At 38.2% G+C, this 288,358-nt stretch overlaps 18 protein-coding genes and 1 pseudogene across 26 annotated transcripts in view; 15 read left to right on the top strand and 4 right to left on the bottom strand.

Annotated features, from left to right (window-relative positions):
• The first annotated feature begins 50,187 nt into the window (after positions 1-50,187).
• LOC129721999 (uncharacterized) lies at positions 50,188-52,540 on the top strand. 2 transcript variants are annotated; one of them, XM_055675161.1, is made up of 3 exons: positions 50,188-50,587; positions 50,671-51,231; positions 51,313-52,540. In XM_055675161.1, the coding sequence occupies exons 1-3, from the start codon at positions 50,362-50,364 to the stop codon at positions 51,942-51,944; spliced, it is 1,419 nt and encodes a 472-aa protein (XP_055531136.1). In that variant the 5' UTR covers positions 50,188-50,361; the 3' UTR covers positions 51,945-52,540. The 2 variants fall into 2 exon arrangements, with proteins under 2 accessions (XP_055531136.1, XP_055531135.1); XM_055675160.1 differs by having other exon boundaries at positions 50,188-50,617.
• A 350-nt stretch (positions 52,541-52,890) lies between these two features.
• On the top strand, positions 52,891-54,787 carry LOC129725837 (cell division control protein 6 homolog). 2 transcript variants are annotated; one of them, XR_008728183.1, is made up of 3 exons: positions 52,891-53,358; positions 53,416-54,554; positions 54,717-54,787. XR_008728183.1 is itself a non-coding variant. In XM_055682144.1 (2 exons), exons 1-2 carry the CDS (start codon positions 53,036-53,038, stop codon positions 54,491-54,493), a joined length of 1,401 nt encoding a protein of 466 aa, XP_055538119.1. In that variant the 5' UTR covers positions 52,891-53,035; the 3' UTR covers positions 54,494-54,586. The 2 variants fall into 2 exon arrangements, 1 of the variants encoding a protein (XP_055538119.1); XM_055682144.1 differs by lacking the exon at positions 54,717-54,787 and having other exon boundaries at positions 53,416-54,586.
• On the top strand, positions 54,627-64,031 carry LOC129725839 (dynein light chain Tctex-type protein 2B). 2 transcript variants are annotated; one of them, XM_055682147.1, is made up of 5 exons: positions 54,627-54,746; positions 54,811-54,903; positions 54,960-55,031; positions 55,099-55,194; positions 55,260-55,677. In XM_055682147.1, the coding sequence occupies exons 1-5, from the start codon at positions 54,732-54,734 to the stop codon at positions 55,623-55,625; spliced, it is 642 nt and encodes a 213-aa protein (XP_055538122.1). In that variant the 5' UTR covers positions 54,627-54,731; the 3' UTR covers positions 55,626-55,677. The 2 variants fall into 2 exon arrangements, with proteins under 2 accessions (XP_055538122.1, XP_055538123.1); XM_055682148.1 differs by lacking the exon at positions 55,260-55,677 and adding an exon at positions 63,884-64,031 and having other exon boundaries at positions 54,645-54,746.
• On the bottom strand, positions 55,735-106,110 carry LOC129725836 (acetyl-CoA carboxylase). The gene is made up of 12 exons (XM_055682143.1): positions 105,833-106,110; positions 94,805-95,001; positions 94,227-94,650; positions 64,846-64,963; positions 60,464-63,666; positions 60,129-60,397; positions 59,906-60,068; positions 57,727-59,846; positions 57,383-57,657; positions 56,980-57,321; positions 56,781-56,915; positions 55,735-56,724 (listed from the first exon to the last, which is right to left on the bottom strand). Exons 2-12 carry the CDS (start codon positions 94,947-94,949, stop codon positions 56,593-56,595), a joined length of 7,326 nt encoding a protein of 2,441 aa, XP_055538118.1. The 5' UTR covers positions 94,950-95,001; positions 105,833-106,110; the 3' UTR covers positions 55,735-56,592.
• Positions 95,929-107,706, top strand: LOC129725838 (nucleoporin seh1). Of its 2 annotated transcripts, none has more exons than XM_055682146.1 (5): positions 95,929-95,947; positions 106,352-106,470; positions 106,534-107,186; positions 107,242-107,387; positions 107,447-107,706. In XM_055682146.1, exons 2-5 carry the CDS (start codon positions 106,360-106,362, stop codon positions 107,617-107,619), a joined length of 1,083 nt encoding a protein of 360 aa, XP_055538121.1. In that variant the 5' UTR covers positions 95,929-95,947; positions 106,352-106,359; the 3' UTR covers positions 107,620-107,706. The 2 variants fall into 2 exon arrangements, with proteins under 2 accessions (XP_055538121.1, XP_055538120.1); XM_055682145.1 differs by lacking the exon at positions 95,929-95,947 and adding an exon at positions 106,053-106,267.
• A 6,171-nt stretch (positions 107,707-113,877) lies between these two features.
• Positions 113,878-119,705, top strand: LOC129723785 (PX domain-containing protein kinase-like protein). The gene is made up of 6 exons (XM_055678204.1): positions 113,878-114,591; positions 114,756-114,897; positions 115,227-115,370; positions 115,433-116,287; positions 116,347-116,660; positions 116,744-119,705. The coding sequence occupies exons 1-6, from the start codon at positions 114,490-114,492 to the stop codon at positions 117,191-117,193; spliced, it is 2,007 nt and encodes a 668-aa protein (XP_055534179.1). The 5' UTR covers positions 113,878-114,489; the 3' UTR covers positions 117,194-119,705.
• A 7,994-nt stretch (positions 119,706-127,699) lies between these two features.
• On the top strand, positions 127,700-133,160 carry LOC129723242 (chitooligosaccharidolytic beta-N-acetylglucosaminidase). Of its 4 annotated transcripts, XM_055677332.1 has the most exons (4): positions 127,700-128,317; positions 129,797-129,950; positions 130,576-130,675; positions 131,176-133,160. In XM_055677332.1, exons 2-4 carry the CDS (start codon positions 129,938-129,940, stop codon positions 132,914-132,916), a joined length of 1,854 nt encoding a protein of 617 aa, XP_055533307.1. In that variant the 5' UTR covers positions 127,700-128,317; positions 129,797-129,937; the 3' UTR covers positions 132,917-133,160. The 4 variants fall into 4 exon arrangements, with proteins under 4 accessions (XP_055533307.1, XP_055533308.1, XP_055533310.1 ...); XM_055677333.1 differs by lacking the exon at positions 129,797-129,950 and having other exon boundaries at positions 127,701-128,317; XM_055677335.1 differs by lacking the exon at positions 127,700-128,317 and having other exon boundaries at positions 128,729-129,979.
• On the bottom strand, positions 132,636-135,853 carry LOC129723243 (retinaldehyde-binding protein 1-like). Its single transcript, XM_055677336.1, has 2 exons — positions 133,569-135,853; positions 132,636-133,515 (listed from the first exon to the last, which is right to left on the bottom strand). Exons 1-2 carry the CDS (start codon positions 134,256-134,258, stop codon positions 133,252-133,254), a joined length of 954 nt encoding a protein of 317 aa, XP_055533311.1. The 5' UTR covers positions 134,259-135,853; the 3' UTR covers positions 132,636-133,251.
• Positions 135,854-143,236: 7,383 nt separating this feature from the next.
• Positions 143,237-144,461, top strand: LOC129724820 (clavesin-2-like). The gene is made up of 2 exons (XM_055680022.1): positions 143,237-144,076; positions 144,137-144,461. Exons 1-2 carry the CDS (start codon positions 143,351-143,353, stop codon positions 144,368-144,370), a joined length of 960 nt encoding a protein of 319 aa, XP_055535997.1. The 5' UTR covers positions 143,237-143,350; the 3' UTR covers positions 144,371-144,461.
• On the bottom strand, positions 143,977-149,181 carry LOC129724819 (clavesin-2-like). The gene is made up of 2 exons (XM_055680021.1): positions 144,780-149,181; positions 143,977-144,721 (listed from the first exon to the last, which is right to left on the bottom strand). The coding sequence occupies exons 1-2, from the start codon at positions 145,491-145,493 to the stop codon at positions 144,458-144,460; spliced, it is 978 nt and encodes a 325-aa protein (XP_055535996.1). The 5' UTR covers positions 145,494-149,181; the 3' UTR covers positions 143,977-144,457.
• A 3,202-nt stretch (positions 149,182-152,383) lies between these two features.
• Positions 152,384-156,387, top strand: LOC129724818 (alpha-tocopherol transfer protein-like; annotated as a pseudogene).
• Positions 156,388-161,555: 5,168 nt separating this feature from the next.
• On the top strand, positions 161,556-173,254 carry LOC129724926 (clavesin-1-like). Its single transcript, XM_055680210.1, has 2 exons — positions 161,556-162,403; positions 172,761-173,254. The coding sequence occupies exons 1-2, from the start codon at positions 161,693-161,695 to the stop codon at positions 173,028-173,030; spliced, it is 981 nt and encodes a 326-aa protein (XP_055536185.1). The 5' UTR covers positions 161,556-161,692; the 3' UTR covers positions 173,031-173,254.
• A 77-nt stretch (positions 173,255-173,331) lies between these two features.
• Positions 173,332-193,514, bottom strand: LOC129724925 (alpha-tocopherol transfer protein-like). Its single transcript, XM_055680209.1, has 3 exons — positions 193,309-193,514; positions 185,251-186,623; positions 173,332-174,086 (listed from the first exon to the last, which is right to left on the bottom strand). Exons 2-3 carry the CDS (start codon positions 185,965-185,967, stop codon positions 173,808-173,810), a joined length of 996 nt encoding a protein of 331 aa, XP_055536184.1. The 5' UTR covers positions 185,968-186,623; positions 193,309-193,514; the 3' UTR covers positions 173,332-173,807.
• A 525-nt stretch (positions 193,515-194,039) lies between these two features.
• On the top strand, positions 194,040-195,383 carry LOC129721327 (retinaldehyde-binding protein 1-like). Its single transcript, XM_055673769.1, has 2 exons — positions 194,040-194,886; positions 194,960-195,383. The coding sequence occupies exons 1-2, from the start codon at positions 194,197-194,199 to the stop codon at positions 195,209-195,211; spliced, it is 942 nt and encodes a 313-aa protein (XP_055529744.1). The 5' UTR covers positions 194,040-194,196; the 3' UTR covers positions 195,212-195,383.
• A 16,193-nt stretch (positions 195,384-211,576) lies between these two features.
• On the top strand, positions 211,577-213,479 carry LOC129723633 (clavesin-1-like). Its single transcript, XM_055677974.1, has 3 exons — positions 211,577-212,387; positions 212,906-213,144; positions 213,204-213,479. The coding sequence occupies exons 1-3, from the start codon at positions 211,650-211,652 to the stop codon at positions 213,241-213,243; spliced, it is 1,017 nt and encodes a 338-aa protein (XP_055533949.1). The 5' UTR covers positions 211,577-211,649; the 3' UTR covers positions 213,244-213,479.
• An 8,382-nt stretch (positions 213,480-221,861) lies between these two features.
• Positions 221,862-223,892, top strand: LOC129723364 (clavesin-1-like). Its single transcript, XM_055677546.1, has 2 exons — positions 221,862-223,210; positions 223,302-223,892. The coding sequence occupies exons 1-2, from the start codon at positions 222,482-222,484 to the stop codon at positions 223,557-223,559; spliced, it is 987 nt and encodes a 328-aa protein (XP_055533521.1). The 5' UTR covers positions 221,862-222,481; the 3' UTR covers positions 223,560-223,892.
• A 14,123-nt stretch (positions 223,893-238,015) lies between these two features.
• LOC129724181 (clavesin-2-like) lies at positions 238,016-239,395 on the top strand. The gene is made up of 2 exons (XM_055678865.1): positions 238,016-238,816; positions 238,879-239,395. Exons 1-2 carry the CDS (start codon positions 238,076-238,078, stop codon positions 239,131-239,133), a joined length of 996 nt encoding a protein of 331 aa, XP_055534840.1. The 5' UTR covers positions 238,016-238,075; the 3' UTR covers positions 239,134-239,395.
• Positions 239,396-251,876: 12,481 nt separating this feature from the next.
• On the top strand, positions 251,877-269,244 carry LOC129722012 (clavesin-1-like). The gene is made up of 3 exons (XM_055675183.1): positions 251,877-252,232; positions 267,781-268,518; positions 268,588-269,244. The coding sequence occupies exons 2-3, from the start codon at positions 267,796-267,798 to the stop codon at positions 268,843-268,845; spliced, it is 981 nt and encodes a 326-aa protein (XP_055531158.1). The 5' UTR covers positions 251,877-252,232; positions 267,781-267,795; the 3' UTR covers positions 268,846-269,244.
• A 13,024-nt stretch (positions 269,245-282,268) lies between these two features.
• Positions 282,269-288,358, top strand: part of LOC129724182 (clavesin-1-like) — a 7,458-nt gene continuing 1,368 nt past the window's right edge. Inside the window, exons 1-2 of one of the 2 annotated variants that reach the window (XM_055678866.1) lie at positions 282,269-282,467; positions 288,159-288,358. The exon at positions 288,159-288,358 is cut by the window's right edge and continues 1,368 nt beyond it. In XM_055678866.1, coding sequence (XP_055534841.1) covers position 282,467; positions 288,159-288,358 — 201 coding nt within the window. In that variant the 5' untranslated portion in view covers positions 282,269-282,466. Of the gene's footprint in view, positions 282,468-285,218; positions 285,311-288,158 lie in introns of those variants that run through there. The other variant, XM_055678867.1, reaches the window with a different exon arrangement.

Below are 288,358 nucleotides of genomic sequence, written 5' to 3'. Positions count from 1 at the left end.
CGACCGACAGACTCGAATCGGTTATGACACCGTCGATCTCCACGTCTCGTGCGGGTATATAAACGCGATACTCGCGTGTGAAAAGCTCGGAGCGAGCAATAGCGTTGGCCTGTTCCAGGTCGCTGACCACGACACGGAGCTTGTTGGGTCTGACCTTGGAAATTTCGTTCACGGCCATGTACCCCTCCGTCAGGTCTTTCGAAATCTGCAGGATGTTTAACGGTTTCGATTTCAGTCCTGCTTTTGGCCGAAAGAAAACAGTAAAGCTGCCCTGAGATCCGTCCGGGTAAAGCTTGGGGCGAGGGGGGACTGGAGAATTAACAGAGGAAGGGTTGGCAGGAGGGACAGGGTCGGAGGGGCTCGGGGATGGTGGCACGGGAGGCGAGGGATCTACATCCATCGCGCTAAATCTAGCGCACTAGCGCCGACAGAACACGTACCTCTTTACTTCTCCTTTCAGCAGGGTTGGTTGATTGGTTGCAGGGTGGTGTGTGATCACTCAGCACAGCGACACAACTCGCTGTCAACTGTTGGCTTCTTCTTTTTCCTCCTTTGTGTTGAGATTCTCGTCCACTGCTGTAGCACAAATCACTTAGCAGCCAAATCGGCTTACGCACCAGCAAACAGCCACGATGCGAAGCAGTTGCACAAAGGCGGGCGACCTTGAACCTTCACTCGACCAGGCAAACAATGCCAACACTTGCTCGCGCGTCTTTTGTTTTATATTCTATCGGAGCGATCACCAAACACGTCCGATACTGATGCGTGTTCGGCACAGAATGACGAAACTAATTAGTGAAGTGAAACGACGAGTTGCAGCTGCGAACAGGGCCTTCTACGGACTACGTAACCAGCTATGGTCTCGTAGATTGCAAACTCGTACAAAACTAGCGCTGTATAGGACGCTGATACTCCCGGTGGCCCTTCACGGACATGAAGGATGGGAGCTGAAGGAAGCTGATCGACGAGTGCTCAAAGTTTTTGAGCGTAAAGTTCTGCGATCGATACTTGTCGGTAAACTGGAAGATGGAGTGTGGCGCAGACGCATGAATCCTGAGCTGTACCAGGTATACAAACATGCTGGGGGGTACAATTGATTTGGAAAATATCGCCGAGGGGTACGCGGACAAAAAAGGCAGAGAACCACTGTTCCAGCAGCTAAGACATTGATTGCTGTAGAGAATTTTAATCATTTCAGTTTCTCGTATGTTTGCCTATATTTATCGGCTTACACTATTCTCTCAACGATTAACAATAAAATTACTGTATTTTTTTTATTTTTATTTTTAAAATTTCCATTGACCGATTTCGCGCATCGATCAATGTTGAAGAACCCTTTCAATATTGAATGAAACTTTGTGAGTATGTAAGCCTTACTAAACTGGGTCGTTTTCTGGACCAACATTTAAAAAAGTTAAATCAAGGGATAGCTTTCGAATAATTATCTAAATTTTCATCTGAAAGTATTAAAAGAATTGGATCTCAACAACAGAGAAAAATAATTTCAAAAACATGGACAAACATGAATCTACGGTACCATAGACGGGTTGGTACAAAATCCGTCATTACTTTTGCAGATCAAATTGATTGTATATTCTTTAAACCAATATTACAGTATGCGACAGAAAAATATACGAAAATGTTAGTTTGTGTATCTAGTGACCTGTTTTGTTGGTTGTAATAACATTTCTCAAGATAAACAGAACGAAGTAGGTAGAAATAGGCCAAAACAACATCGCCAAACGAATGACAGTGCATATCTATTCGATGCGCGAGTATCAAATAACCATCTGTTCTTTGTGTGAGAGGCGACGGTTGCTCTGCATTTACGAGCGATAGCCTACTGCGACGCTCACTGTGACCAAACTCTATGACGGTCACAATAAAATCCTTTGGTCACTGAGCCAGCTTGATCTTTACTCCTATTTGTATTGTATTTTTTTTAGTGTTAGCAAACTGCAGTGCAAGGTCCACAATTTGTGTTTGACGATGCCTGTTGTTTGTTTACACGTATAATTAATTGTCAGTAAATGTCTAAGCAAGAATTACGCATATACATACTCCATTGTTATGTTTGAGTTTTGTTTAATTTTTGTTTAATAGCCTCGTTTGGTGCCATTTTGCTAGTTTTTGTATATAAATTATTTCTATTGTTTGTTTATATGAATTATTTTCAATTAACAACAATTTTGCATATATACAACATTTAAATTTAAGTAAAAACAAGTCGTAGATTAGGTCAAACTATGAAATTGTTCTAAAAAATTGAATATTGATAAATAAAACCCTGGCACCAAACTAAACGATATGTTTGTAGACGTTTCGAGTCGTCGGGTACAAACAACGGGGTGGTGTGCTACGCGGCAGGGAGGGTCTACGATGGAAAGCGGACAGATTGTAAATAAAAGGGACGGATGGCAAATATGCGGGAGAATTTTTGATTATAACCCGGAGGAGTGTAGTCGCGCGTTGAAGATACAGTTTCGAAGTTTTGGCGGTATAACGCCTTAAGTGAGGCCCTTTGTGGCCAAATTAGAAGGCCATTTTGTACGCTAGTTTCGGCGCGCCGTTGAAAACCGCGGCCGTGGTGGAAGGCGAGTTGAAGCCAGTTGAAGCCATCCATCGTGAAACAGTGACACCCTCCGGGCTACCCACCAACCGATTATCCATCGATCAACAAGCCGATGCTACCCTTGTGACGCCCCACCAGTAACCACCGTGGCCGTCTTGTCGGATACTAGAACGCCCAGCTGGCCAGAAGACCGGATCCGACCAGCGAAACCACCGCATCTCTAAGGCAGCGAAGCGGCCACCCAACCAGCATCTACACCCCCCCCCCCCCCCCCCCCCCCCCGAGCGGAGTACCCGACGGACGTTTTGCCGTGAAAAAAGAAAAAGAGCGCAAGTAAAATTATCCCTACTAACCTTTCCTTCCCGCGAAAAGTAATCATAATAAAATTATTGTATGGTCTCGTAACTTTCAAGCTGTTCTTTGTTGAATTAATTGTGAGTCCTTTTGACTTGTTTCCGCTCAGTATTAGTGTATAATATGTGAATTTCGCTCAGTGACCAACGGTATAGGTGGGTTGAAAGTCCGCCAAAAAAAGTTTTCTTCAGGAGACCCAAGTAACGACCCAAAGCTGGGAAGTAAAAAGCTGCAAGAAGAAAGTTAATTGTAACAACACTATGGAAGCGAAATCAATGCCGCTTGTTTTTATTAATAGTGGCGGTAAAATCCATACCGAACGAGTGCTTCCCTGGATGAAGGAAAACTTCTCTGAGGATCAACAGAGCCTCAGAGGAACAGGATGGAGCGACATGGTATACATCCAATCGAACCCAACACTGGCTGATTAAAAATTTGAAGTATTAGCCGAAAGATTTCTGGCCCTCTAGCAGCCCAGATTTTAACCCGTTGGATTATTCGATTTGGGTTTATGTTGAAGCAAAAGCCTGCAAAATATCTCACCCTAGTGTGAACACCCTAACCCTAGTCTAACATAGCGCGCTTTCGGCGTCTTCTCGAAGATGTCATTCCTAAAAATAGTGGACACATCAAGTAAAATTGTTGGATAAGACCTTATACAGATAACTAAATTCGAAAATTTTAATATTATTGCCCAAAAATACTTCGAATAGCACTTGAAACAAACACCATAAACTTTCGCTTTTTACCGCCGCACCCTGGAATTTGACAAAGTTTATTACAATTGATAAATTCATGAAATTTATGTTATACTGAGATAAACTCTCAACATTAAAGATGATTTATTTAGCAATGGAAGTAAAATAATGTTCAATATTCGTTCTTTCTAGATTTATTAGAGCTATGTGTCAGCAGAAGCGTAATAAACAAACAGGGACAAATCCGATCAAACATTTTTGATGAAATAAGGATGAGTTTATTCAATATATTTAATAATTTACAAACGTCACCCAAAACTTTTTTTTCTAATGAAAACTAGAAAAGGTTTGCTAAACAATGATGCCTGTTCGATCAAGGAGAAATGAGAAAAAAGCTGCATTTTTTTGAAAGGAAAATAATCAAATCAGAAGGGTTTGTTCGATTGATATTGATTTGTCTTCAGCAATGTAATGTTGCCCTTTCATAGCATTCCTGATGACAAGTTGATTTTATAATTTATTAAACTTTGATTTAATCTTTTTAATGCGGTACAACCATCCGCGTAAAAAGCGATCCCAGTGTAGTAAATCAAAAAGATCAGAATTAAAAATATTATATAAGATAAGGCCCAAGATACTTCCTCGAGGTACAACAGTTCTAACAGGCAGTCTATCAGATTTATCACTTAAATAGTTAACCTGAAGAGTGCGGTCAATCAAGTAACTTTGTAACATTTATGTGATGCAAATAAAAAAACGAAAATTGGACATTTTAGCTGTTAAACCTGTATTCCAAACACTGTCGAGTTCCTTTTCCATGTCTGGAAGAGCATCTCCAGTGGAATAGCCTTCAGCCAGCCTTAGTTCGAATCATATTAGTTACTCTAATTAACTGATGAGTAGTATAATGCCCATGGCGAAAGCCACACTGCTCCTTTGCAAAAATTAAACTCTCATTAATTTGTGTCTCACCGAGAAATTCAAAGAGCTTTCGGGAAAACTTTTGATGAGGTTATAGAAAATCCCATCATCTTCTGGTGCTTTCATGTTTTTAAAGTTATTGTACCTCTTCAGAAAGACATTTTTGAGTGGAGATCTGATCATAATTTTGTTATAATTTATTTTCAATAAGACTCACTACGTTCGAATTGCAATTTTGAACATTCTCGCACTACTGAATATGTTCTTCGAAGGTATAACTGGCATTGGTAATAATTGGTGTGTTACATTTAACTAGAGACTAATGAAATAGATAAATTCCGAGCATCGAAAATTGAACGTACATACCGTTTGATGCTCTGTCAATGTCAGCTCTATTTTGTGAAACGATATCACAATTCAAGCTTTCGTCGTGGTGCAATATCTATCCCAATTAGTCTTGAGATAATTAAACACAGACCTAGTGGAATTTAAAACAGTTCCACGGGATATTGAAAAAATTATAGGGAGACGCTCAGAATCAAAATCAGCATCAGTGATGGAAACGAAACGAATATGATGCAATCGTCGTTTATTCATCATACGTGCACTTCACGAAGTGTACAGGCCGGGACTAAATTCAAATCCTCTCAACCCATAATGAAATGATGATAGGGTGCATAGGTTACTGGGAGAAAACAAACACATGACAAGACTACATCAGCTCTGAGAAGCGATTCGATCGTTGCGTTTGTCTCTCCATAGGCCGGTAGTTACGGGAAGAAAGGATAGCAACCGGAGAAAATTATGTCGCCTGAACAGCAGCAGAGGTGTGGTGCGGTGAGAGGGAATGTGTGGGGGAAGGAACTACTTTGGCAGTGGTTGAGTTTAAGCGAGAGTAGGAGAGCATACACTGTCGTTTTCTTTAAAAGAATAAGGATATAACAAGTTCTGATCGCTCTCTGTAACAGAGACGAATAACTTCATATACCGAGTTGTGCACATTGAGAACCACGTGTTGTGGTGTACACTAATGAATAGAGATATATCGTAAAGAGGAAAGCAAAAAGAGTGCACCAGCACCGATACTTTGTTTTTCGCATACTGACGACGATGTCAACGCATCCTAGGCTTGTTTTATATGTATTCATTAATCGCTAGAGGTGATTTTTTTCCTTCGCTGATCAGCATGAGTTATTCACTCCATGGGTAATCCTACATGAATGACTTTCATTTGAAAAATAAAAACTGAATAAAATCCAGCCGAGCAACCGTTAACAAATGTTTTTTTTTTTTTTTTTTTTTTTTTTTTTTCATTGGAATTACAGCGAGTAATTCTATTTAAGTCATGTGAACTATGAATATTTTGAATATTAACCGTGAAGCTCGGGGTTATTGAATTATCCGGAAATCAAAATTCAAAATAAACTCAATGCTGCAGAAACGTATGAAGTATAATAATAAAATCAAATAAAATGTACCGATCCAATAAGTAGTGCAGTTCACGTAGGACCTAACCGCAGCATAACGTAAATATATCATGTCAGACCTAACTGACCGTGCAATATTAAGATCAAGATGGGTCTGCATTTCACTTTTCACTTATCATCATCCGTTCTGTCGACCACAAAAGTACCTTTCTCGAGTGTGCCAGTTGCCGAGCAGTGCACAAATATATGAACTCATGTTGAGGTATACATCTTTTATATCTCTTCAAATCTGCAACTTTTTTTCCGCTCCAGCAAAGCGGGGTCATGCACGGTTGTGTGTCTGTTTATCGCACATATAAACCCGAATTGGACTAACTCTTTTCGCTTCAAAATGATTCCCTAATGAAGCAATTTGTATTCACATAACTTTATCTTCTGATCATAAAATAGAATAGAAATATAATGTTGCAAATACACACATCTTTTCGGTACCGCGCAAACCGACTGAAGCCGGAGAGCACAGCGAAACCAAACATTAAGATATGTTTGCCTCTAGTGTCTTTGGTTTGGCATCCTTCGTATATACATACAAATATATATCGCTATATGTTGCTTCAAAAGTCATTGGATAAGCGGTTTCCCTCGGAACTCGATTGCTTGAAGGAATAGAACCGATTGTTGCAGAAACGTCATTCAACTTTGTTTTCATGAAAATTCGGCAAAAATAAAAGGTTTCCTGATCATGTAGCGCTCTGTGTTTATTTAAGTGAAGTTTCATTTTAGAAAAGGGCAATAATGTTAACAATCACATAAATCTAGCCGGTTTGAAATTGTACTATTGGAATGGTTAGCTTCAAGTCTCCTTATGAGATTGAATGAGCAAATTTAATCAACAATGGCTACTGGGCCGTACTTAACTGTCCCTAAGCACACGTCTAATCTATCACTGGCCTTCATCACGTGCTTTAGATAAAACTCGATTCCAATTTGCCTCACTAATTAGATCTGCCTCCCTGGTTTATCTACGCGCCATTTGGGATCGTTTGGTAACTTGAAAAGCAATGCTCTGCAGATCATTTCAGCAGCACCACGCGTCTCGGTCGTAAATGCCAAAGTAAAGTATAATTTTCCACCGTCCCGAATGCGTATTCGATTCCCGCTATCACCGAACAGCGTAGCGAAGCCTATTTCTGCGATAACGGTAATACAAGAAAAACAATAAAGTCCCATCCATATCAGACGCAGGATCTTAACCAAACAGTAATCTAGAATGGCCTCTTGATTATATACTCAACGTACCGCACCGCCACCAGTTAGATACCTTCGTGCCTGCCGCGATTCGTGCCCTCGGCTGTTGCTTTAGCATTCCGGTTCCACTTGCCAGGCCAATCAGAAATTATAGCTCGAACGAATGTATGAACCGAACAGCAACCACTTTTGTCAGCTAGTTAGTAGAGGGTTGCGTTTATGGTTTCATTTTTATTAGTTCTATCAGAAGCCTATCACTGTTATTAGATAAACATTTAATGTCCACAGCAAAGATCGGAACGTTAATCGTAACCTTCCAGCAGCGGGCGCACGCTGGGAAATTTCGAGCTCGGCAGAAAACGGATGAGTTTTTTCTATTCAACTTGTTTTTCTTTTGAGATTATTTCGTCATTACTAACCGACAAAAATAATATACTTTCTCAACCACTTGAGAATATTTGCTGTTCGAAGTTATATTGTTGAGATTCCACTCAGTAATTTTCCTCCGTGTATTTTGCCTAGAAAACAAATAATCCGCCTTGTGAGTAATCACCGAAATGATTATCTGCGTCTAACTTTTTATCCCAACATAATCCATAGCCGTGAGCACGGGGGAATGCAAAACCCGCTTGGGAAAAAAACTAAGCATGTAAGCAATACTGCAGTACAGCATCGCGTAACTTATAACAGTACTACCAGATAAAAATGAGACAAAACATTTTTAGATATGACAAATATTCACCAAATTTGCTCGAAGAAAATGCATGAGACAAAAAACACTGGCTCCATCTTTTTTACACAATTTTTTTTAATCTTTCTTCAAATCTTGGTTATTTTTGAAGAATTTTTCCACTCAGAATTTTTCTACTGAGCTAAGCTCTAGCGAGTTTGGCCACAAAGATGAACACCCAGCCTAAAGTTTTTCATCGGCAAATCCCGCCTGGACCCCCTGCTTGACGTCCACCGTCCATTACGATGCATTTCGGCTGCGTCAACCACTCGCGGCACAACTTCCTGGAGCGTGATTTTGCTTCCGTATTCAGTCTATCGGTTCGGTTAGGCGTCTTCCTCACCTTGAAGACATACATTTCATTCCAATTCATTGTCTGCTGGACGAACCAGACGGAAGAATTAACCCTACTTAGCTCCGTCCGGAATCGAAAGGTCCGGATTGCGCTTGAAGTTATTCCTCACGTTTCTTGCCTACACGGGGTCGGTCGTCTTCGCTTTTTTCCGCTTCCAGCTCTCCGCTGGATCATATGGGCCTCCTGGAACGATTTTACCACACGAGACACGGTCTCAACTGTTTTGCGATCCACCTCTAGAACTGGCCTGGATTTTCCACGCCTGTGGCCATAGTTTTCTGTTGAAGCACTTCTTGCTTGAAAACCATCTCAATAACCACTCTCCAGATTGTGACGAAATTTTGCACATGTAAGCATTACACTGTAAACTAGTTTTCCCTCAAATTTCATCAAATTTATACTCATGCAATAAAAAGTTTCACACAAAAAATGTTGATTTTTTTCTGAGCTCAATCTTTCTTTTTTTTTAGCTTTCAATGGTCTTGCTATCAAATATTGGTCGATAATTAACGATAGCACGTTTGGCATTTAAAATATTTAAATTTGAGGAAATTTTTATTTAATGTATGCATTTAACAATCTTATTTTATCTCTAGTAAGTCTGCCACATCGGTCGATAATGTTCAAAATTGAGAAGGTTTTATCTATTTTATGTATTCGTGATTACTTTTCGAAGATCCAATAAATCATTTGTTTTAACATACCTCACTCATGATACGAAAATCCTACCCACGGCTATGATCCCAGCATGTATGTCGTGGTCGGTGTAGGCGGATGCGTTTCCCTTAACGGCAAATTAAAAGATCATTGCGCATTTGTAGCGTACAAATTATTATGAGCGTGATTATAAGAAGTGACCAACCATCGCTGCTGACATCCCGTCTGTGTCCCCTCTTTGTAGCGGTTTGCGCTTTTAATTGCTTCTTATTTATTGCTGTAGTACGGGTAAAATTAATTCGACAACCCAAGATGTCCCGTTCCTGCTGGGGGCACTCGTTATGCAGTAGGTAGGTCTTTTACGATTCCATTTGCGGTGTCCCATTTGTTCCTTTGACTTGTTTTATTTGTGTTGCAGAAGTTTCTGTCCTTTTTCGATTCGTTTGCGGATCATTTAGGTGATGTATGGAAACGGTAATTTATTATGCGAAGATGTTTCTCGAGAATACAGCGCCAGGACTAACTGCGGTTCAAGTTCAATGCTTTTTATGTAGTTCATTTATATTTGAAGCAATCTATCTCGATGTCAATTGTTGATTACCTTAGATGGAAACTTTTATAATTAAATTAATGCGCCCTGTAAATTTATGAACCCGAATGCGATAGGCGGCGGAAATTAATGGATACGATCCGTCTTACAGAAGGCATTTGGCCTTAGGAACGACTTTATGTTATATAAAGAACGTAATGAAATATTCACCATCCGTTATAATACTCAAAGAGAAAAAGACTTAGTTATAGTTTACATATTTGATGTCCTATTTTTTTCCATCTCTGACTGCTTCACTCACAGCTTACAAACTTCAAGCCTATTTGAAACGCTTCTCTTTACGAACGACCCCCGCTTTGTTTGCAGCCATCTTTTATCCGGAGACTAAGATGACGGGATTTGGTTCCCAAAAAAGGTGCAAAGCCTCGAGTCCATAGGGGTTTCTTTGCATCATCATTGTCCTTTTGAACAGCAACAACAATGCCATTATTAAGCATTTCAGAGTTCGTTAACCCATTTTTCCCGACGATCACTGTCCGGAAATTCCACAACACTAATCAAGATTCAGCTGTAACTTTACGGTCGATGAAAGAAAGAAGGCCTATATCTGTAGTTGGAAGAGGAATTGTTTGTAAAGGAATGTACCTACTTTTGCTGGCTTTATAGACAGTCACGACAACATTTGAATATCGTTGGTTTAATAGTATAGTTGGTTTAGTACACACAGAGAGCAACCGTTTTTGTACAGAGCCATTTTTGTAGGATAATTGGTACAAAAATCTTTGTTTCGTCTCCGTGCTATCGACAATTTCTAGTGAATGCAGAGAACGAAATGTGAATCTACTTTCTTTGCCGGGAGGCGACATTTTTCAAGATCTATACATGTTGCACTGACTGTTCGAATAAGAAGAAACTTTGACTGGCAGAGCATAGTTGAATGATAGTTCATCCCGATTATGTAAAATCAGTGAAGCGTTCAAACGATTTCAATTGTATCCTATGTAACCTTCCCAGAAAATAGACACGAGTGTATAGCGGAATACAGGAGAGCAAAAATTGACACCGGAAATGAAGGATCCAAATTACTCGAAAATATCTAAGTCTGATTGAATATAAAACTGTCAAGAAGCTCATTTCAAACTAAATGACACTTCACTTGACTGTACATATAAAATTCGTGTTCGAATAAATAACTGAAAAAACGTTTGTTTTAAGCCGTTCCTCGTACACAAAAGGCCCAAACACAATAGAAACGTTTGCGTTACGATGACGTTAGTTTGACTGAAAATGTATGGGCTAACAATAGAATTGTCGCAAACGCAGCCGCAACGTATCAATTGTGCTAGGGCCTAGATTTAATTGCGATTGTAAATGAAAATGAAGCTCTCGATCGCTATGTCTCTAGGAGAATCGCTAATGGTACAATAAATGCATCCAATATCCAGTAAAAATGTATTGTAATTCATTTGATAATATTCTGTACCGGTATATTTTGTTGGGAACTTTCTGTCCAGTCATTTTGAAAATAATTTAAACTTTTTCTCCTCAGAAAATCGGTTTTTTAATTATCTTTGATGACCTTAAAGGCTCTAGAATAATTTTCCATGTTTCCTGTAGCAGAGGGCCACTATTCATGTATTTCTCGCCGGTTCCACTCTACTATGTACTTCAAAATCTTTTAATGTACCTACAACATTTTTTCAATCAGCATGCACTTCAATAGTTTCTTTTTGTATTTTACCACTGTTGTGCCAATCATCAACGCCTGAGGAAGTGACATTTGAAAACCCGGAATCTGACCATCTCCACGGACCTGCACCAGCTTTAATTCTTCATGCGAAGAAAGGCATGATCCGAGAGATTTTGCGTCTCATAAAATCTCCCTGAGTCGGGTTGGATCGAATCTAAACCAGTTTGATTGATTGTGAGCAGGCTTTGTTTTGCTCATCTTCATCTTAAAGAGAAAAAGTTTTCTTCCCTCTTAACAACTGTGAGCTTACATTCAAATCACACCTTCTGCCGTAGAGAGAGCGCAGAGTAATAGTTTCTCTGACGAAAAAAACGCTTCTAATTTGACAGAGCAAAAACCCAGTGAAACACTTGTAAATTGCTCATTCGCGCACGCAAGAAAAGTGAAATAAATATCTCGGCGATCAACTGAGCATTGCATTACCGTTCTCATCGCTCTGGGGTGCGGCAAAAACGGTATAAAATCGAACTTTCTGCAGAATACGCACCCATGGTGAGTTGTGAATCTTCCTTTAATATAAAATTTGAAAACGGTTAGGATGTGGCTTCAATGTGAACCTAAATGTTTTCATATTTGGCCAACTTCTTTTCTAGTAAAGGAGAAGCTAACGAAAACTACTCCCTCTTAAACTGAGAGAGCAAACAAATTTTTACCCCTAACACGCGATGATTAAGAGTGAAAAGGAACTCTGAGACTGAAATACTCTACGCCTGAATGTGGATAATTACTCACTCTGTGTAAGAGAAAGCCTAGTTATACAAGGGGTTTGGCAGGTAGAGAATGAAATTCGTGCAAAAATCAAGAGAACGGAAGAAGCCTGATTGTGAGTAGATCACGCCACCACACAACCATCGACACCTATGTCGGCGTTGGGCTTTAGTAGTTTTGACGTAGAACTATTATATCTCTCAGAAAGTACCGATACAGAAGTGTAGATTAAAAATCTTAAATTCGAAATGGGGACTTACTTATAAACTAGTTTGAAAGCAGATTTCGACCAATCAGAGCTGAGCTTAATAATTGCTTTCCTTAACACGATCGGCAGAATATTATATTTAGTTAACAGGGACTCCTCAATTACGCGTATAGAATTCTTCTATACTGTAGACTGAGGGCGTTTCAGGAAGCCTTCCTGGGTGAATACCAGAGTTATTTTCGAGCGGGACAATCTACAGAGGACACCTTGTGACTTTCGAGAACACAACTTGCAGACGCATCAACTGTTTGTAGACTTCAAGGCGGCGTTCGACTTAGTGAACCCCAATAAGTTATGGCAGATTATGCTTGAACATGAAGAGCGAATTAAGCTGAGTCGTGCGATTTTTGGCAGTTTTGATGTGAAGTGTCAGCCCAGCAGATAAAATTTCCGACGCGTTCATTAAGTTGAATGATCTGAAGGGCAGCCACTGGCGTAGCGTGGTGGAGGGATGACACCCATAAGCGTATTTCCATGCGTGTCACTTTCAGAAGGGTGACATCCGCGAAAATGATTATCGATTATCATACGGGTCATCCTGATTTTCTCTTATTGGTTGCAAGATAATTTTACTAAGACCTAGGGGGGCGACGCCCAAAATTTTCCAGGCAGGTGAGCAGAAGAGCGGCACCATTATCACGAAAACTTACCTGCTTCTTGGTTTCGCGGACGACATCGATATTACCAGTATTAATTATAGATCTGTGAAGGAGGCCTGCGAGAATTCTACTTACCATAAACACTGCCAAAATGAAGTACTTGGTGGCTTTTTGTCACATGTTAGTCCTTCGAGCGCTGGTGCTGCGGTGGTGAGGGATAGGAATACTTCGACGTGGTTGATGAATTTGTCTATTTTGATACACTTGTAACATGTAATAACGAGGTGAACCTTATTACGGGAAGCCAAGCCAGTTTAAGTCCTGTAGCATACTAGAAATTTGCACTCCACAGAACGCTGATCCTCCCGGCGGCGCTCTACAGACGCGAATCGCGGGCGTGGAAGAAGACCGATCGGCCAGCGCTTGGTGTCCTCGAGCGTAGAAACCTGCGATCAACATTTGGTAATAAACAAGAAAATGGAGTGTGGCACAGGCGTGTGTGCACTAACTGTTCAAAGTATATAAACACACTGATGTTGTCAAGCAGATAAAATACGACAGGTTACAGTGGACTGGCCACGTAGCACGTATGGTGGATGAGCGCCCGGCAAAGACTTCGAGACAGACTTCGCACGCGTTGGGTGTGTGCTGTTGACGAGGACGCCCGAGCAGCGAGTGTAAGTGGTGACTGGAGAGGAGTAGTCCGGGACCAAGTTTTATGGAGGCGTATTCTATTTCCGGTATGGGTTCTCTATGAACCGTCACCATAAAGTAAAGTATGTAATCGGGAATGTACTCTTTGAGCTCGTCTCTAATTATTTTCAACAACGGCATTAAAATGAATTTAAAGGGTCTCTACGTTAATGAAAAGTTGATTAGTAAATCAATCGATTTTAGCTTGGTTTTTCAGCACTCACGAGCATTTTTCACGAGCTCACTTTTACTGTTGGAAATTGGGTTTTTCGTGTGAAATTGCGCATATGCCGTTTTAAAAGCGTACATTATCACTTTTACTAAACTTATCTTGAACACTAACGTCAAAATCGAAATGTGAAGTTTTCCTCGAACTTGAGTATAAAAGAGGGTGTTACGGTCAAAAATTGGTCAAACAAAAATGTGTGTTAATCGGTCATTATTCTTACAAAAAAATCATATCCAGTTTCACTGCCTGTAATCGCATAATTGTAACATTCGACATTTAATGGATTTCGTGCTTTTTATTGGAAAATGCTTAGAATAGTATGTACTTTTTACATCTGGAAAAATATGCTTATGTTTGTTTGAAAAAAGTCGTAAAAAATACCAAGTTGTTTTGTCACATAGCGTAAATAACCGCATAATTGTCACACTACTTAACTTTTTCAACTTTTTTGTCAAAAATGTTTCCATCCAAATCCACATCTGCATCCTTTGGAACTCGGAAGTTATTCTGGTCCGGTAACCAACCACCGGTGATCCGTTTCTGATATTCAGCTCATGCTTGTTAATTACATGAAAAACTTCATTTTCCTTGTGTTATATTCCAAAAGTAGCTTGAAAGTGACGGCATAAATGTATCATTGCAAAAATTTCAAGCAATTTGACTTCAAAAGTAGTATTCAATGTATACATAGTGTAAAGTAGTGCTTTCTTCAAGATAAGTTTAGTTAAAGTGTCTATTTGCAAGAATATATTAGGAACAATGCATTTAAGGTCAAAACATAAAAGTGTGATTTGCTCGAAAAATCAATTTTGCAATTGTTACAAATATGCGATTATGGGCAGTTCAAGTCAAGCTCAATTTGCTTCCATCATGTTTTGCATAGCCTTCTTGGTCACTTTGTTTGCCGCAGAACGCCAGTCAACCTTGAACTGCATCTCGTTGACAACTGTCTTTCGTGCTTTCTTGAGATTCCGCTTGACAATAGCCCAGAATTTTTCTATAGGACGGAGCTCCGGTGTGTTGGAAGGTTTTGTGTCCTTTGGCCTTGTGTCCGTAATGGCAAGATGCCAAATCCGGCCAAAACAGGACAGAACAACTAAGTGATGCTTGGGGAAAGGCAGCAGATTTCCTGGTTAATGGAACCTTTCGCGATGAAAATGTTGCTCTTCAAACCACTGGAACCGATGGCCTGCCACACGAGATATTTCTCTGCATACTTCGACAGTATGTTTAAACGTTAACGAAACGAGTGAGAGATGATTTGAGCTTGTGAAGTATAAGGAAAATAACTCTCACTCGTTTTGTTTACGTTTAGACATTCGGCCTTATCACAAAGTAGTCGAGAAATCTCTGCCACCTTTCCTCTTCCAGATACCGTATAATAATTCTGTCCAGGATGCTTTTTAGGATCTGCCTTGACGTAAGTTTCATAATCCAGTACCATGCGCTACCAAACTTCGTCAGCATCTTCGCTTACAGCTTTTCCCAGTCCGCACAAATGACATGTTGGTGACCTTTAAAAGAAAATTCATATTCGTACGAAGAATATTTCCGGTAAATGGTCAGGAATGCTAAAAAAGCATCGAAAAGGCGGGGCTTAGAGCCTTATACAAACTTTTGGTAATTATCACATAGTGGTTTGTTAGAATGTTCTGCTTTTTCGTATTAACAACTTGGTGATGTTTATAGGCAGAGCCGGATTTACGATTGTGGGGGCCCGGGGCCCAGTTTTCAGTGGGGGCCCCAAAATAAAACAAACCCGTTTTTTTATCGTACGAGTTAAAAACATTTATTTGTTATTGAAAAGTTACGACAAATTTGCTAGATTTTTTTACGAGTTTTTTTGCAGAGAACTTATTGATTGAATAATCAACATTCAGCTCCTTCAGAATATTGTACTCTCAACTTAACAATGCTAAGTTTGACAGCCTTCCACTCTTCATAGTCGCACGCAACCTATTTTCAATCGATTTCATCTTCGAAAAAGACCTTTCTCCAGTTGCGTTCGAGATCATTAGGCTCAAATAAATCCTTAAATAAAATAATTTTTGCAAGGCACTAACGAGTTTTTGATTTTTTTCTTCATGTAATCATCATTTTTGAGCTCCACTTTGATATACGCGAGGTTTTGTGGTGACAGCTCATTTTGAATAAATATAATAATAAATTCGGTTCTTGCTCACTGTTTATAGCTAGATCTAACTGATTTGGACCAGAGATGCCAGATGTTTTCGAAAGATGTCTGCAACTGCTCGAAATCCGGAAATTTTTTCTTGATATCTGAAAAAAACCTGCCGCAATTTGAAAAAATGCGATCCGCAGGCAAAAATTTGCACACAATTCGAGTAAGACTGCGCAAATATAAGGCTACGCTGGCAATAATCTACAGAAACTAGGAAAAAACTACACACATCTGCAGGTCAATAAAATCTGCACACGGACTCTGAACATTTGCATTTTACAACGCAAATCTGGTATCCCTGATTCGGACAAGTAAACTTATTTTCGGAATCAACAGCAATGCATTAAAAAAACTTGTGGATTATGTATTTTCTTTCCTGCTTGATCTCCCATGCGCGCTGGTTCGATTCAAATGGTGTGTTAATGTGTGTAATTCCAAGAAAATCGAAGGATCTTGGATGTAGTTGTGATATTGGCGCTCGCGAAAAAATAACACTGAAGAAAAGTTTCAAATTGAAATGGTCTGTTCAAATTTTCTTGCTGTAAATTGAACTTTTGATTGAATCTCATTTTTGATAGAGAAAAGAACTTTTTCTCGTTTTGTGGGGGCCCCAAAAATGTGGGGGCCCGGGGCCTGGGCCCCTGCCCCCTCCCCTTAAATCCGGCTCTGTTTATAGGAGAAACCAGAAACGTTTCCTTTGTTCGAAATTGTCACCGCGAGTCATATTTTCATCAATACATTCATGAATATTTTTCGTGACAAAGTTCTAGAATAAAATATTTCATTCGTGGCCAACTCCCATTACTATTTAAGATTCTTCTTATTTCGCTGATGGGAATTAGAAATGACTGAATGTGTACATATAAAGTGATAACACACAAGAAGTTGGAATTGCGATGAATGCCAAAAGTGGTTTTCAAATACAATTCCATTTTTATGGTAAAAGTATATCGCTACCCCTTAAAATTATCATGCGCCGTCAGAAAAATTAGGTTTTGAATAATATTCGGAAAATTTTAATTATTTCAGAAATACAAAAATGTTACATTCATTCCTCTTTTAATCATATGTCTTTTCTAGTGCACCCCTGTTATAATATTGTTGCAAAATATATGAAGTTTACGAGGAAAATGTATTAATTATATTATGCTATATTTCTAATATATATATATTTTTACCGCTTTTAGTAATTGTCACCTCCATCTTGATGAACCAAAAAACTATAGGAATTCGTCACCAATTATTTTTGGTGACCTTTGTAAAAAATAATTCTTTCTTTTCGATAATGATAATAGATTATTTAATAACGAATCAATTGACACAGGGACTCTTGTGGGACAATACTAATCGAACGTTGGATGAAGGGAATATGTGATAATGGAGTAAGGTTTTTTTTTATCGAAAATATATAATTACATAAGTTCATGTGACAATGTTGATAAGATATATTTTTTTAAAAAGGATCACATATTCTAAAACCACATTTGTCATACATTTCTTGACAAAAGTCACGGTAATCAAACAGTGATATTTGTCGGTCATAGATTGATGTTTATTTTTCCTGATATCAGCTCAAACCAAAAGAGATGATTACCAAAATCACTGTGACAATGCTAGTGACTTTTGATTTTTTTTTAAAGGTCAGACCTTCTTTCTAACAAAACTGTTGTTGTATATTTCCTCTCGAAAGTCACAGTGACTTACTGGGAAAACTATTTCTCTGGACAAAATATCTTTTGTACTTCAAATTATCACCGTGACTACTTAATGAAAAAAATATCATTGCTTCCAAAGTAAAGTAATTTGATCTGTGATCCTTTGAAGAAAAACTTGTAAATTGTAATTCTAAGACAAAAATTAGAAAAAATTGTTTTTTAATGAAACTTTAGTGACTTTTGTGAGAAAATTCACACAAGTTTTTCTATAAAAAGTATCAGTTACTCAATTACAAAAACTAATGCCCTACTTTTTTCTAAAACGTTTGGGGGCCAATGTTAATACCAAAGCCTCATTTCATTTGTGATTCTCGTGCGGATTGGGTTGTGATCGTTATCTGGCCGATTTGTTTCGCTCATCGTTACGATTTAGAGTTAGGCGACATCTATTGAGTACGTTACGCAAATTGTGATCAAATTTTACTCCCCTTCCCCCTCTTGTCACGTTTTGTCACACATTGACAACATTTTTTCCAGTCAACTTTTAATTTTTGAATATTTTTGGTGTGACGTCACACAACGTCACCTCCTCCTAACGTCACAAATCGTCACGATTTTCCCTACCCCCTCTCCCCCTTATACGCGTGATGTACTTTATAAACTTTATGGTATTCTCCTCGATATGTGAGGATTACAGAGTGAATATTCACCGTTTACTTCTTGTCCAGCATGAAAGCTGCGTGTGGTAATTTTTCGCACTGCACTTTTTTCTCAGTTTTGTGCTGTGTCTTTGTTGTTCGCAGAGCAACTAACACACTAGCTGCTTACACCACAGCTGAGCGAAAAGAGAGTGGTGAATTACTCTAGAGAGAATACACAAAAGCATGCCGCGGAGTACACTGCTGAGATTAATTAGAATTTGAAGATCAAACATGCGTGACAAATGACTGGATTTATTTTTTTTTTACAGTTTTGAGTTGCCAAGCAAACAACGCAATACAGTTTTCTATCTGAATTTATCTCTCATTTGATATTTACTTAAGAGGCATACAGTAAAAGCACTGCAGTGATCTCTGTTGTGTAGTTATTGAGCGTGTTGTCCTTTCGTGAGAGAGATCACACCGGTTTATTATCTCTCGATTCACTGCTCTCTTCAAGCAAGTGAGTCGCAAGTGAGAGTAGTTGTTTGCGCAGTGAAAGATACTCTCCTACATGGTAGTTTCTCCGAAGAGAAAAGACGAAATACTGTACACACACGTTTTTAAAATGAGGGGTATAATGTGGATTTTATTTTGATACTCTATACAATTAATACGGTAAATTGAAGTTGACCAAGTTTTAACCGTAACACTCTTTGATTAGTACTTACCCATATATTTGTAATTTAGTGAAAAATGAACTGAGAAGCAATTGGATAAGCAGCGAGCTCGCTCTATGTTCGTAATATTTGTTTTTAATCTCTGTTATAAGTGGCTCACCTTTTTTCAAGTTACGTCATTTTCCCAGTTTCACGAGACTCTGTATGTAATACAAATGCACAAAAAATTAATCTCATTTCGTTTTGTCAAACTTTGGAACCGAACCGATGCACAGTGGCACGTCTCTGAACAAAAGTCGGAAAAAACCTACAAATCTTTTTTAAATGATTGTTAATTACATATTATTACAATTTTGGGGTGGTGAACCGATTTCTGATGTTAGAAAAAATTGAGAATAGCAGTTCACGCACCTGAAGTGCCGGTAAGCCTTTCTCAAGATCAGATTTTTTTATTTAATCTTGCTCAAAATTTTAATAGGGGAACCGCTATTATATTAATCTCTACAGCTATATTCATCTCATTGCTCTTATTTGTCCAATTTAATGTAAAATTTTACTTTTTTTTTTCAAAGTAAAAGCAGTTTTATTTTATCTCTCGATTCCTTCTAGTAGTCGGAAGTTGAGAACGATGAGGAGAGCGAAATAAAAGCGAGGAGAAGAATATAGATGCTAAGATGAATATTAGGGTGGTTCCATTACTAGTTCGTCATCGAAAAACTTTGGAAACTTATTTTTTGTTTAGTTCTTAGGGTACTCCTCTATGAAAAAAAGTGGTGCAAAAATCGTAATAATTCAATTTATTTTATTTTGAAAAATTTTTAGCTTTCAAGCCTTTTGATCAATTCAAAATTTCTCTACGACAAGTTAGAGGTCTTCTAAGGAAAATTATGAAATCGTACGGTAGTTTATTTAAGCATCATTGGAAATATAAATGACGATATATTCTTTTCTCGTCAATTCAATTTATACTCTCTTTATACATCTTGAGATACTGAAAGCGGTTCATAAATTTATATAAAAATGCTTGAGACTACTGGAAAAAACTTCATGTACTCAGTCAATCATTTTGTTTAAATATACGAAACTGAATATTTTACAACTGACCACCATACGTCTCCATAGTTTTATTTTCAAAATATCTCCCTATGAGCAACGATGTCGTCGATGTGTACGGGACCCAAAAATCTAAAAAGTACAATAAATTTCCATAGCAGCAATGCAGCAGTCTGTTTATTACGCTGTTGCGTATCGCATCCTGAAGCTGCAACTGTGAGTTAACATAATTCTGATCTGAGTTCGAAATGCTGCCATGAAATCGAACTAAAACCGTCTGTCCTAAGATGTTTTAATATTTTGCATGAAGTGAAATAAATTTTCCAAAGCGAAGGCAGCATTTTTCACAAGAAGTGACCATGACAACGTCCTGGTGCCAGCGTGGGACTCTAAATATAGTTGCCGCGATGGTCCTCCGGCGAGACAGGTTGTTGGGGAAGGGATTGGATAACCTCTCGTTCCATGAACCCTTTTTTGATAAAAAGTGACATTTTTCGTCAAAACCCTCATTTTTTATAGTTTTTTGATATCTTCGAACATTTTATACCAAAATTGTATTTGGAAGAAAATTAGCCATGCAAACTAACAAAATTATTCTGAGCGGCAGTGTTGCCAGATATGTTATTTACATTTAAAAATTTCATTGCGTTTTTCGACAAAATATTTCGATTTCAAATTTGACAATTTCATCATCTCCCTGATAATATGAATATCCATGAAAAACATTTATCACCCAGAGGTATTTTGAAAAAAAAAACCCGAGTTACAGAAATTTTGAGAAATAAAGTCAAGTTTACCCTGATTAGATTTATTTTTTATTTTTATTTTGCTAATATCTCTGTTTTCTATTAACAATTCAAACATATTTTGGTATTTAAAGTAAATGGGTGAAGAAATTCAGAAAAAAAATTTCTATAGGAGTAGATTTTCCTAAGATGTGATCATCGGTTCTTACGTTGCACAAAACATCGAAAATACAGTAGATTTTCATACTCCTATTTATTTAAATTTTAAGTGTTTTTGGAATTATTTCTAAAAAAACTAATAAATATTACCGAAACTGAAGATTTTGAAGTTATTTGCTGATAATGCTGTATTTGGTGTCAAAATAATTAAGCGGTAAATGCCTACAATGAGAAATTATAACACTGGTCGACAAAATGAAAAAAAAAAACAAAATGCACTTCGAAAGCTCAAACCGGAAAAACTGAAAGATTATTAAAAGTAAAAAAATAATAATCCTGCTGCTATGTGGTAGTGCCATATAGTATTGAAATTCCAAAAAAAAGACTAAACAGAAATGCAAATATCCGGCTATCAAGTACCCAGAGCTTTTGGAAAAATCTAGGAACTCTTTGGACAAAGTTACCGTGCAGTAGCATTAAATATAGACCGTTCCGATAATTATAAATACACTTACGATCAACCGTCATTTCAAATAACGTGCAGTATTCAACCAAACGTTGGCTGCGTCCTGTTGTTTACATCCAAAAAAAAAGCAGATGTTGTCATTTTTTCTAGCGTTTAGTGCGAAATTTTGAAAATGCGTGGTCTTTCTCCCGAGCGGAGAAAGCGAATTGTGCACAAATGGGGCACCGTGAGTGGTCTTTCTATAAGAAAATTAGCCATAGAAGAAGGTATAAGTGTCGAAGCAGTTCAACCCGCATTGCGGAAGTATTGTGAAGAGTGCACGTTTACTGATGCCCCAAGACGTGGTAGAAAACCCAGGCCTGTTGATCCCACAATGGACAAAAAGGTTAAGGAATACTACAAGCGGCATCCTTCAGTATCAGTACGAGATGTGGCGAGAAAGCTTGGAACCTCGGCGAGTAACGTTATGCGAGCCAAGGGAAGAATGGGTCTGCAGACCCGTCGGAAGCAGAAGCAGCCAAAACGAAATCCAAAACAAGCTGAATCTGTGAAACCGAGAGCTCGGAAGCTTTATGGCAAACTTCTGACCAAAAAAATGGGGTGTGTTATCATGTATGACGAAACCTACATAAAACTGGACTATAAGACTCTGCCAGGACCGCAATTTTATACATCACCGAAGGGAAAGGATGTCCCTGGACCAGTGAAAGCCATTTACACCGAAAAATTCGGCAAGAAGGTAATGGTTTGGCAGGCCATTTGTGAATGTGGGAAAATATCTCGTCCATTCATTACGAATGACACAATGAATGGTAAAATTCACGTGAAAAAATGTTAGCAGAAAAGGTTGTTACCCATGGTTAAGCAGCATAACAATCCTCCAATCTTTTGGCCCGATCTTGCTTCCTGTCATTACTCTAAGGATGCACTAGGGTGGTATAAAACAAATAATGTCACATGTGTCCCAAAGGAGATGAATCCTTCAAACTGCCCTGAAATTCGCCCTATTGAAACTTTTTGGGCTTTGATCAAGGCAAAGCTGAGGAAATATGTCAAACCAGCGGACAATGTTGATAAATTTAAAAAAGATTGGCTTAAAGTGGTAAAAATGGTCGGAGAACACACTGTGCAAAAGCTTATGAGTAGTGTTAAGAGAAAAGTTTGAGAACTCGCGTATCCTACGAAAAATAATCCCAATATGAATTGAAAGTGGAAAGAAAACACCTATTATCTATATTTCAGAATAAAATGACCCGAAAAATCCTGTATTTTTTGTTTTATTCAAGAAAGAAGATGTATTTATAATTTTCGGAACAGTCTATATGTTCGATCGAAGATATCCGATTATTTGTTGGCAAAGATTCCAGCTTTTACTACCTAACTGTTCAACCTCTATACAATACCCGCACTGCCGGTACCCGCATAACTGTCCCATACTGATTTTGGTCACTTTTGAGTTATCATCGGGAATCGACTTAATTGTTATCATATTTTCTGGGAAAAAAATAAAATTGATACTTTTGTATGGAAAAACATGGAAAAAATACCAAGTTGTTTTTGTCCCATGTTGAAAGTACCCGCATTACAGTCCCACTGCATAGTGGTACAAACTGCTAACATATAATTTTGCTCCAGATTAGTGTATATCGGATTACTTTAGGCATATAGAAGTATGTCATTTAATTAACTAGACTAATGCTGTTTTTCTGTAGTACAATTTACGTTGCCAATGATACTGCCGGTTGCTGGTTGAATTTATATGTGATGGGACAAAATATGCGAGTACTTTTGAAATGTACCCGCATATGTTGTCCCATTTTGTCTTTTTTTTTCAAGTTATATAACGTAAAACCAATTCCATCCATGTTTTTTTCTTCTCAACGATAAACTTGTGGTGCCATGGAACTGTTATGGTCATTGGTTCCGGATGTAATTGCTGGAAATCCGAAAATTCACAGATAATATTAAATCGCCGTTTTCTCAACATGTTTTTCATTATGGGACAGTTATCCGGTACCGGCAGCGCAGTGCCTATATATTACCGTTCTTTGCATGCTTTAATAACAGCTGTTTATAGAACATTTGCCGTAACATCAATTCAACTTGTATATGCATCACGTGAATTCCAAATTTCTTCGTCATGAGTTCTTAACCCTGAAGATATAACACAGAACGTCTCGAGAGACTCAATAAAAAAAGTATCAACCCATACTCCAACCCGAAACAACCCATAATAAGCGCACGCATTTCAAATCGATTCCGAATGGTATTTAATTCGTACCGCTGACCTTTTTCTTTTTGACAAAAAGAAACTGGTCAGTGATGTGTGCTGCGGTAATCCCTTTTTTCCACTTAAGCGAAAGGTTCAAGTAGAGCCAAAAGTTTTTCTGCCCCCTCCAAGACGTAAATCGTTCGACCGTTTGGATGCTTGATTGAGATTTTGGGGCTCGCTCGGGGAATAGTTTCACCACAAAAAAGGGTTACCAATTTGCGAACGGATTTCGGACCATATTAGACAGCGTAAAACTTTCGACGTGTGTAAATCCCTACGGGAAGCTAACTTTTATGATGGTCAATCCCGCTGCTTGCTATGAATTTACATTTTGTGCCATCTATTGTGTGTGCAGGACTGATAGCATAATACTAGGTTATTAACGATTTATTGGATGTTAACGATTTTCCTAGCAGGATAAGAGAATATACGATCCACTGACAAGGAACAGTTTCTTTAATGGGAAAAATTGTCTACCCTACAAATAGTTGTTGGTGGATTATTTTTTAAATTGACTAGCGGTGACGTGGTAAAACTTATCAGCTGGTAAAATACACATTATTTTAAGAATTTCCAGAATACTTGAGAACTTTGTCAATGATAAAAAAGCATGTGCAATTTACGTGAACAACAATGCAAACTATTTCCCATCAACCATAATATTCACTCACTTTTTACAACTTAAAAAAATTTGAGCCTCACAGTAACCAAACGACGAAGTACAGGCATACTTACGGTTCACCCTAAATGGATGGATTTTCGGAAATTCCAATCCCTTGTTTAATTTCATTTTACAAATCGAGAGCAACGAATGCTTGGATACACGGTATCATAGTAATAACATTTTTTTTTTTTGTAACGACAAGGAATTGATGAAATGCAATATTGAAACGAAATGCTACCGTTGCCAACTAGAGCCTCGCACACCGGAGTGCTCCACATTTTATTTCCCTAGGCGCAAATTTTTCGCTATGGCAACATTATTTCACCACGACTGATGAAAGAAGTTGATGGACGCTGCACATGTTTACCACCAGTCGTTATTTGCTTTTGCCCGATATATGGGCGAGAATATGTCCTGCCTGTATCCTCACTTGGTGCTATATTACCGTCATCAGCAGAACAGCGACAACCGGTTTTACCCGACCAAGCGGCGGCCCATGTTTCGTAGTAATTTAGCACTGTACGGTTCACAGCCCATCAATATTCATCATGGATCGATCGATGAGTGGGTGTAGTCACCAGGCCAGGATACACACACACGGTGAGTGACAAACCCTTAACCGAAACGACTTTTGAACCATTTTATTGGTAGGGGTACTGGGGGTAAGCCCGGCACTGAGGGTAAGACCGTCACCCCTAGGATTTTACTAGAAAACGCTAATTAACTGTGTTTTGGAATATGTGAAGTGTTGGTATTTAATATTTTAGACATTTTAAAAACGTCAAACGTCAAAATAATAGACAAAACATAAGCTACTGCAGCTGATGCGTAAACGGATGTAGTTTTTCGTGAGTGGAACTTAAGCTTTCATTCATTTGAAAGGACTAAAATAATTTTTCGTTACTCTACAATTTATTGCCTGTATTGTTAGCAATCACAGGAATTCGATCTGAGGTAAATTGAAGCGATAAATTTGTAGAAATACTCTTTTAAATAAAATGTTTGCTGTCGGGGTAACACCGTCACCCAGTGCCCGACATAGTCTGAGGCTAGTTGGATGTTACTGACACATATTTCTCATCTATTACCGATGTCTCGCTAATAAATAAATTAATTAATCGACTTAGAACCATGCACTCAAGCTTTTCTGTGATTTATGAATGATTCCAAGGGTCATTAGAGGTGCCAAATGTACTGAATCAAAGCACAAAACTGACGGCTTCCCCGGTGGTATTTAAAATATGCTCCGGTGTGGTCAATGTGATACTGACTTCAATGAAACTAGTTAATAATATGATTTAAAGTGCCACATGATAGGCTTGCCGAGTATCAAATTGTTTCATTGTTTATAAATAATGTTCACCGGAACTTGTTCCGGCAATCTGCCTAGAACCAGCTAACCGACAAGAACCAAATTCAACAGTAACATACAGAAATGTAAGATTTCCCATTCGGCGGTTTCCGAATTCAAATTGGTTCAGTTAATTCGAGTTAATTCATGAACAAACATAGGTGCCGGTGTTACCCCCAAGGGGTGCCGGTTTCACCCGCACTAATTGCTAAACGTCATTTTTATCTAAGTTTCAAAACATCACTATTCCTTGTAAAATAACAGTTTGAAAGCACTGAAAACCTTCATATCTTGTAGACAACAATCTGGGCAATGATTTTGTGAAAGGAAAATAACAATATTCGCCATCAAGTGCTGCTAAAGAATCATTTTCCTTAGGGGGCCGGGCTTACCCCCAGTACCCCTACCGTTTTTACGACGTTTGTGGTCGAAGCTCCGATGGGTGGACCCATTCAATCATGTCGAGCAACCAGAAACCGACATATTTATCGTGGATGGGATAAAACTTCGCTGGGGCGTTGCAGAAAATTACCACGGGAGGAACGGAAATTCGAGCGTTTTAAAAGTTGTTGGCAGCAACGTTCCTGGAATAACCAAATCGATTTATGCCCGTGGCTATGCTCCATTTAATTTCCTGTCGTTTTTCTCGACATATAGCGATGATGAATTTCGTTAATACCATTCTATACGATATGAATCACACCCACTCTGGTCACTCTACTTTATTACAATTACTTTAAAGTTGCTTGACTCCAATTTATGTTGCAAAACTTAAGTCGAGTTTTTTCAACGCGGAAAATTGGTTATATTTCAATGGACGTATAAATGCTTTTTATTTTCATAATTAAAATTTTATATTTTTCGTAATTGAGTTTGAACATTAATGAGAGTTTTATTTGAAAAAATAATTAGAATAAACCCAAAATCCAAATGGAAATTTTTAAGCAAAAGCACAATCATAAAAGAATAAAGAATGTAAACAAATCCATGGTAACGTATAAACATTGATGCAAAACATGAAAAGTACGAAGTTTTTCGGGCTGTCATAAGATATCGCATGAGATTCGTGAAAACACAAAACTTGTTTTGGATAAGAAAGCTTGTATAACTACAGCACCGCTATTTGATATAATATATCTGTTCCGTATAATATATCAGGTCTCTTTTTTGACGTGGGACTACGTCTTCGTTTACTATACTGGGATGCATTCTGTAAAATTGGAAATGAAACTGGCAAATGTTGCGTCAGATTTCAAACGTTAATAACAGCATAACCACATGATCGATATCAATAACCAATATGTTGTTGGAAAGATAAAATGTATAACAATTTTGTAATATGCTAGTTATCACTCTAATTTCATTGCTAAGCGGTAAATTTGATAAAAAGTTTCAATAACAAATTTACGCGAACAATGAACCAATTACATGCGAGCATTCCTAGCACAGACGACGTGAATGGACACCATCCGTTCCCTGTGATATTCTCTGTATCAATAACGAAAAAAAAATTGACAGTGTCTCCCCGTCTCAATAGGTCAATTTGTTTTAGCTTCAAGGAGCTTAGACTAATAAGATGTCTCGAAGGTAAAAGTTAGTGTTATTAAATATCCTACTCAATTTAAATAAAATTCCAGCTCGAAGTATTTTGCACTGCTAGCTATGTGTGAATATAATATTATTATTTAGTTTGATTAATAAATATACTGGCTTTTTAGTTAGGTCAATAACAAGGATTTGCTGATAAAACATATCTTCATGGTAAAGTCAACTGATAAAATAAATTCGTGTGAAGTCAACTTTTTCGCGAATTGGTCAAAATAGGAGCCCCGATTGGCCAATTAAGAAATGCTATGGCCAAAATAAGACCCTAGCGAGTTTTTTTGTTGGAAAATATATAAACAAAATTACATAATTTTACTATTTAAACTCAATGTTAGTGAAAAATATAGGCGAGTTAATCCGATTTCCACATTGAACTGATTCAATTACATATTTTTCGAAGGAAGCAGGCCAAATATCTCTCATTAATAACATACTATGGTCAAAACCGGTGCTTTTACCCTAGCTAGCAAATATATTTGATAAAGAATAAGCGAAGAGGCTCTGATGTAAACTAGAATAAGTTTTGTTTTGTAATTCGTTTTTCTTGCGAATTGATAATGAAATTGTAGACGACTTTTTTTTTTTTAAACTTTATTTGAAATCTAGTTTTTGCCAAGCAATTTTTTCGATTCCCGGTTCCCGGGAATTCCCGGGAAATCAGATTTTTCATTCCCGTTTCCCGGGAAAATTGCAAATCCTAGTTTTATTGCATTAACTTCAAATACAACATCTTCAGAACATTTTTGCAAATTTTCATAAAAATCTGAGCAAGAGGGAGAAAGTTACAGCAATTTGCAGCGCGCCTCGCCACGGCCGCATAAGCTAAACTTGAAACTTTAAACGCATTTATCTCGGAATGATGTTTCTCAAAAAATTAATTACTGAACCGATTTTCTTCATATTTTTTTTTAAATGTTCGTTACAAAATTCCACGGTCGTTAAAAAATCGTTTTTTGATACACGAAGTTTACCTTTGCCGGAAAACAGTTTAATGTAATTTTAAGTGCTCAAAACATGTTTATTTCGGGACAAACGTTCCCGTTTGCACTAAAAAAAATACTTGTAAAAGCAATCGTACCCGGCACACTTCTAAACTAATGAAATAGTATGAGTTTTTCGATTTCAGTTGATCTACTGCGTCGCTAATGTAAACACCGCAAACCTCTGCCAAAAAAAAAACGTTCAGGGGAAACGGCCATTATTCCCAAAGTAATTGGTATTTCTTATGAACAAACGTGTTTTGTTGTTGTTGAATAACTGAACTTTCAGAAAATTACTACTTTTAAGCAAAAAAAGGTTCTACACACTTAAAAAAAGTTCCAAGCTTTGCTCTTTTTCCTCGAGCAAAAAGGAATATAACTCCTTAATCCACCAAACTGCTCATAATTTCGTCCAATCGAAAGATATTGGGCAATAGTCAAGCGTTAATAGAGAAAGTGTGGAAAATCAATCAAAACATCATCTGATATAACGAAGTGGCGGAATAAAATGACCGATGCGGTTGATGTTGCCACTGTGCAGAAATTGATGGAAGGTATTCGACAAAAATTTCGAGAATTCATCAGAACAGCAGACATATAATTTTTCTTGTATTTTTTCCTTAAAAAAACATATTTTTACCAATTTTGTACGTTATTTCCACAAGAAGAAATCGGAAATTGTATGCGGCCAAATTCTAAATGAAACAAACCTTTGCTTATAAGATACTCAAGATATAATAGGTTAATAGGCTTATAAGACACTCAAGATATAGGCTCCGTTGAACAGATCAAACAAAGACTTGGTGGATAAAACAAATAAAAAGTATTAACGGAATTTTTCCTTTCGTGTCGAAATCAACAGTATTTTGAATTAAAAAGGCCTAGGAAATGGTAGGAGGGTGGTATTCAAGACACGACCGCATGACGTTGACTACCGTATTCTTATATTCCATTAAAACAAATAGTAGAGGGAATTGCAACGCTTCTATTACAAAACTTCGAGTCACCAAAAGGTACCAGTTGCCGATTATTTTTGTTTACTGGTTAGTCCGTCCAGAATTCCAGCCATTTTAGTATTTTGCAGTAGCCATTTATTACTAACAGCCACCAGCATAACAGGTGAAACCGGCAAGAGATGACCGGTACTATTTTGTTTTTCCTCCTTTTAGCTGCTAACACCAAGCGTCCGTATGTAACCGGTACGGTTTAATAATGAAACTGATGGAGTGAAATGTTCGAAAGGTACATTTTATACCAAGGCTTCATCAGTTAGTTAGAAAGAAGGAGGGGCTACATAGATTTGTACGCATCCCGAAGTTCTAGCATCGATAATCAAGTATAACTGTGAGTATGAAAAGGTTTAAATAATTTAGGCATAAAATTTAAGCTACATTGAGCAATTCAAAGTGAACCCTATAAACTACACAGTCACATAATTATCATACAAGCGTCAAACATAAAAAAAAATAATATATTACTCAGTTTCGTGTAAATTTGAGTTATGAATATAAAATTTTATAGCTACTATAAAAAATGAACTCCATATCCATACCGAATACCTCTAGGAAACAAAGCTTCATTTCTCAAAGACTCGAAGGTAATTCGACATAAACTCAATATGGCCCAAAGCATATCATTACAGTTAAAACCGTCCGAAACAAATTCGTGGTGGTATACCGTTCGGCAATATATCACCATTTACGAATGCATTCCAATGAATGTTGCATGCTACCGAGTAGTTACAAAAATGCATTCAGTGTCGGTGGGCATGCATTTATGTATAGCCAGGCACTATTGTAATTCCAACTCATTGGCGACTATGAATTGAAACAAATGGACTGCGCTGCTTTCGGTCTGCGTTTTGTATCATTAGCGAAAATTATTCTGAAATAACGGAGCCGTTATTAAATAAAGAGCTTAATTACACTTAATTTATTCACATTTTCGATTCAATTAGCTGCCGAAGCTAGTGCTGCAAAGGGAAAATGACTGCCCTTATGTAAGCTTGCTAACCTAAGTGGCAAAAACTACTCGGAGACCGTCGGAAATGGGGGAATATGTGACATAATTTTCTGCTTGGCTGGCTGGAGTATTCAAATATTTCAAATTTGAATTTAAAATGTAGTCATTTGTTGTACGTATCGAAACAGGATAGATGCAGTTTTCACTTGGTAACGTTAACAAGCTGTGGGTAAAGTCACCCCGACACCGAGGCTTTACAGAAGACGTGCCTTTTGACTATTTATTTGCTACGTATGTGGGAAGGAAACACTTTTCACCGACAAGGCAAACAACTTACAGAAATGCCAAAGTAGTTGCAATTCCTGTATGTCATGCTACCCATCTCTCCGGGACGGGTGTGCATTACAATGACTTGAGGTATAACGGAAGTAATCTATCCGGTTTTTTTTCTTTTCGTACTTAAAGATTTTTACCTTTGATCTAAATCATTCTTCTCGAAAAATCAATCACCCAGTCAAGTTTGTGATCCTGCCGAAAAACTTTCGATGGCCACCCTAGACAAGAATCAGCCAGCATACAATACACCAGGAAAAGAATAAATTGTTCACCAGGTGATGACTAAAGTGCATATATCTACACATTGTGACAGAGGGAAAACATACTTTTGCTCATATGCATCGAACAGGTACTTACTCAGTTCCACACTGGCTGCTGTAAGTACGTTTATTCGAAAATCTAGGGAAAAACTTTGTCTCGCCGCCTGCTGTCACAGGCTCACACCGAAAACAATTAAACAAATTTGCATAAAACATGAAGCAGTCTTTCGTAGGATTATTTATTTTCGTTTAATTTGCATTTCATTATATTCACTCGAGGTAATTGTAGTTAATTGACATTTTAGCTCAGATTGCGTTGGCTTTTTTTTTCTTCCCTCATGCATACATACACACTCGGTTTTACTGCCGAAAGCATACCAGCGTGTGTAAGGCCAGGTGTGTGGAGAGCCGCTGTTCGCTATTATTATGCAATTTTTATTATTATTTATGATTTCTTTACCCCTTTTTTCAACAATGTATCGAATACGAATACGAATACTAATAAAATCATGTTAAAAACTGTTGTCATGTATATGATAGCAGAGGCTACTCTAAAAAGGCATTCTGAGGTTTTCAATTTTAACATTTAGTTACATTGGTGTTCCAATGTCACTAAAATAGAGGGAAATTACTATTTCAAAATAATTGGAAACAATCACACGAACAAGTGTAGGTCATTGGCATAGAAAGGCTTAAATTTAAATTTCGTCTTGCGTAGCATCTCAACATAACAGAAAATCCAGAAAACTACTCAACTTACAACAGCCGTAATCTACTTTACTTTATTTCTGTTGGAGCGCATTGTATGTAAATGAGGATTTGAAAATTGATCATGCGCCTCCATTGAACAAAGAGTTTGTGGATAAAACACGATTATTCTAAATGCATTCTTCTCATGAGCTTTAACAATTTTCTAAAACCTAAAAACATTGGTATGTTTTGTATAGCGATGATTTTGTATAGCAGGTCACTAAATAAAATTAGCTGCATTTGCCAAAAATGAAAATTTAGTTTGTAAATACGAAAACAATCTATCTGGCAACACTTATGGTAAAAATAATTTTTTTTCTGGATTTCTTGATTTATTTTCTTCAAAAATCTTTTATCAATATTTTTTGGGCGTCTTACGCCTATAAATTGTAGGAATTAGAAAAAAGTGGTTTTAACAAAAAAATGCGTCATCTTGCAACAAAGAACGGGGGTACTCCAAACGACACCAAAATTGGTATTTTTCCAAGGTGATACTAGCTGAATAATTCCCCCATTTTTGAGCAAAATTTGTGATGGTCGTGTCCAAGTGGCATGTATACTTTGAATGGAATGGCCCAATAGCTTTTGCATTTCTTGCAAATAAATAACAAACATTTGTGCGTGGTCCCAACAGCCATCCAGCAGGTTCAAATCTGGTCCACATCATGTAGTAGAATATCTTGCATTTCACTGAGATATAACACACACATCCAGTAGCATTCTTGTTGTTTCCTAAATTGGTCTCAAATCGGGAAGGTATACAACTTTGTGCTCTGTCGCAATAAACCACACACACTTGTGCATGGCATAAACAGTATTATTTCTGCGTCTGTTGGTCTAAGCCAGTACCTAATATGAATAAGCTAATTGTGCATCTCTAATCAGCCATTTGAACAGAGAATAATTTATCATGGACCAGGAGGCCCAACTTCCCTTTTCCTAATAACAAATTTTTTTCCTGTGACCTTTGTGGAGTTACAAAGGTTAACACGATCTCCAAATAGCAAAAGCCACGTTACCATCCCTCCCTCTTTCTCCCGGTGCCGTTATTGATCTCTCTAAAAGTATTGAGTCACTAAAACTTGTACAATGAGAACGGCCGATCATTCCATGCCTCACTCAGTTGATTCATTGCAGTTTTACTAATTCGAATCAATCAAAATAAAACCTATTTCAATATTCTGGAGAAACCGAAAGTGCATTGATTTAAAAGCACACCAACTCAAATTATAAGTAGTTATTTACTATCATTTAACGCATTTGCCCCCCTTTACAGGATTTTGATGAAGTTACGTTTATGACGAAGTTACGTTAATGATGAAGATTAAACTTTCAGATCGATTTATATTTTAAAAAAAAATTAATATTATATTTCCTGCAAAAACTGCAATAAAAGACGTGTAGCCTAAATAAACATCGGACCTCCAGAACTCTCATTGAAAAGGCCTTCTCTCGATGTCAACAGATAAAATTCAACCCAGCGTCATTAGGAGATATAAGATGAAAGTTTTTTTTTCTTCAATAATCCCCATGTATGTTACTTTAAAATGATTTTTTTTTTTATTTTTTAAAGATGGCAAACTCCAATATCTTTGTCAATGTACTTCATAGAATACTTAACAACTACCTAAATAGGTATGCTTTATGAATGTGATTGAAAAAAAAATATGTGATATTATTTAAACTCTGCATATAAGACAACATTTTTTCCACTTTTCACAAGCACGCAGGGATACCCCATAACTAGAGGCAGCACAATGCTCGGTGTGTATTTTCTTGATCACAGGCCTCAGACTTCCTGTACTATTTGTGCTACCATTTGTGGCACACAGAAGCACCATGATAATTGTACGACACACAAAAGGCGTTTTATGGGACCGTATCAAAGTATGGACAATAAATATCATCCATCCTGCCTTCCTACAACCTGAGCTCTGAATGTCCGGAACCCATCTAGTGATATTCCGTGTCTTACTCCGCTCGTTCCGTTTCGTCAACCATTCCGCATTCATTCATGATTTCATTATCCAGATAGCATTCATCTATTACCGCTCCGTGCAAAACTGGACACAATGGAGGTACGAATGGACAATCCCTTTAGCACTCACCCAGATCGTTTCGCCGACAGAGCAAGCCTTAAATTCTGGTGACTTCTGGTATATTTAGCTTCGGCACGTTGGCACATGAGCCATCCGAGCACATTTTCAATATATATTACGCTAAGATCATGCATTTCTTTGTGCTGAATCCAAAAATAGCTAGCTCTGGTCCGATGTCCTATCGGCCTTATTTATTCAACGCCAAACGAAATGTTCATTCTGACTGAACGAGAAAAGTAATACAAAGGCGAATTGTTATTGAATCGCGCACTGAATATAACGAACAACTAGTTACATAAATTTCGGAAAAAGGTATATTCTTTCACCATGTAATCCATACAGAGAGGAGTAAAAACATCAATTCATGCAAACCTCCATGTTCGTTTAATGAAAATTCGGCACAAACCTCTGGTAAAACTGGGCGCGAAATTGAAGTGCAACTCATGTGGATTTCGCTTTCAACGCTGTCGAATTCTATTAAAGCCCTGTTTCATCAACAACGTATTCTGTATATTGTTCTTCAGGACCAATTTCGCTTGAAAAATTAAGACTTTTTCACCAACTTAATTTTTTCGCTTTACTTGCAGCTTTTATATATATGTTTTACAATTCATTTGGAATAAGTAAAAGTCAAAAATTTGTTATTCTATGTTTAATCGATTTTTACCCGACAAATATCCAACCATGAACGAAATCGCAGATTTGCGATCTGAGTTACCAATAGGTTTCGAAGAAAACCTAACAAAGTGTGAAGAATGCCTGTCAAAAATATGATGGTCATGGTCGGCAAAAGACCATTACTCGATTTAAAACCCTGTGCTGTGTAATAAAAAACCGTAAAAAATTCTGCACAAGATTTGACGTAATGACCTTTCGGCGAAAGCTTTAAAAATTATGTGCAAGGTTCGACTGGGATAACACAGTGCAACAATTTTTTGCCTTGGCTTCTATGTATATTTTTTTGATGTAGTTTGATGCAAAAATAAATTTCCCCGAGTGTGAATCAATTCCACCCTAAGAGGCAATCCATTTTGAATTTTCGAGAAATCGGAAAGTTTCGATGTTTTTGACGCCAATTTGTTTTAAAGCCAAATATCAAAATTTTAAGAGTTTTTCCACATATTAGCATCTTCTAACCCATCTTTTCAAGAAACAGATTTGAAATAGGACAAAAACTGCGCTCAGAGCGGTGATTCTACGAAAACGGTTTTGGCATTGTTTTAGGGGAACTGCTCCATTATTCATCTCATTAAGCCGAAATTCACGAAGAATGTACGGATTAAACACCAAACTTTCACTAAATCATTGAACAAATAAGCTAAATATGCTTACGTACTATTATAGAATCGTTTAGCATCCCGAAAAAAATAACATTAAAAAAACCTTAAAAATTGATGTAATTGTACATAGCTATACTGCCGGTAACCGCAAGTCTGTCCCATCTGTAATTTTGTCGATTTTGAGTAAGCATCGGATTTTGGCCTATCATTGAGTGTATTTTCAGATGTACCGATAAAAAATAGTGGTTTTTTCAACAAAAGTGGAAATCAATACCAAGTCGAATTGTCCCATTATGAAAAGTAACCGCAAGTCAGTCCCAGAGGAAAAATAACCGAAAATCAGTACCAATTAAAAAAAATAAAATGGATGGGAAGTGGAGAAGAGAGATTCGATATGATCGTTTATATGAAAATAAGTTATCTAGTAACAATTATCAATTATTGGGATTATGTGCAGCAATTTCCTGCTAATATGAGTTCAAGTCCATTTTTTTCTTGGTTCGCTTCATCATGGATCTATCCGGAAAATCTTCAGTATCGAAAAAGCTTCCATCAGAATCCAGGAAATCGTTCCAAGATATCGCCAAAGGTGATGCTCGAACCTAAAACGGATTTTGATCATCTTGACATTTGTTGTCGGATGAACCAACTGTAGTCCCTGCTGCAGTTCCTTCATTCGAATCCTCACCGGATGAGCTTTCATCGGTTCCGTACATCATGAGATTTTCCAACGACATTTTTGGAACTGTTCACATGAACATAGACTTGCGAACAGCAAAGGATTGACGGATTTCCACGGCAACGAAAAACAACACGTCGACAAGCACTATAGCATCAACATGGCAATGTGACTGACTTGCGGTTACTTTTCTCTTCGATGTAGAATGTAACGGCAAGTCAGTCATACTCAAGGTTTTTATCATTAAATCAATGATTTCAGTGGTTTTTACAACGTAATAAGTGCAGGCTAGTATGCAAACTATATTTTAGCATGAATATTGTCAAAATATTTCATGTTAAATAAGAGATAACTGAGCGTGAATAAAATATCCTTCGAAGCTGTTTTCTCGATTTCATATTTTTACAGATGGGACTGACTTGCGGTTACCGGCAGTATACCATAATTTAACTATGTTTTTCATTGTAGATACATCAATTTTACATAAAATATCATTGTCCAGAGCAATAAAAAACATCGTTTTTGCCAATTTTACCATGAAAACCTGAATTAATCCACCTAGTGGTGCAGAAACCTCTGTTATACTAACTATTACTTAATACATATTAGGCCAGTCAATTACAAATCGTATACCAACGTAAGTCCAATTTCAATAATGAATGAAAAAAAATTAAAAGATAGTTTTCAGAGAGCTAACCAAAGACGATCATTGAATTAAAGCTTGACGTGGTTTTCGCAAATAATATGAATGTTACAACTGGAGTACATGAGTCTTATTTTTTCGATCACTGGCTAGAAGCAATAATTTTTTTTTTAAATAATCGAACGTGTGGGGAAACAGTAATAGAAAACATCTGATTTCACACTAGAACAGCAATATGTATGTTAGTTTAATGCGGTTCTACTTATTCGCTTTATTTTCAGAAATCGCAGGGCCTAGATTTATGAATCAGCATCAAGTTTTTTTTACGAATTGAAGCAAACTTCTACAAACCTGCTCTCGAAATATAGTTTAGAATTATACAGGAAAAAAATTTAGTTATTGATGAAAGTTGTCAATTTATTTCTATCTCAAATGCATTATCTGAAAATGAAAGTTCTCCACGATCTTTAGGAATTTTGGATTTTCAGAGTGTAGGCGAGAACATTATTCTTTTCGAAGGCCTAGGCTGTATGAAAAAATCCGAAATAAAGACTTTTTAAATCTTGCTGCGATAACGAGAAGTGGAATAATATGGATGCTCTGTTTGCACTTATTCTTAAATTAGAAAGCAATATTTATATCTTACATAAGCATATTGTATCATTCATAGAGATAAGTGACCTTTCACCTGCGCACACTAGTAAACGTGTATAGCCATATAGAGTTGCTTCAACACTTTTTTTTATTTTGCCAATTACGTTCACCAGCTACTTTAGATTCCGGGTCACAAATTTAAAACATAAAATAAGTGTTCAACTGAAAATTTTCCAGCTGTTAAAAACGTAGCATTGCAAACAAAACAGCGATTTATTTGTATTTTTCTCAACGGGTGGCACTGACACATACGTACGTAAATAGGTCTATACATCTTTGGTAAAGCTTTTCAAAATATCTGCATCGTTAATTGTTTTACATTTGCATACTGTGGTATCAGATTTTCTTTAATGCTTGGCTCCCGAATGCTGAAAATGTTTCTTACTCTTCGCAAATCTAGGTTCAACGTACAATTTAGTATATACTTTTTAAGAAGTGAGGACGAAAGCTTTGGAAGCGAGAAAAGGAGTTAAGTAAGCATTGCAGTTCCTTCTAAAATCTGGTTCAAATTTTCAAGAAAAAGCTAAAGGGTAGTTTATTTACACAAGTTAAAACGCACTACGAAGAGTGTAAAGATTATGAAAAGTTGTCGATGATTGTTGATTTCCTTTGAGAAATAAATACAATACGAAAAAAGAGGGATAGAGAAGAAAAAAGAGCAGTGAGAAGGAAAAATTATCCAGAAAGTAAAATATCTTATGTCTAAAATATACTTTGGTCAAAACTCTACAGTTCAAGCAACCAATAAAAGATCGCATTCAGTATGATTTTCAAAGAGCTCTGGGGCTTTCATTTGAGCATGCGAACATCAAAATCGGAATGAGCATTCTGTGAAAAGAGTGTTTTTTTTGTTATTTTTTGTTTGTGTCGATTCTGATATACTACACATATAAACAACACATTTACACATACATTCGTACAGGCACACATACACAAACATACATAAATTGTTCAATTCGTCGATCTGAGTAAATTGGTAAACAACACATGGCTCTCCGTGCCATTAATTTTACCTAAAAAGTTAAATGTCTCATATAAAAAATACTCTTTGATCAATATTTCAAAATCTAAGCCACTAATCAAAAATTCACTCGGTAGCATTCTGGGGGAGCACAGTAGCTTTCTGTATATTGCATTCTGTAAGAAAGGTGCGTTAGTATTTTGCGGCACATACATACATACAACATACTTACACACACACACACACACACACACACACACACACACACACACACACACATACACACACACACACATACACACGAACAGACATTGCTCAGTTCGTCGAACTGAGTCGAATGGTATATACCATTCGGCCCTCCGGATCTTGGATCTATTTTGCGTTTTTCGACCGATTTTATAACCTTTGTTTAGTATAACAATGTATCTTAACAGCATTTTTTCAGGCATTTTTTCCATACATTTAGAAGTCACTGACAATGCTTTTCATGGTAAAATTATTGTCGGTGGTAGATTCAACAACAAAAAACGTTGTTGAAACATGGTAATAACAACAATCGTTTACAAGCTTACAGTAAAAATACCGTGTTTTTTATGGTTACAATAATTTATTGTTCTGGACAATGATATTTAATGTAAAATTGATGTATCTACAATGAAAAACATAGTGAAATTATGGTATAGCTATGTACAATTACAGCAATTTTTAAGGTTTTTTAATGTTATTTTTTTCGGGATTGTATATTTAATAAAATTAGTTAGATTTATTCTGAATTTTGTAAAACAAACCATTTTTCACAACGCTTCCATATCCATCTCAAAACTTGAATCACTGCTCAATTATTCATCTCACGATGCCCTTATATTCATCACACTGGTAATCATGAATGAATCACATAATGAATGAACGTAGCCGCAGCCCATCGTAGTAGTTACCTAGATATCCGCTGCAGTTGTTTACGTGCAAAATAGGTAACCTAGGTAACCACTACAGTGCTGTAGATTTATGTCAATTATGTCGGAATAATTCAACATTTTCAATATGATTTTTACTGATTTGGCAACTCTGAATTTTTACTGATTTGGCAACTCTTGATTTTCTGTAAGGCAGTGAAAACAAATGAGAAAACATACAGTTGAAATTTAGGAATTTCAAACATTTCAAAGATTAAAGTATTCTTAGTGTAGTGAGTGATTTTGTTTAGTGATTAAAATAAAAAGTGGTCCGCTAGTGATGAAAACTTTGGTTGGCTGCCGAACGAGTTCCGTTGTAGCCGTATAGAACGATGCGCGGATTTTGTTTTCTGAGGTAGGTGATTGAATTAAATGAGTTTTCGAGTGCAGATGCGCGACTATAATATCAAATTTAGTGCTTTCAAGTGAGTTTTTGAGGATTATACTTTATGAGAAATCTAAAGTGAACTAAGAGGAATCCATTCCATGGATTAGCAGATTGGTTTAAGAAGAAAATATGTGTTTTTTCCTGTTTTCAATTGTGTTTACATGTTGAATGAGATGAATATACGGGCTGAGATGAATAATGGAACAGTTTCCCTAGTTTATTTCACAAAGCAAAATAATATCGAGTATGTAGAGCATTCACGTAAAATGTTAGCAACATGTCAATTTTGCCCCATTTTCCTTACACTACTGAAATAGGTTTATCTCGACGTTACATTAACTTATTTGGGATCCGTTTAATGTTATATCAAGAGTATAAGCGATAATCTTAGATACAATAACAATTTGCCTTCAAAAACAAACAATCGGCGTTTCCCTTTGAAAAAATTTGCCTAGTTGACAGTTTACCCACCTAGCTGAACACGTTTCGCTAAGAGAGTGACAGTCGTTACCCATCCAACGAAACTCGGCTGTGGTAACAATCTCAACCTATTGACACTTGTAACCTGTGCGATTGCAATTTCAGCATCGAGTGGAAAAATTTATCTAATTCTGGGTAACGCTGCAAGAGCGTGTTCACGTAAAAATAACCCTTATTTGGGTACTTTGGCGAGGGAGTGTATTAGTGAAAATTACCCGCATTTGAACACCCCCACAGCAGCGTGTACCCAGAATGATAGTTCTCACCACTTGCGCTGAATATCGTTCACGTATATTTGTTTAAATTCGTTCGTGTTTTCGTTTGTGAACGATATTGTCACGTTTAGTAGGGCCTATAATTTTTTATTTATATTCGTGAATTAATGTTTAGGGTTAGATAGGTCGGAATTTCCCTCTAGCTGTGGAAAAGTGGTGTGCTGAATGCTGACTCCGACGTCACGGCGGGTTTGTTGTGGTCGGCAACAGAGGCATCCATCGCGGAAAGAGTTTAGTCTAGCCTCGATCACGGTACGAGTGACACGCGTCGTTTGTTTTCGTCATAGAGGTGCGCGTTTTAACTGTTTTATTTTTACAGTTTGTGGCCCGTAGGAGCGAAGGTTGTTCCGCTTTGGTAAGACCAACGAAGGTTGTTCCGTTGGCCCGTGAGTTGAGTGCTGTGTTCTGTGTTTGCTCGCCGAAGAGGGCAAGCGAAGTCATTAGCTATCCCCGGCTAAGTGCCAAGGAGCAGTTTTGACCCTCTTCCGCTCATGGTGACTCTAGAGCACCAAGAATTGTAATGACTATACCTCGACAAAAAATAAATTATTTTGAATTCTTTTGAAGTAGAATACTTCTCTCAGGAAGTTCGGCTACATAGGGATGTGAAATGAAAATCTAAAACCAAAAAAAGTGAAAAATATGTCCAATTTCAAATGCTAATAAATCGGTTAGTATTCGATGGATTACCTTCGTTCTTGCAGCAATAGATTGGAAAATCTTCTAAGATTCTTCCCAAATGAAGATAATTGTAATTTTATACTTCAAACTATTGTACTATTGAAAATAGTCAAGCCTTGTCAAAACGAAAAATTCGACCTCTGATTGGTCGTTATATGATTGCTTCCCAAGCACGGTCGAGAATCATATACCTTGCAATTGAAAATATGCTATTTGGCCTATATAAGAGCCTGTTTCAGCCGAATCCGCTCATAATAGTTCTAGACAGCGACAACAGCAGTCATCTCTTAGCAGCAGCAGTAGCATTGCAGTGGATACCAGCGGTAGCGGATAGCGGCCACAACTGTGGCGTAGCAATGAATAGCGCACTAGTTGCAGCGAATCTCAGCATCGATAGCAGCTGGGCCAGCTGATGCAGGGACAGCGGATACCAATGGCAGCGTATAGCGGCCACAACTGTGGCTTGGCTACGAATAGCGTAGCAGTTGCAGCGGGTGTATCTGACCATGAAGCATTTATGCAAAAATTGAATGAAAATTGTAATTGCAGCATTCGGCCTTTTTCAAGGCTACTAAATGTATTTGGAAGAGCATAATGAATGGTTATTAATAAACTGCAACTGAGGTTTGATGCTGTTGCAATTGCACAGCAGTGTGATGTTTATTACGATTGGTTGATACTGTGCATAACAAGCGGCACGAAACAAATCCGATTGCGAAATGACTGACATGCAAGCAGCCGGGTTGTCTTGTAAAAGTATTCTACTTCAACTTTGCGGTCGTGGCTTTGCACACAACCCTCCTGTGATTTTTTTCTACAAAATCTTGCATTTCTAATGTACTTTCAACTTGGCATATCAAATGTCAGCTTGATTCAATGTTTAAACTGTTATCAAGAAAACTACAGAAGAAAGTCCGAATTTTACGATAAAAAAATAATGTGTGTTTACAGCAACTGTTTTTCTATAACATTCATTATTCGTTTTTATAATAAAAATAACTTTTACGTAGATCTATTGTTCATTGAGTGTAACGATCCATAAAATTAACAATTTTCGTTCTTGTTCACTTGTTCCATAAGTTTTTAAATGGTGCCTCAAAGCACCTTTGGACATACAGCAGACAAAAAAAAACCGATGACCCTAAATAAACTATATATCTGATTTCATATTTTTGCTGGCCGTTCTTCTCACTACGTGGTGATTCCAGAAGGGGATGAATCAGAAGCTGATGAGATGGGAAGCGACATCGAAGATGAAGTCGCTATGTTTGCGATAGATCCATTACCAGATGAAGTTCATGGGTAGTTTTCCGAGACAAAAACGGGCCAAGAAAGAAATGAAAGTGGGTCTAAACGCATTGAAAACGTACCAAAAACGAAAACTTACCATTTCTGGGAAAAGCTGCAAGCCAAAATCTAGGTACATGACAACTCAGAGATGAAGAAAAGAGGAGAACTCGGAAATGACAAGCTCTTCAAAATTCGTCCTTTCATCGATGCAGTGAGAGCCAATTTTGTAGCCTAGAAAATCCCTTTCTCAATAAAAAATAAATCATCAAATAGATATAAATTAACCCTCTAGTGCCCAAATTAATTTCTAAACGGACTTCGATAAAATCACTATAAACCATTATAAACACTTTTGGAGTATTTATTGAAGCTTTTCGGAACTTCGACTGGAGCCCGCCAAATGGCGGCATTGGGCACTAGAGGGTTAATTTTTTTTTTCGAAAACTACGTTGTTTTCATTATTTTCTATAGTATTTGAATAAATAGTTCAAAAAGTATCAAAAAAATTTTTTTCGTGTTTTTAAAAATGTCCCTGCTGTGCTCATAGGTGCTCTGGAGCACCATTTCAAAATTCGCTTTTTTCTTCAAAATACAATGTTCAACAGTGATTTCAACTACGCTGCAAAGTATTTTGCCTAAATTGACCCGGAAAGTATTTTTAAATCATGAAAAACCTCGTGAGCGGGAGAGGGTTAAACACTACCCCGCCGGAGTTCGTTGCAGCAAAAGCTGTTGGAAACGGCCATCCCGACAACGAGAAGCAACGTCCCCGCCACACCCCCACCACCGACAGCAAGAGGAAATTAGGAATAAATCGCGATAAGTGTTTATTTTGTTTGTTTTTTTTTCTGTGTTCTAGCAAAAGTCCGAAATCCGATAGAGGTATCTGGCCGCCCTGTAATGGTTTCGCCGGGCAAATAACAGTGTGTACAGGGTGACCCCCTGTTACACACTGTATTTTTTTTAAAGAGGGGGATTTATTAGTAGCTTAAGTATTTATGATAATTATTAGTAAATAATGAGTATGTGTGTCCAATCACAAATGGATTGGTGATCCTCAACACTATTAGAAATTTGTAATCTCAATTGTTAGGATTTGCTTGCTTTCGCAATTAGGTCTTATCATTCATAGGGATTTAAACCTACTTGTCAAAAAAGGGGAAGTAAACTTACAACTAACTTAATTGCTAACTTATTGGCCATAAAGAGAGCTTATGGTAGCCATTGAGGATTGCAACGATTTTTGTCGAAAATTGTTAAAAATTTTATTTGACATAACTTCTAATGGTTCAACACCAGTAAGTCTATGTTATTCGAGTGTACCAAACCAAGGAAGACGCTTCCTTGTTGAACAGCAACTTGACCAGATCGGTACAGCATAAAGCATTGCTGGTCTAAAAATTTGTTTGTAAATCCAAAGTTTGTTCTTTAAACAAAGTTTAGAATTCCTGTTAATGAGAGGATATAAACATCTCGTATATTTGATGCACTTGGCTTGTATACTCTCAATGCGCTCTTTGAAAATAAGTTTTTGTCGTAAATTAGTCCCAAGTACTTAACCTTGTCAGACCAACTTAAAATAACCCCATTCATCTTGACAACGTAATTATTGTTTGGCTTTAAGAAAGAAGCCCTAGTCTTATGGGGAAAAATTATCATTTGAGTTTTAGAAGAATTGGGATAGATTTTCCACTTTTGCAAGTAGGAAAGAAAATAACTGAGCTTTTCTGCAATCGACTGCATATGACACGAAGACTTTTTCCTTTTACGGAAATGCTTGTGTCATCGCAGAGCAATGATTTTGTGCATCCGGGAGGCAAATCAGGAAGATCTGAAGTGGATATGTTGTACAGGACTGGATCCAAGACTGAACCTTGAGGCACACCTGCTCTGACAGGAAATCTATCAGATTTTGCATTCTGATAGACAACTTGCAGAGTTCGATGAGTAAGATAATTTTTTAGAATTTTGATTAGGAAAATTGTAAAATTAAAAGTTTGCAATTTCGCAATCAAACCTTCATGCCAAACACTGTCGAATGCTTATTCTCTGTTTAAAAGATCAGCTCCAGTGGAATAACCTTCAGATTTGTTAGCTCGTATCATATTAGTAACTCTGAGCAATTGAGCAGTGGAATGTCCATGGCGAAATCGAAACTGTTCATCTGCAAAAATTGAATTTTCGTTGATGTGTGACATCATTCTGTTAAGAATGATTCTCTCAAACAGTTTACTTATTGATTACCGACACTGTATTATTTCAAGCACTAGAAGTACATGGGCGAACTGTCATTCAATGGATTTCGAGCAGGTTTAGGTCGTATTTGAAAAATAAAAAATTTAAAAGTTTCCTAAACTGTACAATTCCACCAAAAACGGGTAACCAATTTAATCGACCATTTTTGATTTGTCTGAAACTTTGCATATACGTTTCTATGGACAAAAGATGCCATATTTAAAAATGTTATTTTGGGAAGGTATTGATGATTACAAGTATTGTCAGAGCCTGCTGCTTTACGGTGTATCGTTGTAATTGCTGAATGTTCGTCAAAATATATTGCTGACATTCGCAAAAAAAAATCGCCGAGCTCGATCAGCTGCTGGGAATTTACCGATATAAAAAAGGTGTGTACGAATAAATTAATCAAATATATAGTCAACTAATCACTTCATTGGAAAAATCGGGAGAGTTTTGTTGCTTTCAGGAAATAAAGCAACGTCCATCCCCTTGTATCCATGCGAAGCGAGTCGATCACCTACAAAATTAAGTAAAGTAAAAAATCATCGTTTTCTTTTAATATTATTAGCAATAAACGAAAACAAGTTCTGAGAAAAGATTGCATCAATCGCAAAACAAAACTTATAATAAAACACTCGTTATTTTGACAATTCTGTTTTTCGGAATCTCGGTAACAGCCTTTTTTGTTCGCAAACATCTTGTTTTAATGATATCAGGGTACCGAGACTCGGTATTCAAAATTTTGTTCAAAACAAGATATTCGAAAGTTCAGAAAAATATTAGGTTATATTAGGTAATCATGATATACTAGCTCTGTGTGGTCTTCAATTATGATTACCGGAAACAAATTATTCTACTATTGTTTCCTAGATAATCTGTATCGGAGTCTTCATGAGTTTTGATTGCCTCTTGATGCTCGATATTTAAAACCTCCTGTTCACATTTGAAGGCGATCACCTCCTGTTAATTTCCTTGATGCATTTTCACAGTCGTTCCCTTGATAACATTGTTTTTATAATTTAGCAGTTTTTCTTTTTCAAATAGCATATCGAATCGTAATAAAATTCAATAAAGATTACACTGGTCGACAAATGCGTAAAAATGCTGCTCTCAAGCTCGAAATAGCTGTATAGCTTTTTAACCTTTCCTTTCAAATTTGGCATCTCTAGTCAGTGGATAAATGGAGAGTGTCGCATAATAATTGATCGCCGGGTTCGTCGCTTCAACGTTATGTTTACGAGAAAACTCATTTTAATACCCCGTTCACACTACACTGCATATCACCTGATATCAGGCGATTCGTGCTATCGAGGCCATATCACCATCCATATCACCTGATATCCCATACAATCGAGCTGTCAACGGATATCACCTCGGCTACATGCTATCGCGGATATCATGTACGAAAACCAATAATAACCACATTTCTAGCAGTTGGCAACACGGCCCACAGACATTTGACGGAACCCTACAAATTTCGCAACTCGCGTTGCATGCGAGAAAAAAGGAAGGAAATATTTTTACTATTTTCATCCCGCACATTTTGACAATTGCATATGACAGTTCGCGTTGGTGCGAACCAACTAACTGATATCTCTATCCTAATCCCATTGCTCTTGTTGTCTTGTTTTAGCTTTGACCTGTTTTTGTTTTCTTCTCTTTTCAATTGGGTTGTTTAGCTATATCAGCTTTTTATTCCATCTGAAAGAGCTGCATTTTCTAAGTAAAACGTGATTTAAAAAAAAATTCTATCGTCGAAGCGAAGGCTTTTAAAATCACGATTTAAAAGTGCTCGAAATCTGCTCGAATCGCTACAATGACAGTTCGCCCATAAACCAACTGTCATTGTAGCGATTTAGAGTGAAATTTTATTCTTCATTTAAAAATCGCAGGGTAATGATATAAAGTTTTAATAAATCACGTTTTGCTCAGAAAATTACACTCTTTCAGATGATATATAAAAATCGGAAATCCGTGAATAGCTAAACAACCCAGTTGGGTTGGTTGTGAGTGGATCACGCCACACCACAACCATCGACATCTATGTCGGCGCTGGGATTCGAACCCAGGTGTCGAACAAAATACAGAAAAATACAAATTTTTTTACGGGTGCATACAGATTTTTCAAAATAAAATCTGGCAGCTCTGGTTATATTCCCCGAAAGCCAGCAACAGCAATGTCACTCTGTGCACTACAGGGGGAATCTATCTGTCAAATATCGTGTAACCGTGACCAGCATATTTGGCAACAAGGCGTCCGGTTGTTTTGGTTTTTGTCGTTTTGATTGAAGTAAAATTTAGTATAATTGTAACGTTCATTTCAACAAAACTCTAGAAATCGCGGAAAACTTTTATTCATACTGCGTTGCCTAGTGAAATTTGGTGGGAGCAGCCTGCAATTAGCCAAAAATCATGAAGTTTCCTCGCCACACAGGATATCTTTTAAACGTCATGGACCAACAAACTTCATGGACCAGAGTTGATCTGCGATAACGCACACATATATGAATTTTGACAGCAGTAAATCCCCCCTGGTGCACTACTTGCCAGTTGAGCAAGATCGCGCCAAATCACCGATGGTCGAATATCGACCATTTTTGATTAGAATGAAACTTTGCACACGTATTTGGCTCAGCAAACTGAGCATTTTCCACAGATGGAGCGATTTTTTACACCCATGAGTTACATTCTAAAAGGGCGTATGCCTTTTGGTATAGGTTTTATTCGAAGCATTGTAGCCCAGAAACCGTTGGTTGTATAGAAAAACTGTCTGAGAATGAGTTGTAGGGAATCAAAAATGCACCATAAAAAAATATACACTGTACAAAAAAAATTTTTTTTGACCAAAAAAAATTAAAAATAAACAATAAATTTCAATTAAAAAAATAGAGTTGAATTTTTTTCTTATTATTTTTAAAGAAACTTGACGTTAATACGCAACTTTTAAAGAAAAATCCAGGACGAAGAAATGAAAAACAATTTTTTTATGGTAGATTAATTTTTTTATAAAAATTCTAATTCAAACATTTTTCAAAATATTTGTATTCTGATGATTTTAAAAGATGCAGAGAGTCATTTTGAATCAAAAAGCTCTTGGTAGTAAACATTCTAAATGCATTGGTTTTCGAGTTATTTCTAATTTAAGCTCGAAAAATTATAATTATTCGGGAAAATACACGTTTTTCTTTATTTGTCCATAGTTCTCCAGCAAAAACCATACGTTCATTGGAATGCTTGATCGAAAATATACAATTCATTCTTTGACAACAAAACGATTGGGCGAACGGTTCTCAAGAAAAGAGTTAAATGTTTAAAGTGATATAAATGTATATAAGAATCAAATATTTATTTTCGAGTTTTATTATCTTAAGAACATATTTTTTCATGACATAGATACTTTACAGAACTAGTTTCACCTTATATTTCATATACATCATAGGTAGATGATTCGTCATCTCTCGAAAACAGCTTCGTTTGTATCTTATTTTCTGAAATCGAAACAAATAATAATAATAGAGCATTTTACGAATTGACAGGTGTCACGGATCCTGCTGATATTAATGCTGCTTTTACGTGCGTTATGTCAGCGGTTCCGAGCTTTCTGTCAAAATTTCATTCATGAATTGAGTTCAGAAACGTCTCGTAAAATGGTCTGTATCACTTTGTGCTCTGTCAGGGTTATATCACAGATAACAGATATCCAAGCTAACTTTGCTTCATGTGTAAAAAGACGCAACGGTTTTTTAGCATGTCGCAATACGCAGTATGGTGGCGCTAAGAATATTTAGTGGTCAATGATTCGATAAAATCGATAGTTTTCCAGCTTTTATCGATATTATCGCAATGAGAATGGTTGCCGTTTTTAAATGTAGAAATTTTGAACAGTCGTAATGCGTGCATTATCGACTTCTTTATTCAATCCCTCTGTATATTTGCGATAAATTTGTTTGTTTTAGTGTTGGCTTGAAAAAATAAATACATAAACCTCACAAAATCTATGTTATATCGTTGCATAAACAGCGACTGTATAATCTATGAATTTTCATGCGTCTGGCAGCTTTGACCGTAAACCAGCGCTGCCATCACTAAAGTGGTTAAAGTCGCAAGTTGCAGGAAGATGTCGTTAGCATTCCAAACGAGTAAAAATTTGAAAACTTACCTACGATTTCTGGGGTTTTTTGTTCTAGCTTGGATGTCTGTTATCTGTGGTTATATTTTCCATAAGCCAGCAGCAGAAATATCATTTTGTTCTCTACTAGGGTTATATTATCTAGCAGCAGAAGTGTGACTTTGTTCACTACTTGCCAGTTAATGTAAATTAAAAAAATCTAATTTTTTAATATAAAAATCAAAGAAAAACGAAAGAAAAAATTCATAGTGCCTACTGAAAGTTCGGCCATCGATTAGTATAAGAAAAAGCAGGTATTTTTTTTAAATTAATACCCCCTGTTGTTAAGTTTATTTCAAACAGTTTACTAGTGTTGCAATTTTTAGGTATCTTAGGTATATTGACACCTCAAAAAATAAAAATACCTTAGATCAAATTTTCGCTGGAAAAAAATTGTCCTGATTTTTAACTCCGACCAGGTGGTAACCCTAGTACCACGTGTAGATAAGGATAGAAGTTGCTTATTCTTTGGACCACACTGGGGTCTGTTTTATGTCAACTAGTACGGATTGTACTGCTTCAACAACCGACTCAGTCATATTTTACCACCACGTACCCGTGAAATGATTCTTAAACTCGGTTACTTGTAGGTACTAATCGCTGGAATAGTCAGAAGAAATTTCCCTGCCAAATTGTGACGAGAGCTTTGGTAAATTTCGCTGAATTTGGTATTTAGCGATTTATTTTGGTCAGAGAAACTGCAAATTGGGTTGTTTAGCTATTAACGGGTTTCCGATTTTTATATATCATCTGAAAGAGTGTAATTTTCTGAGAAAAACGTGATTCTTTAAAACTTTATATCATTATTCTTAGATTTTTAAATGAAGAATAATAATTCGCTCTAAATCGCTACAATGACAGTTGGTAAATGGGCGAACTGTCATTGTAGCGATTTCGAGCAGATTTCTAGGAGTTTAAAATCGTGATTCAAAAAGCGAAGGATAACGATAGAATTTATTTTAAATCACGTTTCACTTAGAAAATGCAGATCTTTCAGATGATGTAAAAAACTGATATAGCTAAACAACCCAATTATCATAATAAATAAATGAACGAACCAACTTTCCGATTGGTTCCATATATCAAACGGATGAATTTTTCGAAAATCATACCACAGAAAACAGATATCCAAGCTAGAACAAAAACTCCAGAAATCGTGTGTAAGATTTGAAATTCTTACTCGTTTGGAATGCTACCGACATCTTTCTGCAACTTGCGACTTTAACCACTTCAGTGATGGCAGCGCTGGATTATAGTCAAAGCTTACACAAATTATAGAGTCGCTGTTTTTGCAACGATATAACACTGTTTTTGTGAGGTTTGTGTATTTATTTTTTTCGTATCAACACTAAAACAAACAAATTTATCGCAAATATAAACTGGGATTGATTAAAATTGTCGATTATGTACAAATTACGACTGCTCAAAAATTTTACATTAAAAACGGCAACGCTTCTTATTCCAATAGTATCGATAAGAGCTGGAAGAATATCGATTTTATCGAATCATTAACCACTAAGTGTTCTTAGCGCCACCATACTGTGTATTGCGACATGCTAAAAAACCGTTGCGTTTTTTTACACATGAAGCAAAAATAGCTTGGATGTCTGTTATCTGTGATCATACTTAACGCATCAGCACCAAAAACTAATGCCCAACTTTTCTATATTCTTATGATTATTGATGCAGAAAATAAACCAATATCTAGTGAAGAAAGAATTTTTCGATATATAAAACTTCGACTGTATTTTTGATTGGTTTTCAGCGCCTGAGTCGACGTTATCACAAAGATTTCGCTATTTGCCGCATGGCAGCGAACAACGCTATGCTGGCTGGTTTATTTTGGTGGCGCGAATGACCAGTACATTTTTTAACAAAACCTGGCAACTCAGCTGGTGCTTCTGCAAAAGGCAAAACATACAAAACAAAAAACAAACGCATAACAATTCGCTTCAATTTTGTGCTCCGAAAGTGCAATAAATTTTCTATCGTCACTGCTATGAAAACATTGTTTAGTTATTAGCTAGCCAACGATGAAGTGAAATGCAAAAAACATGAATTCTCCAGTATCGTCAGTTTTGGACTTCTCCTCCTTCGCTAGGGAATTGAACCAAAGTCCGCTCGCCGATTACGCGATCAGTGCCAACTCCAACACAAACTGCTGTGCAGCGGATTCGCCACTCTCGAAAAAATTTGAAAATGCAATGCAGAAGCTGATTTGCAATTGCGACTTAGACGGCGAAAATAATATTTCCACCCCGGTGATTACTGAAATAGTCGGTGAGAGACATGAAGAAAATTGCAACACGGGTGTGCTATACGCAGCGAGTAATGTATTTTGATTAATATATGTTTCGTTTTAGGTAATACACCAACAAATAGTGCCTTTTGCAGCGGTAGAGAAAACCACAACGAATCTTTAGCGACCACCGTGGACTTCGACGAGGAACCCCTGGAACTGACGGGTGAATGGTTTGATGAAAGTGGTGAAGCTGCAGACGAAGGCAGTTCTGATGAACAACAACATTCGAGATCCCAATCCTTATCGTATTCGCTGTCAGTTTCTCATGCACAAGAAAACTTTTCCCAGTATTCACAGAGTACGGATAAGGGACTCTCGAAAAGATACGATTCGCCGTGTTCGTACGAAGATGATAGGGAATCGGAATGCAGTAACTTCGATAAACTTGACGACTGGAACGAATACTATAGTGATATGCAGAACAACAACGGCATAGAGGCTACTAATCGCGATTTTAGAGAATATTATGATGAGTATGTATCTAGTAAAGGGCAGATGAGTACATCTACCGTTCGAACCGGAGTTAGTGAGGAGGGCACCGCCAGTGAAACCGACACCAAAAATATTTCTAGTATTTGTGGCAACGCTGGACTGATGGTGGACAATGTTGACAGCTCTATCGGTATGTACCTCTTGGTAACAATTATATGTACTGCATGGTTTTGTTTTCACTGAAGATGCTGAACTTTTATTCATTTTTCAGAAGTTCCAGATAACAAAAAGGTATGTATTGAGAAATGCCAAGCTTTTTTGCGATACCGCAATCCAACCAACGAAATGGATGATGAGCTTATGGCATTAGAGGATGAGGTAGGAGAAATGTCTATCGAGCGTTCTTCATCATTCAAGCGCAAGTTCTGCTATGAGGATTCTGATGACTACCAGTACGAACTGAACGCCATGATCACAGAAAAATGTCACAAAACAGACTTTGTGCCGGATCGGGGTAATCATGAACCAATTTCCCGCATAGATGAAGAACAATTTGCTCGGATGACGCGAGTGGAATCTCTGACACCTCTACCGAATCAGCCTGTAACGAATGAAGCAACCTGTATGGAACCCATCACCAAAAAAGAAACGGATTGTGATGCAGTGATTGCCAAAGACGACGAGGGGGCAACCACTTCCAGCCATCCACGAGCATTCAATAATGCTGGAAATGACAACAAAAATCAGTCTAATCAACTTCACCGAAGCAAAAATTCGGTAGCACAAAGTGCAATACGATTAAATAACGGCTTACGAGTTGTTGATAATAGTTCCATGCAGGAGCGTGGGAATGTTGACATGAATATCACACAGAAAGCAGATGAGCAGAAAAATGCTCAGTAAATTAACAGTTACACAGAGCCGTTGAACGTTGCTCCACTGAAATTTATGTGATTTTCTATTTTGATAGTATAAGTTGGTTTTAAATTAACTCCAGTCAATTTTCGTGTGAATACTAACTTTTCACCGGATGAAATCAAATGTTAAAATCCTTTTAATCTTAACTCAAACTCTAGTCTCGAAATGTTATTGTAGATGTAAAAAAGTCTTCAGTAAATTCAATGCTTAGTTTGTAAGTTGGTAATGCAGGATTTAAAATTCAAAAATTCGATACCAAATTTCTAAATTATAAGGTGTTTACTGTGCTCAAAAGAGGATATACCTGCCCATAGGTAGAAAATCGATTTTATAGCTCAATAATTATCTTTATGATTAACAAATCTAATACCAAAAATCACTAGCAAAAAAACAGCGTGTAATGCAACAATCGACTTTCAACTTTGACAATTAGAAACCATTACCTGTAATTTACCTGAGAAAGAGAAAACTAGTGACAAAGAGAAACATTGATCCAAAGTATCAGAAATATTACTCATAAGACTTGCATTGGAGGAGAAACCGCAAACATTTAGCTAAATATATCTACTGTATGACTATAACTGGGTCTTGTTCTTATATCTGAAATTCACGATTCATGAAGCCTTTTGTTGATAACAAAAATTTACAAATTAACGCTTCTAATCTGTTTTCAGGGCTAGTCAGCCTGTACACCAGAGAGTCGCCAAAACATTCACCGTTAAGGCAACTATCAACATCAAACGGGCGAGCACAGAAAAAAAGTTTTTATTAATCTAAGTTTTTTCAACTAGTTTTATCATCGACATAACGTTTAGCTTGCGACAGTCGTCGCTTGCTCTCGATGGCGCCCCCATCGCTTGAATGTACAGCTGACAGAAACCTGTCTATAATCTTTTGCTGTCTCTGACGCTGGTCGTTCGCTGCTCTAACGATCAGCTGTAAACACGGAACAGACGTTGAGTTTACGCGCGCATTTTTTTTTTACAAATATTAACGGTGGGTTGTTTCCAACTTCATCGTTTCCGTGAACAAGAAACTATCAACTTTTTAGTGCACCTATTAAACTCTCAATCACAATGTCCAGAAACACTCGCCGTAGTACCCGTGGAGACCGAACCAGTGAGTTGATAGAAAATGTTGAACTGGAAGTCAAGGAGAGTGCGACACCGCGACGCCGAGGGCGCCCCAGACTTCATGATCCTATCACGGAGGAGGAAGACGATTGTTCACCCAGAAAACGGAACAAAGCTGCCCATGTAGCTAAGCGTGAGTCAGATAATGAAGCGATCAGTGTAAAAGCTGTGGGATGCTTACCGGAGCGCGAACGAGAAACTGAAGAACTGGCCACATACATTGAGGATGTACTAGCAGAAAACGGGTCGGGTAGTTTATACATAAGGTAAACGTTTTTATGGTTTGGAATTTTTGCGGTAATCAATTAGACAATGTTTTTCAGTGGTCCTCCCGGCACAGGTAAGACGGCTACACTCACGAAAATAATTACCGATCGCGATTTGGCCAACAAAATCAAGATGGTTTATGTTAATTGTACTTCGATGAGCAGTGCTGGTAGCATCTACAAAAAAATATGCGAGGAACTGCAATTACAAGCTGCAGGTGGAACAGAGAAATATTTTCTCAGTGCTATCGAAGAATATTTGAAAAGAAAACATAAAACCATAATGCTTGTGCTAGATGAAATCGATCAGTTAGCCACTAGCAAACAAACCATATTATACAACATCTTTGAATGGCCCGCAAAACGAAATTCAAAGCTAATACTGGTAGGTGTAGCCAACGCTCTCGATCTAACTGACCGGCTGTTGTCCCGCCTTCAAGCCCGATGCGAGCTGAGACCTCATCTAATTCAGTTTCTACCATACACGAAACCTCAGCTAGTAAACATTCTTAAAACCAGCCTTCGCAACAGCAAAGCCAGCGAACTATTCAATGATGCGGCACTGCAGCTGCTTGCGGCCAAAGTTGCTTCAACGTCCGGAGATGCTCGTCGTGCTTTACTACTGGCAAAAAGCTTGGTAGATTCAACCGATAAAGAGCACCGTCAGATGAAAAGAACATCTGCCAAAACTGATCCCGCAAATATCACAACTAAACCCGCATCACCCCCAAAAGTGGTTCAAATTAGACAAGTGGTCAATACCCTCAATCAAGTATACGGTTCTACGCAGAACATGGATGAAGATTCTGCTTTCCCTTTGCAGCAAAAGATACTCATTTGCTCACTGCTTCTAATTCTTAAAAATGGTAAAAGCAAAGATGTGACTGTCGGTAGGCTGCACCAGGTGTACAAGACTGTTTGTGCCAAGCAGAACCTGCTTTCCGTCGATCAAACTGAGTTCTTGAATCTTTGCTCGCTCGTGGAAACGCGTGGGGTTCTGCGAATGCAGGGCAAAAAAGAAGCTCGCTTGAACCGGGTCCTGCTGCAGTGGGACGAGGACGAAGTCCGCAATGTACTGAATGACAAGCAACTGATCGCGAGCATCCTAAGTGACACAAGCTGCGTAGGAAAATGATGTTAGAAATGAAAACTGCTTTTTTAACTCTATTTGTAATTAGAATAGTTCGATTTTATAGGTAAGATTTGAATAAACTGGACTGTTGTTGGATATTGTGCTTTTTTAGGCATGACCGAAATTTCCAGTGAGATCAATCTAGTATTCTTTAAGCAACAGTTGACAGTCGCTTTAATTTTTCTTCGCTGTCTCAACAATTGTAAATTTGTTAATTTTTTTGCAGCCTTCAAGAAACAAGATGACTGATAATCAGGTTGATTGAGAGCAGAATAAATTATACATTTTAAGAATAACCATTCAATATATGATATATTTAGCCACCCCCGAAAGCGGAGAGAAAGAAAATAGTTATCATGGAGCCCCACGAAGAAGCGGGTACTGAAAAACGGAAAGAAGGCGGAAAACGATACGTACGTTAGATGTTACGTTTTATTATTTGAACGTTAATTTATGAATTATTTCACAGCGAAAATCCATTTTTCCTGGTTTTCGCGAAAGCATCATGATGGACAGTCGCATGTCAACTTTTGCCAGTGATGTAAGCTATACTGTTTGATTGCTCTCAACTGGGAATTTCTTGTAATCTTATAAAATTAATCTTACAGTTACACCGGCAATCATCAGTTGCCGCGTTTAGTAGAATGTTGGATACCGCATTACCATCGTTGCCATCGCATCGGTTTAGTCGCAGAAGCACAATGGTTAGTAATTTATTGATCTTTTTTAGTCCGCCATGCGATGACGAACGAAAGACGTTTCATTGTAGTACTCAACACCACGCTTTCAAAACACTTACCGCCTAGAATCGCGCCATCCATTCAAGCGAGAAAAAGTTGAACATATTGTAGATCGCTATCTGAAGGTCTTCCTGGACAGTCACAAATACAACCCCAAACAGGCTAAACTTTTGGCGGAGAACATGAGCATAGAACTTAAGAATCTGATTAAGTTTTGCAACTACGATCGGTATCGTGTTGTTTCAGTTGTTACGATTGGGGATAAATCATCGCAAGATTTCAAGTGCGTTATGCGATTCGTTTGGGATGCCGAGAAGGACGGCTACATAAATTTCGCCTATGAGACTCCGACCTATTTTGTAATTGCTACTATTTTTGCGATTTATTATGAATAGTTTATAGTTTTAGTCACTGCAGATTTATTGGAAATTTATTTTATTAGATACGTGAGCTTTGCTAATTTTTTGATGCATTTTATAGTGTCATCGAAACAAAACTGCGTGGTTTAGATTTTGTTGATTTTTTATTCTTTACTTCCCCATCGCCATCAAGTTTGTACAACAGAAAATTGAGTGATGCTGCTTTGCATTTTTTTCTTGCTATTTCTGTTTGCTCTGCTCTGCGGGATGTGCGTCAGCTAAAAGCAGCTATGCTATTAATCGTGTTTACAAAGTGCATTGAGATTTATCTCAACTTTTGTTATTCTGCAGTAGCAACTATAAGGTACATACTCTTCTGAAGAGTTGAAGCCGACCTCTACACATAAATATTACCCGGTACCCTTGGTATTTGATATTTATTTATTCTAGCTAACCAGCCAAACAAAGGTTCAATTTTTTTTTTCTAGTATTTGAAGATTGCCGAAAAATAGATTCCAATTATGAATAAATTATGATTATGCTACATGAATCACTTTGTTTCAAAGTTTGACAATATAACCAGCAACTGGATGCGTCAGTGTTTTTGTTGAACGATTCGTGTGAGTTTAATATGAGTATCTACAACTATATATATAACTGTTTCGATTACACTCTAATACAATTAGAAATAGGCATTTTTTGTTTGTTTTATTTCACATTCTCTTTTTGAGTTACGTTTTTAATGTGAATGAGTTTTTGTTTGCATCTATAATAACAATTGAATCGAAGGAATATTTCCGATCGAGGTCACTAATGATTCAAAAGTTTTTTGGAACGGATAACAGCTGTCTTCGTTCTCGTAATCATGCACGATGTATAAAACTATGGAAAGAAAAACCTGCCAATAAAAAAATTTATATTGCTCAGGAATGCATCAATGAAACGATGACTGTGTCCTCCCCGGTTGGATTGTACGACATGTTCACTCGTAACCTCGCCCCGGTCATCCCATACTAGCGTGTTCCTTCTCGGTAAACTCTAGCTGTGACAGTGTTTTAACCACTTCGCCGCGATGGGCTGGAGACAAAGCCTGGCAGAGTCCAACAACCGCGTCCAAGGCAGCCTCAGGGCATTCCTACAAGTAATTATGTTTACCATACAGAGTAATCAAACGCCACATCAAATACACACCTCAAGAGCTTTTTGAATTTGGGAGATAATTGCGTCCTTCTTCACAGCGTAAATATTTTTGCAAACTGTGGAATCGCTTTGTTTTTGATTTTCCAACCACTCAACCACTGGTTCATTGTTTTCCCATAGGTAGGCCTAGCAAAAGCACACATTATTACATTCATAACGCCTCAATCACGTTTGTTTCACCCTAACTTACCTCCGTGGCTCCTTTGTCTTCGACAAACCACCGACGCAACATCGACTTAGCCTGCCCAACCGAGAGACTATCTTGAGCACTGAGAATTTGCTTGATGAAGTACTCCTCCAGGAGTAACCGCCTGAGTCGCCAGTACAAGAAACTACGCGAACTTCGCCATGGAACGATTTCGCTGATACAACCTTTCTCGAGCATTCGCTCGGGAGTGTCGTGCAAGTCGGCGAAATGTACCGCTACTGTGTGGTACACGTGCAACAACGAGCTGACCCGAGCTTTGATTTGATTTTCCAACTCGGTCTGTGCTTCCTTGTTACCAGCGGCTTCGTTGAATTTTTGCTTCAACTGAAAGTACCAAAAAAGCATATCAAGTGAACTTATTTCAACTAAACAAGAAGAAGCTCACTTCCAGTACCACCGGATCCAGCCGCTGAATACTTTTGATGAGATCTTTCTCCTTGAACTTGACTTCGACGATGCCCTCTGGTTCCAACACTCCGGCACGAGATTCTGGATCGGCGTATGTTTCCATGTAGCGCGGATTAATGGTCGGATCCAATACAGCCCAAGCTCCTCCGCGAAGCTCACCGTTCGGTGGGAGATAAATTATGACCGGCTGAGTATATTCCCGCAACCCATCCACAATGTATGCGCCGAATTTTACAACCTGCTCATACATATCTGAAAGTAAAACCAACAAAATTACTATAAGGAAACCAACACAGGCGCAAGCATTTGGATGAAATTTACCTTTTTGTCCGCCAGAGAACCCTCGCCAATTGGCTAGAACAATCAAAGGAAGCTCCTCGCGGCCGAAATCTTTGATTGCTTGTGCCGTTTTGTAGGATGAATCAGGGAACCACACCTGACCGGCTTGCTGGAATGTTTTGGCTTCCGAATCCAAATTGGCGGGATCCGCTGGGATGGTCAGCTCGACTGTTCTAGTTTCAACGGCTATCACTCCGACCGGAATACCTCCGAGCTTGGCTCGGCCAACAACGACCGTTTTGGCCCAAGGTTCCATAATTTCCGACCAAGTCCCCCGATCAAAGAATCCAGTTTCCCACTCAGATGGATTAGACGGATTTAATCTGCCGGAAAGCATCCATCGAGGATCATACGGGGCTTTGGTAGGCATAAAATCGATCGGTCGATCGATAGGATCACTAGTCGATACGATCGGCAGAGTTCCACCACGTACATCCGGAATAAACGACAACCAGTGTAGAATTGTATAAACACCGTCCAAATCGAGTGCCTCTGTTTTGTGCGTCACACCATTGTTGTGCATAATCTGAATGCCACCCAGCTGATTGTTAGAGGCATACACTTTCCTTCCCAGTAATTTGTTCAAAGCAGCAAACCCGGTCAAAATGATGTGAGAGTTTTCGATCTGGATGACACGCTGTCCAAGACGCACGAGATACGATCCAATACCGATCGTTCGACAGGTTACCATCGAAATAGTAACCACGTCCTCATATGCCCGGGAAGTTTCACCGGCAATCATACCAGCATGACGCAAATTCTCCACTCCAAGTCCGTCCGTTTTTCCAATAATATCGGTGATTTTATACCGCGGCTCTCCTTCGTCCTCGATCAAAATGGCACGCACCGAATTTGTGTTTAAGACCTTGCTGTAATCTTCCGTTGTTAGATACAAATACTTGAAACCCTTCTCCGGCTCATCAGGGTCTTCCCATGCCACTTTGAAAAGGGATTTCACCTCTTCGGCTAACCCGATACGGGCGCCACTGTTGACAGAGATGTAAATTCTTGGACATTTCCGTTTTCTCGACAATTCGGAAGCTTTACAAAACAGCAAATCCTCCTGAGGACCGAACGAACCGATGAAGTAAGTTAAGTCATTTGCAATAACGATAATCTCCCGACCATTAGGAAATTCTGGAGTAGCGAGTACAATTCTCCAGGCCACCATTCCGACATTGTTCTCTCCTGGCAGGCGCTGAATTTCCTCCATAGTGTCTCCGTTGATCACCAACTCGTTACAAACCAGCAATATCTTCTCCGGTATACGTATGTCTTCATTTGGTCGTGCCTTCGAAAACTCCTTCCACAGCCGTTCGGTCATTTGACGGAACATATCCGGAATGTCGTATACATATGTCGTCCCGTTCGACTGTGCTTGGAAACGCTTCTGCTGTAGATAATTTTTGGTCATGTATGGCGACGAAATTGGTAGTCCATTGAGTGGACCTTGTCGATTTCCGTACGCCATGAATTTGATGACGTGTGTCTCCGGATCGGTTACTTCAGTGTACATTGCTATATCTAAAAAGTATCCTGAGTCATTGGCGATACAAAGGCGAACAGAGGTAGTTGGAGATTGTGTAGTCTGGCGGATAACCATTTTCAGCTCGGCTTGCAAGACACGCAGCTTCCACAAACGAGGACCGTAGCGCATAACCATTTTGGTTACCGATTCTTCGATTTTCGCCGGGTCCATGATAACAGTCGGCACAAAGTTGAGGAAGATGTGATTACAATCCGTGCGTTTAGCTTGAGGATGAGAGAACGCAACTTCCAGTTCGTCCATAGCTTCCAGCAGAACTCGTTCGCCTTCATTCTGCAGATACTCGAACGAAGCTTCTTTGGTGATTAGATCAGAGTGGCGAATGATAGACCGGATGAAGAAGCGGAAATCAGTCACCTCTTGACCCTTTGGAACTTTCGCACGACCCAAGTAAAGGTGCATTTTTTGGTTGGCTGTAGGCAAAGCCTCCAGGTCGTACGTTCGCATACGATTTAGCTCCAGCTGGAAAGCACAAGCCGGTTCCAAATGTCGGTAGATGCGATCTTCCTCGAAGTTATCTCGAGCACGGTATGTGAAAAATTTAGGGAACTGACGCCTGCAGTAGAAAAATTGTAATTAATTTAGTTTTTTTGCTGGTGCTTGTGAAATACTGACTTCTTCAAAGCTGCAAAAGTAATCCGTCTTACTCGGCGGGTTATCAGCTCTTCGCGATGCTGTGCACAGAACGATCCAAAAACTTGCTCCATCTGCAAGTCGTCCATATCGCCCATATCTCGAACAGCGATGCTTAGTATATGAATGGCTTCTGTCGGGTTAACTACAAATCGAAACAATAACATCGTGTTATTTTACAATGATAAATTAATCCATCACTTACCGGCAGTCCCGTCTATTTCTACAGCTCGTGCGATTGGATCAGATATCGAAACATTAATTGAGGTACTCATTCTTCGATCCGAATCGCCACCATCCACCGCTTCCAGCACCTTTGGGCTAACAAATGCAGGCGATGCAAAATCTTCCAGCAAATCCAAAATCTCGTCCGAGTACTGTGTAAAGTGTTCGAACGAGTCGAACGCTGCCATGCAGCCGGTTCGCATAAATGAATCCTCAATTGTATCACATTCTGTTCCATCTGGCAATTGTCTGTAATGGAAATCATCGGAATATGTAGTAAATGCATTTCAATTGGTTAGAAAAACCCAAACTTACCTGTACCGATTAGGATGGGCAGTCGGCAGCAAAAACTGGAAGTGTACCAACGGGACCTCCCCGGAAAGCTCCAGATGTTGCAGACAAGTCAAATCGTAAGACGTATACGCACGACGCACGTACACTTCCAGAGCAGCATTGCAGACGGCTCGATTTGAGTGATAAAAGAAATCGTGAAGAATATCGAAAATTGATGTTTCCGAAAGGATCAAACGTTGCAAATTTTCCGGATGGAAATCGTGACCGTACATGTCAACTGCCGAGAGGAAAATTGACTCCATTTGGTTGTGTCGCAGCTCATAAGCCGGTTGGTGGGCAGCGATTAGAACCTGACGAGCTCGCAGAGCGACTCGAGAGTGATCGGCTCTATTCAACGAAGTTAGTTCGCTTAACGTGGCGGCCAGTTCGTCAGTCAAACCTGGTTCGTTGGCCCACAAATGATCGATCAAAAGCGTTACCAGAAGATTCTTTTTAGCTACCTGGCTATGCGAGAAAATTGTTTCAACCACCGTGTCCATGTTGTCTTTATGCTTCTCGCGAATGGCTCCGACACATTTGTCGTAATGTCCATGCTGGAACTGACATTCTACGGCGTAGTACTGGCGCAGCAGCTCGTGAACGGCTGCCTTCATGCGGCCACGGATTCCGTTGCGATAACGTTGAACAAGCTGAACGATTCCTTGGGTATTGAGGAAGAAGACATCCCGATCCGTACGCTTTTGCAAAGTTGCTGCATGCATATCAATTACTGAAGCAATTTGCTGAGAAGGAAATTGCGCTAGCACACTGGTGATGTTTCGCTCATACAACTGCATCAGCTTGCGAATTTTCTTGTCAACCGAGATCGGAATACGGCCGGATATTGAAGCAATCACTTCCTGAAGTTCCAGTAATGGCAGAGAGGGATCACGCAAACTTTGCATGAACTTTTCAATGATTTCTCGCAATCTAGGTGCATTGTATGGATCTGGGAGGCAGTAACCGGCTAATGTGTTCTCCAAGATTGTCTTATAACTGGAATGAACCCGATTAAGCTTTTCGGGAATTTGAGCAGCGTCCCCGGTCAGTGGCCAAGGATTGTTGTACGGTTGAGCTTTCGTCACAAGGGATGGATCATCCAGTTCAAGGTGTCCCAACAGTGATCCGGCATCCAATACAGCTCCAGGACGTCGAACGAATGTCACCGTTCCTGTTTCTCCAGCCGTCAAAGTCATAACCATTTTCATGACTTCAATTTCAGCATACGGTTGACCTTTGTTCACGTGAGCTCCATCTTCTATCAGCAAATTGATAAGCTTGCCAGCGGAAGGACTGCGGAGTAGCGATGGGTCGTTTTCTTTTTCGAACACGCACGTTTGATTGCCGATCACGATTCTGTATCTGTCCACTTCTTCCTTCATGTATGTAGTGCAACTTGAGCCATCCAGCGAGAGCAATATTCCACCGTCGGATAGCCGATGAACTTCAACCTCTTTGAACGAACCGTTCATTACCAGGAAGTAGGTGTTTGGTCCACTTTTAGCCGCTTGGACTTTGTAGCGGATGCCTTCGGAAATTAACTCCACATCAATAACGTTCGTCAATGTGTTCGCGGCCTGTATTTGTCCTTTCTCCATGGAAGTTTTGAAGCTAGTAAACGTCTCCGTTATTTTGCGGTCAGCGATATGGAGTGCTCCACAAATGACACCAAGAATAATATCGGGTTTATCCGACTTCATACGCTCCGCAATCAATGCATCTAACCAAGCAGTGTCGATTGTATTCTCCAGAAAACTGTTCGTTTCCAACAGGGTGATCAAATATTCCACCGTCGTTCTGAAATCTCCCCGAATAGACAACTCCTTCAGTGCGATCACAAGATTTTCTCGAGCTTGTTGTCGATTTTCGCCCCACGAAAAACAGTGCCCAAACTGAGAATCGGCAAACTCATGAAGTCCTCCAGATGCTGCCACGCTGAAGTATCCCCACACGTTCTGGCTGGAGCGGAAGTTCAACTCTTGTACCGTACCTGAACTGGGCTTGAAACCTTCATCCGGGTTCTCCGATGTAATACGAGCTGCAATAACATGTCCACGTGGTCGCGGTTTCGTGGCTGGGTTATCAAAATCAATCACAGTAGAATCCCACGGATGTTCTCCATACAGCAGTCGTATATCCTTGATCCGGTACAGTGGAATGCCCATTCCGATTTGTAGCTGAGCAGCAGGAAGATTCACTTCAGCAACCATCTCGGTACAGGGGTGCTCTACCTGTAAACGTGGATTCAATTCGAGGAAAAAGTATTTCCCCTCCGCATCGTACAAATATTCCACCGTACCGGCGCTCACGTATCCGACCATTTTCGCCAACCGCACAGCTGCCTTTTCCATGTCTTCAAACACTTCTGGTTCAGCGACAATAGCCGGTGCTTCTTCAATAATTTTCTGATGTCGACGTTGGATAGAGCAATCACGGCCAAACAAGCTGATGGCATTGCCGTACTGATCCGCCAGTAACTGCACTTCTAAATGCCTTGCTCCACGGGCCAGCTTCATCACGAATATTGGCGATCCAGGTACTTCCGCTTGAACCTGGCGGAACAATGCAGGAAACTCATCGGCAATGTCAACTCGACGAATACCCTTTCCGCCGCCACCTTCGGAAGCCTTGATCATCACTGGGAAGCCAATCTTGTCCGCCGCTACCAAGCCTTGCTCGGAAGTGGTTACACAACCTCGAGCGAACAGATCGCTTGAGATTTTGATCTTCTTGCCACTGTATTGCGCCTTCAGTTCAGAACCGGACCAGGGCAATGTTGGAATGTCTGCAGTTTGAGCTACGATTGAAGATGCAACCTTATCACCTAGAGCCCACATAGCACGATCGGGCGGCCCCAAGAAAACCAGTCCCTTCTTGTGCAGTAGTTCCGGCAGTTTGGGATTTTCCGACGCATGACCCCAGCCGGCCCAAACAGCTTGAACCATTGTTCTCAGGGCGATATCTACGATCAGCTCCACGTTAGCGTAATTGTTATTGTTCGATCCACCCGGCACCGGGACGTAATGGTCAGCCATCTTGATGTACTCTGCATTAGCCTTGAGATCCTCCGGGGTAACCATAACGACGAAGCGTACCGCTCGTTCATTCTTGAACATCTCGTACGACCAGCGACGAATCGAGCGCATACACTTGACCGCCGCGATGCCGTTGTTTGCAATCAAAACCTGTAGAAGAACGAAAGTCGTTAGTGGTTATGTCACTTGTAAAGTTATATTTGCGCGGCTTTCCTAAGTAGAGAAGTGTTTACTAAGTCATTAGTAGGCAGTTAAGTGTGATTTCGTCGTGAGATGACAAAAACGAACCGCTCACGTATTGACCACACAGCACCGATGATGTACCATGAGCAAAGATAGACTATTTTTTCTGTTCGTTACATTATAGATAACATCCGGGCTGTAAATGGCATCACCACGGAACGTGGGGTCAGCATGAGTCGACGTTACAAACGAGGTTGAGGTGGTATGCGCGAAGGCTTTGGGTGATAACTCAAAATATCCTGTGCGCAACACTTTTTCAAAGTCCTATCTAATTTCGGGTCTAAGATAAAATTTAAACAAAATAAAATTGTACAGCAACAGATTTATAGAAACACATGAACCAAGATAAAACTGCACCAAAAATAAATCAAATTGAGGACGGACGAAATCGAAACAGTTTCTTCTAAGAAATAAATGTTCCATACTAAAAAATAAGTTGAGCTAAGAAATAACACAAACGCAAACAAAATTAGAACACATTTCGTGGTTAATCGAACTGTGCTTTTAGAAATGCCCCCTTTACTTGATTTAGTGAAAAACTTAAAAGAGATTTTTTTTGTTTCATTTTTTACAATAGGAAATGCTTTTCAAAATACAACTATCGAGGCAGCAGTGGAAAACAACCAAAACACTAAGTGCTAAAGTTTGAAAGTTTAATTTGGTTTTCAAAGCAAACAAAATAACATTAGGCTAGTTATCATTCGCAACAGTTCCCAACAACAACTTTTGGTTTTAGAAGCAACGTGCTTGCCGCCGTAAATTGCTGTACATTTCGAAACGGTAGCGCACCGTACGCAGGATACCGACGCAGCATTACTATCGACAGAAATGGCAGTCATTATCGACGGTGGTACGATCATTACACAACGATTTGCGAAACATGCGATAGCAATATTGATCAATTCAGTGTGCACAAAACACGTCGATCACAGAGTAGCCGGTCCAATGATCATGAGCAGACCTTGAGAGAGGATGGAGCACCAAAGTTTCACAACATACCCTGGTTTAGAAATAGAGGACATCCTTATAGGATTCCTCAAATCCTACTTTTTTATAGTTAATTCACAGGGTTTACAAATCAATTACCTTGGTGATTGCACGCGTTCCGCCAAATTTTTTAACGAACTCTTCAGTAGTGGAAAGTACGAAATCTCGCTCATGACCTCTATCTAGTCCGAGGCCGGTGCCATGGGACATACTAGGCCTGAAAGTAAGAAAAAAAAAAAACAAAGCACGGGGTGAATGAATTATTACAAAACACAAAACACTTTGAAAAAAAAAATTGTTTTAAATAGTATGCATATACAATGTTTGTTTAATCAACTTCGTTTGCGTCTCAGCATCGGCAGTGTGAACACTTCCGACCGTTGATATATCAAAGAATATCTCCTCAAACACTGTACTCTGTCTTTGACCACTTCGGCAGAGTAACGCGTCCAGGACTTTGGATCCCGTTCTACACCCTTTTTCAAAGTTATTCTTCATTTCAACGAATTTTGCTATTGCTCCGCTCGCTCAGTGAATCTTAAACCAAAACCACTAGCCAAGGTGCATCGTATCGACCTTGAACAATCAATCATTCACTGCAGCCACCGATGCATCACCGATCACGACGCTTCTCAGTCCGATTTAGACAACCCGCGTATTGATGCTGCTGGTCCGAATGTTTTCATTGCACTGTCCAGCCGAATAGCTCGGTTACGTGAAGTATCGGTTGCGGTGGGCACACACAGGTCTTCGTTTTTTTTTCGAACGAAGGTAAACGCTTACTTCACATGAAATCATTTTCCGATTAATGGAAGCGCGCAATTAAAACCGACTGCACAGAAATGTGTTTTGCAGGACACTGCTTGGGTGCGACGTTGTAGCAGTCAGTTTTTTTTTGACGAGAAATAAAGAAACATCAGAGTCGGTTCGGTTGTACGGTCTGTTGATCTTGGAACAATTTTTTTAAGTATTGTGCTGTCATCCGTAGGTTGAAACGATCATCACCTAATAGACAACAGTTTGTGGCTCTTTAACAAAAAGTCAACCGAAGGTTTTGAACAAATATCAAAGGCTTCACCTCACAGTCATCTTGCTGATGAGATACATATCCGTAATTCTCAGTCCCTTATGACACTAGTCACTAAGCGATTATGAAGAATAATCGCTTACCCAAATGGTTATCTGATTCACTTTGGTGAGTGAAATAACGAATGGGTGATGTGACTGTGACAATAGAGATCAAAGTGGCACGTTTGTACAGTTACGTTACTTGAAACTCAGCTCAACGTGTTTAACCCTAGAAAGATAGTCTGCGTAAATTTGACTCCTAGCTTTTAAGGCCGGATTACACTCTTTGATCAAGCGTCAAATATTTGTCACTTTTTGAAAGATAAAAACCAATCAGGAACAACCATCATGATGTCAAATAAATTTGACCATTATGTCAGATGATCAAATATTTGACCATTGGTCAAGGAGTGTAATACAGGCTTTAGTGACATTGCCCTCTTCTTTTTCATATAGTGCGAATCTCTTTTCGTTTTTTAAAAAACTGAATTATGATATTTGTTATGTATCGATGTGTTAACACTGTAATGATGACTTGTTATTAATCAATTTTGAACAAAAACTTGCATTTTAAATTATTTGAAATTCATGCATCGATTTAACGCCAGAATAAAATTATCTTTTTATTAACCATAAACAACTGCCCGATTTGTTTAACATAAAATTAAAGAGTTAATATTTTCGAATACCTGAGTTACGCTTAGCATTCACATTGAGGGTCCGCAACTATAAAGCTAGCAAGCCAGAACTATCGCTATAAAGTCAGAGATGCCACAATTACCAAACGTTTTACGATTCACAGAATTTGAATCAAGAAAAAACATTGCCTAAGTGAAATTGTGCCTACTATTTTTTCTAGGTTCTTCCAAAGGGTTTTCCCAACACATTCTTTTTTCGCCCACAATCATTACTTATGTACTAATGATTACTATCAACATCATTCATCAACAATTGTTATCAAAACTGAAAATTCATTAATGTTATTTTACCTTTTACAGATTATTTTACTAATTCTCGGCAGTCTATGTCAATTGTTATGTTTTAGTATGTGGTCGAATATAATCTTATCATGTTAATCATATTTTCACACTTTTTATTTTATCAATTTCATTAGGAAAAGTTGCGAAAAGGTTAACTGAGCTTCTAAACTTAATTGTAAAAATTTAGTTTCACAGTTCATTTTGGTCGACCCATTTGCGTTTTGGATATCATTTGACTCTTTTCGTTAATAGCAAAAAGAAAAAAAAAGCTTGTGAAACTAGACTCGTTCCCTCTAGTTCCTCTGCTATGAATTGCAAATAAACGTGCTCTATTACACGGTTGTTCAAAGTATAAGCGGAATTCAAACGTCATTAGTTCCGCGTGCTTCAAAGCAAATTGAAACCAGTGATGTAATTTCCGTAGGTGTGTAAGATGCTCGATTGTCGAGGTTGTACACGCGGTTGTCAAGTGACAACTAAAATTGAGAATTTTTTTTGGAGGTCTCGTACGGAACAATAAATACGCTTAGAGAGAAATAAGAGTATATAAATGTAAAAATTCAAATACACATACGGCGTAATGACACCTTCTCCATATAAAATAGAAGACGTGATGGCGATCACGCCTTCTAATTTGTATGGAGAAGGCATCATTACGCCGTGTGTGTATTTGGGCCTATAAACTCTCTTCTCTTTATGCCAGTATTTTTTAATTTGTTTATGCATACTCAGTTCTGTTCAAAATAATGTCGAAACATGGAGCCTAGTAGAAGACCGGCTAATGTAATGCACAAAAAAGGACTTTGCTCTCCTTGTTTAAATCATGGTTTAAGTCCGGTGGTTAGGCTGCTAATCGAGAAATGTACCAGAACGAATGTTTGAAGAAAACTTTGATTCCATTTGTTCGCAAACTCCATGCCGATGAAAGGTACAGGAGCAGACAAAATGGTTGAGACAGGCAAAATTTTATCAATTTTTAAATGGCCACGGTTTCACGAAAATGAAAAATGAAATCTATACTAGTTTGAAATCTATACTAGTTTTCTAGTAATATTCGATAAGTTGAGCTTTTTTTTTTTTTTGAAAAAAAAGTTAAAATAAAAATTATTAATCTTAACATTAATAATAAAAACAATATCGCACGCTAGCCTGGAGGGATCTAGATTAGTTGAGAGAATTCGTTATCAATATTGTTTTTAGCGCATTTTACATGTTGTAGGAAGGAATCTCCCAGACGGTCTCGAGGTACGACACTGGCCTAACAAGCCAGTCATCGTGAGTTCGAGTCTCTGCTCGGGAAAGACTGTTAGTAGGACTGTAGCGCTAGCCCCGCAATTGTCCTGTACACTACACAGTTGGCTGCGAAGTCTGTGTATAAATAAACAGCAGGTCGAGTTCCAATCGGAATGTAGCACACCAAGGATAAAGTACAACGACACACCGTACCCCAGTGCTGAGTCGAGAAAATTTCCAGCTCGAAAAGATCCTCGACCTAATCGGGAATCGGAGCCGACATCACAACCGTGTGTGGGAGAGCAAGCCGACCGACATCGCTAAACACGGGGACCATTAATCTTAACATTAATAGTTTATAATTATTTAATTCTAGTGTTCATTTTTTTCTAAGAGTATTTCGTGACATCGTTAAATCAATAACTTCACAATATTTATTGAAAATACTCATCATACTACTGATTGGCCCGACCATAGTTTATTTTGTTCGATAAAAATTAAGTACAAAAATTTTTTCGAGTTCTTAATGAGCGTGTAGAAGCATCTTATATGCTCCTACACGCTCATCGAGAAAATTTGCAAGAATTTTCCGAACATATGCATTGTGAAAGTAAATCGTTAACAAGTGTGACCAAAGCAATTTTTTTTTCTTTTTTTAAGCGTTTCTATATTAATAAGCATTTTTTTTGAAAGAAAAAAATATTATCTACAACTTTGCCGAAGAAAAAAATATTATCTACAACTTTGTTACACGACACGAAAACTAAACAAGTAAAAGTCAAAGTTTTAGCCAAAACAAAAAGGACAATAAAAAAAAATTAAAACTGGGACATATTTTTTTATGGAACTGCTCATCTAGAATCATTTAAGTTTATTTGTTGCCTATAAACTAGAATTCATTCCAAAATTTTCTTTTTTGCACTAACAACAACAACACCATAAAAATTCTGTTTCGAAAACAAACATTTTGCATTCAACTATGACTTTGCCTTTAACTATGACTCTATGGCTCTACCAGCCTATGAAAATGAACCACGGTTAATGACCGCTCCAAAAATCATCGGTTGCTCTAAACCAGAATTTATCGAAATATCACGATTTTTGTGTGTATGATACATTTTCTGATTTCGATCTCTGTCAATGTATTCATTGTACAACTGTTGCTTTATGCGTTTCACACGTTTGTTGTGCGAAGTCAGAACGATTATTGTGCGTTTTGAGAGGACACACTGGTTAATTGAGGCTTAAACTTTTGCGAGTAGTGTTTACCGTAAGTGTTCAAAGCGCATGCGCTGTTTACTACCTCTAGTGCGACGGAACTGGACAAAATGGTAGGTAGTCAAATATCGCTAGCGTCGATCCTAAAAAAAATTGTTCTACCTAATTCTGCTTGTAATTTTGAAATGCTGCTTTGAAAATCGCTGTTTCATGCCAAATGCTTGAAATGCGTTAAAAATACTTAGAAACTTAAAAAAATCTTGGAAACGTGAAAAATTAACATCTCCCTATAGCACAATTGGCAGATAATTCTCGACAAAATATATCGTTATCTAATCATCAATTTACATTTTTTGATTGCATACCATCTTTTTCAAAAATTAATCTATACTATCATTTGTAAAGGTCTGAAGTTTTTCAACCCTTTTTTCATAATTCAATATAAATACAGGTAAAAAAAGGTCATCAAGGGACTACTCATAGAAAATTGTCTGAATTTTTATTCTAAAAATGTTAAAAAAATTAAAAACTGCATTGAAAAACAATGATCTAAAACTTAATTTGCTAAAAAACTTTTTACTTCCAATTTTGAAATGTTCAGGAAAGTTTCAGGCAACTAAATTATCTATCTAAAAACCCATTGAAAAAAACAAAATATTTGGTCAATTCAATGTTTTTTTTATTTTCAAATAACATTTCAGACAATTTTCTAAAAGTCATTCCTTGACAACTTTTCTCTAACTCCTGTCATTACCGTACGTCCATGAGAGACATGTGAGTTCAGAAGCAAAACCTAAATGAATCCACCTAGCGGTCAGACCCAGCCTTTCTCATTCAAACTTTTATTTGTAAAAATAGATTTACATGAACGCTTCAATCCAATAAATGTATGTTCACTCTTTAGGTTCTAAAATATTGATGTTGTAATCTATACATATAAAGGGTGCCCCTCCTTCTTTTGAAAGGAAGGGGTGCCATTCTGCACATCTCGAGAGCTAACCAACTAAATGGCACCAAATTTGGCAGGTGAATGTTTTTAGAGGTAACAAATATGTGCATAATGGTTTGACACCCCTCCCTCTTCTATAAGGGAGGGGTCTCATACAAATGAAACCCGAATTTCAAACAGCTCAAGAACCAATCAAGAAAATACAACCAAATTTGGTACGTGAATGTTTCTAGAGGTAACAAATATGTCCATAATGGTTCAGCGCCCCTCCTTGTTCTGGAAGGGAGGGGTTCCATACAAATGAAGCACAACTTTCTGCACATCTCGCGGCGAACTAATCACCTAAATGGAACCATATTTGGCTGGTGAATGTTTGTAGTGGTAACAAATATGTTCTATAATCGACCTCAGGCAACATTTTGGATTGTAAGATGGCAATTTCCGGTTTATGGAAAACAGCCGGTTACGGTTTCGAAAAAACAGCGGCAAACGACCAAATACCACCCATTATGGGTATTTCCGGAATCGTAATGATGCACTTCAAACATCTAAAAGTGGTCGTCTTTAAATACAAAATGGTGTCCAGGTTCAATGGTTGGTTTCTATGCATCATCTCTTATTATTCGGTCATTTTCGACTGTTTCCTAGAGGTTGCCATTTAGCAATTTAAAATGGCGCCTGAGGTCAATTGTTAGCTCATTGCATCATTCTGGTTCCAGAGATACTCATATTGGATGGTATTTGTTTATTTTGAGCTGTTTTTCACAAACCGGTAGTAGCCATCTTGGATTTCAAAATGGTATTTATGATAATTTCTGGCCTCTGAGCGTCCTTCTGGTAGAAGAAACACCCATATTGGGTGTTACTCGATCATTTTGGGCTATTTTCCAGAACCGGAAGTCGCCAACCTAGAATCCAAAATGGGGTCTGTGGTCGATTTCAGCTGTTGTGTATCATTCTAGAACCGAAGATACTCATGTTAGACGGAAATCGGCCATTTTCGGTTGTTTTCCAAAAACCAGAAGTTGCCATCCTGCAATTCATAATGGTGTCTGAGGTCAATTTTTAGCTTCTTGCAACATTCTGGCTCCGGAGATACTCATATTGGGTGGTATTTGGTCACTTTGGGCTGTTTCTCAGAAACCGAAAGTCATGACGACTTTGGACTTTAAAATTGCCTGTGAAATCAATTTCTGTCATTTGGGCGTAATTCTGGTTCCGAAAACATTCATATTGAATGGTATTTGGTCATTTCCGGCTGTTTGCCAGACACCGGAAGTCACCATCTTGAAATTCAAGATTGAGTCTGTTATCAATTTTTAGCTTCTGTCCATCTTTAATGGGAATCGTCCATTTCAGGCCGTTTTCCAGTAACCGGAAGTTGCCACCTTACAATTCAAAATGTTGTCTGAAGTCGATTTGTGGCTCCAGTGCATCATTGCGGTTCCAGAAATACCCATATTGGGTGGTATTTGGTCGTTTGCCGCTGTTTTTTCGAAACTGGAAGTCGCCATTTTGGATTTCAGAATGGCATTTGAAGACAATTTCGATCGATTTTAGCTCCTGTCTATAATTTTAGATCCGGATATTATTTTGGGTGGAAATCGGCCATTTTTGGCTGTTTTCCAAAAACCGGAAGTTGCCATCTTACAATCCAAAATGTTGCCTGAGGTCGATTATGGAACAAATTCATTACCACTAAAAACATTCACCTGCCAAATATGGTTCTATTTAGTTGGTTAGCTCTCGAGATGTGCAGAAATTTGTGTTTCATTTTGGACCATTATGGACATATTTGTTATCCCTTAAAACATCCACATGCCTAATTCGGTTTCATTAGCTTGGTTTGCTCTTGAGTTGTGCAGAAATTTATGTTTCGTTTGTATGCGACCCCTCCCTTCCGGAAGAGGGAGAGGTCTCAAACTATCATAGGAAACTTTATCGACACCAAAAACCCCTACATACAAATTTTCACGTCGATCGGTTCGGTATTTTTCGAGCCTATACAGATCAGACAAACAGACAGACCGGACTGCATTTTTATATGTATAGATTACAACATCAATGTTTAAGAACCTAAAGAGTGAATATACATTTATTGGCTTGAAGCGTTCATGTAAATCTATTTTCACAAATAATAAGTTTGAATGAGAAAGGTTGGGTCTGACCGTTAGGTGGATTAATTTAGGTTTTTACTTTTTGTTTCACTTTCTGTTTTAAAATTCAATTGTTTCAGTGTAGAATCTCAAATTAATTGCTTTATTATTTTTTTATGAAAACTCTGACAATTTCCGGAAAATCATCTTTTGACCATTTTTATCTATCTCTTGTCATATTTAAAAATGGGTATCGAACGTCTTCGGCAGGTTTTTGTATAAGGCTACTGCAGAAAATCTGCCGAAGATGTTTGATACCCTTTAGCTTTAGCTCATATAAAACGTTAGTCTCGATTTTTTTTAATTAAGTATGCAAAGTTGGTTAGTTTAGTAAGGCCTACAACCAACAAAGTTTCATTGAATTCTAAGAAATCACTGCCAGTTGGGGCGACATCCTTCAATAAACACTTTCGAACAAGTTTTATGCTCAGTTTTCTTTTCGACGTTAGAGATATTCGTTTAAATTCTTCATCACTCAGTATCAAGTTTTTCAATTCAGAATCGGTTGAAAAGGTGTTATTGATTCCCGGATAAAACCGTTTTTGCTTCTTCTCTATACCATGAATGAATTATTATGCTCATACGCGGAGCGAAACTAGATCCTTCCATCTTTATTTTTTCAAAATTGAAGGAATTTCCCAGATTGTTCTTGTAATTCCGTAAGATCATCACAACAATGCTAACATGACAGAGGATTCCGATGGACTGTTGTTTTGTTTGTGATTCATCATCAAAAACTATTTAAGCTTGTGTAATACACAAGAAAGGTCCATTGGAAACATAAAACCTAAATTAATCCACCTATCGGTCAGACTCAGCCTTTCTCATTCAAACTTATCATTTGTAAAAATAGATTTACATGAACGCTTCAATCCAATAAATGTGTATTCACTTTTTGGGTTCTAAAATAATGATGTTGTAATATAAGGATTAAATATGAAATTTGACGTAATGTAAATGCTCAATAAATAGCGAAATAAAAGTAATGAGCGATACCGGGAACATTCAAATGGTACGATAGCACATTTAAATTATATTGTGGCCACATATATTGATCAAAGCAGATATAGTTTTAAATAGCCTTTGAATTTCTTTTCTTTCCATAACTTTTGAACCACATATCAAATTGTTATGAAGTTTGTTATTTGTAAGTTTGAGAGATGACTCGTTCGTATGACACTAGTAATGTTCAAATAAGTCTTGTAATCTTTGAGATAATAGAATTTCGTTGTTTTATTAACAATTTAATACATAACGGTTGCTTAGTTCGATTATAATCAAATAAAATGGGAACGTATAGGGCAGCCAAACTTTAAAACCACGTGTTAAATCATAATTCATCAGTTAACCCTTTAACTAGCCTGTTCATCTGATAATGGTGCTTATTATGGGAGTCACTTCACGGTGAAATCAGAGTGAAGTGAATGAAGTCCTATTACGGGACTCACGTAAGTGAGAAAAACGTCGCAAGGTGACATCTGCCGTGAAATCTGGGTTATTATGAGTGAAGTGGAAACGGAAAAAGCGACGTCTCGCGTGGAATTATTTCACGACCAGTTTGAACGGTGAAATGATTTCACGAAGATAGGAAAGTTTAAAAATCGATTGATTTGTGATCTAGCGGTAATATATATGGGATTTAGTTTCCAGTAACAAGGCGAATCTTTTTTTTTCTTGAAAAAAATCGGCTCTCTGGAACTTACAAATTTTCGAGCTGCGGCCAATGGAACGTAAGGGAAAAATTGACCTTCGAATTTCGTTTAGCGGTGGGGCTCAAAAGTTTCCTCTTGTAGAAATATGTCCTCATACAAAATTTCAGCTCAATCGACTTCCCAGGACTTAGAAATTTTTAAGCTGGAAAACTCCCAGAATTCACTTGTCCTACACGCAAAAGTTGAAGTCTTGTACAATCATTGTGTCTTCCCGATTCGCACAAATGTTGCACAGAAATCGCACAATAAAAGTGTGAAACGCATAACGCAACAGTTGTACTGCGAATACATTGACATAGAATGAAATCAAAATATGTATCATACACCGACACTTTATTTCTCACGTCGAGTGTATTAGTGACTGCACGCGCTTTTTTCTCAAGCGACGAGAGAAATTTCTCTCTCGCTCGTAGAATTTCAGACACGTGACATACAATTTGCAGGTTGCTCTTTCGCTTCTCTTTCGGTTCGGATTGCGACGCGCAAGGCGATATCTCGTTGCTTCACGAAATAAGCGAGACACCCGTGCTGCACATACTTGATACCAGTGTTGTTAGTCTCTCACTCATACTGTCGGTGCGTGCTTGCTGCTATTCAGAGGAATGCATAAAGAAGAAAAAGTATCTCGAAAGCGTGTATGCAAAAGACTTGAAAAGCGTAGCATATGTCTTGTCCTCAAGCAGAAAGGAGGAGAATGGTTTTGCTTCTCGCTCGCTTTGCAATGCTGCTTGATACCAGTTGAAACTGTTTAGGTGTAGTAGTTTGGAGCTGCCAAATACATTTAAGAAACCATAGAGCATTAATTGCGTTATGCCCAACACGCAATGATTGTACTGGTTCCGAATTACATCAACAACTGCGCTTAAAACGCACAATTTTGTACTGGTTTCGCACCATCCAACTTTTGCGTGTATTCTCAATTTCACTTCACTGGCAATCTCACTTCACGGAGGTGATTTTTGTCACTCGGGAATAGGTCTAAAAAAGTGAAGTGAGCGTGAGAATGAAATATGTTTCACCGTGAAGTGACTCCCGTAATAAGCACCAATACAATTGATCAAATCGGTTGTGTACCTTCTGAGATAATGAAGTTTCGTGATTTTCACAATTCGGTACATTACAGACGAAGTTACAGTTCGATTACAGTAAAATTCAATAGGGTGTTATGAGGCAGCTAGACCTTTCATTTGACACTTATTTCGTGAAAATCGGTTCAGCCATCTCTGAGAAAAGTGAGTGAGTTTATGTATTCTTCGGAATATGTTTCTTTTCATAGCTAGATTTCACATTTTTAAACATAACAGGCAAAGTAATAGTCCGATTGCAAAAAAATCAATAGGGTCTTATGGGGTAACTAGACCTTTCATATGACACTGATTTTGTGGAAATCGGTCCAGCCATCTCTGAGAAACATTAGTGAAATTAAACAGTCTTTAAAAGACGTTTCTTTTCATATCTTTTGAACCACATGTTCAATCTATATAAAACTCAAAAGTTAAGGGTTTTTAAAATAGCCCGTTCATTTGATACCAATTTTATTGAAATCGGTTTTGTGGTTTCTGAGATATTGATGTTTCGTGATTTTTACATTTTTAAACAAAACCTCTAAAATAAAAATCCAATTACAATGGCAACTAGAACTTTCATTTGCATATAATTTCATTAAAATCGGTCCAGCCATCTCTGAGAAAAGTGAGTGAAAATAAAAATCTGCACATACACACACACACACACACATACATACATACAGAAAATGCTCAGCTCGTTGAACTGAGTCGAGTGATATATGCCATTCGGCCCTTTGGGGTACTTTCATATCTTCGCTTTTGCAAGTGATTGCTATACCTTTCTAGGAGAAAAGCAAAAAGTTAAAAAAATTATTAATTAGGAGTAAAATATTCGTGCTGAAGAAATAGCGAAATAAAAGAAATGACTTTGAATTTCGTACACTTCAATCACGAGCAGTACCGGGTACGTACGAGTAGCACAATACCAAATTTAAATTTTGTTGAGGCCATATGTTTTGATCAAAGCAGTTTCAGTTTTAAATAGTCTTTGAATTTCGGTTCTTTTCATAACTTTTGAACCACATATCAAATTGCTATGAAATTTCTTACTTGTGAGTTTGAGAGACAACCTGTTCAAATGACACCAGATATGTTCAAATAAGTCGTGTGATCTTTGAGATAATAGACTTCCGTTGTATTTGTAATTTAATACATAACGGTTGGAATAAAAATACGATTACAGTCAAATAAAATGGGAACCTATAGGAAAGCCAAACTTTTCATTTGACACTCAGATTGTTGAATTTAGTCCAGCCATTTTCGGGAAAACGAGTGAATTTGAAAAGTCACCGGAACATGTTTCTTTTCACAATTTTTGAACCACTTGTTTAATCAATATAAAATTCATCAATTAACCTTTAACTAGCCCGTTCATTTGATATCAATATTGATCAAATCGGTTGTGTACTTTCTGAGATAATGAAGTTTCGTGATTTTCACATTCTGGTACTTTACAGACGAAGTTACAGTCCGATTACATTGAAATTCAATAGGGTGTTATGAGGCAGCTAGACCTTTCACTTGACACTAATTTCATGGAAGTCGGTTCAGCCATCTCTGAGAAAAGTGAGTGTGTTTGAGTAGTCTTCGGAATATGTTTCTTTTCATAGCTGGATTTCACATTTTTAAACAAAACAGGCAAAGTAATAGTCCGATTGCAAAACAAATCAATAGGGTCTTATGGGGCAACTAGACCTTTCATTTGACACTGATTTTATGAAAATCGGTTCAGCCATCTCTGAGAAACATGAGTGAGATTAAACACTCTCCAGAACACGTTTCTTTAAATAACTTCTGAACCGCACTTCAATCTTCATGAAACTCAAAAGTTATGGGTTTTTTAAGTAGCTCGTTCATTTAAAACTAATTTTGTTAAAATCGGTTGAGTAGTTTCTGAGATAATGATGTTTCATGATTTTCACATTTTTGAACATAACCTCTAAACTAAAAATCCGATTGCAATGAAATTCAATAGGGTCTTATGGGGCAACTAGACCTCTCATTTGCAATTATTTTCATGAAGATCGGTCCAGCCATCTCTGAGAAAATCGAGTGAGATCAAGAGAACGTTACACACACACACACGTACACACACACATACGCACACACACACATACAGAAAAGCTCGTAGAACTAAGTCGATTGATATACGAGATTCGACACTTTGGAGCACTTTTATATTTTTGGTTTTTTCCAGTGATTGCTCTACCTTTCTAGGAGAAAGGCAAAAACATGTTGATATCCATGATACATAAAAACAGTAACAATACGTTTGGGTTTTTAAACAGCTTCGTAATTTACATAATAACGCACAGCGGCGAATGATTCGACAAATACAGGTTTTTCTACCAATTTACCATTGTTGAATGTTGTTGCTGAACTTTAATAATTTTCAATAGGAACGACGAATATTGATCTTTTTATTGAATTTGTGAGATAGATGTATTCGAATGATTGACTTGTACAACCAGTCCCTTTGAATTTAACTGAAGAATTCCACAAAACAAGAAATAGAATCAGTATTTATGTTTGTTAAACCGTTGCTTCCAATATTAAACAGGTATCGATTACTACAGGTATCGGTATCGATTATTACAGGTATTTAATTTATATTGTAGAAACGAGCTTTCAACGTTTTTAGATATTGAAAGTGCACTTTATTTACTAAAACCTGAATAATAAAACTAGTCAGAATCGAAAAAAAATGTTGCACCTAAAGCTCAAAATAGTTACCCTAGGAAGATTATAACTTTTTAACCATCATAAGTGCATCAAAGTGCCGCAGAGTAAGCGTTCGCCGGGTTCATCGCTTCAACGTTGGCTTACGGGAAAACTCATTTAAGTCTCTGAAAGAAATACCTTTGCTAAGGGCATCGAAATTCACAGAAATGGTTGAAAAGCTAACTTTCATTTTTATTTAGTTTGAGCTCTAGGACGAAACATGTGTTCACTAGTGTAATTTAACTTCCTATGTCGGTTGCGCTTAAATGATATTTTTTGTACTTGAAGGTATAACACTATAAAGTTTTAACTCCCACATACTGAAAATCATTTTTCTTTATGAAAGTTTTAAGTTGATAACCCAAACTTTATAGTTTAGGATTAGGAGAAAAACCTTGTGCAATTTATTTTGTTTTGATGAAGGCTGCATTAAAAGATCTTAAGACCCAGATTGTGTCGGACCGGAATGCAAAACAAAAGAATCTGGATGCTAAGCAGGAGAAGCTCAACGAAACGTCGTGCTGTCTGACAGTGTTCGATCGAGTTTTCAAACAGGAATTTTAAACCTCGATTGACCGACAGAGGTCCCCAAAAGAATTTAGAATTAAGAAGTTGAAATCTGCGAAGCTCCTGGGCTCCTGGGACTTTGAACCAGTAAGTTTACGGGAGAGGTGACTACGGAAGAGACTACTGTACAATCTGTCCGAACTTGGCAAGCGGAATTGTTTTTATAGTTGCTCCCGAAACGGTTGTTGAACTCCAATGCGATGTACGTGTCCCGATTTTTTCGTTTTTAACCAATAATCGATGCGAGTTATTATACAAAATTTGACGCTATGTTTTTAACATTTGACTATTTAATAATTTAAAGGTACGACATCTATCAAACAGTACTAATTGAGCAACAAACCCCATTAACCACCCCGGAGCTTACTTCAGTCGTCCGCTTTCCGACAGCTTCACATTTGTCAGTGCGGGCACCTTGAGTGCACCACTGCCGCCGCCGTAACTTTCGTTCACGCTTCCATTGGTGATGTCGGGCAACGGGGAATCCTCACTGACACTGCTGCTTGCACTGGTACTTCCGCTCGGCACCGCCGTTTCCAAATTGATAACGGGCGGTGGAGGTGGCATGCTAGTCACTTTCACGTTCCCATCACTGTCCATAGTAGTATCCCAGCAACTTTCTTCTCCAGTTTCGGCTAAAACAAATCGCTTGCTAGGCCGTCTCTTTAGCATGCTTCTAGACACTATTAGCGCAAGGACACAAGCACACAGCAGCAGTGTCAAAAGGAACACTAGCACTATTCTTTCCGTTGACCACTAATACACTACACTGCTAAACAGCCGTATGGTTGCGAATATCTTGCACTCGCAGAGGAGATACGCGTGTGAATACCCTACTAGCCGTTTTTCACCACTTTTATTTTATCTTTCGTTTACTTAGCACTCAAATATTTCGTTTGCCTATTTTAGTCACTACGGTGCCGATTGAACCAGTTGTTGTTTGAATATTTCTCTTGAAAATAAAACACAATACTGAATGTTTGATTAGAAATTACGATACCAAAAGCTCGGCCGCTCCGGCCTGTACGACTACTAAACTTCCATTGAACGGCGATATCCGAATCGCATTGAGAAAACTTGTATGTGCAGCTCCGGCCATCAGCCGTCTGACTGAGCGAGAGTCACTGTGAGCTGAGAGAACCCACAGCTGGTTTTATTGGCCATCGAGCGGCGCAACTTGGGGCAGGTTTTTTTTCTCTTAATCATCCGAACAAATACAATAAACGAGTTAAAGCACATGGTTTGCCACCATGTGGACACGCGTATAGCCATCCTGCCGCCAAATCTGGCAGTGTGCGTGTATATTGGCTGTATAGATCTTTCTCCGTTAACCTCATCGGATGATTTGAAGGTCTTTCCCCTAGGGGCACCCCCGCACCTTGCAGCACCGATCATTACACGGCACTCCACTTAAACCCCGGGCGCCAATAGCAGTCGCAGTTAATGAATGACTTTTGTTGCATACCGTAGTATTTGGCGATAAAACACAAACACGGAGACGGAGAAGAAGAAGAAAAATGGTTGTGACGTAAGCAAAGCAGCTCCGTCATCATAATTAGTTGTCTGTTGTGTTGGGCCAGTGGTGGTTGGTAAACATTGGCAGAGTCATGCAGCAAATATACCGGTTGGTCAATATCAGGTATATGGTATGAACACGATACGCAAAAATGGAAGTGCATGATTTGCGATTCGTAATTGAAGGAGCTTCACGCGGAAGAGCTGGCAGACAGATAAGTCTAACTGCGCACTGACGAAAGCATAATTCGATTGTAGAGCCATTCCGCGCTACTAAGAGAATCGATCCGATCATTTTTAAGTTGAAATTTGCACAGTAGATTGGTCATTTGTTGATATCAATTCGTCATTCAAGATTACGATCAGTGTTGCGATTGGAGTACAAAAATAAAACACAATGACGAACTAAAAACTGGAAAACATTTTCGTTATGTCGCATGGAATTACTCTGTTGTAGTGCCTCGATCGTTTAGAAGACTGACGATGATTGCCAGAAGTTGCTTTGTGCTAAGGTGGTCGGTATTACCGACTTTTCGAAAAACCGGTATTTCGGTATTCATAAAAATAAAAACCGGTAAAACCGGTAAAAAACCGGTATTTTTATTTTTCTCGGATTAATACAAACCAAGAGTGACTCGTGGTCTTTAAACCTACTTTTTCAACTACACAATTCTTAAAATCATAGTTTGGGGAAGTAATGATGATTGTCCGCGAAAAAAAAACGCAAGTCACTCTCTCTGTACTATTTAAAAATAAAACTAAAAAATAATTAAAGAGTGTTGAACGTCTCCAGTAGTGGTTTCCTTCGGCCGGTATTCTGCCGCAGTCTTATGCAAAAACCTGCCGAAGTAAGCCACCGCCGAAGACGTTACCTACATAAATTTGGATTTGAAATTTATTTTTTGCTTAGCGTCTCAGGTTGCATCTATGTATGGACGTGTCGCTGCATGATTATGTTTTTGCATTCATGAGTAACTATGCTTCATTACGATCCAGATTTTTTTTGTAAGATTAGGACCTCTGCGACCATTGTTTTGATCTCTTGTGGTATACGATCCAGATGGATAACAGTGTTTGAAAAACTCCAATGAATGAATCTAGTGATATGATTACGAAGAACATAATTTCAAAACTCATGTAATAACAAAAAAACATGTAGATTTTTATTCAAATTTTCTTTCACATCGCAAAGCTTAGTTTCAAATTAGTGAATAACTTTATGATTCGTAGAAATACAATACTCAAAACTGTTGAAAAGAGTATATGAATGAAGTAAAAAAAAAGAAGTCACGATCAGACCAGAATTTACTTCTAATGAATCCGAATGAATCGAAAGTAAATACTTCTTTATTCTGTTCGATGCTCCTTAAACAGTTCGTCCAAATTTTTTATTATTATAATTATTTTATTAACTTTAGCTCCTGATGGAGAAACGAAAAATGTGGCATATAAACAAGTTTGTAACTTAAATAGAAATAAATATTTGAAATGAGAGGTTGGTAAAAAATATATTAAAAATATAGAAAATGATAGAAAAAGCAGAAACTTTTACACGAGTGAGGCCGAGTACATTCAGCTAGTTGCTAATAAAAGCCCACTGCGGTACGGGCGACGAAGCTTTGACCATGCTATAGCTATTTAAATTTCACTTTTTTCAAGAAGCAGTAATTTTTAGGATGAAATTCATCATTGGTTGATTATTCCATCCTGTGAACACTTTGTATCTACAAAAAAAAATTCCTAATTCAAATTTTTATTTATTTATTATTTTTCTAGTTTTACTTTTAAATAGCACAAAATGAATAATGACTTGCGTATTTTCGCTGACATGATTGTGATTACTGCTTCAAACTATGATTTTCATAATTTGTAGTTAAACTGGTAGGTTCAACACCCACGCGTTGCCTCTGTGAATATGAGTGTGTAAAGAGATTAGCTGTTCTACTTAAACAATAAATGTTTTGCTTTATTGATATGAAGTTTTATAACCGATTATCGATACACACCAACACATCGTCTGAATCCGAGCAGATTGTTAGAAAACTACAAAAATTGATACATAAGGGTAAATTAATATTTGATGTTGCTTCTGTCTAAATGTATTTATTATACAGAGTATTAGGAAGCTCACATAAAATTCTTCAAGGGGCGATAGAAGACCATATTTAATGAAAAAAAAATACTTCTACGCATATGGCCAAACGTCAACTACTGCAAAGTTATCCACTATTTTCAGTTTTCGGTTATGTTTGGCTGATCAACTTGCACAACAGGTTGTTCGTGATTCCATAAACTATGGATACTTTCATTCAACGACGAGAATGCATCGACAAAATATAAGGTATCGCAAAATTTCCAAGAAAAAATCGAAAAGCTACTGCGTATAAGCGTATAAGATCTCGCAAAGTCGCGATCCGAAGTAAAAGCAACTTATATAATAGGGTACACAGCGAGTGAGTTTCTCCTCATAACGAATCATCAAGGCAAACAGCACAGAAAAGCATAGACGAATAGCAGGTCAGATTTGCATCGATTTATCCGTCAAATTTCCCAATTTAAACATATCAACACTGATTCAAGGCAATATTACTCAATTGAGCATTCAATGACCGGAATAGAATCACTCTCTGGCACGTTTCATATAAGACTTTCACAGACCCTAGCTTAATCTTTTCACTTTAACTTCCAACTGATGAAACTACCGATCGCGACAACCATAACATCGAAAGGTCGCGATTTTGTTGCGATGATCGTGCCACTGGTAAAACTCACACCCGTAATTCGCCACGTCCCAAATACTACTGTTGTGACAAGCGTTGCTTCGAAACAGCCTGTACAACTCATACAGGTGCCTTCTCTTCGCTCGGTAAGCCCAGTGCCCAATTGGGAGGTGGCATGGGAGAAATCTGTTCGCTTGTTTTCGCATAGTTTACACCGTCTATGCACCGAGTTTAGGCCAGCTAGTTTTATCCAATGGCAATTACAACCGTAGCACATAAGAGTACGTAGAACAAAAACTTGGCCAAAATTGAAAAAATGAATTTTCAGACAGCAAATGTGTCTTAAAGTGGTTTTATGTCTATAAAGCTTTATATTTAGACATAAAAACTTATTATTAACAAGTTTCGTTAAGTTAAATCACCTAGCAGTGATATATCAACTGTCCTCTGCTATTACTCTGAAATTTGAAAAAAGTATAAATATGGTAAGAGCTTGTTCTGGTGAATACCTTTTTGCCAATCTATTATTATTATTATCTATTATTCTGATACTTTTGAAGCGTCATTTAAATCGCTAGCTTTAAAAGGATCGTCTGATATGGATATGTTGGATACCGCAGTGCTCCCAGTAGATCATAGAGTTATGGGAACTGCTTATCTCAATTTACGGAGTGATTCGCGATTAAGGCGCAAATAACAAAATGTAAACAGATCGTTTTATCACACCATTGGTTTCGAAAAGACTTACAGAATTCATGGCAAGAATCCTTCCTTTTGTATAAATTTATAAAATTATTTTAATCAATTTTTTAGTGAAGGGCGACAAAACAGTTCATCCAAAACAAAAGATACTTTGGAACTAAGCCCTTTACATTGTTTTGAATCAACGGGCTTATTTGCGAAATATTTCCTAAACAGGCGACGGTAAAAAATTGTAGTATTGTTAGGAAACTATAAGACAAGTTTATTTTACGTCGATTTTTGGTATTGATGTTAATGTTAGTCACTTCCTTTGAAGTTACGATTTTTAAATGTAATTCCAAATTTTCAAACTGATATTTCCAAATGTTTATCTTTTGCCAGTTGCGCCCTTATCGCAAATCACTCCAGATTTTCTCTTAGCAATTGCGTTTTGCGTCACTTGCTTCGATCACTGCAATCAATCCTTTGTTTGGACGAAATGAACGTGAATCTTCCGACCAACTTTACAATTTTATGGTTAATCTATACCAATTTTGCCATATTTTGAAACTGTCAATTCAATTTAAACTAACTTTTGAGACGAATTCGTTGATATCTAAAGATCGATTGCTTCTTGAAGGACATTTGTTTTTTTTTTTTTTTTTTTTGTAAGATTTGGACCACTCGATCACTGTTTTGGTCTTTTGTGGTAACATTTGATGGTTTTTTCAAGTTTTTATTCCAGAAACAGAAACTTTTTACAACTTGAATGTTCGTAGTATTGCGCAATCAACTCGAATAGGGTATTTCTCGGCAAGTTATCACACAATCTTAAGAAACTAATCAAATTTTTACAATCGAAAGCATCATATATGCGCTCATTCAATAAAAAAAATATTATCAGTAAATCTGGACGTTCCAACTTCGCATTGATCGCAATCACGAATGGGTGAGCATGGGGCAGATTTTCTCTCGGTACTTACTCAGAAACACATAAGCTTTCCAATGGTGAGTGAATTTTTGCTGGGACTTGCTGGGAACCCAAACAAAAATCCTTTTTTGTAAAAAAATTGTAAATCAAAAGAAACTGAAAGACACGTGTATGGCAAGACCTTGTTTTGAAGAAGTTTTTTTTCAACCTATACAACACATTTCTGACCTAAATTTACTTAACATGCCTTTCTTTTTACTGCCCATATTAAATTTACGCCCAAGAATCACTTTAAAGTTATAAAAACATGAGTGAAAATTTATATTTTTCGTAGAACAATTTGTGACTTATTCATGGGCTCTAATTAATACGAAGGTAATGATAGTTACTTTCGTTAGTAAACAACTCAGATAATTTCGAGCTGGCCTGCATACAATGTAGTAAGTATCAGAGAATGCAAAAAGGATCAATAGAACGAGGAACACTTAAATTTTTTTCTCGTATTTTGGCCAGGTTTTTGACTGAAATACTCCTAAGTGCGTAGTCAACCACGATACTGTATGATACTGTAAAATAATGTGACGCTGACGTTCAAAAGCTAAACTCTCACTGATATCGCGAATGCCTAAGCAAACCTACTACTCAATCACAACACACAAGAAACAAAACAATCTTCTAATCATTCTTGACCCATAGGCGAGTAGAAAGAATTTCAATCTGTAAGATAGGGTTTGGATTAATTAGGGGTTCACTATCTCCATTAGTCAAAGCAAACGGACCTAAAACTCCTAAATTTTGATCAATATCAACAATTTTAATAACGGAGACTAAAACTCTGGTTAACTAGCTTACGAAAATGTGAAATACCGTTCATCACAAAATAATCTTTAAATAAACATCAATCGAAAAAAAACGACTAAAATTGTAGCCATTTTCTGGGTGGTGAAGAAAACCGTACACATTTCTAATATTTCAGGCTGTATAAGTTGCTTAAAATTGGTTCCTTAGGCGGCATTCATAAATTACGTAACGCACATAGGGGGGAGGGGGTATCCTTGAGCGTTACGATTTGTTACACAGGGGAGGGGGGAGGGGGGAGGAGAGTTCAGCGTTACGTAACAAAAAATCTCTGGAGAGACTCTCCAAAAACGAGCATTTTTATCAAGCAAATCCTTCTACAGCGTTACGTAATTTTTATGGGGGGGGGGGGGTAGGTGTTGGCGTTACGTTTCGTTGCGTATGAGAGGTGGGGGTCCAAAAATTGGCTTTTTTGCGTTACGTGATTTATGGATGTCGCCTTACAATACATCTCCTCAAATAAAAAAAAAAGGGCATGCATATCGAATGACTGATGGATGCACCTATCAACAACTAAATATACCTAAGAAGTGTTCTCACTAATTTTGAAAGTATTGCGAGTTATCTGTTTCATAAATTCACAAATTATCGTTCATTAATCAGGTAGTCAGGTACCATTTTTGTATAGAAAACCCCAGAAACATACATACCTAAAACATCACTCTACTCATTCATTTATGAATTGTCAAGTATCAAAGTTTAACTAGCTTATAGTACAAGGTCTAAGCTTTAAAAAAAGTATTTGATGATGTGCAGCGGTTTGCCTCTTTCTCCCCTATATGCATTTGAAACTGGTAAATTATTTAATGGAAAAACGATCTAACTTAGCATAGAGCGATTGTAGCAACATGCTGTCTTCGAAGGAAACCTATGTTTTTATGTTGGTCATATTTGTCTAGAACATTGTTCTTGAAAAAACAATATTTAAAAAGTTATGAGCATGAGCATGAGCATGAGCATGATTGACCGCCCGCGGTTGCTACTCCGTTATTGCCAAATCAACTGTAATTACACAGAGAACCAACAGATGATGCTTGGGACTAACATTCATCTTCAATGTGCAAAAACTGGTGACCTTAATCTTTATATTAGGCAATACCAGCGCCGGCCGCATCCGAATGCAGGTCAAAGAAGGAGTGTGTATAGGAATATGTTGACGTAATACTCGCTTTATTGGAAGCCGAGAACACCTCTGCACTTCCACGAGAAATCACTGGGATGCTGGAGAAAAGGGTAAGGTTTGCAGCAGGTTCGTTTTGGTAAACGATGCGCTGAGTTCGAGTACCGGGTTCATAATAACAAATATCGCGCGTACGAGTTCATTATACCTTCTACGGAAATCATAACGCGATCAATATGTTAGATGAAGTAACACCGCAAAAATAAAGTGCACGCGAGAATACCGGACCTATGACTCAATCAAGACCGACTCAAATATTTGAACATCTGTTTATGTAGTCATTATGCAACTACCGTAACGTGTCTCCCATTGATTGATCTCAGCTGACTACACAATGTTACGAAAGCTACGAAAGGTGAGTCCACGTTAACGCCTCGCGACTCCTATCACTTCTTCGTGGAGTGACCCTATTTATATAAAAATTATAACACGTTTATAACCAATCTGTAGAAAATACGACCTCATGAAAGGTATCGACGCGAAGTCTCTAGATATTCGGTCACCCGGACATCTGTCTTTGAGCTTAGCAGGTCGACTAACGGCGTTTCTTGTATACTGTTCGTCTGTTCTTGAAAAGCGATTTTTTTATTTGAGACCGATTTAAAGCAGTAATAAACTAAAGAGTGTTGTTAGGGTCACGCACAGGTAAGTGTGGTACATCCTAGTGAAACGCAAAATGGTATACCACACTAAGTGGACGATTCGAACTTACATATCATAAAGTTGGGTTACTACATTTCGAAAACATTTATATGAGCAAAACTCTCCCGGACCGGAGACGCGTTTTACCAAAGCATTGTGCACGACCGCTCAATCCACGACTACCGACGGAGACGCTCGGGAGCACGATATTTCACGCCGATTCTCTATTAGCTGTCGATACGAGTGTTGCCTATCAAATAGAAAAATTGGCAAAGTTTCATGCATCCAAAGCTCCAATAATTTGAAAAATGCAGATACGCAGATTGATCAAAATATATATCTTAAGTTTGTTGACAAAATGCCGAACTAGTCATTATTGGGACATAGTATACAAAAACCTCTGCTCAGAAACTAGAAAAATCGAAAAAATTGAATTATAAGATTTAGACTACGACTAGCAACAATGCACCATATTCCGAATTCCACAAACCACAACCACAATGTTACGCGTTATGTTGGCTCATTATTAAGCTGAGCGATGGGGACCTTTTTGTCAAACGACATGCGTAAAAGCTTATGTAATGTCGAACTCGTCTCCGCGGCGCATTCACACCCGGACTACAGTTTTGTCCTGTACTTTTTTTCACTTTCCGGATTATACTTTTTCTGTATCCGACTACACACTTTATCCTGGACTACACCCGAAAGAGACAGGGTGCAGTCTGAAAACACTAATAACAAAACAAATGCTCTCAAATGGCGTACTAAAAATATGACAGCTGAGTGTAGCGTCGCTTGCGTGTTCGTTTTCGAGCTGTAAAGTGTAGTCCAGGACGGTGTAGCACAGCCGCAGAAACGAGCTTGACACAACATTACAGTATTTCTAAGCCCTTTACAAAATGCCAGAACAATTATTATTCATTTTACCGTATCGGATCTGCGTCTATAAAAATTTAGCATGTTTAACAAAACTTTGCTATGGCGTAAAAATAATTATTCAAAAGCTAGTGAAGTCATAAAAAGAAAAGGAATGACAATGGACATTAAAACATGGTCATCAGATATATTTCAGTTCAGAAATTCAAGACATTTTTAACATTGGGAAATATCGCAAAATAGATAAACAGCAATCGTGTGGTACACCTTTTCAAGCGGTGCATGAATGAATGACAGAACAGTACGAAAATGCTACGCTGTGGTAGCACACATGAAAGATGAATTTGCCATTAAATGACGCACAAATTCATCGCTAAAAAACTCATACTATACTGCACACGCTACAACACGAAATATAGAAAAAAACAATTTGATTCTTGTCGGTGAAAACTACTACCTTCGAGTCATTTATAAATAAACAAACATGTCTGTAAATATATGCACTTATCTTAGTCATTGAATCAGCTTTCAGCAAACCAAACATGCCTCCGCTCGCACACAAACAAGTATAGGCAACTTGTTTCTATGGTTACAACTGCCGCTCTCTCAGTTTCTGCCTCTCAGCAGATCGTGCCGTCGGCGGAGAATATGCTTGCACACTACCGTATCAAAGAAAAGTCACCAACACAACACTGCGCTTTGAAAGCAGCCATTTGCTAGGCGACAAATTGGTAAAAAACGGCAATAAAACTTTGAATTTCCAGATCGTTTCACTTCCAAATCACTTTTAATACACTGTTATAACACTCGAAACATTTTCACCTACAATTACCACACGAAATTCACAATTTAACGTGCTATATATCACTATAAAACGCGATTACCACGGACGCAATAAATAAAGCGTCTACACACGTCGCCAGCGATGCCAGCTCCAAAACAATATTTAAAAAGTTATGCTAGAAAAATTAAATTCGAGGGGGTTGACAGCGACAATGCTTTGTATTTCAATAAATAGACGTCATAGAAATTTAATATCTTCGGCAAAGTCTCATATTTTGAAAAGTTCTACAACTTTGCTGAAGAAACTATTCATGTATCTTCGCTATATCAAAAGTTGAATTTTTTATTTTTATGATAGTAGGCCATGATCAAAAAATTTCCTTATCAACATTTCCGTTATATTTTTGTGATCAATTTTTTTTAACATTGTCTTTAGCTAACATCAACCGTTTAAGCACAACTGAACGTATTGTGCCGTGTCAAATAAATGTTGTGTGAACAAAAAAAAATGAGCACAAATGAATTAAGTTCGTCAAATTGCCTTTTCCGACCACTGTGCGACCGGGATACGAGTAACCTTAGCGGAGATCGGGTAACCAACCCCGGTGGAAACTTTGGTCGTATGCTGACTGGGAAGGGGGAACGTACCCGTCTGTTTCCCCATGTTAGGGGCGGCGTACAACAGCGTCTGATCCGGAGCGGGCGGCTGAATCATGAAACGCGGTATCTCGCCAGCTATATCAAAGACGGCAGCCCCGTCGCGAGACTAGGTATTGCAGCCCTAGTAAGGCAACATACCGAATATTAAACACTGCGAACAATCCAGATATAAGTACGGAACGGAATAATCGGCATGGACCTAGGTGAACGAAAAAGGACAACGATTTTTGGAAACTCGGTACTTGGAATATAAGGACTCTACTCGAACGTGTTGAAATCCAAGGCAACGAGAAGAATGCAGTTGAACATCCAGCGGCTATCAACTGAAGGAGTAGCTGCCGAGTACTCGCAGAAGGTTGATGAACGGATTGAGGAAAGAGTTGAAGGGAACCTGAATGAACAGTGGAGGCACATCCACAGTTCGATCAGCACTACAGCGCGAGAAGTGTTGGGTACAACTGCGGCAGCTGCGTCCAATGAGTGGTTTGGCGCTGAGTGCCAGCGAGTGACGGAGGAGAAGAACCGCGCCAGGGGTCACATGTTGGCCACGACTGTGACTCGTCAGAGCGTGGGTAAATATCGAGACGCTAGAGCCGCTGAAAAGAGACTCCATTGCCGGAAGAAACGACAGCATTGGGAGCGTATTCTTGCGGAGGCGGAAGGTTGCTTCTCCAGGCACGATGCGAGGAGCTTCTACAAAAAGGTCAACGGAATCAGGAATCGAAACGTGTCAGCCCCTGTCATGTGCAACGATAGTGATAACCGATAAAACAGAGGTGGCCAGGCGTTGGAAGGAACACTTCAGTATGCTGTTGAACGGTGAGGAAAACAGTGGAGTCGAAAGGAGCAGGCTGACTATTGAGCATGATGGTCAAGCTGTGGATCCACCTTCCATGGACGAGGTGAAGAAAGCAGTGAAAGAGCTGAGAAACTGCAAGGCAGCCGGTAAGGACGGCATTCCCGCCGAATTCTTCAAAGTCGGGAGCGAACAGCTGTATCGTGCCATCCATCGGATCATGCTGAGAGTGTGGTCTGATGAAAAATTGCCCTTGGACTGGTAGGAGGGTCTCATATGCCCGATCTACAAAAAAGGACATCGCCTGGACTGTAGCAATTATCGGGGCATAACTCTTCTCAATACTGTGTACAAAATTCTCTCCCGCATCCTGTTCCACAGACTGGGGCCGTTGCAGGAGACCTTTGTTGGCGAGTACTGGTGCGGTTTTCGAGGGGGACGCTCCACGACGCACCAAATGTTTACCTTGCGACAAATAATGTTGCGATAAATTCCGAGAATTCGACTTGCGGACGCACCATCTGTTCATAGACTTCAGGGCAGCGTACGATTCAGTAAAGAGAAATGAGTTATGGCAGATTATGATCGAACATGGCTTTCCTACAAAGCTGATTAGGCTGATACGTGCCACCCTTGAAGGTTCTACATCAAGCGTCAGGATAGCCGATGAGATATCGTTCGTGACGTTAGATGGTTTGAAGTAGGGTGACGGGCTGTCGAACTTATTGTTCAACATCGCATTGGAAGGTGCTATACGGAGGGCTGGTGTGCAGAGAAGCGGCACCATCATTACGAAGTCCCACATGATTCTCGGTTTTGTGGACGATATCGACATCATTGGTATCAACCGTAGAGCTGTGGAAGAGGCCTTCGGACCTCTCAGGAGGGGAGCTGCGAGATTAGGGCTTGTCATAAACTCTGCCAAAACGAAATACATGGTGGCTGGCAGAGTGCGTGGTAGTCCGTCGGAGGTTGGTGCTGCGGTGGTGCTAGATGGGGAAACATTTGAAGTACCGTGGAATGGGGTGAAATTGATCAGTGGGGTGAAATTGATCACCTGAAAATTCGTGATAAAAAATACTAATCAAAAGACATTGCTTTTACAACACTAGGCATTGTTAACGTGTCCTTAAACGCAACTTTTGCATGGTTCACATACCTGTCAAAGTTAACCCTTGCATGGCCGGTGCAATTTTTCATATTTTCGAAAAATTCTTCTAACTCAGTCAAAACTCAATCAAATTTGATCAAACATGTTTCCAAATAACAAAAAAAAGTATTGAATTTACTTAAAGTAATCTTAGTTGAGGGTTAATTACGTTAAATTTGGAGAAGTGAGTAAAGTTTGATAAAAGCTCAAAAAATATAATTTTCAATAATGATCATTCCATACCATTAAAGAAATACTGCTTCGCAGGAAACCACTAAGATTTTATTTTCAGAGCTAGTTTTTGAGCTTTTGCAACAAACCGAATTGAAATCGGTCTAACGACCATCAAATAAGAGCAAATTTAGCAACAAGCTGCTCATGAACCAAAATAAACAAATTTTTACCTGAAATATCGTTATTTTCGTTTTCAAACTAGCTGTAAATGATATTTTGCAGCACAAAAATCATCATTTATCTTAAGCATATCGAAAAAAAGCACATTGCCAAAAGAATGTATGGATTTCAATGGTGATCAATTTCACCCCAATTTACCTCATAGTACCTTATAGAATTATCGAATTTATTTCATGAAGTAGACGATAAAAATTTCACCAATAGCCATAGAGGTTCACTTGAGCACATACCAGTACTTGTTCTAAAATTATACTATTTCGGGAAAAATGTACATGGAGCTAGTTAATTGGAATTGTTATAAAAATTGATCAATTTCACCCCGTTCCATGGTAGTCGACGAATTTATTTACCTGGGGACATTGGTGACATGTGACAACGGGGTTAGCTGTGAGATAAAGAGGCGGATAGCAGCCGCAAACAGGGCCTTTTACAGATTACATAACCAGCTAAGGTCCCACAGTCTGCAAATCCGTACTAAACTTGCACTCTATAAAACACTGATTCTTCCGGTGGCTCTCTACGGCCATAAATCATGGACGCTGAAAGAGGCTGATCGACGAGCTCTTGGTGTTTTTGAACGCAGGATTTTGCGTTCAATCCTTGGCGGCAAACTAGAAAATGGTGTTTGGCGCAGACGCATGGACCATGAAGTGTACCAGGCATACAAATCGGCGGATATAGTCAAGCGGATAAAACACGGCAGGCTTCAGTGGGCTGAGCATGTAGCGAGAATGCCGGATGAGCGTCAAGCGAAGGCTATATTTAGCAGGAATCCCGATAGAGGTCGTCGACTTCGGGGTAGACCCCGCACTTGTTGGATGTGTGCTGTCGACGAGGATGCACGCGAAATAGGTGTTAGGGGCGATTGCACACTGGGCCAGAAATGGAATCTAGCGGAACGAAATTAATAGCGCTCTTAGGGTTTGACCAATCGGTTTCCGATCTTCTACAAAGTTTCTTGGTATAGTTAGGGCGTCATTTTGGATGTTTGAATTGGTTCGGAATTTAGCCGCAAAGGTGGCGTTGCGATGCCAACTTCTTTCCTTTACACGCTAGAGCTTTGCGGTATTCGACAAAGTTGTAGATCTCTAAATTTCATGAAACTTTACAGAATATACAAAATTTCTAACTCTTCAAGTTTCAGAGATCTACGAGTTTTTATATGTTTTGTCTGAATTTCACGTTTTATTGTGATAATTTTATGAATTCACTCGAAATAATTTCTTACAATTTTATTCTCAATAGAAATTTAATAATTACGTCGTTTTCTTCTGAGTACAGAAGTTTCTGAAATACTTAAGTGAAAAAAAATACACAAAATTTGAAAAAAAAATTGTGAAGTAGATATCTCAGCGGGTAGCAAGTATTAGCAAACCATGATTTTTTCTAAAAAATGTCCATCAAAAAATCTTTATTTTCTGAAAATTTGAAAGAAGTGTTTTTAAGAAGTACTGATGATGGTTGTAGGTAGCAACCGAAATACGTTTCTGCGGATGGTATTCGATTTTTTGTAGTAGAATTAAATGGAAATATAACCTATTCTCAATATTGAATAGATTTTTATTCGATACTAAGTGTCTCCATTATTGTGCATTTGGATGGGCAAACACACAGTAGATGCTAAGTACTGGTAGTCGTTGACATTCAGGATAGAGCTGGAAATTAAAAATACTTTTACTGATTCATATCTTCATGCAATCATATTTTGTGGCCACAGAATGATTATTTATGCAATAATAAATTGAACTGGCAACTCAAAATGACTATGGATTGCAGACGATCACGAAGTGTAGACAATAAATAATTTTACAAATAGTAATATAATTTAATTTTCAGTGCTACAAGACTCGGGAATAGTTAATGCGTTATCTATGAAAACACTATTTGATGTTTTCACCATTTCAACAAACATGATGATATGTTTTCACAAGTGACGTATGAACTATTACCGAGTGGTAAGCATTTGAAAATTCGAAGTCGATCACGTGGTGGTTCTGAGTCGGCCAATTATGGCTTCAACATACTTCCACCTTGAACAAAGTTGGTATTTTTGGAAAGTTTGAAAGATAGCTTACGTTATTGAGCTATTAGAATTAAAATGTGCGATCTTTTGATAAATTCGACAGGATATATACACGCCTACTAGTTTTGTAATAAGTACATTTGAAAGAACAGTCATTAAAATAACGAAGCCTTGAATATCTACCTATAAGCTTCAATAAGCACACCGAAGAACTACAAGTACTCCGTCGTGTACTCTTTCAGCTTCAGTGAGAATCGTCGTGTTCGATCGTAAAGTATAAATTTCATTATAATTCGTTACAGGTTTAATGAACGTAAATCGAATTTTTTCCTATCAAAGACAGACCTGCCAGACAATTACTGATTTTTTGCTCGCTGTTCTGTTTGTCGTTATTTACGTCACGCCGATGATCACTTGGCTCACAAAAGATGTTCGCACTCAGAAAAAAACTTAAGCAAACGAATATGTACAATACCTAGACCGTGTATCGAGGAGTTTTTGCTGTACTGTGTATAAAACTAAACAGTTCTTGACCACATTTACGTGGGCAAAATCATGCAAGTTTTTACAGGAGACTCACCTCAACCGGCGTCGCTTCTCGTTCAAATTCACCTCGTATCCGACGTGATGCGGCATACCGTTTTCCAACGTTTGGGGAAACTCATCCTTAGCTTCCTGTTCATCCTGGCCGTCCTCACCGACAATAAAGCTCGGCCGATCGCCACCGGGGGCTCCTCCCGCGCCGGAATCCATCCCGTTCTCACTGATAATTGTATTTTCGTTCACAGTGTTCAAGCTTGATTCGCTTTGATTAACACCGTTATTCTGTTCACTGGGGTAAGATTCCTTTTCTTCGAAAATATGATTAGCATTGGAAAAAGAAACACGTTTTATCTGCTGTGCGACGACATCGATCGCTATCTCGGCTATCACGTTTCCGTTGGTGATAACGTGTGTACTGACTACGGGTGGTTCCGTGTCGCAGCTTTCGGCGGGCGAATCACCTGCAAAAAGGAAACACCGAAAAAAATGGGTAAGTATAAAGATTTTTATCAATTAAGCTTAATAATCACGATGAATAAACTCAAGCAAACAACGGCAAATAGTGCAAATTGAAGGGAGAAAAAAAACTGAACAAGTGAGGTAGTAACTACGTACTATTGTTCACGTTACTGTAACTAACATGTTCGATTCTGCTAATGGTGTCACTGTCGTCCGAAGTATTACTGCGTTGACTGGACCACCACTTTTGTAGAAAAATGTAGGCAAACAACACAACACCGGTAAGCATCAAACTAATCATTGGAATTGATTTTTAACTACACATTTATGTCTTTGCAAGTGTGAAGGTTTTCCTATTAAGAATTAAAAAGAAAGAAAGTAATAGAATTAGCCACCGATGTTTGCAGACATATGTAAAGTTTACTTTGATGTTATAAATGCGCCTTTCACAGTTCATCGCAACAAATTGTATCCAAACAGAACCAATATCAAGTATCAAGCAACGCAATGTAGCAATGCGATAAATCAAAACAAGGTTCACAAAATTTTTAAATCACGCTTACATATTGAAACTTACTTCACACTTCACTTAAGTAGGTTCTATTTAATCGACAGCTCGGATCCACACCAGCGACGCGACTCAACCAACGGTTCAATTAGAAATGAGTCCAGTTCACTGAATATATTAAATTCAACCTTATTTACAGTGCTGACCGGTTGTCCCATCAGACAACTCAAAAAAAAAATTGCCGTAAATACATGGCATAGTAGGTAGTCGTTATCAGCATTAACATATAAAAGGTATTATCGGTAGATGATGTCGCCGACAATCTTGCAATTCTCTCAATGTCAGCTGGTACTGAGAAAGCTTTGGAAAGAGCTAATCCTGGCTTGACGAACGAAACAAAAACTCTCACCGTTATAGTCCGCGTTCACCGTCACATTCACGAGTAAAAAAAAATCTAATCGTGTCGTGACGGCAGAAGAGTGCACAAAACATTATCAATATGTAGGAAGATGAGACGAGCGGTTAAATAATCACGGTTTGTTTGCGTACCTATAAGCGGAACAGAAAAGTCGAGCCATCCCGGGCGAATCAAGGTTGCCGAGGGGTCAGTCAGGAACGAGTCGGTCAAAGTGTGGGTTTTGATTACAAAGTTATCAGCTCGAACTCGTCTAGGCAGGTTAGCCATGCGTCCAGGAATAAAAGCCGTTCAGAGTGGCGCGCTTATACTAACTAAAGTGTGTAGAATGTGGTGCTGAAGTAATCTTTCTAATTGATTTTTTTAACATAAATAGGTAACTGGTTTAGGTGAATTGAAAATCAAAGTTTTCGTTTTTTTTGGGGAAAAAATCTATGATTGTTTCAACCCATGTTTTTACATTACACTACGCTGTGCGCAACAGTGTTGATCACATAATTGAATGAGAAAGGCTAGGTCTCACCGCTAGGTGGATTAATTTGGGTTTTATCATGGTTATGACGAAGAATCCTGGCGATGGAGGATTAAAACGCTATATCAATTTTGTAAAAATGATTGGAACGCTATCACAGCTTTGTAAAACTGGTCTGCATACTAAGAAAATTGAAACAGCTCTTATGTTATTACAAAAAATATGTCAAGCTTCACAAGCAGGGCCGAATTCAAAGAGAAAGAGAGAGAGAGAGAGAGAGAGAGAGAGAGAGAGAGAGAGAGAGACCGAATTTAGGAAGAGAGAGACTTTCCTTCAATGTCAAAGCATAATCATAACTACTGACCTTGAATTCTTTAGGAATGACACACATAAACACACCATTTGAATCAAAGCAGTGCCCGTGAGAGGAAAAACGAATTTGTAGTGAAAGAAAATAAGACTCATGTTTTTTGGCTATTGAAGGCTGTTACGGTAAAAAATTGGTCAACTTCAATTTGCCGTATTATTTTTATCGTATATCGAAAAAAAACCTGAACACCCCTCATTTAGAATATGTGTGTGTGTATAGTATCATGCCTTATGTGTGACATCTGCTCTGAAAATAGTGGAAATGGCACCAAAATTTTGTTCGCGCATCGCGAAAATCCGAACTACTCGCACACCAAGTTGGCAAAATTGTTGAATGTGGCCAAATCAACCGTCACCAGCGTAATAGAAGTGTTTGGTTTGTTTACTGCCAGGAAAACAAGATCGGGAGGAAATCGAAATCCGAAGGCCGCAAAACGACGAAAAGAGTGGCCAGCAGTTTCACGTGGAATCCCAATTTTTCCGTGACGTGAGCAAGCTGGGAGTGACATCTACAACTGTGAATCGAGCAGGGCTGTCGACTTACAATAAGGTGATGACTACGAATCGTGACGGTGAGCAAAACAAGTCGGTCAGATAACGATCGCAAAAACTGCCCGCGAAGATGCTGACGAAGGTTGATTACGTGGTACAGGATGATGAATCTTACGTCAGGATAAACTTTAAACAGCTTCCTGGACAGGAATATTGTGCAGTAACTAGAAGAGGAAAGGTAGCAGAGGTTTTCCGATACATTAAGCTGTCGAAGTTCGCAATGAAATAGCTGTTCCTGTGCATTTTCCGTCACCCAAAAATTTATGTGCTGGAGTGCCTAAAAAACGTCTGTTGCACTTCCTTAAGTAACGAGTTGTCCCATTCTGTTTTGGCCGAACTTGGCATCTTTTCCTTACGGAAAAACGGCCATGGGTGGTATGCCGCGAAAAACGTACAGGTGGTTCCAAACGACATAAACCCTCCCTGGCTGTACAAAACTTGATGGAAGGATTCAAGAGCTAAAAAGATTGCTTCAGTCAACATTTTTCCGTCATTCTGTGCGAATTGAACTTGACAAAAAAACATGATTTGATTTTCTAATAAAAAATGACTGGTTTACACGTTTTTATTAGACCAATTTTTTACCGTAACACCCGATTTAAATGTCCACGAGATAAATAGAGGTGTTTAGTTCCTTTGCATCAAAAAAATTCGCGAAGGTCAGAAGAAACTCTATAATGTTTCCAGCTCTCAGTGGTGATCGCGGCAACGTAAGAAATACCACGGCATCACTAGACACTCTACTTCCTCTGACCAACATGATTTAATGACTGGCCGCTTTATCACTACGAATCTCCTGGAGTTCAACTGTAACTACATTACCCGTTATGTACTCAGCAGTTTTAACACCCGTTACTGTTCAGCAGGGTACCCATGTTTATTGGCGTAGGACTACGTCTTTGTTTTCTATACTAGATTACATTTTGTAAACTTGAAAATGAAACTGGCAGATGTTGCGTAAGATTTCAACCAATTATTGCAAGCGAACGCCTGAAGGCATTTTAGTCATTTATATGTGGGTGGATAGATAATTAATTTTAATTTTTTTAAATATTTCCGAATATTTTTTACGCAGAATTACGTCTTACGGCAACATATACAGGGGAGCAATTTCAATACAGGGATCCAATTTCAAAAACCAAAAACATCGAGAGCGTCACGAAAATTGTCCAATTTCAAACGTTTTAAACTCAGTCAGTTTCCAACCGTTTTTCTACATTTTTGCAGTAATCGATTGGAAAACCAACCAAGCACCCGTCCAAATGCAGAAAGTTGTAATCTGATTGTTCGAACGATTGTACTAGTGAAAATTGTCACGCCTTGTCGAAACGCAAATGTCGACATCTGCTGATTGGTCGCACAATGCTTCTTTCCCTAACAAGGTCGACAGAATATACCTAGTTGACTAGGAATGCGCGCTTTGTGTTTTATGTATAATTCATTCCATGACTGTACCGATACCACAAGGACGTTGGCTGCTGATCGTGACGAAGAAAGAAAATGAATGGCTGTTATGAAGTTTTCGGTAGCAGCAAAATTATCGGAAATGGCAGGCAATTCTGCAGGCCAACTTTCTACTGCTTCAGAAAAAACTTTGTCTTTGCCAGCCAACGCACGAATGAAAAATTCAATTCGATGGCGTGCGTATGATACCGGCACAGTTTTGGAATGACAATGATGGGGTGAAATGTTCGAATGGTACCTTTTATATCCAGGTTTCGCCAGTTATTTGGAAAGAGGGAGGAGTTTAGAAGAATATGAAATGGCAAGGCAAGTAAAAAAGCATCAGGAAAGAAAGCGACCTCGAGTAAAACAACAACAACAACAAATCGTTTACAAAGTCAGATCGGTTGTATCCGTTAGTGTCGCCTGTGCTTGGAAAGAGATATAGTGATTGGTTGCTCGGTATGATTTAGACAATCGATGTTATTTACCAATTTTTCAATAGTGTATCTCAAAAACTAGGTTGTTTTTGTTACATACATTTAACCGTAAAAGAATTTCTGATCGGTTGATACCAAAACCTCGATATTCTGAAAATAAATTACTGGTATATAAGCGCTCAAAACCTGACCACATTTCCCTGGTTTTCCCTGGTTTAATTACTAGATTTTCAAATTCAGGCGCCTAACTTCGAGGTAGACGTTAGTCCAACGTCAAAAAAAAACTAGAAAAACTGCTGGTTAACCACTGACTTATTATGAACTGAAGAAATATAGAATCAGAACTTAACAGTAGCTAATCGCAGTTAAAACACATTTTGCTCTGCTACATATTCTAATAAGCAAAGGTGAAGTTTCTGAAGTATTATTAAAACCAAATTCTTTTTTTAGTATCACCTGAATTCAAATGAAAACAAACATCACAAGTAATAGCTTGCTAAAAAGACGATAATCTTAAATTTCTCGTTAATAAAAATGACTTTCTAAGAAAACAATAACATCAACAATGACTTGGCAGTTTTAGCAGAGTTCTGAAATTGCTTTGGTGAAAGCAGGAATAGTTGTTTGAAACGAACCTTCTCATAAATGAGCATTGGTTCACTCAATGAAAAAGAAAAAAATATATCCGTGCCGTCTTTGGACCAAAACAATAGCCGAGTACAGATTGCAGGTCTTGCGATATACCAGGAAGTTTCATCCACTATCAATACCAAAGAAGAATTCATGCATTGAAAAAAAGCTGGAAGTCAACACTGCATAATATAAGGAGGTAATTTCAAAAAAAAAACATCAATGATGCTAGATGACTTTCAACATTACCTCTCTATAGTACAACAAAACTATAATGCAATAAGAAAAGTTAGTCGCAGCGCGGGATCAGTACACAGGACAAGACGCGGAACAATCGTCATGCGTTCTGCATGCGCTCTGACTGAACGTCTGCTACTGATCAGCTGAAAAGTGACTGATAGGTGTAGCGCGGTCAGCAATAGCAGCAATGTTTCGCTGCTTTGATAACATTTTACACACTTATTCGCGTGGTCACCTGCAACAGTGAAGAAGAGTCGGATGATGCTCCAACAGAATCGATGGTGATAATACAGTAATCGGAACGGCCTGCCCATACCATGTCAGTTATAATCGTAAAAGCGAAGTTTGTGTGATTAGCAACTGTTATAGGTAGGATGGAAATTAAATCCTCTTAGATAAGAGAAAATAAAATGAAACAACATACAATTTTCAACCGTTCATACCTGTACAAAACTTGATCAACCGTCTAAGTAGTGACGATAGAAAACTCATGAATTAGTCATTGTGCTCGAACTACACTTGCATAAGCCCAACCGTCCTATATGTCCCAGCACTGGTACTTTTCAGTTAATTTCACTTGAAAAAGTTTTTTGATCCTTGACCTCAGACACCAGCGAAATGCGAACAATAATGAATCGGTTAGCCGTACCTTCTGGGTTACCGCCAGTCTAGTCAATACACTGCAGTCACCCAATAATAATACACAATCGTTCTGCTTTAATTCACTTAACGGCTGGTTATTGAGCTTTTAATAGAACTGAAACAGTTTAGATAAAAAAAAGGCAACCGTCACCGCGCACGCCCAAGGAACGACTAACTGAAGTCGGATAGATCACCCGTTTCACGTGAAAAGCACACCACAGAAACTTTCCTGTATATAGAACAGTAGAATGGACTTTCGTCCCATGCTAGCTAGTGTAGAGCATGTAGCAAGTAAATGGCTAAACGTTCTGATTGACAACAAAGCTGTTGTTAGTTCAGGACGCGAGTAAGCAAATTAGTTTCAATAAACACATATCGATGGATTGTTGTTGAAATCGATGAACATGTATCGGTATTTAGTAAATTCTTGTTTACCCGTTAGTTCCCTTAGTACTACAATTCGGTACCCGGAATAAAATAAAATAACAGGAGGGCTGTGTGCAAAGCCACGACCGCAAGGTTGAAGTAGAATACTTTTACAAGAAAGATAACCCGGCTACTTGTGTGTCAGTCATTTTTTCTAGTAAATAAACGTTGACTAATCAGATCAATCGAATTTTGCGCTTCAACAATGATGTCAATCATTTTTTGCAATAATATAGTAATAGCAATAATATAGTAAGTTGCTTGTCATGGTTGGGGTTTGACAATTTTTGAATTTCGAGATGAAATTTTTTCGGATGTCGTGCTCATGACTGAAGGAAAAGATAATTCAGTACGTTTTGAGACACGGAGATGAAGTAAAATTTATAACTTTTACAAATTTAGAAATGTGAATCAACTCATTAGAAAATATTAACCCTACAATCAAGTTTTCATTTCATCCTGAAAAGGACAATTTGTTGTTCATTTTAGTATCGAATAAGATGCCGATCACATCTTTGCGTTATCACTGACAGGGCGAATAAAGTATTCCTGATGATAAAGTAGACAATGAAATGCTGATTTAACACTCAAAACTAGACGGCTCACGTGTTGTCAAAATGAGTCAATTTCTCATTGAATGCTATTACTAGTGCCCACTATTGCACAGAGACTAAATTTCACTAAAGTGCCTTACTGCATCAGCCGCTATCGATGCTGGAATCCGCTGCAACTAGTGCGCTATCCATTGCTACGTCACAGCTGTGGCCGCTTTCCGCCATCGCTGGTATCCACTGCACTGCTAGTGCTGCTGCTAAGGGAGGACGACTGCTGTTGTCGCTGTCTAGAACTATTATGAGCGGCTTCGGCGGAAACAGGCTCTTACATAGGCCAAATAGCATGTTGTAAATTGCAAGATATATGATTCTGTCGACCGTGCTTGGGAAGCAATCATATAACGACCAATCAGAGGTCGAATTTTTCGTTTTGACAAGGCTTGACTGTTTTCAATAGTACAATAGTGTGAATGATGAAATTACAATTATCTTCTTCTGGGAAGAATCTTATAAGATTTTCCAATCTATTGCTGCAAGAACTAAGGAAATTCATCGAATACTAACCGATTTATTAGCATTTGAAATTAGACATATTTTTCATTTTTTTCGGTTTTTGATTTTTCTTTTCACATCCCTATGTAGCCGAACTTCCCGAGAGAAGTATTCTACTTCAAAAGAAAAATGAAGTATTTTTGAATAAAAATACAACAAGGTATACAACTCCAGGGGTTGTACCCTGGGCTTGGTGGTTGAGCTCCTATCTCGGGTTCTTATAGCTTTACGGAATCCTAAGATGGAGCCACAAAACTATTGTATGAGAGTTTTGACAGCCCAAGGGCGCGTGCTCCCGGGTGGCGGATGGGAGCTAAGGGAGATGATGAGAGTCAGATACCTATGTTGTAGTCTTTCCTACTCTGATCTCGGCAATCTCCTATGTGAGAAAGTTTCTTAACAATATCAAATAACACTAAAGAATTTTTCTCACACGTGGACCAGACCACTTAGTGCAAGCTCTTTTCTTGTCTATATCCATGAATGCATTACAGTCCCACATGATACTTCGTTAATTATTAGATAAAATGAATTAATGCTTTTACTTTTTTCTGGCAGTGTGACTCTTATGCATGTATGGATGGACTGTAGTTAAACGTGAACTTAAATTCTTCACTTTTGACTGTTAGTTCCATGTGCAAAGTTGTATTGTTGTATGTAGTATTATTTAGTAATACGTACGTGGTTTCTTTATCGACTGCATCGTTCATATATACATTCTGTTTCATTTTCCCTTTTCGTTTTTTTTTTAATATTTTCATCCTATTTTTTATTCCGAATTTGATAATAAAATTTCGAGTTTAGATGTCTAGATATGTATTGAATTCACCAACACAGCGAAATTTGATCAAGGAACCACAGTTCTTCGTTTTCAAAGCTAAGTATTATTTTATCATGTCAATTTTTGTTTATTGATTAGCATATGTTATTATTATGTTCTGTTTTTATTTTTATTATTGTTATTATTGTTACGATTATTATTGGTATTATCATTATTTTTATCATTATCGTCTTATCATCATTATTTTTCAGCGTAGTAAACCAACAAACAAACAGATGCACATACATTTACACACACACGGACTCACACTTACACACACTTATTAACATTCAGAGATCCTTGCCTTTCCTTATCCTTCGGCAGTTAATTGACTAGTTATAACTCAGGGGTCTTGCCAAGATGCTACCATAACAAGACAGTATTTTTGCAACTTGCCCAGGGTTATTCTAGTTAATTACACAGATTTTAATTGACCAGCTGGTTACTGAGGCTGGGATGCCAATCCTCTTATCACTGGTATAGCATGAATGGTGCCTCATCACACCAGTGACCCGGCCCTTGGCCCCCTTCTATACCTCACAAATACAAATACAAATACAAAATACAAGGTATACAACTCCAGGGGTTGTATGAAATGGTGAAGTGAGACTAAACACTGTAATTAAATGGATTTTTAGCTACAAAGGTTACAGAGTCCGCAGACGGCCTGTTTCAAACATTTACATCAAATTCATCAAATTAGTTCATGAAAGCAAACATTATTCCCCCTGGTGCAACGTGGTGACTCTATTTTTAATACTGATATAGAGAAGTTCGCAGTACAGGTCGGACTCGATTATATATTGACTCGATTATATATGATTCGATTATATACAAAATTGTATACAATCGAATCATAAAAAAAAAAATTTGTTTTCAATTTTAAATATAACTTATCTAAAGCAGCAATGTCGTTTAGGGATCGCCCAAAAATACGTAACGCTTAGGGGGAGGTAGAGATCTGACAAAACGTCGCAATCTAAAAATTTTGAAGATCTATACAAAGAGCGTTACCTAGAGGAAAGAGGGGGTCGAAAATAGTTTTTATTTACGGTACGTAATTAATGGATGTTCCCTTCAGTCAAATATGACGTACCGCAACATTTTTTTACCCAAAACGTTGATTTTTGAGCCATAATGTTTCAAGTAAAGTAAAGTTGATCTAAAACAGAAATATCGCGAGGGAACGTTTACAAATTATGTAACGCTCAGGAAACGGGAAAGAGTGTTGGGTTGGCAAAGTGTTGCAACCCATCCGGAAATTCAAACAAAAAGCATGGCAAAGGGGGAAAGGAGATCAACAATAATTATTCTTGCGTTACGTTATAAATAAGCGCTTCCTTATTGATTCATAAAAGTCCGTTCAAATGTTACATAACGCAAGCAGGGCTGAGGAAATTTTTTATGCCTGGTGTGCTGAGTATTGGAAACATGCTAGACAAAGTGGTGAGGTTTTTCCGGAAGTCCAATGTTTATGTCACGTTAAATTTGAATGGACCCTAATATTACTATTTCAATGTTAAGGTTGAGGTGATAGAGATTGACTCTTTTCAAATACTTATTTTTATGAAGTTGAAATCAATACTGGTGAGCAAAAATTTGAATAAATTAAAGACAATGTTTCTAGCTAATCTACTATCTACCCAATACGCAAGTCGCTAATCTAGTTAATCTACTATCTACCCTATACACATCACGCAGTGCAAGTTGCAATACACGCCGTGTAGTGTTTCTATGCAAAAGTGGCACCCGTGCAGCACGATGTAGTGTTCTTGCCATGGCTGACTGCAATAACATAAAGAATAACTACGAAATCTATACATACATATATTTTTGTAAGAAAGGTTTTTGGCGACTTTAAGGGTGTAAGTCAAAAAAATTCTACTTATTATTTAAAAACAACAAAACATGTATGCAATATAAACAACAATTTTTTTTCTGATTCGATTATATATACATATATTTTTGTAAGAAAGGTTTTTTGCGACTTCAAGGGAGTTAGTCCAAAAAATTCTTCTTATTTATTCAAAAACAACAAAATATTTATGCAAAATAAACAAAAAAAAAATTTTTTTTTTTCTGATTCGATTATATACAGGATTCGATTATATATAGTGAAAATTTTTCGGAGACTGCATATAATCGAGTCCGACCTGTAATTGGTTGGTGTCTATTCAAATTTGTCTTTGAAACTTTATCCTTATCATTTTTTACCGCTGAGCAAGAAAATAATAATGATAACAAACGTATTACAAAATTGTTCAACATTTTATCTATGCAACAGAATATTGGTTAATGTCATCCATCATGTGGTTATGCTGTTATTATCGTTTAAAATCTGACGAAACATTCTCCTGTTTCAATTCCAATTTTACAGAATGTACCCCAGCATAAAAAAACTAAGACGTAGTCCCACATTAAAATATATTAATTAGTTATTTCGAGGATTGTATGTAATTGAGCATAGAAAAAATTCCGATTTCATACCTAATTTGCCTTCATAAATACCTTTTTTTTATTCAAAAATTGAAAACATTGTTTCAAATAAGTCATGAACAACGTGCGAAAAAAGTTGCACACTGACGTATTAAACCTAGTTCAGACCATGATGTATAGATGTATGTATCTATACATCATGGTTCAGAATAAACCTAAAAGCTTAACAGTCCAATGCTTTCTGATCATATCGATCATATACACAGAGCGCTTAAATCTAGTCGCCGGATTTTACGCCGGCTTTTTTGTGTACACGTTCGCAAAAGATTGTACGTCTCGCCAGATAACGGGGCTGAAGATACCGACGAACGCACGGGAGAAACAACGGGATAAAAACATCAAAACCATACACAAAACACGAACACACGCGTCTCATCTGCTGATGATGACGATGACGGGAATCACACCATCGCTTCTGATTGGTGGAAAAAGCTAAGCCCATGTTAATTGGAAAACAATGCCGTCACAGAACTGAATATACAATATTATCAACCACTTCACGTTTATCATTCAAGTAAAGTAGCTTTATCAATCGATAATCCGATTACGTGCCGATCTAGATACAGTTAGGGGCTCGACTTAGCGGAAAAAGCACAATATGTATAGCAGAAGTTATCAAACATACACTTATCCATATTTTCCTCTGGCGCCTACGAGCAAATAGTTCCACTTTTCACTGATCGATTTCTTTTTTCACTAGCAAGTACACTTTTGTTTCTGCCGTAACAAGTGAAATACCAGCGCGTTAATGGATTCGTCTTCCAAACTTGCCTGCTCCTACTGGCTGCATCTGCAAAATTATGAACGAATTTCGCACGATGCGGTTAGCCAGCAGTCGAAAAACACAACCGCACCACACAATAATAGTACGCTGTCCATAAGTTGCATTCAAATTTTCCTTTTGCTCCTTTAAAGAAAACTCGAAATGTCAATCTTTTTTTCTGTGTGTTGTTGATGGAAGCTGCGAAAGAAGTTTGAAAAGAAACGCTAATGACATTTGTTTCATGCCCAGCAGTTTTGACCAGGCACTGGCTAAACGTCTTAATAAAAGCCGATCGCGGTATAATCAGTTATTTTTTAGCAATCTTCGCGTGTTTTTGTAAATTTAAATTCTTCTAATCGTGGTTAATTCAAATCTTTTCAGATTGAAAAATGTTTGAAAATCAAGCTATCCACACGGAGCACAAAGATGTGATACATGATGTAGCATATGATTACTACGGTCAGCGAATGGCAACCTGCTCGAGTGACCAATTTGTAAAGGTTAGTAAATCACACAAAATGTAAACAAAATAAGTTTCTTTAAATTCATCACAATCTGCTCAGGTTTGGGATCAAAACGAGAACGACGTATGGAGTGTAACGTCCAGCTGGAAAGCACACTCAGGTTCCGTATGGCGTCTCTCCTGGGCTCATCCGGAATTTGGACAGGTGCTTGCAACTTGTTCCTTCGACCGAACTGTGTCCGTTTGGGAGGAAACAGTCGGAGAGAAAACTTCTCCCGCCATGTCACCGGTTAAACGGTGGGTACGACGCACAAATCTGGTGGATTCGAGAACCAGCGTGACGGATGTTAAATTTGCTCCGAAATCACAAGGCCTTGTCTTGGCAACTTCGTCTGCCGACGGTATAATTCGCATTTACGAGGCACCAGACATAATGAATCTATCCCAGTGGACGCTATCACATGAAATAGCAGTGAAAATCCCCCTGAGCTGCCTGTCGTGGAATCAATCTATGTTCAGACTACACGCGCCAATGATTGCAGCCGGCAGTGATGATTCTTCTCAAAGTTCAGGCGGTAAAGTGTTCATTTTTGAATACAGCGAAAATTCCCGACGGTGGACTAAAACTGAAACAATAAGCTCCATCACGGACCCAGTGCATGATATCGCCTTTGCTCCGAATGTAGGAAGAAGCTATCATATACTAGCCGTGGCTAGCAAGGATGTTCAAATTTTTAATCTGAAGCCAATTCTGTAAGTTAATTCGTTTACCTCTATATAAGGTTTTTCTCTATATGACAACTTACAGCGAACCTACATCAAGCACACGCCTGGATGTTCAACCTGTAGCACAATTCGGTGACCATTACTGTACCGTTTGGAGAGTCACATGGAACATAACGGGTACTATGTTGGCGTCAACTGGAGACGATGGCTGCGTCCGCATGTGGAAAAGTATAACACGTATGCCAACAAATTGCGTATCATTACTAATAATTTCTTGCTACCTCCAGTGAACTACCTGAAAAACTGGCGCTGCGCAGCGGTACTCAAGGCAGAAAATACGCAATCTGTTCAGGAAAATTCTGCAGCACCTTCATTGAACTTGTCCAGCTTAGTAAATGCCACCGCAAAATACTACAAACGGGGCACGATCAGCCATCCGAGTCAAGTACCGCGTCATTAGTCGTTAAATGTTTAAGCTAGAAAAGTAATTTCAATTCATAATAACTGCGTAATAAATTTGATCTATCAGTTTACCATTTCACTTGAAGTTTGGTCCTTCCTAGGTCCAATATTTTTCCTGCTCTTAACAAAGTAAGGTGTCGAACACAAATTAAGTAACGCATGATGGAAGGGAAGGGGTTCAGGGTCGCTAGCCATGTCGTCTGTGGCGGCCCCGCTGGTCAACTTTCACATGATCGAGTCATCTCGCTCGGTGCGCTCCTCGTCCCTTATTCCAGTCAGATCTCATCTGACATACCTAACACATGCCCAGTAAAGATGGTCGGGTTTGATGTTTTTCAAACCCGTACCCGACTCGAACCCGAATTTTTTTTCGGTCGAAGCCCGACCCGAACCCGAAACTTTTTTTTTGTTCAAACCCGAACCCGAAAATTTTACTTTTTTGAAACCCGAACCCGAGATCTCATAGATTTTATAGTCGGGTTTCGGGTTTGAAAACCCGAAACCCGACCATCTCTAATGCCCAGCCCACCGTAGCCTCCCTATTTTCACCACTAGGACAATGAGCGGTTGTCTTAGCAGGTTCATTCGTCTACGCTACGATCCACCTTCTTACACTCCACTGGAGATGGAACGCAGCACCTTTTGAGCATGAGCATGAGCATGATTGACCGCCCGCGGTTGCTACTCCGTTATTGCCAGATCAGCAGTAATTACACAGAGAACCAATAGATGATGCTTGGGACTAACATGCATCCTCAATGTGTAAAAACTGGTGACCTTAATCTGTTTATTAGGCAATATCGGCGCCGGCCGCATCCGAATGCAGGTCAAAGAAGGAGTTTGTATAGGAAAATGTTGACGTGATACTCGCTTTATGGAAGCCGAGAACACCTCTGCACTTCCACGAGAAACCACTGGGATGTTGGAGAAAGGGCAAGGTATACAGCAGGGTTCGTTTTGGTAAACGATGCGCTGATTTCGAGCGTCGGGTTCTTTAGATCAAGTGTCGCGCCACGATTTTCATAATGCAATTCGAACTTATTCAGTTTGACAATGTAACACCGCAACAATAAATCGTACGCAAGGATCTTGGACCGAATTGAGACAACTTCAAATGATTGGATATCTCCTCGTAGGGTGATCCTCTTTATACCGAAAGCTATTGCGCGTTGATGATCTATTTGAAGATAATACGGCCTCATTAAAGGTATAAACGCGGAGTCTCTAGGGGTTCGGTCAACCGGATATTTTCTATCTAACAGATCGACTAACGACGTCTCTCGTAGTCACTTCGTCTGCTTTAAAAAGAAAACGATCCCGCGAAAATCACACCTGAAAAACGGAATATAAAAATGTTGCGCGCTTATTACGGAAACGAACTATGAGTATCTTTCTTGCCGAACACCACGATCCTCTGCGTACGACGCGCGCGAAGTAGCCTTTGCCACTCGTAGCAACCAGCTATTTGTCAATCCCGAGTATACGTCGGCTGACGTGATTCTTTGGACGGTATACATCGCGTTTTCGTTAGTCACGATATTTATCTACCGAATGAAATTTTCGGCTAAATGGTCACCGTGAGACATAAACAAGTATCTGGGTAGGCCGCGAAATCACTTCATTTCGAAAACGTTCATATGAGCAAAACTCTCCCGAGCCGGAAACGTGGAGATGGAACGCAGCACCTTTTGTTGGAAAAACCCAATGCCGTAGAAGACTACCGGTCTTTTATTCGAGCGGAGCGTATTCCGGATTCCAATGCTAGCACATTTCTCGGCCATAAAGCGTAGTCGAACTTCTCTGCTTTTGTCATTGCCAGCAGTCACCAGTGAGCCCAGGAACACGAACTAATCTACCACCTCGATTTCAATACCGCTAATCTGAATTCGAGATTAATCCTGAAACCTTTTCCTCTTATGTGCTTAATCTTCTACGCGTTTTTGGCCAGTTCAATTCACCCAGCGTGTGCGTCTCCGTCATTTACTCAAGGGTTCGTGCACCGATATCATCGGCGAAGCCACAGACTTCCTAAATATCGTGACACTCGTGTCGATACCCGCCCTACGTATCACCAAATGAGTATAAAAGAGAAGTGAGAAGGAAACTTTAGCGAATTTCTTTATTCCACCAGATCACCTCGTTTTGACCTGGAAGCGCACTAGCTGCTGTCAAAACCCTTCTTTATTTTCGGTCACCACGTGTTCGACTACGAATTTTCAGTGCCACGAGACTCGGGAATAGTTAATGCGTTATCTATGAAAACACTATCTTATGTTTTCAGCACAATAACTAACATAATGATATGTTTTCACAAGTGACGCATTACCTATTACCGAGTGGTAAGCATTTGAAAATTCCAAGTCGACCACGTGGTGGCTCGAAGTCGCCCATTTATGACTTCAACATACTTTCACCTTTCGCTCCTGTCACTAAACCGATCCATTGACATCCCTATACCCAGTGGTGGGCACCATTCCGCTGATTCGCTAATTCGCTAATTAGCGACGCTAAAATTCAGTTAGCGATTTAGCGGTTTCGCTAATTTTTGAGCTGGTTAGCGAAACTGTTAGCGTCGCTAAAATTTTGGCCTTCGAAACGCTAATCGCTAATTCGCTAAATTTTGTAGAGAGGCGACAATAGAAATTTTTAGAAAAACTGTGGATTGCTGATGACGTACGTAAATTGATTCAAAAGATGAACATACTTTACTGCGAAAGTTACTTTTGTCAGTTTTTTTTACCCTAGAATGGAGTTTCAGTTTTCGTACAAGCCACAGGAGCATTTTGAAGAACAAGCACAAGGTCTAGATTAAATTTTTGACACACCAAGAACTTTGGTGAATTGTAATGCGCTTGAAATTATAACAACTTTGGTTCTACTTTTTCGATTCAGATAATAATTGAATTTTTATGAAAACATTCCTAAGAGTATCTATTTTCAATGCAAGCTAAATAATTTTTGTTATTCTTGTTTTTACAAAATCAAATATGAATACCGTTTCGTGAACCTCTTATTGTAAATACTTAGCTTTAAAAAGTAACTGTTTTCGTTTGTTTAACCAAAAAAGATCAAAGTGGTCCAATTCTTACAAAACACGAGCAATAAATATAGCGATATAACTATTTACATATTAAAAAGTTATCGATTAGCGATTAGCGAAAGTTCCGCTTATGTGCTAAAGTTCCGGTTAGCGGCTTAGCGATTAGCGTCGCTAAATTTTCGTTTAGCGGTGCCCCACTGCCTATACCACTGCCTATACCGAACAATAAATGACAATGAACTCATTCTGCCCATAATTCAAAAATTGGCTAATATGCCATAGGCATCAAATCGAGAAAAATGCATTTGAAAGTTTTTTGTCGGTACAACATATTTTGACTGTTCATGACAACTTTTTTATTGAGTATATCACCCTTCAGATATGCTGGAACCTTGCCGTTGAGTTGAAACAGAGAAATCTGTAGAAAAATTCCATCTGCCACGTATTTTTAGCACAGTAGCCGTTTTTTCAATTATAAACGAAAGGTCAGTTGACAAAACGGTGTGCAATTTGGCTAATATCCATACGATGTGAATTATATCGTACTCGTTGGTGATGAGAATGGTTTTACGTTTAATAAAACAACACGGAAGCACAAGTGAGGATGAAAAGGACGACGAGACAATTGTTACGTGCAGCAATATAATAATATAACGAAAATATTATTATTCATGGTAATCTCACAATCCACTTTCCTATTTTTTCTCATCAAATCCAAAATGAAATCTGAATCTTCTCTTTATTAACCCTCTAGTGCCCAAGTTTATTTCTAGACGGGCTTCGGTAAAATCACTATGAATCATTATAAACGCTTTTTAGGTATCTATTGAAGCTTTTTAGAGGTTTGACTGAAGCCCGCCAAATGGCGGCATTGGGAACTAGAGGGTTAATATTACTCCTAATCAACGAGCTAAATATCATTTTTTTAAATGTAAAGATTTATGATAGAAGGAAACAGTCACACGTTTTGATCATTGGGTTTTGCAGTACAACAAATAAATTCTTGTAGCATCAAATATGCTTCGTGAAAAAGTCAAATTTGATGCAAGGGCCTTACGATCGCTCACCTGTCGCCAGTAACCACTAAGCTACAACACACTTTCGAAAGTTAGAAGAAACACGGTTCAGTAATAATACACTGGTTCGTGAACATGCCACAGGTTCATATTGGATATTGGATATTAGCCAAATTCTCAATTATTTTGGATATTAGCCAAAATTGCTTCATGTTTGCTGCCTTCCCAAATGCATTTTTTGACAATCGGCTTCCGTAGGGACCTTGTATTAGTGCGATGTTTTCGATTTTTCTTTGTTAGCTGTAAGAATTTGTTGTCACCTGTGAGAACTGTCATCTAAAGAAGAGAATAAAAAACTACTGGGTTTGATTCACACTCTCACAAATTTCGATATACAGTGTAAAGCGGGCCGTGTCGTAGTGTTTGTGTGTTTTCGCTTGGAGAACTCTATAGTTCTTGGCAACAAACGGCACAAAAACTGTGTTGCCGAAACGATAGATTTTCTCTTCGCGCGACTCTATATACACATAGACTCTGGTTCACACATATGATGAGATGTAAGCCTTTGAAACATGGCGCGATGCCATACACACTCAATCAGATAATAAAAGTTCGGTAATTATTGTTACAATTTCGATCGGTAAGTTTGAGGAAATACAGAGTAGTTTGTAAAATTGATATAACTTTACATATTTTCTGTATTCAGCAAATAATTTTACTGAATACTGCTATACTTTCTGCTGAACTGTTCGGTAAATTACCGGACCAACTATAGAGCTGTCAAATTTTCTTTGTTCGTTGTTCTCCTTCTGGTTGTCAAGTCACGTTCTCGGTTCCGTTTAAACATTGAAGTTCTTGCGAAAACAAAATGGAAAACGTTTTCCAACAACTTCAGCAAGAAGATGATCGCATAGAACAAATTTTTCGTAAGTATATGATGATGAAATTTGTAAATATTTTAGGCATCAAACCATCACATTATTTGCTACTACTTCCGAGCATCTGTTGCATGCTACGTAAATAGTTTACACCGCCATGTTAATGGACTCATCCGGAAGATCCTCGGCTTTAAAACTCTGAGCACAACTGGTATGAAGTTCATGCACGGTCCACAGCAGTAAAAGACGTTTAATTGATTTCCACTCGAACAAATTTGGTGTGGCGAACGTCGATTTTTGATTTTTCTAGTTTTCAATAGTTAAAATTTTTGATAATATTTGAATAAAAATATTAATATGAATTTACGTTGCATCATATTTCTGGTTTTCTTGAATAATTAAAAGTGAACAAATAACAAACATCACCGATCTTTCGGTACTGTCTTACACAACTTACAGATTTGATCTTTGGTTTTGGCAACTAATTGCATTCGCCGTTTTCACAAATTAGGTCGGTAATAATGACAGAAAGTAACAACAATTTGATTACTGATCGGTCGGTAGTGGTTTATATTACCGAACGTTTTACCGAGCGCTCTGCTGTTGAAAAGTCGGTGAAAAAAAACGAATTCGGTGATTAAATGTAAGTGTGGAAGGCTGCACTAAACGGTAAAAGGAAAAAATTTAACCTTGTAAACAAACCTGTGGGAAGTGTAAAAATAGTAAGGTGTAGAGCAACATGTCAAAAGGGTCTATCTACTTTCATCGATTTTCTTGATTGACTTTTAATTTGTTTAATAGTTCAGCTAAAGTAAATAATCCCAACGTGGTTTTTATTTAAAAAGCTAGATGAGATTCTCCACTATGAAATGGTGTAAAGGACATATCATGAAACGTGTTTGATAAACCGTGGCGGTTGAAAGAATCCGATCGTTCAAAAAATCGATCGAGGCAGATAGATCCTTTTGACACGAGCCTTTGGCATCCCTATACCGAGTAACAGTGAATGACAATCAACTCATGTCATTCAAATTAATTTGTGCCCGCTGTCAGCAGCAAGATAAAGATGTATGAAAAGAAGCGGTGATATGCTATCTCGTCTTCACATATGTTGAGGTGTTAGCCCTTGAAACATGGCGTGATGCCAAAGGGGTGTTTTGACATGTTGCTCTACAGGTTATTTTTTGTGTGCAATGATCTATTCAGCGGTTTGCGCGTTATTTGCAGCGGCTACCAGAATCACGCAGATATTCAATCACCAAAATCTTAACCCATGGGCAAAAACGCACAGCAACAGACAATAACAAACCACGCTGCAAAGCGTAACGTCAAAATCGCCCTTGTTCATAATAAATTTTGCGTATGTGTCATCGTCATCTTCCTCTGCGAAAAGTGCAATTTTCGCAAGATAGAAAATCAATCATCGTTTTCACCACCACGACAGTCTCAAAGTGCAAAATAGTGGCCAGTGTAAAAGTGTACCGTACGTTCTAAATCTAAAAACATTTCATGCGTTAGTGCGTTTCATATAGACAATCCTCATTGACGACGATTAACGGTGGGAGTGTCGGAATTGAAAATTTTCTCACTAACTTGGTTGGTGTAGCAAAGGCTGTAGCAGCTTTTTTCTTTACAAAAGTTTTCCACAGTGTGATGAATAATTGTTTACGCTGATATCAGACCCAACATGGAAAGACGATTGTTATTAAGTATCAAACATAAAACAAACATCATTCGACATTGATGTGAAACCGTGTGGAAAATCGTGTGAACCAAACCAACAAAACTTGGGCACTTGGAAAGCTGATTGATTTTGCGACGGGAAGCAGTTTTACTAGTACTGTGTGTTTTTGTTAGGTTTTTTTTTTATTTTAAAATTGGGATATGGCATCGGAAAAAATGTCCGATAAATGTCCCCATAACATTAATGACAAATGGCTATATTTGAAAGACGACTGCAGCAAAAAGTCGTTCTAGATGATACTGAAACAATAGTATGCACTATTGAGACAGCGCAAAATATCGACGGACATACGGTACGTTCAAAATAAAAACACAGCATGAATTGAAAAAACTGGATGGTATTTGAAATGTGTCACTGAACATGTTTATTTGTAGATTCAATTGCACTATTTAATTCCTAGGATGAGACTTAAAACATTTTGTTAAATGCGCACTCTTTTTCCTTCTTTTATGTTAGGAATATGTTCTGAAGGTGCAGCGTGGACCATACCCTGAAAACAGCTGGCGCATTTTGAGACGTTACAATGATTTTGCTTCTCTCAACAAATGCCTACAAATTTCGGGAATCGACCTGCCGTTTCCCGGGAAAAAACTTATTGGTGAGTATGAAGTATAGTGATACAGAATTTATTGCGAGCTAGCATATAAACTCGCCTTCGTGTCATCGAGGTTTGTGGTATTCACTTATTCAGCAGATTTCAAGAACACGATATGGATGATGGTTTTTACATTGCTTGTTTTTTTTTTTTTTGTTATTGGAGAGTAGTGTGTGTTTATTTTCGCTGAATCAGTTTAAACATTATCACTTTCAGCATTTTGTTCTGATCAATGTTTAAACACATTTACTAATGTCCTATGAAATGATTTATATTAATTTTGGCTTATCTAACTAATTTAGCGCAACCATTTTTATTGACTCTCTCCGTAGGTAACATGCGCCCTGAATTCATAGCTGAGCGATTATCTGCACTGCAAGAATATTTAAAACAAGTACTCATGAATCCCATATTGGCTTCATCGTTGCCAACCAAAAAGTTCATTGACCCGGACAGTTATTCAACACCGTTCCACGGTAAGAAAGTTCTATTGCCATACAACCTATGTACTGAGCTGAATTTTCACTTTTCCCTGCAGATTTAGCGCTCCAATATGCGTCCATGTGCTTACGGGCCGAGGGTGTGTTCACCCTGGGTCAGTCACTTGGGCCAATTGGTTGGCGTTTGCGAAAGCACTACTTCAAAGTAGTCCACAAGCCACAAGGAAACAAACACTCGCCGGGTCATTCCACCACCAAGCATCACTTGATTAAATCGAGTTCACAATCGCACGGTAAGCAGCATACTACACAGGTTTGTGTGACTACCTCTACCGAGAAGGATTATAACAACTCCCGGGAGGGAAGTGGTAAGGAGGATTTGATTCTTAGCTGGACTGAGTTCGGACCGGACAGATATATCGACGAGAAGGAAATTCACAGTGTGCTTAAAAATTTTGGTGGTGTGCAGCATCCTTACATCGCACCAATCGAGTACATCACTTCGAACGACAACGGGGCATTAGTAATCAGAAAATTTCACAAACAGGGCAGCTTGAAAGATATATTGTGTGCTGTTTCTCCGTGTAATGCGTTCCTTTCGAAATACGGCAGTCCTAAGGGACGAGCTCCGTTGCCATTGAAGGAATTAGCGATGTACGCACGACAGATTTTGGAAGCCATCCGCTTTCTTCATTCCAAGGGCATGGCATATGGCCATGTGCACTGCGGTAACGTGTTGATCGTGGATGGAGTAGCTCGTTTGATGGATGTTGAGAATTTTATTTTTGGTGTGCCCTCGTTCTACAGACCTTTCTTTGTCCAGCATAGTAAAATTAACACTTGCGAAGCGATTGATGTGTACGGTTTTGGTCATCTGTTGTACGAAATGTGCATGGGCTATCCGTTGCAGGATTCTTACGCTCGCCAAATAACGGACTGTCCAGATAGTCTAAGTAAAATATAAACCACATACAAGAAACTGTTAAATTGTATTGATAAATATATTTTACAGGATCGCTATTGGAATCAATCCTATCTAAAGATGCCTGCAAATCGGCTCTGCCTACTTTGGATCAACTGGCGACGCATCCATTTTTCAGCGAGTACGCTGCATCATTCAACGATCAGTATGCAGCGGCCATCGGGATCCTGAAACCACATCTAAAGTTTTCATCCAATGCCAAAGAACAACTAAAGATTGCTGTACAGAAGACTGAGAATCGTGTCCGAGATGAGCAGAAGTCGGTGAAAAACCAAAAGCGTCTAGTCAGGGTGCAAGAGATGATGACTTCAGAGGAGGAGAAAAAGAAAATCAAGCATAAAGCGGTGAGTAAAATTTTTACCTTAGTTAAAATAAACTATATAGGTATAAATTGATTATCATTCATATACCTTTTTCAATACTACAGAAACAAGAACAACGGCAAGCAAAATTGCGTGCCCAGAATTCTCTGCAGCTAAATAACGGCCCTCCTCAAACGGTGACGGTTAGCGCTAGTTCAGGGTCAGCCGGGGCAGTTATGGTCAAATCGGATAGTGCAAATAGTATTACCTCGCCGCAAGATGTAGGCTTAATGTCACCTCCTCCTACAAACTTAGCAGCAACGGACAGTGGCAGCGGTAGTGTTTCATCCCCGCTACCACCTCCACCTCCGTCCGCTCCGCCAGTGGCTCCACCGTCTACAGTGTCCCTGTTTGAGCAACAGTCTGGTTCCTCTATCAAGGAAGGTAGGCGTTTACACAAGTCAATTTCCGGTGACGACGATAATGGCACCACCAACAATCGCAGCGCCCTGCTAGAATCGATTTGCAACTTCAACAAGAACGGTCTAAAGAAAATAAACATCAACGAGAAGTGAGATGAAGATGATCGGTGTGTGCTTGAATGTGCAATTCCTCAAGTGTTTGCGTTATCCTAACTCGTTTAACGATCGAACGTAAGAGAATATTCCGCATGTGAACATCAATCAATCAAGCCGACCCGCAGTGAGGAATACTATTTATGAAGGGCACATCAATTTAACATACAAACAAATAATCAAAGTAACTTACAAGTATCAAACAGAAGGAAGTGTTTTGGACCAATTTATTCGTATTGTAGTGACAATTATAAAAAAATACTACCGCCACCAATAAAAAGCATCATTATCAACAACAAATACAAAAACACCGCGTAAAATACAGATTCAAAATAAGGTATAAATTAAATAATAGATAAAAAACACTACTAGTAATTGATGAAGATAATCCAGTAAGTGTCATGGAATCTATACGTTTAATAGTATCTCATTTCTGTTGAAATCTATTTGCTGATTTGGATAATTTGTATCCATGTTTTACTCGCCATTTATTGTGCTTTCAAGAATAATAGCTAATCACTAAAGTTATCTTCTTTATTATCTGACGAAGCAGAAGTTAATATTCCAATTTCGATCAGCATCAGCAGTTTGATGACAGTAAAATTTAAGTGTGCACTAAATTTTCTATACATTAGCTTTTCACCATCGATGGATTCCTTTAGCAGAGTCGAAAAAATCGCCTATTGAGAAAGACTTACTTCGTTAAAAATTTTGTTCTCCAACAAGGAAGTATACCGAACACTGCATTCAAATTTCGTTTTTTATTCCTTGCAATCTGACGATTTTTCGTGTTTTTATTCTAATACAAAGTATAAGTGTTTTCCGAACATCAAAGATAATTATACGCTAAATTACCTGTATGCATGAGTGAAAATGTTGGGGAAAATGAATCGACGACAGGCACAATGCATCCTTGCAGGAAAGCTAACTGTGGAGCATACGGACTGTCAGCAAACAATCAGTAAACAGAAAATAAAAAGTTAGTATTTGATAATATTAAAAAATCCTGACTGATATGTACTGGATAAGAGCTACCACTACAATAACGATCTGGAATATCTGTAGCAGCGAAACTAATAAACGGAATAGATACATCTCTATATATCTATGGCTTTTAAATGCACATGAACCACGAACAAACAATTGGCACTTTGAATGGTAATTAGCATCAAATATATTATTCAGTAAGTTATTGTTGTTGTTATGTAGATGTATTGTGAATACAATCTTAATCAATCGTTTGCGCTATAGATCTTAACCTCTTGTACGTTTCAATGATTTTATGGTTTCTCATCTCATGTGAAGCTGTATCATTGAGAAGTATGGTTATTTTGATTGAACATTGTTTTTAATCCACTTGTGGAAGTGCTATGGATCGAATCATTGATCCTTGTGAGAATCAAGGATTGCGAGCAGAAATGATCTTATGAATGATATCATGCTAAATGCGAACTATTAAATGTTTATAATGTAAAAATATGTGTTTTATAGCAAAAAATACCCAAAAATGATAGCTAATCTATACTAGAAATGCACATTCCACCAGAACGAACAAAGCTTTATTCTTCTAACCATTCATCTATCTTGATAATTTAAAATGTTCATGTTTAGTGCCATAGTGGGCGTTTCTAAGATTTCCTTCAAGATATAAAACAGTTGAGACCTGCTGTGCTAAATAAAAAGGATTTAATTAGTGTCAAATATCAAATTGTTATCGACTAAAAACCGAGAATATTCGACTTAAGTCCAGTGCTGCAACCTATATATTTATTACTACTAGTAAAGTTATCTCTATCTCATATAAAAGTAACAACAATTATTGTGATTTACGTGAGTAAAACTTGTATCCTGATATTCTCACCTTTTATAATAACATTATACAAATCCAAACGATTCCAACCAGTGTAAAAAATCATTTAAATGCCAAATTCGGCAAAATAACTGTTCATATTTCTGTGGCAGCGCATACATTGTAGCGGTGGTTAATCATTACTAAAAATAAACTACTTTTTTGATAACGCTAACAAATTTATAGAAAAATACTACTACTTCAACTTTAACATAAATCCATTTAAAAACGTGCGTTGCAAACATCTAGACAAGCGAAACATAATGTTAATCATATTTCTGCTCGCATGGAATTCAAATGTATCTAAAAAAATCTAAGGCAAAAATAAGCTGATTATGATTTGCTAACAAAATATGATTGTGCTAGTCTCAATGAAATCGCAATTGATTTGCTGATGGTTACAGTCGCGTCCTTCGTAAGAACACATAGCATTCACAATTTATGATATAAAGCCCCGAACAGAATAAAATGTATTATCAACAGATCGATTGTAACTAAATGAAACCACCACACAAAAAGAAGGATTATATTTGTCAAATTGAATAATAGAACAGATGATGTTAGTTTTCGTTTACAGTTTTGAAGCAAGCCCTGGCATGATGTTTACCGCACATCAATATGTTGTTAATAAATAACTAAAAAGGAAACATCCGTTTTCAAGAATGAGGTTTTTATGACATAACCTAAGCCAAATCAGATTTGGAGCCTTATGACTCAACTCGACTTTAGCTACGAAATGTCGTAATAGAGAAGTCGCCTGAACTTCCCTCGACTCGACTATTCGCGTTGACGGTGTTGCTGATATTTGTTTGGTTTTTGCATGCGAAAAAGAAGGAAGGAAATATTTTTGCTTTTGTCATCACGCACATTTTGACAATTACATATGAGTGTTCACGTAGGTGCGAACAGCCTTTAAAATCTCTTTCAACGCGAATAACCCGAATTGCTATCTCGAAATTGGCCCTGACGACTCTGTTGATATTGGTTTGGTTTTTACTTGCGAAAGTGAAGGAGGGAAATATTTTTGCTTTTGTTTTCACACATAAATTGACAATTGCAAATGAGAATTCGCGTAAGTGCGAACAGCCATAAAAATCTCTTTTACTTGTGTCAGGGCCAATTAGTCAGATGAGTGATTCCCGAGTAGCTAGACATGTAACTCGATTCGACAATGACTGTAGTCGACTTGACTCGTTTTCTGCAATAGGGTCCATAATTATCGTTTAACACTGCGTATCTAACTATCGATCGAGTTTGGTTAGGCCAAATCAGTCTTTCATTTAATTCAAGTTACACCCTCGAAAAGTTGCTTTGCATTCAAATCTATTCATCATATCCGAAGTACTTCGATGTGTACAAATGTGTGTGACCAACCTCAGGTAAGAGAGCTTCGTAGCCGCAAGGTTACAGAGTCCGCTTTGATAAGCGAGTGGTCGTGGGTTCGAATCTCAGTAGAATCAGGCCATTTGGTTGTCAAAGGACTTTAACATGGGTTCATTCTCAGGCTCTCTACTGCATACCCTTCCTCAAGCTGAATTCTATAGAGTACCCATGCTGACTTTAATCCTAACAAAAAAGTCCCTCTTATAATAAAACTGTTCTGAGTAACGTCTAATAGTTCTCTTCAGGGAATTGTAATTATGACGCGGTCTTGGCTGGAGGAACGAGGTTTCGATACGACTCCTTCCTCTTGACAAAAAATATAAGTCCTACTTATAATAAACCTGACCCGAGGTGAAGCATTGAGTGCCTCTTCAGGGAATTGTGATTGTGACGCGGTGTTGGTAGGAGGAACGAGGTTCGATAAGACTCCTTCCTCTTGACGAAATAAGTCCTTCTTATAATAAAACTGGTTTCAGAAATATTTACCCTCTACAGGGAATTGTAATTGGCGATATTGGCACGAGGAACGAGGTTTCGATAAGACTCCTTCCTCTTGACATAATAAGTCCCTCTTAGAATAAACCTGGCCAGAGAGGAACGTTAGGTGTAGCCTCAGTTCAGGCAATTGTAATTGGGCGATATTGGTAGGATAGAAAAGAGGCTCGGTATAGTAGAGCAGTAAGCTTGAAATGTAAAGATAAACTCTCACACACAAGCACGGATATAAATTAAAAAAAAAAAATAAATAAAAAATAAAAAAAAGCGTATCATTCACTTCAATAGTGATACTGCCAATAATATGAAGTGCGGAGTACAGAAAATACCTGGGGCAATATCACAATAGATCAAAACGTCTCTGGTCGCAGTGATGAGTCCACACAGAGAAAAAAAACCTCAGGTAGTATGGGGTTTGTCCCACTAAAAACTCTCCAGTCTCTCAGCATAGAATACTCCCTGAGACGACCGCTAGATATTGCTTCAAGGAGCGGCTTTCATGCTTTGTGCAACCTCCAGGCTCTACCAAGTTTCCTAGCTAATTAGCTAACTAACAGTTAGCTAACACTAGTGTGTCGGTGGTCAACCTGTTGCCTGCTTTGCAACTTAAGAATTATTGGAGAGGCGACTGCACAAACCGCCCTCCAGATGTTCGGGTCTTCACACATCCTCCGAACTAGGTTGTCCGGAGTAGTATCTGGTCCGCTCACTACCATCATGTCGCTCCGCGCACGCGCAAAACGGGGATATACGAAGAACTCCGTGGCTCCATTGCGCCTCCCGACCCATCTGGATACTACCGGATTAAGTCGGTGCGTACATCTACCCCTTGCGAAATTGGACCATTCCTGCTGCCATCTGATAATCGAGAATGATCTTATTGTACCTCGTATGCCCCTTGTGTCACGTTGGTCAAAGCATTCTACGTCCTCCCTAATGGCTATGCTGATAGGCATCACGCCGGACAGGACGCAGATTGCGTCGTATGACACTGTACAAAACGCACTCGCAACCCTCAGGCACATGACCCTGTAGGTACCTTCCAGTTTACCACGGTGACTGCTAGTACCTAGCGCCTTGGACCAATCTGGGCACCCATACCTTAGTATGAGCGAAACCACGCTGGCAAGAAATTTACGCTTTCTGCCATTCACCGCTGAGTTATTCGACATCATTCGAGATGCAATAGCCGTTAAAACCCTCTAGCAAGCATAGTTGACGTGACTCTTAAATGTGAGCTTATCGTCAACCATAACCCCAAAGAGCTCCAAAGACAACTTTGAGGTTATGGTGCAGTCTTCTACTCTGACCACCGCCTGTTGCTCTGATTTGCGGTTATTCACAACCGTAACCTCCGTCTTATAATGCGCTAACTCCAGTTTCCTGGAGTGCATCCAGTCTTCGACCTTGCGTATACAGTGCTCGGCCGTCAACTCGACCTCCTCGATCGACTCGCGTAGACCTCTAGCGTTATGTTGTCTGCAAAGCCGACGATCACAACTCCTACAAAGAACTTGATTTGTAACACCCTCGTCGTACATGGCATTCCACAACACCGATCCCAGGATCAGGGCCGCCGTCGCATTATTTTCCCGAGTGGGTAGTTATAGTGAAGGCGTAGCCGAGGGATGGGGGGGGGGCACCTGCTGATACCTGAACATAATTTTGCGAAAAATCTACACTGCAATAACAATAGGGTGCCAATGAAATGTTTGAGAGAAATTAGATTTTTGAATTTCGTTCAGTAGTAATGTTTGCATTAAAAAATTGACTTTTTTAGGTGATAGAAATAGACTTTTTTCTGTGATAGTTTGCATTAAAAAATGGACTTTTTTCGGTGATAGAAAAAAAAACAAGACAGTTAATTGATTTTAATGAATTTCCCATGGAAGGTAATTATATAGACTCACTTGCAAAAGCAATTCCACGCCCGTGCGAGCGGCTTTCTGTGAGTTTACCAGAACATTCGTCATGGTGGGGGAAAACATGTGTGCAGGCATGTTTTTGAGTTCTTTCTTCGTTTTATTCGGCAATTCCTTCTCAATTTTCGCGTCAAAATTGTTGGAGTAAGTCTTACGCTTCTGGTTTGACTCTGGATGGGACGCAGCTGGGGAACGTTGGGTGGGTTGGCCGACCTGGGTGCCGCATCAATTTTCAGCCGCTTCATCTCCTCCAACGATTGCATCGAGTAGTCGACTCCAGATCCGGCCAGAGCGCCTCGTCTCCGCCCCTGTGGTATTTCTTAATGAACGATGCAACTTCCGGCAGGCACTTCGTACTATAAACTTCCCCGTTCACGGCCAGTACAGAGCTTCTCGCTGATTGTCAGCCACAGCAGCACCTTCTTTGGGAACTTGGTGTGTGAAATGAATTTTACTCCAGAGCTCACTCCCTTCGGGGGGAAGTAAAATACGGAGTGCCCTGCTAGTCGTTGCCATCCAGGGTGAGATAGGTCTCGGCGTCGACCACCACCATCACGTCGCGATTCGCCGGAAAAAACGACTCGACCATCTTATTCAGCCGCTGACACTGCGTCATTGCCTGCAGCTCCGAGACCAATGGACGGGACTGCCGCTCTCTGATGTCCATGTTCGCCAGGTACTTTTCCACTGTTTGGCCGGTTGCACCGAACTCCCGATCAAGCGTACGCAGCGATGTAGCCACTTTTCTCTCAGTCTTTCTCTTCAGCATCCTTTGGAGCTTCTTGTCGCTCAGGGTCGTCGACCTTACGGAACCGGTCTTTCTTTCGATGCTCTGATTATAGTCCAACAGTGCCATAATGTTGTAGATACCGGAACAAGCGTAACCGGCGTCTCTTTTCCGTACGATGTCCGTTTTCGACGCGGTTGGGCACCGTTCTTTGATCGCGCACACTTCTGAACGGAGTAGCTTCACTGTTTTCTCCATTACGGTTAGAGTTCGAGTCAATTTTTTTCTGCTGACTCATGGGTTACTATGATTGATGCTGCAAGGGTAGTTTCGTCAGTGCGTGTAAAGGTAAACCCATGAATAATCGGCATTTTTGAGCATTTTTTTAATGCAAACGTTAGGGTTCAACAATTTTGTCTTCTCGAAAAAAGTCTCCATCCAAAATTTGAGCTTAATCGCACTTCTGATGAGGTTTCACTTACAGTCGTGAAAGTCTTTCATTTTGGATCAACCTGAAAATGCACAAGAGTAGTTCTTGAAGTTTCCAAAATCGATTTTTTATAACAAATCTCTTAGAAATGCATGAAATGCGCTTTGAGGCTCTACTTCCCGAAGTCCGATTGAGCTCAAATTTGGCATAGGAAATTTTTACGAGAAAACAAAACTTTAGAACTCTACCGTAAATGAAATTTAGAACTCTATCGTAAATGAAACAATTGAAAAAAAAAATCTTTTATCCTTAAAACTTTATAACTGTACATAAATTTGTAGATTTATAATCGAAAGATCTGTCACTCGCAACATTACATTATTTTTTGGTTTCGTCCGAAAGTTCCGTGTGGGTAAGTACCCACATGGATATTTTTCGAGTGGGTACTATTACCCATACTACCCATACTAGCCACATGAAACGCCGGTCCTGCCAAGGATAGAACCTTGCGGAACTCCTGCCTTAATCAGGACGCACTTCTGACCCTCCTCCTTTTTGTAAACAAGTACTCGATTCTGGAAGTAATTTTCCAGAATCTTGTACAGCGACACCAATACATGTTGTCGTGATCCGGAGGGTAAGCGGATGCTTGAGAAGTCGTCTCGACGCTGTTTATTGGTAGTCCACTAGCAGTCAGCGGGTTATCGGCTGCAGCCTGCATTGGTTCCGGTTAAGTAAATGATGAAGCATACCATGCTTGCATCAACCCCGGTACCGGCCTCTAGCACGCAGCATGCCAATCCCGATCGCGTTCTCCACTTCTGCTTGGCTAGAGTAGCCATTGCGTCCATCGCTGTTGAAAGTATCCGCAAGAATGAATCTTTTCCCAAAAGCGCGTTTCTTTTATACGCTTTCTAAAAAGTCACCAGTTGCAGAATGTGGAGCATATGTGTATCTATTTCTCCTCACAGTTGCTGCATAAGAAGCACATACAACTATACAATTTTTTTTTGAGTTCTGCCATTCCCGCATCTGCGTATACGCTGCTGGTTGTTTATTTCTCTAAGGCAATGCATATATTTGTAGGGAGGTTCAATTTATAGTTCTAGACTAGGAAAACTAAACAAATTAATGTACGATTATTTATTTTAATTTTTTCATTTCATACACTACATGTCAGCACCACACATGGCTGTTCCTGAGCACAAGCGCTCTTGAACGCATTCTTCACGTCTAGCGTGAACTGCCCGAAACAGCGCGGAGTTTTTATCGCCAGCCTGATTGCCAGATTAGGGATTCCAACCGATCCCGGTGCCTTGCTCATCTTTAGGGAGTTCCTCATTCGTAACCATTACCTTTCCCTCGATTTCGACACGACTGTCGTCGCTCACGGATAGGATGTTCGGGAGGTTGGCCGACCATCCCTGGTCTGTGTCTGAGATACTGGAACGTCGGACGTAAGACTCGACTGCTGGAGGCCAAGGACTGGACTAGGGGCGTGGAAAGTCCCCTGATGATACGCACTTCATCGCACTCTTTAGCATCGATCTTGCAGAACCGAATGCTGCGCGGCGCTCTGTCCTCTGTTCTTCGTTTCGCGCACGCTGCATCCTAGGCTATCGCGTCAGTCCACCAGTAAATCGCTTCCCATTTCTAGATTGGCGAGTCCTAGGTATGCTGGTATCTCACGCCCGCGAAAGCATGACAACTAGTGGGTCAGCTGTCGGGCGGAGCCAACTGCCCCTTCGCACTCTCGTTTCATTGCCTCTTAAAATTTTCAGGCTTCGAAATGGGATGTCTTCCACCCGCGGACGGTCGGAGTGTTGGCTCTACCCGTCGCTTGTCGCCGTAATTTGTTCCCGACGTTGGCCGACGTAGGTTGAGCTTTGCCAAAGCCTCCAACAAGATCGACCCCTCTGGTTCGTAAAGCAACTTCCCCACTCAACAGCCCAAGCGTTGAAGGCGCCCGCCAACACCAACGGCGTTAGGCCCGTTAGCTCCATTGGTTAACAGGTGTGACCATCTGGGTGAATCTTTCGGTAGACCAACGTGGCGGAGCATAGTAGCTGCAGTAGAACACTCCGTTCACTTGGCAACCACCTACCCTTCTTCTGAGGTGGAAACAACCTCCTAAACCGCTATACTGGACTTATCCACAAGCCAGGTACCGTTCCCGGGAGGTATAAACACGATGGCGATGTCTGACGACTCACCGGCTGGACACCTAGGGCTTCCCATAAAGTGGTTAGCATTCCGTTTTCTAGCACATACCATTCACATGAGACTCCCCGCAGTCCTTAACTTTATGGCCTGCACCACTACATCGCCTGCATAACTTACTCCTATCGGACCCCTTGCATGTCCAGGACTTGTGTCCTCCTTCGAAACATGTTGTGTGAGGAGGTATGTATGTGTTCATATGTGATTTGACAATTTATGTTGTGAATTTATGAGTTTACTGTTGGTTACCAAAAATTTGTTATTCAGAGAGAAAAATAAATACCGCAGAGATTATCAGGTTGCCTTTTCTCTCATTAAAGATATTTTAAATGCCTCCTTGGAGGGCTCTTTGTAAGAGTATTATCAGAAACTTTTCCCTGTATATTAGAAACAAGCAATTCTATTGGCGATTTAACGCAAAACTAAAAACGACTGTGCGACTTCTGGATTTGAATTTTAGATCTAGGAAAATTATGATAGATTCAATTTTTAGCCAAGGCTGCTATACACAGGAGACTGTTTTTCGTGCGATATTTGCGTAAAATGGATGTTCTTGGCGTCAAAAAGAACACAGCTGGTTAGAAACTTTAAGCAGCATCCAGTAGACTGCTTACTGTCAAGAAATTACATATGAAATTGCAAATATATGAGATTTCTTAGTTTTCTTAGTTTAAATTTATCGTTTAGTAAAAAAAAATCTAAATTTTAAAAAGTTTCCCACTACGTAAACTTGTGATAACTCACTGCAAATAGAATCTTGATAGGTTAAAATGCTGCCTACAAATCACCATCATCATTTTTACTGCAGCGCAAGCTCTCAGTTGAACAGTCATTTTGATCGCCCCCCGCTATTTATAGATTCTTATTACAAAACAAACATGTAAAAACACGTGAATTAATACCCGGGTTTTGGAGATTTTGTATCAAAAGAGTTCAACATAATAAAAGTTGCTGTATACAGTCCTTATTTGTTTTAAGAAATATGATACAAAATGAAACCATAATGCATTTGGCATCCCTGCTTGTATTATTTTCTAGAGATCCTCATAGGGAGAGATAAGCGATGAAAAAAACCGCTGATTTGGCAACTAGGTTTCACATATCAGAGGTGCCAGATCTCTTCTCAAAGCGCAATATTCACTAACTTTTTTATTCGGCTCGTATAACTGATGGTGACGGTGGAAGTCCTGGGGAATAATAAAGTGCATCACTAAAACCGTGAAGGTGTTAAATTTTATGTTTATGTTTAATTTTCATCATTAATCTGTAGATTATACAAAGGGTTTGTGAACCACCAGGTAAAAATCACTGTGATGAAGGCACTTTGGAGCATTCTCAATTCATGTTTTAGCAATAAAACATGAAAAACGTGTAAAAATGAATATATTCTTTATTGAACCTTATTGCAATACCTTTCAATGTGTTACCTTTCTTGTTCGTTTGGCTCGAATTTTGACATGTTCGTTTGGCTCACAACACTTTCTTCGCATATCTCTCCCTCTGAGTATTGCTATTATTTTCTGCGTCCTGAGCAAAACAAAACAGAATAATAGTAAAGAATTAAATTGGCAAGTTATTATACACTTTGGAGCCTTTTCAATACATTATTAAATGCTTAAACCTATATAAAAAAAACAGCTCTAGCCACTGTGTCCGGACATTCGACATTCGGCTTAATTATTCACTGAAATTGTTTGCATAAGTTTAAACCGGTTTACTTTTCTTTGCGATGGTCTTCGGGAAGCTGGATTGGAAGCGGTAAAATAAAATCAGATTCAAATTTTTGGGAAACAAAGTGACAACAAGAAGAAGCTATCAAGAATCCAGGTACATACAACAATGTCGTGGTGCTGGTAGTGGAGATCCACCCACGCCACTGATGAACTGTGAATGGTATTTCTGTTGACCGATGGTTTGGTTTGAGCAACAAAACGGCCATCCGGCACCACAGACAAGTTCAGTTCATTGGCCGTACGCAAGACGGTCAGTTCCAAAGTGCTGTCCTAAGGAGCTCCTGGGTTTTGTGTCCTCTAGTGCTCCTAGGTTTTGTGTTACACACTGTAAGTGGGACCAATTGTGGCTAGCTAATTTTTAAAGGGTGAGTTTCAAAACATAATCGATTATAAAAATATAATTAATTATTAATAGTTAAAAATATAATGAAAATTTGCTTATTAACAATGTTAAAGCGAAGAAATTGCGTCAAATCTTGCTTTCTTTTATACCGATCGAAGAAACGTATGGATGAAAAATTCAGTATATCCGCAATCACCATATCAGAGCGGTACGAGTCAGTTTCACAGTGATATTGCAATATAGCCGCCTTTCATTATAATTGTTTCCTCCCACTCCTACTTGACTAGACACTGTGCGGCTGAGCCTCGCATTGCGTGGTGTGCTTTATATTTGGACTCTTGCAATCGAAAGTGTTTCCAGTGGTCGAAGACCGACAGTACAATGTATAGGAATCACCTATTTTGTTGAATTGTAGTAATAGTTGTAGGTAACAGCCGTCCGTTAATGTAAATTATTTGTTCAAGTTTTTTTTGTTTATTTTGTTATCGAAATCTCAACGAAATGAAAATGCCCTACCCATGGGTGGAGGACTTGACGGTGATCTGTCAAGCGTATTTCCTAACGCAATTTTTGATTAGACAACTAATAATATAAATAATAATTTTTTATTTTATTTTTCATGCCCAGCTGAATAATATAAATAATAATATAGTAATAACATAATAGTAACAACTCAATATTCAATAATCACCATAATAGCATTCGTTATGTTTGATTACTCTTGACTTATCACACCGCTGGTTTTAGTCTCGCATGACCTAACAAAACTAAATACTGGCGGGGTCGGTAGGGCTCAAGCGAGGTTTATACTAACCCTAACATTACTAACAAAACCTCGTGACTGACGTCCACCCATTGCACTCATAGATATAAAGTAGCATTACTAACCCTTCTAATTTCTCTCACAACTACTACTACTACTCATATTATCATTTTTCTATATATATACATGTGTGTGTGTGTGTTTTTTTTTTCTTCACTAAATATCAGCTATTTTAACTGCGCGAATTTCTTTATTCCCATATGTCAATCCCAGTTGCAATCTGCTGACTGTCGGAACGTTTCTTTTTTCTCTTTGATTCGACCCATTATCGCGCATTTGGCACCTCAAAAATAGCATCGTAACTTTTGTTAATTTCGGTATACCAATGCCCCATGCATTGAACGTCGACAGCTGTCTGGCATGTCTTTCTTACTTGCGTCGTGAGTTGCGGGGTCGTTTCTTTATTCCAGGGGCGGGTGTGCTCTGACCCAGTGGAATAAAGAAATTCGTTATCAGTTGTACGTTTTTCCCTTTTTCTGCTAGAATGACTCTCTTGCGTCTATGGGTGGTTAAAGGGTTTAAAATATGTTGACAGCGTAAATGTGGATGTGTGTAGAATTGTACTGTTTGGTTTTGTTGTTAATCCACTCCCTTCTCTCTCTTTTTTTTATCGTTCTGCGGCTGCGAGATGAAAATTGCCGCAGTAGAACAACGAAAAGAACCAGGTACGTGACATAGGGCAGGAACGCGAACGGTCTTGCATGGGACATGTCAAAGAGAGCGATCGAGGACTGATGACGGCATGAATAAAGGTAGCAGACGTGAGGAGGAACGACCAAGAACACGAGGAAGACTGCCGACATAAGTACCAACGGTTGGATGGCTTGGAAAGGTATAGCCAACACTACTGTGGTATGTAAGGTAAAATCGGTAATATGAACCGGTGATAACAGGTACGTTCTTCATTCAAATCATATATTTACCGTTGGAACCTCCAGTCCAGAGTAAATTTGTTCATCTGTGACTTTGGTCTTGTCAGGTTGAATTGCTCCTGGAGGTTTTGACCTTACATTCATTATATAACTTGGGCCTAGTGCAACAGTAACCAATAAAACAATCCGAAACCAAAGTTGGAATCTATCAGATAGCCGTAAGGCTGCAGTGTCGAAGTAAGCAACATGGCTACGCTCTTCTGTAATGCTGTTAGATTCCGCTCAAAGTCCCAGCCTTAGATTCCAGCGTATTAACGCTACAGCTGGGCATAAAAAAAAAAAAAAATTCTCAACGAAATGAAATGAGAAGAATGGCACCAAACATTATCATTCTCCAGTTATCGCTATATGTCTTTGAATGCTAAGTTTGTTTGATTGATTAATGTTTGTCTTAAAATACGCTCCTGGAGATTTATTGTGTTCAGTTTTGTTTAGATTAGATAATAGAAGAACAGGCTGCTAGTCAGTATGCACAAAACTAATTTATAACTTTTGTTAATGTTTAATACAACTTTTATTTTACAGATAACTTTTATCTGCACAAAAAGATGAAGTACCTAACAGCAATTGTTGTGTTCTCGAGTTTTGTGGCACTCAACGGATCTTTTGCACAAGAAACAGAAAGGTGAGCCGACAATGCATGTTATTTCATATAGCAATAGTTCTTTCTATAATTGGATTTAACACTACACATCAGAGTGCTGTTCTTTGTGTCGGTGGTCTTGTGAGTAATTGCTATACTTGACAATCGCAGTAAGATAAATCGTACTAGTATTGAATTCACGCAGAATATAGATTAGTTCGAACTGGTCAAGTTGATGAGATAAGCAGATAATCAAAATAACAGCAGCTAAATACTATATCATACTTGTAGATAGATTCAATTGTTTGGTTCGCTGAGTTCGTTTGCTGCAGTTTGTGTTTATTGTTGCCTTCGTAGCAGTTGTAACCACTGGAATATACGTGGATGTAACTTATTCCGGGTTTGGTGAAACATTTCAGAGGTTATGATCTAAAAACTAGTCAGTACAATATATTGAGTAGTTATTTTTACGCGGTCAATCATGGATCACTTAATTTTGCTGTAATCTAATCATCATTTCTATTTGCGTTATACTTTTGCAGTGGGCCAGTATGGGGCTATCGTTGCGTGGATAGTCGCTGTGAGAAGGTGGCTCTGGATTCAAATGATACTGACCGGGAAAAAGCGGTCAGCCTGTCGGTGTGCCGTCTCTATTGCAATGAAGTATTCGGTACCCTGTGGCCACGTCCAACGGGTGACTTCCGGTTGGGCAATAATTTGATTCACATCAACGTTTACGATGTTCAATGGCAATGGGATAAAGCATACGAATCGTTAAGCCGCATCTGGGAATCCAGTGTGCAACGATTCCGAGGACAGTTAATGAAAATGGTTCCATCTGGAAGTTCTCTGAAGAGCGGCGGTAAGCGTATGATTGTGAAAGTTACCGTCAGTGGAGACTCGCTGGTATTAAACTACGAAACAGACGAAAGCTATAAGGTGTCGATTAGTACAGCGGACTCTGGTAACGTGGCGGTGCATATTGATGCAGCTACATATTTTGGAGCGAGGCATGGATTGGAAACATTGGCACAATTAATTGTATTCGATGATATTCGTGACGAATTACAGATAGTGGCAGACGTGGAAATTAAAGACTCACCTGCCTACGTTCATCGAGGTGTTGCATTGGATACATCTAGGAACTATGTAGATGTAGGATCGATAAAACGAACTTTGGATGCGTTGGCAATGGTCAAAATGAACGTCTTCCATTGGCACATAACGGACTCGCAAAGTTTTCCATTAGTGATCAATTCTCAACCGATGCTTCATAAGTATGGTGCCTACTCGCGTAAAGAAATCTACACTGCCGAAGATGTTGCAGACATAGTACAGTACGCTTTGGTCCGTGGCATACGAGTCATTCCGGAGCTGGATGCTCCTGCTCATGTTGGTGAAGGCTGGGAAAAAACTAACCTCACCAGTTGTTTCAACTATCAACCGTGGGTTAAATACTGTGTAGAGCCTCCATGCGGACAACTCGATCCTACAAAAGATCTGGTATATGATGTGTTAGAAGATATCTATCGAGAAATGAATGCCATGTTTAGCCGCTCAGATTTGTTTCACATGGGAGGTGATGAAGTTTCGCTTGGGTGCTGGAACACTAGCGTGGAAATTCAACAGTGGATGCAAGCCAAGGGTTGGGACCTAAATGAAGTAGATTTTCTTAAACTGTGGAACTATTTCCAAACCAATGCGCTCGAAAGGCTAGACAAGTCGCTGGGAGAAAAACGTCCAATTGTTATGTGGACCAGTCGACTCACTGAGGAGCCATATGTAGATCAGTATTTGGATAAAGATAGATACATTATTCAAATCTGGACGACCGGGAACGATCCCAAACTGGCGAAACTGCTGGAAAAAGGTTTTCGAGTAATCATTTCAAATTATGATGCTCTCTATCTTGACTGTGGTTTTGCTGGTTGGGTTCAGGATGGTAACAATTGGTGTTCGCCTTACATTGGTTGGCAGAAGGTTTACAACAATGATCTGAAAGTAATGGGTGGCGCCTACTCATCACAAGTTCTAGGAGCCGAAGGAGCTTTGTGGACTGAGCAAGCCGATCAATTGACGCTGGATGCTCGTTTGTGGCCTCGATTGAGCGCACTTGCCGAACGGCTCTGGACTGATCCTCGAGGCGGATGGCAGCTGGCCGATTCGCGCATGTTGGTGCATCGTGAACGCTTAGTCGCCAACGGAATTGCCGCTGAAAGTTTGCAACCAAAATGGTGTTTGCAGAACGAAGCAAACTGTCCAATGGATCAAGGCAGATATTAGTAAACTGTTTACCGCTTTGCGCAACTGTGATTGTGACCACGGAAGACATCTCACTTTTAAAGCAATAACATGTACTTGATACCAGATTTTAAAACTGTTAAATGCATAATTTGCCAAGAATCCTAAGTATTCCTAAGCGCTAGTAGGTGCTGTCAACAAATTTAACAAACTAGAATTAGGGAACAAAATTTGAAAAAAATATTCGCAGCTTAGCAAATTTTCGTAAATTGATATTTTTCATGTACGTGTGTAGAAATAACCAACTAAAACATTTCGAAACATTCCAGATGATTCTAGGTATCAATCCTGTTAATCTAAACTGAAACTTTCAAGTATTAATCAACATTCAGCTTCCGAAAACTGCCGATTATGCCCGAGTCAATTTCTCTGGCAGAATGAGGGTTGTTTTCTTTCCATAAATTCATATAATGATCGGCATGAATCTCCATGTCATCCAAAGCCAACAGAAAATCCCGTTTCTCTTCTAGCTTTGCAATCATCTCTCGGTTGAGCAAGTCGACATCTATTTTTCCGCCGTATTCTAGAGGCCATAGCGATTCATGCAGTTGCGTCTTTGCTTCGTGGACCGTTGCGTGAACCTGAAAAATAGTTTTCACGTTACTAAACTATGACTTAAGCACAAAAAACTCACAATAATCCTCTCTTGCACTTTCCCGCTCACAAAAGCCCGTGCGAAATTAGCAATTGCTGCCGCGAATTTTGGTAGGTTGATCCAATTGATCTGTCGTATCCGAACCGGCATAGTTTTCATTAGGACCTGCAGTATCGAGCTGAGCTCCGTTAAACTGAACATTCCCACGAACTTCATCGGCATATCACTGTGATCCTCCCACAGGCAAGTACCAGCGATCTGGAATTCCTCCTCTTCCGACAGAACTTCCATCATCATCAGCACATATCTACATATCGACTGAGGTGTCACTTTGTCCACGTTGAATCGACTATAGCGAATCAGAATGGCCGTCCTCCCATCTTGATCACGACCCAAAACCACAAATGGCCCATCCTTCAAAATGTCATTCATTGTAGCCTCTAGGGGATCTAACTTGCGAAACCATTCCGGAAACTTCTGCCTGGCAACGAGATACCGCTCAAGCGCTTCCGTGGCTTGAGGAACGGAGAATTTCCGATAGCGCAGGAATTTGAGTAAAAATGTGTCATCGGTGCGACATGTTTTTATGTATGGATTTTTTTCGATCCACTCACGCATTTGCATCAACGCTTGTTCTCGAGTTCCTTCATCTTCACGCAGTTCCTTACGCGCCAGTTCGCGATACTCATTAGAAAGTGTAAAACTGTAAGCTTTAGCGTTAGAAGCCATTGTAAGTGAATGAGTGTGAGAACTGTAACTGATCACTAGTGGGGATATACTAGTTCGTTCGGGAGAAACTAGGATTATAAAATCGTAGCTTACCAAGCAGTACTGTGATAATTGACTACAAAGGTATCATTAGCTGTTTTTTTTCTGTGCTGCCCAAGCTTTGCTAAATTATCTGAATTAGTGTCTCAGTAATAAAAGACTGTGTTAATAATTAATTCATCAAAGCACTATTGTGTGAGATTTTTCTTTCACTTAATAATGTATGCATTCAATTCTATGTGCACGAGCTACACAGGGTTAACTTTGATTCCTACATTCTCCGAAGTCAAGAGCAGGTTAGAGTTATCTGGAAGCAAGGCGCAAAGTATTACCATTTGCTAGATTTTAATAAGTGGGACGTAGACACTCGCGATTACTAGCAGTATGCAGCGATTCGTTGTAATATAATAATATTGTAATATTCCACCCAGGGGAGTTGTTCTACCGGCATCTATTATTTATGCCACTACTGTTCCGAAAATTATTGATACAGTTTCATTCCTAAATAAAACAAAATATATAGGAGTATGTTGATAATTGTATTTTCAAGTACGCTTAATAATAATGTTTTCTTTCCAATGTTTTTTTGCGAGTTCTTTAACTTTTTTTTTCTTAGCACCACTTTACAAGCTTCTGCACAGTGTTTTCTCCGATCATTTTCACATCTTTCGGATATTTTTTTTTTAATTTTTCAACATTTTCCGCTGGTTTTATATGATTTCTTTCGAGACATTGTTGGATTTATATCACTCAGCGTATCTTCAGACATGACAGGAAGCAAGTTCGAGCCAAAAAATTGCACGAACTCTTGTTACGCTTTTCATTCAAGGATAACAACCATTTTTGCAAATACTTTTTCACGTAGATTCTACCATTTACTGTGTCAGTCGCAACAAAGATGACTAGAACAAGATACCTGACTCTTGCAGAATTCATCGGACATGATTGTCGCTGCGCGTGAGCTAAAGTCGAACTAATTTATACACTGTTAATATGATGTATACTTAACGTCAAAATTAACTGACGATACGGCCAAGACATGACTGCTGAAAGGTGAAACAATTTTTTCAGTATCCATGTGGACGACTGTACGGTGCTACCATCCGAAAAATGATAATAATGTATACGAATGTTTAGTTCTCAAACATGAAACTTTTCGGAAGAATCAAGAATTATCGGCGCATCATTTAAAATTAAGCGTACCATCAAAACTTCCTGATAACCGCTATGAGCACGCTCTACAGCCAAAGTTCCCCCCTTACCGTGGTTAATAAAGCAAAAATCGGGTGCCCCGGTGAACCCGACCATATCCAAAATGGTTCTGAAACCTGGCTTGCGACATATCAAACTTTAAGTTTTGGTAGACTTTGACCCTAAAATAAATATAGCCCCTCAATATAAACGCCCACTCTGACAGTCAATTTCACACTTTTCTTTCGTACTTTGAAGTGCAAAAAACATAGCAATAGCAAAGCAAAGCCTAGGTGCTACATTTCGATTCGGAACTTGACCTTCTGTTTGTTATACACAGACTTCGCAGCCAACTGTTTAGTGTACAGGATAGTTGCGGGGCTAGTGCTACTGACCCTAGCAGTCTCTCCCGAGCCATTTTGCGAAGAAAAATTCTAAAAATGTATTCATGTGTACTTCATTAGCAACACTTATGTAGATAATGAAAAAAATTTTGTTTTGGTTATAGGTGGAGTTGGGCACGACTTCTACTGCTCGCCGCGGAACAACTTTGAAAAAAAGCGGTTCACGGCAATCGCTGCACAGCCGCCATTTTGTAACAAAAATAGCAATAAAAATATGTTTTCTATTCTGCAAGAGTTGCTCAATCCGATGATATATTATTTCGTGAAGTTAAAAGTCAGTTGAATTAAAGCTTAATAAGTTGTTAAGCGGCAAAATTGATTGTTGAGATTGGAAAGTGTCATACGGAGGGCTGGTGTGCAGAGATGCGGCACTATCATGGCGAAGTCCCACATGCTCCTAGGTTTTGCGGACGACATCGACATTATTGGTATTATTGGTATCTCAAGAGGGAAGCTGCGATAATTGGACTAGTCATAAACTCTGTCAAAACGAAGTACATGCTGGCTGGTAGAGATGGATGGAAAATTCATTTGAAGTAGTCTACGAATACATTTACCTGGCTACATTGGTGACGTGCGGCAATAAGGTTAGCTGTGTGATGAGGAAGCAGATAGCGGTCGCAAACGGGACTCGTTACGGATTGCGTAACCAGCTGAAGTCCCGCAGCCTGCAAACCAGTACAAAACTAGCACTCTATAAAACACCAATTCTCTCGGTAGCCATCTATGGGTATGAAGCATGGACAATGAAAAACGCGGTTTTTTACGCGGATTCCGGAATTTACGCGGTTGTTTATGCGTTTTTTTTACGCGGCACGTATCCCCCGCGTAAAAAGCGACTTTAGTGTACACTATTTTTTAACGTTTTTTTTTTCAACCGAATTCAACATTACGAACTACAATGCTAACACATAATAAAAGTCCTTTTTGACGTAGAATACGTCTTACGGCAACAATTACAGGGACCCAATTTCAATATAGGGATCCAATTTCAAAACCGAAAACATCGAGAGCGTCACAAAAATTGTCCAATTTCAAACGTTTTAAACCCAGTCAGTTTCCAACCGATTTCTGTCATTTTTGCAGCAATCGATTGCAAAATGATTTGAGCACCCGTCCAAATGCAGAAAATTGTAATCTGATTGTTCAAACTATTGTAATATTGAAAATTGTTGAACATTGTCGAACCGCAAATGTCGACTTTTGATTGGTCGCTTGCTGCCTTTCCCTAAAAAGGACGACAGAATGGAGTACCTAGTTAGATGGGAATGCACTCTTCGGGCTATATAAGAGACTGTTTCTCCTCCAGCAAATCAGTTTACTAGCAGCAGGCAGCAGCAGCGGACATCGACACCGATGGTAGTAGGCGAAGTGGATCAGCAGCGGGCAACAGCGGCGGTGGTAGTGGTTAGCTGCGGTTCTTACCTCTTTCAGTTCGGCTTCCCTTTGATCTGAGTTGGACTCCACCAGCGGTAATCGAATTCAGATATCGTTGGGTGGATACAACCCGAAACTGAAAGAGACTTGGACCGCCAGATGGTTTGAAAAGCCACCATCATCCAGCGTATGTATATATATAGGGTGTGTGCACATAACGTGTGTGAATATCTGTAGCGTGTGTCCCTAATATATAATGTGTGTGGCTTGCTACATAGCGTGTGTGTATGTTTATGGCGTGTATGCATGTCTGTAGCGCGTGTGTGCAGGTTTATAGCAAGTGTGGCACCGCCACCGCCACCGGTACCGCCACCGCCACCATCATCCAGCGTATGTCTTTGGGCTATATGAGAGACTGTTTCTCCTATAGGGTGTGTGAATATCATAACGTGTGTGAATATCTGTAGCGTGTGTCCTTAATATATAAGGTGTGTGGCTAGCGTGCGTGGCTTGCTATATAGCGTGTGTGGTATGTTTACAGTTTGATCACAAACATTCACAACCCGTTTTACAATGGGGAAAATTGACGACATCGCGACTAAATTGATTACCTCGGCAGCAAACAGTTGCAGTAGACATGCCTCTAATCCGATGTTGAAGAATTTGAACACCACAGAGAGCATTTCGTATTACACTGAATTGTAATAAAAATAGAATCGATGGAATAGTTTGGAACACACATGCGGCGTTTTACTGTATTTCGATAAGCTTGACCAGAACTAGTGGCACAAGTCGAACACCGCAACTTTGTGGGTAGTAATGATCACGCGACAAGTTGAAGTCTAAATACGAAAAACTGCACGCACCCTAGCGCCGCATAGTGGGGTAATTCTGTATAAAATTGTCTACCATGTAGAAGCCTTTAGCCTCCTCAACAAGTTTGCTGGACACCGCAACTTTCTGGCAGGTCGGAATCGTGAGATTAGTTAAGTTCAAAATACGACTCATTGTGTGCCCACTAGCGCCACATAGCGGTAAAATGTCATACTGAATTAGCCACCATACAGTAGCCTTTGACCTTCTCAACAAGTTTGCTGAAAAACGCAACTTCCTAGGTTGTCAAAAGCACGAGATATCCGCCTACTCCAGGTGATGCTCAACTTTTCGGGAGGTGTTGCAATATTCAAACTGGGTGTTGCAATACTCAGTAAAGCGATTCCAAACTTATGACGGGTGGTGTAATTGCTAATAAATCACCTCATGTAGAATTTAATTATCACTGGAAATCATTCAAACCTAAATAAAAAATTTGCCATGTTGAAAAAAAATTATTCAGCTGTCAATAAATGGTATTGACAAACACAATTAACCTCAATGATATCTCAAGAATTTATGAGCTAGTGAGCCTGAATCACATTATTTTTCGCGCAAGTCTTACTAATTGCAGCAATAAGTTGTGAAATTATCTACGCTATCGTAAAATGCAGAAAATTGTTATTTGAACTGTTATATCATAGATGGAGAATGCACTATTTGCCCCTGTCTATAGCCTCTTCGTAGCCACTGCCTAAATTTGGATATCTTAGTGCAACTTGATACAAAAGACAGCCTCAAAACAATTCAATTTCATTCTTGTTTTGGATACGGCAGCAAGTGAAACCGCGGTGCCGGCTACAGAGGTAAACGTCATCTGGAGCAAAGAGACTATTAAGTTAATTAACCCCAATTGAGTGTATTCCCAAACTTATTCCAAGAAATACATGGACATAAGACAGGCTGTTGAATTCTACGTTACCTTTGCGGTCGTGTCTTATAAACAACCTCTCCAACTATTTTAGTACAAGACAGAGCACGCATCGTTGCACTGAGTTATTAATGTAGCATGTAAATAATGTTTTAATATCAATACATAGTGCTTCGATACATACATAATAACAATACATAGTGCTACTCATCTTCTGTAGGTACCATGGAACGGGGTGAAATTGATTAATTTTTATAACAATTTTTGATCAACTAGCTTCATGTACATTTTTCCCGAAATAGTATAATTTTAGAACAAGTACTACTATGTGCTCCAGTAAACCTCTTTGGCTATTGATGAAATTTCTATCGTCTACTTCATGAAATTAATTCGATTTTTCTATAAGGTACTATGAGGTTAATTGGGGTGAAATTGATCACATTGAAATCCATACATTCTTTTGGCAATGTGCTTTTTTTCGATATGCTAAAGATTAATGATGATTTCTGTCCTAAAACCTAAATTATTCCACCTAGCGGTCAGACTCAGCCTTTCTCATTCAAACTTATTATTTGTAAAAAAAGATTTACATGAATGCTTAAATCCAATAAAGGTATATTCACTCTTTGGATTCTAAAATATTGATGTTGTAATTAAAAAATAGAATATGAAATTCGACGTAATGTTAGTGCTTAAGAAATAGCGAAATAAAAGAAATGACTCTTAATTTCGAACAATTTAATCACGAGCGATACCGGGAACGTTCAAATAGTACGATACCACATTTAAATCATGTTGAGGCCATATATATCAAAGCAGGTATAGTGTTTAATAGTCTTTGAGTTTCTTTTCTTTTCAAAACTTTTGAAAAGCACATTAAATTGTTATGAAGTTTGTTATTTGTAAGTTTGTTAGATGACTCGTTTGTATGACACTAGCTATGTTCAAAAAAGTCGTGTAATACTTGAGGTAATAGACTTTTGTTGATTTACAAATTAAAACATAACGGTTGCTTATGTTTGATTACAATCAAATGAAAAGGAAACGTATAGGGCAGCCAAACTTTGAAACCACGTGTTCAATCATAATTCATCAGTTAACCCTTAACTAGCCCGTTCATCTGATATCAATATTGTTCAAATCGTAGCTTCTAAGATAATGAAGTTTTGTGATTTTCACATTTCGATACATTACAGACGAAGTTACAGTTCGATTAAAAAAAAAAAACAAAATTCAATAGGGTGTTATGAGGCATCTAGACCTTTCATTTGATACTAATTTTGTGGAAATCGGTTCAACCATCTCTGAGAAAAGTGAGTGAGTCCAAGTAGTCTATGGAATATGTTTCTTTTCATAGCTGGATTTCACATTTTTAAATATAACAGGAAAAGTAATAATCCGTTTGCAAAAAAAATCAATAGGGTCTTATGGAGCAATAAGACCATCCATATGACACTAATTCTATGAAAATCGATCCAGCCATCTCAGAGAAACATGAGTGAGATTAAATAGTTTCCAGAATACGTTTCTTTCCATAACTTCTGAACCACATGGTCAATCTTCATAAAATTCAAAGTCAAGGGTTTTTTAGGTAGCCCGTTCATTTGAAACCAATTTTGTTCAAATCGGTTGCGTAGTTTCTGAGATATTGATGTTTCGTGATTTTTACATTTTGATACATAACCTCTTAAATAGAAATCAGATAACAATAAAATTCAATTGAGTCTTATAGGGCAAGTAGACCTTTCATCTGCAATCAATTTCATTGAAATCGGTTCAGCCATCTCTGAGCAAATCTAGTGAGATTGGGAGAGCGTTACACACACACATGCAGAAAATGCTCAGCTCGTCGAACTGAGTCGAGTGATATACGACATTCGGCCCTTTTGAGCATTTTATACCTTTAGTTTTTGCAGTGATTGTTATACCTTTCTAGGAGAAAAGCAAAAAGTGAAATGATAGAAATGACTTTTAATTTCCAATTCAATCCCGAGCAAGGCCGCGAACATTGAGATAGTACAATATCAAATTTAAATGATGTTGAGGCCACATATTTTGATCGTAGCTATAGTTTTAAACAGTCGGCGGGTTACATTTCTTTCTATAACTTTCAAACCACATGTTTAAACATTATGAAATTCATTGTCTAAGGGTTTAAAAGCCTATTAATTTGAATTAAACTATGTATGCTTCTAAGATATAAAAGCGATTTTCACATTCTGACGCAGCGCCAAAACTAAAAGTTTGATTACAATGAAATTCAATAGCAACCTAAGTGGGAAATAGGCCCATCATTTGACACCAAGATAGAAGGAATCGGTCAGACAATCTCTGAGCAGAGTGAGTGCCAAAAATAGGTGCACATACATGCAGAAAATGCTCGACTCGTCAAACTGAGTCGAGTAGTATATGACATTCGGCCATTTGGATCACCTTTCTACCTTTTAATTAGCCAGTGATCCTTAGGAGAAAGTCAATATGTTTATTTTCATTATGTGATTTCACATTTTTATGAACAACGGACAAAGTTACTATCCGATTACAATGAAATTCAATAGCAACCTATGGGGCAGCTAGACCTTTCATTTGACACTAATTTTGTGAAAATCGGTTCAGCCATCTCTGAGAAAAATGAGTGAGTTTAAACAACCTCAGGATAACTTTTCTTTACATAACTTTTGAACCATATGTTAAATCATAACGAAATTTAAAAGTTAAGGGTTTTGGAGCCAGCTCGATAATTTGAAACCAGTTTTATTGAAATCGGTTATGTGGTTTCTGAGATATTGATGTTTCGTGATTTTTACATTTTGATACATAACCTCTAAACTAAAAATCTGATTACAATGAACTTCAATAGCAATCTATGACGCAACTAGACCTTTCGTTTGCAATTAATTTTATGAAAATCGGTCCAGCCATCTCTGAGTGAGTGAGAAAAAAAAGTTGCACATACACACACACACACATACAGACATACACACATACATACATACATACATACAGAAAATGCTTAGTTCGTCGAATGGGGTCGAGTGGTATATGACATTCGGCCATTGGGACCACTTTCATACCTTTGGTTTTTCCAGTGATTGCTATACCTTTCTAGGAGAAAGGCAAAAATATAATTTCCAGCAATTTGGAAACGAAAATAACGATATTTCAGGTTAAAATTTGTTTATTTTGGTTCACGAGCTGCTTTTTGCTAAATTAGCTCTTATTTGATCGTCGTTAGACCGATTTCAATTCGGTTTGTTGCAAAAGCTCAAAAACTAGCTCTGAAATTAAAATCTTTGTGGTTTCCTGCTAATTCATCAGTATTTCTTTTATCAAACTTTACTCACTTCTCCAAATTTAACGTAATTAACCCTCAACTAAGATCACTTTAAGTAAATTCAATACTTTTTTTGTTATTTGGAAACTTGTTTGAACGAATTTGATTGAGTTTTGACTGAGTTAGAAGAATTTTTCGAAAATATGAAAAATTGCACCGGGCATGCAAGGGTTAACTTTGACAAGCATGTGAATCATGCAAAAGTTGCGTTTAAGGCCACGTTAACATTGCCTAGTGTTGTAAGGTCAATATCTTTTGATTAGTATTTTTTATCACGAATTTTCAGGTGATCAATTTCACCCCACTGATCGATTTCACCGCATTCCACGGTAATTAATAAGTATATTGAAATGAGAATTTGGAACTCAGCATCAGTCTTACTGACGCTTGAAACAATAAAACATTACCGCACAGAACAGTTACTATCTGTTGCGTGTCCGTGTTTTGTTTAGCGGACAATGTTCCACAACCACGTTTTTCATGGTCACCACAGCAGCAAGCGTAAACGAATAAAAAGTGAGAGTTATGCGCAGAAGCAATGTGCAAAGGTAACTTGTTACAGCACAGACCGCTTGCGGTTGTGGTCATAGCTGGAAAACAGACTTAATTGCCAATAAATTTATTTTTTAGTTTGCTTCTAGCTAAAATTAAATCAAATTAATTTATTAATTATGGGGATGTTTTTGGCGGACCTAACATTTTTTTTTTACATATTTTATTATATTTAACTCTCTGGGTAATATATTCAAATTAAGCGTCTTAACTCAACATAATTTCCCAGGTGATTGTCGCTTACGTATCATTTTCGATTATACGGACAGAGGCGGTTCTTTACACACTCACACCTACAGTTATTATTTTAGTTCATGCTTAATACCATACCACAACGTTGCATTTTCTTCCGCGTTAGTGATGTGAAATAGCAGTTATTAATGCCACTTGCAGGCACGTCCACCGCACACAGTTTAACCGGTGCACAGTCCGTGGTTGACTGTCTTGGAATATGGCAAGTGCAGAAGCTTTTAGTGTTGAAAAAAATCCTGCCGTGTATAAAACATACAACAGTTGTAATTTAACAGACGAAGATCGTCAACTGGCCAAGGTAGAACTGGGAGAAGATGACACGACTCGAGAGCAATGTCTCCAGCAGATGCGGGATTGGATCGCGCGACATCAGCATATCGACAAGTGCCGTACGGATCCCCTTTTTTTGTTGAGATTTTTGAGGGCGAGAAAACTCAACCTTCCGGATGCCTGCGAAATGTTGGAACGATACCTGTCTATGCGACAGGTTTTCAAAATATGGTACGAAAATCTGGACCCGGAGGATAAATACATGAAGCAGCTGGTAGCGACGGAAGGCGCTTTACCATTGGGGTTTGATGAGCGTGGACGGATGGTAGCATTGGTGAAAGTGCGAAACTTTGACCCAGCTAAGTATACATGTCATCATTTGGGCCGATTTACCCACATGGCGTTGGAGGCTTTCTATGACGATGAACAGGTTCAAATTGGAGGAGGCGTTGCTATCGTGGATTGCGAAGACGCCGCAATGGCCCACTTTACACTGTTTAAGTTATCGGACATTAGAAACTTCATGGAACATTTGAAGTATGCTTTACCAGTTCGTGTTCAAGAAGTGCACATTATCGGACTGCCTCGTATTGGAGCCGCGATTGGTGATCTCATCGTTAGTCTTGCTAGCACCGAGATGAAACGAAGGATTCATGTGAGTTAGAGAGGTAAAAGAAATGACCCTTATAATTCATATTCGATTAACATTCAATAGTTTCACGCAACACTGGAGGATGCGATAAAACTGTTGGACCAGTCAATGCTGCCGATGGAATACGGAGGAACTCAAGATGCGAGAGATATCACAGAGCGTTTGCGGAAACGCTTGCAGACAAACCGGAATGCCTTGGTTCAACTCGATGAGATGATGATCGATGTCACACCGTACGCTAGCTTTTGGCATCAAGGTCGGGATGAAGATGTGGAATTTGGAATGGAAATTGACTGATTCACTGTAAATGTACCTTGTTTTTTTTTCATATATATAATGTATACACTCATCTGCAAATAGTAATAATCATTTTATTACCAAAGTTTAATCCACATTGAGTTTCCGGAAACAACCGGCAATTCCTCCATCGATATCACTACCTGTAGGAGTGGTGGGCTGATTCCACAGTGACGAATAGTGTTCAATATCAATGTCCATATCATCCAAAGCTAAAATTGCAGCACGTTTCTCTGCTAAAAGTTTGCGCAAATTACCTGCTATTCCGGTTGAGTCAAGCACTCCATCGTATTGCTGAGGCCATAATGATTTATCGAAGAATTGTTTCGACTCTAGCACTGTCGGATTGCACTAAAAAGGTAAGAGCAGCGTTAATTCCAAGCCAAAACTGCTTTGAAAGCCAAATTACCGTTACTCTGTTCTTCAATTTCGAAGAGGCGAAACTCAACAACAAATTTGCGATCGCTATGGCAAATTTTGGAAGCTTCGCTCCTTGAATCTCTCGAATTCTAATCGGCATTGACCGGTTGACTGCATCCATCAGTAGTTTTAAATCCGATATTCCCCATATACCGTAGTGCTTCATCGTACTCTCGGTGTAATCGACCCAAACCCTGTAACCCCCGATCTGTACCTCTTCGTCGTCCATCAACGCTTCCAGAAATAGCATCGTAAAACGAAACATAGCTACCTGACTTAGCTTCTCCACATTAAACCGTCCAAATCGTATCCAAACGACAGTTCGACCTGCCTCATCACGACCCATAATGCTAAAAACCTCATCGTCTATGGTTTCCTGCATCAATCGGTCATTTGAATCCATCTTTTGAAACCACTCCGGGAAGGTCTGTCGCATGGCCAGGTACCGTTCGATCGCAGCTTGAGCCTGCGGGACAGAAAACTTCCGGAACCTCAAGAATCGCAATAAAAACACGGAATCCGTTCGGCACTTCCGAATGTAAGGATGTTTAGAAATCCATTCTCGGAGGTGTGTCAACGATTGCTGTCGAATGTCGTCATCTTCACCAAGCTCCTTTCGCGCTAGTTCACGATACTTGTCCGAAAGCGAAAATATATACGGTTCATAACTGGCTGGAGTTTTGTCCACGCAATAGCTAGCCATTGCGCATTGAACGACACGATTCTGTTCGCGTGCTGACGAGAACTGAACGGTAGCTTCCCAGCCCGTGGGTAATTTGTTTGGTTTTTAATTGTATTACAATAAGCAGTGGCAAGTCCTAGGTCAGTTGGATACTCACGACTGGTACAGAGAAACATTAATTAGTTGTTATTGAAATTTGACGGGTCTTGACACTAAGGAGATAATAATTTTTCAATTATTAGTAAGTACAAATGTTTTGTCCACTAGTAATAATGTGGTTAGACTAATTATTATTTTTAAAATGGAAAACTTTAAACTAGTTTATCTATTTTTTCTATGTTTGGGTTCTATGATATGTCTGTATGTTTGGGTCCTATGAAAATTAATATGATAATATTCTAGATTTCGAAATACCACTTTTACACTGAGATATAATGATGAACTATTCTTCCTCATTTGCCGTAATGTCAAGAATAGTTACAGTTTATGAAATATGACCTAGAGTTGTCATGTACCTTAGTGGCTTTAATAATTTTAAGCACTTCTTCACAGATATAAAAATATAAACATAGCAGATCGCAGATCCCAACGCAAGTAAAGTCAATTGTATGTTAATTTTTTAATAGTTGTAGCTATTAAAGAGTTTATTTTATCCTATTATGATTGAATAACACAACAGAGAATACACAATTTTCTACTGTGTGAAAAAACCTAATGAAGTTAACAACTTGATTGCACAGTGCAACTTTTTTTTTGCCCCTTGTTTTTATGTGATTTATTATATATTATTTTTACATATTTGATAGCGCGTTACATGATACGTTACATGATGAGCTTTTTCTCGTCAAGAGGAAGTCATCGTGTCATGTAGCATTCAATGTGAGAAAGGTTAAAGGGGGCAGGTAGGCTAAGAATAATAATAATTGTTATATTAAAGCATTTTATTTATATCAGCTTAACTATTTAAGGAATGAAGTATTCTGACAACACAATAAAAAAATGTTTTCAAACTAAAAACTAGACGGCAGGTAGAGTTTTACCGGAGTGACCGTCCATCTTATCATTCAATAGTGAAATGAGACACCTCCATTGCCGTTTCTGCTATGCACTGCTTCTTAATTAGGATCCTTTTAGTGGCCATCCACTAGTAAACTGATTACTTTGAGCAGAAGCAGGCCCTTATATAGCCAAAAAGTGCATTCCCGGTTAACTAGGTATATAATTCTGTCGACTAGATGTTGCTAGGAGAAGTAAACATTAAGTGATCAATCAGGGGTCGAAGCCTACATTTCAACAAGGTTTGACAATTTCCAATATTACAATATTTGGAAAAATCAAATTACAGTTATCTGTATTTGGGCGGATGCGTGGATAACACTGGATAACACAGGTTTTTCCCTAGAGCTCAAACTGAAAAAACATAAAAGATTATAGCTTTTCAAACATTCCTGTGAACTTTGGTGCTCCTAGTAAAGATAACCTTTTTAAAGACTTAAGTGAGTTTTCCGGTAACCCAACGTAGAAGTGACGAACCCAGCGAACACTTACCGTGCGGCATTTTGACGCACTTCTGCTCTACATTTCACAGCAATGATAAAAAAAGGTTGAGGCTCTAGAGTTCCCAGGAATGGTTAAAAAGCTATAATCTTTTCAGGACAACTAGTTTGAGCTTTTTTGCAGCTTTTTTCGCTTTTGTAAATCAGTGTAATTTTCTGATCGATTTCTGCACTGCAGGAACGAAGGAAATCCGTTGAAAACTAACCGACTTATGAATATTGAACAAAAAGGGACCATTCATTTTACACCCGTAACCGAACTTCCTGAGAGAGGTAGTTCTATGCCAAAACACTATGGAGCACTTGCATCGTGGATCATAATCTGAGAAAGAGAGCTTTCAAACAGTGTGTTGAAAGAACTATTTTTACTATTTCAATCTGATTTCAAATATCTACGCTGTTAGCTTAAGTTGAAGTTTTCACTTTTTTTTCTTTATGGCCTTTTCGCTGCGACCAGAACTGTTGATCCATTGTGATATATTTAGTTAGATCCACTTATTATTTGATCGCAGTTTTCTATTTACTGTGGCGCCTCTAATGGCGATTACGAGAAACTAATGACAGCGCAGTTATGAAGAAGGTTTGTTTACATAGTGGAGAAAACTCATCAAATTCGAGTCAGTGGATCAAAAGGTTTCGACAATGGAACGCGTAAGACGAGAGAAAATTTTGCACACTTACATTGACAATGCAACGTGGTCAGGTGCAACAATTGCGAAGTGCCTCGAATTCCCCAAACCAATCGTAAACAGCGCGTTGAAAGTTACTATGAAAGGCAAAGAAACAATAGACATTAACTTCAACTGCTAATTTGTGCGAATTTTAGACTTTTTTGCATTTTTGTAGGTCAACTTGCGCGCCAGACATACAAAACCTTATATGAGAAGTGGCATCAGCAATCAATTGGCAGTAAAAATGATGCAGTTTTCACGACAACGATGGTATTTGAATTGGAGGATGCTTCTAAAGCCAGTGAGCCAGTTGTGAATCTACAGGGTGCTGGGTAGCCGCAAGGTTACAGAGCCCGCTTTGTCAAGCGGATGGTCGTGGGTCCGAATCTTAGTAGAACCAGGCCATTCGATGTCAAAAAGGGCTTTAAGCATGGGTTTATTCTCAGGCTCCCCAATAGTTACCCTTCCTTTACGCTGAAATCTACAAAACCTTTGCGTGACTTCCTCTTAAAAAAAATTGGTGCCTTTTATCGATAAAACTGGCCAGAAGGACGCACGACGAAACTTCTCCAGGGAATTATCATTGGTGATATTTGGCAAGAGGAACGAGGCTCGGTATAGCAGAAACAGTATGCGTGTAGAAGAAAGAGTATCACATTACACACAAGCACTGATAAAAAATAATAATAAGCATGCCACTTCTCAATAGCGGTATTGCTGAAAATAGAAGTGCGGGATACAGCAGACACCCGGGCATATCTTACAAAAGATCAACGATTCTGGTCGCAGTGAGGAAGTCCATACAGAAAAAAATCGATCGAATCAACACAATGATAGCAGTTTGGTAATACTAATACTGTAATACTGTTCAAACTCTCTAGTCCATTTATGAAAACAATATTTGAATAAATTGTTTGAGAAACAGTATAAGTTTATCAGGCGTAAAAATGCAACGTAGAGCTTTGCCTGTTTTTGAGAGTATTTGAGAACACGTTATTGTTGAGCACTTCTCTGGCTTGAAATGATCACACAGGCTTAAGCCAAACAAATTTTGAATTTGGCCTTATGCTGAACTTTCCGTATTCCTTTGTAGATTTTGACCTCTTGAACCTTTTAAACGAATCTATATTAATATGGAAAACAATCATTTATGAACAAAACCCAGAAAACGTAGGAGATAAATTAGTATAAGCAGTATCATTCTTAAAGAATGGTTTTGCAGTTTGTCAACCAACTATAGCGATATTGCAAAACTTTGCTGCGTTTCCAGTAACAACTCCAACAACAAGAAACAATCGGTGTGCTCCTTGATCGATTTGCAACTTTGACAGCTCAGCCCAATGACTGAAAGTCTTTCACTAGATGGGCTACGGATTTAGTGCAACGAGCGAAATTCGACTGTACCATAATTGGTACTAGAAAATAGTAGGAGGGTGGTATTCAAGACGCGACCGCATGACGTTGACTACCGTATTCTTATATTCCATTAAAACAAATAGTAGAGGGAATTGCAACGCGTCTTTTACAAAACGTCGAGGCACCAAAAGGTGCCAGTTGCCGATTATTCTTGTTTACTGGTTAGTCTGTCCAGAACTCCAGCCATTTTAGTATTTTGCAGTAGCCATGTACTACTAACAGCCACCAGCATTACGGGTGAAACCGGCACGAGATGACCGGTACTATTTTGTCTTTCCTCCTTTCAATTGCTAACACCTAGCGTATGTAATCGGTACGGTTTAGTCATGAAACTGATAGGATGAAATATTCGAACTTAAACTTTTATACTAAGGCTTTGTCAGTTAGTTAGAAAGAAGGAGGGGCTTACCCTAGGAGATAAATCAAGTTTTGGTCTTTTGTATAGTATTTTTTATAAAAAAAGTCGTTTAAATAGAAATTGTGCTGAAATAAAGCCTTATACGAAGGATTTCGACTTTTGTCCAAGCTTTCCATATGTTCAACGCACTGTGCAGCGTGCTGAAACGATTCAACGAAACTCTAACGCTGGATCGCGCTGATCACAGCAACCGCAGAAGTTGAACGATTGTCAAGCAGCTACGATTGAAAGCCTGCAGAGCAGTTCGGATTTGACTAAGGAGTTCTCGGCACCGTACGAATGTGTCGGCGTGAAGGCCTGCGGTCGTTCCACGCCAGTAAGCACCCCAGCAGGACCCTCAAGCAGAATCTCGTTGCAAAACACCGCGCTAGGATGCTGTATGAGAAATTCGACTGCATTTTAATGGACGATATGTAAAAACGGATTTCGCGCAGCTCCCAGGACAAAAATTGTATACGTCCAAGCCCAAGGGTTATGTCACCAAGTGGTTTGAATTCGTGTTCTTTAAAGGTCAATAAATTTACTGCAAATGATACCTCAAGAATTTTTCTACATGTTTTTTGACGAAGATTTTTCCCATTTTGTGCGACCAAACATTAAATGGATCAAGCTTTATTGACTAAGTGTCATACGAACAAAACAAAACAATGAACCATATTAGCGCGACTAGAGGTGGGGCATAGCGCCCGGAACAGTAGTGTAGCAGAAAACATTGAATATTCACTCAAATGATACAATTCTTACCGTTTCTTTCTTGATACAGCTGCTTATTTGTTCATTTGAGATGTATAAGTGCAAATACCAGTTAATAAACTACAGTCGAATCCGTCTATTGCGACAATTTATATAGCGACAAATTTCTCTATAGCGACATTCTCAATGGTCCCTTCTGCACATTCATTAAAATTATTCGTTTTATTGTGACATTTCTCTGTAACGTCCCTTGAAATTTCGCTATGAAGCGATTCGACTGTAGTATGATAAACCTTATGGAAATGCTGCCAGACTTTAGATTTGAAGAAGCTCAAATTTCTATGCGACAACCGTCAAACTTGCATAGAAGTTTGGTCCCATGAATCGCAAGGGATTCCCAATACTTTCATATCTTATATTTTGCATGTTCCCGAATAAATCGACTGGGGCGTTATACTCCGAAGGTGTTTTATACCTGTTTCCCCTGTACCTGTTATGAAAAATCTGATTTCATTTCGGGGTGCCCTAATGTCCAGAGACTTACATCGACAAACTGTTCCAAAGTACAACTTTTACAAGAACGAGTAGTTAATTATATGTATTCTATCAGATTTTGGCAGGCACGAATTTAGGGATTCGAGCGCTGAATTTGAATATTTCCAATTAAGCTGGTTTGCTGAGATAATTCTCAAATATTACGACACTAATGTAGGCAAAATCTTCAGCATGAGAAAATGTGCAATTTCTCTCATCATGAATGTGACGAAATCAGTAAAAAGTCTGCGATTTTATTTGTGCAATTTGTTCTAATCAAATTTATTTAGGAATTTCACCATTGATTACACTGGTCAACACAACTGCAATCCAAAAGCTCAATTAAAGCGACGAACCCGGCGAGCAATTTCTATACGACACTCTCACGTAAGTTGACGCGTTTTGGTAATGGCTATGGACACCAAAATTCATAGGAATGGTTGAATAGCTATAATCTTTCATTTTTCCGGTTTGAGCCTTTGGAATGTACTTTTTTTCTTTGTGTCGATCAGTGTTATCATTATTCTGGTGACCAGGCTTGTTATTCTCCTTAATATGTAAAAAGAGCGGGGTTTAAATACACCCCACACTTCTTCTTCAGTATGAGCTCTGCATTGAGTATTTTTTGTTTTTGCATCACATTCCTTTCTTATAGTCTGTGCTGTGCTTCTGTCGCTCGTAGAAAAATTAACACACTTGCTGCTCACTAAGGTACACCGCGGTGCGCACTGCTGAGATAATAGGACAGAGACAATTTGAATACGGAGTGTATGAGTGAGGTGGTTTTGATTTTCAATATAAAATATACTAGGTTTACTCGAATTATTTGGCGTAATTCATTATGAATGGTTTTTTTCGCATAATAAAATATGTGAATTGTTCTTCCAAATATACACTGGTTGAAGTGAAGCCACACTAAACAAATGAATACGACATTAAATAGCATTCAAAAAACAAAAACAGACGAACACCTGTTGTTTTTTTCATTCCAAGATGCAAAACAAACTCGATTAAAAACGCAGCCTGGTATCCTACCAAAAGGCTTCACTCATTCTCAAGGGAATGTTAAAGCACTGCAGTGAAATCCGTTCTGTAGTTATTGTGCAGCGTAAAGTCCTTTCGTGTTAAAAAGCTCTCATCAGGAAAGATATTGCAGATTCCACCACGATGTTTTTTTTGCAAGTTTCACAGATACATACGATTCGCAAGTACGTCGATTTGCTCACCAGTGTGAAAGCGGTTGTTCTCGCAGTGGAAGATATATTCCTACACGCTAGTTATTCTCTGAGGAGACACGGCATACATGTTTGTGATATAGCAAAACCGGTATTTTGAACATACAACGACTGGCTTATTACACCAGCATCGTACTTCGAACCTCACTCGGGGAAGACTCACTCTATCAAACACCTAAAACTAACAATTTGAAATAACCCAACTGCGAGGCCATCACGAATGTGATCCTCAGCTTCGTTTTCAAGATAATCTTGATAACTTGTATGATATGATGTGATTAAAATATGCAGTGAACTAGTGATTGTTCTGAGTTTCGATGACTAACGAATAATAAAACACACGCAGTTAGCTTCGACAGCTCCATAGGGTGACTGGTAAAAGGTGCTAATAAATAATGGGTATTAGAAGATTGAATGGGTTTATTAGCAGTTTGAAATTTTCAGTTTTGGGGTTGTTCGTATATTGAGCAGGCACGATCGATAGAACAACCCTTGTTAATGTTTATCAAAGTGAAAATTACAGATCAGAATATTTTAGATTAATCAACCTGTTAGAGCGCTATGGATTCGCTCACGATTGAATAATCAGTATGCATTAGTCTTTCGAGTACGCAGGCAATGCAAGCCTTATGCACAGATGTGCCACTGCAGCAACGAGACAAAGTTAAATCAACGTTGTTATAGCATATTGGAAGATCGTTTGAGGAAACACTGCAATCCATCAGACTAAGCTATATTTGAACATATTTTAGAGAGGTTCTGTCAGTTGCCGGTTGCATTTGATAATTACATGGTTGCGTTGAACTAGAAAACAGTTTTTCCAGTGTTGTGATGGAATCTTCTGATATTTTGAGTGTGGACAAATGTCCGGACAGTTACGATGAGTATAAATTTCCGCTTGACGAGCACTACCGAAAGATGGCTCAAGAAGATCTCAGCGAAACGGACGAAATTCGTCAACAGTCGTTAACGCAGATGCGCGAATGGATCGCTAAACATCCCTTCATTGGCAAATGCCGAACGGATTCCCTGTTTCTGTTGCGTTTTCTTCGCATGAGGAAGTTTTCCGTTCCGAAAGCCCAGGAAACACTTGAACGCTATCTGGCAATGAGACAAGCTTTTCCGCACTGGTTCCAGAAGTTGGATCCGCTGGATGCAGATATGCAAGAACTGCTTGAAGATAATCAATTCCAAATTTTAGGCCAGGACTCGAAACGACGGACGGGGATTTTGATCAAATTGAAATGTTTTAATGTGGAATAGTTTACTTCGGCACATCAATCACGTCATATGCAGCTTCTGTTGGAAACTTTATTCGACGACGAGCGAACACAGATTGGAGGGTACGTGGTAATTTTGGATTATATGGATGTGACGATGCGTCAGCTGGCGGTTTGGTCCATGGTGGATATAAAAAACATTATGAATTACGTAAACCACTCGTTGCCAGTGAGGCTGCGTGAGGTGCATGCAGTAAGGTTACCTAAATTTGCCGTCACTCTAGCGGAATTGGCGATGTCCTGCCTGAGCCAAAAATTACGGGAGCGAATTTTCGTAAGTTAGAGTACTAAAGTCGATTTAGATAGCATAACTCATTACATTTGATTATTTTTTACGGTCAAAGCATAAAACCTTTGTTGTTTTAAATATTAAAATCAAAATCTCGAGTCGATACGAAAAGCCAAAGATTAGCTATGAAATCTGGGAACGACTTGAAATTCATAGAGCAACAAAAGGGTGCCAAAAACAAAATGCACAGTAACGGTAAAGCTATCTTTTCAAGAACTGATTTTTTTTATATAAATAATAATATAAATGTTCAAGTAAATATAAATAAATGTTAAAGTAAATATAAATTCAAATTAAAAGCTATACTGAACGTAAAACAAAAATGGAATTGGGAAGGAACGAGAAGTTTGAGATATCAAAAACAGCTGATATAACATTGAAAAGTTGAATTTAGTTAGAAACTAATCAAATCGCATAATAGTTTCGCTACCGAATCACAGAAAACGTAGGCTTAAAGCCTCAAAAATAGCTAGTTGAACTAAGTGGCAATAGAAGCAAAAGTATCTGTACTACTCAAATAAATTGAAAGTCTGGTTTGGTTATATACGATTGAGTAACATGCAAAGAACATCTCTCAACTTCGTATTTTCTGTTGCAGTGATGTCGGATATGGGCTAGAGAAAATACGAACAAAATGTAAGTAGGGTAGTTATTAAATAAACAAAATCAGAAACACTGATAAACTAAATCGACTGAAAAAAATCGGCAACGCTTCAGAACGCACAACATAAACTTTGAAAAGCCGAAAATGTTTAAAGTTACTGTTCAAAAATGAACTATGAACACTGTAACATATATAATAGCGGTTTAAATAATTAAAATCGGTGAGCAACTTGCTTAACATTTGAAAATAATATTTAAAAAATTAAGTTAAAAAAGGAGATAACCAATTCAGATGAATCTAATTAAATCCTAAACCGTTGGCCTACATATAAATTATTTAGCGTCAATAACTCGGAATTGAAAATTGAAATCACTTATGTTTAACAAGCGACGAACCTAACTTTTCTAATTAGCGAGTTCTGCAGACTAAAAGTGACACTCACTACCAATACCCCTTTTCTTCACTTCCAGTGCCATAAATCCATGAGTGAAGCGAAAAAACACCTGGAGGAATCGTTGTTAACCACCGACTATGAGGGAGGCGCACAGGATGCTCAAGAGCTGAAACGTAAATTTATCAACCGCGCCCGGGGTATGCGAAATCAACTGCTGCAGTTGGATCGAATGGAAATTGACGCCTCGCGGTACAAATCTCTGTGGCATCAAAGCTCTGATGACAGCATCGAGTCCGGAGTGGCCGGCAGCTTCAGACAGTTGAGCGTAGATTAGATTAGTGGCAAATAGCTTGCCTTCATAAAAGAAGATGCAGGGTGTTTTTTTCTTTGTTTGCTATTGTTCAGTCAACTCGGGACAGCCAACTTTAATTTATTCTACTTCAAGGCTTCGTTATATATTTGTTTATATTATTCTCTCTGCTTCACCCTGAAGCTGGTTGGATGATAACTGTGAATTTCATTGTCAGTAGGCCGCTATAATCGGATGCAACGCTCCGGTGGTGAAAGAAACCAAAACAAGGTTATGTTGCGAGATTAGGAACGTCATTCAAAACGATCACGAAATTTTGAGAAAAATTCATTCAAATACTATGTTTTATTGGATAGCAAAACTGCATACCTGAAAGAAAACTGAAAGATGCGTTACGTTACGGTTATTCACTTAACAAAGTTGACAAAGTTCATGTCATGCTGTTGTTTTGGTTCTGCGGAGTAAAGCCAGTGGGTGAACATCACTTCATCATGGTTATATAAATTCACCGTTTCTCACATCGTTGCTGCTGCTCTGCAGCCGATTGTTTGTATCCGAAAGAGTATTTTGTCGCATGCTGCCCTGCCGAACAGTGCAATTAATTGCTCTGCAGCAAGATTATCTAATTAATTCGGCTTACTGGATAAGGCAATATATTCAGGTAGCTATCGCTTCTGAATTAATTGGATTTCCAAGCTTAAAGCGATTCCATCGATGTGATTGTTATGAAATACGCGCCAGTAGACGTCTACTAGCAACACAGTATTACATACACTGGAGATAATTTGTTTTCGATAACTAGACAAAGTCGTTGAAATAATAAGTAGCAATAAATTGAAACAATAATAGATCGGTTCAGCTCTAAGTGTACTGAACATGGTGACAGCGCTTTTATTTTAGAATAATAACAAAGTCTAAAATAAAGTCTAAAATAAAGTAAAACGTTTTCTTATAATAAGCTATTATTATTATACTAGTTGAACGTTCCCAGATGCTCGGAATCAACGGTTTCAAAATTAGGAATCATTTTTTATATTCCATTGCTACATTAGCACAACTCACTTCAAAAATTTTAAAGAGTTCCGCTTTCGGAAGTATTGAAATTGTTGGCCAAAAACCAGATTAGGTTATTTTCCTGAAAGCAGCCATTTTGAAAACCGTTGTGTCATTCAAGTTCCCAATATACCGGCTCAATTTAGATTCTAAAGAGATGACATGTGAATTTTTTTAAAACAAAAATTTTTGTTGGTGTCCAAGGAACACGTCTGAGTAGAAGTGAAGTTAAAAATTGTGCTTTAATGCACAAATGTGCAAGAATTGAAAAAACATGACTTTTAATGCTCAAGTCGCCTCCTAATCGATGTTCAAACCGATGAAATGTGACTTTTTCTCCAGCCAAATGTCCCCGGATCTTATTTGGGTAGAAGTTAAAAAGAATCGAATCCTGTAATGTGTAACTATTGACGAAACTACGAACACATCAGTCATGTTAAATTTTCGGCTCGACTGCGACTTTTTCTGCAAGAAAATATTTGTAAACATTGAAGTTACAACGAACATTTCATTGAAAAAAAAAACACATGTCATCGCTACGAAATGTTATTTAGAGGTGAATTGAGCATAAAAAGTCAAAGTTTTGCATACATTTAAAGTATAAATTTCAAAAAGAGTGTTTTAAGGAGTTTTTCTGTAAACGGAAAATCATCTCCAAACATACGTAGTTTTGTAATAAAGACATCAAAAATAGATCATTTGGTTCAAAAGTTGAAAATTTAAAAAAATAAAATGTAGCGAATAAAACCGTTTTTTATAGTCACCTTATTTTCAACAGAGAACAATCCCTCAGTTTTGAGCACAATTTAAGTTCTTTGGGTGACCACTGACCACTTTCGAAATAGGGTGACCATAAAAGACGGCTTTGTTTTTCTTACATGACTTTTTATTCCATAACTCTGGGATATGATTTACAAATCCATGGGTTCAAAACATTATCATTATCCATTGATGTAAAAATATCCTATTTTGCGATTCACTCCATCCATTAGATTTTGTTTAGTCTCCTCGGAAATCTTGCTGGAAGCTCTGGTCCAGATTTGATGAAAATGTTTGTCATCTTTGACATTCTGCTTTCTTCCGGAAAGCGTCCGCCTCACCGGAGCTCGAAAGCATTCGATTGGGCTTAGCCGTAGACAAGTGGGGGTGGGGGGTAGTATTGACGGCAGCGACGCCGAATTGGAAGACATGATGCCAACTCAGGCCAAAATAAAGGAATAACATCATGGCTCTTGAAGAAATTTCTTCTGGTAAACTTCTTGTTGTAAATTTGTTGATTTGTGATGATAAAAGATGAGCTTTTTCTGCTACAAACTGCTTCCCAAACAACATTTTTCTTGGAGAATTTAGCCTTTTTTTGTCCTGAAATATTTCTCGGTATTATTTATGGCAATTGCAAAGCTGTTTGAAGTCTTCCACGACGTATGTTTCACTGCCCATTGCGATGCATGGAAATTTTGTCAAAAAATCGCAGTAGAATTTTCGAGCACGTATTTTTGCCGTCGAATTCTGCTTACCGTCATTTGGGGACAAATTTGACTTTGCAGAGCTTCAAATCGAAACGCTTCTTTGATTTCTGATCGAAACTCGGTGACATTCCTAGTTTTCAAGGTACAGTTTGGATAGAGAGGTTCGGATTCCTCTTCAAAATCTTCTTCTGTCCATGGAAATATCCGCACGATCAATATTTTTGTCACTTACTGGTTTCCTTTCGACACTCAAACGTTCAGAAGAACCTTTTGAACACATCGTGGACTGTGGTTTTGAACAAATTTGGCTTTCTTGTGAGTTCACGTATCGAGAGGTGAGGGTTTTCGGTACGACTGTACAAAACTCGTTCGCTCACAACTTTTTCGGTCTTCGACATTTTGAGCACCGTTTAAAAAACGTCTAAACAAATCACAGTTAGTGAAAGTATCAAGACCAGGGTTGATATTTGTTGACACTCTTGAGTGAAAATGAAAAAAAGCATCCATAAACGTTATTTTTTTACAATCCTTTCAGAGTTCTCCCTTCCCGCTTTTTGCATGGAAGTGCACTGTCAAAACACCTCATTGTATTTCATGCGATGAAAGCAAGACAACAAAATCAGTTTATCAGTTAACGAAGATTGTCAAGGCATCGGTCAGTGTCAGTGAAAAAGTGTTTCGGTGAGGTTCATTTTGGTTGAGTGGACTGTTTGTTTTTCTTTTTCGCTTTGAAGTGAAGATCATTTGGTTGGATTTGTCGTCAAATTTTATTCCGTAACCGTGAACGATGCGCGCGATCTATTTCATCTGAGTATAACAGCACGTTACTAGGACGAAAATCTAGTGAATCTGAAAGAGTGCTGCGATCATTGGAAGTGAAAATTGAAAATGATTGGCTGTAATTTTCGAAGAATTTCGCTGGGAAAAATGACTTTTATCAGCACTGATTAAGACCTTCACTGCCGTAATCTCGCGTAAAATTTTCAGTACGATACTTTTTACAAAAACGTTTGTATAATAAGTGTCAGGACGAATTTCAACAATCTGATCTGACATAATGCATTAATATAATCACAAAACATTGCCGAACGTTTGATTTGTGTAAAAACAACGTCATTTTGTTGTAGAAACAACAATTTTTTTCACGATTTCTACAACCGATTGACGTATATCCATCGTAGTATGCGACAAGTCGCAGAACAATTTTTTTTTTCAAAATCAGTCAAATAATCGCGATTCGAGAATACGTTTTCGGACATTAATTTAGTTTGGAATATAATAGCGTTCGTGGCCTCTGTTATCCTCCATCTGCACTTCTTCCGTACAAAAATCACAAGTGCGATTTAGTTGCAGTATGGTTTATATAGGGTGTGGCAATGGTATTATAGTTGTGTTGATGCCTTCCATCACTTCCTAATATCATGTGTAAAATTTCTAGGACTTTATTCACGCTACCGTTGCTAAGAAGAGGTGTTACGTCATGCCAATGTTTTGGTTTCGTTTTCTTTTAGGGTTATAGTGTAATTTAACCTTCTAGCGCCCAAGGTATTTTCTAGACGGGCCTCGGTAAAATCACTATGAAGCATTAAAAACTTTTAAAGTATTTAGTATTAACACTTTTAAAGTATTTATTGAAGCTTTTCAGAGGTTTGACTGAAACCTGCCAAATGGCGGCATTGGGCACTAGAGGGTTAATGGCATCAATTTAGGAATTCGGTTATAATTCTACGAAAACATGAAGACATTAAAAAAAATTTGGGGTGTGCAGTCTTCATTAGTGTTACTACTGACTATCGTGCTGGAAAAATACTTGTTTGAGCTATTTTTTGAAGGAACTGGTGTCGCAAGGGAAGTGGATGAAGTTGGCAGCTGTCGAAACGGATACGGTTATGTATAGATCAAATTATTCCCAGCAGCGATTTGATCTATGTTGAAGATACTAGAAGAAAACATTGAATGCTGCACAACGCAATCATCACATCATTGACACACAAAATATCATTCAGGAGAAAAAAAACATCCCCCCTCCGGAAAAAAGACACGATTTCCCGCCATAAGACCTCAACGAATTCTTTGCTAATGTTGTTCTCGGTAATCACCAGTTAGCCTAGGTTTTTTTTTTCTCGCTTATTTTCCGTCGGTCTAGTTTCGCCACTGTTTGTTGTGCCAATCACCGATGCCCGGGGAGGCGACTCCACCCAGGACCCTAATTCACGACCCGTTGATTAACGGACCGGCGCCAACGGCTTTAGTTCCTAATGCGATAGAAGGCGTGATACCAGAGATTTTTCGCCTCAGAAAATCTCCCGGTGTCGGCTAGGATTGAATTTAGACCATTTGGGTTGGTTGTGAGTGGGTCATCACCGCTAAGATGAATCCGTGGTCGGAGATTAACACGGTCTTATCTGGGGTCGATTGTAGGCTTCTGTGCATCATCCCGATTACAGAAATATCCATATCGGTATTCGATAATTTTGGGATGTTTTCCTGAGAGCAGAAGTCGTCATCTTAGATTTCAAAAAGGCATGCGGGCCTAATTTCTGGCCTTTCTGGTTTTTTACCACTTGACGTTTCTTTTGTTTGCTACTTCCTGGAATTAACAAACAGATAACTTTTAATCTGTCTGGTTTAAAAGTCGCGTCCACTATCAAACGGGATTTTGCAGTCCTTTCAACACTATAAAATTAGTTTTATTTACAAGCTGATGATGGATTGATTGTGCAATCGAAAACAGTGCTACCGATCAGTTGACCACTAAATGCTTTATGGTCTGAAATTACCATAAAAATCGAGTTTCATCATTGGAACATGATTATTTTGACATCAAGAACCCTCAACTTAACCTCATTAGTCGGTGGTTTTTCGTTTTTTTTGGGATGCAGATAAATGATCTTTTACATTTGTTTCAAGGTAATTTTGGACAATTTGGAATCAGTAAAATTTATTGAAAAAAAAAAAACAAAACATACACTGAAATTTTATTTTAGTTTATGCCAAGAAAACGTATGTTTTATATACAAAACCTTTTGTTGTTTTCTGTAACGAAACCAATGCGTGATAAATATGAAGGTACTTTCATCAGAACTGTCAAAATTGTTACAGATTACTATTCGTATACGTAACGAAAGGTTCAAGAAATGAACGCAATCAACCGTACAAACAAACGCTGCATAATGTAAATAGTACGAAAAATTAGTAAGCTTACGCAATAACATATACATTATACAAAATCAAAAATAACAGAACACAAAAATTTCGTTCAAGTAAATACTCGTGCTTCCGTTTTTTGTTCGTTGTTATCCACGTTCGTATGAAAGTACATTCGTGAATTGTACAAATTATGCGTAAAGTTGCAATTCTATTCGATAAACTGCAGTACGAATGTTCTATACATCCAGCAAAAGTGCTGTACAATCTACGAATTCTATGTTTACGAAATGTGCGTGCAGAAAATATCGAAAAAATATTTTCAGTGTACCTTCAAAAACACAGAAATATAAATTTATCAAAATCAAAAAATTCCACACAGTAAGTTTACAAAGCTACACAGCGAGGTTAAGTAACCTTCAAAGATTAACAATTTTAAAACAGCCATCCTGTGCTGTTCCTGAAGCACGCTTATCGGCAGTTCATCAAATATTATTTTTCCTCTCGAAGACCTTGCTCTAAGCTCTAGAAACATCGACCTTAGTTGTTAGCGGTATTATGAGAATATCATTGTATAGTTGAACTAGCTTACGCAATTGCCGAGGATGCAAGAATCGCTACACTCGACAACTCTAGCGAGAATAGTGTTATCCACTGCGCAGTCGTGGCTGAGTAAGATTTTGAATATTTTGTTCTATGATTATATTTTTACTATGTTACTATGTTACTATACATGTTGTAATTATCCTAAACTTATAAGGAAACTGAGGCAATTTTTGTGGTATTTTATTCATATTATTATTTTTCCCTAAATGTTCGATACTAACTACCGCCAAGATTTGATACAAGTGAGATGAGAAAATATCGTTGCGTGCTAGAGAGCAAATACGGTTAGCGTAAACTATCTCCTAACGTTAATTGTCTGATCATAATCACTCTCCCATTGCGTCAAACGAAAATGCACTTGTTTCACCTCAGAATCGTTTAGAGAAACGTTCAACTAACCGCCAATAGAAGTGAAGCCTCTAAGCTGTATAGAATTGGCCATGATTATTTATCATTCCGTTCCCTGCAAACTGGGGCGACTGATAAATTATTCAAGAACAGAGTGGCGTTAGTAAGGCGTAAAACTTCTAATCGAACGGTTCGAAATGTCTTCCGTGCCGGGTGTGGAAAAACGACCTTCCGTATATGATCAGTACGTTACGACACTGGAACCAAGGTATCGGGAAAAGGCGCGTCTGGAGCTGCACGAGGACGATAACACCCGGGGGCCGGCCTTGGCCCAGATGCGTGAGTTCATTGCGAAACATCCGCAAATTATTCGCTGTCGAACCGATTCCGTGTTTTTGCTGCGGTTTCTACGCTCGCAGAAGTTTAATGTTTTGGCTGCCCAAAGGATGCTCGAAAAATGGCTCGAAGCCGGTCACCTTGGTTACGAATTTTTCGTAGAAATCGATCCGTATCGGTTGGAACCATTAATTGACAGAAATATCGTTGTTCCACTGGGAGCTGATAACCAGGGACGGCTGGTACTGGTAACTCGATTGGGTCGGTTTGATAGCAAGACCACCTCACCGGAGGAGCAAACCCGATTGATCAGTCTCTCGTTGGAAACTTATCTGGATACGGAGATTTACCAAGTTACCGGCCTGGTTATCATATTTGACTTTCAAGACGCAACTATGGCCCATTTTGGAATCTGGACGATTCCCAAACTAAAGGTAATCATCAATGCACTGAATGACATTCTAGCATTCAGGATCAAGGAGATACATTCAGTGCAGCTACCCAAGTTTGCCACAATGATCGCTGATTTCTGTATAGCGGGTCTGTCGGAAAAATTACAGCGTAGGATCAAGGTAAGTGTCTTCACACTTATTAATTTTTACTAATTATAAGCATATTAAACCTATCAAGGTGTAGCGAATCGTCTATATCCAGGTTAAGGTTAGTTCCTCGTTTTGTATTGACTTATTCATTAAAAGCACGGAACAGTCCTTCATCTGCAGCGGAAGTCTGTCATCTCAACCATAACTGTGTGACTATTATTGTCTTCGTACCTAGCTGCAAGACCTTGCAATAAAGCAGATAAACAGCTTTCTTGATGGTGTTTGCTTGTATTTCCCATCAGGCGACGTTGGTCCAATAATGTATGTATAAACCTTGCACTAGAGAGCAATTTTGCGTGGCGTACGAACGTGCGGTTGAAGTTAATCAATGGCGGGTTTTAGTGGCCAGGGTTGCTCGCTCTGCCTGAGAAAATCTGAGTGGTTGAAAAACAAACAAATGGCTCCGTTGTAGTTTCGCCTGTTTCCATCAATGATTGTTGTTTGTTGTTGTTCGTATTGCTTGGTAAAAACATTTGGTGACAGAAATCAGTCAGCTATTTAGTATGGTACAATTGTAATACAACTGGTTTATTATTCCGATATGAATTTAAATATTTATATCTAATATTAAATTTCGATCAAAAGCGATAATTTCAGTGACGAGAATGTAAACCCTTATTAACTAGCAGTATTACGAATAAATGTTCGATATATGAGCCGTTGAGAGCAAAAGTGGTACATGTGCCATTAAGTAAATTTTTCAGGAGACGCAATAAACGAAAACACTCAAATAGTAAATTATTTTCGACAATTTTTTCCAACACAACTGCACTAAATCATTGCTGGAAAGGTTTCAAAAGACTGTACATGAAAGCATAACGAGTTCTGGTTGTGAAACTTACACAAAATTCAATGGAAAAACATGTACCACTTTTGTTCTATGGGAAAAATAATGACAACCAGAAAACGTTGAAAGCAAAAGTGGTACATGTCCAGTGTGAGCATGAAGGATGCATTATAGCTCTCTAATCTTAAGACATGGACCATTCATGTCTTCAACACAGTTAACCAAGTGATTGAGTACTATAGAATGATGATCTGTTTGTTAAGGAATTCTGTCTCTTCGTGGCGCTAGTGTATATGTATTTGGTAACAGCATACGAGTTGATACTGAAATGGGTAAAATGCTTTCTGTAACAAAATAGTCACGGGTATACTAGCGCCAAGTGAGAAAATTCCAAAGCAGACAGATCTTCATCGGAAAGTACTCAATCACTTGATCAACTTTGCTGAAGACATGATTGTTTGATATCCTAAGATTCTCGACTTACAATTCATCTACCATGCACAGATTGGACATGTACCACTTTTACTCTCAACGAAATGGTGATGATGTTAATCACCAAAAATTGTTTTGGCTATAATTTTGGTTTAGGTTATAAGATCTCGGTTTTTGTTGCATATTCTAGTACAAAAACTCAAAAAGTGTAAAAATGGCACATGTACCACTTTTGGTCTCAACGGCTCATATTTAAAGAAGAAAAATCTTTGAATGTACATCAATCGAAAAAAAAAAACTGGAAAAACACCTTTCAAAACAAATACAAACTGTTTGAAATAAGTTTAGAAGGATTGAAATTGTATACCTTGATTGGGAGATTGATGATTGTAATAGTTAGTCAAATCAGTTTTATAATTTGAAGTGCTAACAGTGGAAAGTGGAATCGGGTGGAATTGATTTTCCGTCCACAGCTGCAAACTCTTTACAAGATCATTAGTGGTAGGGTGAAGCTGATCACCTGAAAATTTGTGATAAAAAGTTCTAATCAAAAGACACTGATCTTTCAATACTAGTTAATGTGTCCTGAAATATGACTATTACAAGATTCGCACATATGACAAAGTTAACCTTTGAAAGCCCGGGGTAATTCTATTTGTTTTCGTAGAATTTTTCTAACTCCATCAAAACTCAATCGAATTCGGCCGAACAAGTTTCGAAATGCCGAGCAATTATTGAATTGACTTGAAGTAAACTGAGAGCGAATTTCTTTATTTCACGGGGTTAGGACATCTTCAGCGGTGGTCTATTTTTGAAACAACTTTATATTAGATTTACACCAGCGAAACCTGAATAAAACCAGCTAATATAGACCAACTTTTCGTTCTCCGCACCGGTGTTGTATATCTTGTTGTTTTAAACCGCTGACATCTGTCACACTGTCAACAATTTAATTTCCCATGCTATCAGTTAATGAGACTTGTTATAATAAAAAGCACTTAATATTTAACAAACGGAAATTCAAAATTTTTTTCCCACATTAAACGATTACTTTGGCAAGACACTTTATATCCACAAGACTTTATGGATTTGACGGTTTGACCCGAGCGTCAGTGACACTTCTCAGGATGGATTGGTAAGATCGAAAAATTTCTGCTACAAGTAGGGCTTCGGAGGATAGCGAAAAATATTTGATCGCGTAGGTGTTCATCTTCCGTTTTCGTCTCATCAATCTTTCAAAACCTTGCAGTTCTTCAAACTTGGGTTGGGTTTTGAGGATATTGGGTGGCATTGCGCAGCTCGATTCAAACGATTTTCGCTATTTTCGAGCAGGTCACATACTGCCAGTTATGCTTCAAGCTTAAAAGGAGCTGTCATTGTCATTTGTCCTGCAGCTCATCTAACCAGCAAAGTCGAAAAAATACGAAAAACGAAACATAACGCCCCCCAGCGATCATTTAGTTTCGTTCGAGTTGCTCGAAACGAAATGCGCAATGTCATCCCAGCATTTTGAACGTTCTAAGTTCAGTGTCTTCGAGGAACATTTTTCTGGCCTCTCAAGGTCTCCTCTAGTCCCACTATAATTAAGGCGATTAACAAATAGCCAACATATTTGTCATCCTGGTGGCTGATGGTTGCAAACCAAGTAGTTGAACCTTTGGTTATGGCCTTTCAGAACTCCCCCTTTTGTTGGTCGGTTTCCTTGAAGCCAAAAACAACAAACCTGTTCATATTCTTTTTCAAAAAAGCCACAAAAATGAATTGTGAATTGTCATAAAAAATCTTTGTTTTGTTTATACCACAACACTAGCAAAATGCTTATATGGAAATAGTTAAAAATGAGGTATTCAATTTAAATATGTCATTTTACCCACCTATTGGCAGCGTACAAAGGGTTTTAGAACGATCTATTTCTTGTTCCAAAAAGTGACAAAAATAGACCAAAACGTATACCAGTTTAAATTTTTTTCAATTTAGATCTGGTATGAAACAAAATTTACACCACCGATGCAGCAGTGAATTTAAGTTTGTTCCAAAAAATAGAACAAAACAACGATATGGACCCCCGCTGAAGATGCCCTTAGTGCCAACTTTCGGGTGAAATAAAAAAACGATTTCGATCTACGATCTAAAGCCTTGCGTTGGTGTGCGTGAGACCATGTGCGATGTAAACATAATGCTGTCAAAATACTTTTCCCGTATATTTTTCAACTACGTTGGTGACAAAATTTGTCACCCGACTCCTGCTTGTTCTCGATGGCTTACTGAAAATTGTGATTAAAGCACTTTCGAACTTGAAATCGGAATCCAAATCTAAATACGATTCCATTAATTCCATAACAAACACATTTGCTGCAGCAATTATTTCTCGTTTGCGTTTCATGATTTCACTGCACAGAGCGACGAATCACATTTTTCTTTTGTTTTCAGCATCACCCGCGTGTTTTGACCGTTTTGACAGATGACAGATGACACTCGCAAAACTGACAAGAGTTACAGTGCGAACCTGTCTGTTGTGCAGGCGCTTACAGGTCAATTCTGGGTCAAATTCAAGCGAATAAAAAAGGGTTTTGACAGCAGTTCAATCGAATAAAAAAGGGTTTTGACAGCAGTGCGAACCTGTCTGTTTTGCAGGCGCTTCCAAGTTTAAATTCTGGGACAAATTCAATCGAATAAAAAAGGGTTTTAACAGCAGTTCGGGCCAGGTCAAAACGAGGTGAGCTGGTGGAGTAAAGAAATTCGCTATGAAATAAGAGTAAATTACGTTAAATTGGGGAGTTGAGTAAAGGTGAGACAACTTAAGAAGGGTCTCTTTACCTCAATAAATAAATCTACTGTTCATTTTAATCACTATTCGACCATGTTGAATTTTGTAATTTTTTTTTTGGTTTAAATGACGATTTGCGCCCATTTTCTGCCTGCCTCACTGAAAAATAATTACAAGACTGAAATTATCTGTAGGGGTAAACAGGGTAAGACCGCCCTGCGGGGTAAGACCGCCCACCGTAGTTTTACTACCAAGTTATATAATAATTGAAAAATTTCTTCAGCGTATCTATTACAGTATAACTGCATAACATTTTGCACCTTTTTCTGCTTTGATAGTGCGCGAACGGTCACAGAAATAATCAACAACAACATTTCAGCTGGCAACCGGTCAATGCGCTAGTGTTTTGCGGCAACGGGACTTAAGGCTTTTCTGTCCAAAAATCTAATGTTTTGTTTGTGAACATACGTTTAATCGGTTGCCTGAATCTGTCTCCTTTCGGAAATATCGAAAGCCGTGAGGAATCTTGCAATTTTGACTACTTTTTCGGTGAAATATGAAAATGTTGCTCTGGGGGTAAAGCCGCCCACTATACATGGGGTAAAACCGCCACGTATATAACTGTTTGTTGTTTTGCTTCGAGACCCAAATGCATCGACACTACAAAAGGAATGTTTAAAGCATCAGTAAAGCAATTTCAAGCCACATGAGACAACGATGTTAATCGACCATTTTTGATTTGGTTAAAGTTTCCTAGTAAATTTAGTAAATTTTTTTAACAAGACTAATTTTTGAAAAAAGTAAACTTGTGTAAAGATGGTATTAATGAACAAAAAAAAAAATTTAAAACCAGAACGGTTTGTTTGATCGGTATGACGTTTCCGGCAGAGTTGAAAATAGTAGTTAATAGTAGTTTTGTTCTTCCGAAAATAGTATACACTGTAAAAAAAAATTTGAAGGAAAGATAAAAAAAAAGAAAGTCTCCGCCAACCACGCTTGACGCCTGGGTTCGAATCCCACCGCCGACATAGGTGTCGATGGTTGTGAGGTGGCGTGATCCACTCACAACCAACCCAACTGGTCTAGATTCAATCCTAGCCGACACCGGGAGATTTTCTGAGGCGAAAAACCTCTGGGATCACGCCTTCCATCGCATGAGGAAGTAAAGCCGTTGGCGCCGGTCCGTTAATAAACGGGTCGTGAGTTGAGGTCCTGGGTGTGGAGTCGCCTCCCTGGGCGTCGGTGATTGGCCACAATAGTGGCGGAACTAGACCGACGGAAAATAAGCGAGAATAAAAAAAAAAAAAAGAATTAATTTTTTTTTTTTCAAAATAATCATGTCTTTGCCTGCAAAATCTACAAAAGGTTAGCTCAACTTCGATGGTTGTTGGATCATGGAGTAATAAAAATTTAAATAGCTCAAATTTGTAAAGAAAAAATTTTTTAGGCCGGTTCGTTTGACTAGTATAGAATTGTTGGTAAAGTTTCAGATAGTAATTTTGTTCTTCAAAAAAAAAAAAAATAATAATAATAACTATTATTATTACTTTATACATAATAAGTCTTCGAAAAAACCATACAGGCACGTTTAATGAGTATTTATTTTAAGCAGGTATATTATAAATTGAATATCTTAAAAAACCCCAATTCTGAAAAATCTATTTATTTTGAAAAGATCAAAAAGTTATTTAAACATTGATTCGAACTTGAGTAGTTAAAAAATAAAAAAAAGTTAAAACTATGAAAAAAATATTTTTTTTTCAAGTTTTTCACAGTGTATAGTTAAAAAAAAATACCATCTACAACTTTGCCAAAGAAACTTTATCGATAAAACCAACCGTTTTGGCCCTTAAAATATTTGTTATCCTCAACAGATGGTGGGCGATTTTACCCCGCTGGTGGGCGGGCTTACCCCGCATGAAAAAGATCTGCAAATTTTTAATGAATTTTTAAAATCGAAAAAAAAGCTGGAAAATGAACAAAAATATTTCAGTTTTTATTTTTTAGATGCGGGTATTGAATAGAAGAGCCTCTTAGCGAAGAAAAAATTAAATTGCAGCCGCAACTTTTTTTTCTATAAACAGAAATGCTTGAGGTGGCGGTCTTACCCCGCTTACCCCTACATCTGCTCTGGTGTGATTTTTTGTTTTAAGATTAGTCGAATAATCGAAAGTTATTTTGAATATTTCTATGGCAAAAATTATTATCTGTGAGTATTATGAGAACAAAATACAAAAGGGTGGCATCCATAAATTACGTAACGCAAAAACCCAATTTTTGGACCCCTGCCTTCGATATGTAACGAAACGTAACGCTAACATCTACCAACCCATATAAATTACTTAATAAAATGCCGCACCAGAGATTTTTTGTTACGTAACGTTGATCTTACCTCCCTCCTCCCCTAGGTAACCGCCCTATGCTCAAGTATACCCCCCTCCCCCTTATGAGCGTTACGTAATGTATGGGTACTACTTTACTTTAGTTTTTTGGCTAACGCCGTTCACCGGTCTAGGGCCGAACGAATTAGAGATGTCCAGCTTCTTCTGTCTTGGGCAGCCGTTCTCCAGTCTCCTCGTACACCAGCAGATCATGCATCTCCTTCCACCGCGTGCGAGGCCTATCACGAAGTCGACGGCCTCTTTCTGGTTCTCTACTGAAGATAGTTTTGGCGGCTCTCTCGTCAGGCATTCTGGCTACATGTCCAGCCCACAAGCCTGCCCCGCTGTATTACCTTCACTAGCATGTTTGTAGACCTGGTACAACTCGTGGTTCATGAGTCTCCGCCACACTCCATCTATTAGTTTACTGCCAAGAATCGATCGCAGAACTTAACGCTCAAAAACTTAGAGTACTCGTCGATCAGCTTCCTTCAGCGTCCATGCTTCATGTCCGTAAAGGGCCACCGGGAGTATCAACGTCCTATACAGCGCTAGTTGTGTGTTACATAGTCCGTAGAATGCCCTGTTCGCAGCTGCAACTCGTCGTTTCACTTCACGGCTCATATCGTTGTCACATGTCACAAGCGTACCAAGATAAACGAATTTGTCAACCACTTCAAACCGTTCCCCATCTATCTCCACCTCAGCACCAACACCACGGAACCTCCCTTTGGCAAAGTTGATGACAAGTCCCAATCTCGCTGCTTCCCTCTCAAAAGGTACGGAGGCCTCCTTCACGGCCCTACGGTCGATACCGATGATATCGATGTCGTCCGCAAAACCAAGAAGCATGTGAGATTTTGTGATGATCGTACCGTTTCTTTGCACGTTTGCTCTTCGTACTGCACCTTCAAGGGCGATGTTGAATAGTAAGTTAGAGGGCGCATTCCCCTGCTTCAGTCCATCCAACGTTACGAACGCGGCTGATGTCTCGCCAGCTATCCGCACGCATGATTTCGAATTGTGTTGGTCCTTTGTAATGAAATCCACCTTGTTGTCACGATGCCACTGAACTACCCCCCTCTGGCCAAAACTTAGGAGGACCTCTGTGTGCTAAAAAGCAAAGCCTTGGTGCTACATTCCGTATTGGAATTCGACCTTCTGTTTTACTATACACAGACTTCGCAGCCGACTGTTATATGTACAGGACAATTGCGGGGCTAGCGCTACGATCCTACTGACACTAACAGTCTCTCCCGAGCCGGGACTCGAACATACGACGACTGGCTTGTTAGGCCAGCATCGTACCTCGAGACCAGCTGGGAGCTGTGTGGTAATAAATGGTAAAACTCGCTTTTTGAGGCACTCTTGCTTATATACCGTTACTTCCATCGTCTTGTGATAAAAACCTTGATTTTCCGTCCACAGCTGCGAATCATTAGTTTCCGTGCAAATTTATCAACGAAAACAAACTCGAACTTAGCAGAGACATCACTCCGTGCTGTGTCGAGATTCGGATAGCTGTCCAAAATATATCTTCACGTATGTTTCGTCGTCCATAAGTAGCATTCGTTGTACCTCATCAAAACCTTCTCGAAAATCTATCGACCGCGTATTTTGCTCCGGATAGTACCTAGGGGTAAACAGGGTAAGACCGCCCTGCGGGGCAAGACCGCCCTTTGTAATTTTACTGCCAAGTTATATAACAATTGAAAAATTTCCGTAGATACGTTCCGTAGATACGTTACAATATAATTACATAACATTTTGCACCCCTTTCTGCTGTGATAGTGCGCGAACGGTCACAGAAATAATCAAAAACAAACTTTCAACTGGCAACCGGTCAATTTACTATTGTTCTGCGGCAACGGGACTTAAGGTTTTTCTGCCTCAAAAATCTATTGTTTTGTTTGTGAACATACGTTTTTTCGGTTGCCTGAATCTGTCTTCTTTCGGAAATATCGAAATCCGTGAGTAATCTTGTAATTTTCACAACTTTTTCGGTGGAATATGAAAATGTTCCATCGGGGGTAAAACCGCCATGTATACAACTATTTTTTGTTTTACTTTTAGACCCAAATGCCTCGACACTACAAAGGGAATGTTGACAGGAACAAGTGAAGCAATTACAAGCCACATAAGACAACGAAGTTAATCGACCGTTTTCGATTTGGTTGAAGCTTTTCTAGTGATATTTTTTTACCTAGATTATTTTTGAAAAGAATAAACTCGTGTAATAATGGTATTAATGAACGAAAATAATTTTAGAGCCAGGACGGCTTGTTTGATCGGTATGAAGCCTTCGGCAGAGCAAAAATAGTAGTTTTTTTCTTTCAAAAAAAGTATACACTGTAAAAAAATTTAAAGGAAAGATAAAATAATAGAATAAAAAAAACTATTTCAAAATAATTATGTTTATGCCTGCAAAATCTACAAAAAGTTAGCTAAACTTTAATGGTTGTTGGATCATGGAGTAAAAAGAAGTTTAATAGTTTAAATTTTGTGAAGAAATTTTTTTGCCTGTTCATTTGATTAGTATAGACTCGTTGGTAAAGTTGCAGATAGTAATTTTGTTCTTGAAAAAAAAAACAGAAATAATGTTGAAATATAAATAAAAAAATAATAATTATTATTATTACTCTATACATAATAAGTCTTCGTAAAAATCATACAGACAGGTTGATGAGTATTTATTTTCAACTTAAAGGCATTATTATAAATTATATATTGAATATCTTGAAGTACCTCAATTTTGAAAAATCTATTTATTATGAAAACCACAAGAGGTTACCTAAACATTGATTTGAACTTGAATAATTAGAAAATTTGAAAAAAAAATAATACTTAGAAAATATTTTTTTTAGATTTTTTACAGTGTACACTTTTTTTTTAAAGAAAATAATACCATCTGCAACTTTGCCAAAGACACTATACCGATAAATTCAACCGTTTTGGCCCTAAAAATATTTGTTATCCTCAACAGATGGTGGGCGATCTTACCCCGCTGGTGGGCGGGCTTACCCTGCATGAAAAAAATCTGCACATTTTCAATGCTCTTTTAAAATTGAAGAAAAAGCTAGAAAATAAATAAAAATATTTCAGTACTTATTTTTTAGATGCAGGTATTGAATAGAAGAGCATCTTAGCATAGAAAAAATTAAATTGCAGCCGCAACCTTTTTTTCTATAAACAAAATTGCTTAAGGGGGCGGTCTTACCCCGCTTACCCCTACTATTGTTAGCACAATATTTGGCGATAACCCGATCCGAAAGTTCATCGTGATTGCCCTCAATACCTTCCAGATCAGCTACCGATCAATGTTCTACTACGGCACTTACTCGTACCTCGAGACCATCTGGAGCTTCTATTGGTACACTTTTTCTAATAATCTATAAATTGCTTAATTCTACTAAAACTAAACACTACTGGTTCTCAATATTTATATCTATAAATTGCTATTAAATTATGCTAGTGTAGTGCCACGCTCGATTTATCAACCATTTGCGGAAATGAAACAAATGAACACGTATTCACGCTCAGTAGCATAGCTGGTACCAAATTGTGACGAATTTTGTATGACCTAACTCCGTTAATTTATGTTTCAATTAGCAGACTTCCTTCTCGACAAATTGAATACTTTTGCTAAGCCTATCTTTCTGATACCTACACAGCAAATGGCAACGTCTTCTTCAGTTGAAATTCGTCACGCGTTGATGCAACAATGAACCTTCACATTAACTTGCAATGGATTTGATTCACTTCAAAACAGCTTTCCATAAGCATCAGCGAATCGTGTTTCGATATCAATGCCACGTCAAATCGTCTGGTTTTGTCGCTGTCTTTTAGAGAATAACATTCATTCAAAATTAAAATTGTATGAAAGAGACAACATTTTTAACACGTTAGAATTCATTTTTCACCCATCAATAATAACATTAAATCTTTTACCCCTCTCAACAGTTCCATAAAACAATTGACGATCTGAAAAATGAAATTGATGAGTCCGTACTACCGACAATCTATGGTGGAAAACGATCGTTGGAGGATGCGAATGAGGAATTTCGCAAGCGTGCCTTTCAGGAACGGAACCGGCTGCTGAAGCAGGCGGAAATGTACATCGATCTGTCGATTCCCTCGCCGAACGGTAAAAACAGCAGCAGGGGCGTTTTGCAGCGGGAAATTTCCGAAGAATCTGTGGTGGGAAGTTTTCGTCATTTGAATGTCGATTAGATTTATGTTTGGTTACTATCGTTAGTTTGGTTTCCGGATTTCGTAACTGTTAGTTTCAAGAATTGCTCATGACAGCTGTAACATGTGATAATAACGCAGAAGTAGAGGTTTATTTTTGATGTTGAATAAAATATTTTTTTTTTTTGTTCAGTTTAGGTTATATCTTTTATGATCCTAGCGCAGAAAAAAGGCAAACAATATAGTGAACAAAATAAATTAAATATAATTTGATCAATTAACGGAAATCAAATTTCTCATCTGTTGGTAAGTATTGTGACATTTTGAGATAGTAAAAACATCCTTTTTTCAATAATCATATTCATACGTTCTTTTATTTTAAACGGTTACATCTAGCTTACTCGTATATTATCAAAATATTTACGTTAATGTTTTAAATTATGCGCTTTTTATAGATGAATTGGGTGGGGAATAAAGTAGATACAGCCACGCACACTCACACGAATTATATGTCATCGTCTTGCTGGATCGGCACACTATTCAATAGTGTCGTTTCTCGTATGTGGATTACGAATCCGTTCTCTCGCGATCGTTTAACACACCACCGCGCCGCGTTCCAGCAGGGAACGTATGATAATCAGCAAAACGTTTTAGTTTTTTGGAAGGGAAAGCTCGTTTTTGGCAAATGTTTCTGAATAATGAACAGGCAAATTCAACGGCACGCGCTGTCGTCAACGAAGATCCAACGCGCCTCTAAACTACATCCTTACATAACCTTGTCACACCGTTATAGCTAAACCGGACGCCACCGGAGGTAATTTAGTCAATGTTGAGCTTCCTAAAGCTACCCACCATGCCGCTTTCGATTTCACTAGCTTTGCCACAGCCCCCCGCGGCAAGATGGTTCTGGTTCCATATGGCCGTATACTTGCTGACATCGATCTCCATCTGGTCGAGCAGGCTCAGTTCGTCGTGGGAATCTCGAACTTTTTTGTGCATGTTGACAGACAGCTCCGATGAATCGTTCGTTCCGCTGTATTCCCCGGGTAGCAACGATTTGTCCAGGTGTTTCCGAGCATCTATCAGCGTTTTGTGGAACTGTAAAAAAAGTGTAAAATGCCGTAGAGAATTGATTAGTTTATGCTATAATCCATCAATAATGCTACAACTAAGCAAATCTGTTATACGCTCAATCATTTTTGGCACGCCAAACATCATTGTATTTTACAGGATTGTTTCGTGTTTAAAAAATGAAATAGTTTTTTTTCAATCTACAGTTTCTGGATAACAGAAATTTTTGAATAATCATTATATCGTGAGTGAATGGTAAGTTTAAAAACATAACAAAACGTTTCGTTACCCACTGCGTTTACTCCAACCAAAACTTTCCCGACAATGCCGCCGATCGCAGCAGGTCTGACACGCAATCGATTGTGCCCGTTTATTGATGGGGTTTCGAGCCAATATGCATATCACAGCAGCCCTGCAGTTGCCAGTATGATTTGTGATTGGAATCTACGTTGGGATTAGCAGTGAACAAAAGGGTGTCCCCGTTTCAGAGTAGGTATATATTCGAGGGCGAAAATAATCATTTAAATGGCTGCAAGCAACGGTTGTGCAATGTTTGCTTCGATCCTGTCATTTTTTATTGAATCGACATTGCTATCATTGAAAACAGTTAGTCTAAATGACGTTGCAGTTTTATTGAAACATACAAACTTGTTTTCTTATTGAATACGAACTCAAAAAAGTGTGCTAGTGCGTATTCTTCACAGCAGGGTTTTGTCAATAGGGGGATTTATGTCGAGCTCGTAAACAAATACCCAGCCGTAAAAATACTCACCTCCATTGACGAGTAATGGAAGATACGCAGTTTACGGCTCGGTATTCGTATACGAGCTCGATGTGAAGACCCCTAATATTTCGTTCTCTACGAAGATTGAAAAGATAACAAGAAAGCTTGTCCTCTACTGTTATTGAAATAAATATGTTTGTTCATCCTAATAAATCATTTCACGATGACGTCACCAACGGAATTTCAACTGTTCAAGAAGGTAACTTATTGGACTCAGATTTATTATCGATGGAGCAAATTATTCACAATCTCAGTAAAAGCAACAAAAATTCGATTTTCCGCTTCAAATTCAAATATCTTGTAAACATACCTTCCTGAACTGTAAAAAGTGAAGTTAGGTCGCTCCACGCATTGATCTATACCCACGAAATCTTTCTTGGAAATAACATGTCGTATCTTGTTATTTTTCTTCTTTTTTAAATTTTTGCACAAACCGTACTTTCATATCATGAACTAAAAGAATATCGATATTCTTCTAGTAAAGTGTTGCGACCTGCCGAAGCCATAAACGACTCTACGTTTTTTAGCTTTATACTTCGTACCTATCACACACTCAGAATGTCAACTAGCGATTCACATTCAGAAGACAATCCGGTAGAGTTTGCTGAAACTAAGTTGCCTCTATAATCATACTGACATCGTTGTAAAGATCGACCCTTTTCAACAGAACAAAGACGCACTTAGATGACCAAATAATGAAACCATTTAAGTGCCGGCGGTAACATTGACCTGAATCTGGTCGCTTCCAGTGACAGCCCAATTCATACCTATGTCCGACGTTCGAGCCGACGCCTGTCTGTCAGTCGTGTGTCACGCAGGCCATGAATAGCAGCCTTCCACCAATTGAAAATGTAAAATAGGCCCGCTTCTTCTTTTACAACGAAAACTTAAAGCAGATGTCTTCCTAAGAGAGAGAGAGAGTGTGTGCGAATGCTGCTAAAGTTCAATTTTGCACAAAAAAAAGCAGAATGGGAAATCAGATCTATAAATCAACTCTATTGCCTGGTGAGTATAATCAATACAACACTGATCCTGCATATACGATCCATGTGAGCAACCATACATGTTACGTGAAAATAATTGAATTTCAAACCCCGTGAACTCACGTTTCAAATAGAGCTGAACTTACTAACTTTCAAAAGACCATTAAATTGCGTCACCGAGACTTAGATTTAATGGTCAGCAGACCGGCAATTAGTTTTCGGTGATTTTGTTACGTTGTAAAAACCACACTAGAAAGGAAATTTCGATAGCTACAAGTTTGATGAGTTTATGGCACGGGTTCACCTTTTGATGAACCAAATTATCGCAAAAAGTACTTTCTATATTATGACAGAAAGGCTATTAATAAAAGTAAAACGAATTGTGTTTTATAACATGTTCATTCCACACCAACTATTTTTCTTGAGAATAACTTTACAATTGCTGTTTTTACGATTCAGAATACTATTCATCTCATTATAAACTAAACGTTTTATATTTTAGTTTCAAAATTAACCCACAAATTTATTAATTCAGTTACAGGAAATATAGTTGAAACATTATCGACCCAAAAAATGCCATAATCAGGCCACACTTAGGTAATAAATACTGACTAAAGCCGACAAAAGATAGTGGTTGTTGGCAGATCCCGAAAATTGATTATGCGTTGAACTGTTTCTAGCAAGGTCAGAATATTTTCGGTATTAATTTGTATTTTTTCATCAAGTATAACATTTAAAAAAGTACTGACATTCATTATTCGGGTTAATCTCAGCCCAATTTGCCAGAAAATTCGTATCTCTACGCAATCGAAAAAAACCCATTCAAACGAGAAAATCGAAATGGAAGCTAATAAAAACAACGCACAGTGGGAAATCTCTGGCCATCCACCCAGAATTGAAAATAAGAATTTCCTTTTAACTACATTAGTCGACAAAAGCGGGGAAAAATGCCCTTAAGTTCAAACAAGTTGCCCTAAAAAAATATAGCTTTTCAACCGTTTCTGTGAATTTAAGTGCCCCTAAAATATGCAGAACTGCGTCAAAATGCGGCAGAGTAATTGCTTCTACGTTCGCTTATGAGAAAACTAATTTTAGTGTCTGAAAAAGTTATCTAGACTAGTGGTATAAAATTTACAGGAATGGTTAAATAGCTATAACCCTTCATTATTCCAGTTCGAGTTTATGAGTAAAACCTGTGATTGTGATATGTGTCATATTTTCCCTATAGATGTATACTAGAGATGGTCGAGTTTTGGGTCGGGTTTCGGATAACGCCAAAAAATATTTTTCGAGTTCGGGTCGTGTACGGGTAATTCAAAAACCAAGGCTTCGGGTTCGGGTCGGGTACGGATTTGAAAAATTCTCAACTGGTCAGGTACGGGTAATTCGATTTTCGTGCATTATGAGAATTTAATTAATAACTTTTCAAGCCTAAGTAGATGTTTTAGCATAGGCTTGGTCTCGGAGGGAGAAACGGATACGAAGCTGTAGGAGTGTCAAATGAACCAGAATGAGCTGTCAATTTAAACCAGGCGAAAAAAAGCATCTTTTAGTAGCAGGTATTGTAATAACTCGAAAGTATCGCCTTACTTGAAAAAATATTCAATGCATGCATTTTTGGTATTCAATGTGCGAGGTACCCAGGTATTTAGAAAAAAATAAATAAGCAAAAAAAAACCAAAACAGGTCGGGTACGGGTCGGGTACCGGCAATTTCGGGGTATTTTTCTTTCGGGTACGGGTCGTGTACGGGTATTTGGAAAAAAAATTGGGTTCGGGTCGGGTACGGGTTTGAAAATTCTCGATGAGTCGGGTACGGGTCGGGTACGGGTAACAAATTTCTCATACCCGACCATCTCTAATGTATACTATAAGAGTATCGGAATCCGAATTTTTAGAGCATTAAGACAAAATTTGAATTTTTTGTGATTTTTCAAAGTGTACTGACTCAGCGTTTTTTAGCGTTTTCCTTGAAAAAAAATGCCATGCTCGGAATTCGCTGTAGCTTTCAGGGCAGCTTAAATTTTGATGATGTTTAAGGAAAAGTTATCTGTAAAATAGTGGAGAACAAATCCTTATAATTGGATAATGTATAATTTCATCGCAATACTCAAAAAGAAAAGGCGGAATCAGATAAATTTTGCATAAAACAGGGTTGAAAGTTTAGACGCCAGCCATCATTGGCACTAGTTTTAAAAGATAGCTTGAAACATAACCTTTTCAATGCATCTAATTTGATCCTGCGAAGAAAATGTTTTTTTTTTTTTTAAAGAAACAATGAGTGTTTAACACATATCGGATTTTAGAATTGTGAATTCGAATCGTATTCTGCAAAACGTCAACAGAATTAAAATTATTAATTTGAAGTTAGCAACGTTTTCAAACATGTTTCAATATAATTAACCATACTTTTTATATTTTCAACTCATCTATATTTCGAACTGAAACTTGAACAGTCTCTCTGAAGATATTAAAACTTTACTGTAAATGAACACGAAAATGAAGGTTAAGGCGAAGGGGAGGAAAAGAAGAATTCGATAAAAAAGAAGCAATGTGAAATAGTCAGTTTAAAGAAAACAACACGGCAACACGATCATATTTTCTATTCGAATTATTTTTCTCTTTTTCTCAATAACTGAACAATTGTTCTATTTTTTGCATATGGAAGTCTTTCGAATAAGATACATTTTCTTTTCTAAAGCTTCGACGTAATATTGTCCTCATGTAGGGTAACGTGGGTATTTTGGCCCACCCGGGAACATTTTAAGCATTTTATCTGATAAATTCAATGAATATTAGAAAACATACTTGGAACCCATACTAACTTAGAGTTTACGGCAAAACACTGACTCTGGGTAGCATTATTTCGAAATTAGTTTACACATATTCAACCCCGTGCCTGAGTCAACCCAAAGTCAAAAGGAAGTGGTAATATTTAAGTCATCTTCCGAAAGCTATTTTAACATATAGGTATGCTTCTAAAACATTCCACTGTTGTAGTTACATCAATAAAATACGACAGTTTTTTTTTACTCTAACAAATTTGAGAAAGTTAAAATAGTAGTATTGGCATGGCCAAGATATATTTGTCTCTGACTGAAGCGAACATATTTAGGCCATGCCAAGTTTTGACAACTCTTTGTTTACCATTCGGCCAATGCGTGCTGAACGAAAAAGCTGCTTGTAGCAATTTACATCTAAATATTTCTAAATTTATTACATTTAACGATATGAAATTGGCTGAGAATGCCTGTAAAATCGCTATTTTTCAATTTTCAAATGCGAAAACTTCACGGCAGAAAGATGTTCTCCTGAAATTCACTATCTCTGCTGTAGAAAGATCTATGATGATCTAAAATATAATTGATCAGAAATATTTCCACACACCACTCTGAATATAGAGGTGGGCCAAAATATAGACTTAGTGGCCTAAAATATGTTTTTAGTACTTCGTAGAAATTTTGATATTTCTAGGATATTTTTCAGTAAATTGCATTGATGAATGATGTATGTCAAAATAGACACTTTGCTCTTAACAATGGTATGAGAGAGCAGGTATTTAAGTTGAAAAAATCGTGTTTCGCCTTTCTCCTAGAAAGGTATAGCAATCACTGAAAAATTCAAAGGTATAAAAGTGCTCCAAAGGGTCGAATCTCGTATATCAATCGACTTAGTTCGACGAGCTGAGCATTTTCTGTATGTGTGTGAGTGTGTGTGTATGTGTGTGAGTGTGTGTGTGTATGTATGTAACGGTCTCCCAATCTCACTCGATTTTCTCAGAGATGGCTGGACCGATTTTCATGAAACTAATTGCAAATGAAAGATCTAGTTGCCCCATAAGACCTTATTGAATTTTATTGTAATCGGATTTTTAGTTTCGAGGTTATGTGCTAAAATGTGAAAATCACAAAACTTCATTATCTCAGAAACTACACAACCGATTTGAACAAAATTAGTATCAAGAACGGGCTTGTTTTTTGAACCATTTGTGAAATAATTTTTTAATGATTGGACATGTAGTTCAAAAGTTATGCAAAGAAACGTGTTTCAAATTCTGTTTAGACTCACTCACTTTCTCAGAGATGGCTGGACCGATTTTCACAAAATTAGTGTCATATGGAAGGTCTTGTTGCCCCATAAGACCCTATTGAATTTCATTGTTATTGGATTTTAACTTTGTCCGTTATGTATAATAATGTGAAATCAGGCTATTACAAGAAACATGTTTCTAAGACTGTTTGAACTCACCCACTTTTCTCAGAGATGGAAGGACCGATTTTCACAAAATACGTTGCAATGGAAAGGTCTAGTTGCCTGATAAAACCCTGTTGAATTTTTTCATAATCGGACAGTAAATTTGTCTGTTATGTATCAAAATGTAAAAGCTATGAAACTCCATTATCTCAGACACTACACAACCGATTTGAACAAAAAAAGGTATCAAATGAACGATCTGTCTTTAAAACCCCTAAATAACGAATTTTATGATGATTGAACATGTAGTTCGAAGGTTAATAAAAGAAACGTGTTCAGAAAACTTCATCAAATTCACTCGTTTTGCCAAAGATGGCATCACTGATTTCAACAATCTTAGTTTTAAATTGAAGGTTTAGTTGCTTCATGACAAGTTGACAAAATCGAAAAAAAATGCTGCTCTAAAGCTCAAAATAGTTGCCCTAGAAAGAAAAAAATTCACAGGAAAAGCTATAATTTTTAGCTATAATTGGCCAGTGTAATTGGACTTTTATTTAATCAATTATGTGTTAAATTGTAAAAATATTGAAAATCTCTTCTTTCAAAGGTTACACGACTTATTCAAAGAAAACAGGTGTCGCAAATTCGGATTTCAAAATGAATTATGAGTTGATTGCTGGTCTCTGAGCATAATCCCGAGTACTGAAAAACTCACATTGGGTAATGTTTGTCCCTTTTAGACTGGTAGAAACCGGAAGCTACTGTTTAAAAATTTAAAATGGCGTCTGAAGATGATATCTGGCCTCAGGGTATCATACCGCTTCCCCAAATCGTATTGGGTGATATTTGTCACTTTAGGCTGTTGATCGGAAACTGTCGCCATCTTCGCCATAGAAATACCCAGATTAGGCAGTTCGGCAATTTTATGATGGATTTTATGATTTTATGATTATCACGCAACCAGAAGTGGTCATCTGGATTGAAAATTGGGTTTTAGGTCGGATTCTGGCCACTGGGTATAATCCAGGTTTCAAGAACCCCTATTGATTAGTATTTGGCCATTCATTGGATGCCTCTCAGAAACGATCAGTAATATCAACTGCGTTAAAGAATTTCAGTTTCACTGATAAGATCATTCAAATCAATGTATAAGGAACAACATTTAATTATACATTATTTGAAATCTACTGACTAACGTTGACTTAAAGAATCTGAAAATTTATAGGCAGTATATGAGTACAAATCGATTAAACCACAAACAAAAACAAAATCGCATCATATAGTTGAAAGAATTTAATGTTATATGTGTTAATTTATATTCATATCGCCGGTTTCGTGCAACACTGGCACAACTCAAAAAACAAAGTTTCGAGAAAAACGCGTTTGAAAATTTGCGTCAAAAATTTATTTTTCGATTTTCAAGAAAACTTTGAAGTTTTAGATTACCAATCCTTATTAAACACCTTTGGGTCTATTATGCACATGATACGTGCTCACGTTGTCCAAGTTAAAACCTTATTTTTACTAACTTTATGGAGAAGTTTCGATTAGTGCAGCAAAGGCACTTCTACTCATAACTCTGAAATTTTTGTGATTTTCGAAATGTGATTTCGTGTGATGAAACTTAACAGTATTTGGCATCGTTTGCCATCAAAAACTCAAAAATGCAAAGTTTTGAGTTGTGCCAGTGTTGCACGAAGCCGCTGATATGTTAAATTTTAAATGTTCGGTATAGTTGTGCTGTTGGCTACCAAAAATTTGTTGTTTAGAATGAATAACAAATCCAGCCGAAATAATCAAGGTGTATTTTTTAAGTGTTGGAGTAAATCTATTTTAACAAATTATAAGTTTGAAGGAGAAAGGCTGGGTCTCACCGCTAGGTGGATTATTTAGGTTTTTTTTTTTAATCAATTGTACAATCACTTCCTAAAGCTGGGCAAAATGAGCTTCATTTTATTTGAAGTTGTTATTCAGTGTTGATTGTTTTGAAACAACATTAGGGATAAAACTAATGTAGCATTGCATTAATTAGTGTTGAAGTTTGTGGTTAATGGTAGGATTTTAATTGATTTTTCCCCAAAAATACATTTATGAAAGAACTGCATAACTATTTTTTTTTGCTTTTGTCTTTTCTTACCATTACAGAAACATTGTCGAGAATATAGTATGCTAAGATCTTTTACGAGAGTTTCAGAGTTTACGCGGGTTTTTGAACAGATTTCGGAATTTACGCAGTTTTTTTACGCGGTTTTTTTTTAAGAAAAGTCGTTATGCCTTGAACTGTTCCAAGCCCAATATTGAAAATTGACCTGAGTAGAAAGGTTGCTCACCTTATTTCATGAATGTATCTAGAAGAATTTTTTCTCAGCTTCCTAACGGTGGTGTAAAATTTAAACTCGGTGGTTGAGAACTTGCTCAAAAACAGAAAAAAAATGGCGGCCAATTTTTTTTTCTACTTCAATTGAAAGCTCTATTATGCCTTTTTAAAACGACGGTAGAGAGTTTAATAAGAAATCCAAGAGAAAGATCAAGAATTGTTTAGAATACTACTTTTTGAAAAACGTTTGACCCCTTGATGCCCGAGGGGTTCATCAATATAAACTAACAAGGTGGTTCCTATTTTCTCACTACTTTTAATCATTGAGGCACAAAAATATCCTTTTCGAGACCGCGTGTCACCAGTGGGCGGTTTCAGCGAGAATTGATCAGTAGCGTTGCTCTAAACTGTGCATTTCTCCAGCTTCCGCTTACGCATAATTTACATGAGCAAGACGATCGTATCAATTAATGATGTACAAATTGATCAGCGTTTATTTTTTCCAAAGTCAGTAATCAATTTACAACAACTAGTCCATAGACAACATCTAAGTAGATAATAATGCTTTCGAGAAAAGATTAAAAAAAAAGATCAAAAAGATGCAAAAACTTAACCTTTTAAAATTGATATACCCCGTTGAAAAAATATAAAAAATTATCCAAATGCCTGTGTAAAACTCATGTATCCTCTAGTCGAAAGCAAACACATTTTAAATCAAAAGTATATTTGTGTTACCTTTATCTATTTCCCTAAAAAATTACGAATGATTGAAATTATCATTGTTAAGAGGAGACAGTTTCTAGGTGCAGAATTTGTTTGTAAGGTAGTAAAAAAGTAAACATTTTTTTGTGAATTCTTCTTTTAACGTTATACAGCATTTAAAATTAATGTTTGCTTCTAGGCTGAACCATTTTTCATGAAAAAACTGTTTCATTGCACTTTCGTATCCAAATTTAGCATTTAAAAAAAATCATTGTAAGTGCTCTAAAAAAATCCTTTTAGCTTTTCACATATTTATTTAAGATAATTTAGGCAGATTAACAGCCTTGCACTATCGCTGCATGTTAGCGTATTTCCTTTTGAAGCAATTAAGCCGTATTTTCATAGCACGTTCATCACATTAAGCGCAATCCCTTAAGATTAGAATATTTATTAACATACAGTACGAAGAGAAAACAAACACGAAACAGTTACACTGGGGTCTTTTTTTACGCGGTTGATTGTACCGCGTTGAAAAAATCCGCGTATAAAAAAACCACGTTATTTTAAAAAATCGCGTAAAAAAACTCTATTCAATAATAAAAACCGATCAAAAATAATGGCACGTAAGCAAATGTAAACTTGAAAAATAATATAAAAATGGTAACGTAACACACAAAATGAGTTTATAGTGTTTCTAAAATGAAAATTCATTAAAGAACATGACAATAACTTTTTTATAATAATTTTGCCACATGTTTAAGCTTTCGTTCCTTTATCGGAAGCTAATCGCAACGACCCTGACTCGTATCGTTATACAATTATTAACCCTCTAGTGCCCAATGCCGCCATTTGGCGGGCTTCAGTCACACCTCTTAAAAGTTTCAATAAATACTTAAAAAGTGTTTATAAAGATTCATAGTGATTTTACCGAAGCCCGTCTAGAAATTAACTTTGGCACTAGAGGGTTAATGTAGTTTTGTTCCTTCTTCCCGAATCAACGGAAATTGCCTATTTTTTGATAACAGCAAGTATATTAAAAATATGCTTTATTTAGATTAATAAAACAAAATATCTTATTGTCATGAACCATACGATTGATTTTTACTTTATTGGATTTACTTATACTAAACATATTTAATACCGCGTAAAAATAATCCGCGTTATTTAAAAAAATCGCGTAAAAATAATCCGCATTATTGTAAAAAATCGCGTAAAAGAAGTCGCGTATAAAAAAACCGCATAAAAATAACCCGCGTAAAAAAGACCCCAGTGTACTAATTTTGTTTCAGAGACATCTACTCTCCAAGGTTGTGTCACATTCCCGCGACGTTTATTTTTTGTTCATTCCGGTATGCTTAGCTCGAAGCAACAAATGGTCGCAAGTGTAAACAAACGAAATTGCCCCAGCTGGACGGAAACGAGCTGAAAACGTTGCAACTGGATTTAAACCTGAATATCAATCAGAAAATCAACAAAATCCACAAGTCCAAAGTCACTTTTGACGCGATAAACAAGCTTTCAGCACACTTTCGCCCTTAAATTCATGTAGTGTGCAAAGGGGGCAAAACCAAACTCGAAAAGCACATTTGATAATGTAAACAAGCTCTCATATATGAAGGAAAATCAATTTTTGTAACTCTACGCAACACTAACATGTTAGTAACAAATATGGCTGAAAATGAGATGTTATAGTGTTTACCACCTCAGTTATATTTTATTTTACAACCACAAGTAAGGTTGTCTCTGATTCTTTTATGACAATCTGCCCTGTTAGTTGTTTTAGTAAATATAATTAAACTTGAATTGTCAGTATTTTGAAAACTATTTCTCTTTGTATCTTGATGGCAGTCATAAACCGCATGACTGTGATAAAATCGGTGAAATAAATAAATGTCAAGCAGCATTATATTGCAGCACAACCACGTGAATTATAGGAATAACAATATGCTTGATTGTTTGCAGCGGGGTTGACTGCGAGTTAATTAGGCTATTCAACAAGACATTTAATAGTCATAAACTATAACATACCCGACTTTATGTTCACCACAAACCGTATAAAACCTCTCCTTAGAAAAAGAAGCATATCAGACTTTGTCAAAAAAAAATCAAAGAGCTATCAACATTTGGTTTAATCAAGTAGGTAGTATTAGAAATTTTACCAGCCGTTTTTTCTTCACTTAACTCTTAATATAAAACAAATGATAGTACTCACGAAGAACCGATGCTTCAGCTTGGGACTGATGAACGTAAACAGGATATCTACCAGGGTGACACTCATTTTAGGCAAACGAATGACGTGGATCTCCCTGCACCGCACCGGAAGCAGATGATTGATGTACGGCATCATATTCTTCATATCGGACAGATTGAACAGCGTAAAGTGGCCCATCGTGGTGTCGAAGCAGTCCACTATCAGCACTATCCCGGCCACCTGGATTCGTTCATCGCAGGATAAAATCTCCAGGTACATGTGCATATACCGGATCAAATGCACCAGGTTGAACTTTTCTACGTCGAAGTTTTTCGATTTAATCAAAATCAACACGCGTCCTTTCTCATCGAAACCAAGCCCCTGGAAGACGTCGTTATCCCTGAGTTCCTCCATGTCCTTCTGGAACGGGTTGAGATTCTGGAACCAGTGGGGAAATGTTTGTCTCATCGCAAGATATCGCTCCAATGTTTCACAAGCCGACGGAATAGAGAACTTCCGCTGGCGAAGAAACCGCAGAAGGAACAGTGCATCCGTTCGACATCGGCGTATGTACGGATGTTTCGCAATCCACGCTCTCATCGCCTCCAGAGCCTGTTCCCGCAGAGTGTCATCCTCCCGAAGTTGCTCTTTCGCTATCTGACGGTACTTTTCCGAAAGAGTACACCGATACTCATCGAACTGTTCCGGGCACTTCTCTACTCCGTAGGACACGGTCATCTTGACGAGGCGACGAACAAAATGAAACTGTCAGGCGGGTCTGATTTCCGCTAAAAGCACAACAAACTCGAACCGTACGGACCTACTACAAGACAACCCCGGACAACCGAAAGGTAGAAGGAAAATTGTGACAGTTTCTCTTCGATGGTGCGTCGGCAAGCCTAGAAAGCGCACGATCACATCCCCCCTCTATTGAACTGCGCCTAACGAATTGTGGTGAATCGGGTGCAAAGCAAAATAGTTGCATAATTGGGCGACAATGTTGCTGATACTGTACAACGGCGGGGTGGGTGGGTAAACTTGTTCTGAGGTGTCGACTTCTGCAGCTGTTTGGCATTCCATGTTTTCTTCAGGATGATGTTCTATGCCGATTAACAGTGACATAAAGCTATGCTTTTATATTACTGCTAGCCAACGTGTCATCCTTCTTCAAGATAGGAACCCGATATATCCTCGCGGCGAATAAAGAAAAAAGAAACAGTTAAAAGGTTATCAGTTAACAGAAAATCAACGTCTTAAAAAAACCTGACTGCCAGTTGTTTGCCTTGAGCCTGTGACTGCAGAAACGAGCCATCCGTACCGTCAAAATAGCTCCAGCGGATGGGTTGTTGATTTTCCCGCATTCGATGCGGATTTTGTTGAGGCGTACCTACAAACTAAAAGTAGAAAAACGACCGAAACGAACAATTTTGGCAACTTTCGGAGTCGTTATACAATAGAACGGTGGCGGGTCATAGTCGGTGCAGCCAACACCGTTACAATTTTAGAAATCAATTCCTCCGGTCAAGGCAAATGTAAAGTTGGGAAACCAGTTTCCTATGCGAGAGCTAGTTTCGGGTGCATAACATCTTGAATAGTGTAAGTGATTCACTAGTTTTCTAGTGGCTATTCAGTCTGTTGCTCAGCTTGGATTCGAAGTTTTGTGCGGCATAGCACCGAAGAAACGGAAATGCATAAAGCTAGTGTGGTTTTTGTTGCATTTCTGTTGCCTGGCATAATGTATAATAACGCCAATAAATTTCGTGGTCTACCTATAAATCTACGTAGAATTTTTAAAATATAAAAGCAAAGCCCAGGTGCTTTATCCCACTATCGGAAGTTGACCTTCTGTTTATTATATATGACTTCGCAGCCCGATTTGATTTGATTCGAACATACGACGACTACCTTTTCAGACTAGCATCGTACCTTGAGACTTCATATCTTCTGCATTCTGAATGTATTAATAAATCTAGATACATAAAATGCGTCATGAAAACATCGAAGAGTTCTCAAAACATTAGGCTGTGGTTTGAAAGCATGTCAATAAATAAGCGAGAGACGTTCAGGTGTGCAGATTTGCATTTTATGTATATTTACTGTTTTAGGTTTTTTTGGAGAAACTGAGGCCTCGTTGCGAAAATCGTTAATCACAGTTTTTCAACCGGAATTGTTCATGACTCATCAGAATGTTTAAGGCTTCTCATCAATTAATACGAACATTTATTTCTTTTCGGAAATTTTGTACTACATTTTTGAAATACTGAATTAGATAACATGTAAGACGACGCGCTGCGTAATATAAATGCGAGGCTCATATCTTTTTTTTTCTGTATGGACTTCCTCACTGCGACCAGAATCGTTGATCTATTGTGAGATATGCCCGGGTGTCTGCTGTATCCCGCACTTCTGTTAATAGCAATACCGCTATTGAGAAGTGGCATGCTTATTATTTATTGTTCATCAGTGCTTGTGTGTAATGTGCTACTCTTCCTTACACGCTTACTGTTCTACTATACCGATACTCGTTCCTCTTGCCAAATATCACCAATGATAATTCCCTGGAGAAGTTTCGTCGTGCGTCCTTCTGGCCAGTTTTATTGATAAGAGGGACTTATTTTTTGTTAAGAGGAAGTCACGCAAAGGTATTGTAGATTTCAGCGTAAAGGAAGGGTAACTGGTGGGGAGCCTGAGAATAAACCCATGCTTAAGTCCTTTTTGACATCGGATGGCCTGGTTCTACTAAGATTCGAACCCACGACCATCCACTTGACAAAGCAGACTCTGTAACCTTGCGGCTACGCAGCTCCCCTTGAGGCTCATATCTGCATTACATGTGCAGTAGAGAATACTGATAAAAGTGGATATAATTTTAAATTCTTTACCTCTAATTCCTTCGAAGCATTCATCTTAACTGAAGTTTTCTAAATTTCCTCAATATATATGTTGATGAAAGCTATATTTAGTAGAACATTGGTAAAAACGAGTATATTCACAATTTTGAAGTATTAAGATGGCTGTTTTCTGATTATTAACAACTTCTACATTTATTTTTTAATTACCTTTGGTATTTTCCAATGACTTTTTGAAAGCTTCGATGACTATTTGTTTGTTTTTTTTTTCATGGCTGTTTTATAACTTTTCAATAATTTTGGCGGTATAATTTTCAATAATTTTGAGGTAGTTTTTCTACACAATTTCCACCACTTTTAACAACTTTCGTGATTTCAATAATGTAACTTTGCAGCAGACTTTTATTAAATTATTGAAAATCTTTCACATTTTATTGAATACAGGGGGCGTCATAATTATTGCAACAAAAATACAAAGTCGGTTTGCAAATCGACATTTGTTGGACCTAGAAAACGGATAACAATCAGAACTATACCTTCATGCAAAGAAGACCGTTCAAGACTGGTGCAAGTCAAACTTGTCCTCTGTCATCACCAAGGATGAGTGGCTTCCAAACTCGCCAGATCTCAACGTGATGGACTTCTTGATTTGGGGTATGTTATTAAGCAGACTGTATGAGCAGTAGGGAAAGCGAAAAATAAGCGGACTAGAAATATGATAAAAAAATATACCGCATCCCGACGGGACTTGAACCCGCAATCTCCCTGTCTCCGGCATGGTGTTTTGACCAATTACCAATTGGGGTATGTTAGAAGCAAATTATTGCTAGAGCAGGTCGATTGGTCAGAAATTCACCGCAGGGACGATGTCGACAGTGCCGCCGATTGCTTCAATCGAATTCTTCTGAACGGTTCCGCTTAGCAGACCTTCAAGAAAACCTGCTCGTTCTAGTCCCCGTCTTATTAAACTTCCTCGAAAATGCTCTACGTTCTCGAATCTTTACAGCTACCAAAGATGCCCGTTCCTTAACGCCAATTTGATAAAGCTAGTCGAATCTATCGTGGATACAATCGCTTTCTGTATAAACGTTATGTAAGGCGAAAACAGGATGATCTCCGACATAATCCTAAAAGGTTCTGGAGTTTTGTAAACTCAAAACGCAAGGATAGTGGCCCAATTCGTGCGAATTCACAACGACTTGGATAACGGTGCACAGATTAATACTGTGTACACAGACATCAAGGCCGCATTAGACACTGTAAATCATCATATACTTTTGGAAAAACTTTCTCGACTAGGCGTTTCGCATAGGATGACCAACTGACTTTGTTCATATCTGAGCGATAGATCTCTATGCGTGAATATTGCTTCAAAGATATCAGCTCCTTTTTCGCCATGTTCTGGTGTGCCCCAAGGAAGCAACTTAGGTCCCCTGTTGTTTACACTCTTTTTTGAAGATATAGTAATTCATCTGCAAAATGGTGGTATACTCATCTATGCTGATGATTTGAAGATGTATCTTGTGGTTCGAAGTGAAACTGATTGTAGAAAACGGCAGAAACTAATAGATCGCTTTGAACATTGGTGCACTTAAAACTTTTTGAAATTTAGTGTTGCATGTGCATTTCGAAGACGTAAGCAACCCAATACATTCGACTAAACGATCCAAGGTGAACAGTTGAACCGAGTTGAAAAAATCAAGGATTTAGATGTTTTGTTGGAGTAATGCAGTTCTCGACAAAAAAAGTAATTGTAATTGTAGCAAAGATAATTTTTTAGAGATTCAACTGAGTTTCTTCGTAAGCCAGCGGTTCGCAACCTTTTTTTGTCCGCGTACCCCTGGTGATATTTTTCGAATTAATTGAACCCCCGGCTTGGTTTTTTCTTGTAGAGTGGGGGAAAGTAGGAGTAGATCACGTTGTCGTTATTTAGTTCAGGTTTCAAATTGAACAATGGTTTGGTCATAAATTACAGTCATATTTTAAGATTGAAAAACGAATCAAGTATCATAAAGAAAAATTCTTTTGTCCACCATTACAATTAAACAAACCATAGTTAAATTTGAAACCTGAACTAGGCTTCCGGAACATTATCTACCATTACTCTCTCCCACACTGCGAGAACAAACCGAGCCAGGGGGTACCCCAGGTTGAGAAACGCTGCCATAAGTAAACATAGAAGCGACGAACCCGGTGTGCAATTACTCCACAGTCTGCTTATTGCATTCGTCTAATTCGCGCATGATCTTATCTAATTTTACACACAAACTGTGTCAAAAGCATTTATATTGATTGAGCTTCAATAAGATTTGATAGTTTTTTTTTCAAATTTTTCCCAAAATATAGTCAGTAACCAGTAACCATGCTTTAATTGTAGTAATTTTATGGAATATTCGCAAAAACATTGTAACACACATAACAAATATTGCCTTATAGCTGAGGCTCATTTGTTATCCTTATTTCAAACCTATTGAAAAATGCGCTAATTTCCCTTTTTCCAACTTTTACGTGTAGAAGTGGTTAATACCTTACTGCATCAAATTTCGAAAACTTAGGCTATGATGTTACTTCATGCACTAAAAAATCAACGAAAAACGAGTTTCCTCGGCGATCTTAAAGGCTATTTTTGTCGTATCTAAGTGCTATTTATACAGATTTAAACATGTTTTGTAGGATCTGAGTCAAATTCCGAACACTTCAACTATAGCCGCTATGAGATAGATAGGCAAACCGTCTAAATACGCACGGTCACTTCTGCTTATTTCCTGGAAGTGGTCGTACAGTAAAGAACCACTGAGTAAAGGACATTCCAAGGATCGAAATGATATATCATAATCTTACTTTTTATTACGCTAGCTATACAAAAAATCGATTTTAACTCTAAAGTGTTCGAAGTTTAAGATTGTTCGAAGTTTGAATCAAAACGGTACAAATTTTTAAAGCAATAAAATCAATTTCTGGAGGTTTTAACACGAAGGGACTAAATTCAATAAAATGATTTTGAAGTAAAAGAATTATTAGATTGGTTTCAGAACAACTATAGATCTTACATTTTCTAAATTTGGCTGTAGTATGTTTTCTCTGACAATTCCTATTTTAAGACGTAAGGGTAAGATTCAATTAGAAAAAAATACCTGCACACTAGAATTCAATTGCCAAGAACCTCAACAACTGGTAAATTAAGCAAAATATTTTACAAGTTTTCGGCGGAATTTTCAAGAACTTCGGCAAACGAAGTGTCAACTATTGCTGGTTTACAGCAGATCGATATTTTTGCAGAACATTCGTCGAAATAAAAAAATAAAAAAAGAATCATCGACTTCTATTAGCTGTTGGGGAATTTACCGAGATATATTAAGTGTGTTTATGCGATACTTCGGTTTGGCTATAAAAGCTATAAATAAATTTTGAAAAACTATTTTCCTGCGCGATTTGACATAGAACAAACAAACAAACAAAACGATCAAAATTATGTTTAGCTTAACCTTCTCAGATTTGAATGAAACATTGCTAATAACACAAAAGATAACATTTTCCATTAATCATGATTTGATCTGTGGGCAAAACCGTGTTGAGAACTGGTCGACAAAAGCGAAAAAATTACTGTTGAGCTCAAACAGAAAACAAATATAGTTTTTTAACCGTTCCTGTGAATTCTACCTTTAGCCTTTAGCTAGGACAGGAAGTGTGTCATACTTTTACAGACTTAGATGAAGTTTTCCCGTCAGCAAGCGTAGAAGGAATGAACCCGGCGAGTAATTATTCTGTGGCCTTTTGTCGGTTAAACAGTTATAATCTTTGAGTTTTTTCCAGTTTTGGCATGAAAAAATCTTCGTTTTTCATTTATTTCTAAGAAAAGAAGAAAATGTTTCCTAACTTGTGGTAGAAAAATAACATTAAAAAAGTACTTTTCCCGAGCAATTGCTCATTGAATCCTAAAATTGAGAAGAGCATGGGAACCAGAACATGAAGTTTAAATATTTTAACTGGGTTATCAAAAACATTTGCTTTTGCAACTGTTCCTGGTGTGTTCAAGAAGTGTTTTGTGTTGTTTTGTTGTGTTTAAAAAAATTATACAAACTACATTTTCGGAAGGTTGCTATAACATAATGAAGGCTTGGAAAACCAATATTCATTGATTTAAAGATTTTTGGAAATGAATTTTTGCGTGCAAATTTAATATCAATGATACAGAATTAATGAAGAGCTAGGGTAAATTTTCTGCTCTTTTATAAAAAAAAGTAAGGAACTCATGGAGAAATGGTTTTAGTTTGGGAATGATTTGAATGTTCGAGTAAACTTGCATTTAATATTATCATTTTGAAACTTATTGAGTTTTTTTTTCTAAATAATTCTGCTTCTTGATATCAATTTCAGTCAATATGGAAGTTATAGTTTTCAAATGTTAACGCTGTCAACTATAGTTTCCAGTACGTCGTTTTGAGTTACACTTTATGAAAAACATTAGGAGTTGTGCAAATTTGGTAATGTCCATATAGTAGCAAAGTCGCATTCGAACCACAAACAACTGCATTCAACTGTTTAACGTGAAAATCCTCAATCTTGTCTATCCAGTGCAACAAAACTTTAATTTATCCATTGAATTCACTTAATGCCAAACGTATTGAATCCACAATTGGCCGACTTCGAGCCACCACTTCTAATTTTTAAAGGCACAAGACTCGGTAACAGTTAACGCGTCACCTGTGGAAACGCTATTTTATATTTGCTACGGTGAAACATTAAATAGCGTTTTCACAAAAGCACATTATTTCCGCATCTTGTGCTTCTGAAAATTCAAGGTGTGACTCGAAGTCGGCCATTTGCGGCTTCGATACCGTTTCACCTTAAATTTGTTGGAAATCTGAGACACTCTAATAGAATGTTCAATTCCATACAAGCTCTTGTACTTGTACGAAACATACGTCATCTAACAAAGCACAAAAATGCAGCAATGAAGGCGCATTCGAGTTTCGTGTGGAATGAGTCAAATAGAAAAAGAAGGTACCTACGAGTATTGAATCAACAATGCATAACGTTAACATTTTGAGTTCATTCAGTAATAAAATGTTACATATTCGTAAACCAGATATTTGTCAATGATGGTAGAAAACATTACCTATTTCTGTGGAACGGTAAACAAGTACCTACTATCGATTAAATTTAATAATCACATCCAAACAGAGATAAGCATTGTTCAAAATTAATTCCGATGGACTGCCATTCCTACCTGAAATACGCAGTTCCGGGGTCAGATTCGATCTCACGCCTGCAGCAATATTGAGAACGTTGCGTGTCATTCGGGTAACATGCTATAAAATGTTATGTCACACTAGTTAAAATTACTACACAACGTGCGTATACTAATGATAGTGGTCACAACTGACTGCCGTAATTGATACTATTTTTGAGGTAGGTAGCTTCTCTAACCGGCAAGCGCTGCAGCTGGAGAATATCTCCCTTTGTTGGAAAGCTCATCATAGGGAGCAAATTCTGTTTACACAGAGTCACTGCAGCAGACGATGAACGAATCGTAATTGAAAGCAATTGATGAATATTAAGCTGGTTCAATATTGGAATAACATTCTCATTTGCTGTCGGTTTCTAGTTTTAGATTTATTTTTACTTACAGAATTCAAGGAAAATGAGAAACGCATTCTAGTTATAAACGAAACTTGCAACAGCTGAAGTAGCCTTAATATGAACTACCTTACTGTTGCAGATAACTCTAGAACGTTGATTCAATTTTGAAATTATTGCGCAATGAACAGATTTAGTTTGATTAATTGTTTCATAGATCATAGAAATTCAAATTAGGCCTCTTATAATCGAGGTAAAATATTCACAGTCAAAAATAAAATTTGTTTTAGATATAAAATTGATTCTAAACAATCACACTTTCGCTGCACCGTTGCGATTTTCAAACCGATCACCACAAAACCTCTGTTTACGAGAACCACATCTCGCGCAGTAGTAGCGAGGCTCGGCTATAGAACAAACGACTTTTTGCGACTAACCATCATTTCGCACCCGAACATCGATCAGTGTTCATCTCTTTCCAGAATATTATAGATACAATAAGAGTGACTCGAAGAACAGAAGATTGTCTACTTTTGATATGGGAGAGGCGTGTTTGTTTCCGTTCCCAGAATTGAAGGCTCGGTTGGCCAAGATCGCCAAAGAGGAACTGGGTGAGGATGATTTTGTGCGCCGGCAGTCTCTGGAGCAAATGCGTGTCTGGCTTGGACAGAACCAGCGGATCAAGAACTGTCGAACCGATGATCGATTTCTATTGCGATTTTTACGCGTTAAAAAGTTTTCAGTGGCTCGTGCTTGCGAAATGCTGGAGAGATACCTTACCATGAGACAAACTTATGCAAGATGGTGCCAAAAGTTGGACCCTTTAGACCAGGCACTGCAGCAGGTGCTCAGTTACGCTGCTTTGTTACCGGTGGGGCGTGATGACGAGGGTCGCGTGATAGTAATCGGCATCGTTAGGAATTTCGACGCTCATAAGTACAATTCCGATGTGATGATTCGGCTCAACATGCTCGTCTCTGAGGCACTGTTCGACGATGAAGCCAATCAGATTGCTGGTTTTACGCACGTGTTTGATAACAGTGACATGAGCATGGCCCATGTGACTTGCTGGACGATGGATAACTTGACCGGCTATCTGCGAAGCGTAGTTAATAGTGTTCCGATTCGACTTAAACAAAATCACTTTGTCAACGTTCCGGGTTTTTCCGCACAGCTCAGCAAATATTGTTTGGGATTTGCAAGCGAAAAGCTCAAGTCACGAATTTACGTAAGTTATACAAAAAAGGTAGTGGTAACCTGTTTTAGCGAACTGATAGTCTTTTTTGTCTCCACGCTTCTAGTGCCATCGTAATCTGGATGAGCTGAAGCAAAAGATTGACGCGCATTTGCTGCCGAAAGAATATGGTGGCGAGATCCCATTAGCTGAGTTAAATGAGCGCTTCTTAGAGTTTTTAATGCAAAAACGAGATATGTTACTAGCTCTGGACGAAATGCAGATCCAATTAAGCGAAACAGTAGAGACAGTGCATGGATGTACGGATATGGTGGCAGCCGGTGCTGCGGGAAGCTTTCGTAAACTGCAGATAGACTAAAGGCGTCGCCACTTTTTCTACGCAGGTCGCAAAAAGTGTTTGAATGTGCACAACTACAGATTAAAATGACAGGAAATTGGTGTTAAGTTTACTGTGTTATTTTCTAGAAGTGTATAAGGTTGATTTTTCATAACAAGGTCATAATCCAATACAATCAAAATTATTCTTATTACGCTTTATTTGTTTCGATAAATGCAATGTTACCAGTGATATTAGTTTACGTTTTATGCTGTTCCAATTAATTTTTGCTAAATGGGATTAGTTTTCCTACATTTGCCTTCTGCAGCCTTTCATGATAAAAAGCAATGCGCGACTTCTATTGATAAGATTGACCGTTTTGACAGTACGTAGCTGTAATGCCGAATACGAATTACGAAACAATTCATAACGTTAGAACTAATTGCACAACAGAGGGAAGTAATATTTTACGTGCATTTTCTTCGATATGCCACTCTAGTTGTAAAAAACAATAGTAAACTTTCATGCCAAATGACCTATTGTCGAGTATCGACCATTTTTCATTTAAATTTTATTTTGCACACGTATTCGACCTAGCAAACTGAGTATTTTTGTGGTTGGAAAATTGTGTAGACTTAAGAGTAATTTTCTGAAAGAACGTAAGCATTTTGGCATAAGTTTTAATTCAAAACCTAGGAATGAATTGAAGGCAACTAATGATGCTTTACAAAATACAATATATACCCACAAAAAATTAGATTTCTGGTCTGGTATTTTAAATTTTAATTAAAAATAAAGTTGAAGTTTTCCCCTTTTTTTTCAAAATGAACTTGAAACCTACAACAAAAGTTTCAGTAAACGGTCCAGGATGGGGAAACGAAAGATAATTGTTTCATTGAAACTTAAGTTTAATTATTTCTCCAAATATTTGTAATGGTATCTTTATTATTTTCATTGGCCATTAGACAAGTCATGCTATTTCTTTAAAAAAATATTTAAGCAGTAAATGTAGAGAAGATAATTGAAACATAATTCAGCTGAAAAAAGATGGAATTAGAAACTTCGGAATATATAGTTCGGCAGGTGGGACTTGAACTCACAATTTCTATTAGATACAAATGAATATTTTAAATGAAAAAGCTCATAATGGTTGATTTCCAAAATGTATCTCAAGTTATTTTGAGTTCAAATTCATAAAAGTAGAAAAATGCTAAATTTTATGTACCTAATCATAAAAAATAATTGAATTTCCCTTGAATTTAGTTTTTCTTGAATCATGACATTAATCCAAAACAAATTCCTTACTCTGGAATGAGGGGTTCCACAAATTAAAGACATATTTGAACCAATTTCTCAGAAAAACTAAAGCTTAAATTGATCGAGAGGATACCCGGAGGCCAGAAATTAGCGAAAAATCATAATAATGTCTATAATAAACAGAATTTCTGAAGAGGAAAGTTTTTTTAGAACTTATCATTTGAGACCACTCTCGAATGCAACAATGCATTTAATGTAACAACTAGTCTTATGTAGTTCTACGTCAAACTTGCGGTCATGGCTAGGGTTTGCAATATTCCCGGGAAACAGGAATGAAAAATCTCATTTCCCGGGAATTCACGGGAACTGGGAATGAAAAAAAAAACTCTTGGCAGAAATGCGGTTTTTACTAAAGTTTAATAATAAAACAATCGTTTGCATTCCATCATTAATTCTCATGAAAAACAAGTTAAACAAAAGTTCATTTGCAGAAGAGTAGGTTTAAGGATTTGACTGTCGTTGAACAATCGCCCCAGATACGCTGGCAATTTTTTGTTAGGCCCAAATAATGTAACTTCCTTCTGTAAAATTTTGTTTAAGTTCACTGAACCACCGCTGGTGTTTGATTTCTAGAATACTTCTAAATCACCGATTCCAGCTCTTGCTACATTTCATTAGAAACTTAAGTATCTAATACTTTTAGTTTGTGTAAGAGTAACCTGAGTGTAAGGCAGACAATAAACGAAACACATATTTGCTATATTTGATAATGATTTTTTTTGGCAAAATAATTCTTCGGATTAATATATTATATACTTTTATACATATGCCCGATCTACAAAAAAGGCCATCGCCTGGACTGTAGCAATTATCGGGGCATGACTCTTCTCAATACCGTGTACAAAATTCTCTCCCGCATCCTGTTCCACAGACTGAGGCCGTTGCAGGAGACCTTTGTTGGCGAGTACCAATGCGGTTTTCGAGGGGGACGCTCCACGACAGACCAAATGTTTACCTTGCGACAAATCCTCGATAAATTTCGAGAATACAACTTGCAGACGCACCATCTGTTCATAGACTTTAGGGCAGCGTACGATTCAGTCAAGAGAAATGAGTTATGGCAGATTATGGTTGAACATGGCTTCCCAACAAAGCTGATTAGGCTGATACGTGTCACCCTTGAAGGTTCTACATCAAGCGTCAGGATAACCGGTAAGATATCGGACTCGTTCGTGACGTTAGATGGTTTGAAGCAGGGTGACGGGCTGTCGAACTTATTGCTCAACATCGCATTGGAAGGTGCTATACGGAGGGCTGGTGTGCAGAGAAGCGGCACCATCATTACGAAGTCGCACATGCTTCTCGGTTTTGCGGGCGATATCGACATCATTGGTGTCAACCGTAGAGCTGTGGAAGAGGCCTCCGGACCTCTCAGGAGGGAAGCTGCGAGATTAGGGCTCGTCATAAACTCTGCCAAAACGAAATACATGGTGGCTGGCAGAGTGCGTGGTAGTCCGTCGGAGGTTGGTGCTGCGGTGGTGCTAGATGGGGAAACATTTGAAGTAGTCGACGAATTTATTTACCTGGGAACATTAGTGACATGTGACAACGAGGTTAGCCGTGAGATAAAGAGGCGGATAGCAGCCGCAAACAGGGCCTTTTACGGACTACGTAACCAGCTAAGGTCTCGCAGTCTGCAAATCCGTACTAAACTTGCACTCTATAAAACACTGATTCTTCCGGTGGCTCTCTACGGCCATGAATCATGGACGCTGAAAGAGGCTGATCGGCGAGCTCTTGGTGTTTTTGAGCGTAGGATTTTGCGTTCAATCCTTGGCGACAAACTAGAAAATGGTGTTTGGCGCAGACGCATGAACCATGAAGTGTACCAGGCATGCAGATCGGCGGAAATAGTCAAGCGGATAAAACACGGCAGGCTTCAGTGGACTGGGCATGTAGCGAGAATGCCGGATGAGCGTCAAGCGAAGGCTATATTTAGCAGGAATCCCGATAGAGGGCGTCGACTTCGGGGTAGACCCCGCACTCGGTGGATGTGTGCTGTCGACGAGGATGCACGCGAAATTGGTGTTAGGGGCGATTGGAGGATAAGACCGAGGGACATGGCGACGTATTCTGGATTCGGCACTGGATCGATAATCGGTCTGTCGCCTTAAAAGTAAAGTAAAGTAAGTACTTTTATACTACAGCAAATATTTGCTCAAAGCTCTGTTTGTTTAAGTGGTAGCAAAGGCAAAGGTATCAAATATATTTGCTATGCCATTACACGATGCGAAATATTTCCAGAAAATCTGCGTGGCAAACCTGATTTTTATTGACAGAACAATATTTCAAACCCTTTAGTAGGATTCCGTGTAAGCATTTTGATTGTTTAACTAGATGATAGAATCCTAAATAATCAGTTCAATACGACTCTAATTAAATCAGTTTAAGAGCATTTAAATGCCTACGTGATTAACCTGCAAACAATTTTTTTTTGTATAATCATATATAATCGTAATCGTATATAATAATTTAATAAACAATAAAAACTAGCAAATAGTTTGATATTGCACGGCAAGCAAATATTGACCGTCATTTCAAGCAAATATTTGCTTCGTATGATGCCCACTTTAAAGCTGATATACACTTTGGCGACGTAAGTTTCGGGTTTTGATAGGATAATTAGGTTTATTGAAACATTGTATGGGAAACTATATAAAATCTTGCGAAATTTTTCAAGGAACTCGGGAATCCCGGAAATATTTCTATTCACGGGATCCGGGAATCCCGGGAAAAGCTAATTCCCGGGAAATTGTATCAGGGATTGGAAACCCTAGTCATGGCTTTGCTCACAAACTTTAATGATTATTGGATTTATACTTATGAACAACAAGAATAGATTTTAGGTATTATTTGTTTTTAATGTACACTGAAAGAAATCGACACGACATTATAAAGTGTTTTGCACTTGAATTCGCCCTACTGGTCAAAACACATATTCATATGCGAAACACTTTAGAATTATTTATCGTGCAACACCTCAATTTCAAAAGTAAAACACTTCGTCACAACTTCGAATGATTTTTTATTCGATTTTAAAATGAAAACAGTTTTACATGGAAATGATTGCATATAAAACTTTGTTTTATTTGTAAAATTTAAAATTTAAATTTACCTATAGTAATTTATCACCAAATATAAATTTTCTTTCTCTGTTGAAAAAGCCTGTAAAACACACAAAGAATTTGATTTATTTAGTTTAATTAATTGATGTTTAATAAACAAATACTTGCTTCAAGTGTTAAGATGCTTTCATCAAAATCTTTGTAATTTAATTCGATTCTGTTACGTGACACAAATCACTTACCTTGCGAAAATTTACAAATGCAGGCCGGAAAATCGTCGAACTTCTGAGCCGTATGACACTCGCTGATTTTTCATCTGTCGCCATTTTTCTACTTTTCAGCACAAACAGCACTTCATTTGACATATAAAAACAAAACAAATCAACTGAAAGTGTTTCGCACATGACAATCACAGTGGGGCAGATTCAAGTGCAATTCACTTGAAAGGGATATTAGTTTTATAAAAGTTTTATAGCGCTAAACACAGCTAAAACAGCGCTATAAAACTGTGATCAAACCAGTTCTGTTACTTGGGTTTGAAACGAAAGTGAAAAATGATTGAATTTGATAAAAAAATTCTTCAAATAGCAACGCAGAGTCATTTTCACATCCATTTGATGAAACACTTGAATGGAGCGTGCGCAGTTTTTTCAGTATAGAGAAAGCATTGTGGCATTCTGTTTTAAAAAAATTACATTGTCAAGGATATGTGATTATTGAGGCTTTTTGAGTTCACTTTTCCAGCATTCGACCACGAAAAATTTTCTCAAAACAATTGTTAGAGATTGACAATGAGTACTTCTTCATGAGGTTTTCGCTAGAATAATTTCATTTCCGCAATGTTTCTGCCTCTTAATTGACAAAAAAGAAACTCATTAGGGAGCATGCATTAATTACGTAGCTTTTTTCAGGTTTATTTATTTCTTGTTGAGATTCTGGGTGTTCTAGCAAAGATCCGGAAGTCCGTTAGAGGTATTCGCCGTCCTATAAAGGTTTCGTCGGGCAAATTTAGGTGTGCAGGGTGGGTTGTCCGACTTTTCCTAGAAAACCATTCCCCAGAAAATAAAGTATCGAAGGATTTTCCCCAGAATGAACCATTCCCAAGAATACCAAATCCCCGAATATACTAGTTACCAGAGTTCTAAACCCCTGAAAGTACTAGTTACCAGAAAACCGTTTCCCAGAATGCACCAATGCCCAGAAAACTATTCTCCAGCATCACCGTAACCAGAAAAAAAATATTAGTATTCAGTTATTATATTGTTAACATTCTAAATTATTTTACATTTTCAATTAACACTTGCGTACCTGACCCCTCCAGAGCCGAAAACATGAAAACTGATCGAACCTTTTCAAAAGATCACAAATTTATCATAGTTTTCGGGACAGTAGGGGACATTTGTTCCGGATTTATCGAGGGTAACGGTGGGGTAAGTACCCTTGGGTTAGTAACGGAAAGCTGAAACTCAAAAGGCTGAAACTCGAAAGGCTGAAACTCGAAAGGCTGAAAAGTATGTATCATAAACGAAGGGCTGGATGCACAAAATGCTGACTTCACAAAAGGCTGAATGTGCGAAAGGCTGAATCATGCAAGGCTGAAAGTTTTGTAATTTGAATCAGAATTGAAAATTTTGGACTCTATTGAATTCATAATTTTCCTAAGGTGACAAAGTATAATTTTTTTGGTCGCACCTTGATAATCCAAAAAATAATCTGTTCTAGTAACATGCTTTTGAGGCAAATAAAGAATCAATGGCAATGGAATAGGTTAAGGAAGAAGTGGAAACCTGCCACAAAAGTGTAAAATAACAAGTTTTTTTCCTTGAACATACTGATTGAAAACCATACCAATGTGGTTCTGCGTTTAATCGACGGCCTAGTCTCCAAACCTCACCACCCCTAGACAATCTACCACTTCGTATACCATACCCATAGGTATTCGTATTCTCGTATCCATAGGTATTATACCTGATGCGGCTCTGCCGCATAATCGAGGGCAAGGGACTGTGACGGCCACCAAGGCCGGCACTGCTCCCGCAGCCCGAGTTGGCCGCCGACCCGCCGTCGGAAGCGGCGGCCACGTGCACTTAAATAACTGATCTGTTGGATTTCCTAGGTCTATTCCAAACATAGGGGTGATCCCCTAGCTTACGTCCGAACGAGCGGTAGCGAGTAAGGACAGCATTCACCCCGGACAATCGAGTTGGCCAAAGGCCACGAGTGTGTTGCATTATATATAGTTTTTAATATAAACTTATCTTTACATGCAGAAATTGGGCTATTTCATAGACCGGAAGATTTTCGGCGGTAAACATCGCATGAAAATATACCGACGTTGGCGACAGTCTGATAGTCAATACAAATAATTCACACAAACGTTGAAATCGAAAATAAGAAGCTTTTTGAATTTTCAGCCTTTCGTGTTTTTCAGCCTTTTGTAGTTTTTAGCCTTTCGTGATTTCAGCCTTTCGAGTTTCAGTTTGAGTTTCAGCCTTTCGTAGTAGACCCGTACCTTTTCAGAGACATAGGCTAATTTAAAAACGGTAGCGAAACCTTGCTTCAACATATCAAGCTTTAGGTTTTTGCAAAACAACACTATTAACGATTGGTATTCCGCCACTTTGTTTTAATTAGATAGTCGGATTCCCTCAGCCGCGCCAGTTCTGAATTGACTCTTTATCGATGACTGCAGCCCAAGCCGGAAAGCGTATGAACTCTGGCACGACGGGCGAGCGAGCACACCGCACGCCCGCGCGAGCGGATGAACGGGCGGCCCACTCCACCACACGGCCGTACGCCCCGGAGTGCGTTGAGGCAGAAGCGCCGGCAAGTCCACGGCGCAACACCCGCATGAACTGGGAGCACGCGCAGACCCGCGACCCGGCAGCCTCGTGGCCTGAGTCATCCCAGTCTTCAGAGCCAATCCTTATCCCGAAGTTACGGATCTAAATTGCCGACTTCCCTTACCTACATTGATCTATCGACTAGAGACTCTAAACCTTGGAGACCTGCTGCGGATTCGGTACAAGCTGTTGAGAGTTTGCGTGCCCCAGTCTTTGATTTTCAAGGTTTAAGAAGAGAATATCGACACAGCATTTTAATACCATGCTCTACCAGCCTGTCCAACCATATCTCTCTATGAAAGACTTACATGGCTAGTATAACTGTTAAACAGAAAAGAAAACTCTTCGATATCTCTTGTTGGCTTCTCGGATGAAAGGATTCATGTTGCCATGATTACAAAGGCGCTACAGTTTCCGGTGTGCACGCCAATGCAAACGTATACTCAACAAGCTCCGGAATTGTAACCGGGTTCCCTTTCGCTCGTTTAATATATACTAGTGGATGTTGCATCAACCCAGGAAAACGAACGAACCTATACAGAGATAATTTCAGCAGGGGGGCTGTTCCCAATGTAAACTAGATTAACCGAACTAAGATAAGAAGGGGTATTTTAGATTTCTGGTCAAGGAGCCTCAGAAATCAATTCGCTACTGTGGTTCTGTGGTCGACTTGTGATGTTCCTTCAGCCAAAAACGATTACTGAAAGTTCTCTGATTTTATGACTAGGGCCTGGTGTCAAGCGCTTACTTATTTACTCCATGAAAGAACAAATGTATTAGTTGACACTAAGTTGATTCAAATGATAGAATCGCAAAACACAAAACTTTTCAGGCTTTCAGCTCGATTTTCAGTTTTCTATGATTAAGCACATATGTTATACACACTTAGATTTTATTGCCGAGAACTCAACAGCTGATAAATTCAGCGAAATCTTCTACAAGTTTTCGGCAGAATTTTCAAGAATCTTGGCAAACAAAATGTCAATACATGCTGGTTAGGGGGTTATATACCTTTTATAGTTTTCAAAAAACCGAAAAAAAATTTATTGCATTATCTTTAAATACAACATCTTGAGAATATTTACACAAATTTTCATAAAGATATGAGCAATAGGAAAAAAGTTAGAGCGATTTGCAACGCGCCTCGCTACGGCCGCATAAGCTAAACTTGAATCTTTCTATCTCGGAATAGTTTTTTCCGGAAAATGACTTTGCCGTGATCCTGATTGCGGGAAAACTACTAAACCGATTTCCTTCATCTTTTTTTTTAATTTTCATTATAAAAGTCGCCGGTCCTTGAACGATCGCTTTTTGAAACATACAGTTACATTTTACCGCAAAAAAAATTTTAATGCAATTTTTTGCGCTCAAAACGCGCATTTTTTGGGAAAAACGTTCCCGTTTGCACTGAAAACAAAATACTCATAGAAGCGATCGTTCAAGGACCCGGCACACTTCTAAACTAATGAAATAATATGAGTTTTTTGATTTCGGTTGATCCGCTGAGTCTCTATCAAGATCACCGCAAGCCTCTGCAAAAAAATAGCGTTTCGGGGAAACGGCCATTACTCCAGTAATAATTGGTATATCTCAAAATCAAACGTAATTTCTTGTTATTGATAAACTGCACTTTCAGAAAAATACCCCTGTGATGCAATGAAAATGGTGCTATGCACTTGAAAATAAATTCAAACTTCCCTCATTTTTCTCGACCAAAAAGGTATATAACCCCTTAAGGTAAATCGATATATTTGCTGAATGTTCGTCGAAATATATTGCTGACATTCGTAAAAAATTTCGCCGAGCTCAATCAGCTGTTAAGAAGTTTGCCGAGATAAATTAAGTGTGTATACATTTCAGATATACAAAAACTCAGTTTTAACAGATTTTGCATGTTGAAAAAATAAGAATGCATATTTCTTCGTTTCAGGATAACAGTTTTCTGGAAAACGGTATTTTCTGGGAAATAGTTTTCTGGGCATTGGTTCATTCCGGATAATAACTTTCTGGGGATAAGTATTTTCTGGGTAGCAGTTTTCTGGTGATTGGTACATTCTGGGATTTTGTTTTCTGAGGAAAAAGCTTCGGCGTTTTATTTTCTGGGGAATGGTTTTCGAGGAATTGTTATACAATCGTGCAGGGTGACCTTCTGTTACAGTATGTACCACAAGGAAAAATATACATGGAAAAATATACTTCATCTAGACGGGATTCGAACCTAGCGAAATACGACCTCTGTTTTCATGAGTATGTATTCTCAAATATTTTTTATTTATTTGTTATCCACACTTAATATTGCAAAAAAAAAAAAAAACAATAAATTTAAGAGAAGAATACAACCAATTAACAATCACCTGACATCAAAACTTTGATTGTAGCTTACCTATTATACTTGCAGTTTTGAACAACGAACCTATTTAATACGGTTAGAGATCAGATCGGTCTACAATATGCAATACAGTTTGTGTCAATTGTGCATGTAGTTGCTGATAAATACGAGTTTGAAGGTCATTTTTCGAAGTGAAATTTGATTTCTCTCCGCCGGTAATGGGTGAACAACATGCTTTCATTCATGACATGATTCGACTATCGTCCTGAAAGTAATCGATCAAATATAACGCCTAGGTCGCGAACTCTTTCTTACGTAGGCGCCGTTCCTAAACCTCGTGGTCATATTTTGATCACAATTTATACCCCCCGTACCCCGTCGTCGGCTTTCGTGGTCTTTTGGCCAACCCCCCCCCCCCTCCTTGCGACTTTAACCATGTGTTCCTCTCATTTGTCAAGTGTCAAAAATTCGCTTAATTTTTTAAAATTTTTATTATTAAACTTTTAGTACATTCTATATTTCTAAAATGCAAAAGCTCTATTCTCGACTTGGTGGCAAAAATAAATTATAATTCAGGAGAAAAGACCACGTGGCATCTTCTCACCCCTTTTTAAAAAAAAACCTAAATTAATCCACCTAGCGGTCAGACCCAGTCTTTCTCATTCAATTTTTTATTTGTAAAAATAGATTTACATGAACGCTTCAATCCAATAAATGTATATTCACTCTTTAGGTTCTAAAATATTGATGTTGTAATCTTCACATATAAAAATGCAGTCAAGTCTGTCTGTCTGTCTGATCCATATAGGACCGAAAACTACCGCACCGATCGACGTGAAAATTTGTATGTAGGGGTTTATGGTGCCTATAAAGGTTCCCATGATAGTTTGAGACCCCTCCCTCTTCTGGAAGGGAGGGGTCCCATACAAATGAAACATAAAGCAAATAAAGCAGAAAGCAAATAAAACCGAATTTGGCATGTGAATGTTTTAAGGGGTAACTAATATGTTCATAATAGTTGGATGAAACACAAATTTGTGCACATCTCGAGAACTAATCAACCAAATGGAACAAAATTTGGCAGGTAAATGTTTTTAGTGGTAACAAATATGTACATAATGGTTTGAAACCCGACTCCCTCTTCAATAAGGGAGGGATCCCATGAAAAAGAAACACAAATTTCGCACAGCTCAAGAACCAATCAAGAAAATACAACCAAATTTGGTATGTGAATGTTTTTAGAGGTAACAAATATGTCCATAATGGTTCGACGCCCCTCGCTCTTCTGGAAGTACATGTTACTTCACAAATTTCTGCACATCTCGCGAACTAATCAACTAAATGGAACCATATTGGCAGGTGAATGTTTTTAGTGGTAACAAATATGTTCCATAATCGACCTCAGACAACATTTTGGATTGTAAGATGGCAACTTCCGGTTTCTGGAAAACAGCCTGAAATGGACGATTCCCATTAAATTATAGTATTTCTGAAACCAGAAAGATGCACAGAAGCTAAAAATTGATCACAGACACAATCTTGAATTTTAAGATGGTGACTTCCGGTGTCTGCCAAACAGCCGGAAATGACCAAATACCTTTCAGTGTGAATGTTTTCGGAACCAGAATTACGCCCAGATGACAGAAATTGATTTCACAGGCAATTTTAAAGTCCAAAATGACGACTTTCGGCTTCTGAAAAACAGTCCAAAGTGACCAAATATTACCCAATATGAGTTTTTCTTTAACCAGTATGCTAAATACCATTTTGAAATACAAGATGGCGACTACCAATTTGTAAAAAACAGCCTAAAATAAACAAATACTATCCAATATGAGTATCTCTGGAACCAGAATGATGCATTGAGCTAACAATTGACCTAAGGCACCATTTTGAATCGCTAAATGGCAACTTATAGGAAACAGCCGAAAATGACCAAATAATACTCAACAGGGATATTTCCGTAATCGAGATGATGCATAGAAACCAAACATTGACCCTGGACACTATTTTGAATTTGAAGACGACCACTTTTAGTTTCTGGAAAACAACCAAAAATACCTCCCAATATGGGTATTTCCGGTGTCAGATTGATGCCAGAAAGTCTGCTGATAATGACAAAATACCACCCAATATGAATATATTCAGAATTAAGGCGATGTACAGAAGCCAAAAGACGAGGATGTTGTCATTTCGATAAAACCAATCATTTCAAACGATTTGTTTTTTGACTTTGATCATATCCTATGGCCGATTCGTCGTGCATTTGCAGACTTCAAACAAACCTCAAGGAATCAATGAACTTGGAACGTTCAAATAGTACGACACCACATTTAAATTATGTTGAGGCCACATATATCGATCAAAGCAGGTATAGTTTTAAATAGTCTTTGAATTTCTCTTCTTTCCATAACTTTTGAGCCATATATCAAATTGTTATGTAGTTTGTTATTTGTAAGTTTGAGAGATGACTCGTTCGTATGACAAGTTATGTTCAAATAAGTCATATAATCTTTCAGATAATAGACTTTCGTTGTTTTATTAATAATTTAATACATAACGGTTGCTTAAGTTCGATTATAATCAAATGAAATGGGAACGTATAGAGCAGCCGAATTTTGGAACCACGTGTTCAATTATAATTCATCAGTTAACCCTTAACTAGCCCGCTCATCTGATAATAATAATCAAATCGGTTGTATAGTTTCTGAGATAATGAAGTTTCGTGATTTTCACAAGTCGGCACATTACAAATGAAGTTACAGTTCGATTACAGTAAAATTCAATAGGGTCTTCTGAGGCAGCTAGACCATTCATTTGACACTTATTTTATGGAAATCGGGCCGGCCATCTCTGAGAAAAGTGAGTGAGTCCAAGGAGTCTTCAGAATATGTTCCTTTGCATAGCTGGATTTCACATTTTGAAACATAACTGGCAAAGTAATAGTCCGATTGCAAAACAAATCAATAGGGTCTTATGGGGCAATTAGACCTTCCATTTGACACTTATTTTATGAAAATCGGTACAGCCACCTCTGAGAAACATGAGTGAGATTAAACAGTCTTCAGAACACGTTCCTTTTCTTTATGAAATTCAAAACTTAAGGGTTTTCTAGGTAGCCCGTTCTTTTGAGACCAATTTTGTTCAAATCGGTTGTGTAGTTTCTGAGATATTGATGTTTGATGATTTTCACATTTTTAAACATAACCTCTAAACTAAAAATCCGATTACAATAAAATTCAATAGGGTCTTATGGGGCAATAAGACCTTTCATTTGCAATTAATTTCATGAAAATCGGTCCAGCCATCTCTGAGAAAAGTGAGTGAGAACAAAAATCTGCACATACACACACACACACACACACACACACACACACACACACACACACACATACACACACACACACATACAGAAAATGCTCAGCTCGTCAAGCTGAGTCGAGTGATATATGCCATTCGGCCCTTTGGAGCACTTTTATACTTTCGGTTTTGCAAGTGATTGCTATACCTTTCTAGGAGAAAGGCAAAACAGATCTTAAATCGGACAAAGACTGAGCTCAAAACGGTGATTCTACGAAACCGGTTTTGGCATGGTTTTAGTATATTACACAGAGCAAAATAATATCGAGTATGTATGAGCATTAATGGTAATGCGCTAATATCTAAATGTGGTAGTCAAATTATATCTCATATTGAGTAAAAAAGTCTCAGAAATCGATTGGCAGATGTCTGATCTACGTAAAATGTCAGCAACATGTCGATTTTTCCCCGACTCCCCTACAATATTGAATTAGGTTTATCTCTACGTTAAATTAACCTATTTGAAATCTGTTTAATGTAATTTCAAGAGTGCAAGCGATACTCAAAGATACAATAACAATTTGGCATCACATGAAAAATTGTTGAAAAATTGTTTCTCAGTGTTTCAAACTATCATTAGTTTTCTACAATTCATTTTTAGACAGAGTTGTCCTATATAACGGACGGTTCCCGAGCTCGAAAAGGTTTGAATGAAAAAAGTAAAATACACTGAATTCTCTTTTTACGCGATTGATGCGTCCGCGCAAAAAAAGTTCACCCCCCGGACGATAATAGGTAAAACCTGACGATAATAGAGCCGATACCATATATTATTATAATTATAATAAGTTAATAAACGTGTAAAAATAGTACTGTTGCACCATTTGTAACCAACGAATGTTAGATTAGGTGAAATCAATTTACTGACACTGCAAGCAGCTCATTAGCTCTTTTTCGTAGAGTAAAAGAGAAAAAAAAAACGATTGGCTAACACAGCTTTTGAGATTGCGTACTTACACATCCCATCATCAATATTTATTTTCGTATAATTTATGTTTTCCTCCCGCTCTTCGATTGAGTATGGCAGACCGGTCATAACCTAACCCACAAACCTTTTCGTTACTTTTGTTTTTGTTTCATTTTTTGTTTCTTTCTTTCTGGCACCATCAAACCCCCAAATGCTTTGTAGCTTTAAGTAGCAACAATCGAAGCAGCAGCAGAGCAATTCCAAGCATCGTAGGACAATAATTTCAATCGACCATTTTTTATTTGGCTAAAACTTTGCACAGATGTTCCTAAAACCTTGAGATGTCATTGTGGCTATTAGTAATTTTTTAATCACGACTAATTTTTGAAATGAGGAAGTGTAAAAATGTTTTTGATGATAATATTTTTGTTTTAGAGTCAGAGAGATGTGTTCGGTCAGTGACCTTGACAAAGTTGTAGTGTTTATTTCTCTATGTTCAAGCAACCATCATTGTTTAGTGAGATTTTTGTAGATTTTGGAAAAAAATATGATTTTTAGGAAATTAGCTTTTGAATATATTTAATTTATTGTTTTCTTTATTTATTTTGCCTCGAAAAAAACATTTCAAAGGAAAAACTGCTATCTACAACTTTGCCTAAGACTTCTGGTTTTAAAAATACTTTCGATCATCAATATTATATCACAAGCTTTTCTAAAAAAATATTCGTGTCTGAAAAAATACTAGTAGCGCAACGAGTCCGCGGATACATTTGTGCGAAATTTCAGTCAAATCTAAAACAACATTTAAAAAAAAGAAAAATCGCTCCATTTAGCTTGAAATTGCTCAGCAGCAACAGGCCCAGATGATCGACTGTGGTAACGCATCAAATTAGATGCATTTATCTATGTACCGAAAGTGTTTAACCCTGCTATTTGATTTGTGGGGTGGCTGTGCAAGAGCGTTTTCAAGGCAGTGATTTCACCGTCAACGTTTCTATGGAGATAAGGATTTAAGTTTAGTTAAAGTACAGGAAAAAACACCAGCTGGTACTAGGCACATTTTTCAGTACTCAAAAATCGCACTGAATAATTAATGCATTGAAAGAATAAACGTTTAGCAAACTTGCCGAAATTGAAGGGCACACGGTCAACACCCCCCTGGGATACGTTTGCGTTTTGGCGTTGGTCTCTATGGGTCATCAAAATCCAGTCCGAAGCACTCAGCTGTGCAGTATAATCATCATCATATTGGCAAGCAGAATTGTATGATTTTTACGCGATTCACAATCCGATGTGTACAATTTAGGCGCAAAGTGAGTAACTCCGAGGTATCTAAAAAAAGTGCTCAACTTTTGAAGGTGATCAGCGGCTATTCGGGGTTGGGAAATATGTATGATTGCATTCATGTATGTATGCACAGGTCTGGTCACTGGCCGTGTATGTTGTATGCGAATAAGCTGTTGTTTCAATTGCAGCATGTTTTTGGAAGCGACGTCGGGGGCTTTCCATATATTTTTTGTCGATACATAAGATCTTACTGCTGAATATATACACCGCAGGTAACTGCAAAGCAGAGTCCTGTTCTTTGTGAAAGAGAAAGGTGAAGTACTTGAAGCTCGCTGGACCTTCAGTACAAACTTGTTGTATTTTGGCTCGGTGAATGAAAGTAACTATTTTGTCTGCAGGGTGTTGAGGTGGCACATTTGGACCAGCAAGGGTGAATAACAAATGCTGACTGTGTTCTGCAATTCTGTTGCATTAAGAATCTCAAAAGAAAAACTGTCGAATTATACCTACTATAAACAACATGCACTCATGTTCAGTACAAGTTGGTTCCACATACATTTTTTGCGAAACTGAATGTTTCACAAAAAATTGTTTTGAAAAAACTGGTTATGGCACAGTTGTTTTGGTACTATGGATGAGGCTGTAGCGGGAGTGCAATACTGATTGGCTTGTAAACCTTCGGAAGGCACTGTAAACACAGTTTGCATAAACTGTGACATCTGTTTCGCATGTGTGAGTAGCTTCCGGATCACCTATATCAACGTAGTTCTTTTACTATTTGATTTTTGAAATTGATATAAGCTTTTATCTTATGTCGTAAATTACAGTGGTTTGTTAAATTAGAAATACAATCCTACCTAGTTTTGAAATTACTTTGTTTGCTTTTTTGGATATAAGTTTTTGAATTACTCTTTCAATATGCGACAGTTTGTATAAATTCGAAGTGAGGCTGAATTGACGATTTTAAGATTTTGAAAATCGATCATGTCGATAATTAAAATTATGACTATTACTGAGAAATTTTCGATTACTCGATCACATTTAACCTTAAAAAATGTTGAAAACCAACACAGGACATATGTATAAAATCAAAAAAGTAAAATAAAGCTAATATATTGTCATTATGACCCGATTCTACAGGGATGTCCTTGCGGATTTATGTATAGCCGCACTTTCGAAACAAGTTTTTCGAAACCTACGTAAAGTAAGTCTTCAGTGCAGCATCGTTGGGTCCAAAACAATCACTAAACCATAGACTTCCTCACTTGAAAAACTGATAAATATTTGCTTCATTCGTCCGATTCAACTCAGTCAGATTATAGTCGCGTAACAAGTTTGTAGCGGAAATACTCGCTTAAAAATCGTTCCAGTCATGACGGAAGGAGTCGGATTTCGGTTCGGAAAGTTGAGCGTGGACAAAGTGCCGGACGTGTACGATGATGAGGTGTTGGAAATGAGTCAGTTTTATCAAGATCTGGCGAAGGAATTGGGTGAAAACGAGCTTTCCCGGCAGCAAAGCATCCAGCAGTTTCGCGATTGGATTGCCAAACATCCGCACATCAAACGGTGCCGCACGGACGCTCCGTTTTTGTTGCGTTTTCTAAGAACCAAAAAATATTCATTCATTCAAGCGGCCAAAACGTTGGAAAGTTATTTGGTGGCACGCACTAAGCACCGAAAGTGGTTCAATAATTTGGACATTGACGAACCGGAATTATCCGGCTTGATTGATGCTTGCTATTTGTTTCCGCTACCACGGCTGGACTCGAATGGACGTGCCGTGTTCTTCAGTTGTTCGTCTGGTTTCGATGCAAACAAGAACACGGTCATCGGTCCTATCAAGGCGATTCACATGCTGGGGGAGATTTTCTACGAAACTAACGAGGCTCAGTGTGCGGGTTGCGTGTGGATTTTCGATATGGAATTGATCGACATGAACGCATTGGGACTGATAACCGTTCAGGATATTCGAACGCTAGCGGAACTGGTTAACACGGCGGCGGCTGCTCGAATTCGGGAGTTGCATTTTATCAATACACCGGCGGTAGCGCGTACCATCGCCAATCTAGTGCTGCAGTTAATGAGTGATAAAATTCGGAGCCGAGTGTTCGTAAGTAAAGGCTCGATGATGGCAACTTAGCTAACCAAAAGTTAGCACTAGAACGATATTTAGTTTAGTGAGCAAAATGGTATTTCGAAGAAATGTGTAAAGTCGCATGCAATTATTTATTTTTGATTGATGAAAATATTGAACAGTGAATCGTGATTTACGCAAAATCATTCCAAAACTACTAGTATTACTACTGTGCTACTGACTTAACTCGCAATCATCAACAGTATCAAATAGTATGTGCGTCAGTGTTTGTCCGACGAGAAAACGTGATTGTGCAAAATCGTGACAGTTATTACGGGAAAATGTGCTACAAACAGTTATTCATTCAAAACGAAAGTTTACCATGAGAAATAGCTTCAGCAATACTCGCATCAATTTGACTTCGTATACAATGTATAGCTATAGATTAAAATTCTTAAAAAGTATTTAATTTTCAAAGTCAAATTCAAAAAAAAAATTGCTAAGCTACTTTTTGTATAACTGGCAAAACCTTTATCGCAATAATCCTCTTTCAGTGTCATGCATCACTAGGAGACCTTCACTCAAAAGTGGATAAAACTTTGCTACCGAAGGAATTTGGTGGAGAAATTCCCGCAGCCGAACTGGCAGCCAGCTATAAAGATCTTTGCCGAAAGATGCGCCCCCGTCTGCTGACACTGGACGAGATGGAAATTGAGTTGACCGATAATCCGAACAGCGTGTGGACTAACGGTGAGGGACTGGAAGAGGGAGCTATCGGATCGTTTCGGAAACTGCAAGTGGATTAGTGGATTTGTGGTGATAATGATAATAAAATACGTTTCCCTAAAATAGGTCTAGCTGTGAAAACTTTCTCGATTTAGTAGCAGAATGAGAAACACACACTGTCGAATGTATTGAAAAACGACCAGCTCGAAGCACTAGCCATAGCTGGACAAATTACTATTAATTATCACATCGTGCGTTATCTTTGGGAACGTCTGCTTAAACAAACGAAATAACCGAATCGACATTTTCGGCTGTATGTCGAAGAGGTAAACTTCAATGATTTTATGTACATCATCAAATTCGTTAAATGTTGGAAGAACACACTGTGAAAAATTTGAGATATTTTCAATTGTTTTTTTATTTTAAATATATTTTTTAAAGCATACTTTAGTGTTCACGATTTTGTGTAAAGAGATACTAAAAGTCTTTTGAAAAAGTTGTCCATTAAAATCTCTAGCGAAACGAGCGATGCACTGAATCAACCGAATAGTTGAAACGGGAATGAGGGCGGAACCATATCTTGGTAAATTAGTGCTAGTAGGATAGCTTAATCAAACTTGCTTAAAAGCGTCAAGAAAAGTTGGAACCCATTATTTACATGCTCAACACATTGACTGCACTGTGCACTGTTTCGTGGGGTCAACCGGGAAGCCCTTACTCGGGTTATTCTGATGCACCTTGTTTTGAGCAGCAAGATTACAATACAGCACCGAAAACCGGTTCTCGAAAAGTGAGGTAGGTTCCACCACTGTTCGGTACTTTCAAGTTGCATTCGTAACGTTTTTTTTCTGCAATTAATTCTAATGAGTAATGCTTATACCTTAAACTAGTTTGTTTCATTTATCGAAAAATGTTTTTTATATTCCAAAGCTGAAAGTTTTATCACTATACAGTAGGTCAACACATTCATTTATTTTTGCTGGAAATCAGCAAAATTTTGCTGGATTTTGCCGAGCTGCAAAACCAGCAATTCATCCGGCAAAATAAATTTAGCTCTTTATCCAGAAAAGCCAAATTTCATTCAACTGTCGGCATTTAACTGTAACTTCAGCAAAATTGAATTCAATTACTGAATAATCAGCAATTTGATTTTGCTGTGCATTCAGCAAAGCAAAGTATATTCTGCTGGTTAACCAGTTAAAGTAAAGGAACTATGTTTCCCTTAACCGTCACCATTTGCCCATCTACAGCCACAGCATCATAACCAAATTACTGTTGAACTATGCATGTGTATTTATCATATTTACTTTTACGTTTAATCTAGATCAACAGTAATTTAGCTATGGTCCCGTACCGGCTATCAGTAACTTAGCTGTGATCCCGTAGCATTTGCTCGCTGATTTCCAGCAAACAATCATTTCTCGCGTAATTTTTCAAAAGGACCTATCTAACATTGAGAGATTCTCTCCTCTCTCACTTTGTTTCGTTCATTACGTCGTTATTATAAACATTTTCCAACCTTTCTTCCCCTTAATCGAGAGATAGTAACATATAAAATAACATAGTTATTGATCAAAGAGAAAGTAAATAAAGAGAATCTCTCAATGTTAGATAGGTCCTTTTGAAAAATTACGCGAGATTTACTGTTTTGTGTTCAGCGAATAGTTTTACTGTATTTTCGTGAACCACTGAATCGACTACTGGTTTTCAGTAAATTAATCAATTCAAAACTGGTTTACAGTATACATAAAATTGCTGAATGGAACTCAGCAAATTCTGGAACTGAATTACAGCAACACTTTGCGAAGGAAGCTGTTAACCAGCAAACTAGCGGTTTGCTGATATGCTTTCAGCAAAGTATTTTGCTGAACCATAAGAAGACATTTTGGTGTGAATGGCAATTATAAGACGTTTACTCTACTTCAGCTGTCTTAGGGAAAACCAACCAAAAAGTGGGTAACAGAATTGCTGGTACCAGAATCAATGAGTGGTAGATGGAAAATGTGAGCATTTTGACAGCCACAACAATCCTCTGGTTTTTAACCATTCCTGTGAACTTTGGTGCCCCCAGCCACCAATATTTTTTCAGAGGTCTCGATAATTTTTTGACGTGGGACTACGTCTTTGTTTACTATACTGAGACGCATTCTGTAAAACTGGAAATGAAACTGGCAAATGTTGCGTCAGATTTTAAACGTTAATAACAGATAACCACATGATGGATAACAATAACCAATATGTTGTTGGATAGATAAAATGTATAACAATTTTGTAAAATGCTAGTTATCACTCTAATTTCATTGCTAAGCGGTAAAATTGATAAAAAGTTTCAATAACAAATTTACGCGAACAATGAACCAATTAAATGCAAGCATTCCTAGCACAGACGTCGTGAATGGACACCAACCGTTCCCTGTGATATTCTCTGTATCAATATCAAAAAAAATTGACAGAGTCTCCCCGTTCCAATAGGTCAATTTATTTTTGCTTCCTTGAGCTTAGACTAATATGATGTCTCGAAGGTAAAAGCTTTCCGAAAAGTTTGTAACAATCCCCATTCTTGAACAATTCCTAAACCTGCTGTCAGAACGTAATAAAAACTGATGTCTTGAAAGAAAATATGCTGGTGTAAGCAACAAAACCAGTGGAGCAGAAAGCCGCAAGTCTCTCGTCGTCTATGATTGCAGCGGTACTCTTCTATCCGTACATTTCAGCGGTACACTTCCATTCCTACCGCAGCGCGCGGTACTATTCGTATTGCAATGGTACACTTCTGTTCGTACATTTCTACTCGTGTGCAATCGAAGAAAAATTGCAATGCTGCTGCTGATGGTGATTGAAAGTTTATCTAATAAATATGATTACCATAAATTACTCAACAAGAATTGTACATTTTTGCAACGGTTATAAGTTTTATTGATTATATTTTATATTCGATATTCACTGAATAATCGTGCCGGATAGTATCGAAAGATTGAATTCCCAAATATATAAATTTATAGAAGAGTAAGAGTCGGTGAATGCTTGTGAATTCTTGGTCCATTTACTAAGATGCATCCCGAATTTTTTCTTGCATAAATTTATGATAAACGTTTTTTAGCTGTCTTTGTAATACAGCGAATGTAATTGTAGGCAAAAGAAAATAAATGTCAAGCAAAAACCAAAAATGGAATTGTTAATTGCTACGATTTTTTGCTGAAACTTGTTGATAATTTTGTTTAACATATCTTCTTATGTTTTGTCAATTAACGAACTTTTGTGAGGGGTCCCATATTATTTTGAAAGTAAGATCCATATTATGAATTTGATTTAATCAGAGTTAAATAAGACAAAACCATTCATTATGATAACGTAAGTGTTATTTGATTTGGTTTTTGAGGATATAGAGTTGATCTCTATATCCTCATATATATCCTCTGTATATTTTGGAACAAAAAATCCCCTAATTACAGTGTTTAGTTCCACGTCACCATTTCATACAACCCTAGAGCTGTATACCTTGTAATATTTTGTAAACATAACCTTGAAGCGAGCAACTGCTATGCGCCACTATCACGTAAGTTGACACATTGCTACACTGGCTAGAGGTACCAAATTTCACAGGAATGGGTAAAAAGCTATAATCTCTCTAGGGCAGCTTTTTTGAGCATTTGGGCAGCATTTTTTTCCGCTTTTGTCGGCCAGTGTAATAATCAAAACAAGTCTTTTTCTAAGTTACATGATTTGTGTTATAAACTGATAGATTTCCAGGGGTGACATTGCGCAGCTCGCTTAAACGATTTTTGCTATTTTCGAGCACGTTACTTACTGCCAGTTTGGCTTCGAGCTCGAAAGAAGTTGTCATTGTCATTTGTTTACGAAACATAACGCCCATCAGCGATCATTTATTTTTGTTCGAATTATTCGGCCCGAGATGCGCAATGTCACCTCGGTTCCCCTATCTAACTCAAGTTGTTTACGTTCTCATACCTAAGAATCGTCCCATTTGTTTACCTACGTACGTATTTGCATATCGTGTGTAGTGATAAGTGAAAGCGGTAGATTTAAAAAGTGAAGTAAATTGAGTGGGTAATGTAAAGTGCACTCTAGTTTTCAGTAGAAATATTTAGGGATGATTGGTGCAAAAAGTGAATTTGGCAACCGGGTTTCATATGTCAGAAGTGCCAGATCCTTTCTCAAAGTGTAATGTAAAATTACTTTTTCATACGACTCGTTCAATCGGTAGTGACGATGAAAGTCACTAGGAATAATGAAGTAGAGTAGAACTACCTTCGATGAACCACTTCCTTCTGTAGACCACCCCGACGAAAAACTGCTTATTCTCTTGATGTAGGGTAAGGAACGACTGAAGCAGTGGCGCCTATTTTAATCAGTCGAAGAAAACAGGCCTCAAACTCCTGAATTTTGATCAATATCGACAATTTCAATGATGGAAACGAAAATGTTGATTGTCTAGCTGTCTTACGAATATAAGAAATACCGTTAATCAAGAAGAAATCTGTGCACAAACAATAATCGAAACAAATCGACCTATGTTGCAGCCATTCAGGAGCCACTTCGGGTGCTGAAAAAACGCCTGGCAAAACAGATGGAAACTGCTTAAAATAGGTTCGGGGTGATTGGAATAGTGTCCCTCGATTGGTTGGTCGATTGGAACTTTAATTGATTATTGTTAAAGTTTGCTAACTTTGATTCACAACCTGAAAACAAGTTCTGACAGAGAAAAAGATAGAGAACAGATTGATATACTTTTGTTTGAATTTCACCCAACACATTTCGAGTATTTCGTCTCAATACACAGGTGGTTCCTAAAGCTGCTTAAAATATTTTACCTACCCTAAATTGGAATTCACAAATGATTCTCGTGATTCTGATGCAGATTAGCTGGATAAGATGGTTCCCAACGGTAGTTTTCTGGAAATCTCACGAGTTTTCGTATAAATTGAGGCAACCAGAAAGGACGTGGTTTATTCAAAGTTGTACATCACCAAATTTTGTAAAAGTTGTGGAGATGTTAAATTATATTTTAAGCACATTCACCCCGAGTCTTTTTCTTTACTCGCTTCCATATAAATTTGTGTATTCTGTTCTCGGATGTCGATTTTCTTCGCGCCGAAACAATCGCTGCCGGGAGGTCGGTGCAACCGACCAAACAGTGAAAAAGTATCTGGCGAACATGGACATACATTTTTTCGAACTGAATTTCTATTATTAACAACGGCTTTTTCCGTTAACACGCAACTTCATTAAGCAGACAGAATGTGAGTAGAGAAAAGAACGAAAAATAAGCGAACTGGAAATATGATACAGATTTGGAAAAATATACCGCATCCCGACGGGATCTTTTCTCTACTCACATACTGTCTGCTTAATGAACATGGACATACATGTCAGGAAGAGGCAATTCCGTCCACTGGTTTCGGAGCTGCAGGTGATGACGTAGCGGCAGCGCCTGAATACGATGATCAGGAGGATTTTCCCTTCAAATCACGACGTGGCGGTGGTGATGGACGACGAGACCTATCTCACCCTGGATGGCAACGACTGGTAGGGCACTTCGTATTTGACTTCTCCCACGAAGGAAGTAAGCACCGCGGTGAAGTTTATTTCACACGGCAAGTTCCCCAAGAAGGTGCTGCTGTGGTTGACAATCAGCGGAAGACATCCCTCGCCGCTCTTATTTCGCTTCGGACTGGCCGTGAACGGGGAAATTTAAAGTACGAAGTGTCTGCCGGAAGTTGCGTCTTTCATTAAGAAATACCTTAAGGCCGAAGACGCGATGTTTTGACCGAATCTGGCGTCGGCCCATTACTCGAAGCGACTGTGGAGGAGATGGATCGGCTGAATATCGATGTGGTACCGTAGTTGGCGAACCCGCCCAGCGTCCCCAAGTTGCGTTCAAGGATTCTCTTCTATCAAGGATTTCTTGACAAACCTGAAACGTAAAATTTACTCCAACAATTTGTCGCGAAAACGCGAAGAGGAATTGATAGAAAAAACGAAAAGAGAACCTAAAAACTTGCCTAAATGCATGTTTTCGTCCATCTTGGCGAATGTTCCGGTTAACTACCGGAAGGCGACTCGCAGGGGCGTAGAATTTTTTGCAAGTAAGCTAACATAGTTATTTTTTCACCACCAGCTGGAAAAAGTTAGTGTTTTACTGCAAACTTTAGAGATATTAGATAATACAAAAAAATACAGGGTGGTACGCAAGACACGATTGTATGATTGACGTAGAGCTACTTAAATTACACAGTGCAACAATTTTTTACCTTGGCTTCTATGTATGATTTTTTGATGAAGTTTGATGCGAAAATAAATTTCTCAGAGTTTGAACATATTTCAACTTAAGGGGCAACAATGGCGCCATTTTGAATTTTTGAGAAACTGGAAATTTTTGATGTTTTTTCGACGTCATTTTGTTTTAAGACCAAATATCAAAATTTTAAGAGTTTGTCCACATATTAGCATCTTTTGAAAACAAAAAAACAGATCTTAAATGGGACAAAAACTAAGCTCCAAACGGTGATTCTACGAAACCGGTTTTGGCATAGTTTTAGTATATTTCACAAAGCAAAATAATAACGATTATTTCTGAGCATTGATGGCAATTCGCTAATATCCTAAAGTGGTGGTCAAATTATATCTTATTTTGAGCAAAAAAGTCTCAGAAATCGAATGGTAGGTGTCTGATCTACGTAAAATGTCGTAACAACGTAACATTAAAAAATAGAAAAAATGCAGATTTTTTATGGCTTTACCTTTACACGCACTGACGAAGCTACCTATGCAGCATCAATCATGGTAACCCATGAGTCAGCAGGAAAAATTTGACAGCTCTATCAGTCGAGGCAACGATGGCGAAAACAGTGAAGCCACTCCGTTCAAAAGAGTGGGCGTTCAAAGAGCGGTACCCCACCGCGTCGAAACGGACATCGTGCGGCAATTCGTGGACGCCGGATACGCCCATTCGGTCCTGTATAACATCTCGGCACTATAGGACAACAATCAGAGCATAGAAGAAGGCCCAGTTCCGGACGGCTGACGACCCAGAGCGCCAAGAAGCTTTAAAAGTCAGTGCAACGCTCTTCCTTCATTCCGGACTGGCCGTGAACGGGGAAATTTATAGTACGAGGCTCCTGCCGGAAGTTACGTCGATTTTCAAGAGATACCGTAAGGGTGAAGACGCAGTGTTCTGGCCGGATTTGACGTCGACCCACAACTCGAAACGAACGTCGGAGGATATTGAGCAGCTAAATGTCGATGTAGAACTCAAGTCGGCGAACCCGCAAAACGTCCCCCAGCTGCGCCCCATCGAAAATCTTTGGGCAAACCTGAAGCGTAAGATCTACTCAAGCAATTTTGTCGCGAAAACAGAGAAGGAATTAATAAATAAAACGAAAAAAGAACTCAAAAACTCGCTTACAAGCATGTTTTCGTCCGCTATGACGAATTTCCCGGTTGAATGTCGTAAGGGTGTACAATATTGTTGCAGGCAAGCTAATATAATCACCTTCCAAGGGAAATTTATCAAATTCAATTATCTGTCTAAGGTTTTTTATCACCATCCGAAAAAAGCCCACTTTTTAATGCAAACGTGTTATTGTGTTGCGTGGCTAACGGCTCCACCCGGTTTCGCTGTTTTCCAACACGAAATGAGATTATTTTTCCGTACATTCGTATCCTACATACAGAATAAAATCTCTTTGCTTTTTGTGAAACTGGGGGAATGACGTAACTTGAAAAGAAGGTGAGACCACTTACAACATGGGTCTAAAAGACACAACGCGAACCGTGATAGGTTAGCCGCTGCTTTTCCAATTTATTTTATTAAAAATATATAGCGATCATTAGAAAGATTAGTGAAATTTTCACCTATTGATTAGCACATTGGCATTAACATTGGAATGCTCTAAGATTATTAACGATAGTTGGCTTATCGGGGATAGCTGTACAACTTGGAATAAAATTTTTAATGTAATTATATATTTAAGAAATTTTAAAAATTTAACTCTCGAGCAAATGGACTATCATTTGTTTTCATTGAAATCTATGAAAAATATTTTCAAAATATGGTCCAATGGTAGCATTTTTGATGAGTCGGGATTTCTCCATTTTTAACTTTCATATGAACAAACACGGTTCATTCGTTTCTCTAAGTAAGCATGACTTCTTAAGCCTGTAGTGCCCAAGCCCGCCCTTAGATGGGCTTTGATAAAATCACTACAAATCTTTATAAAAATTTTTTGAGTGTTTATCAAAGATTTATAGTGATTTCCCTGAAGCCTGTTTGAAAGCGGGCTTACCACTAGAGGGTTAGGTGAAACAATAATATAATAATAAACATACACAGCTGTTTGTATTTGCATATAATACTTCTGATGGTAAAAACAGTGCGGACAACTTGTTATTTAGCAACATTTAGCTCAGTTTTTCTAAAAAAAGGAAACACAACACGGATAAACATTCACATTCACAACAACTAAATAAAATCGATATTATTATTTTGAATTCGGAAGAAATAAATAAGTGAATTTTTCAACAATAAAATTGTGGTTATAATATGTTGCTAATAATACGTTGTAACAAACTTAAGCATGTTTATGCAAATAAATGTAACAGAAGCGTATCTCTTAAAACACCAGCCTCTTTGGTACAATTTCGATTCTTATTCTATACTAAAAAATAACCCATTAGTTTTTTTCTACCTTTCGCAAACAATAGTTTAGAATTCGTGTAAACTCTATTTCAAACAGCCAAAAGGTTTTAATGCAGCAGGTAAACTAAAACATTCTCTCAGTGATTAAATCCTTGAAACATGGACTCTAAATAAATAAACATTTGAATGGTCGTTTACCCAAGCCGGTTCTCAGCTGTCCCACCACAAAGCTACTATTTTCCACATCACGGCGGCACTAACAAAACACGAATCTGTAGATACAAATCTCGTAAATCTTCCACATTTGTTTTTTCGGCTGCAAACTTCTGCCCAATCCGTGGCGTACGCTTAGAGCGCAATCGAAATACGTTGGCTTGTTACATTTCGCGCCTCGGACGGTCGCAATTACCTAAGCACCACAATTGAACGGTCTGCGTATGAAGACGCCCGGGCTTGCGCCAAAAATCTCAATACCCAGTGTACGTACATACAAACACTGTCGTCACCGCGCAGCACCCCAATTGATGATGGCTAGGAATACCCACGGTAATGAGTCGTACATACATCGATTTATTAAATAAGAAAACCATGTCGCAGCCGAGGCTTAGTTTGCATCGGCGGTCCATCGCGAACAGATCCATTCCAGCATCAGTCACGCAGCAGCTTAGCTCTCGTCGTTTCGTGCGCGCGTGTTAAGTGAAAGTAATTGTTTCTTTTTCTCCTGGATCGGTCGCAGCACGCAAAGATGCCTAGCGAAGTTTTGGCTCCTTGCCTGGATAAGGCACCGAAAAAATACGACGATTACATGACCGAGCTGGACGATTTCTTCAAGGACATGGCGGCCAAGTATCTCCGGGAGGATGATAACATACGGGAACAATCTCTCCGACAGTTTCGCGATTGGATCGCCAAGCATCCAAACATAAAACGGGTGCGAACGGATGCTCCTTTTTTGTTGCGATTTTTGAGAACCAAAAAATACAACTTTATCAATTCGTGTAAGATGTTAGAACGCTTCCTAGCGGCTCGGGTTTTACACAAAAAATGGTTTAGCCGGTTGGATGTTGAAGAACCCGAGCTGGGTGCGTTAATAGATTCAGGCTATTTATTTCCCTTACCAGAGCGGGATAGCAAAGGACGCACGTTGATTTTCAGTGAATCATCCGGCGTTGATCCTAACAAGTTCACCGGCGCTCACGCCTGCAGAATTCACATGCTCATGGCCGAAGTGCTGCACGACGTCAACGAAGTTCAGTGCGCTGGTTTTGTGCTTATCTATGACTTTTCCAAAATTACTCTGGCTCACTTGAACATCGTTTCCTTTAATGAAATCCGTATGCTAACCAGAGTGCTAAACAATGCGACCCCGATGCGTACTCAAGAAGTACACTTTGTAAACACGCCTCCGGCTGCACTAACTGTGGCGAATTTCGCCCTACAGCTGGCCAACGAAAAGTTGCGGAACCGCGTCTTCGTAAGTGTTAATTGAATAATAACTAAACAATCAAAACACGTTAACGTTAAATTATTTGTGTCTTTAATTTTTTTTTTCTCAAATCAACCAGTGTCACCGCAACTGGGAGGAGTTGTACGCCAAGGTGGACAAGAATTTGTTACCTAAAGAATACGGTGGAAAGATTCCACAGGCCGAGTTGATTGATAATTTCAAGCAGCTTTGTCGAGAGTTACGTCCGAAGTTGTTGGCACATGACGAAATGTACATGGAAGTTTCCGAGGGATCCGAATATTGGAGGGAATCGTCCAATACCTCCGAGCTGGATAGTGGAACAATCGGAACGTTCCGAAGGCTGCAGGTAGATTGAACACTGCGTGTGTGGTGCGGTGCGGTGCTGTGTACTTGAATTATTGTTATAATTGTGGAAATAAAAAGTTTGTGGTTACGAAGCTGATTGCCTAAGTTGCTCAAAATGTGAACTATCTTCATCAAGGGACGAACTTTTTTGGTTGGCTAACGATGGTAATATTTTTGGTGTTACACAAGCTTTGATTAGATAATTAAAAGAAACGAGCATAACTGAAACCAAATTTTGTGGAGATTTTTAATTCAGCCTTTTCGGAGGAAACTGCACTCGCGAGTCACCAGTTTCAAATCTCATTTAAGCGAAAATATGTGGTGACTTGCAAAGCTATAGTGCAAGCTTGCAAAACAAACAAATTTCATTTTCAATTACATGATCAATATGCAAATTTTTACTTGTGGGAAACACGCTTATTGGAAGGGTAAGAGTCGTTCACGGTCATTTATCGCTAATGTTCGAAAACTTGTGTTTATATTTATGTTCTCTACATAAACAGTGGTTGACTATTGCTTTATCCTTTTTACTATTGACGTTTCGTTTAATGGTTTTCAAAGAATGGTTTGGTAAATAAAGTACGGTTCGAGGGAGAATAAAACGTTCGCACGTTTATCTGGCATTGAGTTTTTTCTCCTTCTCTCAAAGCTTTTAGTTGGCTGTTTCCGTTCTCCAGATATTTCTTTTAACAACATTTTTTTTATTGTTCGTAATACTAGTCTCATGAGGTGAAGCAGCAATAAAAATTAACGCTATTATTTTAAATTCAGTGTTCACTTACTAAAAGCATGACATAGGGTAACGACCCCATAATTCGCCCACTTTATCCGAGTACCCAAAATTCGCCCACCTATTTTTTTTTATTGTTCGCAATATAGTGTCAACTCTTAGAATCGTGTTTTAACATAAAAAAGAAACAGCTGAGATTGAAAATAAATTATTATTTGGCATAATTCAATGACAAACCCCGTAAACAATTCGTTGATTAGCAGGTGGGCGAATTATGGGGTCAGGGCGAATTATGGGTCCCTTACCCTATATGGACAGATTCTAAGGGCGGATATTTTCAAACAAACGAGATTTATTCTTCAAAAAGTTCTATTCATACATCCATGACATTTTTCACTAAATTTCAACCTTCTGCAACAAATAAGAATTCAGGAAGGAAATTGTAATTATTTTTATTTTTAGAATTTCTAATTGAAAATTGCGGGCTTTAGTGTTTTGTAAAGAATCCAAAACAAATGTGTGAGTAGATTTGTAGTTTCTAGTTCTGATTTTATGACATAATAAATTTTTGAGCACATCTATTTGGAAAATAATTTTGTGAGGACAAAAACAGGATTATTGTATGGTAACTAATCTAAGAGCTATACTCATATATTACATTGTTTGTCTACATTTTGACTCAAAATTAAAAACAGGTTTCAATAGCGATCTAGAGCAGATCTACAATTTACCATATCCACATTTATTCGAACACCAAGGCACTTCTTTTATTCTTTTGAAAACCAGTAATAGAGTATAGAAGCATGGCACTAAGGTAAATTTCAGAAGCTCCGATGCAATATCTAATTTCATTATTGCATGTTTTCTAACATCATAGTTCTGATGACTTCTTCAAATTTTTAACACTAAGCATCGCTTCGTAGTTTTGTTTTCGTTGGATAAAAGGTAATAAACCGCAAAACTTCAGAGCGCTTTTTAATTATTGTTTATTCCTTTTTGGCATTCTTAAAAAAAAAAACACTATGGAAATCAGTTAAAATAAAAACATGATTTTTTTTTCTAATCCTTTCGTAGCTTTCACTCTGCTAAATGAACTTTCCGATTGCAGTGTCATGCAAATGTATACTGATCTACTATGTAAATGTTCCAAATTGTCTAAGTCCATAATCCGTGATCTTTCTGCACTAAAAAATACATTTAAAACACTGTCATAAACATTCATAAAAAAAAACAAAAGAATGCAGATCAGTTGAGTAGCATCTTATTTACAAACAGTAACGAATATTTAAAACCGCAGAATAATGCTGATAGGCGTATAAAATATTTTTCGTTTGGGGTTGTGTGCTGTTGAAAACACAGCAATTCGCATAACTGGCAAAAAACCTGTATGCCAAATAATAAAATTGTGCATTTTTTACCTTTTGGCATTACTTTAACTCTAGATGAGTTTTTATATAGCAAATAGAGATAAACACTGTACTGTTATCGCGTGTCAAATAAAAATTTGTGGAAAAAAATCGTCTTGCTTCTATTTATAACGGGTAACAACTAAAATTTTAGGGGTGTAATTTTTTGCATCAATTTGAGCTCGTCAGGGTCAGACCTATTTGAGGAATCAGGGTTTTCTACTGATGCCTTGAACCAACCAGCTTCGGAAGAATTTTTCTTGCTGTTATTGTGTTTGTCTGATTAGTTTCAGTTGGATTATTAATCAAAAGTTGTAAATAGAAAGAAGGTAAACTAAACAATTTTTCCAGCCAATCTTTTATTTTTAAATATTTTTCATGTGACGTCACACAACGTATACTCTCCTTTCCCCTACGTCACAAATCGTCGCGATTTTCTTAACCCCCCCCCCCCCCTTCCCCTATATATGCGTGACGTACTTTATGGATGACGCCTCCTTTTGCTAGCATTTTTTGTTTTGTTTATGCATGCTCAGTTATGTTCAAAATGGCGTCGAAACAAGACGCCCTGTGCAAGCCTACTCTAACCGAACTGCACAAAAATTTTGGCAAAAAGTTCTCCCGGTTTCCGATATGAATATTTTCCTGAAAACCTCAACAACAATTCGCCTGGAAGGTAGTGAAAGACCGGCCAAAGTTATGGACTTTGGCCGGTCTTTCACTAAATTCACTTCGTTTTTCTTGTCTAAATCATGGTTCAAGCCCAATGGTTTTGCTATCAAAAAATATGTGAACAAATGTTTAAAGAAAATTTTGATTCCATTTCTTCACAAATATAATGCTGATGAAAGGCATGTGTTTTTGCCAGATAAAGCATCATCAAATTATATATGAATTAATTCGACCTCATTTTTACCGAAAATATGCAATCCAACGAATCTGCCTCGGTGTCGTCTAATCAAAGATTTCCTTGGGATTTCAAGTTCCTTGGTGTACAAATATAACTGGAGAGCAACAAACAGAAAACGGTTAATTCGTAGAATCGAGCGATGCATTCGAAAAGTTGAACTACATCTACCTTTTTCTGACAGCAGTGCAAAAGAAATCCAATATTTTGGTTGTTACCCCTTATGTTTCAGTTGCGTTCTGTTCAATGTTTTCATGAATCTTACAATATTTTAATCTTGCTACACCTACGCCTACCTTCTCCCAGATGGTGTCGAGGTACGATGCTGGCCTAACAAGCCAGTCATCATAGGTTCGAGTCTCGGTTCGGGAGAGACTATTAGTGTGAGTAGGATCGTAGCGCTAGCCCTGCAAATGTCCTGTACACTAAACAGTTGGTTGCGAAGTCTGTGTATAAATAAACAGAAGGTCGAATTACTAATCGGAATGTAGCATCAAGGCTTTGCTTTTTTACACCGACGCTTTAGATATGAAGTTATCTGACCATAAGTACTTACTTACTTTACTTTTAAGGCGACAGACCGATTATCGATCCAGTGCCGAATTAAGAATACGTCGCCATGTCCCTCGGTCTTGGGCTGCTATTCTCCAATCTCCCCTAACACCTATTTCGCGTGCATCCTCGTCGACAGCACACATCCAACGAGTGCGGGGTCTACCTCGAAGTCGACGACCTCTATCGGGATTCCTGCTAAATATAGCCTTCGCTTGACGCTCATCCGGCATTCTCGCTACATGCCCAGCCCACTGAAGCCTGCCGTGTTTTATCCGCTTGACTATATCCGCCGATTTGTATGCCTGGTACACTTCATGGTTCATGCGTCTGCGCCAAACACCATTTTCTAGTTTGCCGCCAAGGATTGAACGCAAAATACTACGCTCAAAAACACCAAGAGCTCGCCGATCAGCCTCTTTCAGCGTCCATGATTCATGGCCGTAGAGAGCCACCGGAAGAATCAGTGTTTTATAGAGTGCAAGTTTAGTACGGATTTGCAGACTGAGGGACCTTAGCTGGTTACGTAGTCCGTAAAAGGCCCTGTTTGCGGCTGCTATCCGCCTCTTTATCTCACGGCTAACCTCGTTGTCACATGTCACTAATGTTCCCAGGTAAATAAATTCGTCGACTACTTCAAATGTTTCCTCATCTAGCACCACCGCAGCACCAACCTCCGACGGACTACCACGCACTCTGCCAGCCACCTTGTATTTCGTTTTGGCAGAGTTTATGACGAGCCCTAATCTCGCAGCTTCCCTCCTGAGAGGTCCGAAGGCCTCTTCCACAGCTCTACGGTTGATACCAATGATGTCGATATCGTTCGCAAAACCGAGAAGCATGTGCGACTTCGTAATGATGGTGCCGCTTCTCTGCACACCAGCCCTCCGTATAGCACCTTCCAATGCGATGTTGAACAATAAGTTCGACAGCCCGTCACCCTGCTTCAAACCATCTAACGTCACGAACGAGTCCGATATCTTACCGGCTATCCTGACGCTTGATGTAGAACCTTCAAGGGTGGCACGAATCAGCCTAATCAGCTTTGTTGGGAAGCCATGTTCAATCATAATCTGCCATAACTCATTTCTCTTGACTAAATCGTACGCTGCCCTGAAGTCTATGAACAGATGGTGCGTCTGCAAGTTGTATTCTCGAAATTTATCGAGGATTTGTCGCAAGGTAAACATTTGGTCCGTCGTGGAGCGTCCCCCTCGAAAACCGCATTGGTACTCGCCAACAAAGGTCTCCTGCAACGGCCTCAGTCTGTGGAACAGGATGCGGGAGAGAATTTTGTACACGGTATTGAGAAGAGTCATGCCCCGATAATTGCTACAGTCCAGGCGATGGCCTTTTTTGTAGATCGGGCATATGAGACCCTCCAACCAGTCCGAGGGCAATTCTTCATCAGACCACACTCTCAGCATGATCCGATGGATGGCACGATACAGCTGCTCGCTCCCTACTTTGAAGAGTTCGGCGGGAATGCCGTCCTTACCGGCTGCCTTGCAGTTTCTCAGCTGTTTCACTGCTTTTTTCACCTCGTCCATGGAAGGTGGATCCACAGCTTGACCATCATTCTTAATAGTCATCCTGCTCCTTTCGACTCCACTGTTTCCCTCACCGTTCAACAGCACACTGAAGTGTTCCTTCCAAAGCCTGGCCACCTCTGTTTTATCGGTTATCAGGTTCCCCTCCCTATCGTTGCACATGACAGGGGCTGACACGTTTCGATTCCTAATTCCGTTGACCTTCTTGTAGAAGCTCCTCGCATCGTGCCTGGAGAAGCAACCTTCCGCCTCCGCAAGAATACGCTCCCAATGCTGTCGTTTCTTCCAGCGATGGAGTCTCTTTTCAGCGGCTCTTGCATCTCGATATCTACCCATGCTCTGACGAGTCACAGCCGTGGCCAACATGTGACCCCTGGCGCGGTTCTTCTCTTCCGTCACTCGCTGGCATTCAGCGTCAAACCACTCATTGGGCGCAGCTGCCGCAGTTGTACCCAACACTTCTCGCGCTGTAGTGCTGATCGAACTGTGGATGTGCCTCCACTGTTCATTCAGGTTCCCTTCAACTCTTTCCTCAATCCGTTCATCAACTTTCTGCGAGTACTCTGCAGCCACTCCTTCAGTTGATAGCCGCTGGATGTTCAACTGCATCCTCCTCGTTGCCTTGGATTTCAGCACGTTGGACAGCCGGGCGCGGATTTTGGCTACTACGAGATAGTGATCCGAGTCAACGTTCGGTCCTCTGAACGACCTCACGTCTGTAACGTCTGAAAAGCGCCGTCCATCAATCAGAACGTGGTCAATTTGAGAGCAAAGCTCTCCATTCGGGTGCATCCAGGTGTGCTTACGTATGTTCCGGCGTGCAAAATAAGTGCTACATATAGCCATCCCCCTAGCTGCAGCGAAATTAACAAGCCTCAGGCCATTGTCGTTCGTAGTAGAGTGGAAGCTTTCCCTACCAGTTACGGGGCGGAAGAAGTCTTCCTGCCCGACCTGTGCATTTGCATCTCCGATGACAATCTTTATATCGTGTCCTGGGCACTCATTGTATGTCTTTTCCAGGAGCTCATAGAACTCCTCCTTTTCGTCATCGGGTTTCTCGTTGGTCGGTGCGTACACATTTATTAGGCTGTAGTTGAAGAATTTGCCTTTAAATCTCAACACGCATATACGGTCACTGATCGCCGCCTCCATCTAATGACACGCTTCATCTGTTTTCCAATTAGCACGAAACCGACTCCTCTTTCTGCTTTCACGCCGCCGCTATAGTAGATGTGGTACTTAAATGAAGTGCCCGCAATAGGATCTACTGCTCGGAATTCGCGTTCTCCCGATTTCGGCCACCGCACCTCTTGGATAGCTGCAACCTCCACATTCACCTTCCGCAGCTCTCTAGCCAGGATACTTGCGCGTGCCGGTTCGAGTAGAGTCCTTACATTCCAAGTACCGAGTTTCCAATAATCGTTGTCCTTTTTCGTTCGCCTAGGTCCATGCTGATTATTCCGTTCCGTATTTATATCTGGATTGTTCGTAGTATTTAATATTTAGTATGCTGCCTTACTAGGGCTGCGATACCTAGTCTCGCGACGGGGCTGCCGTCCTTGATATAGCTGGCGAGACACCGCGTTTCATGATTCAGCCGCCCGCTCCGGATCAGACGCTGTTGTACGCCGCCCCTAACATGGGAGAACAGCCGCGTACGTTCCCCCTTCCCAGTCAGCATACGACCAAAGTTTCCACCGGGGTTGGTTACCCGATCTCCGCTAAGGTTACTCGTATCCCGGTTGGCACCAGACCATAAGTACACATATGTCATAATCATAGGCGCGACTAAGGAAAATTTCCAGGGCTGAGAGGGGACTTTTTTTACTTTTCATTGAGAAATAAATTAAAAAAACCTCAATCTAGACTACAGTTTGTCTAGTTTGATAAATCTAAACAGCATTAAACTGTTTGCGTGCAGTTCAAGCAGTTTTTGTGTTTATTTGAATGATTACACCCTGTATATTTGAATGTTTTGTGATTAGAAGCAGGGCCGGCGGTTTATGTGGGTAGTATAGCTAATAGTACCCACTCGGAAAATATTCCTGTGGGTACTTACCCACACGGAATGATCGGATAAAACCCAAAAAAGTAATGTTTTTTATGTTCGAAACTTAAAATTGGAGCGCACATGTGCGAGCGAGCGTTTTTTAATGGATATCGTTGAGCGAGAGTTTATAAAGCTACAGATTTCATACATTTCTAAGTGATTTGCTGTCAAACAAAATTTAGATTTCAAAAACTTCAAAAGCTACTCTTGTGCATTTTTCTCATTGGTCGAAAAAGTGAGACTTTCACTACTGTAAGTGAAGCCTTACCAGAAATACGCTTAGGTTTAATTTTGAATAGAGACTTTTTTCGAGAAGAAACAACTGTCGAGCCCTAACGTATGCATTAAAAAAATGCACCGTAAATTGTCAATTTTTCATGGGTTTACCTTTACACGCACTAACGAAACAAGCCATGCAGCATCAATCATAGTAACCCATGAGTCAGCAGAAAAAAGTTAACTCAAATTCTAACAGTGACGGCAAAAACAGTGATACTACTTCATTCAGAAGTATGCGTATTCAAAGAACGGTACCCGGCAGCATCAGAAACGGATATCGTGCGACACTTTGTGGGCGCCGGATGCGCCCGCTTCGGCATCTACAATATCTTGGCACTATTGGACAAGAATCAGAGCATCGAAAGAAACCTCGCTTCCGAACACCCGACGACTCTGAGTAATAAGAAGCTCCAAAGGATGCTGAAGAGGAAGACCGAGAGAAAAGTGGCTACATCGCTGCGTGCGCTTGGTCGGGAGGTTGGAGTCACCAGCCAAACTGTGAAAATTAACTCGCAAACATGGATGGCAACGACTGACAGGGCTGTTCGTATTTTACTTTCTCCACGAAGGAATTGAGATCCGAGGTAGAGTGCAACTGTGGCTGACAATCAGCAAGAAAGCGATGTCAAAGCCGGTCCGCTTTCGCTCCTGACTGGTCGTGAACGGGGAAATTTATAGTAAGAAGTGCCTGCCGGAAGTTGCGTCGTTCGTCAAGAAATACCTTAAAGCTAAACGTGGTGTACTGGCTAGATCTGCCGTTGGCCCACTACTCGAAGCAATCGTTGGAGGAGATGGAACCTCCCCTAGCTGGCTCCAACGAGAGTTTCTGGGAAAAACTACTCCAACAATTTTGTCCCAAAAAGTGATAAATAAAACGAAGAAAGAACTCAGAAATATGCCTACACGTATGTTTTCGTCCGCCATGGCGATTGTTCCGATTAACTGCCAGAAAGCCACCCATTAACCTTCCCTTTTCCTTACTGACCACTCGGAAAAACAGTGTGATGCCAGCCTTGATTAGAAGAGCCTTATTTATGATTATTAAAGCCATCTGGACCCCATTTCAATTATAACTTTATTATTTGCAGTTAATTTTTTTGTGTCTGGCTATTGATCCGTCTGAATGTTCCGGAACTAAACGTTTTTTCTCAAGTATCATTTTTTTATGAATTACTGTAAGAAGGCCTCGAAAATTCCGAATGAATGATCAAGAAAAGAATACGGAAACATTTCCTCTCCCTGGCTCCACTGATATTTCCGAAGCTCAATTCTATTGGTTTCTGTCGAAGAGAGGGTGAGATCGCAAGCGCTCTGAAGCATTGAAAATACTATCGCATGTCACTGGTACTAGTGCCCAATGAAATTTGCCTTATATTTTTGATGTTTATTGATTTTATTGTAGCGTATAACTAAACTTTATTTTTTTTTCCGTGTTGGGTATTTTCGTCACTGCGACCAATTTTTTGATATTTTGTGACATATTCCCCCTTTTTAATTTTGCTTAGTCAGGATAACGTATCACTATTGGAAGTGGTCGTTATAGTCTGGCCAATAGCATTAGTCCAGTCCGGTATTATACTTCGTATGAAGCGCACAACCGTACTGGGATTTGTTCTCCAGATTTCAGAGGGTTCCAGAAGACCTCTCTCGAAGAACTTATATCTTTTGATAAAAATTGCCGGACATCGGCATAACAGATGTTCCGAGTCTTCTTTTTCCATGCCACATACTCGACATGTATCATCTTGAAGTTTTTTCATAACCTTCAAATGATAACGGCTCGGACAATGCCCTGTTATTAAACCAGTATACGTGCTTAGATCTTTTTTTGAAAGATCCAGTATTTTACGAGTCATAGAAACGTTCGGAGTGATGAACCGTTTCGACTGCCTACCGATGAAGGTGTTTGTCCAGTTGGATTCCACTTTCAGAGTTTCCCATGCTTTTAGTTCCATTCTAAGGGAACAAGCGGATAGACCACAGAAGGGTTCTGGTCCTATGAACTGATGAGACGATCCAAGTCTTGCCAATGCATCGGCTCTTTCGTTCCCATCTATTCCACAGTGACCAGGAACCCAGTATAAGTCTACTTGATTATTACAACCCAGTGTTTGGAGTGATTGAACACACTCCCAAACTAGTTTTGATGTGCATGTCGCAGACTTCAAAGCCTTCAACGCTGCTTGACTGTCGGACATCATGCAAATGTTTGAGTGTCTGTATTTCCTGCGTAGGCATATTTCAGAACATTCTAGTATTGCTTGGACTTCAGCTTGGAAGACAGTTGGCCATTGGCCCATTGGAACTATTCCTGGCCCATTGGACAGGTCTATTCCTGGGCCAGTTACTCCTGCTCCCACTCGATTGTTCATTTTTGAACCATCTGTGTAGAAAATGATTGATCCTGGGCGGAGATCAGGACCACCGCGTTCCCAAACATCACGCTCAGGTTCAAACATTCGAAATCGTCTTTCAAAATTGTATCTTTTCTCCATCCGGTCTTCATTGTTTATCACTAGGGGATTGATACGAATAGTTTTTAGAATACCTAGATGACCCGTTAAATCACCCTCAAAGAGCCTTAATGATCTTTTGATCCGTAAGGCACTCTTTTCGGCTTCTAATTGTATGAATTGATGCAGTGGAAGCATAAACAGTAGAGCTTCCAATGCCTTGGTGGGTGTGCTTCTCATTGCACCCGTTATTGAGAGAGCGGCTAGCCATTGAAGTTTTTCCAACTTATCTTGAGCACCTTTCTCCCTTGTTTTTGTCCACCAGACTAGTGAAGCATAGGTAATTCTGGGTCTCACTATAGCCGAATATATCCAATGGATCATTTTCGGTTTGAGTCCCCATTGTTTACCAAAAGTTTTATTACATATCCATAGAGTATTTGTAGCTTTTTTTATTGCCTGCTCTAGATGTGTATTCCAGTTAAGTTTTTTGTCAAGAGTTACTCCAAGGTATTTGACGTTATTTGAGAGTTTAAGAAGCTCACCTTTTAGCATAATATCATTAAGCCTAGTCTTTTTTCTACGTGTAAATGGGACGATAGTGGTTTTTGAAGGATTTACATTTAAGCCTTCCCTATCGCACCACGAGGAAATAATGTTTAAGGCAGTTTGCATTCGGTCTGTGATGATATCATCATACTTGCCACGAACAATAATGACAATATCATCAGCAAATCCAACTACTTCAAAGCCTTCTTTCATCAATTTTTTTAGAAGATCATCAACTATTAATGACCACAGCAGAGGAGATATCACCCCTCCTTGTGGGCACCCTTTTATAGCTGTTACACTTATATTAGAGCTACCAAGGCTTGCTGCTATTTCTCTTTTTGATAACATCCGCTTATCCAATGAATAATGCAATTGTCACAACCACGTTTCTCCATTGCAGCAGCCATTGAGTCATGAGACGAGTTATCAAATGCCCCTTCAATATCAAGGAACTCCGTAAGGGAAATTTCTTTTGCAGCAAAAGATTTTTCTAGTTTTGTAACTATAGTATGGAGTGCAGTTACCGACGATTTCCCCTCCTGGTAAGCAAATTGGTATTTACTAAGAGGAGTTTTAGAAAGATATGATGATTTGATGTGCTCACCGATTATTTTTTCCATTGTTTTGAGAACGACTGACGATAAGCTAATTGGCCTAAAGGATTTTGGCAGAGATTTGTTCCTTTTGTTGGCCTTAGGGATAAAAATAACCCGTACTTGTCGCCACGCTTCCGGAATATAGCCTAGAATTAAGCTGGATTGAAAGAGTTGTGTTAGAATGGGCATCAGAACTGTTTTACCTTTCTGTAGTAGTACCGGATACATTCCGTCTCTACCAGGTGACTTGAAGGGTTCAAAGGAGTCTATTGCCCATTCAACTCTACTTTCGGTAAAAATTTGGTTGGCCAAAGTAATTGCATCATCCCTAGTTCTTACTAGCCCAGTCATCGTATTCACTGTTTCGTGAATTTCTGTCCTGGTTATAAGATTTCCAGTACTTGATACAGATGTACTTTGGTCTTCACTTGAGTTAATGATCGACCCAGGAAAGTGTGTTTTCATCATTAACTCTAATATTTCTCTAGCAGAGCTAGTACAAGAACCATCTTCTTTTCTTAGAGTACCCAACTCATTTGAGTGATCTTTCGCAAGGATTTTTTGCAGCCTGGCGACTGTTGGAGTATTTTCAATGTTTTCACATGTATGCAGTGAATCCTTTTAGATCTTCTTATTTCTTTATTATAGGCGGTGAGGGATTGCTTGTATTCGTCCCACTGTTGGGTTCGTTTAGCCCGGTTGAAGAGTTTCCGAGTTTTTTTCCGAAGTTTTTGTAGAGATTGATTCCACCAATTTATTTAGTTTCGACTACGTAAAAAAAAACCATTTATTCATTTGGTGATTTGGTAATCAACTCTAACCAGTCTTAATAATTTTAAATGGTTAACACAAAACAGTACCCTCATTTTTTGTTTCAAATTTTAAACTGGTAATGTTGTATTGATTTTTTTTTTTAATTACTTTCTAATTCTATAATTTTATTTTATTTTATTTTCGCTCATTTTTTAAATTTAAAAGTTTTAACTGCTAACGTTCTGTTCCTGAACGTTAATACAAAACCTCGAATATCCATGTCAATTTTAGACTTTTTCCTTAATGGTTTTCTCGATTTGCTAACACGGCTGTTTGTTTTCGATTATTGGTACCGGAAGAGTTGTATTTTTTTTTTCATCTGATCAGGTTGGTCTTTTTAATCAGTTTTATACATCATTTATTTACATTTTGTGACTGCTGAATATTGAAAATTTGGGATTAGTTAGGCGCTGATGACTGATATTACATTGATCTCGCTACTTGTCAACAGATGGCGCCAACAGTTAGTGCTGGCCTATTCTGACATACACATACCTAAAACGTGATGAACCATGACAGACATATGGTAAACAAAATTACGATCATTTGCAGGAAGTGATAATTTTCTCATTTCATTAAAAACAATGGCGACTGAAGCGCATCGAGAGTTGAAAAAGTTTACGGAGATACTGCTTTAAGTGAAACAATGTGCAGCAGGCTTGTGAACGGTCAAAACTTTCGTTTCATTCGTTTCTTTAGTATACTTCGCAGTAAGCTTTGCTCGTAAATGTAGAACGACCATTGCAAACTGTTTTCAAAGCTACAAAAACGTGTTCGAAATTATTTTGAGCCAAAGAAATCGTTTTAGAACCGTACCACATTCTAAAAGAAATAATTTTGTCAAAGACACTATACTTCTATCTGCCTATTGGAATGGACTTTTGTGGAGTTTTCTGTAGGTAGCCGCTAAAAATAATTTTTTTAAATGTAACATTCAATAGTGATTTTCCACAACTTTACAATGTGTGGAATGTTGATTGCTAAAACAAACAAACCATTTCATCGAAGAAAGTTTGTTTATCTTTCATATTATGGGACGATCTATTGATGATGTCACGCAAAATTTGGTAAAAATTAACTCCCCCTCTCCCCCTTGTCACAAGATGTCACAACTTCCTTGACCCCCCCCCCTCCCCTTAATTACGTCACGTTAGTAATGCATTTTTTTTTAATAATAACGATTTTACTAAAAGAAAAACGGAAACTAATAGGAAAAGAAAATTATAGAAGATAACTAGAAAAGGCGTTTAGTTCTTAGTCCAAGGATGCTGCTGATGGAGTCGCCTATCGACGACATAGAAAGCCAAGACAGTAACTGCAGCACCATTGCTGATTTTTGAAAGACCATCAATATTTAGTTCCTCTTCTTCAATCAATTCGCAATCCAAATCTTCTCCACATGTTACAATAGCCAAGCATTTTTATTTACGTTTTGTCACAATTTTTGTATTGATTGGATTGAGAGACACTAAAAATTAATGAAATTGCGAAAATGAACATGCACGGTAAAACAGAATTAACGAACATTATGCTTTTTAAGCGAGAAAAAAAATTGTCATTTATTTTATCTTAAGCAAATCTTAAGCAAAAAAAGGGATCGTAGAATATAAATGAATGATGCAAATATCATAAATAGTTCTGACAATTGAGTATTTTCTGGGGTACTCTAGGAAAAACTCCGCAAAAGTGAAATTTTAAAATCTTCTCCTTTGAAATCTTTTGACACTTTGCAACCGCTGCTTGATTTTTCTAGTAGTAGAGCTCTTTTAGGTATGATTTGCAATAATTAACGCACACTTGATATATTGCGATGAAAACTTCAGACAAATTTTAAGAAGACGACCAATACCACAACTGCACCTGTCAAAAGTACATGCAAAAGTTGGGTGCTGCGAAATCATATCAACGTTTCATGAAATTCGAGCCTTTTTAATAAGTCTGAAGCCTTATGCTATGATTTCAATTAAAAATTAGTGGTGTACTATAAATTACTGATTTTTTTTTTAACAAGCATACATCACCTCTCAACTTCAACTTGTTTGTTCAAATTTCACCTCACTGAGATAAAAATACTCAATTGAAGTAAGATAAGGCAGTTGTTTCGAGGGCAGATTCAGTAAAATACAAATAAAACTCTATTATTTCTGTTCTAGATGAAACAATTGAACGGAATAAAAAAAGTCATTCTTTTTTGCTTAAGAATATTCCGCTCCGGATTCATCTTTGAGGGACAGATTATATGTTGTTATTACCGAAGATCAATTGCAGCTTCCTACATTAATTTGCCACCTCAATTCGCCTCTTCCACCTCATTAGCAAACTCACAATAGTGGACCGTCATCCCGTAAAGCACCAGTAAAACAAGAATTTTATTGCTTTCTCCGACTTTTTGTCCACTTGGTTAGGCATCAACGTAACTCGTCATCTTACAACATTACCCGCGAGGTTATATGTGTCCATCAGTTGTCTTGAGGTCGCAACCAAAGAACAACCAGAGCGGAAAGCAAATGTCCGCAGCGCCTACGTGTGATAAATAGTGGATTCCGTGCACGCAAAATCGTTAGTCAGTGTTGGACTGCCATCCTCAGCGCGTTTAGCTAGTTCGAAAGTGCAAGTTTATCTCTACAGCAACAGCAAGATGTACAAAGTGGAAAGCAATTTTTATTCGGTTCCCAGCCTCGACAAATCTCCGGCATCATATGATAATCAAGTAGCTGAGTTGAGCGATTTTTACAAAAAGATCGCACAGGAAGAATTACGCGAGGACGACAGCACTCGTGAAAAAAGTCTTCAACAGATGCGAGATTGGATCGCAAAGAACCCAAACATCAGAAAATGTCGCACGGATACTCCGTTTTTACTGCGGTATCTTCGTAGCAAGAAATACTGCATCAACACGGCTACCGAAACGCTAGAAAAATATCTCGCCGGACGCGTGCTGCATCCCGATTGGTTTAAGAATCTAGACGTTCAGGACCCTGAGCTAGGTGCTTTGGTAGATTCAGGCTATCTCTTCCCCTTATTGGAACGCGACAGCCAAGGTCGTACATTAATTTTTAACGACACGGCCCAGCTAGATCCTACCAAGTATACGGCCGCACATGTCACGCGCATCCATTTGTTGACCAACGAAGCTTTGTACGATATGCCCGAGGTTCAATGCGCTGGTGTGGTCATGGTTTATGATCTGTCTGGAATGAGTCTGGCACAGTTGAGCTTAGTATCGTTGAATGAAATCCGTATATTGGCCGGATATCTGAACAATGGAACTCCGATGCGTATACGAGAGTTCCACTTTGTCAACACCCCGAGTGCTACACTAACTATTGTTAACTTCGCGCTACAGTTGCTGAGTGAGAAGCTGCGAGAACGTGTTTTTGTAAGTATCAACTTTTTTGTTCCATGATTTCATCTGTTAATTTTGCTTTTCCTCATCTGCAGTGCCACAAAAATTTTGACGAACTATACACGAAAGTAGACAGGAATCTGCTGCCGAAGGAGTTTGGTGGTAAAAGCCCCAAGGCTGAATATATTGCTGCCTTCAAGCAACACTGTCTGAAGTTACGTGATAAACTGAACAATAGCGATCTCATGGATATCGAGATCAGTAAAGATTCTAAATACTGGCAGGAAAGTCATAGCGCAGAACTGGAAAGCGGTGCGATCGGTAGCTTCCGGCAGCTGGTTGTCGACTGAGAATATCAAATAACTTACATTTTAGTATTTGTTTTACAAAAAGGTTCTTTTTTTGTTGTGTGATGATAAGGTTTGAATGCTCAGTTGTTGAGGATGAAGGTGTTTCTTCACGCGCTGATGTTCTTTAGTACAAGAAATTATGGTCTGATTTTTCCCCTTGCACATTTTCATTATACAACTATTTCGAGTGTGTGTTAAAAACTGCAAACTTTAGTGTTTGCAGTATAATCGTTTGGTTACCAAAAACAGTTAAATAAATGTGTGCGAGATTTCGAAATTACTAAAACTTGTGTATCTCATTTTGCCAGTAAGCTACTTTCGCTTTCCCTTATCGGAACATTTACTTGTTCAGCGTTGGATAATTTATACTCAACTAATACAATAATCATAAATTAAATAACAAAATCAAATATCGGCCAGCACCCGTTTGCTTCGTGATCATGATTATGCTAATAACCGACACACAAACCTCTGCTAAATTGCCTAAATGTATGCAGTGCGATGCGCTAGTTTCGAATTGCACTCAAAACATCGAACGTAGGTTTCTATGTCTTGCGCGGTCATCTTCCAAAGACGATTCAGTTCGGCCGTATATCAAGAACGTAGTAACGTTTCGTAATTAGATACTAGCAGTGCGTCTTGAACTGTCCTACAGATCAGACGTTTTTTCGGTTGCTTGCGGACTGGTCTTTGACTGCCTATAGCTTCAAAGTTTGTGTTTTGTCAGTGTGTCTTTTAAAGACTACCTGAAAGTTATTTCCCATCAGTCTTTCTCAAGACTACCTACTTTTGAATTTAACATTTGTTTTAACTTTTTTCGTATCACCTGAAATGGCTGGACGGAAAAAGAAACCTCGCATCGCTGCGGGGAGGAAAAGAGAGGCATCTCTTTCTGACACATTGAGTGTCTGTAGTGACAATCCTTTTGATATTTTGCCTGAGCAAGAAGCTGGTGAAATGGAAGTTATTAATAATGAAACTATACAAAATATAAAATCTTTAAAAAAGGAGAAAGTTCCACCTATTGTGGTAACTATTTCTTCTGAACTTAATATATTCAAAAAGGAACTTTCAACGTTTGTTTCTGACGTTAAAGTTACCTATCAGATTGGCCGTAGAGGTGAATGCCGCTTATTAGCCGACTCAGTAAAGGGTCGTGATCGTCTTGTTCAGTATTTAACTGACAAGATGTACAAATTTTTTACATACGACACCAAGAACGCCAAGCCGTTCAAGGTTGTCTTGAAAGGTCTCACCAACGATCAAACCGTTGATGAGATCAAACTTACTTTAACAGAATTACTTGGCATAGCCCCTACCCAAGTAGTTCTAATGAAACAAAAATCACGAGGCGGAAACAGTCAGAAAACTGGAATTTCCCTTGTTAATTATTTAATTTATTTCAACCGCAATGAGGTTAACAACTTAAAATTTTTTGAAAAGGCACATGCTTTGTATAATAAACATGGACCAAAAATGTCTTAATTGTGGAGACTCTTCTCACAAAAAGGACACATGTCCTGTGAAAGAGAGTAAAAATTTTCGCTGTGCGAATTGTAACGGCAACCATATGTCAAATTTTTATCAATGCCCAGTCCGTTTAGCAATTGTTAAGGCAAGGCAAGGTAAACAAAATTCAATTTCTCAATTAAAACCAACTTCAAAACAAAATTCTCCAAGCGTGCCAGTGACGCATAGTTTACCTACTCCTTTGCATACCCGTTTAACATATGCACAGGTTACAGGTAGTTCGAACATTCTACCGCCTAATGTTGGTAGTTCGAAAATGACCGCTAATATGGGTAAGCAAAACACGCTAGAAAATAATTGTACACCTATTACCCCAGCTAATATTGCTACCGAAAATATTTTTTCTAATGTCAACTGCCTGGGGCCTATTACGGCAGGTAAACTTTCTTTTTTGCAACAGGCAATGTTCGATCTTATGAACGCCATGCTGCAGGCAAAATCAATGTTTGAAGCCATTCAAATAGGCACAAATTTTACTATTAAAATTGTTTCTAATTTAAAATTTAGCAATGATTTTAAATAAAACAATTAAAATATTAAATTGGAATGCTCGCTCATTGAAGGCCAATGAGAATGAGCTTTTTAATTTTTTACAGTAAATAATGTGCATATTGCAATTATTACTGAAACATTTTTGAAACATAAAATTAAAATATGATCCCAATTACGTGGTTCATAGATATGATAGGAGTCAGGGTTCCGGCGGTGGAGTTGCAATTGTTATTCATCGCCGAATCAAACATCGTGCTCTTCCCCATCTTGAGACGAAAGTTATTGAAACTTTGGGAATTGAAGTTCAAATTGAACTTGGGATTTTATTCATTGCCGCAGCATATTTACCATTTCAATGCACACGCGAGCTCAAAAATTATTTTAAAGGTGATTTACAAAAACTCACCAGAAATCGTTCGAAATTTTTCATAATCGGCGATTTTAACGCTAAACATCGTTCATGGAATAATTCTCAAAGTAATTCCAATGGCAAAATTTTATTCAATGATTGTTCTTCAGGATACTATTCTATTTTGTCTCCGAATAGTCCTACATGGTTTTCTTCTGTAAGAAACCTTTCAACAATTGATTTGGTGCTAACAGATCAAAGTCATGTATGTAGTGTTTTGATCACACATGCTGACTTTGATTCTGACCATCTTCCAATAACTTTTTCCTTATCACATGAATCAGTTTTAAACCCTATGAGCTCCGTTTTTAATTATAGCAAGGCTAATTGGGAAAGATACAAAACTCATATTGAGAGAAATTTCAATAATGAGCTTGATTTGCAAAACGAAGTGAATATTGATTCCGCTTTGGAAGCATTAAAATGTGCAATTGTTGATGCCAGGAATTATTCTGTTCCAAAGGCTCAAGTGAAATTTGATTCACCAATAATTGACGAAAATCTTCAACTTCTAATTCGTTTGAAAAATGTCCGCAGACGTCAATATCAACGTTCTCGTGACCCTGTTTTTAAAACTATTTATAAAGATTTACAGAAAGAGATTAAACATAGATTTACTCTTCTGAGAAATCAAAATTTTGAGACTAAAGTTGAAAAATTGAAACCATATTCAAAACCTTTTTGGAAGCTGTCGAAGATTCTTAAGAAACCTCCAAAGCCTATTCCAGTTTTAAAAGATGGTGAACGTTTTCTTGTATCCAATGAACAAAAGGCTCAAAGACTTGCTCAGCAGTTTGAGAGTGTTCATAACTAAAATTTGAATGTTGTGAGTCCAATTGAAAATGAAGTCACACGTCAGTTTGATTTAATTTCTTCCCAAAATTTTTTACCTGCAGAAATAATTGAAACTAACTTGAATGAGATTAAATCAATTATTAAAAATTTCAAAAATATGAAAGCACCTGGTGACGATGGAATCTTTAATATACTAATCAAACATCTCCCTGAGAGCACAATGGGATTTTTAGTGAAAATTTTCAATTGCTGCTTCAAAATTGCATATTTTCCCAAATTATGGAAAAATGCAAAAATTACTCCAATTTTAAAACCGGATAAGAACCCACAGAAGTTTCAAGTTATCGACCAATCAGTTTGCTTTCTTCAATAAGTAAACTGTTTGAGAGAATTATTCTTAACAGAATTCTTAACCTCAAGGTTCGGTCTTGGGTCCAGTCCTGTACAACATATTCACTTCAGATCTTCCTGATTTGCCTCCAGGATGCACAAAGTCATTGTTCTGCGATGACACAAGCATTTCCGTAGAAGGAAAAAGTCTTCGTGTCATATGCAGTCGATTGCAGAAAAGTTTAGATATTTTTTCTTCCTACTTGCAAAAGTGGAAAATCTCTCCCAATGCTTCTAAAACTCAAATGATAATTTTTCCGCATAAGCCTAGGGCTTCTTTCCTCAAGCCAAACAATAATCACGTTGTCAAGATGAATGGGGTTATTTTAAGTTGGTCTGACAAGGTTAAGTACTTGGGACTAATTTACGATAAAAAACTTATTTTCAAAGAGCACATTGAGAGTATACAAGCCAAGTGCATCAAATATACGAGATGTTTATATCCTCTCATTAACAGGAATTCTAAACTTTGTTTAAAGAACAAACTTTTGATTTACAAAAAAATTTTTAGACCAGCAATGCTTTATGCTGTACCGATCTGGTCAAGTTGCTGTTCAACAAGGAAGAAAACGCTCCAAAGGATTCAGAATAAAATTCTGAAAATAATTTTGAAGCGTCCTTCTTGGTTTGGTACACTCGAATTACATAGACTTACTGGTGTTGAACCATTAGAAGCTATGTCAAATAAAATTACTAACAATTTTCGACAAAAATCGTTGCAATCCCCAATTGCTACGATAAGCTCTCTTTATAGCCAATAAGTTAACAATTAAGTTAGTTGTAAGTTTACTTCCCCTTTTCTGGCAAGTAGGTTCAAATCCCTACGAACGATAAGTCCTAATTGCGAAAGCAAACAAATCCTAATAATGAAAATTACAAATTTCTAACAGTGTTGAGAAGTCACCATTTGTGATTGGACACACATACTCATTATTTACTAATATTTATCATAAATACTTAAGCTACTAACAAATCCCCCCCATTAAAAAAAAAAACTAGATACTAGCTGACCCGGCAAACTTCGTCCCGCCCATTCTTGTGTTTAATTGAATAATTTCAAATATTTCAAATTCATTGAATTCTTTTCTTGCGATGTGTTTATTAGGGTGGGGAATCGTCATATGCAAAAAAAAGAAACTTGATAGCAGAAGCCAGAACCAAATTTTTTTTCATTCTATTTGGAGCCTTGCCTTCAGTACATCACCTCTATTCCGGAAATACTTATATCGGGTGGTATTCAGTTATTTTCGTTGTTTTCCAGAAACTGAAAGTGGTTATCTTCGAATTCAAGATGGTGTCCAGGGTCAATGCTTGGCTTCTATACATTATTTCGATTACGGAAATATTCATATCTAGTAGTACTCGGCTATTTCCCAGAAGTTGCCATCTTACAATTCAAAATGGTGTCTGAGGTCAATTTTTAGCTCTATTCATCATTCTGATTGAAGAAACACTCATATTGGGTGGTATTTGGTCACTTCAGGTTATTTTCCAGAAACCGGAAGTCACCATCCTGGATTTTAAAATGGCATTTGGAGACAATTTCTGGCCCCTGAGCGTATTTCTGGTTCAAGAAACACCCATAATAGGTGTTATTTAGTCATTTTCGGCTGTTTTCCAGAAACCGGATGTCACCATCTTAGAATTCAAAATGGTGTCTGTGGTCGATTCTAACTCCTGTGTATCATTCTGGTATCGAAGCATATCCTATTGAATGAAAATCAGCCATTTTTGGCTGTTTTCAGAAACCGGAGAAAGTGGTATTTGGAGACGATTTCTGGCCTCTGAGCGTCATTCTTGTTGAAGAAACACTCATATTGGGTGGTATTTGGTCATTCTCGGCAGTTTCCCACTCGCCGGAAGTCGTCATCTTACAATTCACAATGTTGCCTGAATGAACAACAATGTTGTCGATTTGTGACTTCAGTGCATCATAACAATCCCGGAAATACCCATATTGAGTGTTATTTGGTCATTTGCCACTGTTGTTTTGGAACCGGAAGTCGCCATATTGGATTTTCAAATGGCATTTGGAGACAATGTCTGGCCTCTGCGCGTCATTCTGGTTAAAGCAACACCCCTATTAGGTGGTATTTGGTCATTTTCGTCTCTTTTCCAGTCACCGGAAGTCGCCATTTTACAATTCAAAATGTTGTCTGAAGTCGATTTGTGGCTTCAGTTCATCATAACAATTCCGGATATACCCATATTTGGTCATTTGCCGCTGTTTTTCAGAAACCGGAAGTCGCCATCTTGAATTTCAAAATGGCATTTGGAGACAATTTCTGGCATTTGAACGTCATTCTGGTTAAAAAAAAACACCCATATTAGGTGGTATTTGGTCATTTTCGGCAGTTTTCCAGTCACCAATGCATCATTCAATGCATCATAACAATCCCTGAAACACCCATATTTGGTCATTCGCCGCTGTTTCTCAGAAACCGGAAGTCGCCATCTTGGATTTTAAAATGATGTTTGGAGACATTTTCCGGATAGAAACCGGAAGTTTCCATCTTAAATTTAACAATGGCGTCTGGATTCGAAAATTGTTCTTGCTCTCAAAAACCTCAACATATCAAATTTGGCTCCATTTGCTTGATTATTCCGCGAGATGTGCAGAAATTTGTGTGGAACCCCTTCTTTCAGAAGAAGGAGGGGTGTCGAAACATTATAGACATCTTTGTGGGTAACAAAAATATTCACCTGCCGAATTTGGTTCTATTTATTTGGTTAGTTCTCGAGATGTGCAGAAATTTGTGTTTCATTTGTTTGGAACCCCTCCCTCACTTAAGAGGGAGGGGTGACGAACCATTATAGACATACTTATTACCTCTAAAAACATTTACATGTCAAATTTGGTTCTATTTGGTGGATTAGTTTTCGAGCTGTGCGAAATTTGTGTTTTTGTATGGGACCCCTCCCTTTTAAAAAAGGGAGGGGTGTGAAACTTCTATGGATATATTTGATTCCCCTAAAAACATCCACCTGCCAAATTTGGTTCCATTTACTTGGTTAGTTCTTAAGATGTGCAGAAATTAGTGTTTCATTTGTATGGAACCCTCCCTTTCCGTAGAGAGAGGGGTGTCAAACCATAATGGTTATATTTGTTACCCCTAAAAACATCCACCTGCCAAATTTGGTTCCATTTGCTTGGTTTGTTTTCGAGATGTGCATAAATTTGTGTTTCATTTGTATGGGATCCCTCCCTTCTAGAATAGCGAGGGGTGTCAAACTGTTATGGATATATTTGTTACCCCTAAAATCATCCACCTGCCAAATTTGGTTCCATTTGCTTTCTTAGTTTTCGAGATGTGCATGAATTTGTATTTCATTTGCATGGGACCCCTCCCTTCCAGAAGAGGGAGGGGTCTCGAACTATATCAGTCACCTTTCTCGGCTCCTAAAACCCCTATATACAAAATTTCACGCCGATCGGTTCAGTAGTTTCCAAGCCTATATGGAACAGACAGACAGACAGACAGACAGACAGACAGAGCTGCATTTTTATATGTATAGATACAGTGGAATTGCCATTTTATCACGGTCAAAAAAACACTTTCCGGTAAATCTAGCGAAACTTTGGATTCGAGGAAATAATGGAGTTTAGTATTTTTTGTTGCATGGCAGTGAAATCTAACGAAAAATACTGAAATTCATCATTTCACCAAGTCCACAGCTTCGTTGAGGATGTTTTTAACCGTGATAAAATCAAAATTCCACAGTATTTCATATATTAGATATGCAAAAAAATCTATGCAACTATAGGAAATTGAGCACTAATCACACTAAACGATTAGGGGTAAGCGGGGTAAGACCGCCCCCTTAAGCAATTCTGTTTATAGAAAAAAAAGTTGCGACTGCAACTTTTATTATGTATTGGTTACGTCCAGACTTCCTGTGCACGTGCTTTTTTCTCAAGCGACGAGAGAAATCTTTCTCTCGCTCGTAGAATTTCCATGTACGTGCGACGAGACGAGACAACGTCGCATGCGATTTGCAGGTTGCTCTTTCGCTTCTCTTTCGGTTCGGATTGCGATGCGCAAGCGATGTTTCGTCGCACTACGAATTGAGCGAGACGCCTGTACTGTACATACAAGATACAGCTCGTGCGCCAGAGCTCGTGAGACTTTCTCGTGTACCAGGCTCAAAGTAATGATTATTTTGTGCTGTTCTGTTAGGGAAAGTCAATTTTATTCGATTTAAATGGAACTTTGCACTCGTGTTTGACTTGGCAAACTGTGTATTTTTTTAAACTTTTTGGGCCAGAGTGAATTGTTAATGAACACTAGATCTTGGTTAGCAAAAAATAAAGTTAAATAGTAAATCTTTTTCAAAGCAACCCACATTGGCCTAAACTCGAAAACCGTAATCGTTTTAGATTCGACTGTGAAATATTGATTGTATTGTACCCAGTGTCTTCAGCAAGTTTATTCCATATAACAGACCTTTCTTTTGGCATTTTCGGTTTTTTTATCAATCCCCCTGGTAGTTATATATAAAAACTACTCTTCTAATTTTCAAAATACCAGATTGCTTTCTTCAGCAAAGTTGTAGGAAAATATATAAGAAAAAAAAATTGCTGAACACTGTAATCTTCTAACTGTACGTCTGATATGACGAAGCAGAGTTTTACGAGGAACACTCCTCAAAATTATTTTTTCGACCATAACTTTTTCTGTGATCGTCGAAACAATTCAAAATGTTCTAAGATTTTGTTCATTCTGCTAAACTTTGCATTTTTGTTTGGTTTGCTATTTTTATTTGTTGTAAAGATATTTCTAGTTTTTTTGCTGAAAATAACCATATTTTGAGTTCATATTTCTGCGAAGGTTGCAGATAGTAGCAAACCAGACTGTATGAATTTGAAAGTTTGTCAAAAGAAATGTATTACTCATAAGAGTTCAACTGTTTCTAGTTGTATCCAACCGAGTACTGAATGAAAGGAAAACACCCCTCAAAATTAGTTTTTTGTCCATAACTTTTTCTGTAATGTTTCGACGGTTCTAAGATGTTCTAAGATTTTGTTCATTCTGCTAAACCTTATAAACAAATGCTTTGACAACAAAAGCTAGTCGAACCTTTTGTTTGAAAATGTTTACTAAAACCTCTTAAAATCATAAACATTATTTCTTTCTTGGAAAATTACATCTGGTTTTCTTCCGTTTTTAAATCTTCAAATAGTTAAATATTAGGGATAAAATTTTCCCTGCTGTGCTTAAAGATAATCTGAAGCACCATTTCAAATTTAACTTTTTTCTTCAAAATGCAATATTTTACACTCACTTTAATTGGTCTACAAAGTATTTTGCTTAAATTAACCCCTAAGTATTTTTAAATCATGTGAACGGGAAAGGGTTACAAAATCGGATTTCTCAGTTCTTTATTTCTCAAAATAAGTTATTTAGATAGACATTTTAGTCCAAAAAATGCGATGCCCGCCTCCACCCAAAATCATGAAAGCATGAATGGTTTGCAAAATGTTTAATTTGATTTTTTTTTATAAAACTTTACCTTCAATAAAAATATTTACATTTCATTCCACCATCCTGAAATTTAAACCAGAAATTTTGTTATAACTTCGGATTTCTTCGAAAAGAAAATGAGAAAAAAAATTAACTCTTAATTTTTGTTTGTCAATTAAGATAAGGCGTTTGTTTATAATTTATTTTGACCAAAAAACCGGTGTAGTTTTTTTTTGTAAGCATTATTAGTTCCCTGCAATTCATTCTCTGACAGTTTATTTTGTACAACTGAAGGATTCTGAGCTACAATGCTTTGAATCAAACATATACCAAAATACTTATGTTCTTTTAAAAAAATTCTCTTGAGTCTGAAAAAATTGCCCGCCCGCGGAAAATATTCAGTTTGTTAAGTCAGGTACGTGTGCTGAGATTCAGCCAAATCATAAATGGTAGATATTCGATGATAATACGACATTTGGCATGATAACACTCAGGACTCAAATTAACGCAGACTATCTTTCTAGGATTAACACTCCGCATTTGACGAATCGAACGTTGAAATGGTTGAAATTCATTCATAAATTCCATGTTGCACATTATAAAACATATATTTACTAGATAATATAACACCGTAGCATTGAATTGCATTTTCGTCTCCGGTGTCGAAAGCATCATGTATCAGCGACATGATTCGAGCAACGCGTCTCCCACAGTTACTCAAAGATTTGTGTCTTCGATACAGTATGAGCCCTCAGACCCTTCTGGAGGTGCATTAGTTGGAAAATTTCATAAAACAATGTTACTAAGATTATTACAAAAGTTCACATCGTTGCACAAGGTAATATTCCCCTAACAGCAAAAAAAGATCAGATTACTATAAATACGAGTATATATAGTCGCACTAGAGTTAATGTGGCTTCAGAATCATATATCTGATTTGCAATATCTATACCTTATTTTAAAATTCTATCCAACACCTTTACCCCCAACATATATTGAAAAATATGAAATTGATTATATTGGTTTAGTGGTTCTGTTATTTTTAACTCCCGAAAGGCTTGTATTCGAATTAAAAATCACATCTCATCTTATAAGTACAAAACTGAATATGATTTTCTTTGGAATGGTTTCTATTATATAATAGTCAATGACATCTTAAACGACGACAGAAACTCACAGCATTTCCACGTTAACCAACATAACACTCTGCATCTAATATATTTGTTTCAGTTAAAAATACCATGCATTTTTATACCGTTCGCAAAGAAAATAATAATATATAAATATGGTAACAAAACGTTCTTCATTATTGTTAACAAAAATCGGATTAATCAACATATGAATTGATAAACAAATGAATTAGTTTACACACCATTCATTATTCAAACGGTGCTCTGACGCAAGCTCCTGTAACACCGTAAATAATAAATCACATAAAATCTCCTGCCTTCATCCCTCTGGGCAAAATCAATTTCTTCCTTGCGCCATCAGCGTAAAGCAATATGTGAAACTAGCTCGCGAGACGAGCTCACGAGAATTTGCGCGCAAGCTGTCTCGTGTGCGCAACGCCCATGCACCGCGCTCGTTACGTTGAGAGACGAGATATCTTCGTGTACGTCGCAAAAGAAATCCCATGCGACGAGATATGGCTCGTACGTATTGCAAGTTCTCTCGCTCGCATGTGGCGCACAGCACAAAACGACTGAATGAGAAACGAGACTTGTAGCGCAAAGCGCATTGTCTCTTTTTTGTACGAGCGAGATTTCAGGAAGTCTGGTTACGTCGCAGAAAACAGCGAAAGGTTTTGTATGTAAAACAAACGTTTTCGTGAAATAAACTATTATATATTTTTAGTGTACTGGTGTAGAAACATTACCAACATGGATAAAAGTCATTGTTATCCTCAGTTGCTACGATAAGCGCACTTTATAGTAAATACGTTAGAAATTAAATTAGTTGTGAGATTCCTTCTTCTTGACAGCTAAGTTTAAATCCCTACGAATCATGATAAGCGTTAATTGCGAAAAAAAAGGGTAACAAATTGTATTACTCATGTTACAATCAAAACCCAACTTTAATATGAAAAGTAAACCCTTTCAGCTTCTTTTAAAAAGTATAGTGTATGTTAATATTATCCCTTTTAACCTTGACAATATGTTTTGTATACACGTTCTTTGTGGCTAAAATAAGCTTCACCTGAAGCAATACTACGCCTCACGAAAAAAAAATTTAATTATACTATTCTTTCAATAGTATACGTTGTGTATCAATCATATATCCGGGGGAGGAGCAGAATAATTCGTATACCTGGATAAAAAAAAACCATACCTGTTCCCTTCCACGTTGACTAAAATGAGTTTTAAACTGTACATTCTATGTTGATTTGTTTACAAACAACTGGAACAGTCAAGCGTCAACTTTGCCGGCGTCAATAGTGCGGTTCCAAATGTCTCACGAAGGTCAGTTACGTTATGTTTCTAGTTTCCGCTTCTGAAGCTATTTGAACTATTTATACTTGAGAATCCAAGTAACGACCGCGATCGGTGCTGACCTATTTCAGCCTCTCATTCATATTCACCGATTCGGTCTGTTTCCAACTAATTCTTCCTACTGTGGTTTGTGCGACTTCAGTTCGCCTCAAGCATTTTCGAATTGTGCATTTAGCTGTTATTTACACAGAATTAAGTTAGAGTATCTCTAAGAGAGACCTTTCCTCAGTTCTACCCAAAACAATTTTTAATGGAACGTGGGCTTAAGAGCTCACGTTTTTTTGTCAACTAGGGTGGCATTTTCACGATTCTCAACAATGTTACAGTTTGTTATTTTTGACCGCTAGGTCGATTGATGACCTTTACTGTCCCAACGCAACTATTTGTATCTTCTACTGCATGTCCATGCAAAGCAGGGTATTGTTGAATGTGGTCATGCTTTCAGTAGTCACAGCATCAATTAACACCTATCGTCGCCTGGTCATAAAATAAAACCCTTTGGCCAAAGCGTTTGGGTAATTTCACTGCAACAATGTCACAACCTGCGTTTAGTGCAACTGCTAGAACCACAAATATACTTTTGTTTGATGTGGCTGTGCATAATATAAACCAAAACATCAATCAAACAGATGCGGATTTATATTCTCTCAGGCTGTCGAAACCCGCCCTGTACCGACAGTAAAACTAAAACGACCACCGGTGAGTGGTGAATGCACATCGAACGATTGATATTTGGTGGTCAGAATCGATTAGTTTTGTTTCAAATTGATTGTATTCCTTCTTAGTTATTCTTATTCGTAACATCTGAAATTAAATTCAAACCAACTGACGTACTGATCCCAAAACATCAAATATCTCCCGAATTATAATAGTAATTGGGTGGTTTGGTAATTGATCGATAATTTAATAATTTGTTATGTTACTTAAGTTTTGTATCACTGTGAGACTAAGTCCGACTCGTATGAAGCAAGCACGTGTCTAGTACTCTCTAAGGCGCAGATCGCGACAGAGTGCTTACCTTCTCCTTATTCTATCAACCTGTTCACTGCTATATGTTGGCAAACAGTACGCAGGTACGCTGGTTAGAAAGAGCAGAAAAACTCTAAAAATTTGCAATCAATATTTTCCCTCCACCAAGCGTCACAGTCCGCAGACAAGAAAAAATCTGGCAAATCGCTCCGAGCTCAGTCTCACGCGGCACCTCAAGACGATCGGAAGCATCGAAGCGATCTGGACAAAGTCACAAAACTCTAAAGTCTGCTGCGGCAGAACTTAAACCGTGTGTGGAGATCCATCTGAAATTTTGCTTTTTGCGTTGGCACGTGCGTGGTCGATTTCAGCCAAACAAGTGAACAAGTTCAGTGAGTGAGTGCGCAAGTGTTCAAAGCGGTTATAAACCAGACGCACCAGAAAGCAATTTCTTCGCGGGTTTGTTTTGCTACCGACGGACAGGTCAGCAATAGTGATTCATTCGCCTGAAATTTGCTTTCCACCTACAACTTCGTGTTTGTTTCGGCAACGCTTGAAACCTGGTACGTATTTACAGCGATTATTACGGAATTGTCTTTGTCAGTGATTCGATTAACTTGCGAGCGATCAACCGCTCGACGGTGGTCTCAAAATAAGTCGGCTAAGTTGGCTGGCCACCTTCTGAAGTGCAATATAATTGCCGAGCCTGAGTTAGATAACAACAGTGCAAGTAAGACATATGGTTTCACTTTTGCTGTCGCCTGTAGTTACCAGTCGGCGGGGTTGCTAATCGATTCTATACGAAGGTTCACTGTCCCTGGTGATGGCGGAGAAAAAACAGTGTCAAATTGAGAAACTTCAATCTAGATCATGATTAGTTCAACCTCAGCTAGATGTTAATACCGGTAGCGAGGGGTAACTTCGAACCTAATTAATCAATCTGTTCGTATAATGCCCCGTACTTGAGCTGTGCCAACTTATGTCAAGCGAGTGGAATTGAAAAAAAATGAAGCGATATTATGTTTCGTAGATTTAATTTTACCAGCTCAAACGGAATGAAGCAGAAAATTTCGATGTTCTGATTTTCCAATGTTGTTTCCACCGGAACCAATTTCACTCTCGGTGCCGGTTCCTAATCTGAAATACAACTGGTTACTATTGGCCATCATAAATAGTCGAACCTACTCAGTCATGCGTGGTGTTCGGTTAGGAAGAAATCAGCAATATGTAATCCCACTAGCTGTTGGTCTAGCCGCCACAGCATTAAGATGCCGGCAAACTGCACTCAAAATAGCTATATGTATATATGAGCATGTATTTATGTATGTAAGCGTATATCTTGAAACATAGAAAAAAAAGTTTATCGGTGAGTGTATCTAAGCTTGCATAGGCACATACGAAAAAGAAACAGCCGTGCGTCTAAACCCACTACCAGCTGCGCGACCTATGCGGTCACACACAATCTCATGTTTGCAAACAAATTGCATAATGTCGTCATTAAAGCGCTGGCGATTGTGCAGCCTTCGGTTCTGAAGAAACGAAAGCCTGCTGGTGCCAATAACGAGAAGAAGAAGAAAACCGCACACACAGAGCCTGGTTCCTTGCCGAAGACTAGAGGAAACAGAGTGCAGAAAGGTCAGCTAATAGCTGCTGACCGAATGTTGTCTTACGATCTTGAGTGGTCGGATGGTAAATCGCCTTTAAAATGGTGCCGAAAATGTCACATTTGAGCGCGTTTTTGTGTGCATCCATTCGACGAAGGTCTACGGCAGTTGTGGGGAACGCGAAGAGAGAATTCCTCAACCTGAGCAAAAGTGATCGTGGCAATTAGTATTGCGATGTCAAAAATATAACGGTGTCAATCAAATAAAACTTTTAACTCAGCAGGCATTTAGTGCACGACTAAAAGAATTCAGTTTATGTGGACAAAACATTGAACAGAGAATTATTTATTTATTAGTCACAAAAAACTTTTCAATTAATTATTAATAAATAATGATACGAAAACAAATTTATGCCGAGAGACGGTTGTATGCATAATCAACAAAAAAAAAAAAAACAAATCGAGGGCACCATACAATAGTAGAGGGAAAACAGTGTCCCCCAAACTTTATTGTTTATTTCGTCAACACAAATTTGTAGTCAAATATACCCCTATCTTTGCATTACCCTGTCAAGAAATACTGTAGAGCATTTTCACAATAAATTAATGTTGTCAATCGTTACTCATGCGAATGAAGCTTTTTTTTTTACTTAAATTACATGTAACTGTGAGTTACTGTTTTCGTTTTATTTTCAATCAAATAATACCAAACGTAATTTTTATGTTTTATTTGTATTCATAAACATCTTTCCAGGTGCACCCATTTTAAAGATACTATTAAAGGACCAGAGCAAATGCATTTAATAATTGTGAAGAATTAGGTATTCAAGTTTCTGAATACCGCACAATGTACAAAGTTGTTGTCAAATGATGCTCATTATTTTGCATTGATTTACTGAATTTACTCGCAATAACGTAAGAAATATGATGATAATAATCAAATAATCTGGAAACTGTTCAATAAAGCGAAACTAACAGGTAATTGGGAACTGTATAGAACATCACTAACAAAATACAACAAAGAAATAAGAAAATCTAAAAGAAACAGTTGGAAATTAATGTGTGAACGTATAGAAAACACATCCACTGCTGCCTGGTTGCAAAAAGCTTTGTCTAGAAAACATTCCAACGGTTTAGGTAGACTGAGGAAAACTGACGGTACTTACACCACAGATTCTCAGGAAACACTGGAAATTATGATGGAAAATCATTTCCCAGGTTCATATACGGATACTGATAAAGTGCAGGATCAAACTGGAGAGCAGCTAAGCTCACATGCGACTTGGACTGAATCCCAGGAACTTGCCTGTTCTATATTCAGTAAATCGAATGTTGAATGGGCAATAGACTCTTTCCAACCATACAAGTCTCCGGGAATGGATGGAATACAGCCAGTTATGCTCCAAAAAAGCAAGCAACTGTTTATTCCAATTATAACGGAGTTGTGTAAGGTGAGCCTAATACTAAATTACATTCCAAGTCGTGAAATAACGGCTAAACTCGAAGGCACGTCCCTAACAAGAAAAACTACAAAAGGATGCCCACAAGGAGGGATATTATCTCCCCTGCTATGGTCATCAATCGTAGGCGATCTTCTTCGGAGCCTATCAGAAAACGACTTCGAAGTGATAGGTTTTGCAGACGACGTAGTGATTTTAGTTAGAAGGAAACACGACTGCGTTATTTCTAAAAGAATGCAAACTTCACTTAATCTCACAGCTCAATGGTGTAGGCGAGAGGGGTTGAGTGTAAATCCATCCAAAACAACTATTGTTCCTTTCACTAGAAAAGGGAAATACATTATTCCTCAATTGCGATTGGAAGGCATCGATATAAAGCTGGGGTCTCAAACCCAGAATGATACATTGGATATATAAAACAATAATAATATCCAGAATAACCTACGCATCGTTAGTTTGGTGGCCTTAAACCACTGAAACATCCACTCAAGCAAAGCTAGGTAATATCCAAAGATTGGCCTGTACATCGATTTGTGGAGCTATGTGAAGCACTCCATCAAAAGCCCTAGATGCAAATACTTCACCTTCTTCCACTTCATCAGGTGGTTCAACTAGAAGTGGAAAAAAATGCTCTAAGGCTAAACCAACAGTGCAACCTAAAAGAAGGAGATCTAACAGGACACCTGAGAATGCTGAAAGATTTCCAAATAAATAATTTAATAAAAAGTAAGGATGATTGGCTGGAGAGGAAACCAAATTTCGAAATTCCTTACAGAATATTAGAGATAGAACGAGAAAGTTGGCAACAAGGTGGACCCAACATTCGGGACGGTTCACTTTGCTTCTACACAGACGGTTCTAAAATGAATGGTTCCGCGGGTGTGGGATTCAGAGGATCAGAAATTAATATTTTTTTTCCCATGGGACACTAGCCAACAGTATTCCAGGCGGAAATATACGCGATAATAGAATGCACGAATACGTGTCTGAAAAGAAATTATCGACACGCAAATATTTGCATTTTCTGTGATAGGCAGCACTTAAAACCCTGAATTCTCCTTTCTGCCGCTTTGAACTAGTGTGGGAATGCATCCTATCGCTCCAAAAGTTAGCTATGAAAAACCAGGTTAACTTATACTGGGTTCCTGGTCATTGTGGAATCGAAGGAAACGAGAAGGCCGACTTACTAGCCAGACAAGGGTCATCTACTAACTTTGTTGGCCCAGAACCTTTCTGTGGAGTCTCCCCGAGCGTTCTGAAGCTGAACTCGGTAATTGGGAGGAAGCGACCATCAAAGCAAACCTCGTGCTGCTCAGGTCAAATAAGAAAGACTTAAGGACGTCCACAGCTCTTATTACAGGGCACTGTCCGAGTAAGTATAATCTCAAGAAGATAGGCAAACTTGATGATGATAAATGTCGCCTGTGTGGCATCGAAAGCGAAACTTCAGAACATCTACTCTGCGAATGCCGAGTATTAATACAACGCAGATTGCGTATCTTCGATAAAAGACACATAGAACCTACCGAAATTTGAAGGGAAAGTCCGGGTGAGGTAATAAACTTCATACGAAGTGCGTTGCCCAACTGGGATATATGTGCAATGTAGCAAGGACATCAACTCGCCAAATAGTGATGTACCTGCTCGTACGCACTTAGAGTAAGGTGAAGCATACCACAATAAATCAAACAATGGTCGCAATGGTTCAGTCTTCTACAAGGAAAAAACAAAACAAATAATCTGACAATCGAATGTAACGCACTTTTCTCAAATTCTTAGATATCCAAAATTCAAACTAAACATAGTAAACCAGCAAGAAGGATTCTAGAAAACAATTTTATGGCATTAATTATTAAAATTTTTAGAAAAAATAAATTGCTCGAATCCCCTGCTGAGTTTATTCAAACTTAATTACTTCAGCAGCTTAAAGCCGTGGTGGCTCGAGCCGTATCAAGAATTTTTCTCCGCTCTCCTCGATACTGGCCTCGATGCTGGGCTCTCCTCGATACTGGGACGTCTCAATACTCGCAGACCCACTTCAACCTGGTCAAGCAACCTAGCACGTTGAGCTGTTTCTGATGGGGTTTCGATTTTACCACCCTGTCGTCCGGTATCCTCGCTACATGTCCGGCTCATCGCAGCCTCCCGACCTTCGCAAGGACACAGGTGCACAATGAGAATCTCACCAGGTAGTGCCTGCAGCTCGCGATTCATACGCCTGCACCACTCTCCACCTTCGGTTTGCACTCGGCGTTTCTCAGAGTTCCCAAGAATAAGAGCTCATATACCTACCACTTCGAGTTCATCGCCGTCCGTAAAAACCGTAGTCGTGCATTCAATATTTGCCATAGCTGGTCTCAATCGACTGTATCATACGCTGCCCCAAAGTCCACGAAAACGTGGTGTGTAGGCACGCTCTACTCCCGGCATTTCTGATGGATCTGCCGGATAGTGAAGATTTAACCCGTAGCAGTGCGTGCTTGTGTAAAGGTCGCTTGGTACTGCCCTACAAGTCTTTTTGCTAGAGAAAAAAGACGACTGAGCAGAATTCTGGAGAGAACTTTGTAAGCGGCTTTGAACACGGTAGTTGCTGCTTTGTAGCCAATCGCCCTTTTTAAAGATAGGTTTCTCTTTCTTCCAAATTTTGGAACCTCGCACTCGTTTGTTTTCCTCCTCATCCCTACACATATCAGGACTCGGTGTGTAGCTCTTACGGGATTGGTTTACCTTCCCGTAAAACTTGCGTGTGTCATTAGCCCAAAACAGTTGCTCCATCTATACGCGATCTCTTTCCTCCTGCTGGCGTTTGCTTCGCCTCAGAATCGTGGTTAACTTATTTCGAGCTCGTCGATATTTGGCCGCGTTCTCTCTTGTAGCGAGTTTATTCAAGCCCAGGTCTAATAAGCTAAGGCTGGCTGAGATATTGTCATTTTTATATGTGATGGAAAACTAAGACAAATATGTCAAATAACTTTTTTATTTTGGGAGATAAAAAATAACAATGTTCAGAAAACAAATGCATTTTTAGATGGCTGATAACATAGTAAAAGGTTTGAAAATTCAGAAAAAAAAAGTTAGAACGAATACTGTGATTTTTAGTGGCTTCACATAGAAAACTTTATTTCGCTCGTAATGTTTAAGAGAAAGAAACATGATGTCTTCAGCAAAGTTTCTTGGTTTGAGATAACCTAATATTATGTCTAAGATACCTTGCATCTATCTTTATCTGATTGAAAAATAATTTTTTTATCTCACTCATTGGTGGATTGATCACCCATCATTCTACATTAAAATTTTTAAATATCCTGAAACTTCTCCGAACTTACGTTATGGCTGTAATCAACATTTGAATCAGTATTTAATTAATCGCACAAACGACAGAGCTTTAGTGACATTTTTGAACAAATGTTATATTTTATCACATGTAAAAAGGTCAATATGTCAGCCCCTCGATAAGACATCAAGGGTCTTTTTTAATGTTAATTTTCGTCATGAATCACGCTTTCCAGTAAAAATTGCAGTTCCTAACTGATTTTTTTTGTGTATGTGTTTTAAAGGGTTTTATCTAAAAATTAGGGGGAAATTACCTTAATGGGCTCTGTGAGTCAAATAACTGAATACCGTGCTGAACCAAACCATTTAAAATATTCAAAATTAATCTTACAGAAAAAATATATCGAAAAATAGTAATAGAACAGAACTGCAAAAAGTGCAAAAGAATGGTTTTGTAGCTTATGAAAGTCATTTCTTCATAAATCACGTTTGGCAACCTGAAATTGCGTAGAAAATCGAAATGTTCTACAAAATTACTATGAATATCATTTTCTTTCAATTTAAGGTTGAGCACCTTGACTTTTGCAGCATCGGTTTTGTTTTTAGTGACAGCCTAGTCTCCGTAAAAGTGCGGAATCAAAGCTTAATAATTATTTCACGAAATGTACTTTGTAAAACCAACTCCAAAATTTTATGTTTTTTCATACGGCCTTTTTTGTAGTATTATTTTGATTTACTGTCGCTAGTAAAATAGTAAAGTAAAGTAAAATATTATATATTTCTCATACATATACTTTTTAGAGAAAAAATTTAAATACAGTCAGGTTTTCTACGCGTTTTTTCCGCGTTTTTTACGCGGTTCTTACAAGGCTTTCCGTCATCCCGAACTTTTCACCAACAGTTTTGGAATAGGGTCAAGTTAAAACTTGAAACGAAAAATAACTTAAACTTCAAAGGAGAATTTAGGTTTTTTTTTGAAGCATATAAAATTTAGTGTTTTATTTGTAATTTTTATACTTAAATTCGGAATAACTTTGGACTCCGCATCAGCTATCGTAATAGAGAGTCGAGTTAGGGTTTTTTTTAAATGCTGCGTGCAACAACGTCTTGAAACACACATTTCACATTTACTCACATTTCAGCGAAATATTTCGAATGCTGGCACTGATCTGATTTAAAACATGTCTTTTTAATCAGATTAATTAACCATCAGTAAGTGGTGAGTGCACTGCTTTGATCAACACTGTGGGTGTGATAGAAGCCAAGACCTTCCATCATCGTCTGTGGTGCAATATGTTACAGACTTCGTCAAGGCAGTGTTCGCAATTGGGGATCACCTTGCAATCAAAAATTCGTAAATCGTTGAAGAAATCGCACGTTTAAAATGGTTGCGTTCGCTTGCTCCTAATCCATATTTTTTGCTAGGAGAAAATCACCGTGCCTACATTGTCATACGCCACTTTTGATCATCAGAGAAATAACAACGAAGTTATCTGATTTTTAATTTAGTGTTTAATGACATAGGTTGTACCAAAAATTATTACCATTAATCCATCTTCATGCAGTACTATTTATTTATACAATGTTAGCAAACAAAACATTTCAACTTATCCATTATAGCACAACACCAGCAATTAAACAATCCTTCATCCGCCTCTCAACAGAAGCGTTGACAATTCGTTTCACGTCGTTGCGCTCCTTTAATGCTCCCTCACTCGAACCATATAAATTATTTCATTATTCTCTGAAATGCATCACTGTCGACGCGGTCCAAAATAGTAACACTTCGACGAATAGTTACAACCAAATCCGTTGAAATCAATCAGCATGTTGCCGTAGCAGACATCAACGATGACGTGACAAGCGACATGTTGTCGATCACGAGGAAGATTCGTCGAATTAATCTACGTATTATAGAACGTGCCGAGTAGCAACAAATTGGCGTGCTCCAATACGCTATGGCTATCGTACTGGATAAATAAATAAATTATATTCGAATGGCACCAATCGCCCAGATGACCGTACTATATAGCTTCGTCGGCACTGCGGATGAAAGATGTTCGATTCATAGGGTTATAAATAAAAGCATGTTTACGACTCTAGAAGGATGGTTTTTCGAATTTTTCGGATACACCCACTCCGATGGCAACTGTCTGTGAACAATTTCTTCACTCGAGTAACTCCGGTGCGTTGGAAATTGAAAAGAAATCAACATCGTAAATTGCAGAAAGTACTCGAGAATGGGTAGTCTGCTAATAGTTGTGAAATGTGAGCAGTGTAATGTGGTACAAATATTCTGATTCATTGCTTGAGACGTGATTTGTTGTTAATTATCATTATCACGTAGATGCTAACCAGAAGGACCGTTCGTACTGGTGGATCTATTATTAAATATTTTACATAAATTATTAGACGCTCTGGAATTAGCTACGAATCTACAAATAGTATTGCCAAACCAATATATTATTCCACCTAGTATGAGTTGAATATACTCATAGTCCCACCTGACCATCTGCGCAAAATTATACTAAAAATATAATTTGAAAATAATTTCAGAATTTGAGCACATCCTAGAACCATTTTTGTGTTACAGGAATCATGTTGTATAAACAAATTCAAATACAATTTTATGCATTTTGAATGTGCAAGTAGTGAAATAGACTGAAATAAATCTAGAAATATTCCTTTTTTTTCTTTTTTTCACTAACTCGGTAAGGTGAATTTCAAAAATGTGAATACAACATTCAATTATCATAATAAACGTTAGATGTGAAAACGTCACTGGTAAGCACGGTCCTGCTAATTTGCTAAACATAGATTCAGCAGGCTAAATATGAATATTTAACACTTTTTTTTCACAAAAAATGACGTTCGACCGACTTGCCGCTGATTCCAATCTAGTACAAAAGCGTCTTGGGTTCTTGAGTTCATGACATGCATGCAGAATTCGACAGTTTAGATTCAATGACCTATCATATCTAGACTTGGGCTCCGATCATATAAGCATTTTTTGCATTCTTCATGTCACTGATTTACAATTCAATGAAATTCGTTTTTGCGGTCGTTTAATCCTTGCTGTCCACTATAGGATTTCAAAAGTGACTGTCGCTGATCTATTTCTCTATATTTTTTATAAAAAGTAAAAACTTCAACTAAGAAAGGTTCGAATTTTCAGGACTGTAGCAGTTGCTATACCTGGGATATCGAGATATAAAGATGAAAAATGGTAGAAAAATTCAAAAGAGAACCAAAAAAAAAACATTGTTTTTCACAATAATAACAGAATAATTATTAGGTGTATTATATTTTTTTAATATTATTCATTGGGCTTTAAAAAAAAGTGTGTGTTATGGGTGGAATAAAAATTAAGCAAAGCAAAGCCTTGGTGTCACATTCCGATTCGGAACTTGACCTTTTGTTAACACAGACAGACTTCGCAGCCGACTGTTTAGTGTACAGGACAATTGCGGGGCTAGCGCTACGATGCTACTGACACTAACAATCTCTCCCGAGCCGAGACTCGAACCTACGCCGACAGGCTTGTTAGGCCAGCATCGTACCTCGAGATCATCTGGAAAGAGAGAAGATCAAGCATAACAAAAAGTTGAACAGGTTGTTTATAAGACACGACCGCAGAGTTCACGTAGAATACGATAGCCTGTCTTATGTCAATGTATTTCTTGGAATAGGTTTGGGAATACACTCAATTGGGGTAATTAATTTAATGGTCTCTCTGCTCCAGATGACGTTTACCTCTATGGCCGGCACCCATATCGACAATGAACAACAGCAGAAGTTATGTGCAGCTATGCGTTTTCACTTGCTGCCGTATTCAAAACAAGAATGAAATTGATTTTTTTTGGGGCTGTCTTTTGTTTCAAGTTGCACTAAGATATCTTAAGTTAGGCAGTGGCTACGAAGAGGTTATAGACGAGGGCAAATAGTGCATTCCCCATCTATAGTATAACAATTCAAATAATTTTCTGCATTTTACGATAGCGTAGATAATTTAACAACTGATTGCTGCAAATAGTAAGATTTAAGCGAAAAATTATGTGATTCAGGCTCACTAGCTCAAAAATTCTTCAGATAAGCATTGAGGCTTAGCTGAAGTCAAAAAAGGTTAATTGTGTTTATCAATGCCATTTATTGACAACTGAATTTTTTTTTCAACATGGCAAATTTTTTGTTTAGTTCTGAATGATTTACAGTGATGATTAAAGCACGCTAGCCACACACGCTATAAAGCAAGCCACACACGCCATACAGCAAGCCACGCTCGTTAGCCACACACGCTAGCCACGCTATATAGCAAACCACGCACGCTAACCACACGCTATGTAGCAAGCCACGCACGCTATCCACACACGCTATATAGCAAGCCACACACGCTATATAGCAAACCACACACGCTAACCACACGATATATAGCAAGCCACGCACGCTAGTTAGCCACACACGCTAGCCACTCGCTATATAGCAAGCCACACACGCTTTATAGCAAGCCAGGCACGCTAGCTACACACCTTATATAGCTAGCGACTCACGCTATAAATATTCAAACACGTTATGTGCACACACTTTATATATACATACGCGGGATGATGGTGGGCCCTCAATCCACCTGGCGGTGCGAGTCTCTTTTAGTTTCGGGTTGTATTCACCCAACGATATCTGGATTGGATTACCGCTGGTGGGGTCCAACTCAGATCGAAGGGAAGCCGAACTGAAAGAGGTAGGAACTGCAGCTAACCACTACCACCGCCGCTGTTGCCCGCTGCTCATCCACGCTGCCTTTGCCTACTGCCATCGGTGTTGATGTCCGCTGCTGCTGCCTGTTGCTAGTAAACTGATTTGCTTTAGGAGAAACAGTCTCTTATATTGCCCAAAGAGTGCATTCCCGGCTAACTAGGTACTACATTCTGTCGTCCTATTTAGGGAAAGGCAGCAAGCGATCAATCAACAGTCTACATTTGCGTTTCGACAATGTTCAACAATTTTCAATATTACAATAGTTTGAACAATCAGATTACTATTTTCTGCATTTGGACGGGTGCTTAAATGATTTTCCAATCGATTGCTGCAAAAATGACAGAAATCGAGTGAAAACTGACTGAGTTTTAAACGTGTGAAATTGGACAATTTTCGTGACGCTCTCGATGTTTTCGGCTTTGAAACTGGATCCCTGTATTAAAGTTGGGTCCCTGTATATGTTGGCGTAAAACGTATTCTATGTCAAAAAAATGAGAAAAAATCATAATTTTCAACTTTGTTGGTCAGTATCTTCGGGGTCGGATTTGGGGTTGTGAGCTCTCGGGCTAGGTCATTGTTTTTCCAAGTTTCAGGTGTCTATTAACAATTTCAAAATAGTTTAGCTGCGATTACCTGCGACCAAGCGTTTAAAATAGTTTTAAAAATTTTTGGTTTTCATAGGGAATATACCGTTTTGATTCAAACTTCGGAATAAAAATCACATATATAGCTAGAGCTAGAGTAATCAAAAGTATGAGTACTATATACCATTTTGTTCCTTGGAATGTCCTTTATCTAGTGATGTGTAGCTCTTTACTGTAGGACCACATCTAGGGAACCAGATTTTCATACAAAAAATACACGCTTCTATCAAAACTTGACCGTAATACAGCCACAAATTATGTTAAGTGACTTGTTTTGATCATAACAATTGGAAAAAAAATACCAAAAGTGTTGAAACAATAATGATAATATTTTTGTCCGCTTGCTTGTATAAAAATGTCCCATAGTGCTTTCCCTAGAACGGTCGACAGAATTATATACCCAATAAACCGGAAATGCACTTTTCTGGCTGTCTCTGCTCGAACCAATCATTTTACTGGTAGATAACGACTAGGATGATGCTAATCAATTTGCAGCAGTAGCGCTACCGGATAGCAGTGGCATTTAAAAAGCTTTCGTATTTTGACAACACACAAGCGTTTGGTGATACTGGCAATAAAAATCTGTATATTAAATTTAACAACGAATTGTCCTTTTGAGGACAAATAAAATAATATTAATATTTGCTCGTTCGTTCATTACACTTCATTAAAATTGTTGGAACGCCCTCAAAAGACGATTGTGAATTCGACTTCATCTTAATGTCTCAGCACAAACTGAATTTTCTTTTCCTTCAGTGATATGCAAGACTACCCAATAGCAGTGTAATAAAATGTTGCGTAACAGAGTGCGGCATTTTTTGTTATCTACTTCCAAACCACACTGAAATGCATTATCGTGCCTTAAAAATTGTCATGTCCCAATTATGCAAACACTGTACTATTGAAAATGGTCAAGCCTAGTTGAAACGCAGATTTCGATTGATCTGATTGGTCGTTTTATACTTGCTTTCCCTAACACGGTGAACAGAATATTATACATAATTTATCGGGAATGCACAATTTGGGCTATATAAGAGCCTGCTTCTGCCCAAACCGATCATTTCACTAGTGAATAGCCACAATGATGGTCCTGACGCAGTAACAGCGGGTAGCATGAATACCAACAGCGGTGGTGGTAGCAGCGTCAGTGGTAGATGCAGGGGCACTTCCTATAATAAAAGTTGCCTTTCTGCGGTAGAGGCAGCATCATCGGTACATGCATTGGCCATGCTATCAGCATCATATGCTTTTTAAATTGTACAACAAATTGCTATTTTCAGGACAACCAAACAAATGAATTGAAGATTTAATATTCTCGTATTGCGTTAGAGTTAAAAGTGAATTGTTCTTTTAACCTACACACACTCCGACTGTTGCAACTTGTTTGCTCCGCATTGTGTTTGTTCCATTCCTGCTCAGTGATGTCGTATCTATTATTAAAGTGGGACATCGTTATATGGGAAAAATAGAACTTGATAGTAGAAAGCCAGAACCAACTTTTTTTCGTCCTATTTAGGGCCATGAACAATCCTAAACTTGTCGAAAGTCATTCGGTTTTATCTCCGCTTGGCGCATTTAACTTCAAACTCGTATGAAAATTTGTATGGAAAAAAAACATATTTTTTTGCATTTTTCATTCTAGAGAGTTCAAAATGGCTCGATTACGTTGATTGGCAGAATAAATGATTTTCCGCATTTAATTTGACATACTTAAATTTGAACAACTATACTGCCGTAATATCGCAGACTGACGTAAGCGCCAAAGTGGCCGATTTGTGTTTTTTGCGATTAAACGATAGAATATACCAGGCCGGACCTATAGGCACCGAAATTTTATCAAAAGTGCCAACAATAGCGTCATTAATTCACGAAAACGCAATGACGTAACCGCCATTTCTACTCAACGTGACGTAAATCCAACCCAACTACGTTTGTGATGCTCTTATTGCATTCAACGACTCGCAAATAAACCAAATTTGGCATGTAGATGCTTTTGGAGCAGGAAATATTTCTATGGTGGTACGACACCTCTCTCATCTCTGCAAGAGAAGGGTTCCGTCGAAGTAAAACACACATTTGAAACAATATTTCCGGAAAATAGCTTAAAACGATCGAATGGTGCCCAGGAGCCAAGAATTGCCCCCATAAAATATTAAGAGAATTCTAAGATGGCAAATTCTGGTTTCTTTATAGCAGACCAAAATGGTCAAATACCACCCAATATGAGTATTTCCGGAATCAGAATGGTACCGAGGCCAGAAATTAAGCCTTTTTGAAATCCAACGACGACTTCTGCTCTCTGGAAAACATCCCAAAATTTTCGAATATCATTCAATATGGATATTTCCTTAAACAGAAGCCTACAATTGACCCCAGAGAAAACCGTGTTAATCTCCGACCACGGATTTAGCTTAGCGGGGATGAAATTGAGGTAGTTGGCAAGTGCGTGCACCTAGGCTAACTGGTGATTATCGAGAACGACATTAGCAGAGAAATTCGTCGAGGTCCTATGGCGGAAAAGCGTGCCTTTTTTGGACTCCGGAGGACGCACTGTTCGAATAAAATTCGTCGCGGAACGCAGTTGACTATCAACAAAACTTTGATCATACTGTAGCCCTCTAAATGGACAACTGAAGCGCACTTGATTTTTGTACGGAAGAAGTGCAGATGGAAAATGGCAGACGCCACGAATGCTATTATATTCTAAACCAAATTCTTTTCCGAAAAAGTATTCTCGAATCGCGACTATTTGCCTGATTGTGAATAAAATGTTGAGCGACTTGTCGCATACTACGATGGATGTACGTCAATCGGTTGTAGAAACAGTGAAATGAAAATCGCTGTTTCTACAACAAAATGACGTTGGTAACATAACTTCAGTCAATAAACCGTTCTCCACAAAACATATGTTCAGCAGTGTTTTGTGATTATATTAATGCATTATGTACAGATCAGATTGTTGAAATTCGTCCTAACACTCATTATACAAACGTTTTTGGAAAAAGCTTCGTACTGAAAATTTTACTCGCTGTCGCATATGTCAGTCTGCGAGATTACGGCAGTATAGCTTTTCTTAGGGACATCCTAGCTCTCCAGTGTCTTCTGCAAAGTTGTTAGCATTCTAAAGTACTATACTTTAACGTAATGTAGTGCATTAATAAAGCATTACCGGGAAATGCAAAAAAGTAGGTTTTCCCATACAAATTTCCATACAAATTTGAAATGCAATGCGCCAAGCAGGAACAAAACTAATCGACTCCCAGTAAGTTTAGGATTGTTTGGGGCCTCAAGAGGAAGCAACAAAAATTGGTTCTAGAAAATCGAACTCTTTTCCCCACCCTTATCTATATGTGTGTGGAAATTGAAAGTCGGTAGCACTTCTTCAACTCCTCTTTTGCACTAAATTTCAAAAATATTCAATACACGTAATGCCACAAACAACATTACGTAGTGCTAAGTCGACTTGCAGTCGTGGTTTCGCATACAACTCTTCTGTTATTTTAATATCTTAATAATCTATTAATTTTCTTAATAATGGAATTTGGCGAAAATAATTTATAACTATTTTTTTAATTCGATATAATCACTTCCGATGTTGTATTATTATCGTTCTTCTTTGGACATTTTTATCGGTCTTAAGGATTTTAAAGTCAATTTACCAAAAAGAAACGTAAGCAACGTTACCACTGTCAAAAAATTGAGGTTGAAAGGATTCGTAGCGATGGTCTATAATATAGGAAAATCACTGTCAGCACCCCAAAGTACACACACTTCACAGCCAACCCGAAAAACAGAGCATCTCATATATCCATTGTCCAAGCATATAAAGCTGATTGCCTCGTCGTCCTTCGCCGAAGATCAGCCTCAACACACCATCTAGGGGTTCGCGAAGGTTACCTCCGCTAAATTTGCGCTTCTGTCGCTCCAATTTACAGCACAAATAGCGACATTAAAGGTAATCAATCTGCATTACGTCAATGTTCGATTTCCATTTTTTTCACAACGTGTGTTGCGTTCTAAGCTTGTCTATTTTTATGTTTTCGGTAGCTACTGTATTTATTACCGCAAATGCGGATTACGTCAGTTGGTAATTGGAAAAATAATGATTGTTTGTTAGGAATTTAGGTGGTATTTTATTGTCAAAAAATTTCATTCGATTACGGTGTCTCTATGAGATGGAGGTTTCATTGCATAACTATAACAGATTTTTCCATAACTTACGAAACGAAGCCAATGGTGCCTTTATTTACCCAGATCAAATTTGGTCAAGTTAAACACTCATTAAAAGCAAGTCATAAATCGTTCCATTCTGTGCCGTTTAATTTTATCTCAACCATACTATTTACCCACCTGACGAAACTGTTTCTTTACTATTTCAGAACCTAACTTCGACCATGGACACTGTTGTCCACAGCAATTGCAAGAACCCGACCGTATATGAACCGTACCGATGGACACTGAGCGAGAAACTGCGCAAAATCGCCAAAGCCGAACTCCGCGAAACTGACTCCATCCGGGAGCAATCGTTGGCGCAGATGCGTGAATGGATCGCCAAAAACCCACACATCAAAAAGTGCCGCACGGATCCGGTCTTCCTGTTGCGTTTTCTTCGTACCAAGAAATTTTCCGTCGTTCAAGCGTGTGAAATGCTAGAAAAGTACCTCTCGATCCGGCAGACCTATCCGAAGTGGTTCCGAAACTGCGATATTGATAACGCGGAACTGGAGGCCGTCATAGACGGCGGATATATTCTGCCATTGCCGCAGAGAGACTCGAACGGACACCAGCTGGTACTCTCGGTGGCGGGAAATCTTGACCTTAATCGAGTTAATTCTACGGTGCTAGCCAAGGCACACTTTCTGGTCCAGGAAGTGCTAGCCGATGACGAAGAGGCTCAAATCTGCGGATACATCCAGTGTTTGGATGACCGTCAGCTCTCGATGAGATTGCTGAGTCTGTGGTCTCTAGTGGACATCAAGCGAGTAACGGAATGCATGCAGAACGGAATCCCAACCAGAATCAGATCGTTCAACTTCATCGGTTTACCGTCTTCGGCGATTACGATAATGGAGTTTTGTGTGTCTCTGCTGTCAGAAAAACTGAAGAAACGCGTCAATGTAAGTTTTACACTAACGCTGTTTTCGGATTTCTCATATATTTGATATATATTTCGATTTGATTTTTAGCTTTTCCGTTCAGTCAAAGATTTTGCTGCGAAGGTTGATAAGAGCATCCTGCCGGAAGAATACGGAGGAACCGCTGGACCAATAGCTGACATGATTGCACAATTCAAGGAGCGCTGCAGAGTGAAACGCGCCCAGCTGCTTGCGATGGATGATATGCAAATTGAAATCACGAAATCTTCCAGCTTCTACGCGGACACCTGTCGCAGGGACCTGGATGTTGGAATCATCGGAAGTTTCCGCAAGCTGGAGGTTGACTAAACGCAACAATGTTTTCTCTTTTTCCGCTGAACATATACCTTCTAAGCTTATCCAAATCCTCAAGTGATATTTCTTGTTACCACAAGACAGGAGAATTTATAACCTATTTCGTTATGATGAATCTATACTGTATATTTTTGTATACTATTGTGGAGTACGGTGAAGTTTATTTTTGTAGTATTAAGGTTATACAAAACGGAACAATAACACGGACATTGCTTTTCCTCTTCCATGGGCAGCATCGTAGAATGTTTATGTGAACAAGTGTTATATTAAAACATACTGTTTCTTGTTTCAAATCTATATTTGTTGGAAAATTAGGACAATACTATATAAAAGATTTTCTTTTGCCAGCAATAATAATTTGTGCAAATAAAGTAACAGGCCAATGCATTTTTAATTTGTTGTGAACAGTGGCTTCTCATATTCAACTTACGGTATAGTATCCAGTTAACTACTATCAGATATATCAAAAAATATAAATCAAGCTTTAGATGGCACGCGAACGTCCGCTTTGCGATTATCATTCCTAATTCTACCTGGTCTCGGCGCGAGTAGGCCCTAAATTGTTAATTAAAAGTGTGTACACAGAACGTTGTGAAAATTATGAATTACACGTTAAAATGTCTATGAATCATAGTATTTCGCAGTCCAACTTGATCGGAGGCAAATATAATCTGTGTAAGTTTCATGATCATTGCATAATTATTACAATTACGCGACAATTGCAGCACCTATGAAAGACACTCATAATTACACACCCTCGACATAACTCTCTTACATTCGTAGTTAATTCAGTTCGCACATCCGGCACGACATGCTAAGCTAAACTGGATTTAGTAATTTATGCACCGAAAGTTAATTGGTCGACCGAGATGGAAAAGTGATCAGACACCAAGTCGCGGGCAGAACGAGCCGTACTGACACGCATAGCATCATCATCATCATCACCACCACCACCAGGTCAAGTTGATGGAAATCTCAGAAAAGTTCTCCGAGGCCAACGGCACATTCACACTCCCATGTTTATCTTGACTGTCGGCATGCTACAAACATAACGATAGCATCAGCGAAATAGCCGTTGACCATGATCTCACATGGTAACATTCGGCACGGATTTGTTTTTTTTTTTTTTTTTTTTAATTGAACTTGAAACACTAACCACACCCGAAAAAAACCTATGATGAACTTTTAATCAATACCCTCATGAGTTAATGTTCATTCTCTGTGAACCCATTTCGAGAATCTTGTTGCTAGCCACTGCAGGTTAACCGAACGATTGCCCTACTTTACCCTGCCTGTATGTTTCGCAAAATCCGGTATGGAAAGCTGCTGTCAACTTTCAGAACTTAGTAACAGCGTTGAGCAAAACTGACCAAACTGGTTTCGTTAGTTAGTATTGCTGAAATTCTAGCGACCACCTGTGAATGGACATCAAACATATTGGGGACAAGATTACACGGAGGAGATTATCCTTCATTGGAGTCCACGCGGGTACCTTGATACAGAATGGTGATACACACTTTCGCTGCAGTTCAGCCACCTTTCGATCTCATTTCAAGGTTAGAGTTAGAAATGTGACTAAGCTCATCATGATTTTTTTACAATTAATGATAAGAAAAAGTACGTATTTCACATCTACTCCACATCTAGCAATAAAGCGCCGAGTCTTTTCCTCATTAGCAAATCACGACGCAAAAATTACTGAAATATGGCTGAGTTTCACACCAAAACCGGATTCAACTTCGGAAAGCCGAGATAAGCTGTTCAGTTATTCTACGTTTGCAACGCCACATTCATAAATATCGAGATCTTTTTAATTTATATTCACATTTCAACAGTCATCGACCGACTAACTTAGTCAGACAAGACAAGTCTGATGACATTTCGTTGTTTGAAAAGGATTTATTCCTCTTCTTATCTACACCAATGATTTCAGTACTTATGCCTTGTTCACTGAATCCATACATCTTGTTTCGACGGGAAAATTAATGGATGATCAAGACAGGCGATATCACATGACATACTCTGTAGTGTGAACGGGTTATTAGGATCGTCGCTTTTGTGATTCACAGAATGTCGCACTATTTCTGTGTATGTTCTGTTTCTTTTTTTAACTTTAGTTAACCTTTTCTCTATTTTTACCTTTTTTTGTCCATTTTGAGTCGTTTTTTCTCTGCTGATTACCCATCAAACACCGAGTTGTTCCATGATAAATCATTGGAACCATAGATAATCCATGAGCTCAAAAATGCACGGCTTTACAACTATCAATTCCAACTATCAATACTCGTTGACATAAGTTTCCAAAGACAGATCCATAAAATCGAGCTCTACCTGAATTTGCTATGTGAGGTTCGCTTACCTTACACATTTATACACACACATTACATTTTTCGCGCCCACTCATCCTTGCCGTTAGTAACAGCCTCTCAGAATCGGATGGATCTTTATGAAAGCTATGCTTCATTAAGCATCTTGGCATACTTTATCTTTCCAGAATCATTCTGCGCTAACTTCTAAAGAGGTTGTATCTTTTTATTTCATTTTGAATATAACTTACAGAAAGCTGAGTAAAAAAGAAATCAAACTGAAACTTTTTTACACGCGTCTTTCCATTACGACAAACATTGGCCTTTTATTAGATCCCTAAGCAGTTTTAGTTCTTCACGAAGCAAAATTGGGTAATAGAACAAATAGTATGAAAAGTTCTCTAAGCAATCTAAGGGGTGAAATTTTGCAGTTTTTTTGAGACTCTCTTACTCCACAACAAAAACGCTTAAAGAGAAATAAGAGTATGGAAATGTAAGTGCTCTCACCCCTTTTTATATCAGTAGTTTTTATTTTGCTAATACAATTGCAGTTCAAAATGGCATCGAAACAAGGACCCTAACTAACGAATTGTACAGTTTTAACTGAATAACTCGAAAATTGTGGCAAAAAGTTCACTGTAAACAATTAAAGAAGCGAAACCTTCCGTACCGTTTTTGCTCAAACTTCGAATAGTCTCAAACTCTGAACACTTCAGAATAAAAATCACATTATCATAAGTAGAGTAATCAAAAGCTTGATTACTATATACCATTTCGTTCCTCGGAATGTCCTTTACCCAATGATGTATAGCTCTTTACTGACCACCTCCAAGGAGTAGCAAGCGTTGAAAAAAGTGACAATCAGTGTTAAGACGGTTGAAAAAAGTGACAGTCAGTGTCAAGACGGTTTGCCAATCTATCTCTTAGTGATTACATCAAAAAATCTTTCCATATTTTTTTCTTGATTAGAACAACAACCCTTTGACTTTACTATTATGAAATCTCAACTTTAATGTACTAAATAAATCGCTACAAACCGGTGAAAAAATAAACTTTTCTCGGTGCTATAATCCGTCTTGACACTCTGTTTATTCGACATACGACACTTCGAAGAATCTCTTTTTATTTGAACAAAAATAATAATACATTCCCTTGGCTTTTTTTACGATCCAGGCATTCAAGATAGCAAACATCATTGAGAAGTTTTGTTAGTTGAAGTGTTTGTTTGAGTTTGATAATTGTATGTCAACTCTAAATTAACTCTCTACTCCTAAGTTTTATGTAAACATGTGAACATTTAGTTACGATAACTTTCGAAAGTAAATTTCTGATTTTATTCTGATTAAAGTGAGCTAATCGTTGTAATTGAGGATTGCAACGATTTTTGTCGGAACTTATTGAAAATATTGTTTGACATATTTTCGAATGTTTCCACATTAGTAAGCCTGTGTAGTTCATTCGTGCTAAACCAGCTAGGACGCTTCGATATTATTTAAACGAATGACAACAATTTACGAGCTAACCGTACTGTAGAAAGACATGAAAAACCAACGTTATAAACTCTCACCAATAGTATACCTGCAGGCGCAAACGAGCTGGCCATTAGCGCCATATACTTTTCAATGCTTGATAAAAAAAAACGCATGTCAACATAACTTTTAATAGCAGAACAAACGTTAACCTAAATGTTCAAAAGTACTTAATACAAGTAGTTTTACTATACCAGTAGAAGATCCATTTTTTTTCGCATATCATTTTTTTGACAGAGCACAAATACAATTTAATGTTTAACGGCACCAATTATAACTGATGACTTAAAAACTAAAAGCAAATTTTTCATCCTCGCTGCCGACTACGAGCTAAAATTAACTCTAACTTAAAATTAACATGGATAAAAATCAGTGTTTTGTTGTTAAATGGGCGTCTGATGATCTTCGAACGGCCATGAATATACAGTATGTATGGCATGTAGATCATGTTTCAATTATTACGTTCTCACAGAATATATTCGTTTTGTTAGGATCACCATTACTGATGATTCGAAATTTTGCCACCAATTAACACAAAAGCTATACTCAGCACATAAACATGTGTACGAAACGGTTAAACAGCTTTTGTTACCAACTTACACACTAGTCGATTCAATATCTAGTTCAATGCAGTTACAAAACCCAAATTACCCGCATGCAATGCGTTTGCATAAACGTTTTAGGTACGCCTCAACTATACCGGCATGTCGCGTAAGATTGCTTCATTATATTGGATAATTGAAAACTTTATTTACACATGGATGATTTAATCATATATAATTATGAATGAGTCGCTAATCCGTGGCAAATCAAATTGTGATTCTTTAGCAATGGCGGAAAAAAGAATCAGCAACAACAGAGGCGTAGCAGTTCATCGAACTTTCACTGCAACTGCAGGAAAAGTACAAAACATAAAACCTTATTATGCTGAACACACCATAACAAGTCCCCCCGGTAGCTTTTATGTGTCTATACCCTGCCAAGAGGTCCACACAACAGGCTAACCCCAAAGCGGAGAAACCAGTTTCCCGTTCGACGACACACTTTTCCGCAGATGGTTTTCGGCTCGTCCGCATCGATGCAGCCGAAAAAAGAAACAGCTAAATGCAATGCTTCTTGAAAGTGAAATTTTCCTACCAATACCGCGATGGTGTGCGGAGTACGCTGTTGTTACACTCGAACCTACACATTCATGCGAATTCGATCGAATGGGCAGCTTCGAAAGTAAAATGTCTTGTCTGCTCGGTGAAACAGTGCGGTGTGGCTTTTCTCATTATACCAAACATAAATAGGCAAAACGGCTTTTGTATAACTATTGAATTCGTTTTTACAATTTTTTTAATACAATTACATGTAATAAAATAATAATTTCGGATGGTGAAGTTCTTTGATTAAAATTACTACAGAAAAGACAAAGGCGATGCCCAGCGATGCTTTCGTTGAATTGAGAAAAGTTATCTAAAAGTTCATTTACTTTCTTCCACTTTTGCTCCGATTGGTAACTTCTCCTTTCCGGTGCTACCAATTCACTTCACTTTCATTAAAAACTAGTTTCGTTGGGTTACAAAGCAGCACGTAGCAAGTAGAAAACTAAACATTTATTAAAAATCGATTATTGGTTTGATTCTATGGAACTTTTCTGCTTCCGAAGATTTTCTCAATTGGTTATGCGAATAAATAATTATTCTTTTTTTTTCAGTCAAGAAAAAGAATCTTTGATTCTTCCGTCGATTGGCAACCGAGTCACACCAATCTCCGTGCGACTTTATCGTTTTCATAAACTTCATCAATTTAATAAAAATATCCGTCATCAATTAGCAATAACGCTTATGTATGGCCAATAGGAAACATCACAAAGTTTCCAAGTTCAGCTGTTTCGCGTAACATTAACATTCGGGCTATTCATATTGGCTTAGATTTTTGACGAAATGGCTATGAATTTGTGTACTGCACTGCTTTACTGTGCTGATTACCACACATAGATCCGCACCATTTTGGGAAGTTATTTTTTAACCCACGATTTCATGGCGTATAAGCTACGAACCCCAATATAGACCTTTGTTACCTTCTTTGGAATAGACGAGAAAAGTAATATAATAGCAAGAAATAATTTTTTGTTTTCATGAATTACGTACTGAGACAATTTTTAGTAATTTATTTGCTTTCCAAGCAGCTCATTGTTGCAGAATACTGAATAAGATTGAGTATTGGAAAATTGTAATAATGCGCCTTCATAATTTTTAATCAATTTTAATGTAACTGAAGATGCGCCGAAGATGAACTTGAAACCTGCTTCATCATAATGCATAAAGATTTAATATTCTTTAAACCTAAAATCGACGTAAAATTTTCAAAAGTAAATGAAATAAAATTGATACAATCTGAAAGAGTGAAATAGCGTTTTCTCAACGATTTTCTCAATTCTCACTGCTCAATATTTTTTTCATAAATGAGGATTTTTATTCAATGATGAAATATTAGAACTTAATATCGTAAATCAAAAGAACCATTCATCCTTTCTATTGAATTTACTAATAAAAGTTAACAGTTACAATTATGATTATCTTTGAACTAGGATATATAGGGGAACTGCTCTATTATTCATCTCAGCCCGTATATTCATCTCATTCAACATGTAAACACAATTGGAAACCAGAAAAAACGCATATTTTCTTCTTAACCCGTAAAGACCCGGGACGGAACTTGTTTTTTGAAAATGCTCGTTCTCAGCACTGGAACGGCCGATTTGGGAAAACTTGGAATTTTATTCAAGGGGAATAGTTGCTCTAAGTTTTGGTAAAGATGCCACCCCTCTCCCAGCTGGTCTCGAGGTACGATACTGGCCTAACAAGCCAGTCGTCGTAGGTTCGAGTCTCGGCTCGGGAGAGACTGTTAGTGTCAGCAGGATCGTAGCGCTAGCCCCACAATTGTTCTGTACATTTAACAGTTGGCTGCGAAGTCTGTGTATAATAAACAGAAGGTCGAGTTCCGATACGGAATGTAGCACCAAGGCTTTGCTTTTTTTGCTACCCCTCTGGACCCCTCCCCGTTTTCGTGAGACGCAAATATGTCTGTGTTTTTTCAAAATTTTTAATCAGATTGAGCAAACACTGGGAATTTTCATACGTATCAATTGCTCCATGTATCAAATCATGTCAGGTGGATGAAATATGGTATGTAAGAGTGAATTTTGGAGTTTCCAATTTATTTCAGTACAAAATCACAAAACTACGTACTTTTATAAAAATTCAAACAACAAAACCGTTCTTCAAATTTTAAGCTCTACATTTTTGCTGTAAGGTCTCCTGAATCCATACGTGATGAAATATTTATTTTAGCATGCAAACATTTTGAGAAAAACCAATTTCAATTCACCAAAGTACTCAAGAAAACCTGATTTTCTCAAGTATTGTCAAGAAAACCTGATTTTCTCAGTCTCCCACGGTAGGTTTCAACTTAGCTCTTCAATTTTCGAGATCTATGTTCTTAGAGTAACGTCTTCTGAATCCAAAGATGGTGAAAGATTTTTTCTAGCATGCACAGATTTGGAGAAAATCAAGTTTTCATAAGAAGTCGACTTTAGTGAATTCAAACTCGTTTTTCTCTAAATCTATGCATGCTAGAAAAAATCTTTCAGCATCTTTGGATTCAGAAGAAGTTACTCTAGAAATATAGAGCTTCGAAATTGAAGAGCTGAGTTCAAACCTATTGTGGGAGACTGAGAAAAACAGGTTTCTATGAAAATACGTAGTTTAGTGAATCTAAGCTCGTTTTGCCTTTCTCCTAGAAAGGTATAGCAATCACTTGCAAAACCGAAGGTATAAAAGTGCTCTAAAGGGCCGAATTGCATATATCACTCGACTCAGCTCGACGAGCTGAGTATTTTCTGTATGTGTGTGTGTGTGTGTATGTGCAGATTTTTATTCTCACTCACTTTTCTCAGAGATGGCTGGACCGATTTTCATGAAATTATTTGCAAATAAATGGTCTTGTTGCCCCATAAGACCCTATTGAATTTTATTGTTATCGGATTTTTAGTTTGGAGGTTATGTATCAAAATGTAAAAACCATGAAACATCATTATCTCAAAAAGTACACAACAAACTTGAACAAAATTGATTTCAAATGAACGGGCTACCTTAAAAACCCTTATCTTTTAAATTTTATGAAGATTAAACATACGGTTCAAAAGTTATGAAAAGAAACGTGTTCTGAAGACTGTTTAATCTCACTCATTTTTCTCAGAGATGGCTGAACCGATTTTCATAAAATCAGTTTCAAATGAAAGGTCTAGTTGCTTCATAAGCCCCTTTTGATTTGTTTTGCAATCGGACTATTACTTTGCCTGTTATGTTTAAAAATGTGAAATCTAGCTATGAAAAGGAACATGTGTCGAAGACTACTTGAACTCACTCACTTTTCACAGAGATGGCTGACCCGATTTCCACAAAATTAGTGTCAATTGATAAGTCTAGCTGCCTCATAACACCCTATCAAATTTTTCTGTAATCGAACTGAAATTTCGTCTGAAATGTACCGAAACGTAAAAATCACTAAACTTCATTATCTGTTTCTGAGATCGATCTATCTGATCAATATTATTAACAGATGAGCGGGATAGTTAAGGGTTAACTGATGAATTATGATTGAATACGTGGTTTCAAAGTTTGGCTGCCCTATACGTTCCCATTTCATTTGATTATAATAGAACTTATAAACTTAAAAACCATATAAAGCAACCGTTATGTATAAAATTGTTAATAAAACAAAGAAAGTCTATTATCTCCAAAATTACATGACTTATTTGAAAATAACTAGTGTCATACGAACGAGTCATCTCTTGAACTTACAAATAACAAACTTCATAACAATTTGATATGTGGCTCAAAAGTTATGGAAAGAAAAGAAATTCAAAAACTATTTAAAACTATACCTGCTTTGATCGATATATGTGGCCTCAACATAATTTATATGTGGTATCGTACTATTTGAACGTTCCAAATTTATTGATTCCTTGCGATGTGTTTAAAGTCTGAAAATGTTCGACAAATCGGCCACAGGATATGATCAAAGTCAAATAACAAATCGTTTGAAACGATTGGTTTTATCGAAGTGACAGCATCCTCGACTGGCTTCTGTACACCGCCTTAATTCTGAATACATTCATATTGGGTGGTATTCGGTCATTTTCAGCAGATTTTCTGGCATCAATCTGACGCCGGAAATACCCATATTGGGAGGTATTTAATTATTTTGGTTGCTTTCCAGAAACTAACAGTGGTCTTGTTTAAATTCAAAATGGTGTCCAGGGTCGATGTTTGGTTTCTATGCATCATCTCAATTACGGAAATATTCATATTGAGTATTATTCGGTCATTTTCGACTGTTACTAGAAGTTGCCATTTAGCAATTCAAAATGATGCTTGAGGTCAATTGTTAGCTCATTGCATCATTCTGGCTCCAGAGATACTCATATTGGATGGTATTTGGTTATTTTAGACTGTTTTTCACAAACCGGAAGTCGCCATCTTGGATTTTAAAATGGTATTTAAGATAATTTCTGGCCTCTGAGCGTCATTCTAGTTGAAGAAACACCCATATTGGGTGTTATTCGATCATTTTCGGCTGTTTCCCAGGAACCGAAAGTCGCCAACCTAGAATCCAAAATGGGGTCTTTGGTCGATTTCTCTAGATCCGGAGATACTCATGTTAGACGGAAATCGGTCATTTTTGGCTGTTTTCCAGAAACCAGAAGTTACCATCTTACAATTTTAAATGGTGTCTGAGGTCAATTTTGAGCTTCTTGTAACATTCTGGCTGCGGAGATACTCATATTGGGTGGTATTTGGTCACTTTGGGCTGTTTTTCAGAAACCGAAAGTCGTCATTTTGGACTTTAAAATTGCCTGTGGAACCAATTTCTGTCATCTGGGCGTAATTCTAGGTCCGAAAACATCCATATTGAATGGTATTTGGTCATTTCCGGCTGTACAATGAAAATCGTTCATTTCAGGCTGTTTTCCAGAAACCAGAAGTGCCATCTTAAAACTCAAAATGTTGTCTGAAGTTGATTCATGGCTCCAGTGCATCATTACGATCCCAGAAATACCCATATTGGGTGGTATTTGGTCGTTTGCCGCTTTTTTTTTTGAACCGGAAGTCGCTATTTTAAATTTCATAACGGCATTTGGAGACAATTTCCGGATTTCGAACGTCATACTGGTTGAAGAAACACTCATATTGGGTGCTATTTGGTCATTTTCAGCTGTTTTTCAGAAACCGGAAGTCGCTATCTTACAATCCAAAATGTTGCCTGAGGTCGATTATGGAACATATTTGTTACCACTAAAAACATTCACCTGCCAAATTTGGTTCCATTTAGTTGATTAGTTCTCGAGATGTGCAGAAATTTGTGTTTCATTTGTATGGAACCCCTCCCTTCCAGAAAAGGGAGGGGTGTCGAACCATTATGGCCATATTTGTTACCCCTTGAAACATCCACATGCCAAATTCGGTTTCATTTGCTTGGTTTGTTCTTGAGTTGTGTACAAATTAATGTCTCATTTGTAAGGGACCCCTTCCTTTCAAAAGAGGGAGGGGTCTCAAACTATCATAGGAACCTTTATCGGCACCAAAAACCCCTACATTTGGTAGTTTTCGAGCCTATATGGATCAGACAGACATACCGGACTGCATTTTTATATGTTTAGATTACAACATCAATATTTTAGTACCTAAAAAGTGAATATACATTTATTGGATTGAAGCGTTCATGTAAATCTATTTTTACAAATAAAAGTTTGATTGAGAAAGGCTGGGTCTGACCGCTAGGTGGATTAATTTAGGTTTTTCTGAAAATATTTGCATGCTAAAATAAATATTTTATCGCGTATGGATTCAGGAGACCTTGCCGTAAAAATGTAGAGCTTAAAATTTGAAGAACGGTTTTGTTGTTTGAATTGCTATAAAAATACGTAGGTTTGTGATTATGTACTGAAATAATTTGGAAACTCCAAAATTCACTCTTACATACCATATTTCATCTACCTGACATGATTTGATACATGGAGCAATTGATACGTATGAAAATTCCCAGTGTTTGCTCAATCTGTTTGAAAAATTAGAAAAAAACACAGACATATTTGCGTCTCACGAAAACGGGGAGGGGTCCAGAGGGGTGTCACCTTAACCAAAACTTAGAGCAACAATTCCCCTTAAATAAAATTCCAAGTTTTCCCAAATCGGCCGTTCCAGTGCTGAGAACGAGCATTTTCAAAAAACAAGTTCCGTCCCGGGTCTTTACGGGTTAAGCCAATCTGCTAATCCATGGAATGGACTCTTCTTAGTTCACTTGAAATTCCTCATAAAGTATAATCCTCAAAAACTCACTTAAAAGCACTAAATTTGATATTATAGTCGGGCATTTGCACTCGAAAACTCATTTATTTCAATCACCTACCTCAGAAAACAAAATCCACGCATCGTTCTGCACGGCTACAACGGGACTCGTTCAGCGGCCGATTAATTTTTTTTTTTCATCAATAGCGGACCACTTTTTGTTTCAATCACTAAACAAAATCACTCACTACACTAAGAATACTTAAATTTTTGAAATGTTCACCTCAAATTTCCTAAAACAAGCTTGAATTAGCAGAAATCATCTTCATCTCATATGAATTTCTACAATTCCTAAAGTTCAACTGTATGTATTTTCATCTGTTTTCACTGCGTTGAAGAAAATCAAGAGTTGCCAAATCAGTTTTTGTTAATACGGAAAAATCATACTGAAAATGTTGAATTATTCCGACATAATTGACATAAATCTACAGCATTGTAGTGGTTACCTAGGTTACCTATTTTGCACGTAAGCAACTGCAGCGGATATCTAGGTAACCTACTACGACGGGCTGCGGCTACGTTCATTCATGATAATGTGATTCAATCATGATTAACAGTGTGATGAATATGGGGGCATCGTGAGATGAATAATTGAGCAGTAATTCAAGTTTTGAGATGGATATGGAAGCGTTGTGAAAAACGGTTTGGTTTTACAAAATTCAGGATAAATCTAGCTAATTGTACTAAATATTCAATGCCAAACGACTCCATAAAAGTACGTAAGCATATTTAGCTTATTTGTTCAATGATTTCGTGAAAATTTGCTGTTTAATCTGTGCATTCTTCGTGAATATCGGCTTAATGAGTTGAATAATGGAGCGGCTCCCCTATTTTTTTTTTCATTATTCATCACTTGAACGTTAGAGCAGACTACACAGTTCAAAAACCACAAAACCATTCAAAATAAAACGAAATATGCCTACCTGATTTTATTCCCAACATTTTGAAAAAAAAATTAATCTGAAAATCTGAAATTTCACAACAATTTCCACGATGGAGGCAAGCTGCAAAATAAATTTAATAAAATATAATTAGGATGATTATAATAAAAATTCCCAAAAAGATTTACGAAGATAAATTGAAAAGTCGGTAAAACTGTTCTCAATCAGAATATAAAAATAAGCTTTTTTTTTTCAACTATACAATGGTATTCCGAAAATCTCATTCAAATGTTTTACCAATATTCCACAATAATTTTGAATTATATAAGGATAGCTTTGACTGAGGTCCGACTTTCTCATCGGAATCTCTCAGATATTCAATGTGTGTAATTCGGCAGTTAGCCTCCTTTCACGAATTCTTTTCTTATCCTCATACTTTTAATCCAATATTGTTGATGTTTTTAAATTTTTTTTTTGTTAAATATATTTGTCATAATTTTATATTCATTTGACAAGGCGTTCTCAAATCGAAAAAATGTCATAAAATCATAAAGTATTATTGTTATTCTGAATCCATTATTTCAATTTATGATAAAAAGACAAATTGTTTTCTGATGTTCGATTAGTTACAGCATTAAAAATGGGGATTCATTCAGAAGCTCCTGGAAAAAAACTTTGGTTTTCACATCCAATAGACTTGATGCCAACCCCTTTCTTACTTTCTATTGTCCTGAAAAAATAAGTTTTTTTGTTTTTATTAAAGAAACTTTCAGCTTCAAGCTGGTTCGTCTCTAAAGTTTTCTTTAAATGAAAAGTATTACCGTCATCTCGCCAATAAACTGGTCCGAGCACCTGCTAGGTGCATTGAAATGGCATCTTACTTTCTATTGTCCTGAAAAAATTAGTTTTTTTGTCTTTATTAAAGAAACTTTCAGCTTCAAGCTGGCTCGTCTCTAAAGTTTTCTTTAAATGAAAAGTATTACCGTCATCTCGCCAATAAACTGGTCCGAGCACCCTGCTAGGTGCATTGAAATGGCATTTCCACCGATTTTGATCCCATGCCCGTAGAAATGGTACGTTATCTGTGTCTTTTTTTCGTGTGCGGTAGTGTGCTTCGTGCGAAAGCAAACCGCATTGGACCATTCCATTTAGCCGCGAAGTGAAAGACCACGTGCTGCCTGCCAACACGCATCCGCTGACGATGAGAAGGAGAAGAAATAAAAAAAAAACTAACATTCAACCGAACGACCGAAGTGGGGATTGGGGAGTTTGCTGTTCGGTTCGCGCCACCCGATCCACTCGATACCTTTGCACTTGAGCAGTCAGTTTGGATTTGTCCATCTCGAAATTCGGTAGTGTTTTAGCTTCGCGACGTGGCGCGTACCCCCAGTTTTTTCGAAATCAGCGAATTTTCATTGTAGGAATCAAATCCAGTTTTCAGCTGCGAAAGATCATCCTCCATCCTGTAGTACAGTTAAGCCGAAAGAAGACACAGTTTCAAAAGTGAGTTTTCTCTGATCAGTGATTTTTATTTTGCCACACCGGCTCTGCACCAAATCACCCACACGAAAGCTAACGGCCAAAAAGAGAAAGTGATACAGAATGGTGATACGAAGATTCAATTTGAAAGTCACTTAGTAATTACCACAAAATGGATTGAAAATGCAGACAACGAAGTGAAGTAGCAACCGAAAAAGCAACTCGCCAGAAAGCAATCTCAGCAGCTCAATAGCTGGTTAGCCGAATTCAATTTTGGGTCATTGGAACGGAAACTGTTGGGTAGAGTTCCGGTTGGAAATTGCGGGTACCGAATTTTTATTCGGAGCAGACTGTTGGCTCTAATTTTAAAACAATTAGAGAGGTGTGAAAGTGGGGCTGCACATTGCAGCGTTATCGTTGAATTGAGGAGCAGAATTAGAATCTGACTATCAATTTCAGAATGTTTATCATTGAAAACATATAGGGTGCAAAGATTGATATACAGCTCAGAAGCTCTCTATCATGGATAGTCTCATAACTCGTTTGTCACGTGTTCCAGTTATACTTCTATTATACTGGGCTATTGCTTAAAACACTGTTTCGAACTACAATCTAAAAAGTTAAATCTTATATAAGTTTGGATATTAGAACTTATATTAATTCATATTAATTTTGGATAATTTCTGTTTATAATGCAATTACACAATTACAGGAGGGAGCAACTTTGGTAAACAACCTTCAAATGCTCCGGTTGGAACATTTAACCATGGCGTTCAGAAATTTGATATTAAATAATTTTGATTAAAATTTTAATTAATTGCTGTTCAAACGTACGACGGAAACGGAACTGTTCCAATGGTCGACTTAATGTCGAAATCCTTCGCGGATGAAATTCAATTCGGTCAAGGTTAACTCATTTGCTAACGTATGAATTCAATTTTAGTTGGTTCAATAACCTTCACATTGTGTCGAGCTAATATTGGCTGAGAAAAAAAATAATTGGAATTGCGTTAGTCTGCGGCAGCGATTATATTGCGCCAATACGGTTGAGCTGTAGCGAGGAGAAAGTTTCCCTCTCATCCATACCCGGCCTTCCGGCACACTATTGCAACACCGTTTTTCACCAGTTACATGGCGGTTTGTTGTTGGACACATTGACTGTAAGGGAGCGCATTAAACTGCTGAGGAGAGAGTTAGTTCGGGTAAAAATGGTCATCATATTGAAACAATTCTTTCATCATAAGAAACCTTTCGCTAGCTCACTGTTTTTTACGCTATTCCCCTCTACGTCGATATGTTTGGTTTCTCCTTGTCGTGATGTCTGTTACCGCTCAAACTGAAAAGTGAGTGTACTTTCTTCAGTGCAAGCGAAACTCGAAATTGGCGGTCACTAAAACCGGTTTTCATAACCATGCTTAATTTGATACTTTGACGCAATAAGTTAGCATTTGGGGTGATTCATACGTTCGTCGTTTACTTTTCAAGCGACATGTACTACTAAGCTTCCGTCTATGACGTCAATTCTTTTGACGCTATTCGGCACACAATTGTGTAGTTGGACTTCCTAGTTACCTCCCAGCAAAAAATCAATGACAAACATTTTCTATCAATCAATTAAATCTCCACTAACAGTAGATATTGAGATTATTTGTTCATCACGTTTAGAAGTAGTTAGATGTCATCTATTTCCTTGCGTACCCATAGTTAATTTGAACTCTCTATCAGCTCCGATGGATTTTGCCATTGAGAGTGAAAAGGAACGTTCACACCTAGACCTACGAGTTACACGACGCAAACCGGTTGTTTGACGATTTGCACACATAACAGCGCCACCAGTTTCCTATTGCGCTTGATGGCAACCGTGAATGATATAACCAGATGTATAGGTAGGCAAGTTCGGCTCCGGTATAAGTGACGAACCTCTACGGCAAACAAGAGGAAAACTTGTTTCGATAGGTACGATCCACACTGCTAGCGGAGGGCCGCTGTGATGTGACACACGCACTGCTATTGCTGGCGACACAGCGTATCAACGCTACTTACCGTGACCGATAAATCCAAAAACAAATGAGCTCGCGCTAATCATAAACCCAAACTGGATCGCACAAGGCAAATTAATGATAAAGTACTGTTCGTCAAATGTCACACTGAAAAATTCTATACTGAAACAGTAACTGGAACGAAAAACTGCGCATTCGCCATTACGTGCTCCATTAACTTTAGAATTATTTTAATTGGTTTAGAGAGAGAGGCTTATTGCTAGTTTTTATCTGTAGTGATTATCAACCAATTTCACTTTAAAATCTACACCGTGTTTGAAACCAACGAAGTGTTTTAGTAAATTCGCTAAAAATTCCTGAAAAAAATCAAAGATTCATTTAATCCATAATGTTGGTGGATTTCACAAGTCATTATAAAATAGATAAATGAAGGCGCAAAAATAGAAAAACATGGAATACTCAAAAATTTTCAAACATTGCGATTGTGGTTTAGTCATGATTTTTGAAAATATTCGATTCTAGCTGTTTCATTGTTAATTGTTCAGGTTATTATCTTCGACTTCTCACTATTATGAATGTCAAGTATATTGAACAATTGAGCAACAACCGATTTTATCGAAACAAAACTAGCAAATGTAATCAGATGTTTTTTATTCAACTATAGTCGGTCTAAAACTCCCTGTAAATAGGGTAAATTAACATTTAGTGAACCCCTTTCCTATAGTGGACCACTTGTTAAATTAACTCACTATACTTCATTAATTTTTCAGCTGAACTGCTAGCGTCGTCAAAATGTTGGTCTTACAAACGCTAATCGGTAATTTGCTAAATTTGCGAAAAAGCGGCAGAAAACTATTTACAAAAACTGTAAGTTGCTTATGCGTACATAAGTTGCATCAAATGATAAAAATGCTTTGCTGTGAAAGTTATTTCTAGAACGTATGTTTCATTCGAAGAACGTTAAATTCTCCCAAATTTTTATTTTCGGGATGATTTTTTGTGCTGCTCCAAATATTTTGGTTTAAAAAATGTTCCGCCGACTTTTGAAACAAGTCACGTGTGATTTTTTACCGTTTCAAGGTAACTGCCCAACCCTTATCCCCCCCCTCCCGCCTCTTCGTCCGACGCACAATTAAATAAATGTGTCCCACATGGAAGCTTCTGCTATCTGGTCACTTTAAAATTATTGAAAGTAACCATCTTACCCAAAGTGTCCGTAACCTTCAGCACTTCAGCTGTCAAAATCAATGCAAGCGCATTCGAATAGCATTCATGTGAGTCACTTCTCGAATGCGTTTGGATTAATTTTGACAGCTGGTGTGCTCGAAAAGTAAATTAATGATTTTCAATTCAAAGTGAAAGATAACGTCACTATCACCTGATCATTTTTAACCGAGAACGACCTTGGGCACTGACGGGGACATGCCTTTTCAACTTCCGCCTATTCAACGTTGCAGCTTGCAGTGGATCTAAAGAGCAGGCGCAGGTTTTTCCATTCTACGCATAATATAATGTGATTAATTCCATGTTTTTTATTCGGTGTATCCTCGACGTCGACTTGACACTAAAAAATATTGCTTACACGTTCGAAAAGTATTACCAAATTTCGGATGAAGCGCTGAAGTAAAGTAGCGAGTCATAATTCGCGTCATTCTTTCCGTCAATTGGGTCCTAAAGTTTTGCACGGTTTTCTGATTTGTTTGTGTCAAGAAAAACAATCAAGTGAAGGAGTGTAGTTTACTGAGCAAAACGTGATATTTGAAGAATGCATCGATTTTTAAATGAAAAATAACAAAACTGCTCGAAATTCTCAAAATGACAGTTCGCTCATACACTGTACATGGGCTAACTGTCATTTAAGACATTTCGAGCAGTTTTTTATTCTTCATATAAAAATCGAAAGATAATGATGAACATTTTTCAAAAATCACGTTTGCTCAGAAAACGCAGCTATTTGAAATGATATATAAAACTGGTATAGTTTTAGGACCCAATTGAAACAGTCATTAGTTTCATTTGAAATAAAATGATCATCAAATTGGACAGAAACTTGTAATCAAAGCACGTTTTACAGTGAAAATGTTCATCGTGATTAGATGACACGTGTCAAAACGAATTCAAGGAAACAGAAACTGCTCGAATCGAAATGACTGCGTTAAATGTTTTATTTTTATGCTTCGATATTGTGAAGTAAAACCCTGGCTTCGACAGTCCTTCTGCAGCATCCATCTATCGCATATTGACGTTTTCAGCCTCCTTGAATCCTTCAAACTATGGCAGTTATGCTATAAACCATTTCAACGGATTTCTCTGACGTCACTTTTCTGACAGTTAGTGGTAACTTTGTTTACGTTGTGGACTTTGTGTTTTTTTCTGGTGAAGCAATTGTGTGCGTAGGGGAAACGCTGCTCAATTTATAATTGTTCTAAGTGTACTGCCTCCTCACACACAACATTCAAAGAGCATTTTAGTCACGATTGCAATGATTTGCTATATTTTAGACACCACAAAATTTCACTTCCAGCAAAAAAAAATAGTGACGCTTAAATAACTGGAATTAAGACGAAACTAACACAATCCTTTTATACCATTTCCTTAACTTTTATTTTTATTTGACATGTTGCTTAGTTGAAATGTTGACAACTGGAAAGAGGGCTCGACATATTACTTGCCCCCCGGGCCCCACGACTCATAATCCGGGCCTGAATTTAGAACAAAACTGGATCATTTAAAGGTAAACAAAGTTACCAGTTTCTGTCAAGCTCAGATGCGTGACGTTGCCGTGCGATGGTTTATAGCACAAAAACCGTTGCGTATGTACACTCTTACCCTAATTTCTGTGTCATAGTTGACTACTATGAACTTTGCCGTCATAACGTCATAACTTTTTGACAGTTTAAAATTGCTTCTGTAAAGCCTGTATTACACTCCTTGACCAATGGTCAAATTTATTTGACATCATGATTGTTGTTTGCCCGTGTTTGTCACATTAAAAAATTGGAGGATGACAAACTATTGTCTTTGATTAAACTTTTATCTGTCAAAAAATGACAAATATTTGACGCTTGGTTAGAGAGTGTAATACAGCCTTAACACTATAGCCACTACTTTTTGGAAATTTCTTCGCAAATCTCATAGATATATAAATTTATCACGACTAAATATGTCATAGGCTACTATGCCCAAATTTTCGTGCACCGTGTGGCTGCACCTTCGGTATCATCTATCTTTAAATCGCCATTGGAAGTATTTTTCAAATGTTGGGATGTCAACTAATCAACAATAAACGAAAAATAATATGGAAATTTCACAAGAGTGGTTAAAAAGCTATGGTCTTTCTTTTTTCCAGTTTGAGAACTAAGGCAAAACCTGTAGTGTTATCCATTGAAAAATAGCTAACTTCAATAATCATGTACATACACTGTTTTTCTCTACAGAAATGCTTTCGTTTTAAAAAATAATTCAGCTCAATTTCCATACACGGCTTTTTAGAGCAACGTTACATTCAGCAAAAAAAAGCTTAATGAAAATAACTTAGGACAACTCAATTTTTTATTGAATCTGTTCTTTACAACAATTGAAAATAAAAAAGATGTGATGTTCGGAAAAACTGAGAATACGAAAAAAATTGCAACCACACGTTCATTGTATTTAAAATAATGTCATAAATAAGATAAACCAGCCATCTCTGATAATTCAATTTACCTCCTTCCAGTGGCCGCCGCTCTAAACATGTGCAAAGCACCCGAGTCCTACGACAGTTACGCGTTCAACCTACCGGACAAGTTCAAACTCGTGGCCCAGGACGAACTGCGCGAGGAAGACGACATCCGGGAGAACGCCCTGAAGCAGGTGCGCGAGTGGATCGCCAAACATCCGCTAATCAAAAAGTGCCGAACCGATGCCCCGTTCCTG

The sequence above is a fragment of the Wyeomyia smithii genome, chromosome 2, assembly GCF_029784165.1.
Source record: "Wyeomyia smithii strain HCP4-BCI-WySm-NY-G18 chromosome 2, ASM2978416v1, whole genome shotgun sequence".
In the NCBI taxonomy this organism is placed as follows: domain Eukaryota; kingdom Metazoa; phylum Arthropoda; class Insecta; order Diptera; family Culicidae; genus Wyeomyia; species Wyeomyia smithii.
The sequence above is the reverse complement of the archived record's forward strand: the minus strand, read 5'-3'. Positions and strand labels throughout refer to the sequence as shown.

What these genes read in the sequence shown, in the direction of transcription:
- LOC129721999 (XM_055675160.1), top strand. Translation starts at nt 50,362, where the DNA reads ATGAATTCTCCAGTATCGTCAGTTTTGGACTTCTCCTCCTTCGCTAGG. An exon ending in TGAAGAAAATTGCAACACGG is followed by an intron (nt 50,618 to 50,670) that starts GTGTGCTATACG and finishes GTTTCGTTTTAG; the next exon opens with GTAATACACCAACAAATAGT. An exon ending in CAATGTTGACAGCTCTATCG is followed by an intron (nt 51,232 to 51,312) that starts GTATGTACCTCT and finishes TTCATTTTTCAG; the next exon opens with AAGTTCCAGATAACAAAAAG.
- LOC129725837 (XM_055682144.1), top strand. Translation starts at nt 53,036, where the DNA reads ATGTCCAGAAACACTCGCCGTAGTACCCGTGGAGACCGAACCAGTGAG. An exon ending in TCGGGTAGTTTATACATAAG is followed by an intron (nt 53,359 to 53,415) that starts GTAAACGTTTTT and finishes AATGTTTTTCAG; the next exon opens with TGGTCCTCCCGGCACAGGTA.
- LOC129725839 (XM_055682147.1), top strand. An exon ending in TGTCAACTTTTGCCAGTGAT is followed by an intron (nt 55,032 to 55,098) that starts GTAAGCTATACT and finishes TTAATCTTACAG; the next exon opens with TTACACCGGCAATCATCAGT. An exon ending in TTAGTCGCAGAAGCACAATG is followed by an intron (nt 55,195 to 55,259) that starts GTTAGTAATTTA and finishes GTTTCATTGTAG; the next exon opens with TACTCAACACCACGCTTTCA.
- LOC129725836 (XM_055682143.1), bottom strand. Translation starts at nt 94,949, where the DNA reads ATGATTAGTTTGATGCTTACCGGTGTTGTGTTGTTTGCCTACATTTTT. An exon ending in GCCCATCCTAATCGGTACAG is followed by an intron (nt 60,398 to 60,463) that starts GTAAGTTTGGGT and finishes TTTCCATTACAG; the next exon opens with ACAATTGCCAGATGGAACAG. An exon ending in TGGATCCGGTGGTACTGGAA is followed by an intron (nt 57,322 to 57,382) that starts GTGAGCTTCTTC and finishes TGGTACTTTCAG; the next exon opens with TTGAAGCAAAAATTCAACGA.
- LOC129725838 (XM_055682146.1), top strand. Translation starts at nt 106,360, where the DNA reads ATGTTTGAAAATCAAGCTATCCACACGGAGCACAAAGATGTGATACAT. An exon ending in CGAGTGACCAATTTGTAAAG is followed by an intron (nt 106,471 to 106,533) that starts GTTAGTAAATCA and finishes CAATCTGCTCAG; the next exon opens with GTTTGGGATCAAAACGAGAA. An exon ending in TTTAATCTGAAGCCAATTCT is followed by an intron (nt 107,187 to 107,241) that starts GTAAGTTAATTC and finishes GACAACTTACAG; the next exon opens with CGAACCTACATCAAGCACAC.
- LOC129723785 (XM_055678204.1), top strand. Translation starts at nt 114,490, where the DNA reads ATGGCTATATTTGAAAGACGACTGCAGCAAAAAGTCGTTCTAGATGAT. An exon ending in TTATTCAACACCGTTCCACG is followed by an intron (nt 115,371 to 115,432) that starts GTAAGAAAGTTC and finishes TTTTCCCTGCAG; the next exon opens with ATTTAGCGCTCCAATATGCG. An exon ending in AGAAAATCAAGCATAAAGCG is followed by an intron (nt 116,661 to 116,743) that starts GTGAGTAAAATT and finishes TCAATACTACAG; the next exon opens with AAACAAGAACAACGGCAAGC.
- LOC129723242 (XM_055677332.1), top strand. An exon ending in TTTGCACAAGAAACAGAAAG is followed by an intron (nt 130,676 to 131,175) that starts GTGAGCCGACAA and finishes ATACTTTTGCAG; the next exon opens with TGGGCCAGTATGGGGCTATC.
- LOC129723243 (XM_055677336.1), bottom strand. Translation starts at nt 134,258, where the DNA reads ATGGCTTCTAACGCTAAAGCTTACAGTTTTACACTTTCTAATGAGTAT. An exon ending in AAGTGCAAGAGAGGATTATT is followed by an intron (nt 133,516 to 133,568) that starts GTGAGTTTTTTG and finishes ACTATTTTTCAG; the next exon opens with GTTCACGCAACGGTCCACGA.
- LOC129724820 (XM_055680022.1), top strand. Translation starts at nt 143,351, where the DNA reads ATGGCAAGTGCAGAAGCTTTTAGTGTTGAAAAAAATCCTGCCGTGTAT. An exon ending in AGATGAAACGAAGGATTCAT is followed by an intron (nt 144,077 to 144,136) that starts GTGAGTTAGAGA and finishes AACATTCAATAG; the next exon opens with TTTCACGCAACACTGGAGGA.
- LOC129724819 (XM_055680021.1), bottom strand. Translation starts at nt 145,493, where the DNA reads ATGGCTAGCTATTGCGTGGACAAAACTCCAGCCAGTTATGAACCGTAT. An exon ending in AATTGAAGAACAGAGTAACG is followed by an intron (nt 144,722 to 144,779) that starts GTAATTTGGCTT and finishes TTACCTTTTTAG; the next exon opens with TGCAATCCGACAGTGCTAGA.
- LOC129724926 (XM_055680210.1), top strand. Translation starts at nt 161,693, where the DNA reads ATGTCTTCCGTGCCGGGTGTGGAAAAACGACCTTCCGTATATGATCAG. An exon ending in AATTACAGCGTAGGATCAAG is followed by an intron (nt 162,404 to 172,760) that starts GTAAGTGTCTTC and finishes CCCTCTCAACAG; the next exon opens with TTCCATAAAACAATTGACGA.
- LOC129724925 (XM_055680209.1), bottom strand. Translation starts at nt 185,967, where the DNA reads ATGACCGTGTCCTACGGAGTAGAGAAGTGCCCGGAACAGTTCGATGAG. An exon ending in AGCTGAAGCATCGGTTCTTC is followed by an intron (nt 174,087 to 185,250) that starts GTGAGTACTATC and finishes CTTTTTTTACAG; the next exon opens with TTCCACAAAACGCTGATAGA.
- LOC129721327 (XM_055673769.1), top strand. Translation starts at nt 194,197, where the DNA reads ATGGGAGAGGCGTGTTTGTTTCCGTTCCCAGAATTGAAGGCTCGGTTG. An exon ending in AGCTCAAGTCACGAATTTAC is followed by an intron (nt 194,887 to 194,959) that starts GTAAGTTATACA and finishes CCACGCTTCTAG; the next exon opens with TGCCATCGTAATCTGGATGA.
- LOC129723633 (XM_055677974.1), top strand. Translation starts at nt 211,650, where the DNA reads ATGACGGAAGGAGTCGGATTTCGGTTCGGAAAGTTGAGCGTGGACAAA. An exon ending in AAATTCGGAGCCGAGTGTTC is followed by an intron (nt 212,388 to 212,905) that starts GTAAGTAAAGGC and finishes ATCCTCTTTCAG; the next exon opens with TGTCATGCATCACTAGGAGA. An exon ending in ATCGGATCGTTTCGGAAACT is followed by an intron (nt 213,145 to 213,203) that starts GCAAGTGGATTA and finishes TCCCTAAAATAG; the next exon opens with GTCTAGCTGTGAAAACTTTC.
- LOC129723364 (XM_055677546.1), top strand. Translation starts at nt 222,482, where the DNA reads ATGCCTAGCGAAGTTTTGGCTCCTTGCCTGGATAAGGCACCGAAAAAA. An exon ending in AGTTGCGGAACCGCGTCTTC is followed by an intron (nt 223,211 to 223,301) that starts GTAAGTGTTAAT and finishes CAAATCAACCAG; the next exon opens with TGTCACCGCAACTGGGAGGA.
- LOC129724181 (XM_055678865.1), top strand. Translation starts at nt 238,076, where the DNA reads ATGTACAAAGTGGAAAGCAATTTTTATTCGGTTCCCAGCCTCGACAAA. An exon ending in AGCTGCGAGAACGTGTTTTT is followed by an intron (nt 238,817 to 238,878) that starts GTAAGTATCAAC and finishes CCTCATCTGCAG; the next exon opens with TGCCACAAAAATTTTGACGA.
- LOC129722012 (XM_055675183.1), top strand. Translation starts at nt 267,796, where the DNA reads ATGGACACTGTTGTCCACAGCAATTGCAAGAACCCGACCGTATATGAA. An exon ending in AACTGAAGAAACGCGTCAAT is followed by an intron (nt 268,519 to 268,587) that starts GTAAGTTTTACA and finishes TTTGATTTTTAG; the next exon opens with CTTTTCCGTTCAGTCAAAGA.